General features: G+C 46.7%; 5 protein-coding genes and 2 non-coding genes across 18 annotated transcripts; 2 read left to right on the plus strand and 5 right to left on the minus strand.

Moving 5' to 3' along the window:
• Window positions 1-4,599: 4,599 nt before the first annotated feature.
• On the plus strand, window positions 4,600-175,229 carry KCNE2 (potassium voltage-gated channel subfamily E regulatory subunit 2). 9 transcript variants are annotated; one of them, XM_047876525.1, is made up of 6 exons: window positions 4,602-4,748; window positions 124,836-124,969; window positions 143,051-143,164; window positions 150,239-150,365; window positions 152,463-152,550; window positions 174,530-175,229. In XM_047876525.1, exon 6 carries the CDS (start codon window positions 174,542-174,544, stop codon window positions 174,911-174,913), a length of 372 nt encoding a protein of 123 aa, XP_047732481.1. In that variant the 5' UTR covers window positions 4,602-4,748; window positions 124,836-124,969; window positions 143,051-143,164; window positions 150,239-150,365; window positions 152,463-152,550; window positions 174,530-174,541; the 3' UTR covers window positions 174,914-175,229. The 9 variants fall into 9 exon arrangements, 8 of the variants coding, with proteins under 8 accessions (XP_047732476.1, XP_047732481.1, XP_047732482.1 ...); XM_047876520.1 differs by lacking the exons at window positions 124,836-124,969; window positions 152,463-152,550 and adding an exon at window positions 44,148-44,232 and having other exon boundaries at window positions 4,601-4,748; window positions 150,239-150,314; XM_047876526.1 differs by lacking the exon at window positions 152,463-152,550.
• Window positions 85,247-85,319, minus strand: TRNAE-CUC (transfer RNA glutamic acid (anticodon CUC)). The gene has a single exon. It is a non-coding gene; the product is annotated as a tRNA-Glu (tRNA).
• On the minus strand, window positions 142,968-143,072 carry LOC125175855 (U6 spliceosomal RNA). Its single transcript, XR_007156022.1, has one exon. It is a non-coding gene; the product is annotated as a U6 spliceosomal RNA (small nuclear RNA).
• Window positions 175,230-179,121: 3,892 nt separating the features above from the next.
• On the plus strand, window positions 179,122-191,308 carry SMIM11 (small integral membrane protein 11). Of its 4 annotated transcripts, XM_047875691.1 has the most exons (6): window positions 179,122-179,241; window positions 182,203-182,285; window positions 182,441-182,535; window positions 182,892-182,994; window positions 188,263-188,433; window positions 191,126-191,308. In XM_047875691.1, the coding sequence occupies exons 4-5, from the start codon at window positions 182,983-182,985 to the stop codon at window positions 188,416-188,418; spliced, it is 168 nt and encodes a 55-aa protein (XP_047731647.1). In that variant the 5' UTR covers window positions 179,122-179,241; window positions 182,203-182,285; window positions 182,441-182,535; window positions 182,892-182,982; the 3' UTR covers window positions 188,419-188,433; window positions 191,126-191,308. The 4 variants fall into 4 exon arrangements, with proteins under 4 accessions (XP_047731647.1, XP_047731645.1, XP_047731648.1 ...); XM_047875689.1 differs by lacking the exon at window positions 182,441-182,535; XM_047875692.1 differs by lacking the exon at window positions 182,441-182,535 and having other exon boundaries at window positions 182,897-182,994.
• A 7,917-nt stretch (window positions 191,309-199,225) lies between these two features.
• CC2H21orf140 (chromosome C2 C21orf140 homolog) lies at window positions 199,226-200,178 on the minus strand. Its single transcript, XM_047875688.1, has one exon. The coding sequence runs from the start codon at window positions 200,176-200,178 to the stop codon at window positions 199,423-199,425; it is 756 nt and encodes a 251-aa protein (XP_047731644.1). The 3' UTR covers window positions 199,226-199,422.
• A 23,402-nt stretch (window positions 200,179-223,580) lies between these two features.
• SMIM34 (small integral membrane protein 34) lies at window positions 223,581-230,507 on the minus strand. Its single transcript, XM_047874069.1, has 4 exons — window positions 230,424-230,507; window positions 229,948-230,005; window positions 229,770-229,829; window positions 223,581-223,993 (listed from the first exon to the last, which is right to left on the minus strand). The coding sequence occupies exons 1-4, from the start codon at window positions 230,505-230,507 to the stop codon at window positions 223,581-223,583; spliced, it is 615 nt and encodes a 204-aa protein (XP_047730025.1).
• A 19,114-nt stretch (window positions 230,508-249,621) lies between these two features.
• KCNE1 (potassium voltage-gated channel subfamily E regulatory subunit 1) lies at window positions 249,622-250,011 on the minus strand. Its single transcript, XM_047876552.1, has one exon. It carries the CDS (start codon window positions 250,009-250,011, stop codon window positions 249,622-249,624), a length of 390 nt encoding a protein of 129 aa, XP_047732508.1.
• Window positions 250,012-283,527: the final 33,516 nt, after the last annotated feature.

A 283,527-nucleotide genomic window follows, 5' to 3' on the forward strand; every position in this document is an offset into this window, starting at 1 on the left:
AGAGAGAGAACACAAATGCTCAATATCAAGGATGAAAAAGGAGTTATCACTATAGACTCTGTTCACAAATTCAACTGTTTAGATAAAATGGAAAAATTCTGCAAGAAACACAAACTACCAACATTTACCCAAGATGAAATATAGATAAGCTGAGTAGCCCTTTAACTTTTAAAAAATGATTTGTAATTAGAAACCTTCTGTTTCTGAAATCTTCAGGCTCAGATGGTTCTAGCAAATTCTACCAAATATTGCCAGTGACGGTTCACTAGCAAATTCTACTAAATATTTAAAGAAGAATACAACATATTCTACATAGCCTCTTCCAGAACATAGAATAAGAGGTAACACTTCTCAAATAATTTTATAAGGCCAGCATTACCCTGATACCAAAACAAGACAAAGATGGCTCAGTAAAAGAGAAGTACAGAGCACTATCCCTCATGAACACAGATGCAAAAATGCTCAACAAACTATTGGCAAATATCCAGCATACATAAGCACACGAAGAGATGTTCAACATCATTAACCACTAAAGAAATACAAGTTAAACTCCGATGAGCTATAACTACATGCCCAGAATGACAAAACAGAATGGTGCAAAATAAAAAATCCTGACAATGCCAAGTGCTCATGGCAGTGCAAAGTAACTGGCACTCTCCTACATTCCCAGGGGCAATGCCACATTGCACAGCCACTCTGGAAAACCACTTGGTGGTTTCTTATAGAGCCAAGCAAAGATTTGACCTATGATCCAGCAATCCTACTCCTGGATGTTTACCTAAGTGAACTGAGAATGTACGTTCACACAAAAATCTGTACCTGAATGCTTACAGCAGCTCTGTTCATGATCCTCAATATCTGGAAGCAATCCAAATGTCTTTCAATGAGTGAATCTGTAAATAAACTGTGGCACATCCGTACAGTGGAATACTACTCAATCTAGCAAGAAAAAGGATGAACTCTTGACGCACGTAACAACTTGGATGAATCTCAGAGGTGTTTTGCTGAGAGAAAGTAGCCAATTTTGAAGGTTCTATGTACTGTATAATTCCATGTATGTGAATTTTTGAGAAAACAAAACCATAATGACAGAGACAAGTCGGTCTTTTCCAGGGGTGAGAGGTTAGTTAAGACAATGTTTTTTCTCCCCACCCAAATTCACGAACCACTCAGGGAGAGGGTCTGTGGGCCCCAGGTCAAGAACCCAGCCTATGCTGTATATTGCTTGGAAATTGTCTTTTTTGTTTATTCTTCTATGTCCTGCACCCAATACAGCAGACTGGCATATGGCAGACACTCAGTTATCTGGAAAATAAAAGAATAAATGGATGAACGAGCCAACAAAAGAGCAAATATATAACAGCGTGTTTAGAGACTCTAGAGACTTTAAGAAAAAGGGACCCATTCTCTTTAGCCTAACATGTGATCACTGTTCATAATTATGAACTGGATTGTCTCTAACACCTCTCCTAACTGGGCTTTTCTAGTTGGGCCACTGGCCAGTTTTGTCTTGTGGTGTACCTGCACTATTTCTGAGCATCTCTTTGTTTCCAACCTGTAGAGGGGACACAATTAAATCCTTTCTCAGAATTATACAGCTCTTGTCACCAAAGATGGTTGACAACTGTCCAAAAGGTACACTTTGCAATTAGCGTACATACAGTGCTGAAACAATAGTGAGATTCTGTCAATGGGCATCATTCAGGTTTCGCGACGAGACCAGGTTGAGGAGCAGAACTGGGCGAGCGCAACAGGGCACTTCACGTGAGAGGTCACCAATGGGAAATTGATGGGGACCCAAAAGACTGAAGTTGGTGTTAGAGCCAGAGAGCCCTCCTCACCCCCAGCCAGTAGTAAGGGCTGGGAGAGAACTCAGTCACCAGAGGGTTCTAGAAAATTGCACGAACCTAATGCATTGCTACACTTGAATGACCCCGTCATGTACCAGCAATCTCCTTGGTGGTCCCTGGGAAGGCTGTTCCAGACCTGAATAAAAGATCGGATAAAACTAATACCTTATTTCATTAAGTCAAGTCTAAGATGCCCTTGGATGTAGAGTTCCACCATCATTTTGTGCACCAATAAGAAAGGAAAAACACTGCCAGCAGGCTGGCAGGTACCTTTAACAACAGTCCTCAGTGATGTATGAATCAATCGCAGCAGAGTTTTGGTTTTTTTTTTGAAATTAATCTTCATCTCTTCTGAGAAATTCAGCAATAAAACAAATATCCCGGTGATAGTGATAGAAAGTGACACAGCTTGCCTGTCTTTGTTGGTATCTTCCTTTCTGAGATTTCTAAGGCACGTGGTTGTTCCTTTGCAAGAAAACATGGCTTTAACGATCATTCCTCTGTGACAAATATTCGTTACTAAAATCACATGTACATCCTACTGTTTGGCTTCTCTTCCTTTCTGAGTACAAAATAGCGTGTCGCTTCAATGCTGAATCGCGGTGAAATTTCCTTTGAGAACATTTCTGGGTGGCAGTTAAGCTCTCGAGTTAAACTAACAGAGGCACAGACCGCGCCATCGAAGTGAGGACAGGGTGAGCAGCCACGACCGAGTGGACGCACAAACGGAGACAAAGGCAGCAACGTCGCAACCGCTGCCACTGAGGCCAATCGATGGCTTTTGAAAGGCACTGTTGACGGACGCATCTGGATTCCAGAGAGGTGAAACTGTGAAGAAGTGTACACTTTCGAATTGGTGGGATGCAATGATTCTGTCAGATTCCGCGATTTGGGAGAGAGTGCCGCATCCAAGACCTGTTTCTTGAACGTCCTCCGTTTGCCGGGTAATGTTCTAGGGCCCATGGTGGGAAGCCAACGAGGTGATCTCCTGGACCCCGTGGAGCTCACACTGAGTAGGGAGAATACGCAATAAGTGAATACCCAGAACAGTAATCACAGCGTTTTAAGTGCCGTGAAGGAAACAGACCGGGCTGAGAGAGCTTCGTGGTGAGGGGGGCTCAGGGTGTGTGTCGGGTACTTGTGATGAGTCCTTCAAATCTTGCTGATTTCCAACTGAGTTGATGTTTGGGTTTTGGTCTCTGACAGTCACTGACGGCCTGCAGGGCGGCCGCCTGCCAAGGTTTGCCGCCGACTGGGGTTTCCTGGGATGTGGGAGTGGCAGTCCCAGCCACACCGATGTGGGCACAGTTGGTCGCCCTCCAACAGGGCTCTAACTCAGCTCCCTTTTGGTTTAATATTCGCGTTACTGTCTCCATGCCTAGTGAAGTTTCATTGAAACTTGACAACCGTGACTTCCATTTCCACCTCTTCTATTTTCATTTCAAAAAAGGTTAATTTGATAAATATGACTACAATCTTGTAATTACCGAACGCACTCAGTCATTCGACAGCACTGATGAAGTTCTTACCTCAGATGCCGTGGGGGCTGCAGGGACGGGGCGACGTGGCCGCCAGAGGTGACAGCGCCTGGGTTCAGATGCTGGAAGAGGATGGGGTGGGCTGGGGGTGGGGGGGACACCGGGGTCTCCAGGATTTAGAGGCAGGTGTCGGATGATGCAGAGGCGAGGGGGGCAGGGGAGGCTGCCCCCTGTTTGTGATTTTATTTTACTTGAGATAAATAATACAAACCAAAGGCTTCAGAGAACAGCCATCTTCTTTGCCTTTGAAATGAGTCGAGGGCAAACACAGAACCATTCTTTTCCATTAAGGATCGTTTCTGTAAAATGGTGTGGCTTTCGGCTTCTTAATGAAATGACTTGCTGGCCTCTGGACAGCAAATGCTTTCACGACTATTCAAACTGTATACTTTTCTCTCTTTGAAACAATGAAACACGTACCCTTGGCTTTCCCTTCAAGCAAGGGCTCCCCACATGAAGAAGCCCTGTTCACGTCTGTGTGCCAATATGGTGGGGTGGTTGTCAGTGACCCCACGGTCCTTAGTACTTATTAGTGTTTGCCAGCCCTCGGTGAGCTTCGTGTTGGATCTCTGCCTTCGGCTCAGGATTGATGTGTGAGAACTCACACATCCACTGCAATATTCCATAACTCTCCTGTGATTTCTTTTCTTTCCCCTTTCCCTTGTCCACTTCATATCCCCTCATATCTCCTGAGCACCTAGTTCCTTCTTTAATGACTCCTTGCACTGAACGCCGTGATCAGTCTTAGAAGCATTATAATCTGAAGAAAGCAATCAACTCTCCAACAATAAATGGTGGTTTACTATTTTTTTTTTAAAGATGGAAATTGTCATATGGAAATGGGGGCATCGATGCCTTAACCTATTCCAAAACTTTATTTATCTCATATCCGGCCAGGAAATAGAATGTAGGTGTGAGAGAGAGAGTGTGTGTGCCGGCTCACGTGTGCACAGGTGCATGTCTTTGAAGCAGCATGAAACCAAAAAGTCTTATCAATTAAAGTTAAGTAAAATTTGTAATCAATTTTTAAAGTAGGTATGTTTTACGGCCTGGTGTTATTTGAAAGCTGAACAGCTGATGTCAAAAATAGACTTCCCATTCTTTCCAAAGTGTGGCAAAAATAACCACATGCCTTTCTTGGCCTCCCGACTCTCACCCCAGAGGGTTTTCTTGTATAGGAACCAACAATGCCTTGGATGGAAACTCTGGATAGGCTAGTCATTATTTTAAGATTTAGGAGATTGCAGATTCTTGGCAGACCTTGGTTGTTTTTCTAGAGCAGTAGGCAAGTAGTTGGACAAAAAGCAAGGAGCCGATCCATGTTGCTGGCTTTGGGTTCTTCGTGAACAAATGAGACAAGGTGAGTAGCTGCCCTGCTCATCCCCCTCTGTCCCAGGAGGAAAGGTTCTGGCGGCCGCGGTCCTGGTGTGGATCTGGGTTTTCTGGAAAACATCGGGACCTTTCCCCCTTTGCCTTTAGGCTTGCCCGCCACTGGAGGAAGACCCAGACGATGGCTGCCCGGTGCCGGCACAGCCCATCGAGGGGTTAGAAATAGTAGCATTGCTTGTGGAGGGCGAACAATCACTGTATTGTCAGATTTTTTTTTTTTTCTTACTTTTCATCCAAACGCCGGGCTGCTTGGTAGCACAGTTGGAGATACTGTGTGAAGGAGCCTTAGCTCATGGCAACGTTTCCTCCGTTCGCTTTCTGCTGCTTCTTGCATTGGAAAATTCCATCCTTTCACACTGGGATTATATGTCACCACTGCTGAAATGATAGACAGAGTTCACTTAATTTGCTGCAAGCGTGAGAGACAGCCAGAGAAAATGGGAGAGCATAGCATTCCCTTGTATAAAGGGAGGATTGAACAAGGTCAGTGAACCAAAGAACCAGCAGGTCACAAACCCTCAGGGGGTCATGAAAATCTTCCCTGGTTTCTGCGTTTTGAGAGCAAAATTGATGCCTATTTAGATTGTTCAAAAATCTTTTTTAACGTATTTAAGATTGGCCATTATAATTGAGCTGGGAGAAGTATTTGAGGGCTCATTCTTCTTGTTTCTGTACTTTAGCATATTTGTGAACATTTTAATGAAAGAAAGCTTTTTTTAGAAAGTATTTAAATACTTCTATCTCTCATCCCAGAATGATTCCAGAGCCCCTCAGTGGGTACCATGCACGCATTCATGGCAGGGAGGGGTGGCGTCACTGGGCATGCTCGTGAGTTGGCCTCAGTCCGTTTAACTGAGCTGAACCCCCAAAACTTCTAACCCGTTGTACAGTTTCAAATAGCATTTATTCCTAGCCATATGTTCTTTGGTCCGTATCCTGAATGGATCATTTGTTAAAGACTAGAAGCGTTAGCAACGCAGCTCCTGAAACTTGTGTTATTAATTCAGTAAATTGCCTGATGGTAATCTTCTCTTCATCTGAAGATGATCTTTTTCTCATCAAAATCTATCCCTCCGAAGATGCCCCTGGACTTCCGAAACTAAGTGTTACAGGGAGAGGAAAAAAAAAAAGAGAGAGAGAGAGACAGTGACAATTATGTCTAATTTTAGTTTTCATTTATAAAGAAGCAACGATTGTTTATAAATAGCAGCAAGTTGATTTTCTAAGCTCAAAATATAGGAATTTCAGACAGGAGGTCACGAAAGTAGTTTTTCATGCCCCAACTCCTAGTTAATTAATTTCAACCCGTATTTTACTGTGAGCACCACACGGCCAACACAAAATAACTCTTTTACGGACTTCCTCCCTGTATCTGATGACCTTGCAATTGTTATCATGAAATTTATTGTTTCATCACTGTTTCCGAGTGACTTTTGGGCACAGAAATGGTAGACTCTTCTAGAAATAGGGCAGGGGCGCATCTTTTAAGGTTTATGGGTTTTAGACACACGCCCCCGAAATTCTGTGTTAATCCTCCCGTTCAATTAAACTTTTAAAATATATTGAATATAAAGATTATACTAGTATGAGATTTATCATATATGCGGATAAAATAGAAAAGATTTTTTTTTGCTCCCGGTCTCTTTTTATAATGCATCGTATTGGACATCTTGTGTGTGTGTGTCTCTCATCTTCTGGACCACCTTTGATGCCAGCCATTATTGGAGCAACCACCTCTGTGCAGGTGGACCAGTGCCTTGTTTCAGCCATACCATATGCCTCTGTCTGGCATCCGTATCCTGATAGACATGCCCGCGCGAGCTAGAAGTTGCAAGGGAGTCAACACCCCATGAGACAAGCCTCCAAAGGGACTGGGAGTCCGTGGGTTAGCGCTTTCCTTTTTCTTCCCTTGGACTGAAAATTCTCATGTGCATCCTCTGTGGCTTCTTAGAGCATCGTCACGGGAGACGAGATGGATCACGAGGCCACCTTCTCTCCTTCCTTCCTTGCTTCACTGCCTCCTGTCCTTGACTCCTGTTTGCTGGGATCGCTCTCCAGAATAAGCCCTTGTCACGGGCTCTGCTTCCTCTGAGGAATCCAGGCTAGACGCTAGAGTCATGCACCAGAACTAAGACATGGATATGGATTGCTAAGGGATTGGTTGGGTGTATCTCTATGAGTGGGGCTCAAAGAGAAGTTTGGGAACCGCCGGATCAGATGCCTCTGGGGATCACAGCACGTAAGATGAGAATTGTCAGGTCCTTGTCCAGCTCTAACAGGTTTGTGGCTATCTGAATCTTCCGTGATGAACGCTAGAAGATCCCCAAGCTTTGTCAAGCCTGCTCAACACCTGTGAGTACACATGACATCCAGGGGAAGCAGAGCGCAAAACAAAGCACTCTTCACAAACATTCAGAAATCCCACAGCCCTGGGAGCCCTCTGCACAATTTCTGGATCTGGTTATGAAACCGTGAGTGGTGCTGGCCTCTTCCAAGGAAATTGCTGACCTGACTCTGGGGCATGGCCTCTGCCTTCAAGTAAAGGCGGAGGAGACCCAGGGGGGCCTCTTTGCTTTTGTCATGATCCATCTCAGGGAAGGGTGGCCTTTGCCTCAGCCAGGTTATTGACGGGATGCTCAGGATTCTGAAAAGCTAGTTACCTCCCCGTAGCCTTTCTCTACCTGTAGTATCTAGGCCAGCGGCTCTCAACGTGTGATCCCTGGACAAGATCATTTCTTCTGAAGGCAAATTTTCCACTGGGGGGAGGTTAGAAATGCCAATTCTTGGGTCCCTCCCCAGATCTTCAGCAGCCTTCCAGGTGATTCTGATGCTGGCTTAAGTTTGAGAACCACTTCCCTAACCTTTTCCCTTCTCAGCCAGGCTTATGTGCTTTGGGGGCCTTCAATGTGGATTTCACACTCCTGCCCAGAGAATGAGCTCCAGAAACAAAAGATGCCTTGATTAGTGAGGAGGAGAAAAGAGGCTAGAACCGTGTAGGCAGCCACCCAGCTTCTAAGCAGATCATATTCTGGACTTTGGAAGTCAGCTGTTTGGAATGTGAGCTGTTTTCCTAGGAATGGTAGAAAGGTTCCCACGCCAGCACACAGGGCATATTTAATCCTGAATCTAGCTGAAATACTGCTGCGTCACAATGAAAAAGAGCAGATCACAACGCTCCCGTAGTATTAGCAACCACTCAAGGCAGAGTAATAAAGTGATAAACGAAACACAGAGATGGTATTTTATTTATGCTAATATTGCTGGGTTAAGGAAAGGTGGATTTGGAGGCAGAGGAAGAGGTTCGTGGGGATTTGTCCTGACTATGAAGGAGTTGCTGGCCTTTCTCTTCAGTATGTCATGATACTAATTCCTTTAGTTCAAGATTTCTTAAATGTGGTTCTGGACTGTTCCCTTTTTGTGAAGATAAGTTTCGTCCTAGGAGGGATGTAAAGAATTCTAGGAAAGTTGGCAAGCGTTGAAAAGGAGAGCGGAAAGAGTTCGGGGATTAAAGAGAATGTGGGTGCGTTTTCTGTTAACACGACCATCAACAGAGACAGAAGTAACTTGAGTCGTGCGCAGTGAGAGATGGACGGGTCGGGATTCTCCCCTGACAACAGAGGAAAGAAAGCAGACAAAAACTGCCCTCGCGGTTGGTCAGCCGATTTTCATTTTGATAAATATTTATGAATATACAGTTTTATGTGAACAAAAGCGGCGTGGTTTGGGAGCTGCTGTTCTGGAAACCTTCTCTCTCATTGTATTGCCTTTCAATCACATTTCATGTCACTTGCCCCCTCTCCTGCCACAGATGGGCAACTGACCAGAGGCCTTGACTGTGTCCACTCGTATGGCATAAGAGGATGATCTGGACCACTCTGATGTCCCCTTTTGTCCTTGTAGGCATTTGCAGTAAGGAATGCCCAGAGCATTTGTTCAGGCAACGGTGGGAAGAGGTACATGGCCAGCTTCGATCACTTTACATGTTTTCAAATCAAGTGCTCCTAGCTGGGCTTTCTGTGGTGGCTAAAATGCTTTCTTCCTGGATTCACTATGCAGTTATTAACCGTTCTATTTTTGTATCATATGAATTATCATCACTGATGGCTGAATGGCTGGATTTAGAGAAACGTGGTAGCCCTAATGGAATTAATTAATTGAATAATATTGCCTGAAAAATGGCTCTGTATACCAAAGAGGGCTCGAGACTTAATTACTGATGTCATTTATCTCTCTATTTGCACCCCAACAATAAGTGACTCGTTTCTCATTAACATTGGGTCATTTTCCAAAAGGAAGAAAAGAGGCCAAAATAGCAGGAAGGGGAAGAAAAAAAAATCGATGTCTTTGTTCCCCACCTCATTATCCTGATAAATCATAACAGACTCTGTTAATTAGATGGGCAGCCTTAACTGGCTGACTCCTGTCCAACAATTACCTCAGAAAGAAGCACCACTGGGAACATTGCCTTCCCTTGGGAGGAGATGAAAGGAAATCTGTAACAAAAAAAGGGATCGTTTCCCCAGCCACGCTGGGGGGATCACAGTTGTCAAGGCGAATTTCTAGACCGAAGGACGGGAGCTGTTTCGGGCACGGTGCTGTGCATTACGGCGACGAAGGGTATCTGACACTGCCCTCCTAATCTAAGGCTTAGGTAATGGTGCTCGGTGCTTCCAACTCCCCCGGGGAGACTGGAGCCTAATTAAACAGGGGAACAGGTGTAAGAGGCCCAAGTTGATCTGGCCAAATTAATTGCGGACATTGGGCTTGCATTTGGTAACTGGAAACAGTGAATTAACCATCACCGGAATATAGCTAATCCCTTGGTCTCGCTGCGCCTGTGTATACAACAGACTGGACTTGCTGGGAACACAAACACAGAGGGATTTGAAGGGAAGGTACGACGCATCCTTGCACGGGAAAGCCTGGGCAGTGAGCCTAGCCACAGAGGGTGGCCATACATCCCGGACTGCCTGCCCTGGACGGTGCTGGTTTATGCCTGGTGTTCCCGCAAAAATTATGAACCGTGTCCCCTTTCATTCTCAAAAAAAAAAAAAAAAGTCCCTGCTTGGGCAGTAACTTAAATGGTTACTGTGTTTCAATGTCAGTTTGGGGCTACTTTCTTTTTTTCTTTGCCAGAATAGTGGTATTATAGGTTGAATGATGTTCCCGGCAAAAGTGTCCAAGTCCTAACCCTCAATACTTGTGAAAGTGAGCTTATTTAGAAATTAGGGTCTTTGCAGAACTGCGAACAAGGACATTTCTGTTGTGTTAAGCCACCCATTGGTGGCATTTTGTTATGGCAGCCCTAGCAGACTAATTCAAGCGGGTGCTGGTTTCCAAGTGTCTGAAAACATTCCCATTGGCCCTAGTTTGTACAGTTTACAGGAGTGAGCCGTGTTGGTGGCAAAGTCGGCTTCAAAGCCGGTGTGAGAAGTCAGCCAGTGAGCCGACACTGATTTGTCCGTGCCGGGTGCTGGGGGCAGAGCGAGGGAGACAGACGTGGTTCCTGGTCTCCAGGAGCCAGCAGTTTGATGGGAAGGGAGGCAGTGCAGATGACCTTGTACTTCATCGGTTAGGTATGAATATGTATCGACTCTGCAGAGAAGGAAGCATATCCCTGGGCTGGAAGGAAAATGTCTCCTCCAGAAAGGGACATCTGAGCTGACCTGATAAGCAAGGGTTACCTGGATCAAAAGAAATGGGGGATACAGGGAGCATGTGTGAAGGCTCTAGGGCAAGAGGGAGAAGAAAGTGTATAGTGTAACCCAGAGAAATCCAACTGCAGGAGCAGAGACTGAAACTGGACAGGGCTGAGTTCCAAATGAAGCCCCAGTTCTTCGTCTCAGCCTCCATCACCTCATTAATCAGAGGTTTAAAGACACAGAACTTTCAGGGCGCCCCGGTGGCTCAGTCGGTTAAGTGTCTAACTCTTGATTTCGGCTTAGGTCATGATCTCACGGTTTCATGAGTTGGAGCCCTGCGTTGGGCTCTGCTCTGGCAGCATGGAGTCTGGTTGAGATTCTCTCTCCCTCTCTCTGTCCCCTTCCTCTGCTCATGCTGTCTCTATCTCTCTCAGATAAATAAATAAAACTTAAAAAGAAAAAAAAAGACACAGAACTTTCCAGATCCCGAGCTAGTGGCTGGGGGATTCCAGTGCTGGAGACTGAGAAGTAAACTGCCAATCAAGCAGTTGATGGCCCAGGGCTAGAAGAAGAAGTGGGAGCCACCAGAGAGAACAAAGCCACCACTCTTGTCAGGAGAATTCCTCTGAGGTGAATCTTGAGGAAAAGCCATATGCAGTGGCCATAGGAAGAGATGGGAGAAACAAAAATGTTAATCCCTAGCTCAGAAGAAGGGGAGCCTTTGGTCCCTGAGCTCTTTGGCCAGTAGTTTTCAAGTGACTGGACTTGTTGAGGTCACATGTCCTGTCCAGAAGCACTAATTCTCTCTAAGTGTCTAATGCGAATCTCTTTCCCTGAAGTAGAATTTGTGTTGCTGCTTGTTTAGGTTTCATCTAGGGACATACATGGCAGGACATTTCAGAACCTTCTACAGAAAGCTTTTGTGATGGCCTCTTGCCCTTGAGGTGCCATGCCCACATCTTTGGGCCTTGGTTCCCAGGACCTACCAAGATGGATGCCATCTTGGATTTAGGTTTCTATCTCCTTGGCCAGAGTCCGAGGAAATAATGAAATCAACGGACTCAGTCCATACTGTGCATATGGTTTTGAACTTTAGCTTTGGGGGTTCTTAGATGCAACCCAGTCAAAAGGGCTGTTAACAGTGCCATTTGCAAGATGGATTTCTAGGTCGGATGTTTGTCTTCTTGAATTGACTTCAATTATCTGTCTCTGGTGGGCCCAGGACAAAACGTTTTGGTAAGGCAAAACTGGGCTCTGATTTTGTAGGCATTGCATTTATTATGTAAGCATACAGGTCTGCGTTTCAAAATGAAAAATAACAATAACAATTAAAGTTTCTCTAGGCCTCTTGTGTCCAAACCACTCTTGCAAAACCACCTTTGGATGAGCTTTAAGTGTCAGCAAATCAGAAACATGTGGATTTAATTTCCTTTGAAATACACCAGGGGAACAAGGGGCAACAGGGCTTGGCAACCAGCTTCTTAGGGTTTGCCAAACCCCAAATATCTCACACTCTGTAAGAACTGTCCTGCTGGCCCCCAGCAGTCTTATCTGGCCAGTCCAGCCACCGCATTTTTTGCTGTACCAATGAGGTTTTCTCTAACCATTAGGCTGTTCTCTTGGTCCATTTTAGCTGCCAGAAGGACGCCGTTAACACCACCCACATGCTCAACAGAACTTTGGAAGAGAGACCAGACTGCAATGAGGTGTCAGCTTGGCTCCAGTCTTATCTGGACGAACAGGCCATCTTTGCAGCCATTACTGTGTCTTTAAAACCCAAACCAACTGTGAGAGAGGTTTTTCCAACTTGACTTCTAGATGGGAAAATATTTTGCTTTTATGGTGGTTGATGGTATCAGGCCCCAAATATATTAGGTTTCACGACCATCCAACACTCATGCATATAATGTGAAACAGGTCCATACCCTGCAGAGACCACAGCCACCCCACCATTAGGCTCCAAAGGAAATATGGGCCCACAGATCTCCTGGGGAGATAGAGAAGAAGTTTCCTTAAAGGAAAAGAACCACACGGTCCGATGGTTGTGTCGCCTCTCTGAAGCCCCCAGCACCTGGTCTACTCTGACTGAAGAGTAAGGACGTACCACTAGTGTCTTCCTCTGGTCCATTATTTTTCTTTCTTGATAGTAACGCTTCCTTTTTCCCTCCTTTATTTTCTATGATCGGTGTCTCTTTTGCCTCAAATAACAACATACATTAAATGCAAAGGGCAAACTGAACCTTAAAAAGGTATTCTTTCACATCCACAACAACTAATGCATTGGTGCCCATTCTTTTGTTATCTCCATCCTCCCGAGGAGGCAACTGAGGCAGCCCCAGAGAGAAAGAGTAACCTACACACCCCACAAACAGTAAGTAAATAGCTGGGCCTTGACCTTGGGCCACTGGCCCCCAGAAATGATGTTCTTTCCAGTACAGAATGCTGCCTCCCACTCCATTGTGATGGTTCATTTTATGTGTCAATATCACTGGCCCACGAGGTGCCCAGATATGTGGTCAAACATTATTCTGAGTATTTAATTGGGGTGTTTGGGGATGAGATTAACATTTAAACTGGTAGACTGGGTGAACCTATCACCATTCCCTAGTGTGTGTGGACCTCATCCAATCACTTGAAAGCCTGAATAGAACAAAAAACATGGACTCTCTTTTGAGTAAGAGATTATTTCTCCTGCCTGACCTATTGAGCTGGAACACTGGCTTTCTCCTGCTTGCACTTGAACTGAAATATCAGCTCTTCGGGGTGTTGAGCCCACTGGCCTTGGTTAGAACTTCACAACTGGCTTCCCTGGTTCTCAGACCTCTGGAGTTGGGCTGCGGATATACCATCGGCTCCCCCTGGGTGTCCAGCTTGCCAACTCACCCTGCAGATCTGGGGACTTGTCAGCTCTTGTGGTAGCATGAGCCAGTTCCTTATAATACCTCTATCTCTGTCTGTCTATCTCACTATCTCTACTTACCCTATTGGTTCTGTTTCCCTGGAGAACCCTAGTACTAGCATTCCTTATTTAATCTACCTGGCAATCCTGTGACGTTGATGGATCATTGCTGTTTGCCAGGTTAGGAAAAACCTAGAACATGTTCATTTTATACATGCACATATACCTGCACGCATACATGCACACACATAGGCACACCTGAGCTCAGGACTAAGAGCAGACTCCAGACCCCCTTGTTTCTTACTCAGCCCTCCTTCCGCAAGGCATCTACAGAGCAGCCACAGATGGCAATGTTAGGTTACTTTGAAAGAGTCCTTTATCTCCACACGTTCTCTCAGAAGAATCCCTCTCTGAGAATCAGGTGACAGAGGAGCCACTGCTATTTGTTTGTTCTTTAAATTCCTTATTGTAAATTCCAGTGACAAGAAAAAACAGTGCAGTAAGGAAGGACTCAAGCTTGCAAGTTCCCACGTGGAAGCAGTGACTATAGGGAATGGATCCTGGAGGGTAGAATTACCCTCTGAACAACTGCGTGCTGAGCGGGTCAAGGAGATCTGGCTAGCAGAATTTTTGTGCAAGCAAGGGCAAAAATCTTATGATCTTTGTTAGCGCGGGTCAACTCCAAGGCCGTTCAGTGTGTCAAGGCTATTGACACTTAACCTAGGTGATTACTTTTCAGGGCTTCCTCTTTTATAAAGCCACCTCAGCCCCGGGGTTAACGTCTTCTACCCCAACCCCAGCCTCTTGCCTTTACAATGTCTGCGGTGGCTGTCCAGGGCCACAGTGAAGCTATTAAAAACTGAAGGGATGTCCTGACTGTCCACTGAAAGCCAAGGGAGATTGGTGAAGTCCTGCTCACGCTTTCATCTTTAACTCCTCTTACCAAGTGGTCAGAAGCTCAGGAGGCGGTGGCGTGGCTTTTGTTTTGTTTTTTTAATGTATATTTATTTATTTTTGAGGGGTGGGGACAGAGAGAAAGAGAGAGAGAATTCCAAGCAGGTTCCCCGCTGTCAGCACAGAGCCTGACGTGGGGCTTGATCTCACGAACCACAAGATCCTGACTTGAGCTGAAATCAAGACTCGGATGCTTAACCCACTGAGCCACCCACGCGCCTCGTGGTGACTTTGGCTTTCTACTGCTGTGTCTAAGCAGGAGAGGGGAATTCTAGCCTGGGCTTCAGCAGCTGCCCTGCAGCATCCTCTCAACCTCCCAGCCTGTTTTCTGTTGAAATGTCTGCAGGAAGTGGGTGAGGGGACTGGTGCATCCACTTGAGGCATGCAACTCCCCCCCCCCCCAACCCAGGCACACCTCCCTGTGTCTCCGCAGCAGCAGGGAGGCTGGGGGCAGAGGAGGTTGGCCAGGAGGAAAGGGCTGGGGCTGATCCTGCAAAGATGTGGTAGCAGGCGGGGCCTGGTGCTTGTAAGCAGGGAGCTTTGGTTATAATTGATGAAATCCAGCAAGTTCCCACCTGGGGACAGCAGGCACAGGGATGGGATCCTTGGGCTGAGCAAGTGGATGGGTTCAGTTTGGCCAAGGCAGGCGGGGGGTGGGGGAGTGTTGGAGAATGGCAAACTCTCATGCTTTCACTGAAAACCTTCGCTGTCTCTCTCAACCCCCTAGGCCTAGAACAATACTGTTTTCAAAAGGTCTGGTTTGGGCTTCATACCGTGCACGAGTTGCTGTGAACGGCAAAGAAAAAATTTAAAAAAGAGCATTTTCCATTTAAAAAACGAGCCTCAAATTCACTAGTTCTTCCTGAAGCCAGCCAAAAGCTCCTGACTTCCACTGGCTTCTCTCGAATGGATAATGGGTAGTTTTTCATACTTTGAAAAGCACTGCTTTTTTCTCTCCGGTCGAGTAAGCTCTTGCAAGTGGGGTTAAACAAGAAACGCCATTTCTCATGGAAATGGCTTTATTTCCATTATACCCACACAGGCTTGTTTTCAGAGCGGCTCAGACATGCTGGACAATGTCCTCTGAATTGAGGAGGGAAATGGAGATGGTTGAAACATTCGCTTTGAGGGAAGAAGCCAAGCAAAGAGATCTATTCATTCGCATTGACCTTGGAGATAGATATCAAGTAATGCTGCAGTTCAGGCCTAATTATTTGCTGAGGAGCAAGCGGGTCTCCTGTTCCGCGTTTCGTAGCTGTGGTCCTGCCCCGTGGGGAGCCTCGGTATCGGATGCCACTCCCACGCAGGCCGGGTGCTTTTGATGGGTCCTGCCACTGCCTGGTCACGTTCCATCTCTGCAGACCTGTCCCTAGCAGCCAGCCAGCCCGGTGGCACTGGTAATGCCCCAGAATAATATATACCTGTCCGTATGATACTGGTGGCTTTCTCTGAAATATTTCCAGCTTGCAAAGGGATCCGATTGCACATGAGATTTACTTAAGTAGCCTTTACAAATATTGATTCAAATTGCAATCTCCTAAAAAAAAAAAAAAAAAAAAAAAAAAAAAAAGGTAGAGTCTAGCCCCACCGAATAGCATTTCAAAATATCTTCTCAGGTGGGTGCTTCTAAGGTACGGCCAGGACTGGATCTCCTGAACCAGAGGAAGGAAAGCTGTCTCTTGGCCATGTTTTCCAAGGACTTCTGGGTCCCTGTCTCCGCAGGTGGTGCTGGCTGTTTGGGGGGTGTGGGCTGAGGGCCAGCAGAGCACGCTCGTGTTCCTGGGTTTGGGGACTGTTGCATCCTTGTGGGCCCTGTTGGTAGGAAAACGGGTGTTGCACGGGCTTAGCGCACCTGGCTGTTGGACACACACACATACACACACACACACACACACACACACACACACTCAGACCCTTTTCCCAGGTTGAGAGGCCCTCACACTGGTCACCTGGCCGGGCCTGCAGGGTATCCAGTAACCATGGGAGCTACAGTCCCATGACCTCCACGTCTAATCTGTACTCACCTGTATTCTGCTTTCCCATTGATTAAAAAGATACCTAATTTCTGCCAGTGGTGTTAGAAACGTTTTCTTCTTAGGAACCCTTGGGGACTTTCTAAGCCGTATCAATGCCGCGCCCCCTAGTTGTGTGTAGGCCACAGCCCTACCCAATCAGGACAGAAACGTTCACAGGAGACAGACTTTAAGTGTAAGGGCAGAGACAGGCCAGAAGGAAAAGGATGGGAAAGATGTCCTGTGCCAGCTCAAAGCATCAAGAGCTGGTGTGGTGACCTTAAGATCAGACAAAGTAGGCTTTGAGATCAGGAGTTATCACAGAGGGAATCCCCCAAACCCCACAAGGTGGTCCCCCTTCTCCCTACCCTCCCGCTGTCTTGGCACCCGGCCCTCAGACCCTGCGGTTCAGCTGTGTCCGTGGGAACGGGAATCTGGGTAGGGGTGCATGGAGGCCGCCTCTCTGGGCATGACTCTGGGGTCCTACTGCCTCCCCCCTTTTCTCCCTTCTCCTCCCATCTTCCAGGCCCTTGGCATAATCTCATCCAGGGATTTAGCGTTTACAAAAGCAGGAATCCTTTCAGCTGGCCCAAATCCCTAAGGCAAGAAAGTGTGAAGCTTGGCTGCCCGGTGGAAATTGCTGTGGGTGGGGAATAAGGGAGCCAATCCCGAATTAGTACTTTCGCAGTTGATCCTGCCATAACGCCCTGCCACTTTTCCCAGGGGCTCCCAGGCCGCTCCAGTCTCTTGGTTCTCTTGTCTGGACAATAGCTGCAGACGTGCTTGACTTTCTTGTCTTCTCCCCTCCAGACCCCCGACTTTAACCTGTGTAAAGCAACCCTTATTCTCCGCAGGGGCCTCTCAGCTCTCTCAGAAACCGTGTGTTGAATTGAGCATCACTAAGTCTTATTCCCTGTGCAAGAACACGTGGACGAGAGATTTGGCTCTCGGGCCAAATCCTCACCGGGGATGTTTGCTGGTCTGACCCTGCTCTGTGTGCCGAGGTCCCCTTCAGGAAGAGGGCAGTTCTCACCACAGATCCTGGTGTATTCTGTCTCATCGTGAAATTGCACCGGTAGGGTGCCTAGGAGCTCACGTCTCAAAGTAGGTCTGTGCAGGGGCGCCTGGGTGGCTCAGTCGGTTAAGCGTCCGACTTCGGCTCAGGTCATGACCTCACGGTTCGTGGGTTCAAGCCCCAGTTCTGGCTCTGTGCTGACACCTCGGAGCCTGGAGCCTGCTTCAGATCCTGTGTCTCCCCCTCTCTCTGCCCCCCCCCTTTCTGGTGCTCTGTCTCTCTCTCTCTTTTAAAAATAAACATTAAAATTGAACAAAAACACACCTTTTGGGATGAGCACTGGGTGTTGTATGGAAACCAATTTGACAATAAATTTCATATATTGAAAAAAAATGAAATAAAATAAAATTGAACAAAAACGAAGTAGGTCTGTGCATGCAGCACCTTCGGCATTTGGGAGCTTAGAAATGCAGGTTCTCAGCTGACCCCAGACCTGTGGCCTCAGAATAAGTAACAAAGAGTAAAAATAAAAGAGATTACGCCAATATTTTTGTTAGAGAGACACTCTTCTGTTTGATACTGCTGGTGGGAATTAGTAAATTAGTCCACTGACACAGCTAGCTGTGGAACAATTTCCTTTCTATGATCTTCAGTTAAAATTTAGGTTGCGGGCCCCCGGGTGGTTCAGCGGGTTGAGCATCCAATTCTTGATTTTGGCTCAGGCCGTCATCTCACCCTTTGTGAGAACGAGCCCCACGTCAGGCTCTGTGCTGAGCATGGAGTGTGCTTGAGCAGGTGCCCCCTCCCTGTCTCTCTCACTCTCCCCTGTTCTCTCTCTCAAATAAAAAAAAAAAATTATGTTCTGACCTATGACCTCTGCCCCCCTCCCACCCCTTTATTCTGCCTGGAACGCCGGTAGGGTGTTGGAGATCCGTGACTCACAAAAACTGATGGTGGCACCGCCTCCTTCCGGACTTTTCATTATATTGAGAAAAAAATCCTCACTGAAGTCACCGTGTCTCAGGAGTGTGATCTTTGCTTTCGAACACAACTCCTACCTCCCAAGCAACCTAAGCGTCCACAAATGGAAGCCTGATTAACACATTATCATTTACCCACACAATGAAATGCTAAGAGGCATGTAACAGATTGTGTAAAACTTTAGCTTCAGATTATTTCTAGTAGTGGGTACCTCCGTTTATTAGTACTCAGTCTTTCAGAGAATCCTAGTATATGGAATTGTTCCGAGTAGATAATCCTGAGTGAGCCGAGGATAGGAACTCATAATCTTCTTCCCCTCACATAATCTGCCCTCCTCTCTTGGGGATCTTGAAACACCCTCAGTGGTCTCGAGAATTCCGTAGAACTACCGAGCACGGTTTGAAAACGATGGTTGTAGTTTTCTCTTTGCCCACTTGACAGATATCCTCGTGAGATCTTGTCAAGCAAAGCAAACGGTTTACTAATCAAATTATGGTATGATCCAGTTTTATATTAAGAAGATAAAAGATATCTTACAGTGATAGATCGATTACTAATTCTCCAGGCGTCACCAGTTTTTAGAAAGAATGAAGTCACATGCGTCATGATTACTCAAATCCCCCTAGCTGGTGGCCCTCTTTCTCGAAAAGGTAGCTCCTTCCTGTTCAGCGTCCCCCAGTTATCTCTGAGGAGCCTTAGGGGTGTTCCCCACCTGTGAGGATCACAACTTTCTGTCTGGCGCCTTGGTTTCCATCACCTGCAGAAGCGCATGGGGACAGTCCCGCTTTTGCTGCTGGTGCCTCGGGGGGGTCTGCTCTAGATGCCCATCTCCCACCCACTTTGCTGCAAATGTCTGCCTTAGTCACATGCTGGGTGGGGTCATGCCGCAAAGAATAAGGAAGATGAACCGGGGCTGTTCCACGGGACTGAGCTATGGCTCAGGGGCCGGCTGGGAACCAGAGGCCATGTCAGCAGTCATGCTGACCGCCTCATTTTCTAGCTGACCCCTTGCCTCCAAGTATTTAGCACCTCCCAGTTCTCCCTGCCCCCAGATGAGCTCAAGGGGGGGACCCCGTGTTCATCAGCCTGAGCTGGTTCCCTGTGTGTGTGTGTGTGTGTGTGTGTGCATGTGTACACGTGAGTATTATTAAAGCAATGGAAATAGGAATTAAAAATGTTAATAGTAGTAATTTCTGAATGGCAAGATTGGGGTGCCTAAATGTTCTAATTTTTTTTCTTGCTTACTTGTGTTTTTAAAATTTCTACAATAAACATGTGTTACTTGTATTAACAAAATTAAGATGCACTTGAAATCAGCCATGACTGTAATCACTGAATACACTCAACATAATTGCCTAGTACGTTTCACTGTGAGTTTCCTGCCATCCAAGGCAGAGTATTTTACCTATGTCAATGTTAGAAGGGTGGAGGGAGGCGTGGAGAAGGGAGGGAAGCAGGGTAGTGGGAGGGGGAGATACACCACAGGCATAAAAATCATGTAGCTTTGTGGTTTCAAATTATTTCTAGTAGAAGACACCGCCCCTTTTTTATATGCAATTTTCCATAAAATCTCAGTATCTATATATACTGTTAATAGTTTGCCCTGAATCCGTATCTTTTTTTCCCCCAGCTTTCTGGGACATAATTCAAATATAACACTGAATAAGTTTAAGATGTACAGGATATTGATTTGTACACTTGTTACCTCTGTCTCTCTCTTTGAATAGATAGATCTGAAGACACCACATTCTAGCAAAGCCCCAACATCCCACACTTCTGGGGGTGGTGAGCTACTCTTTCCCCGAGGGCCAGTTCCCTGGGCTCCCTGCCCTGCAGCCCTGCAGCCAGGGGGAGCTGGGCTTTGGGGACACAGGCTGACAAAGCAGGAGTGTACCCGAGGCCAACGCTTCATTTGGGGTGCCCCTGGAGTTTACCCTGATGCGTGGCTAGGGAGCGGGTGGGGTGTCTCCAGTTACCAGGAGGGAAGGGGGACCTTTAGGACGATGGTTATTACGGAAGCCGAGTCAGGTCACCATGGGAAACCATAAAACGTCCTGGGTCCCATTAAATGCAGCCCTCCTTTTTGCTGCCAAAGGCTGTGGACTCCAGGATGATTCGCACAAAGGTTCCTCTTCCGATGGGGCTTTCAACTCAGGTGGGAACAAGACGAGGGGTTCAAGGGTGCCTGCACGGTGGGTCTCCACTGACTTTAGTTCATTAGTGGTTTTCCTCTACGGGAGTCACCAGGCACAGTGGATCCTGCTTTGAGCGCTGGACTTTCCAAGTGCCCTGCTGCAGGGGACAAAAATCCGAAGCAGGCTCCAGGCTCTGAGCTGTCAGCACAGAGCCCGACGCGGGGCTCGAACCACGAACCGTGAGATCATGACCTGAGCCGAAGTCGGATGCTTAACTGGCTGAGCCACCCAGGCGCCCCCACCCAAGGTTTTTTATTCATCATGTACCTTTTGCTTAATTACACCAGCTAACATTTTTGAGCTCATACTCTGTTTCCAGCACGTGCACTACTTTGCTTATTTCTGACAGCAGCCCCAGGCAGGTCTTGCAATAAACCCAATTGTTGAGTTGAGAAAATTGACTCCCACCAAGAGCCTTAAGCCCGGGGTCCCGCGGGTGGAAGGTCAAGAGCCAGCAACCCAGGCTGCCCGGCTCCCAGTCTGAGTGATGAGTCGCAATGCCAGTGTCGTGGTTGTGTCCTCCGAGGAACCTGCATCAAAATTTTTAAAAATTCCAATCCTACTCTTCAGCAGTTTTGGTGGCTTTGACCATCCCTCAAGGCCCTTCTGCCTACAGGACAGACCATTATGGAGCTCCCTGGGGCCAGAGCTTAGATCCACATCACACAGCCCCCTGTTCTCACCAACACATGACCCAACATTAACATGGAAGGCATCAAAGAATAAGGTGTTTCACTTGCTCGGACATTTCTGCATAGAGGTCACATCCAATGTGATTGTCTTATTAAGTCCCGGTATATGTTTTCCATTGAAGTGAAATTCGTCGAACATAAAATTAACCACTTGAAAACGAACCTTTCGGGGGCACGTGGTACATTCACAATGTTGTGCAATGGCCATCTCCATTTCTTTCCAGAACGTTTTCATCACTCCCAAGAGAAAACCCGTACTCAGTTAAGCAAGTTACACCCTAGCCCTCCCTCCTCCAGCCCCTGGCAACCACCAACGACTTCCTGTCTCTGTGGATTCACCTATATGGGATATGCCACCGAAACGGAATCACGCAGCATGTGGCCTTGGTGCCTGTCTTCCTTCCCTTTAGCAGCATGTTTTCAAGGGTCATCCATATTGTAGGATGTACCAGTGCTGGGCTCGTTTCTATGGCACAGTAATATTCCATTGCCTGCATGCCTACATGTTGTTTATGCATTCACCCGTCGGTGGATGCTTGGGGTTATTTCACCTTTCGGCTATTGTGAAGAGTGCTGCTGTGCACATTTGTGTACAAGTATCTGTGTGCAGTACTTGTTTTCCATTCCTGTTGGTGTATACCTGGGAGGGGCATAGCTGGGTCATAGGGGTAATGTTTTAATTTAACTATTGGTGCCACCTTATGTTTATTTTTTTTTTAAGTGTCTTTATGTTGTGAGAGAGAACGAATGCAGGAGAGGGGCAGAGAGAGAGAGAGAGAGGGAGAGAGAGAATCCCAAGCAGGCTCTGCGCTGTCAGGCAGAGCCGGACATGGGGCTTGAATTCACCAACTGCAAGATCATGACCTGAGCCGAAATCAAGAGTCGGATGCTCAAACAACTGAGCCCCCTCAGGTGCCCCTATTAGTGCCATTTTAAAAGCAAGGAGTCCGAGGCTGAAGGAGATTATGAGTTGTCCAAGGTCATGTGATTAGAAATGACAGAACCAGCACTAGGACCCAGGAGCCCACACTGCTGTCATTCTGAGGACAGACCTGCAGACTGCAGGGGTCATCATTCATTCACTCACCAAACATTCATCTAGAGCCAGAGCGAGGCTTTGTGGCAGATTTAACAATAAGTCCCAGAAAGGAGCCTCCTAACGCCTGAAACTTCAGGCGCAAACACAAGGGGAGTATTTTTCATCGTAAATCAACGTGACCAGCTCACGCATAGACACCATTAAGCCAACAATCTATTTGAGCACAGGGAGGTTCTCGCACACCTTGCTGCATCTTTTAATGTCACTGTGGGGCGTTCGTGCTGATTCTCCGGCCCACCTGAAAGGTCCGCTCTCTCCATTTCTAATGGTCTTTCACTGTCTGCGTTTCTGGATTGCCCCTGGGAATGGGCCACTGCGTGCTCCAAAGGGTTAAATACCGGGGGCCGGAAGAGAGACTTTAAAGGGAAGGGGGGTGGAGGGTGGGGAGGCGGCAGGATTGAGCATTGGGAATCTTATTTTCCTGTGGTTTCTAGGGGAATTTTTACTATGAAGAGGCAAATTCTAATGTCAACCCCCGACTGTTCCCGGCTCACTGGAGCATTTTCTGTGTAGATAGGTGACATCCAAAGGCTTCAGCTGAGCTGGCTTTGATAACAGGCTTGGGCTCCTCCTGGCTCCCATCCTCCCTGGCCTCGCGTCCCTGGCCCCGCTGGCCTGATTAATCAGAACCCTGCCAAGCCCACTGAGGAGGGCTCCCTGGCTAATCTAATCTGCGTCCCCGCGCGGGACAGACACCCCCGCTCGGCCAATGAGAGGCGATTGTGCAAGCTCGGCCGGGCGGTGGAAAATTCCATGCGCCGGCGGCTGCGGCGGCCCCTGGTGGCGTCGCGCGCTCCGCATTCCGCAGCCGTCCCCGAGCCGGTCCCCCAGCCGCTCCGCCAGGCTTCCAGGCGCTTTTCCCCGCGTCACCGTTCGAGAACCTAGCATTTTCTTGCTCCCCCCACCTCTCTGCGAGAAAAGCTTTCAGCAAAGCCAAGACAAGCTGTGTGTGTGTATGTGTGTGTGTGTGTGTGTGTGTGTGTGTGTTGGGGGGGGGGGGGGTTACGTGTGTGTGATGGAGACAGAAAGCACCGTCCTCAGCCCCCATCTCTAAGCCCCGTCTGGAATCGTCCCCCAAGTTCCTCGGCCCGGCTTTGCAACTCAGTACGTGCGGAGAATGAATGAACGGGGCACCTTTCTAGATCTACCCGCCCAAGGACTACGGTGACCTTTCAGAGGTGGCCTGTGGGTCCTAGAGAGCGAAAGATTAGGAGTTAGCAAAGGTACAAAATTGCTAGCGAGGGGGAGTGGGGGAGGGGAGATCCAGAGCTGTGCCCGAACCTCACGCAATAGTATCAGCGCCATAACCCGGGGACGCACAGAAAATTCCAGGGCCACAAAGGAGGGACCTCTTGCTCAGTCCGCCAGGGCGGGGGAGGAGGGGATGCAGAGGCGGTACACAAGGATAGGAGTTAGCCAGACAGCGAAGGGGGAGGCGCCGGGGAGCCGGTGTTCCCGCCGCGGAGGAGGGGAGGCTGCTGGGCCGGCCGCTGCCCTTCCATGAAGCTGGGCTGTGTCACCGGATCCCTATCTTTCCTAACTCCGCGGGCATTATTGCAATAAATCCACCTTCCGCAGGGGGATCCAGGCTTGTTTCTGCCCCTTGCCATGTGAAAGAACCTAGTGAACAGAGTCCAAAAATGAGAATGCCATCTTGCCCAAGAGCCAGTTCTGCCAAACGACCATCACGATGGCTTCTTCGGGGGATTGAGAGGTGGGGGAGGGGGACAATGGGCCCTGAGCTATCTGGGAGGAAGGAAAGAGAAGGAAAGGGGAAGATGCAGGGTTTTCTTCTTAAAGGAGAGTATGAAGCTTCAGGAAGAACCAAGAAACAGAAGGAAGGGGCCATCTCCGGTCCCAAACCCCGAGGTGGGTGAACAAAGCCAAGCACAGGGAGACAGAAAAGCGGGATGCCCCAGTTCTGCTAGGAGCCAGTAAGGACCTGGAAAAGCGAACTTTCCTGGGTCTTAGTTTTCACCTCTGTGAAAGCATGGCGAAAACAATTCCTGTACCTAAAAGAAAAATGAGATTTCTCTGAAACGGTTTGTAAAGAAATATATGGACGTGGGGTTTTTTTTTGCCCACACGTGCAAACGATAAGGTATGTCTTTTCGGTTGAATTAACTTTGACGAAGAGCCGCTGCTGAATTAATGGATCAGTACATAAATTAACGTATTCAGTAAATATTTACTGAGCACCTAATATGTTCCAGGCATTGTTCTGTGCCTGGGGAGACAGCACTGAACCCAAACAGCAACCACTGCTCTTGGGAAGCTCAGATTGGCACGGGGAAGACAGGGCATAAAACAGATGACCCTATAGGGTATTTGAAAGTGGCTAGCCGGAAAGAGGGGCAGGGGAATGGGAGGCAGGGGAGTGATTTTGAATAGGGTGAGTAGGGAAGGGCTCATTGACAAGGTCATCTTTGAGCAGAAACCTAACAAAGAGGAGAGGGAGTAAGCCCTGTGGGTTTCTGGGGGAAGAACTTTCCAGATGGGGGAATGCGGGGGAGAGGGAGTGCCAGCAAGTGCCACGGACCTGAGGTGGGACTGTGGCTCTCCCAGCTGGAGGAACCAGAAGGCAGACACTTGTCCCTGGAAGGAGAGTGGATGATGGGGATGGGGCCAGGGTTCTGGACAGCCAGAGGGGGTCACTGCTGAAGATCCCTCTTGGGTTTTCACTGCCTGTAACGCAACTCCATTTCAAGCTTGGAGACTGGCAAGCGACCAGCAAGCATTTATTGAAAGCCTTGCTGTGTTTGAGCTCCTGCGGCAAGGGGAAGTGGGGGGGGGGGTGGGGTGCGGTACAGGCTCTGGAAAACACAAGGAAGTATGACACAGACCCTTGCTCTGAGCACCCCCCCCTCCCCAATAGTCTGGTCCAGAATAAAGCTGAGCTGCAAAAAACAATTGGCGACCATTACAAACCAAGTTTCTAACACGTGTTGAATGCTGCAGATGGGCCCTGAAAGGAGGAAGAAACTGGGAGCTTTGGGAACCCCAGAGGTACCCTGGGATTGTGACAGGATCATAGGAGGTGCTCAGTGACCCTTTGTGGACCAAGGCAGAGAGAGCCTGGTGGCTAATTGTCTCCTCTCGGGTTGGGGTGGCCTGTAGCCTCTGGCAGCCGCTCACTTGCACACGGGCCAGTGTTGCCAGACCACCGCTGGGGCGGCTGTGAATGGCCCTCTAGCCACACGGTGCTAAAAGGCCTCGAGAAGAAGGAAATGACCATGCTGGTGGCTGGATGGAATGTTTCCCCAGGGGAAATCACAAAAATGAATCAGGTGTCCAGGCCTCAGCCTCTCTCCTTTACCGGCCAGTCCAAGGTCCTGGGGCCAGCGCCTGGGGGAGGCTGCTTCCTCTGATAGGTCAGTCTCCTTTCCAGGTCTCTGACTCCTCTTTGCTTTTGTAATCCTGTCTGAGGCCTCTCACCAGGCAAGGAGGGTGATTAGGGACAGAGAAGTTCGATGAAGTTGGTTCAGAAAAGCCCACAATGCTGTGCCACTCGGAACCCTTTGCAGAACTGGCCAGCTGGCCCAGGGCAGCTCTAGAATGCAGCAGTGGTGGCCCCTCGGAGGCCCCCTGGGCACCTGCCTCCTCCCCTGGGGGCCAAGGGCTCCATTCTGAAATCATAGGACGCATCAAGGCGGAGTCTCCCAGCCTGGGGCTTCCAGCTCTAGAATCACCCTTGATCTCCCTGGACAGGCCTGAGCAAGTCCTAAAACCTTCAGGGACTCAGCTACTTTGTGAAACCAATTTGGCCACACCTTCCTCCACTCAGCCCAGCGGGAGCCATGCTGCTCTGGGGACAAGAAAGAGAGAGAAGGGGGGAGGGTGGGGCATTGTCCTATGCTTCCTTCTCATAGCTAAATGTTTATTGATTTAACATTTTGAATAAGTAATATATTATAGGGTTCAAAAAAAACCCAACAGTTATAAAACATTGCACAGTGGAAAGTACCCTTTCCTATCAGCTCAGTTCTTATCCCTTCTCTCAAAAAGGTAGCCACTGTTATTAATTTATCTCTAGATCTCTTCCTTCCTTCCTTCCTTCCTTCCTTCCTTCCTTTTTCTTTCTTTTCTTTTCTTTTCTTTTCTTTCTTCCTTCCTTCCTTCCTTTCTTTCTTTCTTTCTTTCCTTCTTTCTTTTCTTTCTTCCTTCCTTCTTTCTTTCTTTCTTTCTTTTCTTTCTTCTTTCTTTTCTTTCTTTCTTTCTTTCTTTTGCACATACAAGCAAATTGAATATATATTCCTTCCCCACTTCCAATTCTTTCTATTAGCTCCATTGTATAGAACCTGCTGTTTTGTGCCTTGTTCTTCTCTGTGAACTGTGTGTTAGAGATCTTTCCATCATGACACATAAAGCATGTCGTTTTTCTTCTTTATTGATGCTCACTTACTATGCAGAATGTTCCTAAACAATCTCCTATATATGGGCATTTAAGTTGTTTGAAATCTTTTGCTTTCAAACAGTGCCGCCATGGATAACTTGGTGATTCATGTAGCACACAGTTTATGCAGAAGGTAAATTCGTAGAAGTAAAGTGGCTGAGTCAAAGGGCAAATGCATCTCTAATGTGGACAGATGTTGCCGAATTACCCACGGCAGGGGGTATGCCAATGTCTCCTCATAGTAACAACGCAGGAGAGAGAGCTCCTGTGTCTCTAGAGCTCACCAACAGAGTTTATTTTCAAACTCTTGGATTTGGGCCATTTCTGATCAATTTTTTAAAAAATCAGTATGGTTTCCATGTGTGTAATTCTTGTTATGATTGACACGGAGCATATTTTCATATGTTTAGGAACCAAGTGTATTTCCTGCAAATTGTTCATGTACATGCCCACTTTCCTATTGGTTTTTTGGTCTCTGTCTCATCAATCTGTAGGAGCACTTCATGCACTGGGGCAGTAAACCCTCTGTGATATGAGTTACACACATTTCTCATTTTGTCATCTATTTATTGACTTTGCTTTGGGCGTTTTTAAAAATTTGTTTGCTTTCTGCCATGTGGAAGTTTTTTATTTTCATGCAGTTGAAATTGAAATAGTCAACCATTCGTTTTGTGGCTTCTAGATACTTAAAAATTTTTTTTTGTTTTTTGAGAGAGAGAGAGTGAGAGCAGGGGAGAGAGGCAGAGAGAGAGAGAGAGAGAGAGAGAGAGAGAGAGAGACTTCAGCAGGCTTCATGTCCAGTGCAAAGCCCTTCACGGGACTCCATCCCATGACCCTGGGATTATGTCCTGAGCTGAAATCATAAGTCAGACACTTAACCAACTGAGCCACCTAGGTGTCCCTTTTAAAATTTTTGTTGTGTGACTTCTAGATTTTTGAGTCAGAGTGGCAAGACTTTGCTCATCTCCCATTTTTGTTTTAGTTTTTTTTTTTTATGTTTTTGAACTTTTATATTTAAATCTTTAGTACAGTTGGAATTTGAAGTCTATATACAAAATGTTTGTTATCAACACACATTATTGACTGGGCCATCTTTCTCCCGTGTACTTGAGATGTCACCTTTATCTTAAAATTTCTGTATATATTTGGATGTTTTTCAGAATTTTCAATTCTTGCCAGACGTCAGTCTGATTAATCAGATGCTACTATTACAATGTCTTAATTATTGAAGGTTTTAAATATATCTTAATATATGATATAACTATTCCTTCTCACTTATTTTCTCCATCAAAATTACCTGGATTATTCTTGTTTATTTTTCTGTGTGAAAGAATCAATCACCTTGTATAGATAGAAATTTCTTTTTATATTTTTATTGGGATAATATTTATCAATAAACACGTACAAGTTGAGGGAAACTGACCTAAGGCAAAAAGTCATCTTATCTAAGGACACTGTATGTCTTTTACTTTATTCGAGCTTTTTACTTTTCTTTTTCTCTCTCTCTTTGTTCACTTATGAGTGTTCAAAAGATTATGTAGGCCTTGCACATATCTTAAGCTTACTTTATCATTTTTATTGTAAATGAGGTATTTTCTTACATTACATTGCCTTACATTGCACATACTTAAGCTTATTTAACACTTTTATTGTGAGGTATTTCCTTATATCACATTGCCTAACAGAGTTGTTTGTATAAACAAAAGCTATTGATTTCTGTATTTTAATTTTGCATCTCCTGCTACCCTACTGTCCTACCATACCCTCTTAGTGATTGTAGTAATTTTCATTCATTTCTCTTGGGGTTTCAAAGGATAAAACCAGTCCCCTGCAAATAGTGATAGTTTTCTCTTCTTTGGTTCAATTTTTATACTTTCAATTCTGTTCTTTGTCTAGTTGTTTCAGCTAGTACTTCTAGTACAAAATTAATTAATAGTGTGATAGTGAGCAAAGACTCATCTGATTCCTGATTTACGGGTAAAAGCTAGTATTTCATGATTCAGTGTGCTTTTGGTTTTGAGGTTCAGATATACATTTTGAAGGTACCTATTGATTCCTACGTTACTGCCTTTGAAAAATAAGAAAGAATCAGTTGTTAAATTTTGTCAAATTGCATTTGAACATGTATGAAGGTGACTATGTAATTTTGTCCTTAGAATTAGGTGGATTTCCTCCTACTGAATGAGCCCCATTTGGTCATGCTGTGCGTTATTATCTTCACTTGCTGGTGAATTCTGTTTGATGGTGTGTTGGTTAACTTTTTTTACTGATAGTGAAAGTGCACAAAACTTAGGTGTAGAAGTAGGTGAATTTGTGCCTGGGTATGTGTATGTGTGTATATATGTGTATATGCAATATATACATGAGAATCTGCACATAAAAAGTATAAAAAGCTAATAGATGAGAAAGATGGAATAGAAAAAATACACGATTAATCCTCAAAAAGGCAGAAAATGAGGAACAAAGGAATAGAACAGATGGAACAAATGAAAAACAAATAGCAACATGGTAGGATTTAATGTGACTATGTTGGTAATTACTTGAAATGTAAATGTAAAACACTCCAATTAAAAGAATAAAGCAGTCAGACTAAATAAAAAGCGTTGAGACCTGGGTGTATACTATTTACAGTGAGCGCACATCAAATATAAGGGCAAGGTTAGAGGATGAAAAAGGTTAGACCCCTCAATACTAGCAAAGAAGAAATTTGGTTGGCTGACTCAGTAACAGACTAACTACACTTTTTTTTTTTTAATTTTTTTTTTCAACGTTTATTTATTTTTGGGACAGAGAGAGACAGAGCATGAGCGGGGGAGGGGCAGAGAGAGAGGGAGACACAGAATCGGAAACAGGCTCCAGGCTCTGAGCCATCAGCCCAGAGCCCGACGCCGGGCTCAAACTCCCGGACGGCGAGATCGTGACCTGGCTGAAGTCGGACGCTTAACCGACCGCGCCACCCAGGCGCCCCCAGACTAACTACACTTTAAGGCAAGAACTATTACCAGAAAGAAAAGGAGATGTTTTGTTATGATAAAAAGGTCAATTCAATAAGAAAACCCAAGAAGCTAGAATTTGTGTGTTCTCGATAACACGATTTCAGAATAGAAATGAACAGAAGAAATACATCAACAACCAGAGCTAAGAATTAATCATGTATTTTCCTATTCCATTTTCTTATGCATTAGCTTTTTACTTTCAGTTTTTATTTATTTATTCATTTAAGTAATCTCTTTCCCCCTGTGGGGCTTGAACTCGTGACCCCCAGATCAAGAGTCTCATGTTCTTCCAACAGAGCCAGCCAGGCGCCCTGTTATCCATTAGCTTTTTAATTATATTTTCTCAGGGGGTGATTGCCCTAAAGATTTCATCATGCATCTCTGACTCATTACCTTTGACTCTTAAAGGTATTAAGGTCAAAGGTATTGGGATATTGTATAATTTTACCTCTACATATGTTATAAAGCTCACAAGACATCCTTATTATTACTTTGGCTTCGAACAGAAAATATTCTTTTCTCTTTTCCCATGTATTTATTGTTTCCACTGTGCTTTGTTCCTTCCTGAAGTTCTGTGCTTCCATCTGGGAACATTTTTCCTTTACTCAAAAAAATGTCCGTTAGTATTTCATGTAGTGCTTCTCCACAGGGATGGATTATTTCAGGTTTGTTTTTTTTTTAATGTCTCAAAAATTTTTTGTTTTGTCTTCCTATCTGAAGGACTCTTGCTGGATACCGAATCCTAGTTTGATGGTTGTTTTTTCTTTTTTTCTTCTGGTGCTTTAAATATATCATTCCATTGTCGTGTGGCTTTCACAGTTTCTGTTGAAAAAGTCAATCATCAGTTTTACTGTTGTTCATTGAAGGTCATGTGCATTTTTTTCCCCCAGATGCCTTTATCATTTTCTCTTTGTCATTGATCTTCATTGTTTAGCTTAGATGTGTCTTGACACATTTTGCTTTTTATTTATCTTCCTTGGGGTTCACTGAAACTCTGGATCAGTGAGTTGACATCTTTCATCAATATTAGAAAATCTTGGCCATTGTGCCTTCAAATATTGTTTCTGCCCTTATTTCTAGCGTCTCTTGACTCCAATTATACATATATTAGATCTTTAGACTGTGCCTCATGTATCACTTGTGCTCTATTCTATTCTTTCTGTTCATTTTTCTCTCTCTGCTTCCTATCAGATTTTTCTGTTGATCTACTTTTGAGTTTACCAATCCTGTCTTCTGCTATATACAGTCTTCTTTTGAAAATAAGTTTTTCATTTTAGCTATTGTATTTTTGGCTGTAGAGTGTCCACCTGATTATCTTCATGGATTCCAATTATTTCCTTTAACACATTTATCATATTATTTTAGAAGCATAGAGGCTGCAGATGATATCTTCTGCCAATGAGAGTTGCCTTTTCCTTCTGTTAAGCTCATGAGGCAAAGAGAAGATTGCTGTAGTCTAATCAGGGACTGAGTCAGGCCGGGACTGGATTCCATTTTGGTAAGATGCATTCCACCTCTGGTTTGCCCTAAAAGTCCTGCCTTTTGGAGGTTTGAGCTAAGCAGCCACTCCAGAAGTTAAAATTTGGCAAATGTTTTGAGAGAAAGACTGGTCACGTTTCTGGCAGGCCTTTCCATCTTATGGGACTGAGTTTCCTAAGCACCTACAAGACTTGCAGGATATTTCTTCTCTCTGCCTTTCTAGCCCAGCTCCCAGCCTTCTGGGTCCCCCCCCCCCCGCCCCCACTCTTCTCCAGCCTTAGAACTTAGCAAATGTCTCATGAGGAAAATTAGCATTGTGTTTTGGACTCTTTTAATTTCCAATCCATTACACTAACCCAAAGTTCTGCTGCCTTCTCTTTTTGGGTAATCCGTTTGAGCCAAGCTGACATTACCCCATATCCAGCTGGTGAGTTTCAGCTCATGTACGATGAACTCTTACCCCTCTGGACTTTTCTGTTTATCTAGTCTTTGTTTTCATGGTTCTCAACTGTCTTGAAAATACAATTATTTCAATTTATCCAGTCATCGCTACTGCTGTTACAGAAAGAAGGCTCATCTTCCTGACCCGTTGTATTCTACCTGGAAGCCCAAGTACCCTGTTTGTCAATGTTTTATTTAGTCTTTGTTGTTGCCATTGCTTGTTTGTTTCTTGCTTCAGTATCCGTAAGTGAAAGATAATGTATGAGTCTTTTTTGTGAGCAGTCCCTGTCAGGTTTTGGTATTATGCTTATTTCATGAGGAACATTTGAAAACTTTTCTCTTAAAACTGCCCTGGCACAGATTCAATAGCTTTGGAATCACTACTCTCTAATGGAGAATCATCTTGATCTGGATCCACATTCAGCGCGGAGCCTGATTTGGGGCTTGATCCCATGACCCTGGGGTCATGACTTGAACTGAACCCAAGAGTCAGACACTCGACCTATTGAGCCACCCTGGTCTGGAACTTTTGTTGCAGAGCGGCAGGGAGAAACTGTGGGACAAATTCTTTGCTGTTCTGCAGGTACTAGTTTATTTGATTTTCTATCTCTTCTGGAGTCAGTTTTTTTTTTTTTAAATGTTTATTTATTTTTGTGAGAGAGAAAGAGAGATAGAGAGAGAGAGGGAGACACAGAGTCTGAGCTATCAGCACAGAACCTGACGTGGGGCTTGAACTCAGGAACTGGGAGATCATGACCTGAGGCAAAGTCAGTTGCTTAACTGACTGAGCTACCCAGACACCCTCTTCCAGAGTTAGGTTTAACAAATTATTTTTGCCTTTCACAGCACTGTCAAATATAAATATCAATATAATACAAGTCACACATACCATTTGAAGTTTTGTGGTAGCCATATTTAAAAAGTGAAAAAAGTTAGGTAAAATTATTTAAAAAATTTTTATTTAACCAAATATATCCCAAATATCGTCATTATCAATATTATCAACATGTGAGCAATTAAAATTATTAATGAAATATATATATATATTTTTTGCTTCACAAGTCTTCAAAATCCAGCGTGAGTTTTTTGGTTTTTTTTTTTTTTCAACGTTTATTTATTTATTTTGGGACAGAGAGAGACAGAGCATGAACGGGGGGAAGGGCAGAGAGAGAAGGAGACACAGAATCGGAAACAGGCTCCAGGCTCTGAGCCATCAGCCCAGAGCCCGACGCGGGGCTTGAACTCACAGACCTCGAGATCGTGACCTGGCTGAAGTCAGACGCTCAACCGACTGCGCCACCCAGGCGCCCCAGCCAGCGTGAGTTTTATACTTATAATGTGTCTAGGCTTAGACCAACCACATTTTTTTTTTTTTTTTTTAAGATTTTGATTTTAAGTAATCTCTACACCCAGCCTAGGACTCGACCTGTTGAGATCAAGAGTCACGTGCTCTACCAGCTGAACCAGCCAGGCCCCTAGACTGGCCACATTTTAATTGCTCAGTTGCTACATGTGGCCAGTTGCTGCTCTTTTCGAGAGCTCAATTCTAGAACACTGTCCTTTTCATCCCTGTTTTCAAATGTATTTGAAAAATTATTTTTATAACACTGGACAAACTGCTTTTAGATGATTTGTTTCACTCCCATGGTTTTTCCAGTTGTTGGATCCATTTAGTCTCATTTTATATATTTGCCCTGTCTACATTCCTCTTGATTTCATTAGCTATAAATTTGGATATTTTACTATTTTGTTTTTCAAGAAGACCCAGCTTTTGAATTTGTTAACTAGTTCTATAGTCTTTTGTTTTATAATCATTACATTTTAACTTTATCTTTATTAATTTATCCCTTTAGCTATCCTATCCTTCAGTTTGATTGTTTTTTTCTTTTTTAAATTTTCTTTTAATGTTTATTTTGGAGAGAGAGAGACAGACGGACAGACAGAACATGAGTGGGGGAGAGGCAGAGAGAGCGGGAGACACAGAATCCAAAGCAGGCTCCAGGCCCTGAGCCATCAGCACAGAGCCCGACGCAGGGCTCGAACTCACAGACTGTGAGATCGTGACCTGAGCCAAAGTCAAGCACTCAACCTGCTGAGCCACCCAGGAGCCCCTGATTGCTTTTTCCAGCTTATTTATCATGTTATTTTTATTTTTTCTGTTTACTAATGAAACGGTGCAAGGCATATGCATTTTCATTCCATTCTGCTTTAGCTGTATTGCTGTGAGCCCTCACACGGTCATGTCTTCCTTGTTACCATCTTCTTTTGTTCTGTGCTATCAGTTCGTACTTTTTTCCTGTGACTCCACAGTTGTTTGAAAGAGTGTTTAAAATTTTCCAGTAAGTAAGGGCTTTTTGTCTTCGGATTTTTGACAATTTCTACATTGTCATTAAAGAATGTTTTCTGTTCTGTTTTTATCTTTTGGAAATTTTGAGGTTTGTTCTGCGGTCTCTTGAAAAGGAGATGTTCTCTATTTCTCTAATTTATTAGGTGATTTGGTTCTCCCTTAGCCTTGTTAGTTTTTTTTTTTTCCCACTTGCCTCGTACAGCTTTGAAGATTGGTTTTTCTCTTTGTCTTTGGTATTCTATAGTTTCACTATGAGGCATGTAGGGATGGATTTTTTTTAATTATCATTCTCAGGTCTTAGTGTACTTCTTTTACTGAGAGTTCATATCTTCCTTCGATAATGATGATCTAAGCCTTTATGTCTTTGAAAATTGCTCAATCCTTTCTTTTCTGTGTTGGAACTCCTCTTAGATATATGCTGGGTTTTCCCATTCAAATGTTCACGTGTCTCAATTTCTCTGTCACATTTTCCATCTCTTTATTTTTCTGAGGCATGTTGGGTAATTTCCTCTCGTCTTTCGGTTCATGAATACTCTCCGCATCTGTGGCAAATCTACTACATCAATTCCATTTTCCTGTAGGAAGTTTATTTGTTTTCTTTTTCAAGCTTCTATTTGGTCCTTTGGCAATATCCCCGTTCTATTTCCATTCTGTGCTTATGGTTTATGTTTTTCCCATTATATGTATTTTTTAACATGTTAGATATCTCTTTTATATTGTCCTATTATCTTTGGTTGTTGATACGCAGCTTTCCCCCCATCTGTTGCGTCTGTGATTTTCCCTCATGGCAATTCATTTCCTCATTCAGTTTGCTATCTCTGTTTATCTTCAGTGTGGCTCATATTTTTATGATAAGTCCCAGTTCCCTGGGTTTGGGGGGTTCCCTGTCTAGAGGACAGTTTTCGTGTTTCTTCCAGCAGGAAGGACTCTTATGGATTTCTCTAGTACCGAACTACTCTTGACATTGATGTTGTGCTAGATAGATATTGTGAAAGTATACTTGTCAACGGTGCCAGCCTGGGTGTCTGATTTATAGTATTTTTCCCTCTTTCTTCCCCAAAGTCCAAGTAGATGACAAGCCTCCTTGTCACTTCTCAGACGGGTGGGTAGAATGTTTCTAATCCTTGGTCTCACTTCATGTCCGGGAGTTGAATTCTGCGAAACCCAGTCCTGTGTTTTAGATCAGCTCTTCCTCTGCATGAATAATTGAATCTGCACCTCTCGGCTGGTATCAAGTCCTGGTTTCCAGAAATTTCTCACCTTGAGTTTCCTCTATCACTTCAGCTGTTCTTGCCCCAGAGCCTAACTATGGATAAAACCTTTTCTTATTAAGTTTCATCTGGAAATTTTTGTCCATTTAAAGCAGGAGTGAGGGATTTACCAAGATAGTGACCAGAATTCCACAAATAAAATTTGAAGTGAAAACTAGTTTTTACAGTAAGTCAAAGACAACTCAGTGGTGGAATAAAATTCTAAATTTTCTTGAATTTTTAAGATAGTCTGCACACTAGAGACATTTTGCTCGAGGCAAAGATTTGGGCCAATTTCCTTCATCCTTTGAGGTTACGTGTTTGTTCTGTTTTGTCATCAGGGGTACTTCTGTGGAAAAGTTTGAGAAGCGTTGCCCTGAGATGACCTTGACTGCTAAAATGGAAATCACTCTGTGGGCAAGTCCCTGACATGCAAATTAACACCCAAGCTAGAGAGCACTTGCCTGGCTCAATGGTCTGTATCTATTGTTTTTCCTAGGCCTGCCCTAAAATGTCAGGAAGCAGATCTTTAAAAATTATTATTACTCATGAAGAAAAGCGAAAACAGTACAAAAGGCTATAAAGTGGAAAGAAAAAAGCCTTAACCGATCACACCGCCCTCTCCCTCCAATTCCCAAAAGACCCCATTACCTACAGCTTCTCGTGGACCTTTCCAGAAATGTGATGTGCACACAGATTTTTTTTCTTTTTAGCACAAATGGGATCATAGTATACTTGCTGTGTAGATTTAGTTATTTTTTTATTTTTTTATTTAAAAAAAATTTTTTTAAACATTTATTTATTTTTGAGACAGAGAGAGACAGAGCATGAACGGGGGAGGGTCAGAGAGAGAGGGAAACACAGAATCTGAAGCAGGCTCCAGACTCTGAGCTGTCAGCACAGAGCCCGACGCGGGGCTCGAACTCAGACCGCGAGATCGTGACCTGAGCTGAAATTGGCCACTTAACCGACTGAGCCACCCAGGCGCCCCTAGATTTAATTTTTTTTTTTTATTGCTACCTTTTGGCTGTGTTTTCCTAGGAGCACATGTAACTTTGCCTCCTGTTTTCGGCAGCTGTAGTGGATTTCCCACACGTTAATGACCCTCTGTTCATAGACGGTGGGTTTCTATCCCCTATGTTTGCTATTTCCGACAACCATTCAGGGAGTGTACTTGTGCAGACATCTTTTTGCAAGTGTGTGAGCAGAACCGGAGAGGAAATATGGGCCAGAGTTGTGTGCGTTTAAGGCTTTGATGGACAGGATTGGACTGCTGTCCCAAAGTGCAGTGGCAATTTGTACTGTCACCACCAGTGGGAGGACTGCCTGGCGAGCAGGACTTTCAGGAGCTTCCAGATCTGTACCCTCTGCTTAGCATCCCCAGAGAGTGCACGGATGTTGCCCCCAGTCAAAGACAGAAAATCTGGTTTTTGATACCAAGATCAGGTGCTTCTTGTTTTTGAAGAATGTGGTTGCTTGAGGGGCTTTGGGGATTCCCAATATGGAGGTCAGACCTGGGTCAGAGGCTGGGAAGGTGGAATAAAGGACATTGAATGAAGAGTTCTTATACACTGAATTCCTCCTTTTTAAAAATTTTTATTTTAATTTTATTTTAAGTAGGCTTCATGCGCAGCGTGGAGCCCAGCGTGGGACTTGAACTCACAGCCCTGAGATCAAGACCTGAACTGAGATCAGGAGCCAGACACTTAACCGACTGAGCCACCCAGGCACCCCGACACCGAACTGCTTCTTAACTGCATTATTGTTTTTGGAATTTTTTTGTTTTTGTTTTTGTTTTTGTTTTTGTTTTAACGTTTATTTATTTTTGAGTGAAAGGGGCGGGGGCAGAGAGAGAAGGAGACACAGAATCTGAAGCAGGCTCCAGGCTCTGAGCTGTCAGCACAGAGCCCGACGCGGGGCTCGAACTCACAGACCGTGAGATCATGACCTGAGCTGAAGTCAGACACTTAGCCGACTGAGCCACCCAGCCGCCCCCCATTATTGTTTTTGATAAGGAATACCTTTTCACTATAAAGAAAGTGGAAAACGTGAAAACACACAAAGGAGTTAATAAAGCTACTCATCTGTGGGCGGCTGAATAATGCTGTTTATTTAAAGAATTATTTAATCTTTTAAATAATTAAGTAAAACCGCTCGGTGTGTGCAGTCGTTGGCACACAGAGTCGTCAATGAAAATAATTGCAGTAACAAGACAGACTGTATTTGGGGGTATGGCCCTTTGTTCTCGGAAATCAGTTGTTAAACGTTTTAAATATCCCTTCCGTGTACGCTGAAGTTGGAACGTAAAGATAATGCAAAGTTGTACCACGCAAATGGTTACCAAAACGTACACTGACCTTAGTGATACGCAACCCTCTCATTTAACTTAACTCTGATGAAATTTTTTTTTTTTCTTTATTGGTGGGTGACTGCATAGTATGGAAGGGGTGTGTTATCATCCATTTGGCTAATCCAGGTACCGCTCGATGATTCGGTAATTTCCAGCACTGCAATGTCAAAAGAAAGCAATACCATACTGAATATTCATGAGTGTTCAGCACGGCCTTGCACATTTCTTTGGTTATTTCCTCAGGATACGTTCTGGAATGCAGAATCGGTGGTTCAGAGGTTATGTACGTGGTTAAGTCTTTTTGCTCTATTTTGCCAAACCGACCTCTAGAAAGACTGCCTGAATTTATATTGCTGCTAGCAGTGCATAGGAGCAGAAATCCTATTTTCCTTGCCACTGTGTGGTATTCCTTTGCCGTTTTATGAAGTAAAAAACAAACAAAACAGCAGAAGAAAAGAAACAAACCCATCTCAGTTTTTAACTTTACGTTTTTATTACCTGTGAGCAGTTGCGTTTTTATATGGTGCAAGTTTTATCTTTTATGTGCGCATCCATTTAAGACAAATTGATCTGCAAGAGTTCATAGTAAAATAAGAGTAATCAGACTTTTGTCACATATACCGCAAATATTCTCAGTTTTCCGGGGGAATTCCTTGACTGTTTTTGGAGAAGGAGACTTGACATAGAGTCAGGTCTGTCTCTTCCGTCTCTATCCCGGGAGGCAGCTCCAGGTCAACAGCCGTCTTTCAGCAGATGATCCGGAGGGCCAGAGGGGGAGAAATGCTGGCGGGGTGCTGGGGACCAGGCTCCGTTAGCAGAGCCGGGTCCTGGACAACTGTCATTCCGTAGGATCTCGAGGAAATGGGCGTTCTGGGCAAGGCTTGCCTTACCACTGCCTGCCTTGCCTGTCAAGTGTCTTGCTGTGATCCCCCTGAAATCTGGTGATCAGGGAGGGAGGCTGCCGAGAACGCCCTGGGGCCTGGAGCCTATTGTCTCCTCCATTCCAAGCCGCTGGGATATTGAGGCTCCTTCTTTGTCCTTGGTGGTTGCAGGGCCAGCAGGCTGCCTTGGCATGGTTTGTCAAATGTTTCCCCGGACCTAAATGTCGCTTTGGGCACTGGGACCTTGGATGTTGTCCTCATTCGAAACCCATTCATCTTTAGTCAGCAGTCCTGGAGTGGCATGGAATGCAAGGGCAGCTGTTTTCTTGGTGGGGGCCATTATTAGAATGCCTGGAATTCCTGCCGCCGTCCTGACACCAGACAGAGAATGGAGCCCACACCGAAAGCGGAGAGCGGGAGAGAACTGGGTCCTGGGCGGCATTCTTGAACGACTTATTCAACTGGCCCTGGAGCTCCCTACGGGGAATATTTATGATATAAAATAACACATTCCTATATTGATTATGCTGGTTCCAGTCAGGGTTTCTGTTATTTGCGGCCAGAGCCTCCCAGCCGGATGGAGTAGTTAAAATGCCAAAACCCCATAAAGCCTACAGCTCCTTAGCGTGTCCCAGGGGCAGTATCTGAGAACGCACAGTGGCATCGTTCGTGTGCAAATCTTCTCTGAGATGAAATTTCCTTTACCCACTCTTCTGGGAGGTGCTCCCACCTCTGCTGGGGTTCTCATTCCAGCCTCCCGGCTCCCACTTTTCTGGGAAAGTCCAGAAAACCCTCCCGACCTGTGCACGTCTCCCCTTCAGGCTCCTGTGTGTGAAGAAGGACGAATCACCGCGCTTTTGTCAGGCACAGCTCACTACTGGGGGCTGGCTCACTAGTAGAGGGGTGACTCATTAGTGGGGGAATGGCTAGTTAGTTGAGGGGGTCACTCACTAGTGGGAGAGTCACTCCTGAGTGGGAGGGATGGCTCACAAGTTGGGGGACGGCTGACTAGTGGGAGGGGGCAGCTCACTCGTGGAAGGGCAAAGGAGATTTCCAGCTGGAGAAGACTTGGAGAAGACCAGGCACATCGAGCGTATTTGGTTGGCAACATGGATTGTTCTCTCGGAGCCCATCTCTTTCCTTCTCTATGCCTTGTCATCCTTGGAAATTGGCCTCATCCTCAAGTTTCAAGATGGCAACATCAACCTGAGAAATAGCATCCTGGGGAATGTGACTTTCTCTCCCATTCCTGCCTCACTGTACCCCCACCTGCAGGTTCTGTTCATTACTTACTGGCCATCACTGTGTTGCAGGGAGGGTGTCCTGAGGAAATCACTGGCCACTGAGAATGGAGGGCTCCTTCCGACCCGAGGCCCTGGCCTGGCCTCACAGCTACGTGGGAGTGAGGCAGATATCTGAACACTATAGGCGTTCTTTTCAGAGGGAGGATGGGGATAATAGATACTGTGACAGGCCAGGGTGCCATCTATAAATATGATTTGCAGAGTTTCACCATGTTCCAAGACTTGGTCTACAATATTTCTAACACCCACCTCAACCCCATGAGGTTGTAGCATTACCTTATTTTACAGAGGCGTAGACTATGCTTGGAGGTTAAGATCTTTTTTTTTTTTTTTTTTTTTGATATTATTAAACAACTCTCTTCTAAAATACTGTGGTAATAGAGTTTGCAAGTGGGTGGCTTAGGGATATAATTTCCCAGGTGGTGAGTGGCGTTCAGCCAAGTGCAGTGTGATGCCCTCCCCCCTTTTCCATCAGGCCGGGAGCTCCTCAGGAGCAGGCTCTCCCCTGGATGCTCCTTGCCACGAACCGTCGAAAACCACCATCGGCCAAGACAGGCCTGTTCATAATAACGGGAAGGCTTGCCAGGTACAGGACAGAATTACACCCGAGAACAAGTCAGGCGCAAACCTTTCTAGATTGACATGTCTTTCCGCCCCCACTCCAGCCCACTCAGGGCCACCCAACAAATGATGCCCTGGGGCCTTGGCATGCAATTAAAAGTGAAGAAATGCTTAATCAAATCATGCCACTTGAAGTGAGTTGGCCTGGAATGGAAACGCTGTGTGGCACTAGCCACAGTGGAAATTTACCAGGCCCAAATAGACACCAAATACTCCCAGGTTGTTTTGAAATAGATACCGTTGTGTTCTACAAAGTTCGGAGATCCGTTTGCAAATATTTAAAAACCTTTCCATTAATAACGATTGCTTTAGGAGATCACACACAGACATATACACAGGCGCACACACACACACACACACACACACCTCACTCCCCCTGCCCCCAAGGCTTCTACTATGTGCATGGGAAAAGCAGAAACCCACAGGGGGTGCTCCAGGCACCCCAAGTGTCTGTTCACCCTGGTTGAGACTCATGAATCCTATCATTCGTTGAGACAGCTCTCATTAAAAAAAAAAAAAAAGTTTATTTATATTTTCCCCCCTCAAGAATGTCATGACTAACTTTCCATTCATTATCAAAATATTCTTTTGCCACTAATTTCCCTTCTTGGTTAAAATAAACAAAGAAGCAAACCCTGTTGGCATTGCATCTAGGATGCACTCTGCTGTAAACAAGAGAAAATTTTCTTAACGGATCTTGAAGAGCCCTCCCGTGAGAATTTCCTCTATCAGCTTCATTTGGCATGGAGGGCAGGCGGCCACGATGGAGTGCAGGGGGTAAGGGGAGGCTGTCTTGAACATGCCAGGACCAAAGTATCTCATCCCTCAAGGCTTGGCTCCAATTTCTCAGGCCAGGTGCCCACCCCTCCCTGCTCTCCATGCCCTCATCAAGGGTGCAGAGCTGTGTTACCTAGACCTTGGCACTGGCTACTGTGTAAACTTGGGCGATGAGTTCACCTTTCTGCACCTCAGTTTCCTTACCCATAAAATGAAGCGGTAGGATTCATTGTTAATTTTTAAAATATTTCTTATTTTATATTTGAGAGAGAGAGAGTGAGCAAGCAGGAGAGGGGCAGAGAGAGATGGAGACAGAATCTGAAGCAGGCTCCGGGCTCTGAGCTGTCAGCACAGAGCCTGATGTGGGGCTCAAACTCATGAGCCGTGAGATCATGACCTGAGCTGAAGTCAGATACTTAACCGACTGAGCCACCCAGGTGCCCCAGAAGCTGTAGGATCTTAGGATCTGTAAGGCCCCTCCAGCAATGAGATTCTAGGATTCTAATCCAGCAATATCTACATGAAAAAAAGGGGGGTATTTTTGACCAAAAAAAAAAAAATCTTAGTTTTTAGGATTCAGGAACATGCAGTGAAAGCTCCTATATGAAATCAAAACATTTTTTTAGGTTTATTTATTTTGAGAGAGAGACAGAGAGCAAGTAGGGTAGGGGCAGAGAGAGGAGAGAGAGACAATCCCAAGCAGGCTCCACACTGTCAGCACAGAGCCCAATGTGGGGCTCGAACTCATGAACCATGAGATCCTGACCTGAGCCGAAATCGAGAGTCAGACACCTAACTGACTGAGCCACCCAGGTGCCCCAAAACATTTTCTGTTCAAAAGGCAGAACACAAGAAAAGTCCAAAAACTAACTCACCCAAGGCTTCTTTTCTAACAACACAGCTGAAAACCTCCTCCAATGCCCCAAAATATACCCTGCAAATGAAGGAAGAGAAAGGGGGCGCAGAGCATCCCTTCTTAACTGCCCTGAGCCAGGGGAGAGTTCTCATCCTTTAGCTTCACTTCTATTCCATGTCCTGATCTGAAGGACTGTCTGCCTCCTAGAGGCAGCCTCTAGGCAAGCGTCCTAGAGAAACTTTGAGGAGTCCAGGGGTGAAGGTGGCTCTCTTGACCAAAGAGTAAAGCAGAGGTCTGGGGAGGGACTCACCTGAAAGTAAATCAAAACAAAACACTGAGTCCTTCTGTGATAGATGTGGCTACTGGTAGATGAGACACTGCTCAACATCCTTTGCAGGCCCTCTGGCGTGGTCTCCTGGTCTTGTTCTACATGGAAGGGAAGGTGGGGAGAGAGAGGGACCGCTGTTAGGAAAGGCGTGACTTTTCAGGATGGGTCAAAAGGGGATGTTGTTGTCCCCGCTGGGGAAATTCCCCTCTTGGGGAATGGCAACAGTGATGTGACCAAGCTTTCCAGAGACCCCTGAGGTCCAGCTATGGGATTAGGTCTTGCAGCCACAGCAGTGGGGGAAGGACCCCTAAGAGGAGTCAGGAAGGGAAGCCAGAGAACTGGGAAAGGAAAGTGGTGTGGAGGAGCCAGTGGGTGAGTCTATTTGAGGAAGGAGGGAGTGCCAGTGAGGCTGAGAGGTCAAGGAAGAAGAGGTGCAGCATGGCCACTCTGGGCATTTGGAAATGGGAAGGGACTTGAGGGGACGGATGCTGGGATTTCTGTACTACTACCAGGCGGGAGCTATCATGGCCATCCGCCTACACCAGGATGGTGTAGGGAAATAAAGATGATACTGACAATGCTCTAACAGCCATGCCTCAGTCATGGTTTCCAGTTCAGCCGAGAAGATGGATGCTTGTGCCAGTTTCAAGGGAAATAAGAACAGTGAGGATGATACAGTGTTGTCTTCTCTAAATCCAAATTCATTTAACCTAAGAGACTTTTCTCTATTTTGAGATTATGTCTTCTCCAATTTTGGTATTAAAAATGTCCTTTCTTTTGTGAAGTGATGGCAATAGGTGGTAGTTTTTGTTGTTGTTGTTGTTTTTTTAATGTCCTTATTTGACAAAATAAAGAATTGGCAAATCTAGCTGGTGCCTACGGCCAGTTCTGCTAGTTTTCTCTGAGTATTGGTTTTCCCTTTCTTACATGCCAAGAGAAATTTAAGGGGCATGCGACCACCCAGAATAAAGCCTACAGCTCCCGGTTTTCCTTGGGGCTAGGTGTGGCCAGCTGTTGACGTTATGGCTAATGAGATGTTTGTAGAAGTGATGCCTCCAACTTCTGGGTAGTATCTTTAAAGAAGGGGCCTGTCTGCTCTCTGCTACTTTTCCTCCTCCTGAAAGCTGGAATATAGGCATGGAGTTATCTGGGACTATGAAGATGAATGCAATGCGTTGGGAGTGGCAGAGGAACCAGACAGATGGAGCCCCAAACCATAGCGTTACTGTATCAGCCCAGGATGCTTATATAATGTGAGAGAAATGGGCACTTATATTTCACGTCTCTGCAGATAAAATGAGTCGACATTTACATGATATTTGCAGTGTTGAAAATAGATGAGATTATCCAGGAATAGAGAGTAGAGGGAGGAATAAGAGGGCCTAGAATGGAGCCTTAAAGAAGTTCAATATATAGTAGTTATATAGAGGGGGAAGGACCCCTAAGGGGAGTCAGGAGGGGAAGCCAGAGAACTAAGAAAGGAAAGTGGTGTGGAGGAGCCAGTGGGTGAGTCTATTTGAGGAAGGAGGGAGTTCCAGTGAGGCTGAGAGGTCAAGGAAGAAGAGGTGCAACATGGCCACTCTGTTTAAAATGGAAGTAATTGGTGGCCTTATCAAAGGCTGTTTCATTGAATTGGTGGGATGAAATCCAAGGGGAGGGAGGGAGGGGGAAATGAGAGGGTGATAGAGAGACAACACACTCAGAAAGTGTGGCCATGAAAGGAAGAGCAAGAGGGTAGGGGCTGGAGGGAGATGAGGAGACTTCTCTCCTCTCCTTCCCTCTCCCCTTCTCTCCTCCCCTCCCTTCTCAGCTTTTCTTTTTCTCCCTTTTTTCCCTTTTTTTTTTTTTTTTTTTTTAGAAAATCTGCAGAATGCAGGGCATTTACCCACTGATGGGAAGGTTCCAGAACAAAGAAGAGATGGAAGAAACAGGTTAGCGAGAAGGTAATTGCTGCAAACAGCTCTCGGGAAGATGGGAGGCAAGGAAGACAAAGAGCATCTGTGAAGGAACTGGCCCTCGGCAGGAGGATGGAGAGTTGGTTGCAAATTCAGGAATGCATGTTGGACAATTGGTTCTCTTTTCTCAGTGCAATAGAATGCAAGGTGGTCCATGCAGCTGTGGGATTTGCCTCCAGCGGTGCTCTGCTGGCCTGGGGGCAGGTGTGGGGAAGATGGATGTTCATTCAGGGTTGGAATTTTGCTAGGTGAGTGGGATGTGAGGACAGAGGAGGAAGAGAATGTCTAGTATTTGGAAGAGTGAGAGAATGGAAGCTGAAGAGACTGAAAACCGTGGATAAGGAACACCTGGAGGAACACCTGGACTTCACTGGTCCAACATCCACAATGGAGTTGAGTAACAGATGTAGTGGGGATATGGAATTGAGGGGAAAGTTAGGATAGAAGGCTGCAGTCAGAGAGTGAGAGCACTTGGGGTCGAGATTCTGAGGAAGAGGAGCCCATAGTGTCAGTCAGGCCCAGATAGGCATGGGAGTGGGGGCTGAGAAGGAGGCAGGAAGAAGTTGCTGGAGATCAGAGGACAAGGAGCCAAGAGGCCAAGATCATGGCTGGGCCAGCCATAAGGATTCTAAAGCAGCGACATGAATGGGGGTGGAGAAAGTTGTGAACCATTTGCTAATTGTTGGTTGGATGAGGAAAGGCACCAAGCAAAGTGCAGAAATGACTTAGACTAGGGCAAGGATAAGACCTGAATGACCTTAGCCTCAGTTGAGCGGCTAATTTGCAAACCCAGGAAAGAAGTGTTCTGGAAGTGACAATGCAGAGCCAGCTCAAAGTGGCGCCAACTCCTAGACCCAATGTCAAGAGCATAAGAGTAAACAGTTTCCATTTGGGAAGCCTTCAACAGAAGCAGTATCTCTGGGTCAGCCATCATCAGCCAGCTTAGTCACCTTAGCACCTCCTGGGAAGCTTTTAAAATGCAGATTCCAGGGCCCCACCCAGGCTAATTAAATCTATATATTTAGGGAAAGTGCCTGGGCACAGATCTGGCTTCCTAGGCTTGAGTCCTACTGGTCCCTGTGTTCAGTAGGGCCCCATTCTTAGTTTAAGGCAATCTTGATATTCTTAATCATTTTTGAACGGGGTGCCCTGCAAATTTGGGTAATTAGGCCTGTCTGGGTAGCAGTATCCTTTAAGAAATCTTCTCAAACGAGGGGCACCTGGCTGGCTCAGTTGGTAGAGCATTCAATTCTTGATCTTGGGGTTATAAGTTCAAGCCCCATGTTGGATGTAGAGATTACTTAAAAATAAAATTTTAAAAAAGAAAAGAAAAGAAAGAAATCCCCTCAAGGGATTCTGATGCGTGGGTAGGGTTGAGAGTCACCAAGTTAAGCCAAGAGTTGAAGAAATGGCTGAGGGTATAGGGTGGGAGGAAGATGGCGGAGGGTATGGGGAGGATGGCACGTTTGCACAGAGATTTCTACTCTAGGTCTATGTTTGGTTCCTTGGAGAAGGAGGAGTGCTGGAGCCTAACAACTTTGCCATGGCCTGAAAGGGAGGCACACTGGTGGGGTGTGGGGCTGGAGAGTCTTTGCTCTGTAGTCTTCTGGAGAGTGCATGGGCAGCCCAGGGGCAGTGGAGAGAAGAGACTACATAGAGTTGGGGACAGGGGTGAACAAAGCTCAGCACGTCGCTCTGGGCCGAGGCACTGAATGACTTTGTGGGGTAGTGGGCACTGGGATGGGTACAAGAGTCCAGAGTTCCTCAAAGCTGAGAGACTCAAGATGTTTGGCTGGAGGTCTAGGCTTGGAAGCTACCGTCCCATAGATAGAACATGGAGCAATGCTAGTCTCCCATTTTGAGCACTCGCAATGCTCAGGGAACCTTACCAGAGACGTGGCATGTCCATGAGAATCTTGTTTTCCCTGGGGAGTCTGAGAGGAAGTGAGCAGAGCTATGTAAACCGAGACAGGGCTCTGGGAAGAGGCGGCTCCCCAGAGAAACGAGCCACAAACACAGGCGCCACAGGGTCACTTGTCAATGAAATGTTGGTTGTTTTTCTAAACTACGAGAGATAAGAGGTGGTGAAATCTTCCCTCAGCTTCAGCCCTTTAGTATAAATATTTCTTTCAAAATCAGCCCAGACAAGGCTGGGCCTGAAGGAGAAGGCAGGTACATAAGGCCTGCGGGCCCATCTCTGGGAGCTGCCGTGTCAGGGCCGACCATGGAAGCACCAGGTGGAACCAGGTGCATCTGAGGCTCATGAGACCCCCTCCTGAGGGCAAAGAAGCTGCCTGAGGAAAGCCTCATCTCAAGCCTTTAGCAATGGTCAGGGGAGCAGCAGATACCATCGTCACTCTCTCACACTCAAACATGGCCAAGCAACAGGAGAGGTTGGCAAAGGTCGCCTGATTCAGGCTACCTCCAGATTTGGCAGAGCAAATCTAAGCACTTGCTACTTCAGGAACAGCTGAGGCATGAAGGAGCCTCTCATCTGGGTACATTTTTGTCCACCCTGGCCTCACAGGAGCCTGCCCCTCCTGCTCGCTGGCCTCCAGCCTCTTGTGGTCCAGGTGGATCGACTGGCTGAGCTTCGGAGGCCCATACTTGCTCAGGGATGTTCTTCTCGGGACACTTGCATGGCTCAGTTGGTTGAGTATCCGCTTAGGTCATGATCTCATGGTTCGTGGGTTCAAGCCTGCATCCAAGTTAGTGCTGACATTAATCCTCTACTTGGGATTCTCACTCTCCTTCTCTCTCTCTCTCTGCCCCTCCCCTACTTGTGCTCTCTCTTCTCTTTCAAAAATAAGTAAAGAAACTTAAAAAAAAAGAAGAATGTCTCCTCACTGACCCTGAAATACATTAAAAGGTCACTTTTGGGACGCCTGGGTGGCTCAGTCGGTTAAGCATCCGATCCTTGGTTTCAGCGGAGGTCATGATCTCACAGGTTCATGAGTTCCAGCCCCGTGTATCCGGCTCTGCCCTGGTGGTGCAGAGCCTGCTTGGGATTCCATCCCTCTCTGCCCCTCCCGAACTCACGCTGTGTCTGGATCTCTCAAAATAAATAAACACAACTTAAAAAAAAAAGGGAGATCACTTTCATTTGCCCCTTTCTGATATTTGAGGATTTTTCCCCTTCACGGCAACAGGGAAGCCATCTTGCCAAGTTCGCTTCCCAGTGGAAAGCTTCGTGACTTTACAAAAGTTGAGAACTGGCCCCTTCTTCTTTCCATCCGCACGCGGGTCAGTGTGGCTGTGTGGCACGTCTGTGCACATGGGGAAGTCCTCTCCAGCTCTGGCCACAGTGTGTCTCTCCCTGGGAGTCGGTGTTGGCCCTCTTGCCAAGGAAGCCGAGTCCTTTCCCTGATCCGGGGAACCAGACCACTCATCCCTGGGGCATTTCCTGGTTCCGGACACCTCTGATGTCTGCACAACATCTGCTTCTGGCTGGAGGATCAGTTGTCGGGGCACCAGCACCTCTGTTTTGGGTATCGTCCCATGTCTATCTACAGCCCTTGCCCTAAATCAGTGGTTTCTAAACTTTTCTGATTACGTGCCCATTTAGTAAGAGGTTGGTGGGGGGTACATACTGCCCATCTGTTTACTTATACACTGCACATTATATAAATTATAAAAGAAACATAAAGTTGAGGTTAAAAGGAGGAACGTGATGACATAAACAATGTTTTTGAGTGTTGTTAATTGTGGTGGCTTCTGATTACTGCTAGTCACTACCTCGAGGCCTAGGAATCTAGATTTGAGGTTCATTGTTAACAAAAAGGGATATAACTACCTATTAGAAGTAGTTTTCATGTTAATTCGGAATGATTTCTGGCCAGATCTGATCAGCTTCTCAAGTTTTAATCGTGCTGTGGGTGTGGGGGCCCACTTATAAGGGACGAGTCAACTATACTTAACATTATTTCCAGGCAAGACTTTTGGTAGTAATCCTAAGTCTACCCATTCATCTTGTGGGAACTGATCACATCACGATGAGATGATCTGATCTATAAATCCTCTTATCTGGGTGCAGGCTGAGCGTTCTTGGTCTTGTCGCTCTGCCCGAAAGCTGGCTCCTCCCTCAAGAGGCCTCAGATCCTGCCTGTGAGGGACTAAGTCAGAGACCTATGAGCACCTTTGTGTTAAATATTGGAATATTAGCTTGCTGGAGCTGCTGTAACAAAGTGCCACAAATTGAGTGGTTTGAGCAACAGAAGTTGATTATGTCACAATTCTGGAGGTTGGAAGTTTGAAACTAAGGTACCATGATGGTTGGTTCTTCCTGGAGGCTGTGCAGGAGAGTCTGTTCCTGGCCTCTTTCTTAGCTTCTGGTGGTTTCTGGCAATGGTTGGTGTTGGTTGGCTTGTAGACTCATCACCCTGATCTGTCTTCGTCTTCACATCACCGTGTGTGTGTGTGTGTGTGTGTGTGTGTGTGTGTCCAAATTTCTCCTTTCTGTAAGGGCACCAGTCTTACTGGATTAAGGCCTACCTTAATAACTTTATTTTAACTGATTAGCTCTGTAAAGACCCTCTCTCCAAATAAGGTCACATTCTGAGGTGCTCGGGGTTATCTTTTTTGGGAGCAACATCATTCAACCCATAACAATTAGCAAAGCTCATTGTTTTCTGACTTTTAGGTAAAAATAAATAGAAGTTCTAATGGCTTCTTGTGGCAGATCCCGGTGGATAATGGCCTGGTGCACCCGTGGGGTGTGTGTACTTTTCTATGGAGACCACTGCCTCATTAGTTCAGTCCCTCCTCCTCTTTTCCCTGTGATCATTCACCCCCGGTTCTCATTAAGGGCAAGGAGGGTGTGAGTATGTGGAAGACCAAGCCTTGAAGAGCTCCGTTTGGAATTCCATAGAAGATTGGTTTCATGGGGGACTTCTGGCATCAGGATGGCCAGCAAGCCTCCTCTCTCCTCTTCCAAACCTTAGAAATAATAAGAAAGACAGTTTTAAGTGAAGGCATAACTTTGTTCAAAAGCAAGAAGGGAGAAAACAGTTAAGTGGTTTTTCAAAAAGTTACGCATAGAATTACCATAGGACCCAGCTATTCCACTCCTAGGTGTGCACACCCCCAAAGATTTTAGAAGGTTTTCAAACAAAAACTTGTACATGAATATTTATAACGGCACTATTCACAGTAGCCAAAAGGTAGAAGCCACCTAAATGTCCATCAGCTGGTGAATGGATAAACAGAATGCGGTCTAGCCAGACGATGGATGATTACGACACCTAACAAAGGGTGAAGTACAGATACACCTTATATCACAGATGAACCTTGAAAACGTGATGCTAGGTGAAAGAGGCCAGATACAAAAGGTCGCATATTGTACGATTCCATTTATATGAAATGTCTGGAATAGGTCAATCCGTAGAGGCAGAAAGCAGATTAGTGGTTGCTAGGGGCTGGCGGCAGGTGTTGTTGGGAGGAATGGAGAGCGGCCGCTTAATGGAAGTGATTTTCTCTTATGGCGATGAACGTGTTTTGCAACTAGATAGAGGTGATGGTTGCAAAACGTTGGGAGTCACTGAATGGTGGACTTGAAAATGGTTAATTTTATGTTATGCGAACTTACCTCAATTTAAAAAATTAAAAGCAAGAAGAGGAAGTCTTGGGGGAATCTTTAACCCTAAATGGCTTAATGAGGCGCTGTGGGCACCCTCTGGCTCCGAGTGAGCAGCCCCGGGAGGGAGCACTGGGTGGTACCTTCCAGTGTAATGACAATCCTGCGATCAATCTGGACAGACTCCACCAAGCTGTCCGTGGGAAAAGCCTAGCAACAACGTGGAATTTTTTTTTTTTTTTTTTAATCAAATGGCTCGGTGCTGTCTGCTCTTCCGAGCTCTAGGGCAGTGTCAATGCATTAGCAACCATGACTTACACGACCCCTTCATGTCTTCCCTATCTTACTCCCAAACCTTAAAATCCTGTGTTTTAAGTTCCTCCTGATTTCTTGGGAATGCAGTTCATTGACTTGGAATGACTATAATCTCCGGTGGAGAATAACATGCTTACTGGCTAAATAGCTCCTTCTCAAAAGAGCTGCAAAAGCAGATTATGTGCAAATTCAGAGAATGCTTTTTGGTGCCAAGCCCTGGTTGGATTTGAAAGGTCCTGTCAAGTTTCAGATTCACAGCTTGACATTTACATGGTTATTTATGCCACTTATTAACTGTGGTGTATTAGTAGCAATCTAATTATGACTGCCCTCTTCGTTTGTCTTGTGAACAGCAAGAGAAGATTGCTTTGAGACAAGAGTTCACCCTGGGATGTACTTATTGAACACATCTGGGGAAGGATGGGGCCAAAAGGGCTGATGGCTTTGGCATGAGCTCCTTTTGGTCTGTGACGTTCTTGAAGCTTTTGCCCCAAGAACCCTGGTTGCTGGGCATTGCTGCTACTCTGGGTCCAGGAAGAGGCAGAAAGATGTGCTCTTGGGACCTGAGAGGCTGCCCCAAGCGCAAAGTCTTGAATAACCTTTGTTTCTAGGAGATTCTGAGGCACACAAATGGAAGCCCTGCCTTTCTTTAAGGTGGTTCAGAAAGCCAGCCTGAGTAGGGAATTGCGAGGAGCCAAAATCCTGCTTTTTGAGAATTTTGTTCTAATTTTTTGCATTCTGACATAAGAAAGATCAGGAGCCGTGATTCCCAGCTTGGTCCCTGCTTTGCAAGGAGAACCTGCGCTATTCTGAGGGGCCTGGCCTCTCCAGCTCAGACCTGGAATGACAATGAACCCATATTCTGAGGCTTTTGGTTATAACATTCACCTTCCCTCCACCTTCCCCACCCTGTGGGGGCTGTAGGGTGAGATGGGTCCTGAAGGGTGGGGGGCACTCAGCAGGGTGAGGGAGAGCACAGAGCAGCACAAGAGAAGATCTACAGTTTCTTGGCTCAGAAGGAACGTCACTGGGTTCCTCTGGCTCCAGGTGAGACAGACTGAATCCTGACACTTCACAGGATAACTAGAGAGACTAAGGAAAGCACATCGGAAAATAAACAAATAAAGTAACTCATAGGGACGTAGGGCCATATAAAGTTTCTAGCCTTGACACCAAAAGCATGATCCATAAAAAGAAAAATTGGCAATTTTACCTCCTCAAAGTTAAAACGTTTGCCTCACTGAGCTGCAAGCCTCTCCTTAAAGATGCACAACTTCCGGGGCGCCTGGGTGGCGCAGTCGGTTAAGCGTCCGACTTCAGCCAGGTCACGATCTCGCGGTCCGTGAGTTCGAGCCCCGCGTCAGGCTCTGGGCTGATGGCTTGGAGCCTGGAGCCTGTTTCCGATTCTGTGTCTCCCTCTCTCTCTGCCCCTCCCCCGTTCATGCTCTGTCTCTCTCTGTCCCAAAAATAAATAAAAAACGTTGAAAAAAAATTAAAAAAAAAACAAAAGATGCACAACTTCCTGTTACTGGTGACTGGGAATGGCTTAGTCTCACACCCGTGTGGTCACGCTGTTGGTGACACAGCCCTTCCAGGCCTTCAGAGCAGCTCCGTGCTTTAGGGAAGGGAAAGTTGGAATCCACTCACATTTGGCCACCTTCTTGGAAAGAGCCCCCCATCCTGCTGATAGCCATTTTTATGAAATCGAATTAGGTTGCTCAGTGACACTTCCCCCTTCCCCAAATCATCTTTGCATCTTGCTTTCCATGAGTTCGGATGCCATTTGCCACACCCCTGATGCTTTGCCACTGGGTGAGGGTTGAGTCTGGGCTGCTTGGAGCAAGGACCACCTACTTATCTAGAGTCTCTGCAACTTCAGATGTGTGCAGCCGTTGGCTGCCAGGCAGAGGAGTTTCTAAAAGGAAGAAACAGGCAAGACAAAAGTCAAGCGAATGCCCACACAAACACCTGAAACCGAGTTTTGACAAAGGAGCAAAAGCAGTTCAGTGGAGGATAGACTGTTCATCAAATGGTGCTGGAGTGTTTGAGGTCCACAGGCAGGAAAACCAAAAAACCCCCAAGCCCCCAGACCTCCACCTAAACCTTACACGTTAGTACTCGTTGTTATTATTACTCATGATCACATCATGACTCATTTATATTTACACAAAAATTAACTCAAAATGGACACGGGCTTACATTTACAATGTAGAAAATAAAACTTCTAGGAAAGAAATAGAAAATCATAGAGACCTAGGACTAGACAGAGAGGTTTTTCTTTTAATTAAGAAAATTGTTTTAATGTTTATTTATTTTTGAGAGAGAGAGAGACAGAGCATGAGCAGAGGAGGGGCAGAGAGAGAGGGAGACGGAATCCAAAGCAGGCTCCAGGCTCCGAGCTGTCAGCACAGAGCCTGAAATGGGGCTTGAACCCACAAGCTGTGAGGTCACCTGAGCTGAAGTTGGACACTTAACGCCCTGAGGTCCTTTTCTTTTAAGTTTATTTATTTATTTTGAGAGAGAGCATGCATGAACAGGGGAGGGGCAGAGAGAGAGCGAGAGAGAGGATCCCAAACAGGCTCCGTGCTGTCAGCGCAGAGCTTGACGTGGGGCCTGATCCCATAAACTGCAAGACCATGACCTGAGCTGAAATCAAGAGACAGATGCTCAACTGACCAAGCCACCCAGGGGCTCTTAGTTGAAGAGTGTTTAGACTTGACATCAAAAGCATAATCCCTCAAAGGAAAAGTTAATAAAATCCTCAAAATGGAAACTTCTGCCCTGTGAGGAGAATGGAACGACAAGCCTGGCAGAAAATGTTTGCAAAACACATTAGCCAATAAAGGACTTGTATCCAGAATATATAAAGAACTCCCGAAACTCAATAGTCAAAAACCCCCAAAGAATCCAGTTAGAAAATGGGCAAAGACACAAACAGATGTTTCTCTGAAGAAGATATGCAGAAAGCAAATAAACACAGGAAAAGATGCTCAACGTCATTAGCCATTAGGGAAATGCAAATTAAAACCACAATGAGATATCACTATCACCTACCAGAATGGCTAAAATCAAAACCACTGATAACACCAACTGCTGGCAAAGATGGGGAGAAACCAGATCACTCACACATTGCTGATGGGAATATGAATGGCATAGCCACTCTGCAAAAGTCTGACAGTTTCTTACAAAATTAAACATGTACTCACCATATGACCCAGCAATCATGCTCTTGGACATTGTCCCGGAGAAATGAAAACTTATGTTCACAACAAAACCTCTACAGAAATGTTCGTTGCGGCTCTATTTGTAATGGCTTCAAACTGGAAGCAACCCAAAAGTCTTTCAATGGGTGAATGGTTAAATAAACTGGTACATCCATATCTCTGTCAATTTCCTGCTGGTGATATTATACTATAGTATAATTATACTATAGTTATGCAAGATGATGTTATCATTTAAGAAACTGGGTGAAGGGGTCTTCTTGAATTACTTCTTACAACTGCATCTGAATCTACAATTATCTTAAAATAAAAAGTTTTTTTTAAGAAAGTAATATTGAAAAAGTCAAGTGGATGAGGCGCACCAGGACTAGGCTTTTCGAAGCCCTCATAAGGCAGACCGCAGAAGATCTGGGAGCTGAGGAAGAGGAACCTTTGCTTGAAAAGTGCAATGAATAATAGCACTGTCTCTTACACGGTCCACCAGTTTGGCTCCTTGGCATTTACTCAAACGAGTTAAAAACTTATGTCCATACAAAAACCTGCACACGAATGTTTATAACAGCTTTTTCATAAACGCTAACACTTGGAGATAGCCACGATGTCCTTCAGTAGGTGAATGGACGCATAAACTGTGACATGTCCATAAAACGAAATATTATTCAACACTACAAAGAAAAGAGCCATCAGGCCACACAAAGACACGGAGGAATCTTAAATGCATGTTATTAGATTCAAAATACCAATCTTTAAAAGGCTCCATACTGTATGGTTGCTGGAAAAGGCAAAACTGTGGACACTGGAAAAAGATCAGTGGTTGCCACGGGTTAGAGAGAAGGGAGAGGAGGATAAATGGGCAAACCACAGAGGATTTTCAGGGCAGTGAAACTGCTCCATATGGTACTGTAATTGTGGATACATGTCATTATACATTTGTCCAAACTCAGAATACACGCCACCAAAAGTGAACTCTAATGTAAACCATGGATTCTGAGTGATAATCATGTGTCAATATAGGTTCATTGATTGTAACAAAATGTTAAAAAATCTAAAAAAAAATAAAGCCTAGTAAAAAATAATAGCAGGGGCACCTGGGTGGCTCAGTCGTTTAAGCATTGGGCTTTGGCTCAGGTAATGATCTCACAGTTTGTGGGTTCGAGCCCCACGTCAGGCTCTGTGCTGACAGCTCAGAGCCGGGAGCCTGCTTTAGATTCTGTGTCCCCACCCCCTCTCTGCCCCTCCCCTGCTTGAGCTCTGTCTCTCTCTCCCTCTCAGAAATAAATAAGCATTAAAATAAAAAAAATAATAACAGCACTGCCTTTATTAACATCCTCACACAATTCAAGGTGCTTCTAGAAACATTTTCTCCTTTTAAGGACCATCCTTAAGATCATGCTCTGTAGTAGATGGAAGGTGGAGGGTGTAAATGATAGCAAATGCTGTGTAGAGCACACCAGCAAGGGACCAGGAGGTGCTCATGTGATCAGGGACACATCTGTCCCCCTAAGGGCAGGGATGGGTGAGGAGAAGTCTCCCTGGGGCTCTCTGGTAGGGTGAGTGGGTGGCAGGGGTTCTTGAGGCTCCAGTACAGGCAAACTAGATGGGGGCAGGGAAGAGAAGTGTGCAGTCCAAGAGAGGGAGGACCAGAGCAGAGAAGTGATAGGTGTCTACTGGGACTCTCTTTCTGACACTGGATGCCATGCTAGGGTGTCAGTGGGACTCTGCTGTATACACAGGACAAGGAAAGGAGAGGCGAAAGCAGAAAACTGAGCCAGGAGTGGGGTTGGTCCAAACTCAAAACGGAAGGGGTAGGAGTCAGAAATCTGGGATGGACCCAGTAATTAACCCAAAGGGTTGATTTACTCTGGGGACTTCATATATAGCCAGGGAATGATAGAGAACAAGGTGGGAGGGCGTTTTTCACGGTGTCATGACTTCTAGAGAGGTATACCTGCTGATTTCCCTTATGCATGTCTTCTTAAATGATCTCTTTTCTAAGCACTTGTTTGGGGCATGGGGTCCGGTACACAGGCATGCCTGCTGTTCATCCTGGCAGAGAAAGCTGTCTCCCTCTTGTGGTCCCTTGGGGGAAACCACTCCACGCACCTGGCACCTTTGGAGCTGGAAGGGCCAAGGGGGTACTTTCCAATCAAGAGGTACAGGCGAGTGGGAAATGGAGCCCCAGCATGGCCCTTGGCTAATTGAAGCCAAAATAGGTGCACAGGAGGGTTGTGAAAATCAAGGGTAGTGAAGGAGAAGAAAATGGAACAACTGGCAGAAGATTCCAGATTCCTGACTAGGCGCTGTTGCCTTGGCAACAGGAGAAGCAACACGTTTGGAAGGAGAAGCGCTTTTGTTCTCCAAGTCCTCCTTTTGTGGGCAGCCTCAGCCCCCTGCCCCGTCCGAGATGCCCAGGAGCACCCTCCTTCTGTGCAGCAGGGCGGCAGATACTCATGCTTCTGTGATCATCATGGTGTGCCTTTCTGGGGACAGTCACAAAGATTTGAAAAAGCAAGGCCATCCCAAAGACCTGTGGTTATGTAGCCCCTTCTGATCTTGGATCTCGGTGATGTCCATTGAACTGAGGTCTACTGAGCGAAGGTGTTGACTTGGGGTCATGTGGCACACGTGGCCAGGGGCCCAGCCCTCCTGCCTCCTGGGGGCAGCCTGGTCCACTGCCAGCCTCATCCTGACCAATCAGTGAAATGCAAATCAGAGGTTAAAGAAGGAAGGAAAGTGCTGATGCCTGGGCAGGGGGAGATGAGGAGATTTGCCTAACAGCCCTGTTTGAGGCTTGAAGGAGTCAGATGCCCTAGGAAGTAAGTCTCCTCACCTCCAGGGCTGAAGGGCTGCCCCTCTCGGTGGCCTACTAGGTTTGGGTGGCCTTCAGTCGCCACGAGGTAATGGCCCGGGGACTGCCTTTCTTCCCCACTGACAGTGGACTCCTGAAGGGCACATGGGGTCTCCCTCCCTGGGCTCTCTCTGGCAAAACACAACTGTGCGGGGCTGGCTCGGCTTTGCGACCCTCACTGTGATGTGCTGCAACCCAAGAGGACCGTGAACTTAATTAGAACCAGACACTGTCACCTGTCTCCATCCTTGCTGCCTGTAATCCCAAACCAAGATGTGTTCAAAATCCCTGCTTGGTTTATTAAATTTCTTATTTCATTTAGTTTTTAACCTTTTATTTTGAAAAGTTTCAAGCTTGCAGAAAGGTGGTAAGGATAGCACAGCGTACATCTGTCTGCCCTTGACCTACAGTTAAGGTCAAGGCATCACCACGTGCACTTTCAGCTCTATCCTTATGTAGACATATTATCACCATTAGTTACTGAACCATTTGAGAATAAGTTGCAGACACCATGATCCTTCATCCCTGAGTGCTAAGAATAATCACAGTATATTTATGACCTCAGAAAATTTAACACTGATACAATACTAAATGTAATATACAGTCCAAATTCAAGTTCCACCAATGCCCCCCAAAATGCCCTTTGTAGTAATTTTTGTTTTCTGATCCCAATTAAAACCTTAAAAAAATTTTTTGTGTTTGTTTATTTGTGTTTGTTTATTATTTGTGTTTGTTTATTTGTTTATCAGACAGACAGAGCCCAATGAGAGGCTCGAACCCATGAACGTGAGAGCGTGACCTGAGCCGAGGTCAGACACTTAACTGATTGAGCCACCCAGGCGCCCCCCCACCCCACAAGTAAAAACCTTCTGTCCTTAGTGTCAGCAGTTGTTGAAAAGCTGGATCTGGCTACACACACACACACACACACACACACACACTTAAGGTTCACTGCCAAGCATGAAGGATCTTAATGTATTTATTCCTTTATTTTTTGTTGACCAGCTGCCTCTCCCCATGGTGGGGTCTTCTAACCAGGCTCATTCCTCCAGCTGCTGGGAAAGGGGCCCAGGGGGCTGTCCTGTCTCACTGGCACACTGGGCTTGGGGTGAGGAGGCAGAGAGGACGGGCTCAAGCAGACCACGAGGTCCACCAGTCTTCCTGCAGGGGTGCATTGCTCATTATCAGTGGGCAGCAGTGGGCTTTTGCTTCGGGCCCAGCACCACCCTCCTAGAGAACAGACGGACAGAGTTGAGGAGGACCCCCCGGGGCCAGCCGCTCAGCCTCTCTCCTCTGACCGAGAGGACAAACGAGTTCAGAGAAGTGGCCCGGGCCAAGCTCACTTAGCCAGCGCCCGGAATGGAGACCAAACTGATATTTTTTCAGGCCATCCAGCTGTTTTACAGACACCCAGGTCTGGAGAACAGGGAATGCAAGGACAAAAGGGAGAATGTATTCCTTGGAGAGACAAGAAGCAAGGGCAGTGAACCTGCTTCTGAAGAGACGAAGAGGCAAAGCTCCAGACGTGCAGCCACTGGCGGACTGGGCGTCAGGTTCATCACCCCTGAGGACGTGGATCCACATGGAGGTGTTTCCCAGTGCTTGGTGCTCTCAGTGGGCGCCATGGCCAGCGAGGGCCTGGAGGCTGTTCATGCGCCCTTGTCTGTCCCAGCTCGTAAGTGCTCTTGGTTTGGATGCTCTACTTTTCTTGGCTTTCTCAATAGGACTGGAGCCTGCTGGGAGGAATTTGCCATAATCTGCTATTCTTGCTTTCGAAGCCACCAAGGGACGCAGACAGGAGACATATGCTCAGTGTGAACGAGACATCACAGCTAAAATCATTTTTCTGGTCGCAACCAATTGGATTTTACAGGACTAAGTAATTAGACAAAAAGTCATAAGCTAACAAACTCCGAACTTGCTGCCAAGAACCCCTCTGCTTCAGAGTCTGAGGTTGGAATCAGTGGCCTGATTTATGGGGATCCTGTCCACTAAGAATGCAGAACCCTGTGCCAGAGTTGTGGGGCGTCATTCCTCCTGAAGACGGCCCGGAGTGGAGACTGTCCAGGCCGCATCTGTTTTCAGATGAGGAGAGACACACAGAAAGCACACTATTGTATCCCTGCCACTTTCATGGCTCGTGACGGCCCGAGCAAAACATTGATGGCCAAGCGTTAATGTGCGGTGCATGCAACTGGGCCTTCCTGGGAAAATCTTTTTCTTTTTGAAAAAATACCATATTCAGAAGGTTGTGACTGCTAAGCGGGAAGTTTGAGCAAGATGATCAGTCCCTACCCCCTTTCCAGAACAGATCTTCTGTTTTTATCTCCAACAAGAAATAGCACGAGTAGACTATACACATATATTGGGAGTTCACGGTGTGCCAGAAACTGTTCTAAGTTCTTTATTGTTTTCTTCAATCATCAGTACAGTCCTGTGGGATAGGTCCCATTTCACAGATGAAGAAACTGAGCCTCAGAGAGGGTGAGAAACCTGGATAAGGTTACACATACTTAGGTGGCACAATCAAGATTCGAACCCAGATAGTCTGGCTCCAGAGTGTACCCTTAACCACTATTCTTTATTTTTCCTTAACATCATTTTAAGTCAGACTGAATGTTTGTGTCTCCCTCTCCCCCAAATTCATGTGTTGATATCTGATGCCCAGTGTGACGGGGTTAGGAAGTAGGGCTTTGGGAAGTGATTAGGGCATAAGAGTGGAGCCCCCAGGCATGGGATTAGTGCCCTTATAAAAGAGATCTCTGAGGGACACCTGGGTGGCTCAGTCGGTTGAGTGTCTGACTTCGGCCCAGGTCATGATCCTGTGCTTTGTGGGTTCGAGTCCCACGTCGGGCTCTGTGCTGACAGCTCAGAGCCTGGAACCTGCTTCAGATTCTGTGTCTCCCTCTCTCTATGTCCTTCCCCCACTCTGTCTCTCTGTATCCCCAAAATAAATAAACATTAAAAAAAATTATTTAAAAAAAAAAGAGAGATCCCCGAGAGTCCCCTTGCCTCTTTAACCAATGTTAGGATACAGGAAGAAGACGTCTATGAACCAGGAAGCAGGCTCTCACCAAATACCACATCTGCTGGTACACTGATCTTGGACTTCCCAGCCTCCAGAACTTTGAACAATGAATTGTTGTTTGTAAGTCCTCCTGTCTGTGTCATGTTTGTTATAGCAGCCTGAATGGACTTAAGACATTGTTAGAGGTGAGCCTGAGCTGGGGTTTTCTAGGTGAGTCTTCTTGTATGTAGATCTGATGTGACCTTTCCAACTTCTCAAGCCATTGTGGAGCATTCTGGAGGTAGGACTAGATCTGCAGTGCACTGACCTTGGTAGATAGCATGGCTTCTGGCTGGGGTGTCAGTACCACCTTATGGAGCGAATGTGGGAAAGAAGGAGGGTGCTAGGCTGCCTCCAAGATGTCCCTCATGATCCCTGCCTCTGGTAATCTCCTCTCTTTCAGCGTGTGCTGGATGTATTGACTGACTTCTAACAAATAGAATAGGGCAGAAGTGATGGGATGCCACTGTGGAGATTAAGTTGTAAAAAGATTGCATCTTCCATCTTGGGGGCTCACACTTTCTTGGATCACTCATCCTTGGGGAATCTAGCTCTCTTGTATGGTAGCTCTGTGGAGAGGTTCACATGGCAAGAGTGAAGTCTTTCAACAACCAAATAAGTGTGCCTCAAAATGGATTCCCCCCACCCCCTACTCCAGTCAAGCTTTTGGATAAAACCACAGCCCTGGTTGACAGCTCGGCTGAAACCCCATGAAGGATCTTGAGCCAGAAGCACTCAGCTAAGCCACATCTGGATTCCTGACCAACACAAATTGTAAAATGATAAACATTTGTTGTTTCCAGCTGCTAAGTTTCGGGATAACTTGTTACACAGCAATAGATAACTAGTACAAGGAGCATCTGGTACTCATCTCCCTCAGATGTTGCCTGAGGAGCTCTGATACAAAAGCCTTGGCCAATCTGCAGGTTTTCATCAGCCCTCATTGGTGTGCCCTGGGTGTGCCCTGAATGTGCAGGTGTTGCCTGGTGTCCGAGGGCTGGCAGGAAGGAAAGCTTGTGTTTGGACTAACCAGTGGGGAATGGACAACTTGCCTGGCCGTGCCGAGCATGGGGGAAGAGACAGATCATCCAGGCTCATAGGAACCACAGCCACCCCAATAAGATTTATTACACGCTCTTCCCACGCTTCTACCCTGATTCTCTCACCAAAACTTGAGTCAGTCAGAGAGCGTTATAGTCTACACAACACTTCCATGTACATTCTCTCTTTGGGTTTTTATAATTGTTCTAAGAAGCAGATAAATAACCCTTGCACCAACTCAAAATCTGCATTAACCTGGAAGTATTTTTGACTTTGTCTTCACTTTTCTTTTTGCTAAATCATAATGACAAACTTGAGAAGTATCCAATCATCCTTTCCCCATTCTCAACAATGGGGCATTGTTCTCTCAGGTTTTGCCTGTAGCTTTGAGACTAATTGCTGTAAAGCCCAAGAAGTCACTTTGAAGTGATCATTTCAGTGGATCCAAGACATGATTATAGGATAGTGAGTTACTTGTTCTCTTTCAAAGGCAAGCCAATTTGGCTTCATTTCTGGTTAACTCCTGCTTCCTTTGATGTCACCTATGTAAAAGAGTGTTACTAAAAACAATCAAAGCATATTTGTACTCCATCTTAAATACTGTTTGATGTATTTTTCATTATCTGGCTGAGAGTGTATGTTTGTTTCGGGTAAATGTAGATCTAATTTTCCTTTCAATATAAACCTGATAACTCTAATGAGTTGACTCTTGTATTTCTCACTTGATCTAGCTTTTCTTGCATAAACCAGCCAGAAAAGAAATAGTTTGATTATATAGAGATGTGTTTTCTTCTGGGATAGCATCTTTAAGGAAACTATCCTGTTCTAGGGGCGCCTGGGTGGCTCAGTTGGTGAAGCATCCGACTTTGGCTTGGGTCAAGATTTCACAGTTTGTGGGTCAGAGCCCCATGTGGGGCTTGCTGCTGTCAGCAAGGAGCCTGCTTCTGATCCTCTGAACCTCCCCTGCTTGTGCTCTCTCTCTCTCTCCCTCTCTAAATAAGTTTAAAAAACATTAAAAAAAAAAAAAAAAGAAAGAAAACTATCCTGTTTGCAACAGGGATCACTATGTGCTGGATGGAATATCCCCATTTGGGAAGAAGGATCTCATACAGAAAGAGGTGTGAGTCACTTGTGGTCAGGGAATTACACGTGTGGGGGAATGCACGTGTGTCTGGGAGACTGCACAGATACTGGCAATGGGTGAACCCAAGAATCTACTCCATGATGTCACTGACACCCCTGCTCAGGACGGGCAGATTCTAGGGCACATCTCTTGCAGTTCAATGCTGGGAAGGTATGGAGGCATTTATGCTCGGGCGCATGGGCTTGAAGAGGGACAAAGCTCTCTTCTGTTTACTCTCAGGGTGGGCTGGGAGACTCATAAAAGCAGTAAGTGCCCACACCTAGCCCAGTGGTTCTTAGCCCTGGCCACACATTAGAATCATCAGGGAAGCTTTGAAAAATACATCCAGAACTCATCCACTTGAGATTCTCATTCAGTTAGTCCTTGGTGAAGCCATATCTTTTTTTTCAAATTGAAATTCAATGACGCACAAATGCTTCATACCTCTGCTGTACCCAGTGTGTGAAAACACCCATTCCATCAAACATCAAACAACCACACTTGGGGCATTTGTTTTTTTTCATGCTCATGAGAGACAGTTATTTCAACCCTTTCTCCTAAATTCTATGTAGTAGCTTGAGTTGTGCTCCCCAGAAAGATATGTCTATGTCCCAGATCCTTTGAGTGTGATCTCATTTGGAGAAAGGATATAACTAAGTACATGAGTACTTAGCTCATGAGATGAGCTTGAGATGAGATCTTTCTGGATTACCCATTGGCTTTAAATCCAATGACAAATGTCTGTGTAAGAGTAAGAAGAGGAGAAGACACAGACATAGAGAAGAGGGGATGGCCATGGGAGATGGAGACAGAGGTTGGAGTGATGGCCACAAGCCAAAGAATGTGGCCACCAGAAGCTGGAAGAGGCAAGGAAAGAGTCTCTCCTAGTGCCTCTGGAGGAAGCACAGCCTTGCTGACACCTTGATTTCAGACGTTTACCCTTCACAACCATGAAAGAATAAATTTCTGTTATTTTGAGTCACCAAGTTTATGGCAGTTTTGTTATATGGCAGTCACTATGTATGTCCTATTTCCTATTTTCTTTATTCACCCTTTCTTTGGCTCTTTCCAGGTGTCTCTTGACTGTTTTACAGATAAGGTTTACACTCTTCCTGATTTCTCTCCATCTTCTCTTGACTGAGGCCTCCTGGCACCACAGCAGCAGCAGCCCAATGTGGACCTGTGGCTGTGGGACCCTCCGAGATTCTAGCTGTTTTCTTGCTCATTTTGACCATTCTTCTTGGAGTGGTGCACATTTTCCCTTCACATAGTTATCTCTCTACCTGTGCCCATAGATAATGTCTCCTTCACCTGTTTTCCCCAGGGTCTTTATAGTACTACATTGATGCATTGGGGTGTAGAGAGACTCAAAGGCAGTGGGGATAGAGAATAAGGAGAGGGAGAACCCGAGGATATGAGGCTAGGGCCAGGAAAAGTTTTATGGGCCAAATGCATGATTTGAAGCGCTTGGAAAACTATTTGCAAAAAGGATCTTGTGCATTGTTTTAGCAGAAGGGCACAGGTACATTGGGACATCAGAGTCTGAGAATGTTCTAGGTCTTCAGAGTCTGGGAATGCTTTAGGTCTTCTTTCTTTGGTCAGTCCTTCTATTGTTTTATGGAGAGAAGTAGCTCCTCCTTCAAAGAGCTACTCCTACTAAAGTGGGCAGAAGCAGAAGGGAGTGGGAGCAGCTGTGTTCCAATGTAGTCCCCCTAAGTGTTTACTGGCTTTGAGTGAAGGTTCACATTTATCTAGTGTCTTGCCTGGGATGCCTGGCCGGTACCTGTAGGTGATGACATGAAGGAGAAGAGGGACACTCAGCAGGGTCTTGTGAAGTGCCAAGGATGGTGGAAGAAGGGTAACCCAGGCAGATCCAAGTATCAGAGCTAGGGGACCCAGGGCAGAAAGCAGGAAGTCTGTAGAAGCTATGACGGTCAAGAAAAACTGCAGAGGTCACAGAACAGTGAGTCAGTTCCTGGTTCCAGGTGGTGCTGGAGGGAAAGCTTGGCTTTGCTGATGCAGTTTCTTTCTTTTTTAAGTAACCCTGGAATTTTATTTTAATAAACTTTTAATTTTGGAACAAATCTTATTTTGAGGTATGTAGAAATATTGTTGAGGTAGCACAGAGAGCTCCTGTATACTCCACACCCAGTTTCCCCTAACACTGACATCTGATTTGAGTATGGTACATTTGTCACAATGAATGAACTAACACTGATGCACTATTTTAAACCGAAACACATATTTTGTTCAAATTTCCTCAGTTTTCCCCCTACTGTCCCTTTTATGTTCTAGGATCCCATCTAGGATCCTACATTTACATTTGCTGTATCTCTTTAGGCTCCTCTTGGTTGTGACAGTTTCTCAGACCTTATTTGTCTTTCATCAAAGACAAATTCTGACAGTTCTGAGGAGTCTTGCTCAAGTATTTTGTAGAGTGTCCTTCAGTTGGGATTTGTCTAACGTTTTTCTCATGATTACACTGGGGCTATGGGTTTTGGGGAGGAAGACCACAGAGGTAAAAGGTCTCATTGCATCATATCAAAGGTACACTGCTATCAACATGACTTATCACTGCTGATATTAACTTGGATCATCTGGCTAAGGTATTCTTTGTTATATTTCTACACCATAAGGTTACTTTTTGTTTCCCTTTCCATACTGTCCTCTTTGGAAAGAATTTGCTGTCCACAGCCCACACTTAAAGAGTGAGGAGTTATGCTTTCTCATCTTGAGGTTGTACCCTATGCTAGAGAAATTATTCCAAATTCCTCTTCACAAAAGACTTGCCTCTTCTCCCCCATTTATTTATTTAGTCGATCTTTTATTTATAATAGAATGGGTTCATTGATATTTACTTTATACATTGAGTTATGACCCAAATACCGCGTTTTAAATTTTGTTGCTCAAACCGTTCCTGGTTTGGCCATTGAGAACTCTTCCAGTTTGCTCCTGGGTCCATTTCACATAACCCCCACGATGTGAGTTGTGTTTTGTTTTGGTTTTGAATACTTCCTTACTTTCTGGCATTACAAAATGATACAGGATCATCTTGTATATTTCCTGCGCCAGTCTTAGAATCAGCATTTCTCCAAGGAGCCATGGTCCCTTTCACTGGAGAATGTTATTATAAACCAAGATCTGGATGGCCATTGCTTCTAGGCTTCTCAGCTGATACAGTAAGGAGAATATTTGTGTATTCTAACTTGTGTCTGTACATATATCTATAAATATTTATACACATAACCATCAGTATCTATTTTAAGCTAAATATGAGTTCATACTGATGTCTCCAACTCTACTCCATTGCTGCATGGATTATTCTAGCCTCCTCTTATTCCTTATCTGTAACCTTCCCTGCCCCCAACAGTGACAAACCCAGCTCTGTCCTCCTGCCATCCATTTACTTAATTGTCCAATTCCAATATACATATATAGTGGTTTCAAAGTTGTTAACTCGTACCTTCATGTGACATAACTTTACACATAGAATGCAGTGCTGTGCCTGTGTACATTCCTCTGGCCTTTAATCTTTCAGATTCTACCCATTTCCAAAGTGACTTATGTCAACACTTTATTCCCCTACATTTTACATTTTTTAATGTTTATTTATTTAGAAAGAGAAAGCACATGCATGCGAGTGGGGGGGAGGGATAGAGTGGAGGAGGGACAGGAGGAGAGTGGAGAGAGAGAGACAGAGACAGAGAATGAATCCCAAGCAGGCTCCACACTGTCAGCAAAGACCTGACACAGGTCTCTATCTCATGAATCATGAGATCGTGACCTGAACTGAGATCATGACCTGAGCCAAAATCAAGAGTTGGACACTTAACCAACTGAGCCACCCAAGAGTCCCTACATTCTGCAATTTTATTGGGGATCTCCTGACCTCCCAAATAATATTTTATTCCAGCTTATATAGAAAAATACTGGAGAAGACTTACACTTGAACCAGCCTATGTGGCTTAGAGTAATGGAATACTGGGGTGCCAGGGGGGCTCAGTTGGTTAAGCTTCCAACTTCAGCTCAGGTCATGATCTTGTGGTTCCTGAGTTCAAGCCCCTTGTGAGTTTGAGCCCCTCACCGGGCTCTCTGCTGTCAGCACAGAGCCTGCTTGGGATCCTCTGCTCCCCCTTTTTCTGCCCCTCCCCTGCTCTCTCTCTCAAAAATAAAATAAACGTTACAAAATAGGATAACGGGATACTTTGATCATCAGGGTCCATGTCAGTTGCTTACTCCTATGCCAAGTGATGCTATCAGGATGCTGGTGTTGTCTATCTATCTGTAAGTACATGATTTTTATGGAAAAGGAGAAGTTCCCCAAGGGAAATGGGGGGGGGGGTGGCGTTAGACAGATAAAAACCACAGATGTCCACAACATTCTACTCCTTACTCCCACAGCACACACACAGATCCTTCTCATATTTATAGTTTAAAATATGCCTCCTTCTAGCAAAATTTGTATATCTTTTTTACCTAAGGGAAAGTCAAGCTAAAGCCCACACAATTACCATATCCAGCTGCAAATCTAGGACTCTGGGTGAGGCATCATTCTTCCTTCCTTCCTTCCTTCCTTCCTTCCTCCCTCCCTCCCCCCTTTCTTTCTTCCTTTCTTTTTCTTTCTCTTTCTTTCTTTCTTTCTTCTCTCCCTCTCTCTCTCTTTTCTCTCTCTCTTTTTGAGTGTAGCTTCTCGTGGTCAGGCAAATACCCAGAAGTACTTGGATTTTTAAAAAGAAGGAAAAACAGGGTAATACTTAACAAAAGATATCAATCTTTAATGGAAGACTAGCAAGGGAGATTTTCTTAGGAAGCATTCATACATTCGTAATTCTCTTCACAAATACTGTACAGCTACTCTACTACTCTGTTCCTGTGTTAGGACTGGTGGAAAAGGCAGACAATGAAGGATACAGAATCATGTGTTTTGGGGACATCTGTTCTTACTCTCAGCATCGTTTAATGTATGTCCTTATTTTGTCTATACACAGAGTTCCCTTACCAGTGCTAACTGAAATTCAAATAAGTATCTTTTATTTTTCATGACAGTTTCAATTAGTAATCACTTTGCATTTGTCAAGACTTTTGTGTGTTCTTCTTTAACTCCATTAATCTTAGCTGAATTTCAAAGCATTGAAATTAAATTGTATCAAATTGTTTACTTTGAAACCCTTTTAAAAATGTCAATGGACTGGGAATATTAATTGGCACAGAGCGTCTGTGAAGGCAGAATTAGATACAACATGTGACCATTGCTGATATGATAAAACCAAAGTTGACATTAATAAAAGAATTGTAATAATTTACCATCTGTTTGATCATCCAATGCTTCTTAGCATACTGTAAAATACTACAGAAAGAAGAAAGCTATTATCAGTTCATGCAAGGTAATAATACTGTGTTTGCAAACAGAGCCTCTTAGTAGTTGAGTCTTTATTGCTTCCATTCCTTTAAGGATTCTGGTATTTAACACACACACACACACACACAGTTTCCAACTTCCCCAAGTGGTAGAATGTTTTAACCATTTAATGAATTAATGCTTTTAATATAAAAATCCAAGTTCAATATAATTGTCTCACTCACAACATAAATACAAGATTGATAAAAAGAGAGAGGCATTACACGTTATGTGGACCAATATTAGGACAAACGTTTAAAATCAGGTGGATAAAGGGGGCCCGGGTGGCTCTGTCTCTCAAAAATGAGTAAACATTTAAAAAAATCAGGTGGATAAACATTGTCCTCTCTCAATTCTATCATTGAATTACTATTACTGTACATATAAGCTTACTTGGAGATAATGTCAGAAATTTCCATTTAAGACCCTTTATGGATATGAGACTTGCCCTCTCTGCCTTTTGGGCTTCCTGGCCTCCCTGTGATAGACAAACTCTCATAAGTAGCCCATTTTAAGGCTCAATCTTTTTATGCCTCTACTAGAAAATTTTCAGTAACATTATTCCTTAGGCTTACACCTATGGTCTTCCATAATTTGGCTATCACCTGTCCATTTAACCTTATTTCTCATCAATCATCCCCTTTCTCCTCCTATTCTTTCTTTTAGCTAGAAAATCCTTTCCCAGTTTTGACTAGCAGTTCCTGAGGGCAGTGACCCCATCTTGTTTATGGCCAAGATCATGGTGGTTATAATCTCTTTCTTTAAAAAAAACCTTTTTAAATGTTTATTCATTTTTTGAGAGAGAGACAGTGAGAGTGAGTGAGCACGGAGGAAGGGCTGAGAGAGAGACACACAGAATCCGAAGCAGGCTCCAGGCTCCGAGTTGTCAGAACAGAGCTGCATGCAGGGCTCAAACTCAGGAACCGCACTGAGATACCACCTCACGCCGGTCAGAGTGGCTAAAATGAACAAATCAGAAGACAATAGATGCTGGCGAGGATATGGAGAAACGGGAACCCTCTTGCACTGTTGGTGGGAATGCAAACTGGTGCAGCTCTGGAAAACAGTGTGGAGGTTCCTCAAAAAATTAAAAATAGATCAACTCTATGACCCAGCAATAGCCTGCTAGGAATTTACCCCAGGGATACAGGAGTGCTGATTCTAGGGGCACATGTACCCCAATGTTTACAGCAGAACTTTCAACAATAGCCAAACTATGGAAAGAGCCTAAATGTCCATCAACTGACGAATGGATAAAGAAGATATGGTTTATATATACAATGGGATACTACTTGGCCATGAGAAAGAATGAAATCTGGCCATTTGCAGCAATGTGGATGGAACTGGAGGGTATCATGCTAAGTGAAATAAGTCAGGCAGAGAAAGACAGATACCGTATGTTTTCACTCATATGTGGATCTTGAGAAACTTAACAGAAGACCATGGGGGAGGGGAAGGGGGGAAAAAGTTACAGAGAGGGAGGGAGGCAAACCATAAGAGACTCTTGAGGACTGAGAGCAAACTGAGGGCTGATGGGGGGTGGGGAAGAGGGGAAAGTGGGTGATGGGCATGGAGGAAGACACTTGTTGGGATGAACACTGGGTTTTGTATGGAAATCAATTTGGCAATAAATTATACTTAAAAAGGGGGGGACGCCTGGGTGGCTCAGTCAGTTGAGCATCCCACTTCCGCTCAGGTCATGATCTCACAGCTCATGAGTTCGAGCCCCACATCGGGCTGTGTGCTGACAGCTCAGAGCCTGGAGCCTGCTTCAGATTCTGTGTCTCCCTCTCTCTCTGCCCCTAACCCACTCGCATTCTGCCTCTGTCTCTCTCAAAAATAAATAAACATTAAAAAAAAAAAAAAAAAGGAACCATGAGATCATGACCTGAGCCAAAGTCAGACACTTAACTGACTGAACCACCCAGGCGCCCCTGTTATAATCTCTTTCAAAGATACTTGCCAAAGAATGAATATGTACTTACTTAAATTCTACCCAATTTTTCTATACTCAGCTTGAATGATACCACTTCTAAGAAAACTCTGATTCCTTCATTTGGAATTAACTTAAAGCACTGTGATTTATAACTCCTTTTGTTATAGCACTTTCTACATACATATATTCTTTGCTGATGCTCTGTACTTATTCATCTTTGAAAACATAAGAGAGGGGCACCTGGGTGGCTCAGTCAGTTAAGCATCCGACTTCAGCTCAGGTCATGATCTCACAGTTCGTAGGTTCCAGCCCTGCATCTGGCTCTGTGCTGACAGCTCGGAGACTGGAGCCTGCTTCAGATTCTGTGACTCCCTCTCTCTCTCCCCCTCCTTGTGTTGTCTCTCAAAAATTGAATAAACGTTTAAAAAAAAAAGAAAACATAAGCTAATAGGGAGAGGAACCTAGAAAATAAATAAGTAAATAAATAAATAACCAGCTGATTTGATGTCTTTACCACACATTTGCTTCTTCTCCTTTCACAGGTGACAACTAATCTTTTCCTACCAAAATTTGCTCTCTGTGCTTGTATTCTCTCTTGGTTTTTTCTTCTTCTTCTTCTTCTCTCCTCTAACATAAATTTATCAATCTCCTTCTTTGCAGGATCATTTTCATCAGCACAAACATGTTCTTATATTTGTCTTCTTAAAAAACAATCCCTATTGATGCTACATCCTTTTCTAATCACCACCACATTCTCTCTGCTCCCTTTTATAGCAAAATGTTTTCAATAGTCCACGGTACCTATCTCTATTTCTTCATCATTTGTTCTTCATTCATTTCTTGTAGATTGGGTTTACAACCCCACAACTTTGCCATGGCTGTTCCTATCAAGGTCATTAGACTGATCTCCATATTGTTAAATTCTATGGTCATTTTCAGCTCTCAGAGGCATTTAACATAATTGATGACTCTTCTTATTGAAATATTCTTTATGTTGGCTTTCATGACATCATGCTCAACCATATTTATTTCCACTTTTTTGACTGCTTACTGATAATGGAGATAAAATAAATCATAAAATAGTCTCAGTGAATAAAAAGAATGAAATAAAAGAGGGAAAAAGAATAAAGAATAGACAGGACAACCAAAAAGGAAAATGGTAAATGAAAATTCTACCACGTAGATAATTACATTAAATATAAATGGTCTAAACACCCTAACTAAAAGTCAGAGATTGTCAGACTGGATAAATGAAAGACTGCACCATGTGCTTCCTACAACAACTCGTTCTTTTTTTTAATTAATTAATTAACTAACTAATTAATTAAATTTAAATCCAAGTTAGTTAACATATAGTGTAATAATGACTTCAGGAATAGAATTTAATGATTCATCACTTACATATAACACCCAGCGCTCATCCCAACAAATGCCCTCCTTAATGACCCTTGCCCATTTAGCCCATACCTCCACCCAACACTCCCCTAGCAACCCTCAGTTTTTTCTCTGTATTTAAAAATCTCTTATGGTTTGTCTCCTTCTCTGTTTTTACAGTATTTTCAACAAACTCTCCTTATGCACAAAGACACAAATAGGTTACGATTAAAGGATGGTTAAATATACACCATGCTAGCATGTATCCATTGAAAGCCAAATTGGCTACATTAACATCAGACAAAGTAGACTTTGGAATAAGGAATATCACCAGGGATAAGGAAGGAGAGTTCATAATGATAAAGTGATCAATTTATCAAGAAGGAATAATCATTCTAAATGTATACCCATCAATTATCAAGCTTTAAAATACACAAAGCAAAGACTCAACACGACTGAAAGGACAAACAGACAAATCCACAATTATAGTTTAAGACAACACTCCTTTCTCTATAATTGATAGGGGAAGAAAATCAATAAGCATATAGAACTTGAGCAATATATCAACAATGTGATATGATTAACACTTATTTTGAAACGCTCCATGACAAAAACAGAATACTCATTTTTAAAATTTTCACATGGAACATTCATTAATATAGGTCATATGTGGAGTCATAAAATGAGTCTCAATAATTTAAAAGAAATGAAGTCATATGGAATTTGTTCTTCTATAATGGAATTAAATTAGAAATCTATGACAGAGATCTCCCATGGAGAGCATGCAGAGAAAGTGGAGACATGGTCCAAGGCTAAAACTTGGGGAAATACCATAGGAGGAGCTCTTGAAGGAAACTAGTGAGTAAAGGTCAGAGTAGAATAAAGATAACCAAGAAAGAGGAGTCATAGAGGCCAAAAGAACAAAGAAATACAAGGAACCACAATGTTAAATGAAGAAGTATCCAATATGAGTGTTGAAACAAATCCACTGCACTTGGAGACATGGGGATTAGTGGTGTCCTCAGGAAGAGAACAGTTAATGAGAAATGGGAAGTAAAGGCAGTATCTATCCCTTTTTCAGGCAAAACCGCCTTACCTCTTGGGAAAGCTAAAAGAATAAAAAAACAATGCAGCGACTGGAGGGAGAGTTAGGGTCAAAAGAGGGGATTTTTTTTTTAGTTTGTTAATTTGTGGTTTTAAAGATAAGGGAGATTTGAACATGTTTGCAGACTGAAGGTTAAGAGCTGTTAGTAAAGGAGATGGGAAGGAATGGATTTATGACCATAGGTGGGGGAGTCATCTTGAATACAGACATGAGAAGTAACAGTGTGTTACTGGGGAGTGAAAATGTAGATCAATTTGTAGGTGGGGCTGAAAATTGCTATACATAGGACTACATTGATTTAACTTTTACCTTTTTGTTGATGACTCGCAAACTTTATCCCTAGCCCTAAATGTTGATCTCCAGATCCAACTTCTAAGTGTTCTCTGGTCTTGTTCACTTAGAGAGACCACCACTTTGCATTTACATGTATGAAAACAAACTTGTATTCTGCCTAACAAGTTCCCTTTCTGTTTCCCCTCTTCCCTTTGTCCCCTCTTGGCTCAGGTAATCGAAACCTCAAGTCAACCTATTATGTGGCATGTCCTAGACTTACGTCAGATGAAAAGTTGAGTTCCACTTCTTAAAAGCTACAGGGCATGGGGTGGGCTGTTGATGCATATGGGGTGGGTGTGGGTGATGGATCATAAAACCAGATAGGTTTTAAAAACAAAGATGAGAGATGGGTTTTGAGATGACAAATCAAAGCCAGCCAGGCTATCCCCAATATCACCAATTCACAGAGGTGAGTCAGGAGAAAGAATCTAGGTAGAAAGACAGCAAGATGAAATTTTGTGAGATTAGAGATCAGAGGTTTTGAGGGTGGGAAGCTCTGAACTGGTGAAATGCTAGATATAAATCCTTACGGTGTTCCTTTGAACTTGAACATGCACATGGAAAAAGTCATTAAAAGCACCAAGCTGGCATAGACTCCCCAAGTTTATAGGTTGAAGGACCCATTATTCTTCTACACCCCAGCCTTGGAATGTGGACTTTCCCTTGATTGTTCCTTCTTTTTCCCTCATCCCCATTCTACCATGATTTATTTTTGAGTGCTAGATATTTTTCCTCTACAATGTTTCTGTACTCTGGCCCCCAAAGCATGAATCTCCTTTTTTTTTTTCCTTTTCTTCTCACCAGTCACTGTCTAGATTGCTTACACCTTTTGTTTCTAGTCAGTGTGGAAATGTTAATAAAAAAAAAAAAAAAAAGGTTTTCTCATAGTTTTCCTACTCTTGGCAGACAGACTATACCTGGCTAGAGGCCAGTAGTAGCAACGTGCATGAATATGAAAAATATATATATATAATAATGAGGAAAAACACGATCCAACCCTTGGAAAATAACTCCCCTGAAAGTCTAGGTTTATGTTCTGGGCCAAGATGTCGATTGTTGTTTATTTGCTCTGAGCCAGACATGGTGGCTACAAGCTGCTTGGCTCTCCAAAGGTCTCACAAGGCATTATAGCCCTGCAAAGGCCCCCTTCAGAGTAGATTTAATTAGGGCAAACGATATTAATGTTCTTGCCTGGAGACTGCTACAGTCCAGTTGCGTGATGGTGAGTCTGGGAGTTATCCATGCTGGGCCATCACCCCACTCTTTTGTCCCCATCAGTAACTTTGAATTTCATAAATGTTTGGATGTGTAAGCCCTCAGAAAAGTATCCTCTTTCCTCATTTACCTCGACCACGTGGGATCACTTGTGGTTTGGGGCCAATGTATTAATAGCACTATAAATACAGCTCACAAACCATTCATCACCTTTCTCTTTGACATCGCCTTTTTCAAGGACAAAAACCTCCATTTTGTGGTAGGCGTTGCTCCTTTTTACCTGCAAGAGTCTGGAAACAGGGTCTTTTCAAAATTCAGTTCCAATGTGTGGCTACATTTACTCCAGCCTTGGCCCAATGGCAGCACGGTATCTGTTACAAATAGTTAAGTTACCAGTCACATAAACCAGCCACTATTCCTAGTCTCTCTGCTCACAGAATTAAACTGTTCATGTATCCTCATGTCCTCACATTCAAGAAGCATAAAAACCTATCAGCATCTATTGAAAATGGCTCTTCCTGGGCCCTAGTGTAATGGAATAGGAGTCCCAACCATTGTGTAAGGAAGGGAAAGAATTGTGGCATGAGAGTTGGGTGGCAAGTGCTGTCACTGAGGGTCATGAGTGGTAGAGGACGGTGGCAACATGGCCTGCCACTCAGGCCATCCAGGAATGCTGGCCAAACCCCAGAGACAGAGCTGGCTAGGGAGAGCAGCATGGAAGGCAGTTTAGAGGTCTACCAGAGAAAGCCCTCCATTTCACCAAAAGATCCAGATGACCCTTGGTGGGGGACACATCCTGGTTTAATCTGGGGAAGGATAGAGGCTAGAAGTAGTTTTCTATTTGCTACCCAAATAGAAAACTAGGTGTGACTCAGGTAGAAGACACAGTTCTGGGTCTCAAACTCCTCTCCTGAGGTTTCCTCAATAGTGGTTCTCAATAGGGGAATGGTGCCACCTCCTTGAAAAGAGCATTTGGAAATGCGAGGGGGCCATTTTAGTTAGTCACCATGCTGTGGATGTTGACATGAGGAACCGAGAGCAGGAAGGCAAAATGTCAGCAAGGCTTGGGACAGGGTCACCCAACAAAGAATCATCCTGCTGGGATGTCTCCCTATGAGAAACACACATGTCCTTCCCAGGAGGCTCCCACCAAGTCTGGGCAGACTCTGTGTTTTGGAGTTTAAATATGGTGTCCTGCCCTTGTCTTTGCCTGTCAGAGCGCAGAGCTCTGAGCTCCTCCTTTCAGGGGCTGGCACTGCCCAACACTAGATACAAACAAAAAGTGCCTGTGCAGGTCAGCAGCTCCTACAGCTGACAGTGACACCCAGCCTTCATTATCACCACGGCAAAGAATATTTGTAGTAGAGATTGCTCCTCTGAGAGGAGAACTGAGTTTCATGGCAGGATTCATGATGAGAATGACTTTAGAGGGATGGGTGGGAAGCAGTTTTAATTGACCACCTGTAGCTCTCAGGAAACAAAGATATCCCCAGAAATATGAGTTCATTCAGCTTTTAGAAGGTTCAAGAGGTTTGCACTACCCGGTTTTTCTTTCCCAGGAACTAACCCAGATGTCAGTTGGTCATTTACTTGAACCGGAGCAATGGTATTTTGACAATGGCTAGAACCAAGCTTAGAAATAGAGGTAGCAAGAGTGTGGCTTCCCTTTTGAGTTTTCTTTTTCTCTTCCTTCTCTAAAGGTAAGAGCAGAGCCTGCCAGTAGTTTGCTAATTGTCTTCAAGTGAAAAGACTGTTTAATTCAGAAGAGATTTTAGACTCCCAGGGGCATGACGCCCATCATTTCACAATGGAGAATTATTTTGTGGTATTTATTTTATGATTCCTGACCCTTGTTCTAAATCTTGCTGGTGTGTTTTCATTTAAAATGTATTAACTGAAACTTGGCATCGTGACTTGGCTCTATTAAGCTCTACAACAGCTTAATCCAGATTTTATTATACTGGGACTTGAGTATATGAACTATAATATGGGGGAAGCTTGAGGATAAATAAAGTAATTTTGATACTTACTATGCATTTAACTCTTTTGATGCTCTCTTGGCAATTAACTGGCGTATTTGTGGTTGGTTTTCAACGTTCTCAAAATGTTGCTACAGTAACTGTTAAGTCTCCCTGAGACTGGGGTTCATGGGATGTGGGGTAAATGGCAGCCTCAGTTGAAAGTTCTAGGTCCTGTGGTTATCATACGTTAGGCTTATCTAGTGGATGTGGACCCCGACTAGGCAGCCTTAACCTCCCCTCTGAGCTCCAGGATACTCACATTTGACCACCTCCTTACCAGCTTTCCTTCGACCTCTTGCGAGTTCTTCAACCTCAATGCTTTCAAGTGGACCTCCAGAGCTTCCTCTCAAACCTGCTCCTTGACTGTACACCCCTTCTGGAAAAGGAGCCACCATTTACTCAGTTGCCCCTGCAACTCTCTCTCCTCTACTACAAACTTCTAGGTTACATCTGCAGTCCATCCACTTCTCTCCATCTCCACTGCCCATCCCAGATCCAGCACCAGTGGTTCTCACTTGGAGTATTCATTTAGCTTCCTACCTGTCTCCCCAGGACTATTTGTGACTATGATCATCTGTAGCCTTCTCTCCTGCAGCCAGAGTGATCTCCTCTAAGTAGAAAACAAAGCTCTTTACAGCCCTGCCCCAAACCCTTCAATGGCTTCCCAGTGCACGTAGCTCAGAATTTAAGTCTTTCACATGTCCTCAAGACCCTGTGTAATCTGACTCCTGTTTACCTCCCAGCTTCCTCTCACTCTGTTTCCACCTTTTATTGGGTGTTGGCCTCCCCAGTCTTTCCCCTAAACCAGCTCCTGGCTGGGGTCCCCTTATCAGTGCAATGACTTCCTTGAAGAGGCCTTTTTGATCCCCTCCCAATCTAACTAAAGCCCCTATTGTATTCTCTCATAGCACCGGTACTACTCCTTCAGGACACTTATCACAGTGTGTACTTTTATATTTATTGTTGTATTCTAGATTTGGTACCTGTTCCTCCCATTAAGCTTCAAGTCCCATTAGGGGTAGGGCATTGTCTACTTTGTTCACCACCATAAATCCAGTGACCAGACCAGTGTCTGATATGTAGTATGTGCTTACTAAATATTGGCTGAGTCCATACATTCTGACTTCAGGTACTTGATGATCACCTTCATCAGCAAAAATTTACTGAGTTTCTGCTATATTCTTTCTAGAAGGGGAGGAACATAAAATCTAAAACAATTTAAGAACCATTCAAAAGATTTTTAAATCAAGTGGAAATCCATATTTTCTTAGTCTAGAATTCCCAAAGGACTTTTGGAGCAAAATCTAGTGAGTAACCATGTAAAGAACTCATGAAATGGAGACAGGTTGGGGAAGAATGACCTGTGACCAGGGATTTCAGAGAACTGAGCACAGGCCCTAATGGAAAAGAAATCCACAGAGAATGTGTGTGGTAGCCACCTAGCTAGGTCTTCTCACTGGGTCTTGTTCTGAGTCCTCCTGTTAATCCATCAAAGTCTGTGTGTGTTTTATCTCCTTTTCCAGGAGATAAAATAAAACGTGCTTAATTGTTCCTAGCTATATTGCATTTAATTTATTTGCTTTCAAGTTTTCACGTGAGCCTAGAGAGTTTGTATGTGAAAGAAATCTTTACTAAGTTTGAAAATAATTTGTAGAAAATTAGAAGAAAAAAAGGCAAAGGTGGGTGAAGGCCATTTGCTTCAATGCCTCCGGCACATTCTGAAGGAAGTCTGAAAGGTCACATTTTAAGGCCATTTTCCTCTGTTTTTTATAAGAACAAATATGATACTATGAATTTAGGATGGTAGGTTTATAAACCACTAAGGAGGGAAAAGCACATATTCCAAAGAGATGTGCAAAGTCTTTTATCAGTAATGGGCTGTTTAGGTTAAAGACATGCTTATGGAGAATCTAGGTAGGCCCCTGGAGGCCAAACTCCGAGCTTAATCCACCAAAGATCCAGCTAGGAAAAATGGAAGGAAACTTCTCCAAGGCTTGCCCTAGTTGGATGGCAGCTCTCCACCAGCTTCTCAAGCACCTCTTCATTGCACTGTGCTTCTGAAAATGGAAGGGGAATTTTCTTAAGAGGTCTTCTAGTTTGGCTCCCTGGCTTCAACAAGGGAGCTAAGAATAATAAACACCTTGTACACTTGGAGTCAAAGAAGCTAAGTGACCTTGTCCAAGGTCACACAGCTAGTAAACAGCAGAGCTGGTGCTAGAACCCAGGCCAGGGTGGGCCAGAACCATGCTTTTAACTCCTACCCCATATCTTGCCTTCCCAGTTCACATCTGTGTAAATCCGTCGTTCTCAATGTTTTGGTGTTGCCGTGTCCAATGCTCCAGTGTCATGATTCCCCCTATTTCTCCTTTTTTCTAACTACTCCCTACCTCCTTCTTCCAATCTGTCTACAGGGCAATATGAAATAAAAATGTAGTAATTTTCTTTTTAGAGAATGTTCTAACCCCTTGGTCCTCTGCCCCACCTCCTTTGCCCATCATAACAAGGTTTAGAAACTAAAGCATTGACTGAAACTTCACAACTGCTCACCATGCAGAAAATGATTCCCTTTCATTTATTGTGCAAAAATATGCCCGAAATGTGGAACATAATCTTCCCCATTCCCAGAGATATTGTCCTGGGCTTCTGTTAGCAACATTATTTTCTTTGGAGCCTTATGCACCTATACAGAAGGTTCTAATTATGCTTTAGCATCTCTCAGTGAGAAAGATCTAGTGCAGTAAGTTGGTCTCATTTCAAGTAAAGATCATCTGCAAAAATCGTATTCTATTTTTAAGTCATACAATCTTATTATATTTTAAATGATTTTATAATTTGTCTGACATTCTTTCAAGTAGGCTGTAGAAAAATTTATATGCAAACACACATATGCAAATCTGAATACATTGAGAGCAAGCATGTAAGACATAAGGTACTAGGGTTAAAACCACAGAACTAGGACCTGAAATAATATTTCCTCTTGTACTTCTTGTACTTGCACTAGCAATAAAAGAATATGTACCATTTTCCCACCCAAACAAAAAGTAATGTTACTTAGGGAGCTGCAAATAACGTGAAATGTGATCGTGCCTGTGATCCGCCAAAGGGACTCTTCTACTTTCAGGGTAGAAGGGTGAGAATTCTCAGTTACCCCTCCATCAGCTGCATGCTGTCTGGGGGAGCATGAAGAACATCTGATGTCTCGCCATTAGCTCTCTTTTTGGTGTTGTTCTGTGCATTTTCCTCAAAGGGAGTCACCACTTTACTGTCTCCTATAGCCCTGGAGTCCATGCAGCTACCTCCCTCTCCTGTGAGTTCAAATGGGTAGATTCATGAATGGTACAGATGGAGAAATAGATTAACTTTAGAAAGGATGCTGGCACTGATACTCTTGGGACTGAACTGCTTCCAAGACAGAAATAATCTTTGTGCTTTCAAAATTAGGAACTCTGATGCAATTTTACTCTCCTTGTCAAATGGCTGGATGTGGTATAGTAACCGTGGTGGGGGGTGGTGGTGGGGATGGGAACAGCCAGTCAGGTGGCTTTGATATGAATAGCTTGAAAATGAGGCAAATTATTGTGCCAGGATTTTCTACTAAGCTAGCATAAGATTTTTTTTTCTTGGAGATTGAAACATTGGTAATTGATTGGATTCTGTCTATGAAATTGTCTACAAAAGGCTGTTTCTTCCTTCCTCCCTCCCTTCCTTCCTTCCTTCCTTCCTTTCTTCCTTCCTTCTTTTCTTCCTCCCTCCCTTCCTTCCTTCCTTCCTTCCTTTCTTCCTTCCTTCTTTTCTTCCTCCCTTCCTTCCTTCCTTCCTTTCTTCCTTCCTTCCTTCCTTCCTTCCTTTCTTCCTCCCTTCCTTCCTTCCTCCCTTCCTTCCTTCCTTCCTTCCCTTCTTTCCTTCTTTCTTAAATACTTACTGCATATATGCTAACCGATATGGGGCAAAGAGAAATAAGGAATGATCCCTACCTTCATTGCCTAATGAGGGAGATGAATCTAGACTCAGATACCAGCTCTAATGTTTGATGGTGTGTGCTGTGATTTTCCCCCTGGGGACAGGAGGGAGAGTCCTTGACCAAACCTGGAACTCCTTCCATCCTCCCAACTCTTTACCCACTGCTTCATCTTATGGTGTGTGTTTCTGTTTGAAATTATTTGTTATTGTTGCATTTCTTCCCACTAGAACACCAACCTTATGAGGGCAGGGATTTAGTTTTATTCATCAGCTTATCCCCAGTGTCTGGAAAAGAGCTCATTGACAGTAGGTTCTAAACAAAGATGTGTTATGAGCACAGGGCTGTATATTGCAGAGAAGGGGGAGATTGCCTGCAGCAAAGAATGGTGGTAAGGGTCAAAGGGAGGAAGCCTTGCTGGAGAACAGGGCACAAACTATAGTGTCTCACCGGGTAGAGGAAGTGAAGCAAACATACCCCTGGAAGAGGGGACAAAGTGGACAAAGGATCATATGAGTGAAAAAAACTTCAAATGGGAAGGTTAGGTCAGTGAAGCCATGTGTCAGGTGTGTGGGCAAGGGGCAAGAGAGGAAACTTTATGGAGAAAAGATTGGGCTGGACTGTGAAAGTGTCTAGCACAAAGTGAAAAATAATATGAATTCACCAAGTTATTGGAAGGGTAACCAAATCTTTTCTGTAGCTATTTAGGATATAGAAATAAATAAACTGTGTGTGTATGTGTTTGTGTGTGTGTGTGTGTGTGTGTGTGTGTATTCACCAAGCATTTCACACATAGTAAATAACTAGCAAAATTAATTTATTTGTATGGCATGCCAAGGGATTTATCCTACAGTTATTAAAGTCCTCCTACCCCCAGGTATTTAACAAGGGGAGGGGCATGTTGAGATGGGTGTTTTGGAAAGCTCCAGAGAATGCGTGGAGGTTGGATCAGGCAAGAACCTGTACCAGGGAGGCCAGGTTAGAGACTGTGGAAGTCAGAGGTGATAATGACCAAATTAAGACCAAGGCAGTTTGCAGAGAGGGGAAGATTTCTATTCAAAGGCTATTTAGCAGTAAAGGAATAGATCCTTGTATCCAATTCAATGTGGAGAGTAAAGAAGAAAGCAAGTGAGGATGACATTAAAATGACTTCGTTGCATTTATTATTATCTGATATGATAAAACATATATGGGGTTTTTTTTTTTTTGCTTGTTTGTTTTGTGGACTGTGTCACCCACTAGAAAGTGAGCTGCTTAAGGACTCTTCCAATATTGCTCTCTATCACATTTCCATAGCCTAAAACCACGCCTGGCCACAGAAAATACTCAATTAGTATTTGCAAATGAATTATTGCATGAGTGGGAATGCTCTTTGCCATAGATTAGGTAAGGAAGGCAGGAAAAATGTCACGTTTGGATGAAGAGGTAAGAAATAAGGCACAAAGGTAAGGATCCAGGCAGAGCTGCCCAAAGTTCTCTTGAACTGATGAGAAAAGTCAAGACTGCAAAAAGTCACAAATGCTGGAATCATTTTGGAGTTGTTAATGTGCTGGTGATGAATGGGATCATTAGGGAAGATAAGAAGGGGCACAGATCAAGAATAAAAACCAGAGGCATACTACTATGTTAAAGGAGTTGGGGAAAGACATGGAACCAAGACAAGAGATGGGAAGGCATGTGGGAAGTGTCAAAGGAAAGCCCCAACAGTATGTTGCTTTAGAACCATGGCAGGAGTGGGGCACCTGGGTGGCTCATTCGGTTAAGGGTCCAACTCTTGGTTTCTGCTCAGGTCATGGTCTCATGAGATTTATGAGGTTTATGAGATCAAGCCCTGCATTGGGCTCTGCATTGACAGTGCTGAGCCTGCTTGGGATTCTCTCTTCCTCTCTGCCTCTCTCTCTCTCTATCTCTAAAAATAAATAAATAAGCTTTAGAATCATGGCAGGAGAAAGTTGCAAGAAGGCCAGCGTCAACAGACAAACCCACCAGCACAGTAGTTCTATGGTTCAAATTTCAGTGGAGAGAGGGGTTGGTGTGCCAGGGCAGTGTGCTAGAGCTGGCTTGCAAGAGCCAATTGTTGACTTTGGGGGAATGTTGTGAGTTATTATTAAAATTAAAAAATTATCTTTTGTAAGCTTACCATTAAATACATTAAAATCGAAGATAGTAAAGGTTCCAAATGCTTCGCTTCCTAATTATTTTATCACATTTTACTCTTGTCTATGCTCTTGAGGTTATGTATGTCCGTTGAATCTGTGTGGTCTAAGTAGTACCTAGTAGCATGCCAGTGACTGTCACTTCTCAGCTCTGCATCCAGTTATGTCACGTTGGTCGGGTGAAGCTGGCCTTCGTAGGAGTATTTACACCGCGGCAACTGGCTAAGGCTGTATATCAGGACTCTTCTCCCCAGAGCGCTGGTTGTTAAACATTTACCATTTACAGTGACCCACCACTGCTTGAATGGGGGGAGAAAAGGATCCAGTGTGAGTTTCATTTAGACTGGGGAAGATGGGGGTAAGAAGCCATTGGAGATGGTGGTGGAGATGCCTGAGACAGATGGCACTTCCATGAGGCAAGACCGAGTGGGTGGTGGACTGGGTCCCTGAGCTCTGGTACAGGGAAGGCCTATTATCCACTGACGTGGCGTAAGTGCCACTTAAATGCATAACAAAATAACGTGACTTTTTCAACCATATCCTGTTGATATGACTGTTAGGTCCTCCTCATTGATTCGACGTCCCTTTATAGAATTCACCTTTGAGCATTTAAAAGTTTGCTTTAAGTGTCCTGCCATACTGTCATCCCAGTGAGACAAACCATCAGCCTGTTTATCTAGTATAAACTCTGTTCCTTGGCAAACTGCTCGACAGGCAGGTACTTTGTGTGACAGGCTGCTTCAATCTGGCCAATTCCAATGGAATAGCTGGAGATCTCACTCAAACGCCGTCATTAAATAGGTGAAGTAAATACCTAGAACGAATTGCCCGGGGGAACTTAGTATTTCTCGGTATTTCTAAGCCCTGCGTTTGTTTTCGATAAACACGCAAAGCTCACACTCTCTAAAATTATTACTTGAGGTTCAAATTAAACCATAATCCCCACCACCACCACAAAAACAATGAAACGAAACACCCACTGTTCCACTGTTTGTAAACTACATGTGCCTCTTCCTTCCCCCCCCCCCCCACCTCACCCCGTCTTCTCATATTGCCTCTCCCCTGGGAGGGGACTATGCCATCTTCCGGGTGAGGGCTCGAGGATTTAGTACCCCGAACAATGAGGCCAAACAGGCCCATCTAAAAGGCAAGGTGAAATAAAGGCTCCAGGAGCTGAACCCCTACATCACTGGTTATTTAACCTCATACATCCTGCTATAGCTGCATGCAACTTCACCTTTTTCTCTGTGCACTAGTCTATTTCTCCTCTTTCCCACTTAGAATGCTTTTGCATGATACTTCCCAGATTTCATAACCATCTCTATAATTGTCCTTCCTGGTGACCATTTACAATCCCATTATATTAATAGAACGCAGTCTGCCTAAACCGTTGCCTCACAGTTGGGCACTTGGGCTGTTTCCAATTATTCGTTTTAATATAGGGCAGGACTTGAAACATCTTTCTACACATGTGTTTGTTTCCTTGGAGTTGTTCCTGGGGACATTTTTCCCCAAGAGGCTCCACCAGGTCAAAGAGTAGAATAATTTTTATGACTTGTCACTTATTGCAAAACTGCTCTTGAAGACTTCTTTTTTTTTTTTCAATTTTATAGTGCCACCAGCAAAGTTTAGTGTGCCTGCTTCCTCAAAGCCCTGCCAATAAACAATTTTGTTGTTTTTATTCATTTCTCCTGTTGTTCCGGTTACAGCACAACTCCATGTAGCCAAGGAGATGGAAATCAGAAAATAATCTTCCCCTAATCAAAGCCTGCTGTAGTTATAGGTGGGAGGTTTTGACGTATATCCTAAAGAGTTAAGAAAGATTTTTATCATTCAAGCACAAAAATGAAAAGAAAGGTGGGGACACAGGCGGCCCTTTTAAGGGGTTAGAGGCCAAAGAGAGAACGAATAGATAAGACAACACCAAAGGGAAAATGATGAGGCACATTGTAGAACAAATGAGGAGGGAAATATCCCTGCTTACTATTTTCAGCACTTTCCGAAGCAAAAGAATTGCTAGAATTACTACATTTGGGGAATAAACCTGTAGCGTAAGCTTTGTGTTTGTTATTGCTGTTAAATATGTTAAATTCAACACAATATGTGGGATGTTATCTTTTCTCTCTACTTGGCCTGAGATCTGTTTTCTCTCTCAGTAGCCATCATCCAAAATAAGAACGATGAAAATGCTATGAAATTGGCTTTTGCATTTTTAAGAGGGCTCATTATTGACCGAGCAGTCCCTACAGGCTGCATGTAGATATCTCTGGCACTCATAACAAGCAATGGACATACACAGCACGTTCCTTTAAGAAGACTGTATTTATACTTTATTGGTTTTGGACATTTAAAACCGATTGCCTCTGAAGGGACATGACTTGTGTCTTTAGTTTTACGGAGAATCTTCTCAAAGGAAGCAACTAGATTCAATGCAGCCATCAGATTATTTCACAAATTGCAATTTCATTTCCCTATGAGAGAAAAATGTCTCTAAAGGCTGCATGTGCTGTGCTCTACCTCCAGTTGCTTATTAAAGTTTGAACTTCTATAATCTCAGCTCTTTCATTGTTGTTGACTACGGAGAAGTTATCCGTTATTTTTAGAACTTGTTTAGCACAGTGAGATTTCCTAATACACATTTACACTTGGCTGACTGGGATCCTCCATTTTGAAATAAAGAGCCTGCGTCTACAAAAGCAATGTGAGGTGCCATATTGGGGCATATTCCAGATGACCAAGCCAAGAGAACAGCTTCTGCCTGAAAGAGAGGAATTTATTCTCTTGGTGGGATGGAATTAAATTTTATTGCTGTTTTCCTTTCTTTCTGAGAACTTATTTTTCTCTGTTTTAGCTTACTCAACATCCCTAATGCGTTTGATACAAACTTCCCTGTTGGAAACTTCCCCATCCTGGTATCTCTGACCTTTTTCTCTGGTTCTCCTATTCTCCAGTGACTTCATATCTGGAATCTTCTGTGGCTCTTCTTCCTCCTTCGCTTACCTTCCAAATGACAGCGTGCACCAACACTCAGGCCTTCTTTTCTGTACGTATAAGACTCCTAAGTTGGCATTTTCTAGCACATTCCTTCTCCCCAAGCTCCAGCCCCATATCTCCTTACAGTTGTCCACAGGACATTTCTACCACCGCATGCCCCCTGATGTGCCTTGTATCTCACAGATGCAAGAAATCGCCTTCCTTTCCAGTATGCTCAGGAGAGCTCGTCCTCCCAGCTTTAATTCGTCTCAATCACCCAGACCTACCTCAAACATCTTTGGCCCTTTGGGATAACCCAAACCCAGACACCAAGCTGTGCTTGGATTTACCTCAAAATTTCTCTCACATTAGTCTCCCCTTCTTTGTTCGATTTGCTGTCCTTACTTCCAGCTCTGATTACTTTCACGGTCTCTGAGATGAACACCCCAATACCCATCTCTTCCCACATCCTTCTTTCCTGTCCATCCCTCTCAGATTTCTTCAAGCAACATGGCCGCTGCTCCCTTGCCTGAGTATCCTCAGTGCCTCTCTATGTCCTACTACACTCAGTCTAGACCTCATTCTGTATCTTTCCCAGTCTTTATAATCTGGTTCCCAGAAACAAATTTTCTTTCCCTCTAACCTCCAACACTAACCATTCCCATGGGACTGATGTCTTCGTTTTATCTACGTGCAACAGTATGCTGGAACTGTCTGGTACTGGCTCACAAGAGCTGGTGTGAAATTGTCAGGGAGTTTTTGAGCCAGTTAAACACAGCTAAAGGAAATTGTAGTCATTAAAAGGAAATCATATAAACTTAAACAAATTATGTTTAAAAAGTTAATAAATCCTTAAAACTCATAACTTCCTAATTATTTTAATATTATCTGTGCTCTTGAGATTATTTATGTTGTATGTGCAAATGCTGTATGACAGTGAGAGTGAGCTGATGCACACCTCTTCCCAACTCTGCATTCAGTAATGTCACACTACTAGCTGAGAATCAGCCATGTTTGGGGTATTTATACCACGGAAATTGGTAAATGCCACCAATAATGGTTGGTTTCTTTTTCCAAGAGAAAGATGTTGAACATTACCAGCGTTCCACTGTGCTCATCCCTTGTATATTTCTCTGTCTGGGATGTCCTTCTTTTTTCCTCTTAATTTAGCAGGTCTTCCCTTTTTTCCCACAATACAAAATCTTTACTGATCCCTAAACGCCCAGTTAAATCTCTCCTTATCAATCACACTTCCCTGACAATAATCGCTTTCATTGACCTATTTGCCACCCAAACCCTGCATTCTTTTTTTTTTTTTCTAAGATTTTATTTTTAAGTAGTCTCTACACCCAATGTGGGGCTTGAACTCACAACTCTGAGATCGAGAGTCACATGCTCTACCAACTGAGCCAGCCAGGCACCCCTAAACACTGCATTCTTTATGTCCTGAACCAAACAACCTAGCGCTTAATTGTATGGCTTCCATTAATTTCCATTAATTTGGTTTAATTAGACGATTCAACCATTTGCAATGTCAATGTGTTCCTTTAGAGCTTCGTATGTGCCATACCCTGTGTTGGTTTCCTTTCTGTCCTGGCTCATTCATTGCTAGTTCATGCCTTTGCCTCTACTCATAGTTTCATACACCTTGGAAGTCATCAACCACTTTACTTCAACATTACTTTTGGGTCCAACACAAAGCGGAGCCCTTAACAGGGACTCAAAATAGATCTATAAGTTGGTACAACACTCTATAAGTATTAGATGTTCAAGGATGATGAGTATTGCTGAATTTCGGGGCGGGGCAGGGGGTGGGAATGCCTTGGTTCAAGTTGCTCGAAACTTTTGTTTCAAGTGCTGAAAGTTTCAGTCCCAAATCTAGTATCAATGAAGGGGGAGATTATGAGGTGTTTAGGAGGCTTGCATTCAGGACCATGTGGCCATGGTCACACCGTTGTTCAGTCTTGTACCCAGGTAATATTATTTGTCCTGCTTACCTACTTACTTGGTTGCTGTGAGGACCAAAAGAGAAAAGTATGTAAAAAGGTGCTTTGCAGAGTGTTCCTCTAATGTACAGACTGAGAACCCTTACGGCCCCCACCCACCCTTTACCATATTCATGCCATGTTCCTTCCTCCAGCCATCTATAAACAAGAAGAAAAGGACTAATCTGTATCTTCCTTATTGCACACCATTTCCTCCCCTTTCTTTCCTAAGATAAAGAAACAGAAAGAGACTCTTAAAAACTGAGAACAAACTGAGGGTTGATGGGGGGTGGGAGGGAGGGGAGGGTGGGTGATGGGTATCGAGTAGGGCATCTTTTGGGATGAGCACTGGGTGTTGTATGGAAACCAATTTGACAATATTTCAAAAAAAAAAAAAAAAAGAAGCAGAGATGCCAGGATTGATGTCCAAAATGAGTTTCAAAAAAGCAGGAGCGGGGCGCCTGGGTGGCGCAGTCGGTTAAGCGTCCGACTTCAGCCAGGTCACGATCTCGCGGTCCGGGAGTTCGAGCCCCGCGTCAGGCTCTGGGCTGATGGCTCAGAGCCTGGAGCCTGTTTCCGATTCTGTGTCTCCCTCTCTCTCTGCCCCTCCCCCGTTCATGCTCTGTCTCTCTCTGTACCAAAAATAAATAAACGTTGAAAAAAAAAATTTAAAAAAAAAAGAAAAAGCAGGAGCATGAGCACACTGTAGTTACCAGTACTGAGTAGTCATAGCACCGTCTCCAAAAGCTCTGGTTGTGTCATGACATGTTCCTCCATAAATGCCTACATACATCCACATAGATAAGCTTATTTTTGAAGCTTTCAACCATCCTGTGAAGTGAATAAGAGTAGGATGATGATGATGATTGATTGATGATACCTATTTTATGGGCCTCCCAAAGTCACATGGCCACTCAGTGGCCGAGCCAGGATCAGAAACCAGGTTTCCCATTTCAGAGTCTAGCATGACTTTATGAACACCCACTGTCTCAGTTGTTCAGCAGCGCCACTCAACTTTCTGCCTTTTTATAATTTCTGCCCAACACCTCTTTGTGACACAAGGGGAGGAACCTACCCTGGAGGTCAAGGGGGATGTTTTGAAGCGTTCCACTGAAGCAAATAACTTTGAGCATCTCAACCTCTTGGTGCCCCAGAAGCTGATGCCATCTGTCAAGGCAATGGTTGTGCAGCTCATTGTCCCCACTTCACAAGACTTTGAGAGGATACAAGGAGATGCTAGATGTCATAGTGCTTTGAGAATCAAGTTGCTGCATGAATCAGGACATCATCAAATGTAACAATAGTTCTGACTCTTTAAAGCAGCTCCTGGAGAAGCTGGTGAATGAAAGCCATCCCCATGCCAGCATTGGTGCTCTTTCTCTTTGGTTTTCCCTGACTTTTCCTACTGTATCCTCCATACGGAAGGCACTGAAGAAGACTTGCAGTTTTCTTTCTTCACAGAGTCTCCAAGAGTTGTGGCAGTTAGTCTGGAAACTGTTCCATCTCTTGGCAAAAAAAAAAAATCAGCCATCAGTTGGTTACTTCGTAAAACTACTAAGCCCAGCCTCATCCATCTGTCCTTCTCTCCCTCTTTCTGACATCAAAAAGACACCAACTTGTCCCTCAAGTTCCTGTCAGACTCAGCAAGGCCCGTTCTCTCATGGAGTCGTAGGATGGCTGCAGTCCTTCACTAGATGGTTTGAGAATAGGAAGCAGGGGTGAGTAAATGTTCAGTGGAGACATGAGGCAAAATAGGCTTTGGGTTTCTGGTAGGCCCATTCTTATCCACTGAAGTATTTGCATTTCTCTTCTGAGAAAAAGAGAAAATCAGGCTGAAGGCAAGCATTTGATTGAGTCCAGTACTAGATTTATGAAATGGGGATAGGTTTTGTGTGGGGGGGGGGGGGAGGGGGGATGGGTGTGGGTGTGGTGGTGGGGGTGTTGTTTTTGCAAACTACTAATGTTCTTTTACCTTTTGCATTTTTGTGGGCAGAAAATCCTCCTAGTTCTCCTTCCGCTGTTTGAGCTATTCGTTCCCCCAGGGGGAGATTGGGAAAGAGTCAAGCCTGCCCTGTCAGGGTGCAAAGAGAAAGAAGTTTCTGACATCCAAAATAAGATTTTGCAGCAAAACAATAGTTTTGAAAACCAGACTTTGTAGAAAGGAAGATGACTTTCAAAATTCTTTAACATACCAGGAACCAAGTCTGGAGGGCTCATATCCTGAAAACTTTTCCATAATTATGGAAGAGACAGACTTTAGCCAGTGACAACTAGGCCTTGGAGCTTGCTGTTCCAGGGTGGGAGAAAGATACGATAGACAGGAAGGGAGGGCTTGAACCAACCCTACCTGGGCCTGGCATTGTGGGTACAGAAAAGAAATGAGAAGGAAAAAGACTGGGTCAAGTATCAAGGATCTTGCTCAAACACTGTTGTCTTACGAGGCTACCAGAAATACCCAGATAGGCATGGGCAGCCCCAAACCTCAAAGCTCATGGCATGTTTCCCTGGGTATATGATAGGGAAGCTTCTGACCTCTGGGAGAAAGCCTGATCTTGACCATTTCCAAAATGGCAGGGGAGGACTGGTAGCAGGCTAACAGTTAAAGGGTTAGAGGGGAGGGGCGCCTGGGTGGCTCAGTCGGTTAAGCGGCCGACTTCAGCTCAGGTCATGATCTCACGGTCTGTTAGTTCAAGCCCCACGTCGGGCTCTGTGCTGACAGCTCGGAGCCTGGAGCCTGCTTCGGATTCTGCGTCTCCCTCTCTCTCTGACCCTCCCCCGTTCGTGCTCTGTCTCTCTCTGTCCCAAAAATAAATAAACGTTAAAAAAAAATTTAAAAGAAAAAAAAAAGGGTTAGAGGGGAGGCAAGAGACCAAACCCCAGTCCTAATATACCGTTACAATTACAACCCCAGAGTTGGGGGTGATGGGAGCCCTGCTGCATAAGCTGAGAGAAACACAATTTAGGACTCTGGGAGGAGACTGTTTCACAGGATTCCCCTGCACCAGCCTGGAGAAGACATAAGCTGGGTGGGTCAGAAGAAAACCAGAGATTGGTCCTCCCCAGCTGTCTTCACCTCCAGCATGGAATGGACAGCAGATGGGCCTGGATATCCTTGAAGGGGAAGACAGAAGCCAGACAAAAAATCTGACCGGGGAGATTCAGGCTCCCTTTCCAGTAGGGAGGTTCAGAGATGTCTTACTTTGTCTCTTCAAAGTCACAAAATCCTTACATTTCCTGCAAACGCTTAGCTGCCATATTGGAAAGTAGCGGAGCAAACAGGGGAGGAAATCTGAACTGTCCTAAAGAGACTGTTAAGATCAGCCTTACAGGGAATTGAACTTTGAATAAACTGACTGAATGTTTACATTGAAAGGAGACCGTTTAAATTGGAGAAGTCTGAACTATTGTTAATGGCCAGTCTTGGTTGCCTCCACTGCCCAGCAGGGTGGGGGGCTCATGAGGAATAGCAGATGAAGTTATAGAGAAAATAAAGGATTGTTTCTTTGAGCCTCTGAGTTGTAATGTGAGCAAATTTATGCCCTCAATATATTTGCATTCTCTGTCCCCTCTCTAAGACCAGCAAGCATTTCTGACAGAGATCCCAGCCTCCTGCAAATTTCTCTGAAATATGGCAACTGCCTGTCTGACGGCTCATAGTTGGTATTGTCTTGGGCTAAGGTGAATAAATTGTCTGATTACTGTTTTGTATTTGAGGCTTCCATTTTCTCCTAGCTGGCAAAGTTTAGCTAGAGTGCCTGAACTTCTACTATTAGAGTCACGTGTTCCCTCAGGGTGGATGAGAGGGGGAACTTTCCACTCAGCTTCATTGCGATCCCCCCTTAGCTCATAAATGAAGAAAGCCTCATGAGTATGCCCTTCTGCCCATCCCTTTTACCATCTTCCTGATGTGTTTGGTTAGGACTCGGAGGAGTTGAGAATCAACCCTTTACTAGCTGAAGACTTGAAGATCCAGGGGATCTATGCTTCCTTTACTTCCTGTTTCTTGGGCTTCTTTTCCTGCTAGGCACTTCCTGTTTCCCCTTGGCACTTCCTCTGGGCAGGTCTGCCATTCTCTTTTGTCCTACTCTACACAGATGGGTGGGTGGTTACAATAAGAGCCTCTCTTGGGCATGGACATCTCTTTTCTGAGGTTGGAAGGAGGATTAACCAGGGCCAAATTCTCCAGTTGTCAGGAGCATATCAGGAGTTTGATGGTCTCTGGTTTAGGGTATGGCCCTAAAATTATATGAGGGAGGTCGGTTATTCTCTATCCCAGCGTCTTGTTTATTTCATTCATTGCAATTATCATGAGATGTAACTTCATTATTTGTTTGTTTACTTAAACTCTATGAGGGAGGGTCCCTGTATGCCCTGTTCATTGTTATATCCCTAGTACATGGAGCAGTGCCAAGAATACAACTGGTGCTCAACAAATATTATTGAAACAATGTGTTGAAAGACAGAAGGACTGACACAGGTGTTAGGAAGTGCGGGGGGAGGTGGTGGTGGTAAAGACATAAGATAGAGGAAGAGAAAAAAGCTGAGGCAGCACCCTGATTTGTAGCTTGACTTGGCTAGAGACCTCATCTACAGTAGGGCAAGTTCCCTCTCTAAGCCCCAGTGAAAAGAGAAGAATTCTATTTTTTTAAGTTTATTTATTTTGAGAGAGAGAGAGAGCATGAGCAGGGGAGGAGCAGAGAGAGAGAGAGAGAGAGAGAGAGAGAGAGAGAGAATTCTAAGCAGTCTCCACACCATTAGTGCAGAGCCTGAAGCAGGGCTCAAACTCACCACTGTGAGATCACGACCTGAGCTGAAGTCAGACACTTAACCAACTGAGCCACCCAGATGCCCTAAGAGAAGAATTCTATTACAGTATGATAATGATACTATGATACGCATGATAGATAAGAAAAACGGATATAAAGTAAATACTTGATGTTGTATCCGTGATGTGTTTATTACAACTGATGGACCTACATTGACAACAGGTGTGATTTTTGCTGCACTATTTGTACCAACCATTTGGGTCAGGCCAACCTGCCAAGGAACTACTGGCCAAAGGGGCTGATGGGCAGGAAGGACCATGCAGGCAAAGTCACTTCACTCAAGATGCTGTGAATCCCAGATGGAGGTATGCGAGCTTTGAGTTTGGCTGCGTAGTGCCACTGTGAGATGCCCACCTCGAGGAGATGACCTGGCATCTTTCTTCAATGGAGCTGCCATATTAGAAGGCTCTGGGACTCCTCTCTGCTTCCAATGCTGACAGTTGAGTGACAGCAGAGAGGCAAGCCACAGGAAGGCAGTGGCCCATCTTGTTCCCCTACACCAGCGGTGTCTGGAGTTGGGGTCGAGGGTCAGAGAGTCTTCTAGTTGCGGTTCGATGTATGGGGTTTCCATGCAAGATTCTGTTTGAAGAAGGTTTCCATAGTGAAAACAATTTTAGAGTTTTAAAACCACAAACTTACATAACCTCTAAGATTTTCTTCCGTCTGTGACACGGTATCACTTTACAATCCTATAGAACTCCAGTGCGCCAGCAGTCTCGGACAGGGTAGCTTCTCTGAAAAGCACTCTAATGCTATTTATGGCTTGCAGCAGCCATTTTACCCTCTAAACTCCTAAAGAGTATTCTTACTGAATGACCTTTCTGTTCCCCCAAAGCTGTGTGCTTGGTGCTGGGGAGACCATGACCTTGGGGCTAGCTAAGGAGTAAAATAGCCTGTCCATCTGCTTGCCCTCCCAGGCCTTGGCTAGGCTTCCAGGAAAGGCCCAGGGTTATTTCTCAGAGTGACTGCTTACCAAAAACTCTGCCAGCAGCTGGAAATTCTCTATAGTGTAGTGTAGTGTGTATTATAGAATACTATAGTATACTATAGAATACTATAGAATACTATCGTATACTATAGAATGCTATAGAATAGTATAGTATGCTATAGAATACTATAGAATAGTGTAGTATAGAATAGCTTAGCATAGTATAGAATACTATAGTATACTATAGAATACTATAGAATAGTATAGTATCAAATAGCTTAGCATAGTATAGAATACCATAGTATAGTATAGAATAGTATAGTATAGTATAGAATACTGTAGTAAAGAATAATATAGAATAGAATAGAATAGAATAGAATAGAATAGAATAGGGTCGTGTAGTATAGTATAGTATAGTATAGTATACAGGTGAGGAAAAACTGAGTCTTGGATTAGTTGAAAGCTTGGATGGCCTCCCAAGAATGCTGGGGTAGAACAATCTGGATTTAGTCCTTAGGCCTGGGATTAAAGGTACAGTTTGTTATCATTCCAGGATTTATGGTGGAACAGTACCTACCTCCATGGGATATCGCCATGGATGTAAAGCATAAAGAGTCACAGGTTATTTTAATGTCAAATTTTGATCTTTTTTTTTTCTGGTAAAATGGAAGTCCCTTTCAGATTATGTACACTTACACATATAAAACTTTCAGAACAATGCCTGCCCCATAGCCTAATAAATGCTAATAACATATTCTCCAGCCTTAAGGTGTTTTTTGCCTGGGTTGATGAGGTGTAGTTGTAGGCAGAATTCAGTGTTCAGGTTGGCTTCAAATGATTTCCAGGTATAGGAATTGAAAAGCCTTAAGTATTTCCTCCATAGCCAGCTTATGTCTTCCTGGCCTAATAAATGGGAATCTCGATAAATATTTTACTGTATTGATTCATTTAGATGGAGTGGGAGTCACTAAGCAGTGGAATAAGTTTCAAACGCAGTCCTCAAGCAAATATTTTAGAAAGGGCCCCTTGCCCTTAATTCATGTCAAAATATATTCAGAAACCCTCCCACCCTGTGTCTTGCCAAAACTCAAAGGCTGCCTTGGAGATATTTACGCCCCTTGGGAGAATCTGCCAGTGTGCAGTTGTCTTTACTGGGTAGTGAGAATACCGCAGCCCCTCCGTGTCGCCAGCTCTGGTTCAGACAGACGGGCCTGTCTTCTGCCTCCGGGACTCCTGGGTCTCAGCCAGATCCTGGGGTGAGCTGAGGAGCGCGGGCAGGGTGGGGGGGACTGCTTGGGACTGCAAGATGAATGGTTTCATCAGTTTGACAGGGGAGGAGGGAGATGGGCTTTGGGGCTTGCAAAACATCACATCTTGGCAAAAATGCTTTGAAAAACAGGAGATTCCTGGAAAGCAATAATGCTGACAGCGGAGAGCGAGTCCCGGGCCTGCCAGAAAGTGGAGCGGAGCTTTGGTTTAGATGCCGAAGAGGTGCTGAGTCTGAGAACAGGCTGGCCTCTCCTGCTGTCTGCGGGCCTGTTTCGGCCACAGGCACTGCTGTCAGCTCCCCGTTTTTCTGGAAATTGTACGGTCCACGCAGCATCCTCATATCTGCATTTGGAAAAACTTGCCTCTGCGTCAGTCAGAACGGGGCTCGCCCTGGGCACGGCTGGTTGGCATCTAAATCTGGTCCCCGCGTCAGGCTGTGCCCTCCACCTCCGGGGCCTCCCTCCTGCCTGCGATCAACCTGGTCTTTTCCCTTCCGGGCTCAGCTCAGGTGCCACGTTCTCCCCAGGTCTTCCTCATCCGGGCCCCTGGCCTTCCCCTCCTCTTTTTTTCCTTTTGGAGTGGATTTCCTGAAATGTTTCGGCTCATCGGTCGTGAGGATCAAAACAGTTCTCTTCAAACAGCTGTATGAAGCCTCCAGGAGGCTCTGGCTGGTGCCTCGGCCCCTCTCCATGTGGGTCCCCCCCATTGGCCTCCTCTATCCTGTGCGATTACAGGCCCTCAGGGCCAGCCTGTATCTGCTGCTCGGATCCCCCGCAGACACAGGAGCAGCGCTGGCACTAACACGATGTCTGTTGCCTGAGGTGTGTGAATTCTTGGGGAAAAGAATCTTCTCTGAAGGCTGGGGGGCCACCATTATAAGCCGGAGTAGCTGATCTGCATTCCCAGTGAAAGGCACCTGGTGACCTCCCATGACCAAGGCGGATGGGTGACCACATAGGTGAGGATAGGGATCTATCAGTTCCTAATTTCAGACACTTCCTTTGAATGAACTTTCTACCAGAACTGTGACCCAGAAGCAGCTGACTTCTCTTGTCCCCAGCCCTGCAGTTTGCAAGGAATGTAATAGGGGATGGCCTGGCCAATCGGCAAGGAACGGGGGGTGGGGAGGGGGTGCCTCCTGTGCTATGTGACTGTCACAGACTGAACTGTGTCCCCTCCAAAAGTCCTAACTGTCCATACCTCAGAGTGTACTGGAGATGAGCCCTTTAAAGAGGTGATTAAGGTAAGGAGGTCATATGGGTGGGCCCTGATCCCATCTGCCTGGGGTCCTTAAATGAGATTAGCACACAGATCCACAAAGGAAAGGCCATGTGAAGAAACCAGAAGACAGCTGCCTACAAGTCATGGAGAGAGGCCTCGGAAGACCCAAACCCTGTCAACACCTTGATCTTGGGCTTCCGGCCTCCGGAACTGTGAGAGAGTATATTTCTGTTGCTGTCTTCAGTACTTTGTCACCGCAGTCCTAGTGGGCTAAGACGGTGACATACGCATGTGTCAACATGAACAGTCCTGACCTGTCTTCAACAATCACATCCTGAAAGGTCTGTAAACAACACAACGGCAGTTCGCCTCAAACTTGCGCTCTTCCTGGCCTCTCAGGGGCTGTGATGCTAGGGGGAGAATTCCAGAACGAAAACCTACAACCTGAGTGTTTATGATCTGGTGTGGGGACCAAGGTAAATGCACCCTTGTTCTATGTGCCAGACTCTGCCTGGGGACGAAGATCAGAGACCAGAGGAGGCTTGGACCAGGTGCTGGGGATGTGGAGTCACTTTGTCCTTAAGATGAGCTGGTTGGGGCACCTCGGTGGCTCGATCGGTTAAGCGTTTGACTTTGGCTCAGGTCATGATCTCATGGTTTGTGAGTTTGAGCCCCGCATCGCGCTCTGTGCTGAGAGCCTGGAGCCTGCTTCGGATTCTGTATCTCCCTCTCTCTCTGTCCCTCCCCCATTCTCTCTCTCTGTCTCTATCTCTCTCAAATAAGCATGAAGAAGAAGAAGAAGAAGAAAAGGATGAGCTGGATTTGGTCGATGGTAGAGAAAGGGTGTCTGGGAGGCCACAAAACCCTGTGTGGCTCCAGGAGTCCCCGGACACAGACAGGAAAACCTTGGGCAGCCCCAGAGTGAAGCAGGCCTGGGGACTGATCGCTGGGGTAGATTTCCCAAGGCTTCTGCTGAGAGCTTCCTGAAGCTGAGAACTGGACATTGTGACTCCATTCATGAGGTCCGGGGGGAGGCACTGAGTCTCACTGATGTTTCTTTCCTCGCCTGTGGCCTCTGTAGGAGCTCAGCCTGGAGCTCACCCCAGAGTGAACAGTTTGTGGCCCTAAGCACATCACTGACAGTTTCAAAGATCGCTGATGCAAAGATTGAGGCAATTTATTTTAATTGGAAACCTCTAGATGCATTTCCGGCGCTGATATTCCCCAGATGACCCCGTTGGTGGACTGGAAGCTAAACAAGAAAATGTGTGTATTTCAGAAAACCTGATGATTTGAGTTTTCAGACAAGCCCCCTCCCCGAGTTCTGCATGTGTTAATGTGCAGATGAAAGGCCCCGGGTGACTTGGATCTACAGAAACTGTCAATTCTAAAAGGCCTTCTTTTGGTCTTAAAAGGTGTCCTTGAAATTACTCCCAGGTTTTGGCCCCAACTGACTTTGCAGTCAAATATAATTGGCGGAGTTTAGAGCACAGCTGTGTGGATTTTGAAGCTGCCTTTGAGAGTTCCCTGCTGGCGAGTGATCTCAATGGCGACACGTATAGAGATACCAGCCAGAGTACAAGAGGAAGGGAAATGGGGTGCCTTTTGGAAGACGGTGTCACAAGAGAGCCCGGGCAGCACAGGAGCCTGGAGCTGGTTCCACGCAGCCAGGCCAGATCTGCAGGGCTCGGATTGTTCTCCTCTCCCCCGGCCCCACACCTTCCAGCACCTTCGACGAGCACCTGTCTCTGCAGATGGCTGGTGGGCTAGAGGTGTCTGTGGCCATGAGCGGAGAAAGCTAAGTGCCAGGCGGCCATAGATTTTCAATGCCACGCAGAGACCTGCTGGTGGCACGTTATTCCGCACGCTGGCTTTGATGCCCTGTCAGCACCTCGGCGTCAAAGTCATCAAACTTGGACACATATTCTCTTCCCCCAGGTGGCTTTTTCTCCTGCGTTCCTTGTTTCCGTCAATAATGCCACCAGCTCCCTGGCCACGTGCTCAGAAATGCTGGGCTCCTCTTGCATGTGTCCCGAGTCATTGAACCGCTGTCCTGTTCCAGATCCCACCCTCCCACTCCGTCTCCTCCCTTCTAGCTCACTCCCTGCTGCCTCTCTGTTGGGGACTCTCCAGCCTTCTAACTGGTTTCCTCACCTCTCATTTCTCCTCCGAGTCTACCAGTTCTCAATTTCCATATGCGTTCAAATCTTGGAGGTCTTTAAGGTACTGATTCCTGGGCCCCTTCCTTAGAGAATGGGATTGTGGTTGTGGGACGTGGCCTGAGGATCTGACATGTATTCTGACCTGTTCCTGACGGATTCTGATCTAGTTGGCAGGGGGCCACATTTTGAGAAGTTCTGCTTTTACCTTTTGGGCCCTGGTGGTCAGGGAAGTCTTCCTGTGGCCTGTCATGAGGCCACTCCTCAGCTCAAAACTACCTAAGGCCCCCATTGGCTCAAGCACAACCTTCTGGGGCAGGCTTTCAGAGCCTCCTGTGTATCCACCCCCAAAAGATGTCTGGCTTCATTTCCCACTCTCCCCATGAACTGTGTCATCTAGCTCAGTGGATTTCAAACTTTTTAAGAGACAGAATCAATTAGGGGCACCTGGGTGGCTCAGTTGGTTGAGGGACCAACTCTTGATTTCAGCTCAGGTGGTGATCCCGGAGTTGTGGGATCAAGCCCCACGTGAAGCCCCACGTCAAGCCCCACGTCAAGCTCCATGCTGAAAGCGGAGCCTGCTTGGGATGCTCTCTTTCTGTCCATCTGCCCCTCTTCCCCACTCACGCTCACTCTCTTACTTTCTCTCTCCAAAAAAAAGAGAGAGAGAGAGAGAGAATCAATTAAAATAACTATGTAATTAGTGCAGAGTCAATGTTCAATATGAAATTCTAATTCTAACCTACAAGTGGAAAAGGGACCAAAGATTTTTTTTTTTTAATTATAGAGGCCACATATGTAAAATTAGGAAAATTCAATTATTTACTGTGTTTTGGGAAGAGAATCGTACTGGAATTCTTCAAATTTATGTGAGTAGTACTTGGGCCTCATCCTTAGGGTAGTGCGAATCTGGGGTGTAGAGTTTGGGGCCTAACTAACCCAGGCTATTTGTTTTTGTGTCTCGTGTCAACCAAGAATGTGGCGGTGAGCCAGGTGGCAGTGCAGGGCTTTGGAAAGACACTTCAAACTATTCCTTCTGCCCCCAACACTCAGGTTATGATGGGCCTCAGGCCTACGGCGGACCATTTAGTAGATGACAGTGGTTAACACAGAAGCAGTTCATGGCTCCAAATTATCCTCTCAGCTTCCATTCTCTCTCAGATTCAATCTGTTCTTCATAAAATCTAGAATTAACTTCTGAATCAAGAATCTTATTGAAACACTTCCCTGCAATAGTCTTCCTTTGACTCTCCACTACCCACTGGTTTTGGGGTAGGGTCCACCCCCTAGGTGAGGCCCTTTATGGCTTCCTCACTGACCATTTCCCTCAAAAATATCCTAAGTGCTACAGCCACGCAGAACTGTTTGTTCTCAACTTTGGATGCCTTCATGCCTCAGAACATCCTTTTTTCCTTCTGCGTGGAGGGTTCTTTCTTTTTCTTCTTTGCAACTATCTTCTTTTTCTTTAGCACTCAACTGAAATATAACCACCTATGAGAAGCCTTTTCAATTTCCTTCAGAGAAAGTAACATGCTTTTTCCCCTTGGCTTCTATGCTACTCCCTGTGTACCCCCACCACAGAGTTCTGTAAATAAATATTTGTGTTAATATTGCTTTCTCCCATAAGTTAATACCTCCTCGGTATTCAGGACTTGGCCCAAATGTCATTTCTTCAAATACCTAGGTCCAAGTAAGGCTGCATTTTTTGCTAAGCTCTTTCATAGACCTGAATATTTCCTTCAGGGTCCATATCTCTGTAACTTTATGTTCATGAGTGAGATTACCTGTCTAGTACCTCTCTCCCCTCTGGACTACAAGCATCAAGAGGGCAGATACTGGATTTGTCACTGAATCCTCAGTAGGTATCACAGTATGGTTGGCACATAGTAGGAGCTCAATAAATAGTCTTTAATGAAAGAATGAATGGTTGAAGAGCTCCTCCTCTGGGTACCAAGGGAATTAGCAAATCCCTTCTTCTGGAGCTACCTTCCTCATTAGATGGAGTCCTTTTGGTTATAGTTTTTTAAAATAAGTTTAATCATAAAGGGTTTATTGGAAGGTTCCTTGGCATGTCGTGTGATTCAGGGAGGAGTTGAAAAGTCAACCCAAAGAAGATGGGAACTAGGCTGCCCTACTGATGTCAACCCCAGAAGTTACTAGGCCTTTCCTGCAGAATATTGATATTAATGTGGTTAGTTCCCATCTCCTGGTGTCTGTTACCCTCATTCAAATTCCAAATTCCCAGAATAAAGAAGTTGATTGGCCCATTTAGGTGAGGGATGGGTCCTCTTCCCCAGTCAGCTCTGCAAGTTCATGCGGTATAAACAGGGTGGCCAGTACCCCATTTCTGGAGTTCCCAGAGAAAAGAGGTTTCCCATGAGCAAAAGACAGAGTTACTGAAACAGGTGTTCACTTTGGTCTTCTGATTCATCTCTAATATTGTTTCTTCTCTCCTTCTCCTCACTCCCTTACGTGATGTATATTGGCGGTAGCAGAGTCCCTAGGGTACAGAACTGGAAGAAATGACCATGACGGAATGAAGGGGAGGAATGAACATCAGTTGGAGTTTGGGGACACTCTGAACAGTGCACCTTGAGCATTACTTTCTGTGTCCGTTAAGATAATGGTAGCTCTTATAAAACCGATACCAAGAATGTACTAGGGCTTAAACACCATAGAAACTTCTTTCTTGCTCTCCTACAATCCCACATACATTCCTGATCTGTTGGTACCTCTTTTCCAAGAAGTGACTCAGGGACCCAAGCTCCTTCCATGTTGTGGTTTGTCCATATTCAGTTTACAGAAGCTTGCCAAGGCCACTGCATATGTCGTGTCAGTGGAGTGAGAAGCGTGAGGAGGATTGGACCTGGAAATGATACCCAACACTCCGGCTCACGTCCATGGACTAGAACTTTGTCACGTGCCACAACTAATTCCAAGGGAGGCTGGGGACTGGAGTGAGTCTGTGAGCCCCTGAAGAAAAGGAATTCAGTTTGAGAAGCTCCTAGTCCATCTGCTAACTGTTATCTGGACATGACTTTGTTTTTTTTCTCCTGGAGAGTGGATGAGTGTGCCTTTGTGCCTCTGTGTTCTGTAGCGTGCTACCCAGGGTCATATCAGGATGCACAGGAAGACTGGTATGTGTCGGTGTTTGGCAGTTAAGGTGTGGAACTTCTGGGGACTTGTCCAGCTACATGGTGATTCCCCTCTTTCTAGAAATTGTCCCCTTAATCTATAAGATTGGTCCCCATTTGTCTTGCTGATACTACATGACCATAATTGGTTGGCATAGGATTAGACACCTGACTGGCCAATCAAAGCCTCTCATTTGGGAATTTGAAATTAAATCAGAGCCTCAATCTTGGAGGTTGGCTGTGGAGTCATCTTCATAGCGACCTCTTGGGTGAAGACCCTCAACCCCCTGTAGGGAAGGCCCTGAACGGGCTGGGCCCTGGCTTTCCCATGGCAAACTGCTCATGGCTCCCTTGGCTGGAGGGATCTCTACCATCAAAACTTTTTTTTATGTCTGAGTAATTCAAATTGGTGGCTACTTCTCGCAACCAAAACAATTTTAATCAGTAAAGAAATTTAATTTTTATCTTGGACAAGTCACTTTAACAGCCATGGATTTCTCCGGGTGCCTAGGTGGCTCAGTCAGTTGAGTGTCCAACTCTTGGTTTTGGCTCAGGTCATGAGCTCATGGTTCGTAGGTTCAAACCCCATGTGGGGCTCAGTGCTGGCAGCATGGAGCCTGCTTGGGATTCTCTCTCTCCCTCTCTTTCTGCCCCTCCCCTGCTCACTCTCTCTGTCTCTCTCTCAAAATAAATAAATTATCTTTAAAAAAAAAAAAACAGCCACAGATTTCTCATTTGTAAGTTGAAGATAATTTTTATCTGCCCTGCCTATCCAGACTTTTTTTTAACATTAATTAATTAATTAATTAATTTTGAGAGAGCGAGGGACCACAAGCAGGGGAGGGGCAGAGAGAAGGAGAATCAGAATCCTAAGCAGCTTCTGCATCATCAGCACAGAGCCTGATGCGCCGCTTGAACTCATGAACCATGAGATTATGACCTGAGCCAAGACCAAGAGTTGGATGCTCAACTGACTGAGCCACCCAGGAGCCCCTCTCAGGACTTTTAAATGGAATAAACTGAAAACCCATACAAATATAAGTGGGGCTATTTGTCTATAGCAGGCAGAGTTTTAAGAGCGTTTTTCCATGTACGAAATAGAAGGTTTTCTTTCTTTTTTGACCTTACTTTAATTGCTTTATGGTCAATTTCTCTCACATGCAGGAAATCACCATAGTTAGAGGTTTACTTTTCTTTTCTTTTACTAGATATTTAATACTTTGATTATTTCTGACACTGAAATTACCCATGCTTTGCCTTTGCCAAACCAAAACCAATTTTTGCATTATTATTGCTGTTTGGAGCTGTATTAAAAAATGCTGTTTGAGAGTCTGAATTGGACAGTTATTCTCAACCCATCACACCCAATACCCTCTTTTTATGCTACCTCTCATACTCCTGTACTTTTCCAGAATGAAATTATATTAGTTTGTATAACAAATGAACTGGGGGGCTGCCATAACAAGGTATCATAGACCTCACAGCTTAAATATCAGAAAGTTTTGTCTCATAGTCCTGAAGACAGGAAGTCAAAGACCAAGACGTCAACAGGGTTGATTCCTTCTAAGGGCCTTGAGGGAAGGGTCTGTTCCAGGCCCTCTTCCTGCACGTATAGCTGGCCATCTTCTCCCTGTGTCTCTTTATATTGTCTTCCTTCTATGCATGCCTGTGTCCAAATTTCCCCTTTCAATAAGGGCACCAGTCATATTGGATTAGAACCCACCCTGATGACCTAATTATATAATTTGATTCTTTCCATAAAGACCTTATTTCCAAATAAATTTGTATTCTGAGGTTCTGGAGGTTAGAACTTCAACATGGGAATTTGGATGCTTGTAGGGGGAGGTGACACAATTCAGCCCATAACAGAAATGAATCTAATCTCTGTACATGCATTGTATTATATATATATATTTTTTAAATGTTTATTTTTGAGAGAGAGAGAGAGCACAAGAGAGGGAGGGGCAGAGAGAGAGGGAGACAGAGGATCCAAAGCAAGCTCCATGCTGTCAGCACAGAGCCTGATGCAGGGCTCAAACCCACAAACCATGAGATCATGACCCAAGCCAAAGTCAGATGCTTCACCAACGGAGCCACCCAGACACCCTGCATACATGCATTATATTTTCAATGGTCAACATAGGGGTGCCTGGGTGGCTCAGTTGGTAAGCATCCAACTCTTGGTTTTGGCTCAGGTCATGATCTCACGGTCATGGAATTGAGCCCTGTGTCAGGCTCCACACTGAGGATGGAGCCTGCTTGGGATTCTCTCTCTCCTCTCACGCTGCCCCTCCCCTGCTCACACACTCTCTTTCTAAATAAATAAATAAACATGAAAAAAATTAAATGATCAATATAATGCTCTGACTTAAAAAGATGTGGGAAGTAATTTATAGCAAGATAGTATGTTTCCACAGATAAATGCTCAGGCAGGAGTAAGGTAGAAAATGTAATGCTCAAGTCAGATTCTTGGGTGTCTGCACAGCCTTTCTATGAAAGCAGCAGATAAGAATGCAGCCTGCCGCAGGTGAGCTGTGCTGGCAACTCAAATACCATGGGGCACTGTCATTGGTGACATGGTGTCCCAGATAGTGACTGACTCTTTACAAAGTACAGTCTTCCCTCAATTTATATGGGAGTCTCATTCCAGGGAATTCAGCATATTTAGAACCTTGCAAGAAATACTTTGTGTTTTTTTTTTTTTTTTATCTATGGGAAGCTCTGGTGGAACATTTGGAAGTTGGCAGGATGTGGGATAACTCTTTACTGCAGGGGACTGTCCCAGGCATTGCAGAATGTTGAGTATTCTTGGCTTCCACCAAATAAATATCAGTGGGACACCCCTGGTCATTGAGACGAAAGTACCATACAAAGTTTTACAATAGTTGACACACTGAGAACCGTGGGAGGAGAGAGAACTTCAAATAGCCCAAGGAGAGTTACTGCCAAGGTGAGGGATGAGAGGCAATGGGGTGCACCATGTGCCATGCTGAAGGGACCATGTCTGTTTCCTACCAGACACTGGCATCCCTGATCAAGAGGGGCAGGACAGAAAACATCAACCAGTGCTCTCCTATCTGTGATCTTGTGTGCCTGATTGCAACTTAGAAGTCCCAACTCTTCTTTATTACAGTAGTATGTTCAGGGCCCAGCCTAGTGCTTGGCACATAGCAGGCACCCAATGTTTTCTGGGTATTGTTGAATGGCATTCTTTTTTTTTTTAAGTTTATTTATTTAGTGTGTGTGTGTGTGTGTGTGTGTGTAAGAGAGAGAGAGAAAGAGGGAGCGAGGGAGGAGCAGAGAGAGAGGGAGAGAGGGAATCCCAAGCAGGCCCCGAGCTGTCAGCACAGAACCTGACATGGGGTTCAATCTCAGGAACTGTGAGATCATGATCTGAGCCGAGATCAAGAGTCGGACGCTTAACCAACTGAGCCACCCGGATGCCCCTGAATGCAATTCTTAAAGTAGAGTTGGATGAGTCGATGTGAGAAAATTCACATATGTATTTTATGTTTGTTCATTTACATATGCATTCGAACAGTTGTTGAACTATGAGTTGACATGGTGTTAATTCCTGGAAAAACCCACCAGCAAGAGACAGTCCCTGATTTTAGTGTGTGCAGTCTAATGAGGGAGAGAGACCCATATGCAGGTCCATTCCAATATGGCGCCCGTCAAGTGTTACATATGGTGGGAACCTGAAAAGAGGGGTACTCCACCCAGGATGGGGTGAGGGGTGGGATAAGGGAATTCTGGTAATTATCAGGGGTGACTGAGGGTGCCCCAGGGAGTGATGTGCTGCTGGGCTACTACTTTCTTTCTCAGTAGGGACAGAAGATAGTGGGGAAATAGAAAGGGAACCCCAGTTTTGCAGATAGAAGATAAGTCATGGGATAAGGAGCCAGAGATGCCACTTATGCCCCATTACAAGTCCTGGTCCCCCCCAAACTTCACCCCACACCTGGAATTCTCAGAGCCTCTTCACTCCAGTTACACCCCCTTTCCTCTTCTTTTGTCACTCTTCCTAACTCTGTTTTCTGGTGTAAGCTCTGCCTTGAGCAGAAGATGACAAATATATTCAAGGGTGGTGGATTCTGGGGGCTCAGTCTGGCCTAGACTTTGAAGAAACCAATCCTTCTGGAAGTAGCAACAGGCTCCTGGCCCCCCAGAACAATCCCCCAGGCCCATCTTTCTGGAGCTCCTACCTATAAAGGTGCTGTTACAATGTCCTCTACCTCTGCTGCCCATCCCCCTCCCATCTGTCCTCTCCTAACTTGTCCATGCTCCCAGCTGGGTTCACCATCATGGTGTTTTCATCCATGTCCAACCTTCTGAGAAGCAGCTCTGGATTCTGGCTAAAATATGGGGATGGAGACATGCTTAAATGAACTCCTAATGGCAACAAGAAGAATTGAATTAAACAAAAAAGCTTCTGAGTGGGGTCCAGAGCCTCAATAAAACATCTTTGTGCTGGAGTTCGGAAGAAGACTTTGATGAAGGAATGATGAAGGGAACAAATGGGAAAAACGTGGTCCCTGCTCACCCTCTGTGAGTCTGAAGGCAGCGGAAACACTTCCAGGCATCATTTCTAGCCAAGGAAAGAGGCTAAGCAGTTTTCTGGAGCCAAAGACTGCCAGGAGTAATAAGAAAACCCTTTAAGTGAGCTTTCTCCATCTGTTTAGTTTCTCATGCTGAAAAAAGAAGAAAAAATATAAATAAATGATTCAGAGAAATGTCATATGCAATTACCTCCACCAGGGAAAAATAAACAAGACTTCACTTCATTAGGAAGATTCTCACATGGAAGATTCTGGTGGTCTTCCACATGATGAGCTTCCAAAGTTTGGTTGCTCAGACTCAACTTCCGCCCAAACTTGACTCCAGCAGCCAGGGTGATCTAGTGCACTGGACATCTCCCTGTCTGCTCAATCAAATTGTCCAGAGATGAAATCCAGTTGAAGGGAGTATCTGGGTAGACTGGAAGATGAGGGGTCAATAAGGCCCTGGCCTGTCAAATATGTTGGTAGGATGGTGGGAGCTTACTCTGTGAGCACCCACACCAGCCTTCCATTGTTTTTACCACCAGTTGTCTAACCAACTGCCAATGGTGCTAACCAAGGGCTTCCTTGGGATCACTGAGAGCAAATTACAGCATGGCCCTACTTGGCAAACACAGGAATGTGCCATGCCCTTGGGGCTGACTCTGCCCAACAACATCAGAACAGGAGAAAGTCAATTTGGACCTTTAACTTTAAAATTGATTTAACTTTAAAATAGCAAGAGTGTTTGCTCTTAGCCTGCAGCTAGCCTTGTAAGTCTCCAGCAGGGCCAGGGAAGCTGGTCATTCAACAATGCTCATAAAAGCAATGTCCTTCTAAAATTCTCTCTGCAGAGCACTGAGCCCAGGGTCTTATGTGCTCGGATCTTCAGTGAACAAGATTCATAGAAGGTGAGTGGTAAGTAGGAACTGCTTCTGTACAGAGATCTCTGTCCCTACTGACATCTGAGCAGATGACCACACCCCCAGGTTTTCAGAAAAAACCAAGGCCACGTACACCAGCAACCTCAACTTTTCTGTTCCATGTATGTTGGTTTCTTGAAAGCTTTCCCTCCTTCTCCCCCCACCCCAACCCATTCTCTTTTATCTCAGAGAAAGCAAGAAGGGTGTATATCTTCATCTCTCGGCACATGAGACCCTAACCTCCGTCTTGGTCACATCTACTCCTTTCTCATTTGGAATCTTTCTCCAATAATTTATTTTACTTCTTAAATTTCTCCTTCTCTGCTGCCTTCTTCATGTTTGTCTACAAATGTCTTTGGCTTTCCTTCACACCTTAAATTTGGCTTGTCTAAAAATGCGGTTATTCTGTACTTCACAAAACCCACCCATCCTCCCAGTGGGAGACCGTTCTCCCAAGCAGCTGAGACCAAACTTTGGAGTGCTTTTTGATTCATCTGCCTTCCTTGTGTAACTCTTGCAGTCAGTCCTTCTTTTCCATTATCACTGCAACAAACCCAGTTCAGACCCTTACTGTGTCACATCGGGCATAGAAATAACAATGGCTGTTTCTTAAGGGTTTGCTTTCTGCCGTGCACCATGCTGCCTGCTTTATATGCATGAGCTTCCTCTTCACACCAATGTTATGAAGCACCTGCTATTATCCACTTTTTTCAAGTGGGCAAACTGAGGCTTAAGTAACTTACCCAGGGTCAGTATAGCTGACAAATGGAAGAGTCGGACTTCACAGGCAGGTCTGCTGGCCCCACAGCTTGAGTTCTGAACTGTGACGCTAGGCTCACAATTGTGGTTGATTCTTCAAAGGTCTCACAAACACACAGGGCTTCCTGTGCTTCCTCTAGGCTACCTTCTTCCTTGTTACCAGAGTGATCTCCCGAATGTGCCACTGGGAATGCGTCTTCCCCTGCTCACAATTTCTCACTGGCTCTTCACTGCCTGCAGGATAAAGTCCAAACCCCTTAGCTTGATACTCAAAGTCCCAGCCCCACCTGGAGGCTTATACCTGCCCTATTCTTTCCTTGTAGCTCTTTTTACTTCCATCTTCTCTTGGCTCCAAAGTCCAGTGCAAATGTGACCTCCTCCATGGAACGTTTTCTGGCCACACTAACTGGAGCGGTTATTCTCTTTGCTTAAACTCACCTTGTGCTTTATTTGGGCCCCTTTCATGGTGCTCGTGATCTAGACTAATTCACAGTACCATGATTTGCATACTGCTTTATTATATTCTTGAGGTCAGGGATATGTCTGGGTTTTTAAAAAAAAATTTTTTTTTAATATATTTGTTTATTTTGAGAGGGAGAGAGACAATGCATGCATGTCGGGGAGGAGCAGAGAGAGGGAGAGACAGAATTCCAAGCAGGCTCCGGGCTGTCAGTGCAGAGCCAGATGTAGGGCTCAAACCCACGAACCGTGAGATCATGACCTGAGCCGAGATCAAGAGTCAGAGGCTTAACTGACTGAGCCACTCAGGCACCCCATATGTCTGTCTATTTTGGCAACGCTTACAACATCTGTCCAAATGTCTCACACAAAGGGAAGGTATTACTTAAGGTAACACTGGCTGCTGTGATAGCTACCCCGCAAATATTGGTGGCTTGACACAATGAACATTTATTTCTGAATCTTGTAAAGTTCAGTTGACGATGGGGGGTGGGAATGGCGCCGTGCTCCACATGGTCATTCGGGGGGAAAGAGACCCCTCCATCTTCAACATGTGGCTTCCAACTTTGCTCTGGGCATTGACAGCCAGGCGGCAGATGTAGTAACAGAGAATAAAGGGAGAAAGATGGCAGGTGTCGGGGGTAGGGGACGGGTTGCATGGCCCGGGCCTGGAAGTGACACATTCCATTGGCTGAAACTCAGTCTCGTGGCCATAGAAGCCATAAGGAAGATAGGAGATTAGGCATTGTGTGCTAGGAAGGAGAAGAAATGGGGTGGGACGGTAGCTATCCAGGTTATATTTGTGAAATGAATAATTAATACGTTGCTATGTATGTATCAGGGAAGTGGGTTAAGAATGATGGTCTCTAAAGCCCGACACACACACTCCAGCGTGCACAAGGTGATCTGTTGGGACAAGGAGAAGGATATTAGAGCATCTTTTTAAAGATCTAAAATAATAAGAAGGAACTTCAGCATCGCTGACATTCGGCCTGTGAAATGACGCTGGTGCCTCCATTTGGTCCTGGTGTCGGATCTTCCCGTGTCCCATCCAACGTGCGAGAGTCATCTTGAGGGGAGAGTAGACTTCCCCTGTATGCGCAGGCTAACAGCAGCCCCTGCATTCATTCATTCATTTTAGCCCAGGGAGGTCTGACAAATGCAAATCATGTGAGCTAAGTCAAGTGGCTCTATGGCTTATATTATCTTGTTTTTAACGAAACCAGTCCTCACAAAGTGAACAAGTGGCTTTAAACGTACTTCCAGATTAATCGCCGGGTGCAGATAATACTGGTGATAAAAGCAGTGGTGAACCATTAGAAAAATGTCAAGGTTGACCCTCCGATGCAAGCCCTTTGGCGGCCACAGTATGAGGGAAAACATTGATAATCTAATCAGTTCTGGCAATGAGTGACCCCCTCCTCCGCAAATTTGAAAGGCCCACAAACACTGCTTGAAATAGGAATTACGTCATCTACCATTAACAATGAAATCCAAGCTAAATGGATATTGTAACCGGGGTATCAGCTAAGGCTCGTACGAAGCCAAAACTATGTGTGAAACATTTAAAAACTTATTATCTGGAATATCAAGTAGAGGTCTACAATTTGTTTTTAATGTTCAGAACGATTTACTTAATCCATTGCTTTGCAAACATCACAATAAGTTTAATGGTAAACATTTGGAAGCCCCTAAAGCCTTATTTAAGTTTCTTATTGAATGGTCACTTTCTTATTCAGTAGTAAATGGGGGAAAAAAGCCACATACTATGGAGGAAACACTTGTGACTCCCGTTGTGGGGACAACGGCGGAACAATAATGCCCGGAACACAAACCGGCAAGCAAATGAAACTGTGTTCCTTTGTCGGCACACACACTTGGAAGGTGCCTTGAAAACATCGCTGAAGATTTAACGAAATAAGTACCAGGAGAAATTAGACAGTGTGGGAGGCTTACTCTGCAGTTGGGTTGAAGTACAGATGCTTCTAACATGTCTCAGCCTCCAGAATTCCCCAATTCTACTCAGTAATGAAATACATCCAGGACGACTTTCTCCGTGAACGTCTAGAGAAAGGTGGCCTGGAGAAGATATTTTTAATGCGAAGCGACTTCTGTAACCAGAACAATGTTGTAGGAGACAACAGCATCAGTGTCACGCTTGATGAGGCAGCTCATTTGACCCGCATGTAAAAGGAATCCCAAGGGAGCCCTACGGAGACAGATCCAAAGGTGATTTTCATTTACGACTTCCTTCACAGGCAGGCGAGCCCTACGAAGGGGTTGTTGCTGCCTTGAAGGAAGAGTTTTAGAGGATGGCACTGATGAAGCTAATTTTCAAAACAAAATATAGCAGTTAAACACACACACACACACACACACACACACACACAGGAGCGCCTGGGTGGCTCAGTCAGTTAAGTGTCTGACTTCAGCTCAGGTCATGATCTCATGGGTTGTGAGTTCAAGCCCCACCTCGGGCTCTGCACTGACAGTGTGGAGCCTGTTTGGGATTCTCTCTCTGCCCCTCTGCCACTCACTCTCACTCTCTCTCTCTCTCTCAAAACAAATAGATAAAAACTTTAAAAAGCACAGAAAAAGGCTTTAAAATACGAGAGACAAGGGGCGCCTGTGGGTGGCTCAGTGGGTTGAGCATCCGACTTCCACTCAGGTCATGATCTTGAGGTTCATGAGTTTGAGCCCTGCGTGGGGCTCTGTGCTGACAGCTCAGAGCCTGGATCTTGCTTTGGATTCTGTGTCTCCCTCTCTCTCTGCCCCTCCCCCCCGCTCATGCTCACTCTCACGTGCTCTCTCTCTCTCTCTCTCAAAAAAAAAAAAAAAACATTAAAAAATTAAAAAATAAAGAAATAAAATATGTGAGGTTCTTCGGACCATTCTGTAATGGAAGGAGGAGCATTACGAACATGTTTTGTATTGCACAGAGGTTACTGGTTATCTTTCATAAAATAACTTAGAAGTATTTGTACAACTTAGAGAGGAGGCATCCGGTTGCTTTGACCATAAGATTAGTGTTGCAAATTCAGGCGGTTTTCTGCAGCCTGTGGCTCTCGGTGGTTTGCTATCTGGCAGAGATTTCTGAAGCAATAAATCAACATAATCTCTAAAGGTAAAGATGATACTCTACCTTCGAGTAAGAAAGTTACCGACTCTCCAGAGTAAATCACGCCGTGGAGAAAGCAGTTTGAAAACAGATGTTTGGAAATATTCCAGGACTGTGTAGTATTGTTGTTGAAAATGATGTGCTCACTATAAAAACTCCTGTCTGCACATTTTTTAATAATGGAAACTTTTTTCCAACCTGTTCCAAAATCTTCCAGAGGTAGTATTTCAGTGAGCTTTTAACCTGTTGGTTTAAAATATCAAAAAGCCAACGCCTTCTGTTGAGACTGCAGGAAAATTCTATTACGTCAGTTAAAAGAAAACGAGTGCCATTTCAAGAAAGACGTCATGGTCGGGGGGAAGGAGGAAACAGTGAGCATCTTGACACAGTAAAGTACGAACAGACACACACACCTTCCATTTGGTTCTCTCAGATTGGAGCAGTAACTTTTTTTAGCCATGCCAGCCAGTAAAACCGTGCCTCTAGAGACGGGCTTTGTTGGCGTGCCTGGGCGGCTCAGCCAGCTGAGCACCAACTCTGGCTCAGGTCATGATCTCATGGTTCGTGAGTTCGAGCCCCACATCGGGCTCTGTGCTGACAGTACAGAGTCTGCTTTGGATCCTGTATCCCCCTCTCTTTCAGCCCCTCTCCCGCTTCCTCTGTTTCTCTCTCTCAAAAATAAATAAAACTTTTTTAAAAAACAGGCTTTGTTGTTTCACAAAGTATAAAGCTAAGTCTTTCAAAACTGATGAAGTATATTACTCACCTCTCTCTCATTAAAGATATATTTTTAAGTGTCCTTCACTGTTGGTCCATATTCTGTGAGAGACGAGGGGGCAGTGCTTCATTCAGTTTCTAAAAGTCTTCTAAACATGTGACCGTGACTCTTCCTGACATCACTCATCAGGTGACACAGGGTCACGAGCAATAGCAAAGTTTCTGAGTGATTGGAGGAATTCGAATGATGATTGGGGTTCAAATAGAGATAAGAAGGTGTCATTTAAAAGAAGCCACCCATTGGGCAAAAAAACTCACTAAAGGGTAAAAAAAAAAAAGAAATTGCACATCCACTGGACCTTTAAAATGGTCAATTACATGCTTTGTTGAATGAATGGATTTGTATCTTGGCAAAAATAAAGACCTGGGCCCAGACTGAGGTACACCAATGGAGCAAGGGAATTTCTTTCCATGTTTTCCATTTTTTACTGCTTTGTCTCATGCTTAGTCATGTGTGTGTGTTTTAGTTCTGTATGTCAAGTCTCTCTTGTCCAATGTAGTCATGAAGGGTACTAGGAGGGTAATATGATATTAGGATAACTCAATGAATTGTAGAATGTTCGATCTCAGGCAAAATTAGAAATTACCTAGCCCTGATGAGTGCTTTCCAAGATTAAATCCTTACAAGTTCTCGAAAAAATGAAAACTAAAGACAATGTTCATGTGTGAGCAAAAAAATAAAATAAAATAAAATAAAATATAGAATAAAAACATAAAGCCATCCATTGGAACTCGAGTGTATTGTGTTAAGTGAAATAAGTCCCTCAGAGAAAGACAGATATCATATGATTACATTCATATGTGGAATTTGAGAAACCCAACAGATGCACATAGGCAAAGGGAAGGAAAAATAAGATAAAAACAGAGGCAGGCAAACCATAAGAGACTCTTAAATACAGAGAAGAAACTGAGAGTTGCTAGAGGGGTGGTGGAGGGGGGGATGGGCTAGATGAACGATGGGCATTAAAGAGGGTACTTTTTAGGATGTGCACTGGGTGTTACATGTAAGTGATGAATCACTGGGTTCTACTCCTGAAGCCAAGACCACACTGTATGTTATCTAACTTGAGTTAAAAAAAAAAAAAAAAAAAAAAGCCATCCACTGTTTTACCTGTGCTGAATTAGCATTTGAATAATGCCTGGATTGGTAGATGAGGTGGTTAAGGGGAAAAACTCAGCAATGCCTCCTTCACCCAGTCAACATTGTTTTTAATGCTTATTTATTTTTGAGAGAGAAAGAGAGAGAGAGGAAGGGACAAAGAGAGAGAGAGACCGAGACGGAATCCAAAGCAGGTTCCAGGCTCTGAGTTGTCAGCGCAGAGCTCCACACGGGGCTCAAACTCACGAACCCTGAGATCATGACCTGAGCCAAAGTCTGTTGCTTAACTAACTGAGCCACTCAGGGGTCCCCACCCATTCAACATTTATTGGTTCTCCGCCACCTAAGCAGACACTGCAGGTACAAAGACAGCTAAGTCAAGGGCCTGCCCTCAAAGAACACAGAGCCCAGGTTCCACAGGTGACTGAACTTGACAGTTATGCCACCATGCTGGCGACTGTCTTGTCTCCTCCCCATTCCCCGCCCCGGCCCCGCCTGCCTTTTCTCAGTGAAGATTCTTTGAGAAAATGGCATAACTCCATCTCTCTTCCAGTTCCTGCTGTTGTATTCTTGGTTTCCTGAGAAGAGCTAGAGAAAGTTCTGTCTTTCTAGATCTGGAAACTTTGCCCTAACTCATTGAGGATCTTCTAATACTTCAGTTAGTCCCATATGCTTTCAACCTGCATCTTTTTTTTTTTTAATTTTTTTTTTCAACGTTTATTTGTTTTTGGGACAGAGAGAGACAGAGCATGAACGGGGGAGGAGCAGAGAGAGAGGGAGACACAGAATCGGAAACAGGCTCCAGGCTCTGAGCCATCAGCCCAGAGCCCAACGCGGGGCTGGAACTCACTGACCGCGAGATCGTGACCTGGCTGAAGTCGGACGCTTAACCGACTGCGCCACCCAGGCGCCCCCCTGCATCTTTTTATAATCTGGGGATATGTATTTCCTGGCTCTTTTGTCATTTTGCTCACAGTTCCTTATTAAAATCCCAGCCTGAAGCTGTTGACGGCTCCCTCTTATCTTTCTCTGGTAGGAAAATAGGGTGACACATTCAACTGACATTAAGGGGCATGATAATACACAACTGTGATTTATGAGCAATGACTGTGTTCTTGGTAGCGAGCTGAGCACTCTTACACACATTATTTAGTTTTTTTTAAGGTTTATTCCTTTTCCAGAGACAGAGACAGAGTGTCAGCAGGGGAAGAGCAGAGAGAGGGAGACACAGAATCCTAAACAGGCTCCAGGCTCTGAGCTGTCAGCACAGAGCCCAACGTGGGGCCCAAACTCACAGACGGTGAGATCATGACCTGAGCTGAATCGGAAGCTCAACCGACTGAGCCACCCGGGTGCCCCTATATACATTATTAAATTTAATCTTCACTTTGACCTTTGGACCTCACTGGGAAAACTTCAGCTCAGAGAGTTCTCTTCTGGCCCAAAATTACGCAGCTGGAAAGTCATAGCTTATGTCTGTGGGACTCCAAAACCCACAGTCTAACCACAATACTACCCCATCTTTCCTCTTCAATGACACACCAGTCTTAACATGTAACACTTACATTAGCTAAATCAGCCAACAAATACTGTCATTGAGAGGTGCTTCCAGAATTCCCTCCCATCCAACTGATGGGTCTCAGTTTTGCAATTCAAATGTTCAGGAAAATAGGCTTCAGTTTTACGAACTCTGCCCTTGACATTACTGTTAGATCCCAAGGGGCTGTGCCCCCCTCTCCATCTACTTGTTCCCATTTCCCTGTATACCCTTTGCTCTGGCCACACCAATCTATTTTCATTGCTGAGTTGGGCCATGCCACTCCTTGATGTCCAGGCTCTACAGTGGCAGAACTTGCTGTCTCTAGCACACTCCATTTTCTTCCTTGCCTGTTTCTTGAACCCTTTTCATCCTCAAGACCTAGCTCAAGGGCCCTGTCCTCTCTGAGAATGTCCCAGAGACCGATTCCATCCAGTTGTCGGTAGAGTGGCCCATCCTTCTCTGTGACCCCACATCTCTGTTAGAACACCCTGCCCATCACCCTGCTATACAGAGACAGGCTGTGCCTGTTCAGAGTTTCATTCCCAGTGCCTACCTAGCACGGTATCTGGCCCTGACAGGTAATCAGTTAGTGTCATTTGAACGAATGAATGGAAAGTACGAAATGGGGGCAGGGATGGAAGAATCTGGGAAGTCTCCTGGCCACGTCTGTGGCTGGAATGGCTATGTTTCCAGAACTTTGCACAAACACTCAAGTATAATTCAGCCAGCCAGGGTAAGTGGCGTGGCTTGGAAGAAGGAGAAGAAGAGGAGAGAGATCTTCCCCAAGCATCCGCCCAGTGTTGAGACCCCCCACAACTTGGCCTGGTCCACTAAGCTCAACCCAAAGCCAGGAATTCCAGAAAACATCCTAGTCCTCTCTATGTGGCTTCAGCCCAAAACAACAAGACGGTTGTTTTTAGGATCTGGGACAGTGGGAAAAAATACAGGGGAAAAGTGAGCCGATCACACACCTAAAAGTAACGGTTGCCTGGGGCAGAATGGCAAGCTCATTGCTCGTAAAGCAAAATACTGTGGGCAAGAACCACAACGGTGGGGCGCCTGGGTGGCTCAGCTGGTTAAACGTCCGACTTCGGCTCAGGTCATGATCTCACAGTTCGTGGGTTCGAGACCTGTGTTCAGCTCGGTGCTGACAGCTCAGAGCCTGGAGCCTGCTTGGGATTCTAAGTCTACCTCTCTCTCTGCCCCGCCCCCTCTCACATGCATGCTCTCTCTCTCTCTCTTTCTCTCTCTTTCAAAAATAAACATTAAAAAAAAAAAAAAACCAAGAAGTGCAGAAAGCAGGGAGTATTAGGTTCCTATTGCTGCTGTAACAAATTATCACAAACTCAGTGGCTTAACACAACATCAATGTATTGCCTTACAGTTCTGGAGTTCAAAACTCCAGAATCAGTTTCACTAGGCTAAATGTAAGGTGTTGGTAGGGCTGCATTTCTTCTGGAGGCACCAGGGGAGAATCTGTTTCCTTCCCTTTTCCAGCTTGCAAGGGCTGCCCACATTCCTAGGTTCATGGCCTCTTCTCCATCTTCAAATTGTATCAGTCCTTTTCTACTTCTACCCTTATATATTCTCTCTCTCATTCTGATCCTTCTGCCTTTCTCTTATTAGGACCCCTTTGATTATATTGGGCCCACTGGTATTATCTTGGAGAATCTCCCCATTTTAGGATCATTAATGTAATCCCATCTGCAAATTCTCTTTACCATGTAGGTAACATTTTTGTTCCCATAGTTTCCTGGGATTAGGATGTGGACATCATCAAGGGACCATTATTTCGCCAATCATGGGGGTAGGTTCAGGAGTTTGTGTTCTAGTTCCCCAAATAACTTTTTTAACTTTTTTTTTTTTTTAACAAAAGTAAAAACAGACTACCAAAATGAATACAGCCCTCCATATAAAAGAAAACAAATCAGGGGCGCCTGGGTGGCTCAGTTGGTTAAACCTCTGACTCTTGGTTTCAGCTCAGGTCATGATCTCACAGCTTCCCATGTTCGAGCCCCACTCTGTGCTCACAGTGCGTAGCCTGCTTGGGATTCTCTCTCCCTCTTTCTCTGCCTGTCCCCTACTTGTGGTGTCTCTGTCTCTCTCACAGTAAATAAACTTTAAAAAAAAATTTAAAAACAAAAGAAAACATATCAGTTAAATATTTATTTTGGTTTACTTCTGAACAAAGCAGAGAAAAATTCACTTAATGTATAAATAATAAAACTAACATTGGTTGAACTGCAACTTTTCCATTGACTAGCTGTGACCTTGGGTGAGTTATTTAATTTTTCTAATCCTAGATTTTCTACTGAAACAGAAATACCAATACCTACTTTCCCCGTTAAAAAATGAGAGGTTTTATGACCATACAAAACATAAAAAATAATCCCATTCCTTCAACCCTACTATGTCTTAATTCCACTAATAAAAAATATAAAAATGCATATCCATTTGACTCAAAAGTCAGAGAGGCATACAAAAACGTAGAGGGCCTAGCCAACTTCATGACTTGGCCAGAACTACAGCAGATATACTCAGTGAGATTGAACACAAAATAGGAGCATTCTCAAGAACGTTTCCTGATATTTTGGGGCACCTGGGTGGCTCAGTCAGTTAAGTGTATGACTTTGACTCAGGTCATGATCTCACAGTTTGTGAATTCAAGCCCCACGTCAGGCTGTGTACTGTCATTGCAGAGCCTGGAGCCTGCTTTGGATTCTGTGACTCCCTCTCTCTCTGCCCCTACTCACGCTTATGCTCTCTCTCGCTCTCTCTCTCTCTGTCTCTGTCTCTCTGTCTGTCTCTCAAAAATAAACATTAAAAAAATTTAATAAAAAATAAAAAATTTATTTCCAGCTTTATTGAGATATAGTGGACATATAACATCATGTAAATTTAAGGTGCACAATGAGTCGACTTGATATACTGCAAATAATTACCACCACAGCATTAATACTTCCATCATGGCACATAATTAGCATTGCATTTTTGTGGTGAGGACATTTAAGACCTACTCTTTTAGCAACTTTCAAGTATGTAATTATTAACTATAATCACCATGCTCTACATTCAAGTTCCAGAACTCAGACATACTCTAACGATATAGGTTTGTGCACTCTGGCCAACATCTCCCCATTTCCCCCACCTCCAGCCCCAGGTACCAACCATTCCACTCTGTTTCTGCAGGTTTGCCTCTTTTAAATTCTACATATAAGTGAGATCATACAGTATTTGTCTTTCTCTGTCTAACTTATCTCACTTAACATGACTTAGGAGTCGGTGGCTATCCACAGAGAAGACTCACGCGAACCTAGGGAGCTGGGAATGGTGAGCGTAGGTTTGCCGGCTGGAGAGATCATGGTGGGCACGACCATATTCTGACCAAGGTTGTGAAGCACCTGGTGGAGCACGGAACTCATAGATATTTCCATTGGGGTTTGGTGGTCTCAGAAAAAGCAAATACGTCGAGGGAGGATGCCTGGGAAAGCCCATTGGCTGGTAGCCTACTGATATCCTGACATGGTATCTCACGGAGATGCTTAAGCCCAGGACATTCCTTGCATTGTTGTTCCGATTCTTCTCTGGATCCACATTTCACATGGAGCCTATCTTCTGTGGCCTGTTACCGAGCATCTTGGTCCCCAGGGGAGACATCCGCCAACGGCAGAGGGGTGGCATTGTGGAGGAGGGTGGGCCCAGCCGTGGGCAGGCGAGAACACACATCCCCGCGTGGGCTCTGAACATTTGTCCTCCCCCTCCTGTCATCTCCTGTCACTTCGTGCCTCTCCCTTGGAGAACAGTGCTTTGTACATAGTGATTAGTCATTGTTAAATAACTGAAAGACTTCTGGAAAAATTAGGATTTTAAAGTAATTCAGTGGAAAAATAATAAATAAACCCAATGGTTATTATTCTTTAAAGAGATAGTATGAATAAAACTCAGACTGTCGGGGCGCCTGGGTGGCGCAGTCGGTTGAGCGTCCGACTTCAGCCAGGTCACGATCTCGCGGTCCGTGAGTTCGAGCCCCGCGTCGGGCTCTGGGCTGATGGCTCAGAGCCTGGAGCCTGTTTCCGATTCTGTGTCTCCCTCTCTCTCTGCCCCTCCCCCGTTCATGCTCTGTCTCTCTCTGTCCCAAAAATAAATAAACGTTGAAAAAAAAAAATTAAAAAAAAAAAAACTCAGACTGTCAAACACTAAACATTCAGAGGAGGCCTTTCCATAAAAAGAGGGGGGTGACAGGGCAGAGACAGTCGCTTATCTCCCCTGTTCACGTTCCTCTAACTCAGCCTTGACTGAGCCTTATTATCACCCAGAGAATGTTTAAAAAATACCAATGCCAGGGACGCTTCCCAGACCAATTCAGTTGGAATCTCTGGGCATGAGCCAGGGCATTGAGATTTTATTTGAAAGCTCACTGGAATCATCTAATGCCTGGTCAGTGGTGAGAACACAGATGCTTGTATTCCAGCCTCCCAGGGAATGAGCTTCCAGAATTGGATTCCCAGTCCCCAGGGGGCCACATCTCCATGATGTTTACTGCTTGGTCTAGCCCACCAGGCAGATACCCGGTCTGCCCCTGTTTCTTACCCATCAGGTCTTGTGTATCAGTGCTTGAGGAACAGCCTAGAAGACTCCATATCCATGCCCAGGATGGTCAGCAGAGAGAACAGACTCCTGGTGGAGTTGTTAAAGGAGGTACCTCATTTCCCAGGGACAGGTCACCTGGCCACTGGCCTTTCCTGGCATCAGTGATCCTTGGGAACCAGTCCCCACGTCTGCCTGATCAGAAGGAGTTTGTACCAGGAGGCTTCTTACTCACCTAATGCTTTTCTCTTCATCCTGTTTCCCGCACTGACCATTTCCCAACCCTGTCCCAGTGAGCTCTCACCCTGCATGACCCCTATACCTCTTGCAGCTGTCCTGAGCTCTGCCTTAGACAAAAAGACTCAGATTCAGATCAGCTTTCTGGATTCAGGGTTCTTCACTTCCTGGACCCGAGTTTAACTCCTTGTGTGGAGTCCTCTGACCCTGGGGGTCTGCCTGTCTTCCAGTTCTAGTTCTCTACAACCCTCTCATTCTCCCTGCTGCCCAAACCTTGCTCATGACAATTATTTCTCTCAATTGCCTCATGCAAGGTTTCTGCGGGGAACCAAATCTGGTCCCCATAAATGTGCGGTGAGCTTTAAACAAATATTCACAGTGGCATTACAATACCAGCCACCAGATACAGCTCCAAGGGAATGGGTGGAAACTCAGAATGGATGAGAATGTGGTTTCTAGCATCAGTCTTTTAAGTGCATAAGTATCTTGGTGAGTGGTAAAAGAACCCCAGTTATTTATTTTACTTCTCCCTCAGCTCAAGTTGAAGACTTTTTGCCTATAAACCATGAAGATGTAAATTACTGTGGCCATTTTGTGGGCTTCCCTATTGTAAAAACCACTTGTTTTCCTGGTGGTTCCACATTATGTTATTTTGAAATTTTAGGTGAGAAACTCGATAAACTCCCAGGATTCTTTTTTAGGCAAGTGGTATTTTGCCAAGCTTGGGAACATCAGTCAGTCCCTACATTTGAGCAAACTATAGAGGGCCAATCTTGAGTGCATCTCAACGTCCACCCCTACATGTTCTTGTTGCCAGCAGCTAGAAGCTGCAGGGAGTCTGGACACCGTGTGGGGAAGGGTTTTCAAGGGAACCGGGCCTGGGAGCAAACCTTAGATTCTTGCCCCTCAAAATGTGGTCTGAGGACCAGTCGCATCAGATTCACCTGCGAAACTGTTAGAAACGCAGAATCTCAGGCTCCACCCAGATCCATTCAGATCCAATCCGCAGGTTAACCAGATCCCCGGGTGGCTTGTGTGCACATGTACGGCTTGAGAAGCAGTGTTCTCAGCCTTTTCCTGGCCCCTTCTTCCTCTCCCCTGGATTTTACTATCCCCTGCCAAAGAAGCATTTGGTCCCAGTTGCCCCCTTCACCTAAAAGCTAAGAAGACGGTAGTGATTTGATGTCACCTGGGTTTCAGGTTGTGGCCTTGTCTGCTGGGGGAGGTATCTGTGCTGAGACACCGTAAAGCGGGTGGGTGCAGGTTGGGCAGGCTTTCAGTAGGTTTGCCTGGGAAGTATGTCCTTCAGCCGAGGTCATTGTCATCACGGGTGAATAAAGAAGATGTCAGCCTTCCCCTTCCAGCACCCCACATTTGTGAGAACTGTGGCATGAATCCTCTGTCCCCTGCTTGCCCCCATCCCATGCACCCACAATGCAGAGGAACCGGGTCAAAGTTTCTTAACTCATCAAGGCTCAGTTCCTTCTTCCCCTGTTGGTGTAGCCGGCATTACCCAAACCCTTCTTATCCCAGAATTGTTTACAACAAAACTGACTGTTCACAAAACTTGTTTCTCCACCCACTTGAATGGCTTGATATTTCCTTACTTCACTCCTTGGTAGTTCCTCTTCCAGGAGAAAGACGGTGGTGGACAGGGTGGGGAAGGGATAAAGGAAAGGTAAGTAAGACTTAGTTTGGGCTTATTTGAGAGGTTCAGATAAGTCAGCAAAACAGTCCCCTGCACCCCAAGTGGCCCTTGTTCTTATATAGTTTGCACAATCAAGAATACCATACATGACATGGACAAAGCTTTGGGAGTTCTTCAGATTTTCTCCATGCCCACTTTACCAGTGATCAAATGAGGCAGGCACAATGGTTCTCACCTGAATGAGGGAGGGGATTTTTTTTAATGCCAATGCCCAGTCTCCTTGCAGACCTGTTAGGTGGGATCTTTGGGGGTAAGGGCAGGCAATGATATTTCTTTTACAAGCTCCACAGATAATTCTAGGAGATGGCCAGGGCTGAGAACCTCTGGGCTAGTACAATAGTCAAGAGCAGTGGTTCTTAAACTTCAGTGTGCATCAGAATCGTTCAGAAGACTGTGGGCTCAAGACGTTTGCACTTTTTCTATATGGTTTTGACAACCTCTGCACCCATAACATAGGGTGTAATGTAATCACATTTTATGAGCCCCAAATCAGGACATGTGGTCATACAAGTATGGATGACTGTGGGCAGGATGTTTGACTTCAGTTTCATCATTAAGATTCTGGGCCTTCCATCACTGTAACCACAATACCAGATAACAAAGACTTCTTATTCCTCATCAATCACTTAGGAATGCTCTGTTAACCTTAATCCTTGGAATCATTATTTTTAAGGAACTTCCAATTTTTTATTAAAAAGTAAAACATATTAAGTGTGGAAAATATAGATGTGAAAGAGAAGTAAGCAAAATAAAATCATCCATCCATTAAAAAAAAAAAGACATTTCCGCTTTTAACAAATTCCCAGGTGATGCTGGGGCTGCTGGCCCTTGTTCTGAGACCAAGTTTGAGAACTATTGCTCAAGAGATCTAAGAGGAAATCTTAGTCATACTGCCAATTCACCATAAATATGAATAATCATTATGCCTTCTCTTTGCCTTGATGTTCTGCAACAGGGGTAGGCAAACATCTTCAGGTAAGGGCCATTTAATAAATATTTCTAGCCTTGTGGGCCATACAGTCTCTGTTGTAACTACTCAACTCTGCCACTATAGCACAAAAGTAGCCATAAATGATATGGAAACAAATGGCGTGGCTGTGTTCCCTTAAAATTGTATGTAGGTGGCAGGGAGGATTTGGTCCATGGGCCAAACTGCTGACCCTTGGTCCACAGTTTTACTGCCAAGATATCTAAGTGAGGATTTTTTTTTAAGTAGTCTTTACACCCAGCACAGAGTCCAGTGTGGGGCTTGAACTCAAGACCCTGAGATCAAGACCTCAGCTGAGATCGAGTGGGGCACTTAACCAACTAAGCCACCCAGTTGCCCCTAAGTGAGGATTTTTTTAAATTATCTGATTTGGTGTTCTTTAGGCCTTCTGAATCTGAAGGTTGCTGTCTTTCATTGGTTCTGTGAAATTCATGGTTATTACCTTTTAAAATCCTGCTTTTTCCACATCATTCCTGTTACCTATTCATGCAACTCTCACCTGGTAAAGTTAGATCTTCCCCCTTCGTCCTATTCCTCGTAACCACTTTTATATTTTTTACCTGTTTCTCTGTGCTGTATCCACACTGACTTTCCATTTCTGACAGTACTTTTTGGCTCCTTATCAAACCTGCCTGATGTATTTTGATGCCTATGAATCCTCACCTTACATTCAATCCCCTTATTTCTTTCTTTAAGTATTTTTACATAAACTGATGTCACATTCTCTGCTGGTATTTCCAGTAGCTGCAGTCTTTGCAGGTCTGATTCTATGGTTTATGATTTCTCTTGATTTTCATTAATGGTGGCTTACCTTTTCATGAGTTTGGTGGATTTTGATCCTGAGCTCATATTTCTTAAAATCTTTCCTGTGATGATTCTTTGAGGCGTTACCTTTGCTTCTTTCAGGGGCACGGGGGTAGTCCCAATGTGTTATCGCGTGAAATAAATTGCTGGCTTTAGAGCTAGCCAAGCGGTATGAATTTTGGCTCGCTATTAGAAATTCTTGGGAGACATTTTTCTTTCCTCCTGCAACCAAAGGGCCCCTCAGAGGGGCAGGTTCTTTTGCCCTGGTTCAGTTCTTCAGCATATTGTTCTTTAGTGGTCCTGGCTTTATGTGAGGGGTCTCCCAGTCCCCTCCTCACCCCGCCTGTCCCTGGTACCTGCATGACCCATTAAAGCCTGGGCTAGGTCACCAAGAAATGGCCATGCCCCCACAGGTAATGACTGCCTCCAGCATTAGTTCTCCTCTCTGGATTCATGCTTTCTCAAGATTTCTGATCTCTTAGGAATGCCTTGTTCTGATGCTGGTTCAGCCGTGCTTTAAATATATATATATATATATATTTTTTTTTTTTTTTAATTAATATCATCTCTAGCATTTTAAGCAGGCTGTTTAGTGGTGGTGTCACTGTATTACCAGAGACATCAGAGACAACTTCCTCATCTCTAAATGGAGAAACGAACAGAACCAGGACTCGATACACTTTTTTTAAATGAATGAATCAGTGATTTTTATATTGCTCTCTGCATTCTTAGAGTTATACTGTCATCAGGCTACTGTGCAAGCTGCTAACAGACTAATGAAGTGTTTCTCAGATTAGACCAAGTTAATAATATGAATCTATTTCATAAAAATTTTTTGAAAGGTACCGTATGGAGTTTGTGGACTCATCATTTGTGGGGTTGAGTTTCCCTGTGTGATTCAGAAGGCCCACGTCAGATTGCAACTTGTCCTTTTGCTGAGGCATCAATATGAACCGACTACGCCATGGGGTTTGTACTGGGGACAAATCTTTCGGCTTCATGAATGTGCCTAGATTATCCTCCCACCCACTGACAGCCTCGTCCTAGGGCAGCGTATTGACCTCCTCTCCTTGACTAACACTACAGAGTAAGTCTTTTGAATTCTAAAGCAACAAGAAGTCATTTTTGTGTATGTGAAGAGTGGCCACCAAGTAGAAGCTCGAAGCTTTGTAAAAGTTGGGAGGCAGTTAGATTGTGGTGTGCAAGGATGTGCAGGAAGCACTTAACTCCCGATGGAAATGTGATTCGGGAAGACGCCAGGAGCCTGGACAAATTTTCCACATTCTTGAGTTGGGGAATTCTGGAAGAAGCAAGCGTGCCATCCCATGAGGATTTCCAGTGCCTACTGCATATTAATAAATAGTTTTGTGGAAAACAAAGTCAAGCAGAAATGCTAAGTTTAAAAAGAGCCCGTACACTTTGGCATTTCCTTACACACGATCCAGCAACCAAGCTTCCTGGTGTTTACCCAAATGAGTTGAAAACTTCTGTCCACCGCACACAAACCTGCACGTGAGTGTTTATAGCAACTTTATTCAGAATTGCCAAAACTTGGAAATAACTAAGATGTCCTTCAGTCGGGGATTGGAGAAACTATGGTCCATGGGACAATGGAATATTATTCAGCCATAAAAAGAAATGAGCTATCAAGCCATGAAAAGACAGGGAGGAGACTTAAATTCAGCAAATTATTATGTGAAAGAAGCCCATCTGAAAAGGCTATGGACTGTACAATTCTAACCATATGACATTCTGGAGAAGCATAACTAGGGAGACTGGAAAAAAAATCAGGGGATGCCAGGGCTTGGATCAGGGAGAGAGATGAATGGGTAGAGCACAGAAGATTCTTGGGGCAGCGAAACTACTCTGTGTGATATTCTAATGGTGGATACCTGTGATGTACATTTGTCAAAACTCATAGAATGCGTAACACCAAGAGTGAACCCTAATGTAAATTATGGGCCTTGAGTGATAATGATGTGTCCCCGTTGGTTCATTGATTCTAACAAATGTGCCACTCTGGTGTCAGATTTGATAACGGGAGAGGCTGTGCATATGTAGGGACAAGGGCTATATGAAAATTCTCTGAACTTTCTGCTCAGTTTTGCTGCGAATGTAAAACGTCTCTTAAAAACAAAGCTTATCAATTAAAAAAAAAAAAATGAGACCACAAGCCTGGGACACCGCTTCTGTGAAGGATGAGGGGGAACAAGAAGAGAACTCAGGCCATATGGCATTTCCTGCCTCCCCAAGAATGGCCAGGGTGCCTTTCTGGGAAAGCTGATGCGTTGGACAGAAATCTGCACCCCTGGGAGCGTCAGAGTGAGCAGGGAGAGGCTGGCCGGGAAGCTGGAAGATCCCACCTCTGGCCTCTCTTGAGTCTTAGTGAAAAGCAGGACCCACACACAGGCACACACTAGCACGTGCAAGAACAAATGCACAGAAGGAGACAGATCGGCAGGCATGCATTGATGCACACATGCCCGGCATACACTTGCACGATTATGTGCGTGTGCACAGTCGGAGCTCACATCTATTATAGATACACACACAGACAGACGACTGAGGCAGCTTGCCATTCTGGAATACAAGCAGTAGCTGCTGATAAACATGTTCTCTTGAGAGCCTGGGGAGTTAATTGTTCTAACACATGTCCCCTGGGAATGGAACAGCCTTCCAGAACAATCAGCCCTCCCTCCTCCATCAGTCAGCTGCAAGCGGTCGGAATCTGTCTGTATCTGAAACTCCCTGTATGGGTTCTGGCAAGTGCCCACGTGTGTTCATCTCAGGCTGCCTGCAGGCAGCTTTCCCACCCACGCATCCGCAATGCCCAACGCAGGTCATAATTTAGCGCTGTCGGCCGATGACACTCACTTCCCCCATGTGACACTGCAGGGCTTTCGGGGCAAGAACGTGCTGCCTGCAGCTGCCCGGGAGGGTCAGTGACAGGCGCGGTGAAGGAATTGAGTCATGGGCCAGAGGAGTGTTGGTTCCCTTCCGGCCCCAACAGCTTCACCCTTCTAACTTGGAGCCTGACTCTCCGTGTTGCATAAGCTGCCTGAAGAGATCAGCAGTAGTTTGGGACACTTCTGCCTCGAGGCTGCACATGGGAGAAAATCTCCTAAGTGGAAACAGCCCCATTTGCACATTGGCAGATGGAATCCAACTGAATGTGGAAAAAAGCTCAACACGGGGCTCAAACCAAACAAAAAAAATTAACCAAAATAACACCTTTTAAGTTTAACAAGGACTTAAAAACTATTTTGAAAAACTTCTGGTACTAATAGACAATTTTCAAAACTTAATTTAAAGACTCTTCCCTTGAGTTAAGAAGCAGGAAGCCTTTCAGGACTTCCATTCTTTTAAAAATTCTCTACTTCTGAACACAACCGGATTATTTTCTTATAAAATTACTCTCCTGAACTGTTTTGCAACTGTGGTAGACAGGATAATGGCCCCCCGAGGATGTTCCCTTGAACCTGTGAGTGAGTTACCATACACGGCAAAAAAGGGACTGTGCAGATGGGATTACGGTAAGGTTTTTGAGATCACCCTGGATTATGCAGGCAGGTCGAGTGAGTTAGAAAGGTCCTCCCAAGAGGGAGGCTGGAGGGTCAGAATCTGAAAAGGAGATGTGAAGGCAGAATCAAAGGCTAGAGTGGTGACTATAATGACAGAGGAAGAAGCATTAAGCCAACGGACCCAGGTGGCCTCTAGACACTTGAAAAGGGCACGAGAGTGAGTTCTCTTCTGTGGCCTCCAGAAGCGTGGAGCACGGCCTGGCCAACACCCCCATTTCAGGATTTCTTACTTCCCCCGCGGGAAGACGCTAAATTTGTTTTAAGCTACTAAGTTTGTTTTAATTTGTTTTTGCAGCAGCAAGAAACTAATACAACCTATTGCGAGCGATCAGATCACGCCTGCTAGCTTGAGAGAGGAATGACTTGACAAACTGATGGCTCCGCGTGAATCTTCATACAGTTTCCCCGACCGCCGTCCCCCCTGTTCGGGTGAGCTCATAGTAGAATTGTTTGCGGATTTTTCACGTACTTATGCTAAGTGAAAAATACATGGTGAGAGGCTTAAATCCATCTAATTACTGACGTCTTCATACATCTTTGTTGGGGATTATCCTACAGTATTAGTGTTCTAGGACTGCTGATACGAAGTGCCACAGACTGGGAGCTTGAACAACAGAAATCTATTTTCTCACAGGTCTAGAGGCCGGAAGCCCAAGAGAAAGGTATCTTCTGAGACCTTCCTGCTTGTCTTGCGGGCGGCCTCCTTCTTGCCGTGTCCTCGCATGGCCTTTCCTCTGTACCTGCACGTGTCTGTGTCCAAATTTCCTCTTCTTGTAAGGACACCAGTAATATTGGATGAGGACCCGTCCTAAAATTACCAAAAACAATTTGAACTTAATTACCTTTTAAGTTTATTTATTTTGAGAGAGAGAGAGAGAGCGAGAGAGAGAGAGCAGCATGATCAGGGGAGGAGCAGAGAGAGAGGAGCACAAGAATCCCAAGCAGGCTCTGCACTGTGAGCGCAAAGCCCGTCACGGGGCTCCATCTCGAGAACTGTGAGATCATGACCTGAGCTGAAATCAAGAGTCTGACACTTAACTCGCTGAGCCACCCAGCAGCCCCTAACTTAATTACCTTTTCACAGGCCCGATTCCTGGTCATTTCCCTAGGTACCGGGGGTTCGGGCTCCAACATATGAATCGTGGGGGAGACACATTCCAACCCATAACCTCTATACTAGCTACAGGTGGGAGAGAGTCTGTGCCAGCCAAACAGATCAGACTGTGTAGACCACTGAAGTGACACATCAAGACTATTCACCATAATTCCACATTATTTCTGCTTTGGTACACTCAAGTGTATTATGATATGAGTCCATTGGAACTGTCTCGCTTTGTCACCTTCTGGCCCACGAGAATATGTTGCAGAGACCGTTAAACTAAGATGAGGACAGGCCAGCTCTGGAATGGCAGAAACAATCCTAGGAAGATCTTATGGGATTGGGCAGTTGGGGGGTGGAGGGGAGGGAGGGCTGTATAAATGCAATTAAATCGCTACTTCACACCATACACTGTACACATACATCACCGGATGGATTATAGACCTAAATGTGAAAAAACACACTTCAAAAACTAATAAAGAAAATAAAGGACAACGCCTACATGATCTTAGAGTAGAGGAAACCTAAAAAAAAAAAAAAAAAATGTATAAAGTCCCAACAATAAAGAAAAAGATAGATTTAACTATGTCAAATTTTAAAATTCTGTACAGAAAAAGCATGTAGCCTTCTATTGGCCAAAGATTAAAAACAGACTAGGAGACACATTTAATAGGCTAGGAATGAACATACAAAAACACAAAATAAAAAAAGTAGAAAAAAATGAACCAGTTGTCTGAAAAGGAGATGTGAAGGGCTGACAAATAAGGAAACAAACAAAAACGATGTTCAAGCCCAGAGAAGGCAAAGAAACAACACAAAAGGAGACCACTTTCCATTCATTGTATTCGTAAAATTTAAGGGGCGGGCCATCTCAACTGTTGGCGAGGTCGTAGGAGAAATAAATAAATTGTTGCTGGAAATGTGAATTGGTAAAAGCGCCGAGGAGAAAAGTTTGGTGGCAGCTAGGAAAACGTGTTTACCCGGTGTGCTAGAAATCGTGCTTTGGGATACACACTAGACAGCCTCCTGCATAGTATCATAAGCATCTTGCACACAACAGTGTCAGTGCGGCATGTTTTTGTAATGGCAGGGACAAAAAGCAAGTGACTGAAACATCTCCCAATACAGGAATACAGAAAATGTGGTATTCTCTATGATGAGATACCAGACAGCAATTAAAAATAATAAATAAAATTGGTCTATATCGTCCCTAGTAGATGTTACAAACAGAAGGTAGAGTGTAACAGCAAGATGCAGATTGCTGGGATTTATACTTGTATGCGCTAAAAACCAAACTATACGGTGTGTGTGCACGCGTGTGTGTTTTAACAGATGCGCATCTATCTAACAATAAAACTTTTTAAAGTGATACAAGAACATTTTTGTCTCTAGAGGGATGTCAAGAAGAATAGGTGGGGAGGTACTGGTTTGGGGACATTGGTTAATATCGCTCCTTGGCTCACTCCTCCCCTTTCCTCCCTCCCTCCCTCCCTCCCTCCTTCCTTCCCTTCCTTCCTTCCTTTCTTCCTTCTTTTTCTCTTCCAAAAAATTGATAAGAAGCAAACAAGACAAAAAAGCTAACATCTGTTCATTCTGAATTGTGGAAATATGGAAGTCTAAGTTACTCCTTTATTTTGCTGTAACTTTTAAATCTCGGAAAGCAGAAGCCAAACCAAACAAAAAAGCCCTGGTATTTATATAAATACAATCATGAGCTATAAAACTCTACTAAAAGAAGTAAAGGAAGACTTGAACAAAAGAAGACGAGTATTCTCGTGAGTATGCTGTGTTCTACAGAGCGGGCTAACTTCCACTCTCCAACCGACTCCTCAAAGTTGGGAGGTCCCAGGGGTCTTTGAATTGGAAAGACCCGTAGTGATCATTTGGTGCCAAAGCCCCTTTTCACTTCCCTCATGAATGGTGTCCAGTCTCTTGAAATAATGTGTTAAGGGTGTCTTCTTCCAGTGCCAGTGGCCAGCCCTACTGTTCTGAAGCAAGTGGTTCCATTCATTTGTCAGCAGCTCAAACCATTAAGGAAAGTGCTTTCTAACTTTGAGAAGAAATCTGTTCCTGTAGACTCCGCCCCTTGGTTCCATTTCTTCCTTCTGGAGCAACAGAGCTGAAACCCAGTGCTCCTTTGACAGGAATGTCCTTCAAAATGTGAAGACAGCTATCCTGCGTTTACGAGTTTTTATACGTAAAAATATAAAGAGCTCTTTACGCAAACGGAAACGTGAGCATCACCTGGAGACGTCACCATAAAACTCCAACAGGCTGTGAAACGGAGTTTTGAAAATTCTCTTTCATAATGTGGAAGAAACTAACGTGACAACACGGAGAGCTCGGCCTCTCTCAGGTAGTGAATTTTTCTCTGGGCTTGGAGGCAAAGGACTCCCCACCTCCACCCCAACCCCGGGAGGGAGAAGTACATAATTGATGAGCAATCCTTATCAGACTTGAAAGGACAAAGATACAAAGGGGAACCGGATGCCTGGCTACAAACTGATACCTCAACAGACATAAGAGGAAGCTACATAATCTCCTTGTTAAGGACATTGTATATTTTATAAGAGAATAGCAATGCCTTGCCAATTTCAGTGCCAATGTGGGCTGACAAAGGGATCCGAATACTGACTTAGGAAAGTTTCTCTTAAAGGTAAAGGCCTCTGGAGACACAGACCCTACTGTATTGGTGTTTATTGGTTGGCTTCTTTTTCACCAGCTTGAAAAGCGACCAATGGACAAGAAAGGCTGTTGGCATTCCAGTTTGAGAGGTTATTGGTTGATGCTGTTTAAGTTACCTGAGATGTTATGTATCACTGTGGGTAAGAGGAAAGGGGAAGGGAGGAAAGGAAGGTCAGGTTCCCACTGTTAGAAATGGAACAGGGATTCCAACTCAACCTCCTGGAACTCAAATGTTCTTCACTTTGTTGTGTTCTAAACCTCACCCCTCTCAGGTTGTGAAAGCATCCATATCACTCATAAAAATATTTAATGGCTTGTATCAACCAGTCAAAACGGACTATGGGTGCTATGCCTTATGGGTACATCCTGGCTGGATATCCACAGGTCTACAGCTCTAACCAATCAGGAACAGAGAAGCCCTTTCCAAGGTGATACAGCAGATAAAGCAGTATTGCTTTAAGAAAGGTAATTGGGTTGTGCTCGTCTTATAAAATAGTTTTATTTCACATTAGATCTCTCTGAAATTATATTTTAGATATTATGCCACTTCTTTTTACAACTTCTCTTTAGAAACCACTTCAATTTGTCTTCGAATGCAGAAGAAAATAAAGGAGGAAGGGTAAGGGAAGGGGTGGCTTAATTTTTCTAAATTGCAAAGTGACTGACAAAACTTGATCCTTCTCAAAGGTCTGTGCGTGGCCCGAATGGAGAGAGGGGGTCTAAGCCTCCTTTAACGCTCTCTCCATAGCTCTGCCCCCGGCCCCCATAGTTCCCTCTTTGGAGAATGTTGTCTTCTTAAAACCCCACTCCCCAGCCCCCACCTGTTGCCATCTGATCTCAGAGCCATTTCCTGCTCACAGTCTTGCTTTCCCCCTTACCAGACTCTGTCTGCCCCTCCTTTCAGCTGTAAGTCTGTTTTCTAAACCTGACATCGAACAAGCAGGTAAATAAATCTTCGGATAGTATTTCCCAGGCAGCGTCCCTAACGTTGGGGGTGTTGTGACCACCTACGATGGAAAATGATTATTTCAACCTCTCCCTTACCACCCCTCCCCCCGCCCCCAATTGCGGTTATGTTTATTTGTTTTTGACTAGAGTGAATTAAAATCAGTTTTGTGTGGAAGATTTCACAACAGTCGTTGACATTTTTGGAGAGACAATGGAGAAAGATTGAAGACCAATGGAAACCTAACGGCCATGCAGCATCTCATGAGTTTGTGGGGCTTTTCCCCTTAGTTGTGCAAATTCAGTCCAGTGGGATATAGAAATAAGTGCTGCAGGAAAGCATTTTTCTGTTTGCCAAAAAGCAGTGGCGTTGAACGGCTTGAGAGACCACAAAATCACATTTCTCTACTCAGCACTGGGAAAAATTGTAATATGAAAGCATATTACCGATTCACATCACCTGGGTCCACTACAGCCAGAGGAAAAGAGATTCCAACCCAGCCGCTAATATGCAATGGATTATCTTGCTGTGAGTGTTTTTCTGGGTCTTGCTGTTGTCTTTTGATTCAACCACATAATTGCCTAAAGTAAGCAGTGGAGAGTGCCTGGCTCCTTAGTTCTGGGTTGCTGCCCCTGGACTCGCATCGTTTAGATTAAGGAAGAGATGAAGGCAAGCAGGAAGGTTCTGGGTTGTGATTGCTGTGGACATGAACTTTAGCTTCAGTCCCCACTCTGCCCCCAGCATTTCAGGTGCAGGAGGTCTGGCTGGTTTCTCAAAAATTTCCCTGGTCTGATGCCACTTGAGAAGCTTGCTCTCCAAAACTCAACCTCAATAATTATAAAAACTTATTGGAAATGTTTTCAATATTTTCAAGCTGAAAATATGCCTATATATTTTAAACAACCCCAAAGGGATCGAGAATGGGAGAATGTCAGGGCTGGGTGAGAGGCAGCCTCACGCCGAAGGCCCAGGTGGGAATGTGCCAATGTTAAGTTATTGGATGAGATTTCTGAGCAAGAATCAAATATTTGAGTCCTCCAGCATTTGTGGAAATTATTTTAGCAGGGAACAGCGGTGGCACCAAGACAATGATTTGTTTTCTCAAAGTCCAATTTGAGAAACCGTATGGCTCCATGTTTCACTTCTAATTAAAATTGTAATCCCTAAGATATTCTACCTGAGCTATGAGGAGCCAAGGGATAGAGCTCCGATTGTTTTGAATGGCAGGGGGTCTTGAAGACCCAGAGAATTGCCCAGTGATAGATCAGTGATCTCCAGCCTCAAATGACTTCCACATATATAAATTGCAAGCCAGAAGGAGACACTAAGGAGAAGAACAGAAGGGTTTGTTTGGAGTGTACCACAAATAATTATAAGTTATGGGAACAGAGAAGAAAATAAGGCATGTTGATTAGAAACACCAGGATGAATTGGCATTGATTTCGCCGTACAATAGAAAATTTGTTTCAAATTTTCTTCCAACAGATGCATAGCATGGTGAGTGGGGAATTAAATTTTATTCCAGGTTCAAATTTAAGTTTGGAAATGAAATTTGGGAAGGTATGCCTTATTTCACAGAGACAAAGCAACTTTCTGAATACTCTTACATAAGGTAGCCAATAGAGGGCTGATGTGCTTTTCTAGATCTATAGGCTCAGAAAAATTGCTCTCTTGCTTTTGAGTATACGTTTAGCCTTTTTTGTTCACCGACGGACGCACTCTAATATTCTTCTCTGTGAATCTGTGCGTGTTCTGTTATAGCCTGGTTCTGACAGCAGTCTCCTAAAGATAAAAAGGACCCAGGAGTTTCAATAAAGCCCTTGCTGCTTATATGGCTATAGAATATTAAATCATACATTCTGCTCGGTTACGTTGCAGCTGTTAATTTTCCTTCAGGTCCTTAATAACTGGAATAAATACAGTAGTCACATACTTTATTTCTCTTTTTAAGCCAAGAGTTGGTTGGCATCATCAATTCTGTACCGGTTCCTTAAAGTGTGAGTTGACAGTTTGTGGCACTTTTTTTCCCCAGAGGTACAGGCCCACGTTGTCTCTTGACCAGGGAGCCCTGTCACTCAGCTGGCTATGGGTGCAGGGGCAGAGCTGGCCCGAGGCAGAACCGACAGGTGGGCATGGCCTCTGGGCTCAATCATAGGTGTTCCCCCAGCTTCTTAAGAGGAGACTGTGCCCTGAGCATGTCCTCACCCCGGGCTCCACTGGCCCTCTCCTGGAGCCACTATTTAGAAGGCCACTCATACCTCACTCCATTGGCCTTCCTCTGCCCCAATCTCCAGCCCAGAATCATGTTCAGTGTCCCTGCGTCCCTGCCCCCAAGCATCAAAAGGTCCCTGTTCGTGGGTCCCCTCGGAAAGGCCTACGTGGCTGATGAGCAACACCAGAGAGCCCCCAGAACACTGCCCACAGTGGCTCCTCCTACCCCTGGGGCTCCCCTGGGCCACATTCTCAGCACATGCCTGGGCCCCACAGAGAAGACGGGGGGACCCGCTTGGAAGGTAAGCACCAAAGAGGATCGTAGTTGGGCTTCCGGATGGCCATAATCCACACTCAACAAAGGGCTGGGATACCTTGGGAGACCCCCCCCCCCTCCTCTTTTCCTCCTTCCTTCCCTTCAGAGAAGAAGACCTCTTCTCCTGATCAAGGATGACCTCAGCCTGCCTTGCCGTCCTCTGCTCTAGAAGCCTGGTCCTCCCTGGTGTCCTGCCCAGGGTCGTCGTCATCATCTTCCCCCTGCCCTCAGCACCATCCCTTTTCTAAGCAGCATCCTCTGTTACCTTCCCCCCCCCCACTCCACGGCAAAGCTGAAAACTTGTGTTTATGGGGTAAATAGAAGCGCCACCACTTAAAGAAGGGGCTGGGGCTCTCACGAGGAGATAAGGGGAAACATGGAAGAAGTGACATCAGCCAGCAGCTCTGAAGGGTTCTTAACGTGTTTGGAATTTGCCGCCAAGATTAAAAAAGAAACGATTTCAGATAAAACTCAAGACTTTTGCAGGCTGCTCCTGAAAACCAGAAGGCCTGGAAATGCCAGACCAATAGATCCACATGTCGACAGGCACCAGCTGTTCCTTTCCAGAAGGCCTTGCGCCAGGCAGACGCAACAGACGTCACCTCCTGCCCTCTTCCGTAATGTGGCCCTGCCACTCTGCCACCAAGAGACAGCGCCTAATTGCTCTCCCCCTGAATCTCACTGGCCTTGGTGATTTGCTCGAAACCAGGCGAATGTAGTGGGTCCGCTGAAGAGACACCACAAGATTTCTGAAGCTGGGAGAGCTGGCGATCCGCTAGAGAGGGGAGCCACTTCCATGGTCAGCGTGCAGACATAATGCTTTGTAATTTCATTTCCAAAAATATTACCGGCTGCCTAATCCTGATGGACAGACACCCACTCTGGTCCCTGTTTGTAGAGCTGGAGGTTCTTACGCTGAACTTAGCAGTGGTGGAGAGAAGACAGCTCTTGCTGAACTCTTTTCACTCTGTCTTCCGATCTGATGGAGCCACCCCCAGCCCCTCTCACCTTTCTCTCCGGAAACATCCCAACCGTGTGACCATGTGACCAAAACCCCCCTGAAGTTCCTCAACATCCAGGAAAGCCACATTCCGGAAGACTGAGAGCCAGGCAGAGACAAAGACCCTTTGTCGATGAAGCACTTACTGACATATTTCTGAGAGATTAATTGGCATCAGAATACAAAGAGGAGCGGGGTGAAAAACGCCCTCTATAAAAGACGTATTTAAAAACGTGATCGCAGGGGCGCCTGGGTGGCGCAGTCGGTTAAGCGTCCGACTTCAGCCAGGTCGCGATCTCGCGGTCCGGGAGTTCGAGCCCCGCGTCGGGCTCTGGGCTGATGGCTCAGAGCCTGGAGCCTGTTTCCGATGCTGTGTCTCCCTCTCTCTCTGCTCCTCCCCCGTTCATGCTCTGTCTCTCTCTCTGTCCCAAAAATAAATAAACGTTGAAAAAAAATAATAAAAAAATAAAAACGTGATTGCAAACATAGTTCACATTCATTGCAGAAAACTCAGGAAACACAGAGAAGCACAAAGAAGCAAATGAAAACCACCTCTACCCTCACGCCATCCTTCTCCTTTATTTTTTTATTCTTATACATGGAACAAATAATGTTGCAAAGATCAGGTCCCATTGTAACCCCCTGTCCTGTGTAATATTATACACATTTCCTCGTGGCAATAAATGTGCACCTACAGTATAATTTTATGGATAATTTTACACATGGTATTCTATTGTGTGAATGTATCATAATTTAGATAATCATCTCCTATTGTCTGGCATTTGTTTCCAATTTTCTCCTAGTTATGAACATCCATCCTTGCCCACGTATCTTTTCACATGCCTGGGATTATTTCCCGGCTAAACGTCTAGAAATGGGATCGCTGTGTCACAGCTACAACAATTTTCTCAAGGCTTTTGTTACTTATTGTCACATTGTCCTCTAGCGTCATATCCTCACCAACAGGGTATAGGCATGCACATTTCACCAAACCCACGCTAACCGGACAACACGTCCTCATGGTTTGGTCAATCGACAGCTGTAGCACTTTGCATTTAACAATAATATGCCAGTAGCCGAGGACAAAACCCGGAAAACGGTGGAGAGAACAGAAGAAATCTCTGAGGATGCAGGGTGGCTCTTTTACAGAGGAGGAAAGTGAGACCCAGAGAAGTAGGTGATTTGCCCAAAGTTATACGGGGAATCAGTGCATGGGTCATCGACACTGGACTGGAGCGTAGTCACTGGCCTGTAGCACCATGACCAATTCTGGTCACAGTGTCAGATCGACGAGCTGACAGTTGTCCTAAGCTTACCTGATTCCCTTCGTCCCCTTCCATTTTGAAGCGTTATATTCAGTCAGCTGCTCTATGACCTTCAAACTGGACCAAGTCCGCCTCATGTTTGCTTTTCAATATGTATGCTGAGTCCAGTCAAACTTCCTGACAAGGAGGCTTGTATTGGGATCAAAAAAGGGCTAAATGGTCTGTCCCCCGAAGAACGGGGCAGGCGACGGTGTCCCCAGTTCAAGGTACATGACTAGGTGCACCCAGAGGCGGCTGGTAAGGCCGAGGGAAGCGTTGTGCGGGTGGCCTCCGTGCCCTGAGAGCCCACTGCCTCACTTCTCACAGCCAACTTGGGGGGACCGTGGCTCATCCCTGGCTCTTCAGGCATCAGCTCCTTGGATGCTCCCCTGCTGCGACCCAGTTCACGGATCTCTTCCTTCCCCTGACTTCTGTGACATCACCTATCTCTTTGGGGTTTTGGCCTACTTTTCTGTGTCTATTTCAGTGTCTCTGCGTTTCCTTCTAGTCTTAAACGTGTGGCACAAATCTCAGATCACAAACTCAGAGACGTTCATTATTTTAATTTTCAAAATAACCACCTTTACATTCTATTTCGGGCTCTTAGTTTGCCACATAGTGGAAACCGAAATGTCTGTGAACTCGGGGTCACCTCAGATCTTTCTGCTGCCCTGTTCTCCCCTTTCCCCCCGGGATTCTTATGCCGGGAGGTGGTGGGGGTGAGGGTCTGGCATCCGGTTACCACTCATCATCCTCCACACACACTGGCACAGCCCGAGGCTTCTGTCACTCCTGTCAGGTCCCTGTCCTCGGCAATGTATGTCACCGCAGTGTCCTCCTGGGGCCCCTGAGTTCTGGCTCTCTCTCTCTATTACTTCTTACTCTGGGGCACACGGGGATCATCCAGCTACTCTCAACCCTGATGTGGATTCAGGGAAACTGACAAGGGACTGGGCCATTTGCCCCATTGACATGCCGCCCAGCTTTTGCTTCTCCAGCCCTCAGGCTTGGCACGGAGGCACCTCCTCCCTCCAGGCTTGCCCCCTTTCAGGAATGCTCACGGGGTGTGATTCTTCCTCAAGTAGAGTAGCCCCTCCCTCACTGACTCCCCATGCCTCTTACCCCATTCCACAGCCCACCGCCACCTTGGCTGGGTCAGGTTTTTAAAATCCTGCCTTTGGAATGTTCCAATTGATAGACTAGAAGAAGGACCTAGTGAGCAGGAAGGAATGTCTGATACTAAAAACACCACCTCCGACACATCATGTTGTCATCGCACTACCTGTGGATCTACTCTCAACCCTTGATGGGGACTTGACACCCTGTCATCCCTTCCTAGATGGCCCTCAGTGGGCTCTGGTCGGCTCGTATCACTTCCGCAGAGCTCCATTCTCAGCAGTTACCCTGGGGCAATGGGGCCACCGTGCTGCAGTGTGGCCGGAACAGAATCGCTTCTACCTCTGTTACTACCTTGTTCACCCGCCTCGAGTAAGAAGACATCTCCCACCTCCACCCTCCGCCCTTGATTCCCTAAGGTCTATCTCACCAGCCTGCCACCTCTTTCACGGAACTTTCCCAACGACTCAGTCACACCATGGTGGCTTCCTTCTCAAGTCTAATAAGAAGATTTATTGTCACTCACATCTCACGGAACACATGGCGTATGGTTTTGTGCGAGGCCGACTAGATCATGACCTTGTAAGGGGGCAGAGACTCTGCGTCTTTCTCTTGTATTCCCAGGACCTAGCACATGCTGGACACACAGTAGATATTCATAGGACATCTTCTTAATAGATGAATTCTGTTAAGGTTTGAGCCTCCTCAAAAGAAGTTGTACCTTATACCTTTAGAGAACCCCAGAGCCTAAAAAGTCCACCGTGCTCAATGAGTCTCTGCACGATAGTGAGGGTGAAATAGAGAAAGGGCACAAAGGTCATCCTAGAATTGAGGAAGTATTTTTACGGAAGTCCTGGAAGTAACAATAAAACGTTCTCATCACTAAATACTCAAGCTGGCCGCATCTGAATCCTCTATATTAACTCCTTCCTTGACAGAAAATGTTATTTTGTTTATTGGGGTACCTGTAGCGTAATACAATGTAATAACAACCATTGCACACATGTCTAAAAACAAACAACCGAATAGCAAACATGTAGTGACTACCTACTATGTGGTCTAGCACTGGGCTTGGAGAAATGGAAAATGGAAAAGAAATGAAGATTGTTTCTGGAGAAGTTCTGGTCTCCCTGAGGTTACAGTCTAGTCGGGGAGTCAAGGCATACATACCCCCAAATAATAGTAGGGCAAGAACTAGGCCTCACATCAGAGACCAAAAAGAGGGTCTAGCAGTAAAGAATTAGGATGAGAAATCCCCGTAGGAATCAATCGATGCATCACAGCCATGAAGGGACTTGGTTTGGACCTTACATGACAACGTCCATGGTAACATGAGAGTGGCCCTGTCAACGTCCAATGGCTTTGACCATAAAAAGCAACACTCAATACTACGTGTGCTTAATCTAATGCATGATTTATTAATCCCATAAGCCTATTAAATATTGTTCCTGTAAAAATCCAAACACCATTTACCCACCCAATAACATAAAACTTAGGAATTTCCAAATTAAAAAAGTCCCTGACATTTAAACATTGACTACGAACTTCTTTAATCAAATTTGCCTTATCATCCAATTAAAATCACAATTCTACCATATCGGGTTCTTTTACACACTTCAAAAAACGTGTATGTTATTATCATGGTGATAATGACACTTTGTTACAATTAAAACAGTAATAAAAGTGCTAGTATCATGGAGCTATTTCTTTATTATTTTCCTACTCGTTTTTATTTCTACCCATTCCCGAGATTTCAGTGACTATACAAGATAGCAATTTCTATAGCTTCCTAAGGCGATGATAACTTATCGGAACCAAAGTCAAAATATCCTCTCAGACCTGTGAAGCCAGCAGATTCTAGGTTCTATACCAGCTGACTCTTGTTGGGATTTAGAGTCTGGTTACAAGACCCAAGGAAACTCCATTCTGAATTTGCAAGCTGGGTTCCTTTGTACAATTGAGTTTTGACTTCTCCGTTTGCAGGATCTCTCTCTTCACCATGTTGCTTCCACCCTCCACCCTCTTCCACCCCTGTTTTCTGCCCTGAGGGCCTGACCTGTATGGGCTCATGGATGGGATGGAGGAGATTCCCCCTTCTGGTCGAGTCCAGCTAGGAGGGTGCTCAACCTAAGATCAGAGGCTAGCAGTGGGATGGCGCCTAGTCTGAATTCCCTGGCCCCTTGCTCTAAGGTGGTCTTGGCAGGCTATGTCCCTCGCAGCTCTTCCCAAGGTGGCCTGTTCCATGTTCCGTGTTCTGGGGACCACTGCCTCCCTTGTCTGGTCAGATGGATGGAAAAGCCAAGACAGTGTCAACGCTGCAGTCTTGCACCAGCCCTCAGGGTCCCGTTCAGCCAGCCCACCATTTCGTAATTATCTCCTCCTTGAATGATCATATCTTGCCAAGCCACTTATTTCCTGCTGGGGTCCTGGCTGTGGCCTTGGTGGGGGTGGTGCTTGGATACTCTATCCAATACCCCCCTCAGGGGGGTAACTGCCTAGCTAGCCAAAGGCAGGGACAGGAAGCGCGTCTCAGAGGAAATACACTGACTGTGCAAGATGGCAGCCAGGTTGGTTAATACAGAGCAGACGGCTGATTCGGGAACCGGCCCACCATGGACACCCCCAGCAGTAGGGAAACAGGATCTCCCAGCAGGGAAAGACATCCGAGATGACAAGCTTGTTCAGGGACCAAGATGATCCTCAAGGCGGGAACTACACCTTCCAGGATTATTGTGGACAACTAGCAATAAAAACATTCGTCAAACCTCTGCCAAAGGAAGTCCTTAAACACAAATTCTTAAACACCAGGCTGTTGCTACAGCTGGATTCTCAGCAGAGCCTAGTCCTTCCTTTATTAAATTGGCATCATTACCCTTGTTGCCTGACTTCGAATGCTCGCTCAGATGAGCCGGAGATTTGCGAGGTCGTATCTGCATGATCACACGGGAGACCGGGGGCAATTATGTGGATAATTCAAGCAAGAGCCTGGCTTTGCTTAAGTTCCATAATCACCTGAAAAGCCTGTTTTTCAGAGTATCTCCAACGGCACATTCAGACAAAAACAATTTTGTTTTCTGGATGACTGCCTCAGTCTTTTGGCCCTGTGACTTTAGCCCCAGTGGAAAAGTGATATTCATCATGCTCTGGTCCTGAGCCTGTGGAATCAATAAACAAGGCGTCGCGATCGGGACCAGTAACTGGTCCAACTGTGCACAGCAGAAAAAAAAAAGGGGGGGGGGACCTCCAGAGCTGTCCACTCTCCTTTAGCACAGCCCCTCTACCCTGCTCCCCGCTCTGTGGACAGAATTCAGGCAAGGCCTAGCAAGCCAGCCTGGGGCCGGGCCCTGCCCCTCCCTCATTGCTTTTCTGGAGTAATGGTCATCACTGCAGAGATTAAGTCTTCCTTGGGCCTCATTTAAATAGCACAGGAACCTCCTCCGCACACATCAAACTAATGAAAAGCTTGAGTCAGTGTTGGCGCGAGGCGATCGGCTACTTTGTGCACACAAATAGCTTGGTGGCTATTATTTGCGCTGTTAGCATGGTCAGGACAGGTGGGTGATATGATTTGGAGGATATAAGGAAGTACCCATGCACCAAGGTGCCTGGAAATCTACAGTTAGAGACGTATTTCTTTAGCTCTTCCAGTGTTCTCTACGGTTAAGAGCTTCCTACTAGGGGTGCTTGGCTGGCTCAGCTGGTTAAACATCTGACTTCAGCTCAGGTCATGATCTCACGGTTCTTGAGTCCAAGCCCCGCATCAGGCTCACCACTGTCAGCGAAAGGTCTGCCTCGGGTCCTCTGCCCCCTCTTCTCCCTGCCCCTCCCCCACTCATGCACACATGTGCTCGCTGTCTCTCTGTCTCAAAAATAAACATGAAAACAATTTTTTAGGGCCACCTGGCTGGCTCAGTCCAACTTGGGCTCAGGTCATGATCTCACGATTTGTGTGGTTTGAGCCCCGCCTCGGGCTCCGTGCTGACTTCTCCAAGCCTGAAGCCTGCTTTGGACTCTGTGTCTCCCTCTCTCTCTGCTCCTCCCCTGTTTACATTCGCGCGCACGCGCGCGCGCTCAAAAATAAAAATAAACAGTAAAAAAATTTTTTTTAGATTTTTAACAAGAGCTTCCTTCTAAAATATTATCTCTAAGAGGAGGGATGTGTCCTTAGGACCGCTAGTGCAAATAACGACAGCAAATGATTATTCAGTGTTCAGACTATGCTGTTTCATCTTCACAGTCTCCCTGTGAGGGAGGTGCTGTTGTCATTCCGCATTTTACAGATGTGGAGTCCAAGGCGCAGAGAGGTCCAGTAATTTGTCCCAAACCACACAGCGAGTAAGTGGAGGAGCCAGGATTGAAACTGGGCAGCCCACTGGAAGTCTACGGCATAACTGCTCCTCTTTTCTGCATCTTGGGGACAAAATTGGGTTCCCCTTCCGTGGTGGCAACTCAGCAGGCAAAGTGCATGCAGCTGAGCTGGTCTGGAGAGGGTGGAGAAAGTACGGATGGAACAGAATCCAGGACGGAGAGTAAGGGGCCAGGGGCCGCAGCCGCCAATGTCAAGGTCCTCCCCAGACTGCTGGGCTCCCTGGAGGAAGACAGCCCTTCTGGTCCAGGGTTGCCTTGGGTTGAGGAGTCTTGCTTTGCCCCAGGGCCATGCAGTTGAGTGGACACACAATAGCAAGAGGGAGACAGATACAGATGTGAGGCAGGACATGCTCAGCGGAGTCAAACTCCTTGTGACTGAGTTCTGGCTCCTACTACTTTTTAAAAGAGTGATCCCTGGGCATGCAGCTTTCCTAAGTCCAAGTGGAAGGAAGAGACGTCAGATATGGAGAGAAGTAGTTGCCAAAGACGGACAGCCATGGCTGGCATAAATGGAGACAACTCTCTTTTCACGAGCACAGCTGTCTCTACAATCCTGAGGCTGAGGTTATCCGTCAGTAGTGAGGAGAGTGTCTTGTAAAAGCTGAAAAACATTAATTAGACAGGATACGGTACATTTACCTCTGCTGTTACAGTTGTTTGTCCTGCCCATCTCATTTAGACAAAGAGATCTAAACTAGCTCCGCGGTGAGCTAACTTTTCAAGGCCAAAGTGTTTATAGAAAGATTGGTCCAAAAGCCACGCAGAGCATCTGTGGCTCTCGGACACTGAGGGCTAAGAGGGTCTTTTGAGTTAGAGAAATTAAGCTAGAGAAGTGGTATGTGGCCAGGATCCGAGCCAATGTTGGTTGGGAGAACTTTGGGGGAGATTCTAATTTATCAGGTTGGAAGTTGCATTTCAGAGGTGGTCAAAGTCCAGTATTTTCAAAGACAAGCAAGCTAAATGTAGATCAATGGCCAGGACTGTTGGGGAAGGATGTAACCCATCATTACATGTGGTCACAGTGTCCCCGGAAACCCTCCTACCTAACAGAAGTCTCAGTGTATAAGCCTTGCTACTCCAGCATATCACACAGCACAGGTATGAGAGAAGACAGAATTCCCAATAGTTAAAAAATAGTATTTCTTTGGGGAAAGGAAACAGATTGTATCAGGGCAAAATCACACCTGACTAATTTCCTAGAGTTTGACCTAAAAGTGAATAGCTTTGTGGATACAATTCGTATAGACCTTCAACACAACTTTGTCTTGCCAATGGTTACTATGGAATACTGACTTTCTGTGAAATTGGTGAGGATGTAAATTACAGTCATGAAGAAGGGATTGGTTTCAGGGTGACAAACACCAGGAATTGGGCCCCCTGGAAATGGACAACATGGTGGCTCAGAGGAGGAGATCCCCAGGCTTGCCAACAACACGAAATCCTTTTGTGCCTAAATCATCAAAGCGATAGAGAGAGATTTCAGGAATGACGGAGAGTAAGGGGCCAGGGGCCCATAAGTAACATACAAGCACCGATTAGTCCCTCAATAACAATTTGAACATTCATAATTATTTAGCGAGCGCCTGTCTCCGACCCCTGCTCCCCATGCCTTGTCACCTGCAATCTGAACCCTTGCAAGAGTCCTACAAGACAGATATTTCTATTTATAGAATGAGAAAGGAAAGCTTGGAGACAGCTCCAGGGTCTTTGTCTTCTGACAGGGTATTAAATTGCTAGGGCTCCATACAAAATACTATAGACCGGCTGGCTTAAAACTTCAGAAATTTATTGCACACAGTTCTGGAGGCTAGAAGTCCAAGATCAAGGTGCCCGCAGGGCTGGTTTCCTCGGAGACCTCTCTCCTTGGCTTGGAGACAGACGGGCATCTTCTCGCTGTGTCCCCACGTGGTCTCCCTTGGTGCACGTGCACCCTTGGTGTCTCTTGGGTGTGTCCAAATTTCCTCTTCTTACAAGGAAACCAGTCAGATAGGATCAGGGCCCACCCGAAAGGCCCCATTTTAGCTTTATCACCTCTTTAAAGGCCCCATCTCCAAATACATCCTGAGATACTGGGGGTTGGGGTTCTAATACACGAATTCGGGAGGGACACAATGTAGCCCAAAGCAGACAGCAACTAGGGTGAACTATGGGGAACCATGGGATTGGAGAGTGGAAGATATATTTTCATTAATGGCAGACCGTGGAGGGCGGGGTGTGGGGGGGGGTGGTCAGAGGGTGAGGGATAGCTCCCCAAAATAAGCTGTGAGGAGAGAGAGCACCTCTCCTCCCCTCCTTCCTACACGCCCTCCCTTCCATCTCACGTGGAGCCTGGAGTCTCTTCCACAGGTCAAAAACACCACGTTGCTGTATTCATTTTCTTCACCCTAGGGTCTAAAAGACAGAGTTGTAATAAGAGACCCGGCCACCCCCACCCCACCGCAGGGCCAAATCAGAGCGCTGGACAGCTGCTCCAAACACAACATCATTCCATAGCACATAGTTGAGGTGGGGTGTGTGGAACGGGGCTAAAGTTACTTGAATTCTTTTCGAGGCTGACATCTTTGCAACCCGAGGCACAAAAAGCCCTCTCTCTGCATTCAATTTGTAGCAAAGTAAACAATTTGTAGCAAGTAAACAGGGTGCTCATTGTGTTGGTGTTCTGCGGCCTGAGCTCCAAAGAGGCCTTTTGTTTTAAAGGATATTTTAAAATTCTTCATTAGCTGTAAAAAGTTATTTTAAAAACCTTTTCCCAGACACCCCCATACCTCTCCTAAGGAAAAAAAAAAAAATCAAAAAACAAAAAACAACCCACCTACATTTATGAATAACAGGGAATGGTCCTCTGTGGCCCTGACTTCTAGTCCGGTCAAGTCCACGGGGTTTGTGGGGCGCTTTGAGGTGCAGGCGGGCTGTGAGGGAAGAGGAGGAGGCGTGATGACAGGGACAGCGTCCGCGGGAACAGTCGAGCTCCTGCCGTGTCCGATATTGCTTGGGAATGATTTGGAGGAGGACGCAGGGTGGTGGTGGCTTTGCACAAACCCAGGGGGCGTCGTTCGCCCTGGCAAAGCTGAGTCATTTGTCTCACCTGCAGGGTGACTGGAACCCTGCAGGGGAGTAAAATCGAGGTACACCGGGGCCCAGCCCGAGTACTATCACACCGTCAGTACGATCCCAAGTGCCCCCACGGGTACCGTGAGAGTGACCCCTTGTGGCCAGTCCCCCAGGCCCGGTGGACCCCGTGCTCAGCCTTTCCGGAGGTGGCGACAGGCTGCTCCACAGGGGCGCTGCAGCACCTCCTATCGGGTCCCCCCATCTCCATAAACAGGCCTCACTACCTCACAAGAAGCTTCCAGCGGCCCACGGCCCGTGGGCCAGTCCAGATCGAAGGGAGATCCAAGTCACCTAAGTCATGTCCCGCCTTGCACAGGGGCCATGCTAATCTTCCCTGTGCTTTTCCAATTTCAGTATATGTGTCGCCAAAGGGAGCAGTCGTGTCCCTCCTTGTGGAGACAAGGGAACCGAGACCGAGAGAGAGAGGCCAGTGTCCAAGGCCCCACAGGAAGTGAAGGGAAGAGCTGGGTGAGTGTCCCTCCCTCCTCCCTCCGCCAAAGCTTCCTCACTGTGACCCCTGCCTTCTCTGCTGTCAGCTAATTCCTCAGTTTCCACGGTGAGAACAGGGACCCTCTGTCCAAAGGCATTCGCTCCCATTACAATATAAATAGGTTAATACCCTGTTTCAGACCCATTCTTAGGAGCAGATTTGGCAGGTGAGAAGGTGAGACCCTAAGCTGTTCTGGGTGGTGTGCCCCTCCCCCTGCCAGGAAGACAGGCAAGAAGCAGGGGGAGGGCAGAGAGGGGCCCAAGACAAGTTTGCACACTACACAATATTGCCTCCATCTGGCCTCGCTTGGATGGTCTGAATGATTTTGATATTATCCAGAAGACTGAGGATGCTGACCAAAGACTTCTCCAGATGCTCAGAAGTTGTACTTCCAAGCATAATTCTTGGCTCTCCGAGAACCACAAGTAATTGATGGCACCCCCCGCCTTTTCCACATCCTATTCTTTCCAGCTCCCGAACAGATAGATTTTCTTGTTTGTAGACTCATTCATTCCAGGCTTTGCGGTAATCTCAGAGTTGACAAACGCAAAGGCAGTGTGGTCGCATTCATCTGCGGTCACCTGGTCCTCATTAGGGCCATCGGAGGAGGCCAGGGACTGGTTTTGTGATTAGCGATTCCTCCTCCACGCGGGCCTGAGAGCTCTCAGCAGCCTTTTGTTGTTTGCATGGAGGCCTTGGAGAGCTCTGCCAGGCTCGGCTCAACATTTTCCACATGACTGATGGCATTCAAAGCTTTGCAATCCCAACAGGCAAATTTCTCGACTGGCTTTGTTTCTCGTTGGTTCAGGTTGGAATAAGAAGGCTCTTTCTGCCAGGAATGTCAGTGTGTGGTTGAGAAGTTGGCATTTTTCTATAAGGAGGCAGGGAAGCCAGTTGGTAAGTGCCTGGGTGCCCGGGTGCCCGGGTGCCTCGTGCCAACAGTCAGAAAGGTTATTTCAGTATTTCTCGTTCTTAGTGGGGCAGAGATGGCGTGTCCTAGGGACACGGTGGGCCCACAGAGGGGGTCTTCCTGGGGGGGCTCATGCCGTCGTGAGCCAAGCTGTCGCAAAGCTCTGCTTCGTGTGTTTTCCTAAGGCCACGAGGGGGCTGGGTTTGGGGCGGGGTGGAGGGCGCTCTGGATTTGTCTTCCATTTCTGCAGCTGTGAGAATGGCTTGGCCTCTGCCAAAGCCTTTTGTTCCATTTTTCTCTTGCTTCATCGGGACATTTCCGGAACCAAATATATTCAACTAGTCCTCAGCTTCAGGAGGTAATTGAATATCCAAATGCTGATCCTTCCATTGTCCAATGACCAGAACCAGCTGAAACACCCAATTTTGCAAAGCATTAAGCTCCAGTCTTTTCCCTCATTATCTCTTCCAATTATCACGTCTTCACATCTTTTTCTTATTGAGGTGCGTGAGGCCCACATGAATTCTGAGAATTCTTCTATTAAATTCCATTCTTCGGGCATACAAATCTCTTCCTCTTAGGGTGTTTTGTCCCACTGTACTTTGACATGGATTCCAAAGTCTGCATCCCACCGAAGACAGACTATTGTAATTATTATTTTGAAACGGACACATTTCTCAGCTCTTGGATCTGGGCCTGAAGATAAACACGGGTACTCAGGGGCCTTGAAACCCACACTCTCAGCGTGCTGATCCTTGTAGGCCTGTTAGATCAGTGCCAGACTAAACATAAAGCTGGCGCTCCCTCCCCAGGCCAACACTTTGGGGCTTTTGTCAACTGGGCAGGAGTGCAAATCCTTGAAGATTCTCTCCATGGAAAGCTTATTTCTTTATGTCCTTTGGCTCGGACCTTGGCTGGGGTTGGCCACGTGGCCTTGAGCTGCCCTGGGATGCCTTGACATGTCCTCATTTGGGCCTCTGGGGTCTTTGCCCTAACTAACTAAGATGCATATCTCAGGGGGCGGGAAGGAGGGGTGACCGTGCTCTTGTTTCTTGGCCTCTGGAATTGAGAAGAAGCTTTGGGGTAAGGAAGGGTCCCAAGCTCCAGGCCGTGCCCAGTTCCTGACCCGACAGGTGGAAGGGGAATCAGAGAGGTAGGTTGTGGAGGGGTGATGGCAAACAAGCGGGGAGTGTGAGTTTATTGCCTTGTGCTAAAGGTGCATCTGATGTTACTCGGAGTCACTGAGCACCTGGGAAGCTGCACCCCTTTACCTAGTCTGGTACCTCCAGAGAGGCAAACGCATTAGCTCCGCAGACACACTGGTGATTGGAAACCCGACTGTGTCCGATATGGTGATATTCCTGCCTCACTGAGTATCATTTACAACCCTCCTGAGCTGCCCCTGGCAGATCCTGGCAGTGCGGGTCAGTGCCCTGGGTGGTGGCCCTCCACGGTCCTTCTGATAGAGACTACCTCTCTAGTCCTCCCCGATGCTCCTCCTGCTGACTTCCCTTAAAGTTCCTATATCCCCATCTCACTCTCCTGACCAGAGAAGACGTGGGGAGAACCTTCCTCTTCAGGGAGTCTCCTCTCTTGGGTTCTTAATCTCCTCTCTTGTCCCCCCTGGGTGACAACTGCTTCCTGGTGGCCTGTCTCTGGGGACTGTTTTCCATTGCCTTTCGAATATAGAATGTGTTCCTGAAATCAGGGAATCCCAACACACATTGTGACTGGGATGATGTGGAAGGCAGGTGCAAGGAGAAAGGAAAGGAGCTGGGATGGTTGGGGGAAGGCCAAGTCACCCATCTTGTCTCAGAAGAACCTCGGCGAGGTTCCATGCCATCCTGAGGTTGTCATGGAAACCACAGGGCTATAGAGTCAGACCACCTTCCTTTGACAGGTCGGGGGGGTGGCGGTCCCAGTCAGGCTGATGGGGGAAATGTGCATGATGTTTTGTGATGTCACCATTCACCCAGACGATCAGCCAAGAGCAAAGGCCCAGAGGCCTCACCTTACGCTCCAAGCATAGGAACCATGCTCATTCACCTTTGCATGTCAGTGTCAAGCACAGTTTCAGGCTCAAAGTAAAGACCCAAGAAGTGCTTGATGGTCTGAAGGAGCTCGAGCTGCCCAGGACCCAGATGTGAGAGGCCGAACCAGAGAAACGGGACAATTAGGCACTGGGTCCAGGGGCATGCCTGTCTTTAGACATTGGGTCAAGAGGGCCCCTAGAAAAATGAGAATCACTAGAATCCCATTCATATATTTTTCTTTGTCAATTTTGAAATAGGGAGTACTCATATTTATTAGTGAAACACCGTGAAGATGTAGCAAGAAACAGCTCTACCTCCCTTCGTAACCCTTCCTCCTCTCTCATCTTGGTAAGCAGTTTTCTTTGCTCTTGGAATTCTAAGATTTCACCAAGTTACATCTAGGTGTGTGTCTTTACAAAAAAAAAAATAATAATAATAACCCTGTCTGGGACTTGGCCCTTTCCATCTACAGCCTTAAATCTTGTATCAGACCATGGAGATTTTCTTCCGTTATTTGCTTAAATATTACTTCTCCTCCATCTGTTCTTCTCTTTCCCCCTCCATCTCTCCTTCTGACGCTCCTATTCTCTGAACGTCCTATCTCCTGTTTTGTCCCTCTAAATCCCTTGCTATTTCCTCCTGTTTTCCAAATCTTTGTGTTTTCATATTACGAGCTCCTTCTTCCACTCGGTCCCGTGGACCTTGAGCTCACTGAGAAGCAGTGATTGTCCTCCTTCCAGTTATTTCCCACGTTTTAAAAATAAAACATAGGGGCCCCTGGGTGGCTCAGTCAGTTGTGTGTCTGACTTTGGCTCGGGTCATGATCTCGCAGTTCGTGAGTTCGAGCTCCGTGTTGGGCTCTGTGCTGACAGCTCAGAGCCTGGAGCCTGCTTCAGATTCTCTGTTTCCCTCTCTCTCTCTGCCCTTCCTCTGCTTTCTCTCTCTCTCTCTCTCTCTCTCTCTCTCTCTCTCTCTCTCAAAAACAAAATAATTTTCTTTTAGTTCCAGGAAGTCCTTTTCTTAGACTCTGTGTCCTCTTGAGAATTCTCACTACCTATTCATTCAAACCCCTTTGGTCTGTCCTGCTCCAGCAGGCACCTCTTGGGCTGAAGGCTGCATCTTTCTCCCCCTTATCCCAGATCCATAAGTGTTCCTGATTTTGTAGTCTACCAGCAGGCAGATCAAGGTGAACACATTCCTCAAGCAGTGGCAAAACCAGCAGGCAATGGAAGATTCAGCAGTTTCTGCTCTCAGGAGTCAGCAGTAAACCAACTGGTCAACCACTTCTCTGTAGATCTGAGCAGGTGTCCTCTCTTTGAGCTCCTGGGATCAAGTTCCCATCTTATTTTTTTTTTTAATTTTTTTTAACGTTTATTTATTTTTGAGACAGGGAGAGACAGAGCATGAACGGGGGAGGGTCAGAGAGAGAGGGAGACACAGAATCCGAAACAGGCTCCAGGCTCTGAGCTGTCAGCACAGAGCCCGACGCGGGGCTCGAACTCACGGACCGTGAGATCATGACCTGAGCCGAAGTCGGACGCTCAACTGACTGAGCCACCCAGGCGCCCCTCAAGTTCCCATCTTAAAGAAGATGGAGGGTTGGCAATTATGAGCACAGGTGGGAGAATTAGCTTCAAAGAGGAGGGAAATATTCCTTCTTCTGACCTACAAGACTGGCAGAGAAAGAATATGAGTATAGACCCTATACCTTTGTCATTTTGTGGGCACTAAGTTATGGGAGTTCATGGTCAATGATGGAGATGGGCTTGGGTAGCCATTTGAATGCTTCCTCTGATTCAAAAAGAAATAGCCCCTGAGCTATTGCCTTCAACCTCCCAAGGCGTCTATTTGTCATGGTCAAGTCAGGCAGTTTGTGGCTTGAGTATCCCTTCCATGTCTTACACTGTTAGGCGCTCTGAGGAGTGAAAGAGAGTCAGAAGGTAGAGTTCCCACCCCAACATGCTTCCCTGTCCTTCAAGGACCTATTTGGTTGCCATGTTCTGATGGACCACCAGGTCTTTGGGTCTTCAGGAGGAGATTCCCAAGGGGGCAGCTCTTCTACACAAACTTGGTGGTGCAGGGTGGCTCGGCAGGAAGGCACGAGGCTATAGCTTTCCTGAGCAGTCCTTGGTTTCCCTGTCGGTGGTGAAGATAAGACTCAGGAGGAGCCCAGTTCTGGTTGGGGTAAGGTGGGATCCCTGAGAGGAAGGCCCAGGGGAAGTCACAGCCAGACCTCAAAGGGGAGTCCATGTCACCAGGAGCGGGTACCTCTGATGGAGCCAAGAAGACTGACCACATGACCACAGTCTTTGGCTGCCATTTCCAGTCTGCTGAGGCTCAGCCAGCAGACAAGGGATATGGCCCAGGCGTCCCGAGGAGGCAGAAGTCACCACACCAAGAATGCTGAGATGTCCCCTCTGCCTTGAGGTTGTAAAACCGCCACCACATCATACTCTCAGAGGCCATGACCACCTTGGGGTCAGGAAAGAGAAATCATGGAGACTTAGAACTTGGGTTTACTTATTTATTTTCTAAAAAGACGGAGCATAAGTGGGAGGACTTTTTAGGTTTAGGATCTAGATAATAAAGCAGATGAGATTAGAGATTAAGTTTTTCCCTTAACTGGCAGGCAGTGAAGATGAAAAGGAAGACAAATAAGTTTTAGACAACATAATGGAACTGGTCTTATTCCCCACACATCCAGGTTATATAGGGAATTTGGAAACACACACACACACACACACACACACACACACACGCTCACACACTTTCATGTCTTGTGATTCTTTTTTTCTGACCCCATTGGTTAGAAGATGACCTAAAATTTGTAGGAGAAACCATAAAAAGACAAACAACCCCACTAAAAAAATGAGTAAAGGACTTGGATAGACATTTCTCCAAAGAAGATCTACAAATGGCCACAAAGCTCATGAAAAGATGCTCAATATCATTAGTTACCAGAGAAATGAAAATCAAACCCACAATGAGAAACCATTTCACACCCACTAGGATGGCCAGATCTTTAAGAAAGGGAAAATAGCAAGTGTTGTTTAGACTATGGGCAAACTAGAACCCACATACACTGCTGATGGGAGAGCCACTGTGGAAACCAGTGTGTGATTTCCCAATACATTAAACATAGAATTGCCATCTGACCCAACCCATTCTGCTTCTGGGTGTATGCCCCCAAAACTGCAAACAGGGTTTCAAACAAACACTTGATCACAAGTACTCATAGCATTTTTCACAATATTTTTCACAACATTTTTCACAATAGCCAAAATTTGAAAGAACCCAAATGCTCATCAAGAGATGACTAGATCAACAAAATATGGTCTATCCATACCATGGGATGTTCTTTAACCATAAAAAGGAATGAAGTAGTGATACGTGTTACAACATGGATGAACCTGGAAAACAATGCTAAGTGGAAGAAACCAGACAGACAACCACATATTGTATGATTCTGTTTATTTGAAGTGTCCAGAATTGGCAAATCCATTGACCCAGCAAGCAGATTAGTGGTTGTTAGAGGCCGTTAGGGAGGGAGAAAAGCAGAGGGGCTGCTCAGTGGGTACAGGGCTTCCATTTGGGGTTATGGAAAGTTCTGGAACTGGATCATGGTGATGATTGCACATTATAAAGATACTTAATGCCACTGAATTGACAACACTTCAAAATAGTAAAATTTGTGTTATGTGTATTTTACCACAACTTTTAAAGATCCTTAGGAGAGGGGCATCTGGATGGCTCCGTCAGTTAAGCCTCCCAACTTTGGCTCAAGTCATGATCTCACGGTTTGTACGCTTGAGCCCCGCATCGGGCTTTGCGCTGACAATGTGGAGCCTGCCTGGGATTCTCTCTCTCTCTCCCTCTCTCTCCGCCCCTCCCCCATTGTTCTCTCTCTCTCTCTCTCTCTCTCTCTCAAAAATAAATAAATAAACTTAAAATGAGATCCATAAGATGAAATATCTTGGCTGGAATATTTACCCCATGTTAATAAAGCTTGTATCCTTTGGATGCTTGCTGCATGTTAGGGTTTTGTGTGGGCCCTCTCGTTGGGTCCTCATAGCAATCCTAGGAGCTGGTGTCATTATTCCCATTTGCAGGGGAAGGACACAAGCTTACAGAGCTAAAGTGACTGACCAAATCCCAAGGAACGTGACTCAGGATCCCAGCGGTGAGGTGAGAAAGAGCGAGGGGCTGCGAAGTTCTCCGATCTCCTGAGGGCATCGGGTAAGAGTTCGGGACGCACACCAACTTGCGATAGTAGAGGAAGATGCTCCCCATATCATCGGGCTGAGGCGCGGGAGGCACTGTCGTAATCACTTAAAGGTTTGGTCTCTGACGAATGGCAAAACAGGGATGGGAAGGGGCATCTAGGAGGAGACACCTTCCCAAAGCCTGTTGGAAGGAAGCCCAAAGTCACAAGGGACAATCGTCCATGAAGGAGGAACTGGTGTTCCCTGGATTGTGACTTAGGGGCCTCCTCCAGGGAGAATGTGGGCCCGACTCGAGAGATGCCACTTTTTCAGGGTTTCCCCAGCCCTGGAGGCTGGAGTCCTCTCTCACCAGTGCTGCACATCAGTTCCTACAAAAAAGGGCCCAAGAAGGCCTGCTGAAAAAGAGCAGTGGGGTGACACATGGTGGGCGGGGGGGGGGGGGGGGGCACCGTGCATGAGCAGCTGTCTCCTAAAGGCCTTTAGGATGGCGGCCAGCTCTGTCCCTGCTACAAACTGGTGGCAAAAAGTCCAGTCGAAGGACAAGCTTCAAGTGTGGGTGTGATGAGCAGAAAGGGTGTGCTCTTGGCATTGGCTACCCCACCGCTGGGCCGCCGTGCCTGGGTCCCCAGTGAAATCCCATAAGGTGCTCCCCTCCCCGAGGATCACTGGTCAGAGCCAGCTCTTTGGAGAGCAGTGATAAGGATTCTCTGTTTGGGCAGTAATTGGCATCAAAGCCACAGTCTGTCATAGGACATCGCTTGACTCCTGTCCTTGCGAAAAAAACTTTCTGATGAGATTATCGCTTGGGCTTCTTCTGAGTTACTAAAATAGAAGTGGCAAATACTTTCAATCTCTCATGCCAACTCCTATTAATTGTAATGGCTTCCCGGGGTGAAGTGTGGAGAAGGATTCTGAGCTCACGTCTAAGACTCAGGAGAAAAGATAACCACTCTTGATTAGTGATGTCTGCAACGGGCAGATAACAGGTACCGGAGTGGAGGTGGCTGGTTCCTATACTGTGGGCATCGCTGCTCTTGAATGATGACGGCTCGGCCGTGGGCTGGGATGAACACCCTCGCTGTCATCGGTATTCACGGAAAGAAGTCCAAGGGCATTCATGCCCTAGAAAATCTCTGGAGGTGATGATCACTCTCTTCCATCCTGGGGGTGGAAAATAAACCTTCCGGAAAGACTCCTTTCTTCTCCATTATTTTGCGCTCCCGAGAAGGGCAGCGGGTCAAGGGCTATTTCCTCCGCTTCCCCCAAGGAGCGAACCGATTGTTGGCCGGAGGGGCCTCTTTCTCCAAGGCTGTTCTGGAACTCTTATTTGCCCAGGGCAGCTGCAGCCACACAGTTTGTTTCTCGTCATGGAAAGCTGAAGCTTCTCAGAGCCCAAGCTAAATACTGGCTGCGGCAGAACATCCAGTTTTTTTCATGAGCCCCCGGTGAATTGAAACCCAGAAGCCAGAGGCACACCTGCCAATTATTACAGTTAATTTCGTGCAGGCTTGACTCAGGAACCAAGACAGAGAGTTCTGTTTGCTGCTGGGGGTGCGCAGGGCGGGCGGCAGCGGCCGTGGCCATGGGCTGTGAATACCCCCTGTGTGTGCCCAAGCTGGTCCTGGCAGCCACGGTGGCCTCCCTCGCACCGGGAGTCTGGCATCCAAGTGGGACTTCAGTGGGGCCTCCTCCCCTTGACTCTGCATCTGCGATCAGAGATGGTAACTGTCAAGCACTTTTCTTCCTCCTGCTGTATACCCCAGCCACCCACCTTCCCCTTAAGAACTCAGCGAAGAACACTTCTGTTTATTTTTTTCCGACGAGAAGGAGAAAGAGACACTCAGCTTGAAACCGTGGGGCTTTTCTGTTGCCTTTTCTCCCCTGACGCGTTGCCTCCTGAGATCCTGTCGATTTGGCCAGAAAACAGTCACCCTTTGTGCCCTAGAAGCTCCTTGGGTGGTGGGCCACCGGTCAAGTTCTAGCTTGGTCTTGCCTGCCTCGGGGGGGGGGGGGGGGCTTGATTCTGACTGCTCAAGGCTCTCCTAAGTTTCCCCAGGCCTCCTTTGTCTGATCAACTGATTCCTCCGTTCATTGGTTCATTGGTTTCTAGTGAGGCAGGTAACTGGGCTGGGCGTTGGGAAGACCGTGGAGAAGAAGCCAGACTCACGGTTCTCCAGGCTCGAGCGAGAAAGTAGACGGTAAGTTATAATTACACAGTAATTGAGGACTGTCATAGTAATGCTGGGAGGGGATACACAGGGAGCTGTGGCCAGAGTCCTAGGGATAGAATCAAGCGCTGTTCCTCAAGAGGGGGGTGAGTGCACGTAAGACATTATATATAGCAGCACCTGGTGTGTGGTGCAAACATATAAGAAAGGGACTTAATCTAGACTGGGGGAAGGTGCCATCAAGGACATGGTCCCCAACTTCCTTGGCATCTGAGGGGAGACCAGAAGGGCGAGTGGGATGAGTCAGAGGGTGGATCTAGGCAAGCGGGACCGCAGGTCTCAGGAGAAGAAAGAGCGTGTGAAGGGCGCCGGGCTCCTTCCAAAGCTGAGAAGACTAGAGAGGCTGGAGCAGGAAGAGCCGCGGGGAGCCCGGCTCGGGTGACCACATGCAGCCCGGAAGCCACGTGGATGGAAGCCTCCTTCTTTGGGGCTCAGGGAGTCCGTGGGGGTGATTAGCAGCAGGCGTGGCACCCCCATTCCTGCTCTCGTCCCATGGCCCTGGATGTTGTCTTCCTGTTCCTCAGAAAGACCAGTCATTGGCCAACTTGATGGCCCACGTTGGACACTATGCTGGGGCCAAGGCTGGTGTAAAGATGGTGATAAGCGGCGGGTGGACCCAGCCGTGGGTGACCTCAGTGTCCAGCCGTCACCTCTTCCAGCTAGGCAGGGGCCCCGGGGGCATGTCTGGAGGGGAAATTTGCATTGCTTCCAGAAGAACAAGCCTGCCAGTCGTAAAGAGTGTGTGTGTGGGGGGGGGGGGGGGCAGAGCGGCGAAGGGCATGGTCCGCGGAGGGAATGTTTCACCGAGCTGCACATCCACTGACCCTACAACATTCCGGCCTCTTTAGTGACCCGGGCACTGGAACCGCATGTCGGCATGAAACCTCTCCTGGTGGTGCAGGAGCGGGGGCTTCATTCCAAACATTGTGCTGGGAAAAGACATAGCCGGGAGGGGACAGGGTTGGGCTGGTCCCTCTCGGATGAAAACCTCCATCCTCTGTGACGGACAGCGACAAAGGATGCTGGGTCATGACTTCTCTGGCTCTCCCATGCAACTTAGATGTGCCCTCCCGGGGAGATTTCTCCGCCAGAAAACTGATCTACTAAACCTTATACCTGCCGGGGTCCAAGGGGCCCCTGTGCCCCGTGCTCCCCTCTGGCCTTGGCTGCAGCAAATGTCGCCTCACTGTGGCCCAGCTCCCCGAGCCACCTTAATCACACGGTATAAGCATCTATTTTAGTTACATAAACAGAGTTGTCTACATTTGGATCCCGGGGCTGGCTGCAGGAATTTGTAAACAGCATGCTGTACGCGTCTCGAAGCAACTTGCCAGGACGCACTCTTTCCCACTGCCTGTTGTCCAGTTTTCCCTTTTATAGAGAGTCTGGCTGGGAAAGAGAGACAGAACTTATTTGGGAATAGAGGACAATCTCTCCGGCAAATTCCTTTCTCCCACTCTTTCAACCACTACCTCCTTTTCTGAAATTTTGAGGTCTGGTGCAAAATTAAGACTGCTCTTGAGTTCTGGGTTCCTCCTCAATGCTAGCTTCTCAAAAATAGAAATCTAAACTCCACGGAAAACAAACTTGGGGAGAGTTGACTCCCAGAAGGGTAACCAGGAATTTTGAATTCGAGGCGGGTTCTAAAAACTACTAGATACTGCTGTCCCTATCATAGCCAAGACCCCGTATGACATCGTGATGTCCCTCTTCAGCTCCAAGCAGGGGCTCGTAAGGTTCCAAACTAATGACATTCTTGGAACCGCAAAGAGGCAGTAGCCTCGAGGGGGAGAGGGGCATTCCTTTTTTTTTTTTTTTTTTTCAATTTTCATTTAATCACTATTAATGAAGCATCTATTTGGATTAGATGCTACATCCGGCACGGGGAGCCTTAGAAGGTACACGACACAAACCCTTGGCATCAAAACCCAGCAAAGGTGGAATTTCAGGACTCATTTTGATAGACCCGGGATGGCAGAGGGAGTTGAGGTTGACTTAGTATGCATCTGCCGAATGAATGAATGAGTGAGTGAATGAATGAATAATGGGTCTGTGCTGGAGAAGGAAGCCCTCTACAGTGACTGAAGTCAAATCTTCATCTGAAATCCAACGCAAGGTAACTTTTGCCCAAACTTAAAGCTAGGGTCACAAACTGTCCCGCCTTGCCTGGGATCGAGACGATTCCCAGGGTGCAGAATGCAAAAGAATTCCCAGACAAACTTGGTACAAGTTGGGCCGCTGGTTGTAACTTCAGAGAAAAGAGAACTAGGTGGTAACCACAACCACAGATCTGTTTTAACTTCATCTCCGCAGAGAACTGCAAAGCAAATTCATGGCTTCTTATCATTCAAAAGGCAGGAAGGGTCTGGAACAGTTACCTGCTTCTCAAGAACATCCATGTATGGAGAAGTTGAAGTTAGAGTACCCAGCAAGTTTCAACAGTTGACGTGCAGTGAAAAGGTTCTATACTCTACCTAGACGTCGCATTTCTTTGCTTTTTGCTGTCAAGGGCAACCCTTTTAGAAACGCGAGCAGATGTTAATATTTAATGATTTGATTTCTAAGAAAGCACGGGATGTCTGCTATTTAAAAAGAAAAAAAGAGTTTAATGTGCCAGTAATGCTATAGTTGAGCCGGAGGCATGCACCGTGACAGGATGGTTTGAGAAATCAGCGGAAAGCTTCTGTGAAAAGTCTGGCTGGTCCGCGCCGCGGGAAAAGCTCAGCGTTGGCGCCACCTGGTGTCCGCTTTGCGAGTTTTGGGTATAAAACCCCGGGAGAGGCACACTGCTCGGTTAATGCTCAGAAAATGACAGGAAGGGCCACTGTGGTCACCCCAAACAGTCTTGTATGTATGTTGTACCAGGCGCAGCTGTGTAAAACAACAACCTATACCTTGGTCCTTTATTCTAAAACCTTTGAGTCCGAGATCATGACTTTCCCAGCCATTGTTCCTTATCTGTCAGATGGGGCTCACTGTTACCAGCCTTGCAGATGGGGGTAAAGACCAGAGGCATGGGACACAGAGTGCCTCGCACACGGCCTGGCACACAGTACGTTCTCAATAAATGAATAGCTCAGCCAGCAGCAATGGGTGTCGACGTGATTGCTGGGCAGGAGGCCGGGTGAGCCTGGGAAAGTTGGCCATGCGCTGTGACTTCAGATTGTGTTTGAACTTTGGTGCTGTTAGCAATTTCCTGAGAGAAGACAATGCACTGAGTGCAGTGTGAGAATTGGACAATGCAGCTGGAGCGTGGTTTCTTCAATGGCAACAAAACACGAGGTCAAATTTCCCGGGCAAGACGTGCCCCCGAGGCTTGCATAAGGCTCTCAGGTCCTGCCCCACCTTTGACAAGTTTCCAGAGATGTCACAGAGCAGAGACAGCCCTGCCCGCCACTGGGAAACAGGGCAGGTAGTGACAAAAACGGAAGGATTGGACTAAGGGGGAAGGGATGGTCAGGTCCCTCCTCAGCATCTGGTTCCTTCCTGTGTGGAATCAATGGGCTGGACTGCATCATCTTTAAAGCCTCGTATAGCACGAATCTTCTAGAGTCCTAGGGGTTCCCACCCATGAATCCAAAACACAGAGGTTTGCTGGCTGGCGAGGAGACGGAGCAACTAGAATTTCCGCGCGTCGCAGGTCAGCACGTAAAACGGCACAGCCTCCCCGGAAACTAATTTGGCAGTTTCTTATCAAACTAAACACACATCTGCGATCTGACCCAGCAAGTGCACTCTCGAATGCTTACCCCAGAGAAATGAACATGTGACATTCACACCCAAATCTGTCTGTCAATGTTCATAACAGCTCTGTTCACAATTGCAAGAAACTGAAAACAACTCAAATACCCTTCAGAAGATGAGTGGTTGAACATCTGTTTACTGGAGTATTATTCAGCCGCTAGCACTGACATACACATGCACGGATCTCACGGCATCATGCTGAGTGGGCAAAGAGCCAGTCTCAAAAGGTTATAAACTGTATGGTCCCAGTGTAGAGCATTCTAGAAGTGACAGATTCATAAAGAAGGCAACCAGGGAATAGGGATAGGAGTAGGGGTGTGGGTAGGTGAGGAGTAGGGGTGTAGGGGGGTGAACGTAAAGGGAGGCATGTAAAAGTTAGTTCCTCGATGGTGATGGGGCAGTTCTCCCCCCTCATTGTGGTGCCGGTTCCATGAATCTATAGGTCAGGTGAAGTTGCATCAAATTATACACACGCACAGATGAGTCCAGGTAAAAACAGTGAAAATCTGAATTCAGTCTGTGGGCTAGATAACAACACCATATCAGTGTCAGTTTCCTGTTTTTGTTTTTGTTTTTGTTTTTATATTTATTTTTGAGAGAGAGAGAGAGAGAGAGTGCGCGGGCAGGGAAGGGGCAGAGAGAGGGAGAGAGAGAATCCCAGGCAGGCTCCGGGCTGTCGGCACAGAGACCAACGCGGGACCCCAGTTCACAAACCGTGAGATCGTCACCGGAGCCGAAGTCAGACGCTCAACCGACTGAGGCACCCAGGCGCCCCAGGTTTCCTGGTTTTGGTAATATATTATAGTCATGCACGATGTCACCACTGGAGGAAGCTGGGTGAAGGGTATGTGGGACTCAACATTTTTGCAACTTCCTCTTGAGTCTATCGTGATTTCGAAATAAAAATTAAAAAGAAATACATAGACTGGTTGCATGTAAGCGAGGAATCACTAAATTCCACTGCCGACACCATCATTACACTATGTGTTAACGAACTTGAATTTAAGTCAAATCAAATAAAAAAGAATGGTTGTATCCATCACCCTCTAAAATAAAAATCAAAAAAGAAATAAACCCAGAGCCTTGCTAAGGGCTCTTGGCAGTTAGGGCCCGCAGGGAAGAGGGCTCCTCCCACCCAGGCTGTTTTTATCAGCTGCGCACAACTGAACACCTTTGGACTTAGTGGCTTTATGAGTCACGTACGCTTGAATAGTGCTGTGGGGACACAGTGTGGCTGTTTTGAACACCGCAGCCTCTGGTTTAGATTTTGTTTCTCTAGCCCTAGCAGAGGGGAACCTATTATAAACACCCTGTCTATCAAGCTTCAAAGACCGTAAAATAGAAAGCAGTCGTCAGGGGGGCGCCCCGGTGGCTCAGTCGGTTAAGCGTCCGACCTCGGCTCAGGTCATGATCTCTCGGTCCAGGAGTTCGAGCCCCGCGCTGGGCTCTGTGCTGACGGCTCAGAGCCTGGAGCCTGTTTCGGATTCTGTGCCTCCTCTCTGTGCCTCGTTCATACTCTGTCTCTCTCTGTCTCAAGAATAAATAAAAACGTTTAAAAAAAAGTTAGAAAGAAAGAAAGTCATCAGGAATTCTCCAGAGCTGGACAGCAGGTGCCCCTGAGCCCTCCCTTTCCTGGATGCGTGGTAAAGCTGTGCTTTCTGCTTGAGGTTGCTAATCAGAAGCAGAAACTTCCATTTTTAATTTTATTCTGTCGTGGTAAGAACATTCTGCCTGAGATCTACCCTATCACTGATCTTTAAGTGCACAATACAGCATTGTTGACTCCAGGTACAATGTGAGACAGCAGATCCCTGGACATTTTTCATCTTGCTCGGCTGAAACTTCATGCCTGTCGGGTAGTAACTCCCCATTTCTACCTCCCTCCCGTGCCCGGCAACCACCTTTCCGCTCTCTGATCTTCTGAATTGACTCTTTTAGGCATTTCATAGAAGTGGAAACAGGCAGCGTTTGGTTTTTCTGTGACTGGCTTATTTCACTCAGCGTAACGTCCTCAAGCTTGATCCGTGTTGTCACGTAACACAGAATCTTTCTCTTCTTAAAGGGCTGGCCAATATTCCATTGTGTGTGTGTGTGTCGAGCACGTTTTCTTCATCCGTTTATCTCTTGATGGACTCACAGGCTGTTTGTGCATCTTGGCTATTTTAAACAGTGCTGCAATGAACGTGGGAAAGCAGGTCTCTCTCTGAGATCCTGATTTCAATCCTTTGGGATGAGTCTCCAGAACTGGGATTGCTGGATCATATGGCAGTTCTAGTTTTAAATTTTTAGAAGACCGTTACGTGTAACAACTGTACCAGGCTGCCTTTCCACCATCAGTGTGCAAGGGTTCCAGTCCCTCCACATCTTGGCCAACGTGTGTCTTTTGATGTTCTGATAGTGGCCATCCTGACAGGTCTGAGGCGAAGCAAGTTCTTGAAGCTACCACCCTTTGGAACCCACCAAAGCCCTGGGGATGGTTTTCCCCGACAGGCAAGGAATCGTGGGTTTGTTCTAAATGGGCAAGGAGACATTTCTTGGAAGAGACTTATTAAGGGAACAGTGCTTGGGTTTAACACATGTCCCCCACTGAGGCCGACCCTGAGTGTGTCAGGAGGGCAGGAGAGCTGGGAGTCTGTGGGGTGGTTGTTCCCAAGGGAGTGTCTCTTCTTGTTCGGCAGACTCTCCAGCCCCTGGCTTCTGTCTTGGAATTAGACACAGAAGCTCCAGGGAAAACGCACTCAACCCAGTGCCCACGTGAAGGGCTTGGGAATGAGGAGAGACGTTGCCAGTGACCCATCTGGAAAGAATTTTGTTGGGCGCACAAACAGGACCTGGGTTCTCAGCAAACATAGGCCTGATTCTTGGCAAAACCAAAAAGAAGACCCCTTCCTCTGTCTCTTTCTCCACATCGGTCTGTTTTCCCCTACAAGGGCCCACGGGCCTTCCACAGCTCCTGGGAGCGAAGCCCCCATGGCTGTCCCTCGAACTCCAGGCCTCCCCTCTCACCTTTCCATCCAGTTTTAATTCCCACAAACCCTCATGCTGAGGCTTCTTCTTTGCTTGGCTTCTCTTCCTCATTGAACATCATCTTTGTGTAGTAACTCTAGTATAATGGTATAAAGTGTCGTTCCACTCCAGATTAATGCCCTAGGTAAAAATGCCACGGGCGATTCTGGGGTGACATATAATTCTCATACGTTCCATGCTTCCTTCATTTCCCCTAAGAGAAATTGCAGACAATGCCCTGCCATTGGGCCCCTGACATCTGCCTCTGTGTCTTTGGCTCTGTGTGCTTTGCTGAAGTTCAATCCTGCCAAGGAAAGTAGAGCACGAAGAAGCTGAGGGGTCCTCTGGCTTTCCATTGCGAAGTAGGCCCCCTGTTTCTTGGTGGCCAGATTCTCACCCCCAGAAGCACAAAGCCAGCAAAGTTGGGGGGAGCACCTTGGGTGAAGGCGCCATCTGAAAAGGATACACTTTAACAAAGCCCAGTTTGCTCTTTCCAAAGAAGCATCTCAAAAGCATCCTGTCTCCTTCGTTGCTAAACAAAAGAAGCCCCAACACGTTTGGGAAGTGAAGTTCTTGGTGAAGCCATAAATGTTGGAAATGGTCAAGCTTGTGTTTGACTTAAAGAAGGGGGAACATTTGAGAAACTCCTCAGTCAAACTGAGTCACTGCTCCAGAACCATTGTCATCTCCTTGAGAATCTGAAGCTGGGCACAGAGAAATCAGTTGCTCTGTATGCAGCTGCACAAAAGTACCGGTGGTTTCTCAGCACAGCCAGCCCCAACTTTTCACAAAACCCTTATGTTCGTGCTAAAACCATCAAAGGAAGTTTCCTGTTTTATGTCCCATTTGGGAACTTCAAGGATCGTGAATGCTTTTGAAATGATGCAAAGTTTCTATTCCAGGTAGCTTTCTGATGGGAAGCATAATCTTGGTACCTTGCAAATCGATGGGGTTGTTTGTTTCATCAGCGCCGGAATCTAGAATTGCCGTCTTTCCCGGGAGTTTGGGAAACGTTGAGAGCTTCTGTTCAGCCAGACTCAGAAAAAAGCAATACAGACCAAGTGCTTGCTGTCGTGGAGCTCAAGTTCTATTAGCGACAAGAAAAGTAAACAGCCAGCAACAAAACAGGGTGGCTTCAGAATTCAAAGATGCCATGAACAAAGGATGCAGGCTGTGCACAGACTCCATGCCCACTCTGAGTGGTGTCCTCCTTTTCTGTACTGCCCGACCTATGCTACAGTATGTGGGAGCCTTGCACAACTCAGACAATAAGTAATGCTACGTGGAAAATAAAACAGGGTGAGTGGTGACTAGGGTGGGTGTCAGTATTACAGATTGGGACGGCAGGAGAAAACCTGTCTGAGAAGATGTCATTTGAAGTGAAGAGGTGAGCTGTGTTAAGATCTGCAGGAAGAACATTCCAGGCAGAGAGAACAGCCGATGCAAAGGTGCTATGGCAGGCTGAGTAATGCCCCCTCAAAGACATCTACACCCTAATCCCCGGAACCTGTGAATATGTTACCCTACGCGGTAAAGGGGACTCTGCAGTTGTCATTGACTTGGTGGTCCTGAGATGAGAAAATTATCCTGGATTGCCCGGGTAGGCCGAATACGATAACGAAGTCCTTAGAAGAGGAAGGCAGGAGGGTCAATCAGAGGGAAGAAGATGTGATGGTGGAAGCAGAGGTTGGCATGATATGAGGAAGGGCCACCACCCCTGCCACGGAATTAGGTCAGCCTCTAGAGGAAACGAGTTCTCCCTTCAGAGTCTCCAGAAGGAAGCACTCTACCTTCACTTTGGACTTCTGACTTCCAGAGCTTTAAGATAATAAACTTGTGTTGTTTTAAGTCACTAAGTTTGTGGTAATTGACTATACCCATAGTGTGAAACTAATACAGATGCTATAGCAGAAATAAGAAGAAGAGGGAAGCCAGGATCAAACAGCGAGAGGAAGAAGAGGTCAGAGAGGGGACCAGGCATTCTGGACTTTATTCTGAAGATGATGGGAAACCAGTAGGAAGGTTTATACAGAGAACAGCATGTTCTGATTCATGTTTCTAAAAGATCACCCTGCTCACTCCTGGGGAAGTGGATGAATGGGGACAATGAGTGGAAAGCTGAAGACAGTGGCCAAGACATGACACTGTTCAGCCTTGAGCCACGGCTGACTTGGGATGTGTTTTGAGGTGTCAAATTAAAACACAAAACCACTAGAGAAGAAACAAACAAAGCTGAGTTTTTGCTTTCCCGGCGTAGGAAACAAGTTTAAAGAACTTGTCTGTGCAGAAATGGGAAGACGTAGGCTCAGGGCAACAGGGAGAAAGTACAACCAAAAAGGGCAAGATGCTGAGAACAGGTGTCTGGTTGGCTTAGGAAATGGATGGTGATTCTGCTTTGCATTTGGCCCTTATGCCAGTTAACAGCACAAAAGTCCCAGCATGTTTTCTCAAAGAGGTCGGGATGGGTTGCTAAGGTTCTGGTGGGTTCAGTGTCACTGAGTAGGCAAATTCATACATCCAGGCTCAAGAGCGTTCTTTGATGGGAGGCAGTCAACAGTATTTGCTAATGGATTGGATGTGGGAGTGTTGGTTGACAATTCTCCTTGGAGCTTCTCTGGTATAACCTGAAACCAATCCCTCTACTCAGAGGGCAAGGAGAGAACAAAGAAAGAGGTGGCTCCAGGTTGGTAGGTGCCAGTTTTAAAGTTCCAGAGGGAACATATGAGCCTTCCTTAGGTGTCATCAAGGTGAGTAGATCGCTGCACCTACTTGCCAGATCTTAAAAGTTTATAAAGAGGCCTTAATTGGGTCTAGACACATGTACTGTGCAGGTGTTCTCAACACCCCATCACTATCTCAAGGCCATGTCTTTGGAGCAGCCCCTGGGAACAGGAAAGGAGAGCAGAACCCACATTCCAAGGACAGGGTGGGGAACAAGGAGCCCCCAAGTGCCCCAGTCCAGCTCACCGGTCAGTTGGTGGTCATACCTTTTCCATGACCTTTCCCAACAGGGCGGTGAGGAGAAGAAAGGAATCAACACCAATTCTTAGCATTTGGGCTTAAGAAACTGATGGACCATTGGGAGGAGCAGACTTGGTGAAAGAATTACAAGTTCTGTTTGGACCTTGAGGTTGAGATTCCCATTAGACATCCATGTGGAAATGTCAAGCAAGCATTTGGATATTTGAGTCTGAAGTTCAGAGGAGTGGACTGGTCAGGGGACATAAATTTACAAGCGAACTACACAAACATGGAAGTTTAAGAAATCAACTTTATTGTGGTATAGCTTACACAAAATTATATGGACATTTTAAAAAATGTTTATGTGTTTATTTTGAGAGCAAGAGAGAGTGTGAGTCGGGGAGGGGCAGAGAGAGGCAAAAAGAGGGCTCAGCACGGAGCCCAACACGCGACTTGAACTTGCGAGCCTTGAGATCATGACCTGAGCCATGATCAAGAGTCAGATGTTTAACTCACTGAACCACCCAGGGGCTTCTACATGTACCCATTTTAAGGGTACAGTTCAATGAATTTTGGCAAATGTGTATACCCTGTAACTACCACCAAAATCAACATATTGAACAATCCAGTTACCCCATAAAGCTCTCTCTATATCTTTTGCAGTCAGTCTTCCTCTTACCTGGCCCCAGGAAACAACTGATCTGCTTTCTATGACTATAGATTACTTTTTCCCTTTCTAGAATTTCTAGAAACGGAATCATACAGTACAGCTTTTTTTGTGTCTGACTTCCTTTGTTCAGGTAACGTTTTCGAGATTTATCCATGTTGTTGCATGCATCACTGGTTTGTTCCTTTTTATTGTTGAACAATTTTCTGTTGTATAGATATGCCACAATTTGTTTACCTATTTATCTATTGAGGGATATCTGGGTTATTCCCAGTTTTTAGCTATTATGAGTAAAGCTGCTATGAACAGTCACTTGTCTTTGTGTGGACATACCTTTTTTCATTTATCTTGGATAAATACATAGAAATGGGATTGTTAAACCCATGTGGTAACTTCCTAAGAAAGTGGCAAACTATTTCCAAGTGGTTGGACCATTTTATGTACCCACCAGCAATGTATGAAAGTTCCAGTTACTCCACATTCTCATCAACACTTGGTGTTGTCGGTTCTTTAAAAAGGACTCTAGCCGTTCTAAATTAACAACACAGGAAACAACAGATGTTGGTGAAGATGCAGAGAAAGGGGAATATTTTTACACTATTGGTGGGAATGCAAACTGGTTCAGCCACTCTGGAAAGCAGTATGCAGTTTCCTCAAAAAGTTAAAAACAGAACTACCCTATAACCCAGCAATTGCACTACCCAAAGGATACAAAAATACAGATTCAAAGGGGAACATGCACCCCAGTGTTTATAGCAGCATTGTCAACAATAACCAAACTATGGAAAGAGCCCAAATGTCTGTCAACTGATGAATGGATAAAGCTGTGTTTTATATACGGAATGGAATATTACTCAGTCGTCAAAAAGAACGAAATCTTGCCATTTGCAATCACATGGATGGAACTTAGTATCATGCTAAGGGAAATAGGTCAGTCAGAGAAAGACAAACACCATATGATTTCACTCACGTGTGGAATTTAAGAAAAAAAAAAACAGATGAACATATAGGAAGAACAAGAGAGAGGGAAGCAAACCATTAAAGACTCTTAACTCCAGAGAACAAACTGAGGGTTGCTGGGGGGGGGGGAAGGGGGTGGAGGATGGGTTAAATGAGTGATGGGTCTTAAGGAAGGCACTTGTTATGATGATCACTGGGTGTTTGTATGCAAGTGATGAATCACTGAATTCTACTTCTGAAACCAACATTTCACTACATGTTAACTAACTAGAATCTAAATAAAAAATTGAAACAAAAAAAGGGACGCTAGCCATTCTAGTAGGTGTGTAGAGGCATCTCACTGTGGTTGTAAATTAATTTCCCTAATGAGTAATGATGTTGAGCCATTGAGGGGTATAGAAAGAGACTCAAAGATAGCAAAAATGAAAACAATGAAATCATAATTTATTCCTTGAAAACCAAAACTTGTATAGGAGAGAGTCAATTATAGCTCATTACTTGGGTCCTCAGAGAACAATATTTCTGTTACCACAGAAGTGCAGAATCTGAAGTTGGATTTACCCCTAAATTATGGTGTACTGGGAGGGTGTGGAAAAGGGGAAAGGATATAGACTTAGACTTACCTACCATAACAGGAGGTCAGTAGATAAAGCCTGTGCAGGATATCTCCTAGCAGGATTGCCTTGAGGCAGACAGGCACTAACTGATTTGAAATTCTCCAAAGACAATTACCCAACTTTCTGCATTCCCCATTACTTGTCTTTAGCAGTTGTGTTCCACTTAAGGAAGCCTTTTGGTTTGTATCATAGTGGTGCCCTAAAAACAGTACTAGTAGCTTGGAAAGCAGGCTCAATTCTGAACCAAGTCTTCCATCGTTCTTACCTTTTGAAGGAGTTTGGGGTTTGTTAGTGCTGGATGTGCAACTGAATGCCATCCAATTTTAAATCCAAAGGCAACCTCAACTCCCTGGGCTTTAAAAAACATATGCCATATGTAGGCAGAGGAGCTCTGTAAAGGTGTGGGTTGCAATTTGACTCTCAAAGAGAACATTTGCTTTTATGTACCTTGCTTTCTGGCAGATACCGTTTTACTCTCCTGTTGGGGACAATACAGAGTGAATTTATTAAGAGTCTTTTGCAGAAGCCAAGGTGGCTGAAGCCTGTCAGGGGGAGGCATGAAACATCTCTTCCTATTTTCTTCTTCAGCCTACAGCTGATACTTGGGTCATATTTACACTCCACTTCTGCATCTATTTTGTCAGGACCACATCTCATTCCAGTTGTGTGGATTGTGTACCAGGCCCTGAGTAAGAGCTATCTGAAAATAAACCACTAAGGAGCTGCTCTTCACATAGTGCTAGAATGTTCTTTTCCTTGGTGAGGCGCAGTTAAGCTCTGCTTCTCACTGCCATGTCCTCTTGCTTATTTCTCTTAAAACTAACAGTAAAAGCTAATACATTAAACATTTCCTATCTTACTATGTATCAGGTTCTGTCCTTGGCGCTTTACACTCATGATCTCATTTAATTTCTATGACAACCCAGTGAGGCAGGAACTTTTATTCTCTCCATTTGACAGATGAAGAATCCAGAGATCAGGAACGCTAAGTAATTTTCTCACTTGGTTTCTCAGCCTCCAAAGCCAAGCTCTCAGCCTCTATGATGTCTTGCCTTCCGGTTCTGCCTCAAATTATGGAAGTGTAGACTTGCACGCTGTTTTGATTCCCCTCGCCTTTGCACTAGGAGAGTTCAAGACACAAGTGGCCAAGGCTGGTTTAGGAGTGAGCGAGAGATTGGTCTCTGTTCCTTGTTGCCACCAGCAGGTGGCACAGTTGCCCTGGTGGAATTTCCCGGGGAGCCATTTGAAAGGCGTCCGTTTCTATGGAGACACTTTCAGCCCAAAAGAACCATCAAACCATTTTTTTCTAGTTGAGGTTGCCTAATCGTGTTCGTTGAAGACAGTCTAGGTAGACAAACGGTGTTGTGAGAAGCTGGTGAACAGTAACAGAGATCTTTATATTTCTTTAGATCACACCTACTATGTTAACTACTACAATTTGTGGATAATTCTATATCCTAGCCATCTTCCTCTTGCCACCCAGTGCCTTTCAAGCCACATTGCTCAGAGCACCGTTTGATGAGAAGATTCAGTTGTAAAACAAAGCTAATCTTACTTCGCACAGCCATGTGACAGAGTAATGGGCAACCTCATGACCTTCAAGTGATTTCAGCGGTGTATCACTACCACATCCGCCATTCAGGGTTAGATTCTAATCCTGGCTCTGCTTCTATGTCATCCTGAGATGACCTTGACCTCTCTGTGCCTGGATTCCTTAGCTGTAAATCTCAGAGTACCATTACAGTGGGTTGTGACAATGATTGCATGAGACTCCTACAATTAAAGCATTTGAGAAGGGCCTGGCACATGGTAACTCTCAGAAGGTGTTAGCTCTTGCCAAGCCCCACTCTGTCCAATTTCAAGGATAAAGAAGGATCTTTTGATAAGTAGAGAGTGTTTAGTTCTTTTGAAGTCTTTACATACTTTACTGGACTTGCTTCTGTGTCCTTGGTATTATACCTTTATTGTGGCCAGCTTCCAATCTACAAGATAACGATGTTGCTCTAAAGTCACTTGAAAACTGTCTCCAGGAGGGGTATTTAAACAAAATGAGGTTCATGAGGAGGTGGTCAGGATAGGGGCGCTTGTCTGGAAGCATACTGGCCTTCCGCTCCAACCATACCCACCCAAAGCTCGCCATGTTCGTGTCACCTCTCTGGGATGCTCTCCCTGGGCACAAGTCCCGTGGGGAACAGTGCGGTCCACGAAGCCTTTTCCTGAGGACGGTGGCTCACTGTGCCCAGGCAGTGTCCTGGGTGGAGCTGTCATCCAGCGGCCCGAGGGAGAGACCTGTACTGCCCCTACCCAATGGCAGATTCCAAGCAGGCACACCCCATCAGGCACCAAGGTCACTTCCCAACTGCCGGTCGGTATTTAACTTTCCACATGAGATTAGATTAAACATTTGGGTTCATAAACGCCTAGATTGCAGATTGCAGCTAACAAAGGCTTGGTCAGCCGCGAGCTGAAAGTGCCGGGCAGGCTGAGATTTGTGCATGGTCCCCGAGAACTTGCCAACACCAGCCAGGAAGTCCAGAGCCGCCTGGCTTTGTAGTAGGGGGTTTCCTACCGCTCAAGCACTGCCTAGGTAAGCTTCTATTGCAAATTCTTTATTGTTTCCGAAATTAAATAACAAAGCAATCTATTTCTTTTTTCAAGAAATTTATAAAAGGAGCTATTTGCCTGTTATAAGATGGCCTTTCCTTCCTTCTTTGTTCTCTGTCTCTCTGTTCTTCTCTTCCTTCTTCCTCTCCTCCTCCTCCTTCTTCTTTTTCTCACCCTCCTCCTCACTCTTCTTCTCCTTGGTATTGTTTTCCTTCCTCATGTCTTCATAATTGGAGGAGAACTTTGAAAGCGTTTTTATGGAATGTTCACGGTAAATGCAAGTAATCATATCTTTTTCTATTCTTGGTATAAAAGTGAAAGACTTGCCTGCCTTTCCAGGCCCCCGTGATGCTAATGAGCCACCATCTTTTAAGAAAAGATGAACTTTTAAGAGAAGAGAACTTCAGGTTTGGGGATCAAAGGGGTGTTACTTTCCTCACAGTGTCCAGACTGTCCTTGTTGTGAATTACACACCCCTCTGACAAGCGCAGCTGGCGTTAGGGGGTCCTTATGTGTCCTGAAGATAGGGCACAACTAATTGGTGTGTGTGAGCAGAAACCACGGTCTTAGTCTCATTTCTTGTACCCAGCTGAGCTGCCCAGTCAGAGCTGATTGAAATGGGGCGTTGTTGGAATGTGCGACCTCTGCTAGGGCACAGTGGGTCCTGGGCGCTAGCTAGCCTGCGTGATTTGGGTTTCGAGTGCCAGCACAGTGGTCGACATGCAAGCCCTGTGACCCTGGACAGATGATCTAAGCTCCGTGGGCTATCGTTACTGCACCTGCCAAATGAGCAGGCCAGCCTAAATAATCTCTAGGGGCCCATCCTGGCTTTTGAGCAAGGACTACTTATTGAAAATGGCCAAAAATATAGGTCCGCATATGTTAGGTTGAACCACATGAAATCGCCAATATTGACCGGATTTCACCAATAGAAATGGCACTTTCATATGATCGAACAGAACATAAATAACAGTCCTCTCATTGCTAAATACCTATTATAGTATTCTACTTAGAGGAGGGGTAATATGTATACCAAATACGCTCAATGTCTATCAGTTAGGTAGTTGTTCTGGGTATCATAAGTTTAAACCTATTTGAACGTTCTAGCTCCATGTCCATCAAGAAAATTGCTTTCACCTACTGATTGGCTTTCCCCTCGGTTAGGGAAGAGACAATGGATTGTTCAGCCATGTCTCTGCAACAGTGTTCAAAATGCGCATCCCCCTTGGACCCAATTTTGTCAGCCTGGCTGGGGACCAGGTACTTTATCTATCTGGGCCCTTTTCACTCTAAGATTAAGTCTTATCAAGAAGCACCTCCTGATGTGTTCTCTGCCACAAGCCTTTGTCCATGTCAGCAGACTGAACAAATAATCAGTAGTATTGGCTCCAGCAGGCTGGAGAACGCTGCCGTGCTCACGCCTCAAACCCAAACAGCTCCAGTGGAACCCAGCACTGACATCCCTCAGCTCAAAGATATTTTGCTGCAGAGGTACTTGGTTGGGCTTTAGGGAGTTCCCGGAGATCGAATGTAGAGTATGTGCACATGTATACTTTTGGGGAGAAGAATAAAGTCAAATCCCTTCCTTTCCTGGAAGTAAGTTGAGAATCACCCTTTCTAGCAGTTTCTAGTGGGAATCCACAGTACACTAGAGAGGAGCATTCATTCATTCACCAAACATTTAGTAAAGATCTATGATGCACCAGCCACCATGTAGGGCCCTGGGATTCAAAGATGAACAGAATGGGGGCACCTGGGTGGCTCCGTCAGTTGGGCGTCCACCTCTTGGTTTCAGCTCAGGTCATGATCTCATGGGTTCGTGAGGTCGAGCCCCACGTCAACGTGAAGCCTGCTTGGGATTCTCTCTCTCCCTCTCTCTCTGCACCCTCTGCTCAAAATGAAGAAATAAACTTAAAAAAAAAGCAAAGGTGACTAAAATGACTGAGCCTTGCCCTTCAGCAGCTCAAGCTGTCATGTAATTATGATCCAAATCACTTAAGCATCCCTGCAAAATGGAGGTAATTATCTCAGTGTCATAGACAGTGCTCACATGCACGAGCACACAATAAATGGGTAATGGAAAACAAGCAGACGGACACGTGACAGTTTGCAGAAGCAGCACAGAAAGGGATCTCCAACTCAGAGATCTGGGGAAGAGCTTGCGGGTGAGGTGGCCACTGATGGGGTTTTCTCAACTACAAGAGCATACTGCCGTTTTTTTTTTTTTTTTTTTACATTTATTCATTTTGGAGAGACAGAGACAGAGCACAAGTGGGGGAGGGGCAGAGAGAGGGAGACACTGAATCCGAAGCAGGCTCCAGGCTCTGAGCTGTCAGCACAGAGCCTCACGCGGGGCCCGAACTCACAAACTGTGAGATCATGACCTGAGCCGAAGTCGGACGCTTAACTGACTGAGCCACCCAGGTGCCCCAGCATACCGCCATTTTTACAGGTGAGTCTGGAGATACTCAGCTCCTCCGTCTTAGAGAAATTGTATTTCTTTCTTCCTCTGCAGGGCGACTCAGGGATGATCGTTCAGAAGACCAAGGTTACTTCAGTGACCTCTCCCCTGTCCTTTGGGCTCCATTTCCCCTTCCCCTCAATACTTACTTAAAGTGCCCCATTCCCAGTTTACCTGTGGAATCTCGAGGCTTCCCTTGAGGCACCCTGTCCTGGATGGCTTTGCTAAGAAAGCACCAAAACATAGGTCTCCTGTGTCCCCATTCTCTCAGAGGCCTGAAAACACAGGGGACTAACTATTAAGCCCTCTTATGAGTCAGGGGCTGGTCTAGATTTTTCACAGGTGGTGCACCATAGCTCTGATGGAAACATTCGCAAAACGATATTGACAGTGAGCATGCCCTACCCTACCGCATTTCCCATTTAAGACCTCGGGGCGCCTGGGCGGCTCAGTCGGTTAAGCATCAGACTTCAGCTCAGGTCACGATCTCACAGTTTGTGGGTTCAAGCCCTGCGTGGGGCTGTGTGCCGACAGCTCAGAGCCTGGACCCTGCTTCAGATCCTCTGTCCCTGTCTCTCCTCCCCCCTCCCCCCCCACTCATGCTCTGTTTTGCTCTCTCTCTCAAAAATAGGTAAACATTAACAATTTTTTTTGAATATTTATTAAAAGAAAAAAACTAAGACCTTTATGTCCTCCACTCAGAGGCGTTCACTGGTGGAATTTCCAGGCACAGCAGCACAGTCCACAAAGGAGATAAACGGGAGGCAGGGTGGACGGAGGAGCTCAGAGCACTTGGGAACTTGAAATGCTACCACCTCTCTGGGGGAAACTCAGATACAAGGCAAGGCCTTGGGTGCTCAGAGCATACTAGAGTTCCTCCAAAAACAGGGCTGTCCAAAAAGCAAAAATAACTGGAATAATTCCAATCTTAATTTTTTTTCTTAATGTTTATTTATTTATTTTTGAGAGAGAGAGAGAGAGCGCACACAAGTGGGGGAGAGACAGAGAGAGAGAGGGAGGGAGGCACAGAACCTGAAGTAGGCTCCAGGTTCCGAGCCATCAGCACAGAGCCCAACGCGGGGCTCGAACCCGTGAAGTGTGAGATCGTGACCTCAGCCGACGTGAGGCACTCAACTGACTGAGCCACCCAGGCACCTCAGTAATAATTCCAATCTTGATAGCACCTTAGAAAGAACCCTGCAGGGGACTGACTTCTCTGCCTGGAAGAGGGTTCCCCTTCCCCTTGCTGGTTGTCTGCTGCCCTGGGTTTGCTCAGCACCCTCCCCGATACCCAATTGCCCCCATCATTCATCTCTGTGACTTCCACACCCCTCCACCAGCCCTTCACTTTGTACACGTAGCTCTTCTGGTTCTTCTTTACCTGTCTCTATCTTCTCTCCATTCTTCAATTTGGCTTTGCAAAAGAAAACTGAATTCTCTCTAGAAGGTGCAGTAGGGGGACTATATAAGCTGGAAAAATCACAGTTCTCTTTATTGGATGAAGATGCCGAGAAAAGTTGGCAGAGGGGCGCCTGGGGGCCTCAGTCGGTCCGACTTCGGCTCAGGTCATGAGCTCATGGCTCCGTGAGTTCGAACCCCGCATGGGGCTCTGTGCCGACAGCTCCGATTCCGGAGCCTGCTTCGGATTCTGTGTCTCCCTCTCTCTCTGCTGCTCCCCCCACCTCTCTCTCTCTCAAAATGAATACACATAAACCTCCCACCAGAGGAGCAGATCTTGTCTCTGTAAGGGTCAGGGGGCCTGTGGCGACATCTTGGGTAAGATTAAAACCAGCCTAGCTGCACTCTCTCACAGTGAGTTATCAGTTAATTCTCACTAAGCAAAATGTTGGGAAAGCATCAGACAAAGACCTGGAGCTCCACTCGGGCCCCTCCCTCAGGTAGGGAGGTCTGCAACATCTCACCTTATAAGAGGAAAGGAAAGACATGTTGAAGACAGTGGGCGTTGTTTCCGGAAGGGCCTTTGGCAAACCCACTGCTTGGGCTCTTACTGCCTGGGTGAACCTCTGGGTAGGTCCTGGCTAGTCACCAATTCACCTCCTGTCTACATTCCACCCAGTTCTGCTCCCCTCCCCTCCCCCCCGCATTCTCCATCCCCGAACCACGTTCAGCTCTCCGAGTCCCTTCTTACTGTGTCCATACCGCTCACTTGCCTTTGGGATTCTCGTGGCTGTTTGTCTGAAGGGCTCCTGCCACACCAAGCTTCCACAGGCAGAAACCTCACCCTCACCCTCTCTGCCCTTCCGACGCCCCGCCTGCGCCTGGCACATTAACTTATTCATTGAGCATCCACTGGGTGCCTTCGATGTGTCAGGCTCTGTGGTGACGTTCGCTACACTAAGGTAGGCAAAGGCGACTACGAGCCCTGTGTCACAGAGGTGGCAGTTGAGCAGGAAAGGCGACACCGTGAGCCAATGGTCACACACGAACACCAGCGGCACACGCACAGTCAGCACAGATGGTGAAGAAGGCTTTGGGAAAAAAATAAAAATAAAAAGATGCTATTGGAGAAAAGTGGTGGTGGTAGGGGGTGATTTAGAGCGGGGCCAGGGGGTTTTCTCAGAAGTGACAGTTAAGCTGGGGCCAAAAGGCTAAGGAGGTAGCAGAGGGAAGAGAAAGGAAAAGTTATTCCAGGTTGAGGGAAGAGAATGTGCAAATGGCCCGACGCGGGAGAACGTTTATTGACTTGGAGGTACGAACGACCGGTCACCATGAGGGTGGAGTGACTGGGGAGGTGGTTGGGGGCCAGCTCAGGCCAAGCCAGGTAAACCCCACTAGGGAACTGGGGTTTTATGTCAAGTGGGACAGGAAGGTATTGAGTCATATTAAAAGCAAGGGGATATGATCTCGTTTTTTCTTTCTTTAAAATGTTTGTTTCTTCATTATTTATTTATTTATTTAGAGAAGGAGAGGCAGAGAGAGAGAGGTAGAGAGAGAATCCCAAGCAGGCCCCACGCTGTCAGCGCAAGAGCCCGACAGGGGCTTGAACCCATGAACCATGAGATCACGGCCTAAGCAGAAATCAAGAGCTGGACGCTTAACCGACTGAGCACCCCCCCCCCCCAGGTGCTCCTGATCCCACTTCCTTCTTAAAAAGAGCATCGTGGCTTCGGTGCAGGGCAGGGAGGGACAGATATGCCCCAGGACACTGTTCGGGGGGGGGGGGGGGGTTGCACCGCATGGTGTCATCCGGGTGAGAGGTGTTGGTGGCTGGACAGCGCCAGTGAGGATGCAGAGGAGAGCCGGACTTGGGGCATACGAATGATCTCTCAGGTCATCGCGTTGTGTCACTTACCTAAGACGTTTCTTTCAAACGTGGACGGACACGCTCAGCCCTGGGGCATACTTGGAAAAAGCCCACAGCAGAGACAAAGGGGTGGAGCAGACTGCAAGGTCAATGCCCCTTGCAATCCTCTGCCCCATAATTCTCTGCACACACGGATCAGACATGAGTCCTTGCTTCATTCAGCTGATGTCTGTTGAACGCCTGTTATGAACGACGCATTACGCTAGGCATCGTGAGGCGACTGGTCTTTTTAAACATTCTTTTTTTTTTTTTAACGTTTATTTATTTTTGAGAGAAAGAGAGACAGAGCATGAACGGGGGAGGGTCAGAGACAGAGGGAGACACAGAATTTGAAACAGGCTCCAGGCTCTGAGCGGTCAGCACAGAGCCCGACGCGGGGCTCGAACTCACAGACTGTGAGATCATGAACTGAGCCGAAGTCGGACGCTTAACCGACTGAGCCACCCAGGTGCCCCGCGACTGGTCTTTTTAAAAACAAAGTAGGGTGAGGTGCTTGACGAGAATTTGGAACGTGAACAAAGTATAAAGCGTGGGGGGGGGGATGTTAAGTATACTACCCACTGTTAACATCACTGTTAACATTTTGATGTCGTCATTTCCAGTCTTTTTTCCATTTTCATTTGTATGTTTATACTTATTTACATATGTAAATTGGGGTACTATATACAGTTTTATGTCCTCCAGCCAGCTTTTTAAAAAGTGTTTATTTTGGGGCGCCTGGGTGGCTCAGTCGGTTAAGTGTCCGACTTCGGCTCAGGTCATGATCTCACGGTCCGTGAGTTCGAGCCCCGCGTCGGGCTCTGTGCTGACCGCTCAGAGCCTGGAGCCTGTTTCAGATTCTGTGTCTCCCTCTCTCTCTGATCCTCCCCTGTTCATGCTCTGTCTCTCTCTGTCTCAAAAATAAATAAACGCTAAAAAAAAAAAAAAATTTTTAAAAGTGTTTATTTTGAGAGAGAGAGAGAGAGAGAGAGAGAGAGATACAAAGCGAGCAGGGGAAAGGCAGACAGAGAGAATCTCAAACAGGTTCTACACCGCCAGCACGGAGCCCGACGCGGGGCTTGAACTCCTGAACCGTGAGATCATGACCTGAGCGGAAATTAAGAGTTAGACACTTAACCGACTGAGCCACCCAGGCGCCCTCCCATCAGACTTCTGTTGGAAGGTGTCACGCATGCAAAAAATAAACTGCATCTGCAAAGCTTAAAGAATAATTTTCAAAAAACATGCACTCAATCAATCACCAGCCAGGTAAAGAAGAAATTATATTACCTCCCCCTTTGTATTCACCCCTCCTTATCCCTTAAAGTAGGCAAATGCAGAAAGAATCAGTGTTCTTAACCTTGGCCATCTGTTTCATTATTTAAATTGCAGCAGGGGGGCGCCTGGGTGGCGCAGTCGGTTAAGCGTCCGACTTCAGCCAGGTCAGGATCTCGCGGTCGGGGAGTTCGAGCCCCGCGTCAGGCTCTGGGCTGATGGCTCAGAGCCTGGAGCCTGTTTCCGACTCTGTGTCTCCCTCTCTCTCTGCCCCTCCCCCGTTCATGCTCTGTCTCTCTCTGTCCCAAAAATAAATAAAAAATGTTGAAAAAAAATTTTTTTAATTGCAGCAGGAGGGAGACATGCCGGCCCTGTCCAATCTGACGCAGACGCTGGAAGATGTCTTCAGAAGGATTTTTGTTACTTATATGGACAACTGGCGCAGGAACACGACAGCTGAGCAAGAGGCCCTGCAAGCCAAGCTTGATGCTGAGAACTTCTACTATGTCATCTTGTACCTCATGGTGATGATCGGCATGTTCTCCTTCATCATTGTCGCCATCCTGGTGAGCACGGTGAAATCCAAGCGACGAGAGCACTCCAACGACCCCTACCACCAGTACATCGTGGAAGATTGGCAAGAGAAGTACAAGAGTCAAATTTTAAATCTAGAAGAATCAAAGAGCACCATCCACGAGAACCTCGGGGCAGCGGGGTTCAACATGGCTCCTTGATGAGGAGGAAAGGCGTCAAGCCAACAGCGGATACCTGGATGTGAAGAGACACCTGTGCCGTGGAGCAAATCCAAGTTGCCACTGCTGAGACGACACTAAGCTCCTTGCTCTCTGTTGAGAATTTTCACGGAGATGCTGTGGCAACTCAACTAAGACGACAATGGTAATCTCAGTGTGATTTAGACTTGCTCATCAGAGCCGTGTTTTATGCTGAAGATCCCTTTTACTTTCCGTGCACCATAAATGTCACTTTAGTCAATGTCAAATTTGACACATTTTGTCGAGTGAGTGGAAATAAAGTCAAATTTGAAGGACAGCGCCTGTGTGCTAGCGGCGAGGGCGCGGGGGAGGCGGGGGAGGCAGGTACCAACAAGTCACTGAACTGTCTTCCTCATGAAACAGTATTTTGTATGTGATGAATTCGCTCTATAAATAACCCAGATGTATTGCGCAGAGGCTGTGGTTCAAAAAGGTGTCACCTGCTCACTGGCTTGACATCAGAGCGTTTATTTATTCATTCATGAATGTCAAGTCTGAAGTGATGAAGGAACAGAATCACCAGGTGACTTTATGTATATTGTTTTCCCGGCATCTGGCTTACTGGGAAGTCTGTCAACAGAACAAACATTTCACGAGGGCAAATCGCCCACAACAGAGAAGTAGCATCTTTAAGAAGTGCCCAGTGCAACAGAAACATATTTTTAAATTAACATTTAAAGTTTTATGGAAAACTAACCCTTTAAAGTTCTTGTTATTATAGAAAAGGATAATTAAAAGTTGTAACAGCACTTTATAAATAGCATATTCTTTTCAGTCACTTGATTTTCTTCCATTTACAATGATTTTCATGTGTGTTTCAAGAGACTAACGGTACAGAAGGTATCTGAATTACTGATGTCTGTTGAAAAGCTAGACAGTTCACTCCATCTAGACATTGCATTAGAGATGCAATCCACACATTAGGTGACTTCATCTACTAATTAAGCCAAGCGATACTTAACACCTATCTATCTACTCAGGCCACTGGCGTAGACCCCAGGAGTGTAGAGATGATTGAGACTCCCAGAGCTGGAGTGACCCGCTCATTAGAGCGAGTCAGGTACGTAAACTTCATGATGACAACTTGACAGGTTATAAAGGAGGTCAACACAGAGTGGGCAGAGCTAGAGCAGGGACAGGATGGGGACCTAACTCGGGTTAAGGTGTATTCTCTCAGAGTAGCCGAGAGGAGGAAGTCAAAGCCAAGACGGGTGTATGGGGTTATTGCTTCGTACCTCCCAGCTTCCCTCTCTTCTTCCCTATCTCCCCATCTTCTCAGCCAAGGCACAGCAATTGTCAGTAGGGCCTCAAGTCTCAGGACTCTAGGGGCACCTGGGTGGCTCAGTCGGTTAAGCGTCCAGCTCTTGATTTTGGCTCAGGTCATGATGTCAAGGTTCGTGAGTTCAAGCCCCACGTTGGGCTTCCCACTGACAGTATGGAGCCTGCTTGGGATTCTCTGTCTCCCTCTCTCTGCCCCTCCCCTGCTCATGCACACTCACTCTCTCTCGTTCTCTCTCTTTCAAGGTAAAATAAATGAACATTAAAAAACAACAAATAGGGGCGCCTGGGGGGCTCAGTTGGTTAAGCGTCCCACGTCAGCTCAGGTCACGATCTCGTGGTTCGTGAGTTCGAGCCCCGCATTGGGCTCAGTGCTGACAGCTCAGAGCCTGGAACCTGCTTCAGATTCTGCGTCTCCCCGTCTCTCTGCCCCTCCTCTGCTCTCTCTCTCTCTCTCTCTTTCTCTCAAAAATAAACATTTAAAATAATGAATAAATAAATAAATAAATAAAATAGAGAGATGATAAGTAAATCAAATCTTAAAAAGCAAAAAGTCTCAGGGTTCCAAGACAAAATTCAAAAAAAGAATCCCTTCTTCAAGGCTTGTAGGATGTCTTCTGTTGCCTACAAGGATTATATCTCCAGAGGGAGGTGTCTACGAGATATTTGTTCCTTAGAAACAAATGTGCAATTATGCTAACATAAGCATTACAACGGTATCATGAAAATCCACTGATACTCCCATGTGACCAGAGTGGCCTCCTTCCTCAAATCATTAATCCAGAAACGCTATTGCACACAGAACGTTCATCCCGGTGTGCCCAGAGAAGCAGCCCCAGGCTACCAAATCCTGGCCTTGGGTCGGGATCCAGACAGAGACCCAAGGTTTCTACCAGGTGACAAAGACCATCTCCTTCACTAACCTCTGGTCAGTCTCTTCCGAGCCATCAAGCAGGTCTCGGCCTTGGCCTGTAAATACTGTAGAGACTTGGTACAAGTGATTTCGTCCCCCTCTTCACCCTAAGAGACTTGAACAAACACTAGCACAGCTTCTAACAGCTCAAGGCCTCACCCCTAAGAGGACCCCAGCTCCATTTAGAGTGTCTGCCTGAGAAAACTCAACAGGCTGCTGGGAAAATTCACTGCTGGTTCCAGCCCAAACCTGGAGATTGGCAGATCAGCTCCCTGAATCCCCTCTGAGAGCAGTTAGAAAACGTGGAATTAGAAATCTTTTCTCTCCTGCTTTGAGATACAAATCTTTCACCAGCCAGCACTGCCTCGTCTCTTTGAAACGCCAACACTCAAGGAGGGAACCCAGTGGCTACCTTGCTCTAACGTGCACCACTCTCTCTGGTCATAAAGACAGAAGCTTCTCTTTCAGGTAAGTCAAGTCAGACCCACTAATGCCCTGGTTTTTGTAAATTTCCACTTCCCCGATTCTGCTCAACTGACCCCACTCCCCCACTCTCCCCCTAAGGTGCCCAGGTCCCACTCCATAAATCCAAGTTGACTTTGGTTCATACTGGACCCTCTGTTGCAATAGTTACTGAAGGAAGTCTATCCTTCATGTGTCTGGCTTCATCTTTGACACAGGAAACCAAATTGAGGGAATTTAGATTTCTGGAAGAAAGTGCATTTTATTATCATCACTGAAAGGACAGCTGGTGACATAGATGGCTATCGGCCAGCTTTCCTTTGGGGGGATGGGCGAAATGCCCAATCTTCAGAAGCATGTTGGGTAGAGAGCTGTTGGAACAACTTGCCTGTTTGCCACTTCGACATTAATCCCCCAAATCCTAGGCTTTCCACTTTCAACTCGGCAACTAAAGATGCCCCTTCAAACAACTTGTTTTTCTTTTCTACCCCATTCGCTGTTAGAGCTCCAGCTGCTTGGATTCCTGGCTCCATTTATGACCTGAGCGCCTCTTAACTTCTTCCAAGAGTTCAGAAGTGGTTTGAAAACGAGCCCATGGGAGTTGCTGCCCCTACGGTCTACATCCAGACTACTGAGAGTCAGGGTCCCAGCTCCGGCACTTGCGGGCTTTAAGACCCTGGACAAATTAATCTCTCTGTGCGTCCCTTTCCTCATCTGCGAATTAGTTGTATGATGTCCGGTTATCGGCTCGTTACGAGACTTCAGCGAGACAAGAAGCCTCACCGTGCTCAGAACAAAGCTAGTTTTGTTACTTTCTATAGGAAAACTTCGCTGGTCAGCCGAACCAAACCCTCCACCCCTCACTCTGTCCTCGTCCTCTGCAGGCCTAACACCTTGTGCGTCATCACCACAAAATGTCATAATGGGATTTGCAGTCAGACCTCCTCCTGGGTTGGAATCTAAATTCTGTCCCTGCAGTTCGCGGGTGTTGTTCTTGCGCCAGCCGCTTACTCTCCCCTTGCTCGTCTCCTTAATCCACAGAAGGGTGAGCCGAGCACGGAGAAAGAGCTCCGTGCACCTTCCCTGGGGTCACCCTTGCATTTATTTGGGGTCCGGCTTGCGCGCTCCCGCGGGGCCGGGGCTGAGCGTGCCCGAGCGCGTACTTCGCGTCTGGTGAACGAAGGAAGCTGGGACCCCGGTACCCGGGCTACCGCTCTCCCAAAGGAAAATGCACGCATTTTGTCAGAGATGAACGCTATATTTGGAAACCTCTGGGGACCCAAGGATCCTCAGTCGCAGACAGCAGCGGGTAGTATCCAGAGGAAGGGGGACGCCCAGCCCTGCGGCCGTCGACCTCCCCCAGCTCCGGTGAGGTCACAACGGGAACGCGCCGGGTTCCGGAGCACCGTGTCCGGCCGTGCCAATCGTGACCCCTGACCCCTGCGCAGCCCCCAGCAGTCCGGTGCGGAGCGTCCCACTGCGCCTGCGTACCGGGCGTACGCCCGCGAATGCGGCCCGGGTCCATTGCGCCGGCGCGCGGAGCGGTGCATGTCGGGACGTGTAGTCTCCCCGCCGCCTTGAGCGAGGGACCGTTCCCGTGCAGGCCCCGGCGCAGGAGCCTCCGCGGCCTGGAGCTGTAAGTGGGTGACACCCGGCCAGCGGGATCCTGACCCGAAGCCCGACAGCTTTTGGGGGGCGCTGGGGAGTCCGGTGGTCGGCCCCGCGTTTGCTGTTCTGTCAGGGATGCCCGCCAGCCGGCCCCCCTGCCGCGCGGCGCCGGCTTCCCGGGTGGGGACCGGGAGGGTGACGGCCGCCGCGGCCCCACCCGCGGAGCGCCCCGGCCTGGCTCGGTCGTCCCGGCGCCGCGTTATCCGCGGATCCGGCGCCGGGGGCGCTGTGTGTAGGCTGGCACGAGGTCCGGACGGGGTCCCCAGAGTTGTTCTGGACGGAGGGTTTGGACGGATGAGCGAATATTCCGGACACCCTGTTATGTGGATGGGTGGGGGAAGCAACGGCCGCCGTTGGCCCTCATCCCCGGGTCTCAGCGGGTTGGGTGTTACTCCCCAAGGTCGGTTATGGAGGAGCCGAGATCCAGCCTCTCTGGCCCTGGGAACCGCAGGTGACCCGGTAGTGGGGCTCAGAGGTCGACGGAGTGATGCCAGGGTTCACCGGCAGCTCCCTCCTCCTCGCACCACCCAACTTCTAATGATTGGGTGAAGAGCTGGGGTGAAAAGGGCAGAGACCGGGAATGCGAACATGTTCCGAAACGTTCTGACACGGCCTAATTAGCGGCCGGAATGAGCGTAGATAGCAGGAGACTGACCACCCTGGAGTTTGTTAGGTGTGCCAAGAAGAAAACGTAGATTCTGGACAGTATTTTGTCCAGATGGCTTTCATTGTCCTAACCTGAATAAACGGAGAGCTTTTCTGGTTTTTAGGATAAATCTGGCAAAGGAAAAAAAAAAAAATGATAGAAGCAAAGGCTTCTATCTGAGCCACTGTTGTTTTTCAGATTTAAGTTAGCTTGAATGGTGCATAGTTCCGGGGGAAGTCTAAAACCTCCTGCCCTTCACAGTCTTTATGCCTCAACAGTGTGCACGCCTTGTTGGCTTCTGCAGTTCAGCCCTCAGATACCAGCTGCCTTCTGTGGCTAATATTGCATCAGACGTACATATGGCAGTGGAGCTAATAGCCTGCGGATATTTTTAGCTGTCTCAGTTCTCATTTGCTGAAGTCCTGCCAGGTGCTACGAAAGTTAGAGTTAGAGCATGCGATGGAAGGGAGAAGAGGAAAGTTCTCATTTGGAGGCAGCAGGTAGGAAGGAGCTGGATTGATCAGCCCTCTTGTCTCCCACCCGCTCACTGCATCACTCCCACTACTTTTTTTTTGCAGGTTGACTTTAAATATGTTTCCTTCTAAAGAGCTGGAATTTCATCACCCTAGGTATGAAGCCGAGGCAACTGCCAGTAAATTTTCATAGTCAGATTGTGTGATATCCGAGAAAATGGGGACTTCACGAATTCCAGAGTTGCAGAGTTGTTCCTTGGATTCCGATTTTTAAAATGAGAACATTTTGGTTCAGAGAGGTTAATGGCTTGCGCCGGGTCACATGCCTGCCATTGGTGCCACCAAGAATAGAGTCCAGCTCTCCAGTTCTCTTGGTCCCTGCTATCTTGGGTTGATTGCATTTTGCCCTGGTTGCCTCTTGTTTATGGTTCTTAAGCTTGGCATGTCCATTAGCAGAAGGAGAGATATTTATCATAACACTAATGGTTGATATTTATTGAAATGTGTTCCATGGACTGAGCATTGTGCTTAGTGTTTATAATCCAATCTCTGAAGAATTTACAAATGAGAGATGCGGGGCTCAGAGAGGCCAAGTGAGTTGTCCAAGGTCACACCAGTAGTAAATGTAATATTTGGTTGCCAGAGGGCCAGACCATTGGGTGTTCTTTTTTTAAGTCAACACTCTTTTTTTTTTTTTTTTAATTAATTTCCTTAAATGATCCCCACACCCAGTGTGAGGCTCTAACTCACAATTCCGAGATCAAGAGTCACATGCTTTACCAACTGAGCCAGCCAGGCACCCCATGGGGTGTTCTTTTTCATTTCCTCTCATAAGCTTTTTGGACCTATTTGTTGCCCTTGACCTTGGGAATCAATATCTTACATTAATCCATTAATGCATCTTACATTAATCCATTAATTCTTACATTAATTCTTGTAATTAATTACATTAATATGACCGCAGAAAATAAAGAACAGCCAAACTTACCTACTGTATTTGTACACAACTCCGTTAGAGCAAGAGCTGTAAAAATAAAATTTACATAACCTTAAACATTGTTCAATTACAACATGGCTAAGCCCTGAGATTATCAGAGATTACTGAAAGTGAAAATTCTAGCAACAGGTCATAGGAACGTGTTTCTCCAGTGCAAGTCAGAATCTCCTGCTACTTGAGGACAAACAGGCCATTTATCCATGAAGAAAACGAGCACCTTCAATCACGTCATCCCATTTAAAGAGATTTATGGTGTACGTTCCTATCATGAACTTATCTGGCTTTGAAAGAAGTCATGGGGAAAACTCGGTTGTCTTGTGCCAACCACCAGCCTGTTTTCCAGATACTATGACCTTGAATCGATGAGGTATGAATTTTCTATACTTACATGCTTTTGTAAGTAAAAGTTTTAATAAAACACTTTCCCCGAAGTTCGTTTTAGTATCCCCATTCTAAAGGCCTGACCTTTTCTTGTGCCTTTTCTCCATTCTAAGTACATTTAAAGGCAAGCATCCCCATGATTTTTGAATTTGCAAAGCTTTCTGCCTATATCAGGGTAAGACTCTGGAGCCACATTGGATGGGTTCAAATCCCAGTCCCTGTGCGACCCTGGACGCGTTACATAAACTTTGTTGCCTCATCTCTGACCCGGAACAATAAATCTCTCTCCGGGGCTCGTGTGAAAACTAAATGAGTTTGCACAGCACGGGCACAGTGACGTGAAGCTCTGAGTATACTGTAAGTTGCCAAATTTCAGAAAAAAGTCAGGGCCCTAGAGCCCACCTGGTTGACGCCCCCTTTCTTCATTTACAGATGGGACCAAGGCCCCGGGAGGGAAGTCACTTACCAGAGTGCGTGGGTTCTTCATCCAGAACTCAAGTCTTCTGACTCTTGGGGTACGTGCCGTAGCATAAGAATAATGACATACAAGGCCTTGGAGCACATCCCCTGACCTGTCATTTCCTGCTGCTTCCTCACATTTTAGATGAGATTCTAGATAGGAATTACTTCCTGAGGACAGTTTTTTTCCGTATCATTTACTCCCCTCCAGATATTTTTTTAAAAACCAAGATGAGCTTAACACTCAGAGGACTTGAAAAAAGAGAGGCACTCATCCGCCGGCCAGCTCTTTGCTCAGGACAGGAGGTGGGTGGAGAAGACTTGGGAGCTCTTCTGTCCACAGATGCGTGGCGGTGGGGGGAGCACCTGTCCCCTCAGGCACAACACTGCCACCGCTGCTCGGGGCTGTGCCCCCAGCCCCGGCAAAAAACAGCCACGGAGACCTTTCTGCTCACCAAGAGCCAAGCCCGTCTTCCTCCCTGAGCCGGGCCATCTGCTTTCCACCAGGCTCTGGGTCCCCTGCTATGGGCCCCCCCGAACCCTCCTCTCGGTGGGGCTTGCTATCTTTGCTCATGTGCCCTTTCTCTCCATCAAAGGGAAGGCTTCCTAAGGTGGACTGATCTGGAAAACCCAAAGTGACCTGTTTCTTCTCTCCCCCCCAGAACAGCAAGACCTGACCTCCCAGTTCCTCTCTCCATGTGCTTGTCTGAGCAGGCCCACGTCGACCAGGAGTGACTTCGCAATTGGCCCAGCATGAACTGGAAGGTGAGTATGCTTTGAATTTATACGTTGTGGCTTGGTTTTTTCTTTCTCCTCATTGTAAAAAGTGAGAGTAGGGGGCACGAGGGTGGCTCAGGTGGTTAAGCATCCGATTTCAGCTCAGGTCATGATGTTGCAGCTCGTGAGTTTGAACCCCGTGTTGGGCTCTGTGCTGACAGCTCGGAGCCTGGAGCCTGCTTCAGATTCTGTGTCTCCCTCTCTCTGCCCCTCCCCCGCTCATGCGCTCGCTCTCTCTCTCTCTCCCCCCAAAAATAAACATTAAAAAAAAAACTTTTTTTTTTTTAAATTGAGAGTAACAGTGCTGTAGAGGTGGGTTGATTAAAAAGAAAAAATGAATTAAAGCAGGAATCATAATACTATTTAATATTTAATTTTAAGTTAAAACATATAAAAGTTCATTTAATCACCAGACTTTTGGAGGGGGGTTAGGCCCTTTCTTTGAGCGGGGGTACACTGACTTCAGATCTGCCTCACTTTTCTTGCAAAAACCATGCCTGTAAAGTTTTACCTACAGTTTCACATTTTGGTTTCTTTCAAGTGGGTTAATATGTTATGAAACAACCTTCATACAAAATCTTTCCAGATTTTTATGTCGTCTTCCCTAATCTTTTACATTTGTGTTGCCAACAGCACTGTTTTTGTTTTTTTTCAACTCAAACTCAAAAATGCATTGAAAGCGTTTGATTTACTTCTCATGGAAACAAGGTTTTTCTTTATACAATATAGCCATATTTCACTAAGTGTTGTGTTTAGAAAAATTACCTACGATAACATCAAGTACAACTTCAACTAGTTGGGGAATAAACATAGCTGTCCTCTGCAGAACAGATTCAGCAGATGAGAGCACAGGGCCAAGGGCAGGATCCTGCTGGGCATTCAGCGGGCTGCGGGCAGCAGCCAGCAGGTTTTACAGAGGGAAGGAGAATCATCGCACCAAATCCCCAAAGTGGGTGGGGTGTGGTAGCTGTTGGTTTAGAGACCAGCCACTAAAATAGATCATATTGTAGATTCTTTGAAAGTATGATACCTGGCAAAAACCGTGTTGTCTTCACCGTCTAGAGATGGCTACTGTTAACAATTTTGGTGTGTTTTCTTCCAGTGTTTTGTCCATAGTTGTAAGTGTAGCGTGTGTATTTTCAAACTTAGGATCTCACTGTGTATTTTTGCAGTTATGAGCATTTGCTTGTTCAAAACATCCACCAGCTTTCCATTGCAAGGCTCCCTGGGAAGGTGTGGAAGCAGGACCGGGGCGCGGGGGCGGGGCTAGGAGATAGAGAACCCCTCTGCTTCCCCAGCTCTTTGGGGCAAAGGTTTGAGGGGGACCATGCAGAAGGACGGACCATGGGGACTTTTCTCCAGGACAAACCTGGTTGAATTTAAGGGGCAGAGTGAGGACTTCTTGAGGGGGTTGAAAATGTTGGAGCGTTTGTTTAGCAAATATTGGGATTCCAGAACTCACCGTGGAAAGGCTGAGAAGGAAAGACGAGGCAGCAAGAGATACAAGGGGAAGAAGCAGAAAACGGCGTGGGGTGGGATTTAGGGAAGGGCCTGTCCTCTCTGTGGTGGCCACAGTCAGCGGGGACAAGAGGCAGTAACTGTTACTGAAGGCTTGCTGAGGACTTGTTAAAACACAGACGGTGTTAAAACACACACCCGCCAAAGTTCCTGATCACTTAGTCTGGGGCTACCACTGGTCTAAGGCAGGGCGCAGAGGACGTTTTTAATCGTAGAATGATGGACAGCCCACTTGACCACCCAGGCCAATCCTGCTGGTGACAGAAGGCGTTCTTTCTTATGTCAGGGACAGAATCTGCCCAAACCTTTCCAACTTCGAGCAGACACATAGCTCTGTGGCTGCCTGGGAACCACCTCATGTTTAAGAGGGGGCCCTTCCCTGTACTGTCGGGAAGAAGTGGCCTCTCTTTGCACCCTGACTGCATGAGGCCCTGGAAGGCAGCAGGATTAGGTAGCCCACGGTACATCCTGTCGGCTTCCCTTTCTGGCTCAGGGGGCCTGTGGCATCAGTGACAGTCAATACTGCGCATTAGCGACAGTATTTGCTAATTATTCAAAAAATGAGCCACTCTCATTACACAAGATTTGGGGATTTATTTTAAAAAATTGGTATGGGGCGCCTGGGTGGCTCAGTCGGTTAAGCGTCCGACTTCGGCTCAGGTCGTGATCTCTGAGTACGTGAGCTCGAGCCTCGCGTTGGGCCCGCTGCTCTCCGTGCAGAACTTGCTTGGGATTCTCACCCTCTCCTCTCTTGCTGCCCCTCTCCCACTCCTACTTTCTCTCTCTCTCTCAAAATAAATAAATAGACCTAAAAAATTTTTAAAAATTGGCATAGATCTCGCCCACTCCCACAATATTTTATTCACTTACCCCCTTGAAGGTTGGTTGGTTTTGAGACCGAGACAGGGAGAGCCTGGGCGGCTCAGTTGGTTAAAGAGGCTGACTCTTGATTTTGACTCAGGTTACGATCTCATGGTTCGTGAGATCGAGCCCTGCGTTGGGCTCTTCATGGAGTGTGGAGTCTGCTTGGGGTTCTCTCTCCCTCTCTCTCTCTGACCATCCCCCTCCCTCAAAATAAACTCTAAAAAAGTTAAATAAAATGAGGGGTTTGTTAGAAAGAAATCAAAGGCAGACATTTAGCACAACTGAAGCTCAGTCCCCCAGACGGGCAGGAGTGCAGCCCTGAAACCCTTTGCTTTAAGCCTGGAGAAGGGGAGCCCCTGACCTCTGCTGCCGCCTCTCTGCCCCCCTTCCCGGTCCTGAAACCCCTGCCTCGCGCTGCCTCCTCTCCACTACCTTTAGAAAGAAAGTAAGTACCCACACCACTTGCCTCTGTCCATTTGTTGATGCATTCCCAATTCAGTGTATTTTCTAACTTCCCGTTGAGCTCTACGTTTCCCGTCACTGGTAAAGCCGTTTGATGTTCAGATCACAGGGAACCGTGGGCTGTGATGTGGGCTCCGTCATAGTAGGACTCCACGGGCTCAGCCGTGGAGATGGGGAGAACTGGAGGGGTGACTTTCCCATGTGGATTAGTGCTCTGTTGGCCTAGATCAACCCCATGAACATAAAAGGGGGTTTCCGCCTCTGAACTGCTTGATTTTTGCCGCCAAGGAGGTAAAATAAAAGCACATTTAACGCTTTTTTTCTTTCATAGCTGGTTTGTAAGCGTGGCGTCCAGCCTCATCTTGACTGAGAACCTTCAAGAAAATACAGGAATTAGAGGGCTCCTGGGGGCAGGTAGCGGAGGTTAGCTCTCAGTCTGAGTGAGGAAGATCCGCGTTCCAAGCTGCTTATATTTGTCACGATGAAAACTTTCACTTTTGCAAGGTTTTCAGTTTTTTCCACTGTTGCTCGAGTGGTCTTTCTCAGTGCGTATGTTGTATTTATTCTTTGCTGTGAAAATGACTTTGTGCTTGGAAACTGTTACCCAGCTGCTCAGTGTTCTTGGGTTCTGACTGTTCTGGTTAACTTAAAACAATTGAAATATTTGGATTCCTCCTTTGGATGTCTGTTCTCTTCCCGCTGTACCACCTTTGCCGTCGTCCTCAAATATCCGTGAGTAGCCTGTTAAATAATTTCAGAGGTAGTGATTCCAGTCGGCTTTAGTAAATTCAGTAGCCCAGACATCGTTTGTTTGTATAATTTAATAGTAAAATTGGTGAGCGTGGGGAGCGGATGATGCATCTTACAGTGTAGTGATAAAGAGAGTTCGGGTTTTGGAGCGGTCTGAGCTCGGTCAGACCCTCACCATTCCAGACTTTACACTTTCTCAGCCATAAAATTAGGACAGTCTGTCTGCCTCCCGGGGACAGGAGCCAGGAGCCCGCCTGCTATGGGAGGAACCGCTAGGGGAGGCTTGTAGTGCCCAGTGAGCTCCCTGTAGGCCTCACTGACGCCACGACATCTAAGCGTGAAATCTATATCTAGGTCTAAGCGTAAAGAATTGTAATAAAATTGTGCGAGCACGTATGTACGTAATTTATGATTTCATTAAGTCCGTTTCCTTGAAACTCGGGAAGCAGGGGAAAGAAGACCGGCATCGAGGTTAGAACGTTTCATTCTGACTCTGGCCTCATCGTGAATCGGCTGTGTGACGCAGGCCTCTCCCCGACCATGAGCTTCACTCTCCTTGTTTGTAAGGCACACGAGTGGTAGACTTAAGTCGTGCTTAAAATCCCTCCCAGCCCTCCCGCTCTGTGAGCCTATTGTTCCCGGCTAGCTAAAGTTTTCACGGACTCATTCTGTTAGAAGGAGAGACAAATGTGCTTCCTGTAGTAGAATCTAGTAGGACCTCCTTATATGGGAATTGCGTATAATAAGTTATGTTCGGCAGTTTACTGATTTCACTGGAATAAATCCTCCCTAATTAATCCTCTAGAATAAGTGATCACTCAACTAAAGCACACCTTTATTCGGGAAGGAAGTTTTACTCAACGCGAAAAGCTCACAATTATCATTCAGGTCACGCTAACCGTGTTTATGAAACAAGTATAGTATTTCCCTTGAGATACTGTTGCTCTATGTGCACTAACATCATAACGTACCTACTAGTACAGACAGTAATTCAAATCCATCGTTATTCCCCGGACGCCATTGTGGCCCATGGGTCAGAATTTACCCTCTAACCGGAAACTATGGGAACAGTTAATGAGTAGCTCAGTTTTCATGTTTTGAATTTTACTGTATTTTTATATTTATTGAAGCGCCGACGCTGATGAGTAGCTACAACCAAGAGGAAATCGTAGCCTCCTAGGATCGGAGAATCTAGAGACGGGGTCTGGCCCACCTCCCTTGAGGAGGCAGAAGCTTAGAAGTCAAGTGCCTGACCCAGGTCTCGTGGTCAGTCGGTGGCAGAGCAGAGCTATAGCCCAGGCCCCCCTGCGCGCCCCCCCCCCCCCCCCCCCCCGCCCAGCTCCGGCTGCTTTCACTGGACCACAGTGCCTCCTGGGCAGCAGGGTCCGGGGTGACCGGCCCAGGGCCTGGTCCAGTCATGGGAGACCACAGTTACGTCTGCGGCCCGTGGGTGGTTCGCGCACGAAGCCAGCAGCAAGGGGGCGGTGGAGGGCGGAGGGAAAACTAGACCGCATCTGTCCTGGTCGCCTGCGTAGCCCCAGCAGCTGGCCTAGTGCCTGTTACGTGATAGGTGTGCGGTAAGGGTTTGCTAAACGAGGGAATGTAACAGAAACGTTCCTTCTCAATCATAGTACATCTAGAATGCTTGCTTTCTTCTTTAAGGTCCTTGAACACGTGCCCTTGCTGCTGTATATCTTGGCAGCAAAAACCTTAATTCTCTGCCTGGCATTTGCTGGAGTCAAAATCTACCAACGGAAAAGATTAGAAGCAAAACTGGAAGCTGAGAAAAAGAAGCAGTCAGAGAAGAAAGATAACTAGAGGGAAAAATCAAAGGTATGGGGACTTTGCTCGTGCAAAATTTACAGCGGGCCGGGGTGGGCCGAGGCACAGACGTGGGGGTCAGAGAACCCCTCCTCCCTCCAGGCTGAAGGCCGCGTGAGACCCACCTGCCGTCTGATGGGGGGCATCTGTGGGAGGGGAGGTGTGCAGATCCCGGCCCCCTGCACCCTGGGGGCAGATGAGCTAGGTTGTGCCCGCCTCTGCTCGAAGCCTGGGCGCTGCTCCCTTATCCGGGCAGTGGGGCTGAGCAGGTGTTGGGTCGCAGAACTCTTGAGAGTTTCCTGAGAGCCGTGGACCTTCTCCCAGCAGAAGCACGCATAGTAGAAACACCTACAGTTGCCCATCAAATTGCAGACGGGGGCGGGGAGGAGGTGGGGTCACAGGTCTGTGGAGACCCACGCCCATACCTAAGATGAACAAACCCTGCTCGATCTTCAGGAGAAAGCCTGACTCCCAGGAATGGCATAGAAATCCCTTCCCGATGTGTTCTTGCCCCTCCAGTGCTCACTCCCCACACTTCTGCAGGCCACTCCTGGACCGTGAGAGACTTTCTGGCCCCTTGGCCTTGGCTTGTTAGTCCCAGAGGTCCTTCCCAACAACCTCTTCCCGTAAGCGTGAAGTCTTACTCGTCGCGGTAGCCCTGGGCCTGTGACAGCACCCAAAAGGTGCCCAGAGCACATCTGTTGAGTTAAGGCACCAGGAAGTAGTTCTGAAACCCCCACCACAGAGTGAACAGACGATGATCAGCACCTCCCTTAGTTCTGGTGTGTGATCTGATTTCTTCCATTTATCAGGTTGAATTCTGTGCTGCTCTGAAAATTTGAGGATTCAACTACGGTGGCAGGCGTTTCTAGATCAGCGGTCCCCAAACTTGGCTACTGATCAGAATTGTTGAAAGTGCAGATTTCCAGGCCCCAACCCCCGAGAGATTCCATTACGTGGGTGTAGACATCTGTTCTTTTTGAAAAACCATTAAGGGATTCTTCTTTCTTTTTTTTCTTTCTTAACATACGTAGGTGTATTTTTTATTTAAATTTTAGTTAGTTAACATGCACTGGGGGATTCTTAACACAGCCCTTTCAGCAACATGTCGCTCTAGGAGCCACTGGGCCAGCGATCTCCTAACCCCCCTCCACCCGGAGATCCCATGCGTCCGTAAATAGGAATTCCCATAGAGGATTTTTAAAAACCTTTTTTAATGTTGATTTATTTATTTTGAGGGAGAGAGAGAGAGCAGGAGAGGGGCAGAGAAAAGGAGGGAGAGAGAGACTCCCAAGCAGGCTCCGAGCTGTCAGCACAGAGCCTAACACGGGGCTCGATCCCACAAACTGTGAAATCATGACCTGAGCAAAAGTCAGCCTCGGATGCTTAACCAGTTGTGCCGCCCAGGTGCCTCCCGTAGAGGATCTTTAGGCCTGTGGAGGTGTAGGGGCGCCTGGGTGGCTCTGTCGGTTAAGGGTCAGCCTTCAGCTCAGGTCACAATCTCGCACTCCGTGAGTTCAAGCCCTGCATCGGGCTCTGTGCTGACAGCTCGGAGCCTGGAGCCTGCTTCGGATTCTGGGTCTCCCTCTCTCTCTGCCCCACCCCCGCCCTCTCTCTCTCTCTCTCTCTCTCTCTCTCTTACTATAAATAAATAAATGTTAAAAGAAAAAAGTTTGGACCTGTGGAGGTTAATGGCACACGACTAGTAATCGTAGCAACACTTACTGAATGTCTGTTGTGTGGCTAGCATTTTGCTCAGCATTTCTCAGCTGGCCGGTTTATCGCTTCAGCTGATAGCTCTGCGGGGCCTGTTCAGACTGAGAAAGGGCTGGCCCTCTGCCTCATGAAGAGCAGAGTCAGGATTGAACCCAGGTCAGCCGGGCCTCACCCCGGCTGCATCACCTTCCCGAGTGCAGGGACGTGCACTGAGAGACTGTGAAGCACAGCAGCTCTCCGGTCCTCACCCCGGGCCCAGAATCCCCTCCTCTGTCATTGCCCCCCACGCCGTCCCTGGCCAGAACCTTGGTTTTTTTGGAAATGGTGTTTTACTGGCTGAAACCCAGGAGTGGGCACTGGGGTGAGGAAAGAGGGAGCATTGCGAAACTAAAACCATCAAGGGAGGGCAGTTCTCTTGGAAATGTGTGGTAGGTTGAATTTCTGTCTCAGGCAGAGTCTAATTTTTTTTTTTTTATGTTTTATTTATTTTTGAGAGCAAGAGAGACAGAGCACGAGCAGGGGGAGGGGCAGAGAGAGAGGGAGACCCAGAATCCGAAGCAGGCTCCAGGCTCCGAGCTGTCAGCACGGAGCCCGACGCGGGACTCGAACTCACAGACCGTGAGACCTGAGCCGACTGAGCCACCCCGGCGCCCCCAGAGCCCTCATTTTGCGTTAGACCAAGAAGAAGAAGGAAAGATGGGATGTGGGGCCACGAGCACCTCCCTCCCACCGGCACCCGCAGAGGCCTCGGGGCTCAGGGGCTGCCGCGAGACTGACGCTTCATTTTCCTGCCAGCCTCGAACCTGCTTTTAAACCAGGGCAGAAAACCGGAATGTTGAAAATAACATTCTTTTAATAGATAAACTTGCGGTGGTTTCTCTTTGTTACGTTGAACCTGCTGAGCGCCAGGGTCGGCGCTGAGCCGGTCAAACCTCCGTCAGTGTTCAATCAGACATTTCATACCCACCCTTTTCGTCTTCCTTTCTAGAGTTTGCGATTTAAATGTCAGCCTGAGTGGACCCCAGCTGAGAAGGAGGCGGAGACCCTTACCGAATGGGGTGTCGGAGGATAGACTCCCAACCTATAGGTTTAACTTAAAATTGTATGAATTTTTTTATGCCCTTGAAAGAACCAGTATTTTGTTTACTGAAATAAAATACCTTTGTAAAAACGTTGTCTCTGTCTCTGGAATAAGCCAGAGCATTTCTGTCTCACGCAGACACACACCGCCCCCCACCCCCACCCCCCACCCCCCGCCCGGCGTTGTGAGGGGAGGGAGTTTTGCCAACCTGCACCCCTCCCAGCCTTTCTTGGGATCGCAGGTGCTCTTGACCCAGGACCGGGCGGAGGGAGAAGTGGCGTCTGCTCCGGGGGTGGGAGCCTTGGCCACGCGCCCTCCCCGGCTCTCCGGCCCTCTGCTGTGCTGCCCTCCCGCACGCTGCCCTGCTCCGGCCCGTCTCCGGCCGTGTTTCCATTGTTGGGGTGGAGGGAGGCCGCACCCCACTTGCCCAAGCCACGTTGGCGCCTCTGCTGACCCAGGAGGGTCCTCGTGGGGAGGGCTGCAGGGTGAGACCCATCGGCCACACTGGGCGGGAGGCTAGGAAGAACTCGCGTCCCCGAGTCCTGCTGTGACAGAGTTAGAAGAGCGGGGTGTACTCGGTCCTCTCCCCCCTCACCCCCACCCCCACCCCCACCCCCACCCCGTGTGCTTGTTGGGATTTGCGATAAGAGACGAAGGGGAGGGATGAGCCGGGGAGACTTTCAGGTTTGAGAGAAGCGATACTAAGATTTTTCGACTCAGCACCTCACGGACGGAGATCTCTGCAGAAAGATTCACAACGTCTCACTTCCCTCGATTAGAGAGCGGATCAGGGATGAGAAAGCAGTAACCACAGCTGTACATCTGGGGGAAGGTTTGGTCCCGTTGCTGGTGGCCACGTGGAACATTGGCATGAGTGTGTAATGGACCCTTGAGCCACGGAGGTTGGAACCACAGGGCTCCACTTGTAAGTGGGTTTTTTCCATAAATACAGTGCCGTCAATGTATTTTGCTTCTGGTTTTAACGGGTTTTTTTCCCTAGCTTGCTTGAAGAACACATTATATTTTTCCTTCCCTTCCCCTATGGTCTTCTGTTAAGTTTCTCGGATTGCACATGTGAGTGGAATCATACGATATTTGTCTTTCTCTGACTGACTTATTTCACTTAGCAGAATACCCTCCAGTGAAAATTAAGCTACAGAGAGGGAGGCAAACCATAAGAGACTCTTACACACAGAGAACACGCTGAGGGTTGATGGGGGTGGGGGGGGGGCGGGGAAAATGGGAGACGGGCATTAAGGAGGGCACTTGTTGGGATGAGCACTGGGTGTCGTATGTAAGAGATGAATCCTAGGAATCTACTCCCGAAGCCAAGACTGCACTGTATACACTGTATATCAGCTAACTTGACAATAATTCAAAAATAAAATTGGAAGACACCATTTTTAAAATGCATGGTCAGAAATGACAGGTAACCATTTGCAGAATAAGAGCTGATATGAAAGATGAAGAGAAAAGAACCCATTGTATAATACATACACAACAGACGTGTTAATCAACTGTTTACGTCCATCAGTAAGACTTTTTGGTCAATGATAGGCTATTAAGTTTTACGAAGAATACAGGTGAATTTTTGACTACGTAGGAGATTGGCATCCTTAACCCCTGCATTCAAGGAGCAACTGTGTATTAATGGGTGTCCAGCCCACTCTGGCCCAGATTGACAGAACTTCGAATTTTAAACCAGAGGGGTAAAAGGAATTCTATCGTTCTTAAATTTTACTGTGGTTACTGGATGCTCTTAGCCACAATTTAGGAAGCAGAATTGACATAGGATCAAATTCTAGGTACAGAATTGATTCTGACCCAACAAGCTACAGATCCCCAGAGTCCATGTGGCCTGGGTCTCGTGGAGCATGAACAGACCCAGAACAGAAGTGGAATGCCCTAGGATTTCTGCGCCCTGGTCCCCACGTTCCCCGAGTTCCTCAGGTGGGGTCCAGAACCGACCCTGGGCCACGGCCAACCCTCCTGCCTTTGTCACGGTGCCCTCTCCAGCCTGGCAGGCGACCCACCCACCCTGGCCTGGGAACTCTGTCTCTGCTTCCTTCCCTCTCTGCAGGTCTAGGGCATCCCTGGCTTCCAGCACACGGGGTACCTCTGGGTACCTTTACTCCCACCTGCACCCCCTGCTGCCTGCCTCGTCAATCCTAGGAGAGGAGCTGTAACCTTTTCCTGGAGAGTCAGTCTGCCCAACCAGATGATCCACGTTTATTTTAAACAGGTGCTTTCCTAGGGGACTGAAAACTGGGGAATTTGTGGAACATGGGGTTATCTTGGAAAATTTGGTAGAGGGTGACCTAAGGATTGAACTGCTTAAACCATTAACCACACACGAAGTCGGTAGATGTATTGTTTGAGTTTAAATAATTGGCGGGATGCAGGCTATGCGTGGATGAATGTAGGTGGACAGAGAGATCGGTGCAGCCCACAACCAGGACCCCAGCCGGTCTGCCGCGATCCAGCAGCTCTCCGACCTTAACCGTGAGTGGATCCACAAGAAGACCACCCCCGGGCAGCCAGAAGAGGTTTCTGAGAGCGAAAACTGAAACCTATTCTCTCCCCCCAGGGGAGCTCCGGGACCCCTTACACAGATCCCATTTAATCTTATTAGACTTGTCCTAACCCCTCTCTATTGGTTTCAAGCTGATAACATATCGGAAGCAGAAATGAAAAGGCTGTTAGCAGGAGAAATGCCTCGGCACGAAACAGGTGGTCTTTGTGAAGTGGACCGAGCCTGAGAAGTCACTGTACCATCACCTAGTGCCAGACGACACAGTGGCCGACGGCCCCACACCGGGACCACCGCACGTTACGACTTTATGTTCACAAGGATGACCTTAGTCACTAAGAAAAGGTTCAACTACTTTGCTTATCGAGGCAGAGAGGCAGAGACATATGTGATGTATTTCAGGAACTGAATAGTTCAAACGAAAATATCTTGAGTGTGTTAAAAAGCATTACCTCTTCCCCGAAAAGTATCCAAATTCTCATCTCTGGGGAAACATAGCTGCCTAAATGATTCAGTCTCGACGATCACTCTCTCTCTCTCTTTAATATTTATTTTTGAGACAGCACAAGCGGGGGGAGGGCAGAGGGGGACAGAGGATGCAAAGCGGGCTCTGCACTGACAGCAACGAGCCGGATGCGGGGCTCGAACTCAGGAACCGGGAAATCACGACCTGAGACGAACTGGGACGCTCTGCTGACTTCATCGGACCCGCGGTGCCCTAGTCCTGATGGTTTCTAGATGCCTGGGCCTTGATAGCAGGGCGTCTCGCCTGACTTGATCACGTGGATGTTCCTCGACATCGCCTCTTGGGCGCCAGTCCCCGGTCGCCCCTGTGTGGGAGCGAAGCCGGGAGATAATGGAGAGAGTCTGGAGGGAAACAAGAATGCAGGATGGGTTCTCCAACGTGAGCACACATGAGAGGCAGTTTCAAATGCAGATTCCTGGGGCGCCTGGGGGGCTCAGTCAGTTAAGCGTTCGACCTCGGCTCAGGTCATGATCTCAGGTTCGTGGGTTCGAGCCCTGCATTGGGCTCTGTGCTGACAGCTCAGAACCTGGAGGCTGCTTCCAATTCTGCGTCTCCCTCTCTCTCTGCCCCTCCCCGACTCACACTCCATCTTTCTCTCTCTCTCTCAAAAATAAATAAGCATTTAAAAAATAAGAATAATTAAATTAAATTAAAAATAAAATCTTTAAAAAATATATTAGAGGGGCGCCTGGGTGGCTCAGTCGGTTAAGCTTCCAACTCTTGGTTTTGGCTCAGGTCATGATCTCACGGTTTCATGAGTTCGAGCCCCGCATCGGGCTCTGCAGAGCCCGATGCGGGGCTCCAACCCACGAACTGTGAGATCATGACCTGAGCCGAAGTCGGACACTTAACTGACTGAACCACCCAAGCGCCCCAAAAACATTTCTGAACATGTTAGTTACAAACAACTGGCTAGTTTTCAAATAATTGGCTCAATATTTTCCTTGTGTTTCCAGATGTTTGGGACTCTCTCTCATGTAGTGATTGTACTTTTTCCAGATTCACAGCTTGCCCCATTGAATTAAAGCCGGAGGTAGCTCATCTGAAAACATAGCGAGCTGAGACCTTGAAAACTGTAGAATTGTCCTGTGATCCCCAACTTTGCAGCAGGCTGAATACCTCCCGGGAGGGGCGAGGAACCTCGGTAGCCTCGGGGGAAGGCAGGATTGACGGAAAAGTTTTTCTGAAAGGGGGAAGCTTGAGCTCCATCAGGGCTGAAGGAGACAGAGGAAGGGGGACCGGCTGTGCGAGGAAGCAGGGAGGGCCCGAGGAGGGGGGTCATCTGGGGACCAGGCACTGAAGGCCTCGGAAGCCAGGGCGGTGGCCTCAGTTTCCCCTCCGGCTTGGCACAAGGCCTTCTGCTCCCAACGTGGGAGGGGTGCTGCGTGCAGCGGGGAGAGCCCCCTGTGTCTTGCCCGTGAGGGGCCAGACTCCACAATCCCTTCTCCCTCTGCCTTCTCCCCTCGGACGGAGGCACCCTCCTCCCTGTTCCCCCGTGGCCTCTGTGGTGTCTCCCTGCTTTGGGGGCTCCAGCGGCTCAGCTGAGCTGGGAGAGGGGGCTGAGCTGCCAGCCGTCCGAGTAGCTGATCGAGGCAACAGGCTCCAAGTGGAACAGTTAAGCCTTTAACCACTTACTCTGAGGGTACCAGATGGAACCAGCAAGAGTCTAAAGCGAGGAGGAAGGGCCGGCCTGCCCCGTTCTGTTCCCCACCCCGGTGCACCTGCCAGGGGTCAGGTGGATCCGCCCAGACGGAGAGCTGCTCCCTAAACAAAGGCTCTGGTGGTTTCAGGCCCCCCCCCCCCCGGGGTGTGGGTGGGAGGCCAGAGGGAAGGTCCTGGAGTGGAGAAGTCAGAGCGGGGCAAAGTGTCCCCAAGCCTTCCCCTTCCCTGCGAGGAGCCTGGAGACCCCACCGGGGGAGTCCAGAATGAAGGCGCCAGGCTGGGGGTGCAGATGTGTGACCTGTCAGTGCTCCCCCCACCGCCCCCCGCCTCCCGCCTCTGGAATGCTGATGCAGTGGCTTGTTCAGAAGCCGTTTGGGACAATGAGGATGGAACCATGTTAGGACAGTGGAAGGACTCTGGGTTCTTGATGACCGTGGATCCATCGTATTAGCCCTGAGCTGCCACCTTGGCACTTCTCGATTTTTCTGTGGTGGAGGTGGGGTACCTTCTTTTAAAAAAATTTGTTTTGTGTTTATTTATTTTTTGAGAGAGAGAGAGAGAGAGAGAATGCCTGAGCAAGGGAGGAGCAGAGAGAGAGAGAGAGAGAGAGACAGGGAGAGAGAGAATCCCAAGCAGGCTCCATGCTGCCAGCACAGAGCCCAGAGCAGAGCTCGATCCCATGAACCGGGAGATCATGACCTGAGCCAAAATCAAGAGCCAGACACTTAACTGAGCCACCCAGGAGCTCCCCGGGGTGCCTTCTCTGTTAAATCTCTGTGGGTCAGGTCTCCACTACTCACAGCATGACCTAATCCTAACCAACCCACGAAGCCTGCTAGAGACGGGCACGAAGGTCACTTGAGAAGACGTGGATCCTGCCTGACCTTCCTGTCACTACAGGTGTCCGTGCCCCCAAGGGTATCAGTTACCGCCTGGACTTGTCTTCATGGGCAGATGAGCTTAAGGATCACTGCCCTGCCTATATATAGGGTGACCATCTAAACTGAGGTCAAGTACGTGAAAATGGTTTGTATGTCTAAAACGATCACACATAGAAGGAGTCTGCACCTCCTGGATAGGCCTTGGACCTTCCTCAAGTGGACAAGGCAGGATCCACTGGGCTCCAGCTCCATTTGCCTATTTGCTTGTGGGCTCATTTTAGGACGGACCGTTCCAACACACCACCTCCTTGGGAGTCACCATGGTCCATGGAGACAGAGCGGGGATGTGCTTGTGGGTGACGGTGAGGGCCAAAGAGGAAGGGATACCTCACCAGCCAACCTCTTAGCCAGACAGCAGCTCCACTGACCTCACGAAGTCTCTTCCAGAGGACTCGTCCACACACGCAGGGTTGCTGTGCCTCGTTACCTTAACTGTTTGTTTCATTCAGGCGTAGCACGTGATTGGTCTCGAAGAGTCCTGGCTATGCTCACCATCCTCCCTGTCCTCCCCATCAGAAGAAACCTCTTATTACCATCAGCTGCCTAACCTATCACAGATGGTCTTAAAAGAAATGCCAGAGAACAAAGTGCCTTTGATCAAAGTATCTTCAGATGCGTCTACTCTCATTATGCCCTGGTGATGAAAAGCAGCAGGAATTTTCCCCGAAGAGTGAAAAGGAAATGAGGTCAGCAACATCCGGTCTAACCGTGGGCATCCTTGCTGGCCCGCAGCTTGGACTATAATAACAGGAGCTTCAGTTTATGGGGCACTCAGGAGGAGCCAGACATGGCTTGCGCTAAGAGTTTTAAAGCCCTCAACCCTAATTTACTAATGAGTTAACTGAGCCTCAGGGAAGTGAAGTAACTTGTCCAAAGTCCCCCGGTTCATAAGCTGGAAACTTGAGATTCCACCTAGGTCTATCCGACTCCCAAAGCCCAGCGTACTTTCCATGACTTTCTGCTGGAAGTTTCCACGCTTAGTATTATGCAGCATTTCTTAATTATGCATCCAGGATTATGTAACTAAGTTGCACATTAAAGGGGGTCCTTTTGATCTCTCTGGTTATACTGACGTCTCTTTCCCCTAAGTGCCTTCCTAATGATGAAACCAGGTCTCAAGGGAAGAGGACCCCAAACTCATCTTATTAGATCATTGTGGTATTCAAACAAAAATAGCGTCTGTTGGTTTATCTTGTTTGAGAACCTTAAAAGTCTTCCATTTTTCCCCTCTCACTGCAAAATAATGTGTTTTTGCAAGGCATTCTGCCTCTTGCTCAATTTTGTGTTGAAATATCTGTTTGTTGTGGGTGTCCACTTGGAGGCGGCTGCTTTGTCAGCTGGTGTCGCCTGGTGTCGCCATGTTGTGGGAGGGAAAAAAACGCCAAATACTCTGGGAACAAAGCCAAATATGGTGGTTGGGCTTTAGACTCTGACTTCAAAACATCTCCGTCTCCTCACCTGTAAAGTGGGGAAATGGTAGAACCTACCTGATGGGGTCATTATGGGATTAAATGAATGCCCAGTAGTAGAGAGGCAGTGTGAATAATGGCTGTGCGCATGATCTTTGGATTTGAATTTTAAAAATTTTTTTATGTTTATTTTTGAGAGAAAGAGAGAGAGAGCACGAGCAGGGCAGTTGGCAGAGAGAGAGGGAGACACAGAATCCGAAGAAGGTTCCAGGCTCCGAGCTGTCAGCACGGACCCTGACGCGGGGCTTGAACACAGGACCCATGAGATCATGACCTGAGCTGAGGTCGGATGCTTAACCGACTGAGCCACCCAGGTGCCCGTGAACTCTTCATTTAAACCTTCACTCCTCCACCCCAGAGCAAGTTACATGATCTCTTGATTCTTGGAGGATTCTTGGATTAACGGGTTCCACAGACTCCTGTTCACTTCACCTGTTCACCCACCAACTCCTAGCTGAATCAATCCCTGGTACAGCTTTCCAGGTGCTTCATGGAACCACCAACTTACCTTGGAGCATCTGGATGGGTTTTCACCTCCTTGGAACCTCCTTGTCTCTCACTCAACCTCCGACACCTTTTTTTTGAGCAACGGGAAGCAAAAAGCCTGTTTAGCCACTGTCTGGACCACATCTCCTACCGATGGCAAACTGGTTCCCTGTAGATTATTTTGGTGGCTCAAGCTGGTTGGCACACTATTTCAACCTTTTTGTGACCACACACTTGGTTCTTTTTCTTTCTGACCTAAAAGTTTCGACCACACAACCTTTAGCTCTGACCACCCCTGCTCCCCATCAAGCTCCTTTGGGCTGAGTTAGTTGTAATCCTCCCACTGACCAGCCCTCAAGATGGCCTTAACAAGATGGGAGTCGAGATCCCTAATTCACCAACAAGCTTTAATGGAACCTCCAGTAAACCTACAGCACTTGGCCAACACCCTTAGAAACCTCAGTCCTCACAGCAGCCCTGTGAGGTCATTGTTGAAGTATCTTTGGCTGCAGTGGTCCCGAGTCGAGCCCAGCAGAGTTGGTAAAGACTGCCCGTAGCATGGTCCCAACCGCTTGTTAGAGGAATCACCCTTAAGAAAATTTACCAAGATAGTAGTTTTCCCATCTCCGCACTTTGTTGGTTAGTGTTTTCCATTTGCTTGGGTTTATCCTTTCGATCCCTTTGCTAATTAAATCTCTGACAAGTATGTACTGGTAAGAATAGACACTGTCAATGTACTGAAAGCAAAACTCCTTTCTGTTATTGATGATAAACCATTTCAAAGAAGACCAGGCTGAGTCTAAAGGGTTTAGGTAATTGTAAAGGGAAGGCAGAGAGAGTAGTTCGTGGCCACGGGACTTGGCTACCTCCGGGCAACACACAAGGCTCTTTAGGTTAATGACCGATGGGGCATGGATCTGGGCCTCTGGCTCTTTGTCTTCCTCTGGCTTCTTCTTGTCTTGCTGCCTTCTCTCTTTGACCACAATGGCGCACTTCCCGTAGGCCTTCCTCGCCACATCACAGAACTCAGAGAAGAGGCTGTCTTCCTGTTTGATGCATACCTCATCTCTAAGGAACGTCCGGTACTTCCAAGGCACCCATCCTTGACTACCACCAGCATGCACGATACACCAAGTTGGAGTCTGCGTGAAACACCCGTCACCGAAATCTTCTCCGGCGACAAGACTCTCGGCAATATTGGTTTCTCCAAAATATATGGTCTTAAATCCATCATTTTGCAGTGTTTTCAGCGTTTTCAAATATTGGAGGCATCGCTTCCTCTTGATGTTATCGAATGGATTTCTGGTAATGATGTTTCTTAAAAGAGGGTTTGCAAAGTGAGGCATGGTGTCTTCTCAAGTGTTTTTAAACGCCTGCATGTCTCCATCGGTGCAGCTTTGCCAAGAGTGACATGATGACCTCACAAAGGGCTTTCTTACAGCGAGGCCAGTCACACAGATACACTGTGGATTTCAAAGCACCACGAAACACATACTGAGAACAATTTTCTTCTGGCTTATATGATATGGGAATGGGAAGGGCGAACCACGAAAAAATGTTTCTTTGACATCGCTTCTGCCATGGTCTGGGGCAGAGATTGGCAATCGTAGGAGTTCGCTAGAGCTGCTGTAACAACACACCAAAGACTGGCCGGCTTAACCAACAAAGTTACTTTCTCATGTTCCCGGAGGCTGGAGGTCCAAGATCAAAGTGTCAGCAGGTTTGGTTTCCGCTGAGGTCTCTCTCCGGGGCTGGTAGATGGCCACTGTCTCACTGTGTCCTCACATGGCCTTTCTTCTGCGTGCGTGCATGTCTCTGGCCTAATTTCTTTATGATCTTTATGATTTCTTTATGTTGGATTAGGACCCACCCATATGACCTCATTTTACTTTAATCACCTCTTTAAAGACCCTCTTTCCAAACATAGTCACATTCTGAGGTACTGGGGATGGTTAGGGCTTTGACACATAATTTGCGGGATGGAGGGACACAATCCTAACCACGACAGTCCTTTAACGGTGATGAGCCAAATTTATGACGCCTTTCCGATGGGTTCATGAGGACAAAGAGGAATATTTACATTCATTCATCCATTCCAAATGTATTTATTGAGCACCTACTAAGCACCGGGCATTGTGTCAGGAGCCAGGGGTACAGCTATGACACGTCCAGTGAGACCTGCCCATGTGTGTGGGTTAAGTCTGCATATGCATGGAGTTCACAGGTGAAAGAGGAAGGTCTGGCAAATAGTACAAAAGAGTCAGTCTGCAAGCCTATCTTTCATTGGCTGCTGGTTCTTGAGTGAATTCAGTAACCCATCTGGAAAGCACTTTTAATTTTATACACTCAAGGCAAAAGGACACTTTGCTTTAAATTCTAGCGGCCTCTTCAACTGCCTTTGTGTTTTCTTGTTCCCTTCCTTAGAGCTAAAGATGTTTCCTAAATGTGCAAAATAGATTCCCTCAAATGACAATGTGGACGAGATGGTTGGTCAGGTCCTTCACTCAGTTGTTGAACAGATGAGTGTTTCTCTTCCACCAGGGTTTTCTTGGGACTCAAGCTTAGGCAACCCTAGACAGTAAGATTATGCCAGCCTAGTAAAGTTGACACGAAGCGTGTGCTCTCTGGACAGCCTCTCAGAAACCAGGATCAGGGAGTTTGGGTTGGTAATGAGCCTGTGACCATTTTCTCTTTGGATTTTTCCAAAAAAAAAAAGTGGGGACTGTTTTTCAGACCAAATTTGATAGGAATGCCAAATATGTGGAACAGGAATGTGGCTGCTGTGGCTGAAATAATGGTGGTCCCAGAGTCACCCTGTTCAGCCACCCTCTCTCTCCCCTGTCCCAAGGTACCTTGTGCCCTGGAACAGCAGTGTGAGAGCACTATATAAAGCAATGAGGTCGATTCCAAGACAATTCTTTGCTTTTTTCATCCAGTGTTTGGTTATGGATATGAGAAACACGCTCAGAAGTATAGAAGAGAATGTATCATATGTTATCTTCTGTGTAAATATATATATATATGAGTAAATGATAAATAGATATGCACATTTACTTGTATTTTCAAGTAGGAAAAACAGAGGATGAACCAAATACAAATTAAAACTGCTTACCTATTGGGGCGCCTGGGTGGCGCAGTCGGTTAAGCGTCTGACTTCAGCCAGGTCACGATCTCGCGGTCCGTGAGTTCGAGCCCCGCGTCGGGCTCTGGGCTGATGGCTCGGAGCCTGGAGCCTGTTTCCGATGCTGTGTCTCCCTCTCTCTCTGCCCCTCCCCCATTCATGCTCTGTCTCTCTCTGTCCCCAAAATAAATAAACGTTGAAAAAAAAAAACTAAAAAAAATAAATAAGTAAAATTGCTTATCTATAAGTGGAGGGATAGAACAGGAGGGACATAAAAGCAAGAAACATTGGCTTTTTCGAAAGTATCTTGTTTTATAATTTTAACCAGAAAATGTAGACATTTTACATTTTTTACAAACAAAAGGAAAAAAAGAAAAAGAAAACAAAGGATCTCAAAAATATGCAAATAAAGCTGAAACTAATGAACCTAACTGCTTCTCCTGTCAGTAACAGCAGCAACAACAAAATCACTAATCCCAGCAGCAATGTACACTTCTCTCTAAATATGAGACTATAATCTGACATGGGTTCATCTGTTGTGTTTCCTAAATTTCACATCTGAGTGAAATCATATGGTATTTGTCTTTCTCTGACTGACTTATTTCACTTAGCATAATACATTCTAGTTCCATCCATGTTGTTGCAACGATTAGAGGAATTGGAGGTCCTTTCGTTCTAGGGGAAAGAAATGTACAAGATGAGTTTGCGACATCTTGTCCAGCCTAAAAGCAAGGAAACCATCAGAGACTACTAGGTTCTGTGGGAAGAACCCAAGAGTCAATTTGAAAGGTTCCCATGGGCTAAAATGGAAGAGTTTGAACATCAACCATTGAAGAAATAAATGATGACTCCAAGAAATTGAAGCAGAACGAATGTATTAAAATCTCTGAGTTCAAAACAGCAACAACAAATCAAACACACCATTAAAAAAATACTCAAAAAACCTGCTAGTTGTCCGGAGGTGGCATTGGAGGGCCCCATAGCACTATTTCGCCTATTAATAAATGGAAGAATCAAGCACTTTTCTTGACTTTTCTTGTGTTGATTCCATTCCAGAGCGGGAAAGGCCAGGATGGTGAGCCCAAGCAGATGTCACTCCAAGGTGGCGGGTGTGAATGTGGCCCCGCTGGGCAGGCAATGGAAGTAAAGTAAATCTGAGCACTGGGGTTGTGTGCAGGGGCTCTGGTACTGGATAAACCTAGGATTAAATCTTAGCTCCACCCTCAGTAGCCTCAGCTTCTCTCTGTAAGATGGGGAGAACACCTATCTCAGAGTATTGAATCAAGGACGTAGGAGGTAGCAAACAATCTACTGGCATGGAGCTTTATAAAGGGCTGCTTGTTATTGTTGAGACAGACTGGCTGAGAAGACAGACCATAAGAGAGCTTGGCAGTGACTGATGAGAAAAGAAAAAAGTCATGGAGGGAAGTCAAGGAGAAGGAAAGGAAGGAACAGTTAAAAAAAAAAAAAAATCAAGGCTGAGGACCAATATTGAAATGAACTAGATTGTCTACCCTGTTGCAAAAAAGGAAAATATTCCCTTCTTCTCTTCCTTCCCTCCCTTCCACCTTCCTTCCTTCCTTCCTTCCTCCCTTCCTTCCTTCCTGATTCTCTTTTTTTCTCTCAACTTCATCAATAAATCTTGAATGCTTCCAGGTTCCAGGCAGTATAATCTTGGAAAGACTGGAGTCTCCTGAGGTCCCCTCAAGGAAGGCGCCATCTTGTGGGAGAAAAGAGTCAACAAAGAGTCTCAGTAAAAGGAGATGGGCCTTGGTTGGGGAGGAAAATTCTAGAAATGGGGCCTCATGGGAAGGAGACCTTTCAAGGAGGAGATGGAACAAGCCAGTTGTGGAAACCTGGGGATGGCAGTGGTGAAGAGCTTGTATTTCAGCCGAGATAAATCCTTTAAGGGGTTCCTGACCTCTTTCCTCAAGGCTTGACATGGGGAGTGTCACAGAGTTGCTGAGGAAGGGGTAAGTTACAAAGGAGCCCAGAGAATGTGCGGCCAATGGCGGTTCTAGAGGGGACTGCTGCCAGCGAATTCGAAGGTTTCTCTGTCGAGGGGGACGACTGGATTAAAGAAAGACACAAAGATGTCTTTGCAAAACAGAGGAGGGGTGGAGGGACCAATGGCTATTTAGGAGGCACACCCTTTGTTTATACCTCCTCTGGACACTTCCTGCTTGCTAAGCAGTCTCTTAATTAAATCTCTATCCCTACTTGGGAGATGAGAGTACTTCCTGGTATTTCAGGAAATGGGAAGCTCTAGAGGGTTGGGAAGGGGGTTGACTGTGAAAGAAGGGGAGGATCTGTTAACCTGTCAGAATCAAAATTTAAAAAATGTTTTTCTCATTACCTTCTTTAAAAATTTTTATTTAAATCCAAGTTAGTGTAATAATGGTTTCAGGAATAGAATTTAGCGATTCATCACTTACATGTAACACCCAGTGCTCATCCCAACAAGTGCCCTCCTTAATGCCCATCAACTATTTAACCCATTCCCCCACCAACACCTCTCCAGCAACCCTCAGTTTCTATCCTGTAGAGTTTCTTATTGCCTCCTTTTCTGTTTTTATCTTATTTTTCCTTCCCTTCCCCTGTGTTCATCTGTTGTGTTTCTTAAATTTCACATATGAGTGAAATTATATATTTGTCTTTCTCTGACTGACTTATTCCACTTAGCATAATACATTCTAGTTCCATCCATGTTGTTGCAAATGGCAAGATTTCATTCTTTTTGATTGCCAAGTAATATATTCCAATACACACACACTCACACACACACACACACACACACCATATCTTCTTCATCCATTCATCAGTCAATGGACATTTGAGCTCTTCCATACTTTGGCTATTGTCCATAGTGCTGCTATAAACATTGGGGATCATGTGCCCCTTCAAAACCGCACTCCTGTAAATACCTAGTAATGCAATTGCTGGGTTATAAAGTAGCTTTATTTTTAATTTTTGGAGGAACCTCCATACTGTTTTTCAGAGTGGCTGCACCAGTTTGCATTCCCACCAGTAATGCAAAACTGTTCCCCTTTCTCCACATCCTCACCAACATCTGTTGTTTCTTGCGTTGTTAATTTTAGCCATCCGAACAGGTGTGAGCTGGTATCTCATTGTAATTTTGATTTGTCTTTCCCTGATGATGAGTGATGTTGAGCATCTTTTCATGTGTCTGTTAGCCATCTGGGTATCTTCTTTGGAAAAGTGTCTGTTCCATTGATCTATGTGTCTGTTTTTGTGCCAGTACCATACGGTCTTGATGGTTACAGCTTTGTGATACAGCTTGAAATCTGGAGTTGTGATGCCTCCGGCTTTGGCTTTCTTTTTTAACATTACTTTGGCTATTCAGGGTCTTTTCTGGTTCCATACAAAGCTTGGAATTATTTGTTCTCGCCCTGTGAAGAACGCTGGTGTTATTTTCATAGGGATTGTGTGGAATGTATAGATTGCCGGGGGGTAGTGTTGACATTTTAACAATATTTGTTCTTCTGATCCATCAGCATGGAAAGTTTTTCCACTTCTTTGTGTCTTCTTCAATTTCTCTCATAAGCTTTCTATAGTGTTCAGCGTACAGATCTTTTATTTCTTTGGTTAGGTTTATTCCTAGGTACTTTATGGCTTTCAGTGCCATTGTAAATGGGATCCATTCCTTGATTTCTCTTTCTGCTCCTTCATTGTTGGTGTATAAGAATGCAACTGATTTCTGTACATTGATTTTATGTCCCGCGACTGCTGAATTCATGTATCAGTTCTTGAAGTTTTTTGATGGAATCTTTTGGGTTTTCCACATAGTCGTAGAAAGAGTATCATGTCATCTGAGAAGAATGAAAGTTTGACTTCTTCCTTGCCAGTTTGGATGCCTTTTACTTCTTTTTGTTGTCCGATTGCTGAGGCTAGGACTTCCAACCCTATATTGCACAACAGTGGTGAGAGTGGACATCCCTGTCGTGTTCCTAACCTCAGGGGGAAAGCTCTCAGATTTTCCCCATTGAGGATGATATTAGTTGTGGGTCTTTCTTATATGGCCTTTATGATCCTGAGGTATGTTTCTACTATACCTCCTTTCTTGAGGGTCTTTAGCAACAAATGATGCTGTACTTTGTCAAATGCTTTTTCTGCCTCTATTGAGAGGATCATGTGGTTCTTTTCTTTTATTAATGTGATGTATCACATTGATTGATTTGCAGATATTGGACCTAACTCCACAGCCCAGGAATAAATACCACTTGATTACGATGAATAATTCTTTTAACATTTTGTTGGATTCGGTTTGCTAGTATCTTGAAAATCTTTGCATCCATGTTCATCAGGAAGATTGGTCTGTACTTCTCCTCTTTGGTGGGGTCTTTGTCTGGTTTTGAAATCTCATTACCCTTTAAGTTAGAAACACAAAGCTTAGGTGTTGTAGATAATTATTTTTATTAATCCATACCACTTCACTCACCGGAAGGAATGCTGTTGGAATTGTTTTGTGTCATCCAGGCACAGGTTTCACCTGGATTTAAGAGTGTAGATACAGATCCTTAAAAAGATGTTTGATTTTTTTTAATGAGTTACGTACTATAGTCTTTAACTTGCTTTTGTAAACCTAACAATAAATCACAGATGTTTTTCCATGTTAATACTGGAAAACCTCCTTCTTTTTAATGGTTACATTGTATTCCATTGTTTGGATGTGACACACACTATTTGATGAATGCCCAACTTTGCGGTTAGATTGTTTCCAATAATTGTTTCATCGTTTGCTATCCCAAATAATGTTATGATGAACATCTCCTGGTAGTTATGAAGGTATAATGTAGATATACACATCTGTAGAGGGGTGGGAAGAGGAGGGGTCAAAAGCTATGCATGGTTTCAATATTGGTAGATATTGCCAAATCATCCACTAAAAAGTTTGTGCCATTTTGTACTTCACAGATTGTTACCACCACTTGATATTAGTGATCTGTAATCTCTGACGATCTGATAGGGAAACATGGCACTTCACTGTTTTAACATCATGAATTATAAGCAAATCTGGCAAAATATAATTAGAAAACAATGACAAGAGGAATTTGCTAGACAACGCACACATTTAGATGCCCTTGGGGGTTAATTTCAGAGAGGGCATGGTGGCGGGCGGGGGGCGGGGGGGGGGGCGGGGGGCTGTGTTTGGAGGAAGCCAGCCCAAGGACGAGTCATGGCATCCTGAGAGGCCAGACCCAGGTGGCTCCCAGTGGGCTGACCGCCAGGCCTTGGAGATGACTGAGGACGGGGTTCTGGAGTCTGAGAGTGATCGATCAACAGAGGGACGAAATGACAACCCACGGCAGCCCTTGCAGAGACACCTTCGGCACCCCACCCTCACCCGCTTAGGGGGAGGCCTAGCCAGCCTCTGGGCAGGGCCAGGAAGTAGCCTGCGCTGGCAGCCAGGAGTGGCCTGGACTCAAGCAAATCATTGCCCCACACACAGCCAGAGAAACTCCGAGAACCTTTCACTTTTCCTCCTTCCCTTAATTCTGGACCTTCTCTGCTTCCCCTCCTTGGCTGAGACCTGGGAGAGAGAACATGGCCTCTCTAGGGTCACCTCCCACTTTGGAGATTTTGGAGGGTGACGGAAGGACCACCAGGGTCCACCAGGATGAATCTGTGCCCACGATGACTTCTAAGCAACAATATAATACCCTCCCAGGAGAGGAGGTAGAACCCTGCCAGCCCCAGAAGCACCCCCACACTTCTTCCCAATCACAGACTTCTCCCTCAGTCCTAAGAATAACTACCCTCTGCTTTTCTAGAAAACATTTCTGTAGTTCTTTCTTCTCTACTGGGTAACCAGGTGCCTTTTAAAGGCACGTTTGTGTATTTAAATCAATGACACTGGACTCAGGCATTGTTGGGGCTCCTTTCCCATTCCCAAGGCCAAGGCCAGAGCAGTGGCAGGGCACTGAGGACACCCTTCCATGCTGCTCACTACGGGCACCCCAAGAGGTGCCCAGATCCAGTTCTTGTGGGCGCCTCACCTGGGCCCTGGGGGGTCTCGCTGGGGCTAAGAGCCTCTAGGTGTGCCCCAAAGCCACCCTCCGGGAGGCCCAGTCACTTTCAGAGGGACCCAGAACAAGTAAGTCGAGGACCCCCCAGAACCCCAACCGAAGAGCTTCTGTCCAAAGCTGTGCTTAGGGATGGCTCTGCCCCATTCTCTCCCCTCGGTGGCCCTGCCCTTCCCCCCTCTGCAGGACATGTAGCGCAGTCACCCCATGCACAGGGGGAGGACCTGCCCTCAGGCTTTTGGCCTGGCACCTTGAACCTCCCGGGCGACACAGAGCCTGGCACCCCTCCCCCCACAACAGGAAAAAGAGCTGAGCACGAACCCAGCTTCACAACTCACAACTGAACTTGCCACCGTACGTGTGTGAGCACGTGTGTGTCCAACCTCTGCATCCTCCCCAAACTTGCCGCTGGGAAAATACTCCCAGCGAAACACGTCTGTCACGTGAGGTCACAAAGCCCCTGCTAGGTCAGCGATCGGTCGTGATGATGACATTTGTGAGCGCTTAGTGCTGGCAATGGCCCAGCTCCTCTGCACACAGCGCCCTGCTCAAGCCTCACTGCACCCATGGAGCTGGAAGGACTCTTGTTCCATTTTCAGGACAAGTTGTTTAGGAAGAGAGGGCAAAGGGGCCCCTTCTCCTTGCCTTGCCAACCGAGAGAAGAATCCGTGGTTGCCTCTTTTTCTGCAAAATGGATTCTTAAAAAACAAACCAGGGGCGCCTGGGTGGCTCAGTGGGTTAAGTGTCTGCCTTCAGCTCGGGTCATGATCTCACGGTTTATGAGTTCAAGCCCTGCATTGGGCCCTGTGCTGATGGCTCAGAGCCTGGCGCCTGTTTGGATCCTGTGTCTCCATCTCTCTCTGCCCCTTCCCTGCTCACTCGTGTGTGTGTGTGTGTGTGTGTGTGTGTGTGTGTTCTCTTTCTTTCTCTCTCTGAAAAGTAAATAAACATTAAAAAATTTTTTTTGAAAACACAAAAAACCAAAAACACCTTCTAATGTACTTTATAGAGCTGAGGAGAGCTGACCGGGACCAAGGGGGCTTCTCCTATTCCTTGACCTTCTCCAAAGCTTCTTTTCCTCACATGTAACATGAAAAGATTGGGCGAGGCAAAGGCTGCATTTCATTTGCCCTAAAATTTGCCCTTGTGGAACAAGAAAGATGTGTGTGAGTGTGGATGGATGTAAGTGTGTGTGTGTGTGTGGCCTGCTCTGTGTGTGTGTGAGTGTATGTGGGTTTTAAACACCTGGGACCCAACGGAAGACACCTGTCTCCAGGTGTGCTTCCTGGTTCTCTGCTCAGAGTGACAGTGCTCATGGAGAATGCCTTCCTCAGGCCTGGCCCAGAGTGGCACTCCTCCCTAGGCACTCCTCCCATGGCCCTCTTCCTGCATTATTCCCAGCTCCCACTGCTGAGAAAGAGCCGGAACCATTAGTCAGGGTAACTACTGAGGCAAACTCCCATCTCTGGCTTCTCCGAGGGCCCTCACCTGGCAGACGAGAACAATCCCACAGAGTTTCAAACTCCTTCTGGGGTCTGCCTGGTGCTCAATGGGGTGCGTGGAGGAATTATCTGGGGGAGCTTACAGAGTTGTCTATGTCGGCCCCCAAGCTGATGGAATTGGTCTAGGGTGAGGCCCGGGCATCATCAAGATTTTTCAAGTATCTGCATGATTTTCAAGTGAAACCAAGGTGAGAATCCCTATCTTAGAACAAGTTTTAATGAGGCCCTGGGGTGGGGGTCGGGGGGAACCTATGGGGTGCAGAACAGTAGAGCTGGCCGGGCTAATTTTGAAAGGAACATAGACATATGTTTATATAGCATATAAACAGAAAACCATTTTTATCACTTTTTAATATAGAAATGTTTGTTTTCTATAAATGCAGAAGAGAAAAAGTAGGAGATGGGTTTGGGCTTCTCCTTTCTCCCTCTAGTGGCCTAAGGAATCCCATGGAACATGGTGTCTTAGTCCGTTCCAGCTGCTGTGACAAGTTACCAGAGACTGGAGGCCTTAAACAGAAAACATTTATTTCTCATGGCTCTGGAGGCTGGCAAGTTAAAGGTCAAGGTGCCAGGAGATACCACGTCTGTTGACAGGCCCACCCTTGGTTTGCAGATGACCGTGTTCTCGTTATATCCCCACATGGGGGAGAGTGGAGAGAGGCAAGCTTCTCCTGTCTTCTTATGAGGGCACTAATCCCATCACACGGCCTCCGTCCTCATGACCCCGTCGTCCTTCCCAAGGCTCCACCTCCTCACACGATCACAATGGGGTTTAGGATTTCAACATGAACTTTGGAGGGCACCTTCAGGCCATAGCACCTGCTTTGAGAACTCCACGTCTGCATCAAGTCCATGGTATCTGTTAGTACTGTTCCCTGGACTTGGGCTCTTGGCCTTCCAGACACATGGTAGGTAAGAGACCGCTTCCCCACCACCTTGTGGTTGGAAGCAGCCATTGGTTGATTCTCGCCAATGAGTGACGGATGGAAGTAATGAATATCTCTCCAGGCTGGAGCATTTAATCGTCTAGGTGAGACCCTCCAGAGCTCATTCCTTCAACACGAGACCGGCAATGTTTCAGAGAGGGACGGTGCCAGAAACCCGGGTCTCAGAGTAAGGGACGTAATAACACGGAACAGAGTGAGACAGAAATAAACCTCAACCAAACTAGTAGCCTTCCCACTCCTTACCTTGAATGAAAATGAAAGTGGATTGTGGACAAAGACTTAGTAGAAACATCACATGGACTTCTGAATCCGATAAACCTCGCTTTGGACTTCTTGCCAGGTGAGTGACATAGACAGGTTTTTTCCACGTCTCTGAGCCTCAGTTCCCTAAGAGTACCCCCCTTATGGAGTTTATGAGGAGACCGTCTGGGCTGGTGTATGTCAGAGCACCTAGCATTTGGTCGTGTTCATGTAATGTTAGTTTTCTTCTCTTCCTATTGTGCCTTTAACGGGTACATGGTTGTACACCCTGCTTGTATTTTCCCTACCCCCCTTTTTAAAAAACTTTTTTTATTTTTATAATTTTTTTAATGTTTATTTATTCTTGAGAGAGAGAGAGAGAGGGCAGGGGAGGGGCAGAGAGAGAGGGAGACACAGAAGCAGGCTCCAGACTCTGAGCTGTCAGCACAGACTTGACTTGAACAGACAGACTTGAACGGGGCTCAGACTCATGAACTGCGAGATCATGACCTGAGCCGAAGTCAGATGCCTAACCCACCGAGCCACGCAGGTGCCCCTCCCTACCTGCCTTTTTGACAGTACTGTGAGTTTGGTTCATGTGTTCGGCCATCTATCTCCCAAGAAGCTCCAGACTTTTCTGGAGGAAGCCACGCCAACTCCTGCTCCAGACTCAAGGCAATCTGCACATTCTGCTCCCCACCGATCGCGTGGTTTGGGATGTGCTGTGACTTAAGCAGCGCCCCCCCCCCCCAATAAATCTCAGGATTCTTGCTCGGACTTCTGCACCCTTGACTTCAAGAGACCGCTAACCTTGCTTTCTTGCATCTCTCTTTCCCGAAGAACAGATCTGTCCTCTGTCCTTTGTGCAAAAAGCCTCACCAACACCTGTTCAAACACATCCAGCCCCGGCGGGAGACGCAGCCTGGGCTCCTGCTGGGACCCCCACTTGTTTTCTGCTAATTAAACTTCCTGATATAACTGTACTAAATGGGTTTGCAAGGCAGGGGGTGTGGGATAAAGGGCCCTGCCTGGTTTAGAGAGGCGGCCGCTTCCCCCCCTCCCCCGCCCACCCCCAACCTTTGGACTAATAAAGGGACACGCGTGAATGTGCTTGTCTGGGCTTTGGTGACAGCTTGGGGCAGAAGGCTCGAGATAATCAGGGTTACTAACAACAGCAGGGAGAACCTGACTTGGGGGCAGACAGCTCAGCATCTGCCTGGCAAATACTAATTACAATAATAATACTCTCTATAGAACTTCAGGCTTTGTGTGCATGGGAGAGCAACCAGAAATCTACGACATCAAAACCATACGGCCTAATTTAACATTTACGACTTTTATTGAAGACTCATCAACATAATCCTGCTTGTTGGTTTCACTTCATTAAATTTTCCAGTGTGTCAGACTATATGGCTGTATAGCCAGTGCTGACGGTGGATGACATAAATCTCTTTTTCTGCCCTGACTTGAGGTTTATTGATCAATTTTTCCGTTGTGTTGCAACATAATCGTCCCAAATTACCAACACTTCGCCATGCTTTTCTTACAAAGAGTGTGCAAACTGTGGAAGACTTGTCTTCTGTCATGCACCGATGTGGTCATCTCACCAGGTCTTGGAGGAGGAGTCTAATTTGGGGGGGAAGAGGGGGTCCATATGCCACGAAGAAACCTAAGAGAGACCATGATGCCTTCTGAAAGTGATCCGCACAGAATCTGTCCCTCTGGAGGGGCATTTCTTACATGTCAGGTCTGCGATGGTGACCCTTCTCCTGGAGCCCTCCTTTGCATCATCCTCCCCTGCCCCCCACTTTCTCTGGCCGGGGTTACCTGCCCCTTCTCTGCTCCCAAAGATCCCAGTTTACCTCCAGCTTTGCTCATATTGGTTTGCCCTGTGTGGTCCCTTGACACTCTGCCTTCTCCAGGAGACTGTTTCTCTGTCTTGCTGGTCCCAGCACAGTGCCTGGGCCTTTGCATGCCTGCCAGATAAGCAACATGTATTTGGTCTGTGCCTCATACCTAGCACAAAGCTTCAAAAACCAGTGCAAGGTCCTGAGTGGGAACATTTTATTATTCATAACAAGCCCCTTTCGGCTGTACCTGAGTCTATGCTAATAAGGTGACCTTGGTGGGCCCTGAGACAGCAGGATGGGTGCTGGCTGCCATAGGAACCAACGGTGTGATTAGGAGGTTGGAACTTTCGGTCCCACACCCAACCTCCAAGGAGGGGAGAAGGGCTGGACTGGTTTAATCAATGCTGCCTACCTAATGAAGCCTGCATAACATCCCCTAAAAATGGGATTCAGAAAGCTTTTGAGTTGCTGAACACATGGAGATGCCTGGGAAGGTGGTGCCGCTCAGAGAGCTTGGAAGCTTCACACCCTTTCCCCCTATCCCCCGACCCGTGGAGCTCTTCCATCTGGAACTCCCCGAGTTGTATCCTTGAGAGTAAACTGGAAATCTAGTCAGTAAAATCTTTTCCTGAGTTCTGTTCAAGCCGAGTGAGAAGTAAGGGAGATGATTCGTTTTCAGAAATACTAGATAAAAGCTGTGCTAATTAACAGTGGGTTCCCCCATAATGGAGTCCCAAACCCTTAGACACTTCACTTCCTGGTTCTTCTTCCCCTCTCCGTTTCACGGGCTTATTTTCATGGGCTTTGCAATGAGCATGTGCCAAAGAACCAAGGGAGGAGGGACTGAAAGTCTCTGTGTCCCTCAGGGAACGTACATTTGTTCCAATCAGACTACTTTTTGCCTTACAGGGGCACAGGCAACTTCCGGGTAAGGCTGTCACCTCTGTAGTGCTCAGCTAATGAGGAACCAGGGGAGGGACTTACCTCTGTAGTGCTCAGCCAATGAAGAACCAGGGGAGGGACTCCCACGCTAGGAGATAAATTGTCTGCTGTAACTGCCCGGAGTGTGCCTGTTCGTCAGACACCTGCTCTTGCGAGAACGTTGGTTAAAGCCTCGCTTCACTGTGCTCCAAGTCTCCGTGTCCCTCCTTTGATTGAGTCCTTGGGCTTATTTCTCACACTGTTCAAGAAAATTACTGAACTTAAGGAGGGTGTTAAGGGAACCCCTGATTTAGAGCCAGTTGGTCACACAGGTGACAATTAGGAACTTGAGACCGGCATCTGGAGTGGGGGCATCCTGTGGGACTGACCTTTCAGCCTGTGGGGTCTGTACTAACTCTGGACAGTTAGTGTCAGAATGGAATTGAATTGTAGGACACACAACTAGGGGCTGGAGAACTGGAGAACTGGTTGTTGGTGTGGAGATCCCACACATTTGGTGTCACAAGAGAGCAACACAGAGCTCGGGGCCCCTAAAGTGTGTCTGGAGAATCACATGACCTCAGGACAAGATTTACGTGCACTGCGCTGATGTAAAGTGCTACTTTGATAAGGCTGCTTCGGAAAGATGAGGTTGGGGGGGTGGGCACCTGGGTGGCTTGGTGGGTTAAGCGTCCAACTTCAGCTCAGGTCGTGATCTCACAGTTTGTGGGTTCAAGCCCCGCGTCAGGCTCTATGCTGACAGCTCAGACCGTGGAGCCTGCTTCGGATTCTGCGTCTCCCTCTCTCTCTGCCCCTCCCCCACTCGCGCTCTGTCTCTGTCTCTCAAAAATATATAAACATTAAAAAAAGAAAAGAAAAGAAAAATGAGGTTGAGAGCAGAAAAGAGAGGGAGGGAAAGAAAAAGTGGGTTATAGGCTGTTATCTGGGAAGCATCCTCAATACAAGTAAATATGTGGTTTGTTTTCCTTCCTGACCTCTGAGCGCTTGCCACCACCCTTTTTATAGTTAATCATGTGCTGTCCGATGGCACCTCTTGCTTAACGTATGTATTGGGCTAAAGTAAACCTTGTGTCTTTTACAGCCTCCGGGCTGTGAGCCTCCAAAACCAAAGCAGTCTTAGGCTTTATGTAGCAAAGTGTGTGCACAATGCAGGTATTGGGTACACACGAATTTATTGGTTGATTTAACTCGAGTTATAGTAAACGCAGAACAAGTGAAAGGCTCACGATCCTGCGGGCTCTGTCTCTTGCTCTCTGTGACTGATGTTTCGTTGTAATGGATCACGCCCCACACTGAGCATTAGTCTCTCACCAGGCTCAGTGAAAGAAGTGGCCCATTATCTACGCTGCAGATTATATTAAAAGCTTCCCGTAACCTCAGGGTCCAGAAGCCTGTTAGACTTCGTTTCGTCCGCCACTGCTCAAGCTTGCTTGGCCGCGAACGTTCATTCTTTAACCTAGACCTTGTGTCATTCTGGAAGCAATCAGGAGACAGAAGCCACACGATGAGGTATGGATGTTTAAGGTACAGAATTCCTGGGGCGCCTGGGTGGCGCAGTCGGTTAAGCGTCCGACTTCAGCCAGGTCACGATCTCGCGGTCCGTGAGTTCGAGCCCCGCGTCAGGCTCTGGGCTGATGGCTCAGAGCCTGGAGCCTGTTTCCGATTCTGTGTCTCCCTCTCTCTCTGCCCCTCCCCCGTTCATGCTCTGTCTCTCTCTGTCCCAAAAATAAATAAACATTGAAAAAAAAATTTAAAAAAAAAAAAAAAAAAAAAAAAAAAAAAAAAGGTACAGAATTCCTAACTGAAACAGAGGAGATGCTAAAAAGATGTAAAGAGAACTCTAAAACTCTAAAGAGAACTCTAAAGTTGCACCGGGACTAAAGAAGAGTGCCCAGGGAAGGACAAACTTGGAGGAGGGTCCCCTTCTCGAGGCTGGGGTTCAGACCTTGATGGAGGAATGAGGCCACTGGATAGAGAAGTTCCCAGGGCTGCCTGGGCCTGGGCTGGGCTACGATCTCCGAGCAACAGGAAGTGATACCCCAGACTTCGGAGAGCCAAGGCTGCTGGGCAGGCACAGGGGAGCCCGGCACCACCATCTGTGTGAGGCCCAGAGGGTTGTTTCCAGTGGCCTTTCTGATGCAGACACCATGGTGCTCCATAGCCCAGGCCAGACCCTACCTGCCAGTGAGCGGGCTCCTGTGAACTCTGAGCTCCCTCTAGCACAAAGGACTCACCTGTACCCTGTGCTAAGAGACTTGACCAAACTGGCTTTCACCCACACTAGGCTGTGTCCAGAAAGGTGACCCCAGCCCCATGCTGAGTCTTTGCTCAAGAAAACACAGTGCCGCAAGACAACAAAATACGCATTGTCCCCACAGTGTGCACCTTGTGCACAACCCAGCTTGCCAAAGCGTTTTCAGTAATCCTCCACCTACCCTCTTCTGGAATCTTCCACGTCTACACAGCTCCAGTCCTTTTTTGTTCCTTATCTGCTCTCACCTTTGTCTCAGTTGGAGTGGAGCTCAGTCTATACTGGAGTCTCCCTCCCCTAGGGCAGTCATCTGAATACAATCTGTCCTGCCACCCTGAGTAAGTGTCCAATTCTTCTTTCCCTTTGACGCTATGTCTTAGACTATCATAACGACAGCCGATAGAATGGGGGCTTAGGCAACCGATGTTCATTTCTCATGGTTCTGAAGACTGGGAGTCCAAGATCAAGATGCTGGCACATTCCGTGTCTGGTGAAGGCTCTTCCCGGTTTGCCACCTTATTGCTTCACCCAGCAGAAAGGGAGAGCTCTGGTGTCTCTCTTCAGATAGGGCCCCTAATCCCATCATGGGGGCCCCAGCCTCATGACCTCATCTAAAACCAGTACCTTCCAAAGATCTCACCTCTAAATACCATTACGATGGAGATGAGGGGCTTAGCCTATAAATTGGGGGGACACAAATGTTCAGTCCCTAGAACACTATCAACGCCCTTACATGCCGTCCCCTATCTTTGGCTGGCTATTATCATAGCTTCCATCACAGGTGACTCTGCACCCGCCTGCCAGTGAGCGGGTCCCTACACCCCAATCCTTTCCGTGTGCCTGTCCACCAGCGTTGGCCCTCCTGTGCCCTGGGAAATTGCTTCCTACTGCCCAGAGACTGTGGCCCAGCTCAAGCCCAGGCAACCCAACAAACGTTTCCACCTTCCAGTGGCTACAACCAGGGCTTTGCCAACGGGTCCTGAACCCCAGGTTTGGGGAGGGGACCCCCTTCCAAGTCTGTCTTTCCTGGACACTCTCCCTCAGCGCTAAGGTATGTTTTAGAGTTCTTTCTATATTTTAATACTGTCTTCCCATAATTGGATCATTCTTTATGTGAAATTAAGTGTTGGGGTGCTTGTGCGGCTCAGTCGGTTGGGTGTCTGACTTCGGCCCAGGTCATGATCTCGAGGGTCGTGAGTTCGGGCCCCGCATCGGGGCTGACAGCTCAGAGGCTGGAACCTGTTTTGGATTCTGTATCTCCCTCTCTCTCTGCCCCTCCCCCGCTCACACTCTGCCTCTGTCTCTCTCAAAAATAAGTAAGCATAAAAAAAAAGTTTTTAAGTATTTATTTATTTATTCGGAGAAAGAGAGAGACAGAACAAGCAGGGGAGGGGCAGAGAGAGAGGAGACAGAATCCCAAGCAGGCTATGCACTGTCAGCGTAGAGCCTGATACAAGGGCTCAAACTCACAGTGAGGTCATGACCTGAGCCAAAATCAAGAGCCAGACACTTAACGGACTGAGCCACCCAGGCACACAGGCACCAAGGTGCCCCTAGTATTGATATTTTTTAAAAGCACATCTTTAGGAGGCTGGGCCAGGGGAGAAGGTTTTCTGGAAGAAATATATGAGCTGGTTTGAAGGCAGACAAATGAATGGGACATATTGGCAGAAAGGAAGCCACCAGGGCCAAAGCTGGACACTTGCCCAGCCCCCGCAGTTGCTATAAAGACCCAAGTGAGATCGAAAGATAAATGGACTTTCTAAACACACAGAGATTGTAAACAGTAATAATCCAAATTCCTTTGCTTGCTGGAACTACAGTAAAATCTTGGTTGGCGAGCACAATTCATTCTGGAAACAGGCTTGTCATCCAAAGCACTTGTATATCCAAGGGAATTCCAAGAACCATTGGCTCGGTTGTGATCATGTGATCACTCGGCATCACATACTACTCATATTGTAAGATATCACTTGTTTATCAAGTTAAAATCTATCAGAAATGCTTGCTCGTCTTGCGGAACACTCACAGAACAAGTTGCTTGCAGTCCAAGGTTTTACTGGTACTTCGTTCCTTGAGAACAACGAATGGGCTTCTTCAAATTCCATGCTCACTCTCTTTTGTCTGGAGACTGGACATTCCCACCAGAAGAAAGTGGCGGGTGAAAATTGTTAGGACCTATTGTTCCCAGTGAAAAAGCTCTCGTTATAAGGAACTGAACTGACCCACTAGTGTATGCATCCTTCATTCATTCAGCAAATATTTATTGTGTGTTTTGCAAGGACCCGGTAATGTCACAGTTATTCTTGTCTTTATTCTTAAGTTCTTATTGTCCTTCTGTTAAAATAATATTCTCCTGGGTCCGCGGAGGAAGCAGACTACAGACCAAAAGTTGCACTATTATGTGAGAAGTGCTCTAACAGAGGGACCTAGCTTTCAGGAGCCTCCTTCAAGCACCCACCTCCACCCTTCCCTCTCTCTCTCTCGCACCCACCCTACAGCGATTTGGTTGAATCGGATACCAGCCTCCCCAAGACTTCAGTTAGTTCTTGACCGTTCAAGCTGAAACTAACCCGGAACTAACATTAGAACACAGCACTTTGGGGGCGCCTGGGTGGCTCGGTGGGTTAAGCATCCAACTAGGTTTCAGCTCAGATCGTGATCTTGCAGTTTGTGAGTTCGAGCCCCGCATCAGGCTCTGTGCTGACAGCGTGGCGCCTGCTTGGGATTCTCTAGCTCCCCTCCCTCTCTGACCCTCCCCTGCTCACCGCTCAGTCTCTCTCATATTTAAATAAATGTGAAAAACGAAAACACACAGCACTTTGGCCCCAACATCCCATATCTGCTAGCTGCTTCAGTTCACCTGCACCAGACCAGACACATCGCTGCTCCCCTTCGCTGTTTCCCAGATCACTCACTTCAAGCATTTATTTATTTGTTTGTATAGATTTTATTTTTTTTAAAAGTAATCTCTACACCCAGTGTGGGGCTTCGGCCCCAAGATAAACCCCCAGATCAAGGTTTCACACACTCCGTCCACCAAGTGAGCATCCAGGCGCCCCCTCGCTTCAAGCCTTTATTTCATGAGTTTCCTAACACTGTAGATAAGGGCGGGGGCGGGGGGCCGGGTGCTGGCGGGTAAGTCACCCCAAGGACATTTCTCAAGGTATCCTGCCATCCTGCTGGGTCCCTAACCTACTCCCGCCTCTTTTTCTTTTCCCTTTCTCCTGAGAAGCGACTTCTTCTCCTTATCTCCCGTAGAATAGTACCACCCACGTTCCTGAGCCCCTGGGGTCTCCCTTCCCGCACCAAACACTTGGCAAACAAACGTGGTTCCCAACCTTGGAGAGATTCTGTTAAATACAAATTTCTCGTTGACTCGTCCAAGTGTTTGCCAAGTGTTGCAGCCCCTGGGGGAGCCGCCAACTCTGCCTTAGGTCAAGAAGGTTTCACAGGAGGGGATACCTGAGCAACGCTCTTTTCATTGGCAATTTCTCCATAGATTTTATGGCCCTCAGCCACATGAGGGAGCACATGACTCAGCCTCAGCCAATCAGAACTCAATCCCTTGAGCCCACCCTCAGTGATTGGTCTAAGGAGTAGGCACCTGCCGCACCTGACCCAATGCAATAGTCCCCTCTGCCGTTTGAAATGTGAGCGGGGTCCAGAGAGGCAGCACGGAAGGTGAGTCATCTTCTGGGAAGACCCTGGAAAAAAGGTTCTCCGACTGGGGCATGTGAGTGAGGGCTTCAAACAGACTAATGTCTCTCCCTCCTGAGGCCTGGATAAACTGCTATCCTTTTTGATTCTGGGAGCTGCCTCAGTTGCCTTCCCACAGATCCCTCTTTGGGGGGGGGGGAGGGCATGAGTTAGCTAGAGTGGGTTTCTATTGTTGCCAAGAGAAGAACTCTAACTGAAGAATGACTTGACGTTCTTCTGCCCTAGTAGAAATCTAGACTATCAGATTCAGTTATGAGAATCAGAGCCACCAGCCACTCTAGGAAGAGCTAACACATGTTTAGTCTTTAATCTGTTTTTAAATCCTCTTTTAAAATGTCGTGGTGGGGCGCCTGGGTGGCTCAGTCGGTTAAGCGTCCGACTTCGGCTCAGGTCACAATCTCATGGTCCGTGAGTTCAAGCCCCGCGTCAGGCTCTGGGCTGATGGCTCGGAGCCTGGAGCCTGTTTCCGATTCTGTGTCTCCCTCTCTCTCTGCCCCTCCCCCATTCATGCTCTGTCTCTCTGTCCCCAAAATAAATAAACATTAAAAAAAATTTTTTTAAATAAATAAAAAAATAAATAAATAAAAATGTCATGGCAATTATATCATGCCAGACAAATGAAAACAAAGCTGAGCCGATAAGAATTTTAGTTAGGATAGATGTGTTCCAAACACCCGTGAAAGCTCTGATAACCTACCTGGATTTGATTTCGTACAAATCGTGGTACCGTCACCCACAAGTCCCCAGAAGAGCCATTCCTGGAAACTATTAACCCAGATACATTCTGCATTGATTTTAAGTAGTTTCCATTTCAGAGGAAGGCCTTTATCTGACCCGATCTCCTAATCTGGAGTAACTTACTATAGGGACAAAGAAAGAAAAAGTGTCTGGAATGTCGGGAATCAGCTTACTCTATTTCTGTCTCCACCAGAGTTGGTGGAATGTACAAAATCTCTTCCCCACTTGCTGGACTGAACACTCACACCGCAGTGCTGGCACCTTTCCCACTGGTCCACCTACGTGTGGTTGGCCAAGATAGTGGTTGATTACTCCGACCCTGAGCATTTTAGATTTAAGGGATTTTGCATAAAACATTCATAATAATTGGGGCGCCTGGGTGGCTCGGTCGGTTAAGCGTCCAACTTCCGCCCAGGTCATGATCTCACGGTTCGTGAGTTCGAGCCCCGCATCGGGCTCTGTGCTGACAGCTCGGAGCCTGGAGCCTGCTTCGGATTCTGTGTCTCCCTCTCTCTCTGCACCTCCCCAGCTCATGCTCGCATTCTGTCTCTGTCAAAAATAAATAAAAAATTTTTTAAAAATCTCAAAAATATGCATAATAATTGCTTCCCACCAATCTTGCTTAAAATAGAGACTATACAGATGTAGTTTTCATCCAAGAACACATCTCCCATGCAAATTCCCAGACCAGCTCCCCAGAAAGCAGGTGAATTTGGATCAAGCAACAGTCAGGTGGCCTGAGAAAATGTTCTTGGACCTCATGTAACTATGTTTGGATGTCACTGGGAAGATGGTAGCTTTTGCTTCTTAGGAAATACGTTAGGAACCGGTCCCTGACCACACGTCTAACATGATAAGCCCTCCTTGGGGTTTCCATGGAGGTTTATCGACAAAGTCAAGGGTTGGGAACTAAATGGAACAGAATCTCATTGAATGCTCCTTGAGAGGTCAACCAGTGCAAAATCCTACAAGTGACCATTGATTGCCCTGTCCTAAGAAGCATGCTAAATCTATGTTTTCCCTAAAATACAAAAATCCTAGAAATATAAAAACCTTGGTGAAAGGAGTGATCCCAACTTACCATATCACTTTGCTCCTCTTTTCAAATTCTCCTTCAAGGCCCACTTCCCTCAGGATATTATTTATCCAGTGGTATCATATAGGATATTTTTGGTTGAGGGGGTCACAAAGCTTTATAAAGGAAATTTCTTGGCTCACAAACTAAAACAGCCCCGTGGCGATGCAGGCTTTGAGTACAGTCTGGTTGGGACTCTAGTCTCTGTGATTTTCTTAGTTCTCTATGTTCGTTTTTGCCCTCAAATTGGCTTTTCTGATATTGGCAAAATGGCTTCAGCGATTGCAGGCTCAGATCTGCAGTTAATGCCATCCTGAGCAAGACAGAACTTTTGGGTCCCAGAATCCCCCTTTAAAATCTATCCAGTCATTCTGATTGGGTAAGCTTACTTAGGTCATGAGTTCACCTAATCAGTGAAGCCAGGACATGGAAAGCACTGATTGGATCAACCTAGGTCTCTTATTTCAGGCCTTGAACTGGGAGTAGTTTCAGCTTCCTTAGTGCCCCATGAATCTCCAAATGCACATTAGGAGCAGTTGGGTTAAGGAAGGGGGAAACGCATGCTGGGGAAGCAACCAACAGGAGAAGACTGTATCTTCAAATCCACCGAAGTTCTGACCTTGACTCCCATTTTAATGCATTCCATGCTCGTAGTCACTATGGATTATATATCTTTTTGTCTATATTTCTTAATCCTGTTTTATCCTGCCCTATAAGCATCTCAAACGTATGGATGATGCCCGGCCCTAACTATATAAACGAGCCAACACTTTTGTTGGATAACCTGTGAGGTGATGATGTGGAAAATATTCTAAAAAAGAAAAACATTTGGAAGTCTATATCCCCCTCTAAAAACAAAAGCTTGGGGTTTAATTCTGACCTTTATGAAATTGTGGGGCTGACTGCAGACCACTGTCTGCAGACAGGGAGAAAAGAATTCATTTGTAGTCCAGGGAATGTCTCCAAGAGCTGAATTGTATAAACTTCACAGACATTGGTACAAAATATAATTTATCACTCTGCCTGCTGAAAGCCACTTGCAGAAGTTTCGCTAATCACGGTCTCTCTAAATTAATCCGTCATCTAGGCAAGGTCTTATTTCTTTTTAGGCAGAGACAAGTCTGTAAGTAACAGGTATTTATGAAAACATTTGAGTAAATCATGTGATGTCTAAAACAACAAAACCCAAAAGTAACTGTTTTGTCTACATGGAAAATTTGAATCTGATGGACTTGACCCAGCTTTCAGGTCATCAACTCTTACGCAGATGGATCCTCTTAATAGAAGGTAATGTAGCCATTGTTTACGGACTAATTGCCAGCGAACTGGTTGTTTCCTTCTCCACAAGAGTATAACCACCACCATCCCCCGTAACATCAACCGCCACCAACACCATCGTCACCACCATCAACATCAACCACTACCAACAACACCAACTGGCATCAACCATCACGACCGTCACCACCAACACCAATGCCACCATCAGCATCAACCACCATCGCCACTATGAACACAAGGCTTATATTTTACATATGTACTTTACTTGGAAAAGTATGCTCATATGCGTGATGCCATTAGCTCTTACCCGCTTTGTAAGATTGGCAAAACAGACATCGTCATTCTCATTTTATCTGTGTGGGAGCTAAGTTCCAGAGAGGCGAGGTGGTGTGTTGAAGGACGCCAAAGTGGTCAAGAATCAAACCCAGACTAGAGTTTGATGCCTCCACCTCCAAAACGAATGCTTTTTTTCAGTGGATCACACACCCTCAGTGAAAATGAAGGACTTCTGACTAACGTCGGCTATTAACAACCTTGGTTCTATATTCTAGTGAGAACCTCTAGAACGAATGGCTCTTTGAAACCATCTATCCCACTGCCATGTGTTCCAGGTAAGAGCCACAAGTCACTCAAAGTTCATGTGATCCTCTGGAAGTTTAACTTTAATCCAGGGTGCTTGACTCCAAATTCAGCCTTCTTTCCATGACAAGAGTCCACCTTCACGTACACCCTCGGGAATCTCCTAGATTCTCTGAGGACACTAGATGCTCCATGTCCTTCTCTGGGACACAGGCTCTTCCAGTGATGGGTATGACTGGAGCCACTGCCTCTGCTGTCTCGTCTCCAAGTGCCAGAAAGCCTGAGAAGGAAACAGGACGCTGGCTTTTGGCCATGCTCCCATCGGCGTAAGTGCCCCAGTAATGTTCTTCTAGCTCCACTCAAGGACTTGACCCCTCTATCAAGGTTCCAGGTAGACTCAAGGCTTCTCCCCCTTGCATGAAACTTGGGCCTCTTCTGTGGAGGTCTGTTCGCCTTGACTTTCAAGGGATCCCTTGGATTTCAGTTTGGCACCCACTATTTTTACATTTTGGTTCCAGGCTGGCCTGGTTGGACTGCAGGACAGCTCTGTTGCTAAAGGTCAGTGCAGAGCATTTGGCCACCTTGCTTTGGAGATGTTTCTTTTTGAGTTCGGAGGTCAAATTTGAGTAGTAGATATCTTCCAAGGATTTATCATTCTTTCTGAGGATGTTGCTGGCCAATCGGAAGAGGAAAATCACTCCGTAGATGCCAATGATGGTGAGAATGTACCAGGCAGCGCTGGTCCCATCTGGAAGTTTCAGGGCCCTGGTGGAGTTGGTGCCATTCTTCCCCTCCATGTGGTCCCTCAGCAGGTAGCCTAGGCCAGTGCTGGCCTGGGTCGGGTGGGGGGCTCCCTGAGGAGTCCACTTGATTACTGAGAAACAGAGAGATCCAGATGAGACCCAGAATCCTGGCCTGAGGGCTGCCTGGCCAAGCCTATGAGAGTGTGATCCTCACATCAGTGGGAAACATGGGGCTGCCTACAGGGGCTCTCTCTGTTGAATGGGCAGGAGCCTGACAACATATATATCAATATATTTTTAAAAATCAAAAGGGTTCGAAAACACCAAGTTCTTAAATGGGAGATGCAACATTGTACAGATATCGATTGCCCCTAAAGTAATCTATGCAGCTAACATAATTGCAGTAAAAATATCAGTAGAATTTCTTTGCGAAATAGACAAACTATGAATATTGAAAACATCAGCTCTCAAGACTAATTGGGAAACATCTGAGAGCGCCCAATCCTAACCGCTAGACCACCAGGGAGGGAAACATCTGAAAACAATGAGTGGTGAGTGGAAATTAGCCTAGCCAGAAATTTAAAAGGAGCCAGCCAGAAAAATAATTTACTTTTTTTTTGCATTGAATGAGTGCTTTATTTGCCCACAGCCCAGCTGCCATGGCTTAACTGGGCTTTGCAAAGGGCATGGGGGCTCTTCAGAACCAGGTGCAAGTCTCCCTAAAAAGTCCCCCCCGGGGGCGCCTGGGTGGCGCAGTCGGTTGAGCGTCCGACTTCAGCCAGGTCACGATCTCGCGGTCCGGGAGTTCGAGCCCCACGTCGGGCTCTGGGCTGATGGTTCAGAGCCTGGAGCCTGTTTCCGATTCTGTGTCTCCCTCTCTCTCTGCCCCTCCCCCGTTCATGCTCTGTCTCTCTCTGTCCCAAAAATAAATAATAAAAAAAAAAAAAACGTTGAAACAAAAAACAGTCCAGATCAAAGATTTTAACATAAAAAAAGAAACAATTTAAAGTACTAGAAAAATCAAGGCAGATTTTGTTCCTTTGGTATTGCGGTGTGGGATATCCCTTTCTAAGTACAACGTGAAAATTCAGAAGGAAAAAAAAAGCAGGGAGAAAATGTTAAATTCAACTACATAGGAAACTTTAAAGTTATGGCATACTATAAAATCCAAAGACAAATGGAAAACTAGAGGAAAACTGCAATTTTATCATGAAATTTCTTAAATTAAAAAAAATGGGGGGGGGGGCACCTGGGTGGCTCAGTCTGTTAAGTGACCATCTTCAGCTCAGGTCATGATCTCCCAGTTTGTGAGTTCAAGCCCCGCATCAGGCTCTCTGCTGTCAGCACAGAGCCTGGTTCAGATCCTCTGTCTCCCTTTCTCTCTGCCCCTCCCCCCACTCACTCGCTCTTTCTCAAAAAATAAAATAAACATTTAAAAAGTACTTTTTTTTATGGGGCGCCTGGGTGGCTCAGTCAGTTAAGCATCCGACTTGGGCTCAGGTCATGATCCCACAGCTTGTGAGTTCGAGCCCCGCGTCAGGCTCTGTGCTGACAGCTGGGAGCCTGGAGCCTGCTTCGAATTCTGTGTCTCCCCTTCTCTCTGCCCTTCCCCCACTTGCACTTCCTCTCTCTCTGTCTCTCAACAATAAATAAATATTTTTCAAAATTAAAAAAAAATACTTTTTTAGAGAGAGAGAGCAGGGGAGTAGCAGAGGGAGAGAAAGAGAGAAAATCTTAAGCAGGTTCCATGCTCCGTGCAGAGCCTGATGCAGGGCTCAATCCCACGACCCTAGGATTATGACTTGAGCCGAAATCAAGAGTCAGACGCTCCCAAATGAGCCCCCCCAACCAAAGGTGCCCCATCACTAAATTTCTTAATAGCCTTCAATCTTATTAGAAAAGTCCAAAGCCTCAGTTGAAAAACATGCATAGGGGCGTGGGCAATGAGGTGATGGAAAATCAAGGGGATCTGGAACATAAAAAAAGTCTTCTCAGTCTTCCTCATAATAAGGTAAATGCAAATGAAAACCACATCAAGGTAACATTTTCTGATCTATAAAGTTTGAAAACGAATGTTTCAGAATATACTTTCAGGCATTTGCTCAATGCTGGAAAGAGTGGAAATTCATACAACCGATACGGAAGGCACAGTCAGGATATCTATCGACATTACAAATGCACTTACCTTTGACCAAGCAGCTGTCCCTGTAGGAATTTATCCTAAGATATGCTGGAAAACGTCCACAATAATGATGTTTAAACATTGCTTGTGATGATCAATGCTTAGGAACAGCCTGAATAACGTCAATTGGGGGATAGTTTAACACCTTTTGGAAAGTCCATCATGTGGAATACGACGGAGCCATAAAAAGTAATAGAGTTTTTTTTGGGGGGGGTACTAAATATTAATATATGAAAAAGTAAGCTGGGGCATCTGGGTAGCTCAGTCGGTTGAGCGTCTGACTCCGGCTCAGGTCATGATCTCACAGAAGGGCGAGTTCGAGCCCCGCGTCCGGCTCTGTGCTGACGGCTCAGAGCCTGGAGCCTGCTTCGGATTCTGAGTCTCCTCTCTCTCTGCCCCTCCCCTGCTCATGCTCTGTCTCTCTCTGTCTCAAAAAATAAATATAAACATTAAAAAAAAATTTAGAAAAAGTAAGCTGACCATGTTGCAGTATATAATCATATGCATAAAAGAGGGGAGGATATTTTATTTGCTTGAAGCTCATATACGCATAAAATATCCCTGGGAGAATACACAAGAAATTGGTACCTGTGGAGGCACTTGGGGAAGAGTATGAGGGATGAGATGTACTTCTCATGAGTGCCCTCTGGTACATTTTGTACCATGTGTATTTATCTTCAAAAAGAAGTTAATTTAAAAAGGAAAGGGTACAAGTGGGCACTTCTCCGGTTTCCGTGGTGAGGTGCCCCTGGGTAATGACACCGTGTGCCCTTCCAAGACCAGAAGATTAAAATCTTAATTGCTGTTTAATTCAAAACTGTTTTCTCTCCTAGGAGAGCCAGTACAAATGGAATGAAAGCCACAGAAGTAGGACATAAAAAAGTGAGACATTTTCTAATTGAACTTGACCAGCTCAAATCCCCATTTCTCGCCCTGTGTGAACACAGACGTATTCAGATGGGTCATAGGATAAATCCCACAGACACATTATGAGCTCAGAACTCTACTGTGAGTTGTTAGAGAAGGATGTGATGTGTTCAAATACATAGAAAGTACACCCAACCAAGAACTACGGGACATTAAATTATTTTAAAAGTAGTCCATTTCCACATGAAGGAAACTCACAGCCTTCATTATTGCAGTCCACTGTTCTTCACTTTTCTTTTAAAAAAATAATAAAGGGCGTCCGGGTAGCTCAGTCGGTTGAACCTCCGACTTTGCCTCGGGTCATGATCTCACGGGTCATGATCTCACGGTTCATGAGTTCAAGTCCCGCGTCGGGCTCCGTGCTGACAGCTCAGAGCCTGGAGCCTGCTTCCGATTCTGTGTCTCCCTCTCTCTCTCTCTCTCTCTCTCTCTCTCTCTGCCCCTCCCCCACTCACACTCTGTCTCTGTCTCTCAAAAATAAATACGTGTTAAAAAAAATAAAAAATAAATAAAAATAAATAAGAATGAGCTGGTTGTATCTTAATGGATAAGCACATCCTGTAAAAAGGCAAACCTTTCTATCTGTGCCATCTGGCACTTCTAATTTCATGCTGTGAAATAGAGCGGTCATTCTAGAACAGCCCCTCCGTGCACTGAAGCAGAATACTCACATTCCACGAGGTGGTCTGTTCCTTGACTCCTGGGGAGGCGAGTTTAAGCAGCGGCCGTGGAAAGAGAAGACAGAATGAGAACTCTTCCCTGCAAGATCCAACTGACGTCTGGCCGCACGGAGTTTCCTGAGCAGGGAGTAACATGATACCTGGAGAATTTTGGGGCAATACCAAATAGAAACTTAGCAGAGAAGAGCGGGACTCATTTTCTCTCCTTTAGTTAATCAAGAGATCGAAATCTGTCTCCTGTTGGCTCAGAACACAAAGTACTTCCTGGCTTAAGCTTGTTGAGAAGGCCTAACGCAACGGAGTGTTTAAAAACAATGCTGGTACCAAGGAGTCTCCAGCTCTCCCTGAGGCTGGCTCACCAGCTTATAGCCTGGATGGTTCCTGAATTCCCCTGTTCTGCACCTGTCGCAGGTGTGGCAGACGGTCAGGTGTGGCAGTGGCCTGTTGTCACCGGGTCAGGAAACTCCATGGTCAAGAGTCACCAGCTTCCTCTTGGACTGTCTCCCGGATGAGGAAACCCAGACAGGAAGACACAGGCATGGGGGTGGGGGGTGGGGGGACATAGCTGAGGGACCTGGGTTCCCCCTCAGGGATCAGTGGGCAGTGGGATGACAGGTCGAGCTGTGAAGAGTGGTGCTTCCTTTTCCCACACCCGTGAGTCACAGCCCACACTGGAATCGGAGTAAATTTAACCAGAAAGTGCTAGAACAATGAGTCTGGGAGGAAAAAAGAAAAAAAAGCAGGGAGCTTTGGTAGGGTCTGTGCAGCCACTGTTCCCAGCCCTACTCCTGAATCCTCGCTAATAAGATCAGCACCTGCCAAACATGTAAGGGTTGTTGGGTTTAAAAAAAATTTTTTTTAACGTTTATTTATTTTTGAGACAGGGAGAGACAGAGCATGAACGGGGGAGGGTCAGAGAGAGGGAGACACAGAATCTGAAACAGGCTCCAGGCTCTGAGCTGTCAGCACAGAGCCCGACGCGGGGCTCGAACTCACGGACCGTGAGATCATGACCTGCGCTGAAGTCGGACACTCAACCGACTGAGCCACCCAGGCACCCCAAGGGTTGTTGGCTTTTAAGATGTCATTTGGTCAAACTTCCATCAGGAGGCGACGAGATAAGCAAATTATAAAACAGACCACAAGGTCCGGCAATTCCACTCTTGGGTCTGTATCTAGGAGAGATGGGAACAAACACCTGGACAAAAACTTGCGTTTGGATGTTCACAGCAGGATTACTCGTAATAGCTAACAAGTGGCAGCGGTCCAAATGTCTATCCACTGATGATTGGGCAGTAAAATGCGGTCTATCCATACGATGGAATATTATTTGACAGTGAAAAGGAGCGAAGTACGGACACGTGTTGCCACGTGGATGGACCTTGAAAACATTACAAATGGAAGGCTCCAGTTACAAAGAACAATACATTGTATGGTTCCACGTGCATGAAATGTCCAGAACAGACTGATCTATAAAGACAGAAAGTAGACTAGTGGTTGCCATGGGCTGGGGTGGGGGTTGTGGGGTGATAACTATGGGGTAAAGGGTTTCTTTTAGGGATGATAAAGGGTGCTAAATTAATTGTGGTGCTGGTTGCACAACTCTTCTGCGAATATACTAAAAGCTACTGAATTGTACGCTGTAAGTGGGTGACCTTTGTGGGATCCGAATTCTATTTCAATAACGTAACACAGGTATAAGACAACGGAATACTCTGCGGCTGTGACAAAGAAATGCGGAGGCTGTTTGTGTACTGATGTGTAAAGTTCCCCAACGTGTACTATGGAATGAAAAGAGCAAAGAAGAGGGTATTGTCACCCTTTCTAAAAAAGTAGGGAAATCATATAGATCTAGTTGGCTTCTTTTGGCATCAGAAAGCTTTAAGGATGGCTGGAGACGGTAAGAACGGGAGTTATTTGGAGAAGAAGACAATTGGGTAGATGGAGAACAGGAGTGGGGGTAGAATTCTCCCTGTATTTTTTTTTACGTATATAAAGAAATTTAACCGTCTCTGTGTGCTCCCTATTCAGTAACACACACATCCATTACTTAGATGGAAATCTTTGTCACCATTCTATTTGGGCTCCTGTGGTCTCTCTGTAGGGGGACAGCTGGACCGTGGTTCTTCCCGTTGTGCCACGCAGACAGGGATTTCCCACACCGACCAGAAGGGGTCCCTGGATGACAAAAGGCAAAGGGCGGATCAGGGTCAGAAGCCAGGACGCTGGTCCCAGCTGTGCGCTCGCCCTGTGATCCTGGCAATTCCTTTCCCACCGTGATTAACAGTTGCCTCACCTGTAAGGTGGGGGAGCAGTGGGATCCGGTCCCGTCTGGTTCCATACAGGAAGGAAGCCTGGGGAGGCAGGGGAAGGGGAGGCGTGGGGAGGAGCCACTTCTGTGGAGGTGTCTGAATGGGAGGGCTGTCAAGGCCAGCCGCCTCAGGGCAGGGAGGGCGGGCCTCGGCGGCTGGCGCCTCCGGAGTTGGAGGCTTCAAGGAGTATGTCATCTGGTGAGGTCAGAAGGTTTCCGCATTCAGCTCAGCAGGATGATGGCACAGGATGCGGGGCTCACTAAGCTCCAGAAAAATGGGGGAGGCCAAAAAAGGGGGCCTGTGGTCTCATCCACACTCTACAAGGGGTACTAGCTAAGGTTAGGGCATAGCTCTGTACTGGGTGCTCTCGGCCCGCTTTCTGCCTCTCTAATCCCGTGAGGCAGGAGTGTCATTCCCCCTTAAGGAGGGGGTGATGCTCTTTCAGGCTCGGAGAAGTGACTTGCCCAGTGTCGCACAGCTCACAGGCGCCAGGGGTGCGATGTCTGAAGCCAAAGGCGTTCTTGTTCCACACCCTGAATGTCATTTTTGAGCTGGACCCAGAGCCCCACGAATCCTCCCAACCGCTTGCCCTGCAGGTTGTCATTGCTGAGGCATATCCATGACCTTGAAACCCTTCCCGTTGGCCAAAGTGGAACCGTGATGTTAAAAGTCAGGACAGTGGATCTCCTCCAGCTGAAGGTAAGTAACTAAAGGTGGAAGGAGGAGGACCCTAGGGTGCTGGTCATAATCTGTTCCATGGATTTGACCAGTTTGGGGCTCTTCATAGCATCATACACTTGGGCCACATTCACTTTTCTGCATGCATGTTACATTTCGATGTGAACCTCACCCTGTGTCTTTAACACAGAAAGCCTTGAGAGACTATGGGAAAATAAAGTGGAAGGCTTATACAGAAAATTCAAACGCTATTTTAAAAATCTTTTTTCCATGTCTATTCATTTTTGAGAGACAGAGAGAGACACAGCATGCGTGGGGAAGGGGCAGAGAGAGAGGGGGGGACTCAGAATCCGAAACAGGCTCCAGGTTCCGAGCTGACAGCACAGAGCCCGACGCGGGGCTCGAACTCACGAACCATGAGATCACGACCCGAGCCAAAGTTGGACTCAACCAACTGAGCCACCCAGGTGCCCCTACAAATGCTAATTTAAAAAAAGAATTCTACACTCTGTCATGGCCGTGGCCACATGGCATCATCTAATGAAAGTGCTCTGTGCCTGGGGTTGAAGAGGTGGTCAAGATCATGGTCACAGGGGCTGGGCAGCTGCCTGCCTTAGTATGCAGTGTGTGGATGACGCTAACTCTGTCATTCCCGAATGCTTACATAACAGTGAAATGGAACAAGTTGTACCACCACGAGGGCCAAGAATTTTCTTGCTATTTGTGTATGTCTCTTTAGACCTTCTGGTTCAGTCTAGACAAAATGCAATCAAACAAAGCCATTCACCTGGTAAATATTTGTCTGAGCTAAAGTTCTGGGAGAAAGGACCCCAACACCTTCTGGTTCCTTTGACATTAGAGACCAAATTCTCCCAGATAGCCGTGGCTTATTTCCTTCCTTCCTTCCTTCCTTCCTTCCTTCCTTCCTTTCTTCCTTCCTTCCTCCCTCCCTTCCTTCTTTCCTTCCCTCTTTCACTGCCTCCCTCTTTCTTTTCCTCCCTTTCTTTATCTCTTTTTCTTTCTTTCTTTCTTTCTTTCTTCTTTCTTTTCTTTCCATCCATCCATTAGTCATTTCTTTCTTTCTCTCCATCCCTCCCTCTTCTTTTCTTTCTCTACTGAAGAACCAGTCAGCTTAGAAGATGTCTAAGTTGGAAGCAAAGGTAGCAATAGTGTGGATTTGATTAGCCAGAAAAAGAAGAAGAAGAAGAAGAAAAAGGATAGAAACAAGTGCCTTTACATTTCAGGATGTCAGAACTGGCATTTTTAAAAAATGTCAATAAACAAATGCTCATAATCACATTTGGCATTCTTTCTAAGGAGTATTTTCTAGGGGAGGGAGACTTCACCAACCAATTCTGACTCCTTGCAGTGCAAGAGGACATTAAAAATGACAATTCAGGAGTCCTGTGGAGAACAACCCAACTTCCTCCCTGCCCTGCCCCAGACAAAGGGCACTGGCAAGCTCTTCTGGCCGGGAGCACAGATTCCAGATGTTTCCCGCCTTGCAGGGGGTACAAACTTCCAGAGGACATTTAAAAGATGTTTTGCATGTTTTAAAAATCTTTAACCTATATGTCATTCTTGCCTTTCCTTTTTTTTTTTTAAGTTTTTTTTATTTTTGCTTATTTTTGAGAGAGAGAGAGAGAGAGAGAGAGAGAGAGAAAGGGGCAAAGAAAGAGGGAAAGAGAATGCCAAGCGGGATCCGCACTGTCAGCGCAGAGCCTAGCCCTGGACTTGATCTGATGAACCAGCTGTGAGATCATATGACCTAAGCGGAAACCAAGAGTGGGACGCTTAACCAACTGAGCACCCTGACCCAAGCACCCTGCCTTTCCTTTGTAACGCCATTCATTGTCTTCTCCACCGTTGAAGGACATTTCATGTCACCTCGCGTCTCCACGGAGGTGCCGAGGAAGGCTCCCAGCCCTTGGAATCGGAGGTGCCAGGTTCTAGCTGGGACTTCCCCACGTGCCCACTGCGGGACTGTGGCCAAGTCACTTCACCACCCCAAACCTCAACTTTTAAACAAAGGGTAATAAATTGTGGTGACGTTAACTATTTCATAAATCCCAGGGGCAAATACAGCCACACCTCGTGTCTTCTCCCACTGAACTCTCTGGGCCCTCGGTGCCTGGTTAGCAGGAAGTCCTACATTTATCACCCTCCTAAGGCCTCCGGGTTGACCGGGACTCGCTGGGATTTCGTCCAGAGGGGGTGGGGAGGGCAGCCCAAGGCAGAGGGCCGCCTGAGTCATCCAACGCTGCTGTTGCCTCCAGGGGCCACACGGGGCCGCCATTGAGCACTGCCTCCGCGAGAGGTGGCAAGAGTGAGCCCACGAGACAGAGCCCGAGCCCTGCACGCTTGGCCTGTTGCTCTCACGGCCACCGCAGAACAGACCAGTGAGACTGCCCCCTCCCCAAGGGAGGTCGGACAGCACAGCCAACCAGGCTCAGGAGTGCAAGCCGACGAACGGGGCAGAAACCAACCCAGCTGCCATTTCCCGCCGCAGTTCTGCCCCCTGCAGGCCTGAGCTGGAAGAGCAGGGGAGCCTCAACCCTAAAGATTGAGTTCAGAATTTTGACTGTGACCCGAGACGGCACGTGTGAATTATCGAATGAAGTCCCCTTTCCCCCACCTGACATGACGATGCGGGCCGGGAAGGATCGAACCCCACATGACAGAGCCCACAGAGCAAAACTAAAGAAATGGTGGGAACACAGATAAAGCGTTATTGTTACCTCAAATGAGTCTTCTCTGTCTTAATGATGCTACTACCCCCGGGACGCTCTGGGGTGCAGAGCCAAAGCTAGACCAGAGTTAGAGAAAGGGAGACTTTCCAGGTTCAAGTAGGCAAGACAGAGGCAGGGTAGAGCTGGTCTAAGGGGCTGGATCCGAGGGGGCAGGTCCATTTCTGGCTTCGGCTTCTGCCTCTCTTTGCACCTTGGCCTCGTTCCCTCCTGCAGCAGAGGAGTTTTCTCCATGTCCTGTAAACACAGAAGACAACTTTTTTCAAGGCCCACGGAATTTTCACATGCATAAAATACCTGCCTCGCAGTGTACCTGTAAAGGGCAACTTAGAACATTTCGAAAGGAGAAATATTCTCTACTACCAATTATTAAAATAGAGATCGGTTTTTAAATTGAAAAACAACAACAACAACAACAACAACAACAACACATAAGGCTTGTTATGTGGAAATCACAGCCTAAAGCATTCTTGGGTCAAAAAGAAAATCGAAACTTCAAGTAAAATATTATCTAGAAAATGAATTCAAAACAGTACATAGTTAAACCTAAGTACTAAAACTGGTCTTATTAACAAGAAAACAATAATAAAAATAGATTTACTAAGAAATGAGGAAAGGACAATCTTCTCAACAAAGGGCACTGGGACAACTGGATGTTCCTTTGCAAAACTAAACAAACACACACACAAACTGAGACCCTTACCTCACACCACGTAAAACATTGACTCAAAATGGATCATTTGGTACAATCTCAGTGTAAAACCTAAAACTATAAACCTTACAGACAAACACATAAAAGAACATCATGACACTGGATTAAGAAAAGATTTCTTGGGGCACCTGGGTGGCTCAGTCGGTTAGGCATCCGACTTCGGCTCAGGTCACGATCTCGCGGTCTGTGAGTTCAAGCCCCGCGTTGGGCTCTGTGCTGACGGCTCAGAGCCTGGAGCCTGCTTTGGATTTTGTGCCTCCCTCTCTCTCTGACCTTCCCCCGTTCATGCTCTCTCTCTGTCTCAAAAATAAATGAACATCAAAAAAAAATTTTTTTTTTAAAAGAAAGAAAAGATTTCTTAGATGTAACATCAATGGCACAATTCATAAAAGAAAAACAAAAAACCCTGATAAATCGGTCTTCATAAAAATGGGAAACTTGATCTTCAAAAGACCCTATGAAGAAAATGCAAAGAAAAGCCACACAGACGGGGAGCTAATATTTGCAAATCAGATATCTGATAAAGGACTTGCCTCTAGAATAGACGAAAAAGTCTTATGATTTAATAATAAGAGCACGAACAACTCAATTTGAAGTAGAAAAAGGATTTGAACAGACATTTCGCCAAAGAAGATACACAAACAGCTAATAAGCACATGAAAAGATCCTCAACATCATTAGTTACTAAGGGAATACAAATGAAGACCCAATGACCTATCGCTACACATCCATTAAAATGGCTCTAATTTAAAAAGTGCCCATGATGTTGAATGATGTTGAATGTTGGCTGTGGAGAAACAGGACCTCTCCTACATTGCTGGTTAGAATGTTGAAAGGTACAGCCCTCTGGAAACAGTTCAGTAGTGTTTGTCAAGGTTAAACCTATGCATATCATATAACTTAGCAATTTCACTCCTGGGTATCTACTGAGAAAAAAAAATATATATATATATATATATGTATATGTCCACACAAAAACTTGTACGTAAATATTCATATCAACACCATTCATAATAGCCCCAAATTGGAATCGGTCAAAATGTTCATCAACTGGTCCGTGGAAACACAAAGTGCTATGTCCTTGCAGAGGACTACCATGCAGCATAAACATGGATGAACTTCATAAGGATTATGCCGAGTGAAAGAAGCCAGACACAGTGAAAGAAGCCAGAAGGCAACATATCGTATGACTCTATTTATGTGAAATTCCTGGGAAAGGCAAAAAAAAAAAAGAAGACAGAAGCAAATTGGTGGTCGCACGGGGCCAGAGGAGGGAGAAGGAACTGACACAAACAGGAGGGGGAAATTTGGGGGCGGAGGGAAATGCTCGCAAACTGGCAATGGGTAGATTTTAACGATATGTAACTTGTATCTCAATCAAGCTGCTTTAAATGTTAAATTCAGTACCTAATTCCAGATGTTTCGATAAGAATAACAACATAAGCCCAAAGAAGGCTGGGAGAAAAAATATTAAACAGGAGAAGAGCAGAATTTAGAAGCTAGAAAAACAATAACGCTGAGAGTTGGTTCCTTAAAGAATAAATAAATAAATAAATAAATAAATAAATACGATGAGAAACAATTAGTTACCCTAATAAGGAAATAGAGGAGGGGCACCTGGGTGGCTCAGTCAGTTAAGAGTCCAATTCTTGATCTCAGCTCCGGTCTTGATCTCAGGGTTGTGAGTTCAAGCTCCGCATTGGGCTCCATGATGCTGGGCATGAAGCCTACTTAAAAAAAAAAAAAAAGTAAAAATAAAGCAGAAAGAACAAACATACCAAATAAGGATAGTTGAGGGAATAACCAGAGATATAGAGGAAATCTAAGAAGTAATGTCTTAATTCTTTCGCTCATTTCTGTGCAAATAAGTCTGAAAGCCTTGCCCAAATGAACAACTTTCTAGGAAAATATAAATAATCAAAACTGGGGCGCCTGGGTGGCGCAGTCGGTTAAGCGTCCGACTTCAGCCAGGTCACGATTCCGCGGTCCGTGGGTTCGGGCCCCGCGTCAGGCTCTGGGCTGATGGCTCGGAGCCTGGAGCCTGTTTCCGATTCTGTGTCTCCCTGTCTCTCTGCCCCTCTCCCGTTCATGCTCTGTCTCTGTCCCAAAAATAAATAAACGTTGAAAAAAAAATTAAAAAAAAATAATAATAATCAAAACTGACCCCAAAGGAGATTTTTTTAAGTCTTTTCTTAAATGTTTATTTATTTTTTGAGAGAGAGAGACAGTGAGAGCAGGGGAGGGGCAGAGAGAGAGGGAGACACAGGATCTGAGCTGTCAGCACAGAGCCCGAAGAGGGACGGGGCTCAAACTCACGGACCCCGAGATCATGACCAGAGCCAAAGTCGGACACTTAACCGACTGAGCCACCCCGGCGCCCTCCAAAAGAGATTTTTTTTAATCAGAAAATATCAGTTACCATAGAAGATGCTGAAAAATTTGCTATAGAGGCATCCACCCAGAGAAGCATCTGGTTCAGACAGTTTCACAAGTGAATCCTGCTAAACCTTTATTGATTAGAAAATGCTGCTTTTAAACTGCCATAGAGCATGGAGAAAGAACACAGCTTCCAAATTTTTCTGATGAAGCTAGGAGAGCGATGATAACTTAACCTGATAAAACCCCCGTAGTGAAAGGAAACCACAGACCAACTTCACTTATGGATATAGATGTGAATATTCTAAATCCAATACTAGCCAACAGATCCAACAGTGCATGAAAAGAATAAATTCCACAAACAAATGCAGTTATGCCAATCACAGAAGAGTTGTTCAATATCAGGAAATCTATGGATGTGATTTACCACATGAACAAGTCTGAAGAAAAAAATGTGTTCATCTTCACAGATAATAGGTGTTTGTTAAATTCCAATTTCGTCCTGATTTTTAAAATCTTGGTAAATAAAAAGATAACCAATTCTGTAAAATGCCAAATTTAGAACATCTCAAGTCGGGGTGCCTGGGTGGCTCAGTTGGTTGGGCGTCCGACTTCGGCTCAGGTCATGATCTCACGGTTTGTGAGTTCGAGCCCCGCGTAGGGCTCTGTGCTGACAGCTCGGAGCCTGGAGCCTGCTTCGGATTCTGTGTCTCCCTCTCTCTCTGCCGCGAACCCACTTGCATTCTGTCTCTGTCTCTCTCAAAAATAAATAAACATTAAAAAAATTTTCTTTAAAGATCTCAAGTCAGAAACGAGTGCTTAATGGTAAAACATGAGAAGCACTCTATAATGGGGAACAGGACACAATCACCCATTATCACCACTGCCATTTAACGTTGTACTGTAGGAATCATCTGACTCAATTAGACAAGAGGCACAAAAACTGGAAAGGAGGAAGCAAAAATTATCATTGCCTGTATGGTTGGAAAAATGAAGAGAATCTATTGCAAAACTGTTAGCAATGGTAGGACAGTCCAGTAAGTTGAATGGGTACAAAATAAATACTAAAAAGCAAGTCAATATCCAAGGATCTGTATTAACAGCAATCACTTTGTAAATATAATTAAAGAAAAGATTCCAGTTACAATAAGAACCAAGAAGATAAAACACCCAAGAGTGCATTAAATGTGTAAGATTCATCCACAAAGAAAATCTAAAAACCAGAGACAAAAAAAAAGATTCGACTAAACGCAAATATTTCCTACCCTTTGATAGAAAGACTGTCTTGTGGAAAGACGGCCGTCCTTTCCAAATAAATCTGTGCGTTTAGTATGATCCTAATGAAAACACCAATGGAGGGTTTTGTTTTTCCTTGTTGTTCTCGTTTTGTTTTGTATTTCCGAGCTTTACTGAATGTCATATAATCCAAGCCCACACGCCATTTGTTCATGATCTTATTCTTCGCCTTTCCTTTCCAAGAACGTGTTTTTATGCTTTTCAGACCCATCTTTTTTTCTCTCAGTACCAGGGAACAGAATTCCAGGTTTTAGGCTTGAAAAACCACAACGAAACTGCAGCAAAAGTGAAGGGTGGAAATGGTCCTTTTCCCCCTGCTGCTGCAAAAAACAGACAGCATCTTGCATCATAAACATCCATCCTTGAGACGTTATCCCAACAAATAGGCAAGTCACTTGCTTTTTCAAGGTTGCTGCTCTGCCCTGAGAAAAGTAACCTCAACTTCCCCCCAAGGCTCTAATTCCCATTGGCCATCTTACTTAAGTTGGCTCCGACAGAAGTATTTTAAGTGGTGCCTCTGTTTTTCCAAAGGTATAAGCGTTTGTGAAGTTTTCTGGCTTCTCTCTTCCTTCACAAGGAGGCACAAGGTAAATAAATCTGTTAGGTTTCTTATTTCAACAAAGACTTTGAGAGCCTTACCTCATTCAAATTAACATAGACAAATTGAGTCTAAAATTCATGTGGAAAATGGAACATACAAGAATAGCTGAGAAAATTCCGAGGAAAGAAAATAATGAAATATCCCTGTGAGATGGTAAAATGTATTATAAAGTCACAGAAATTAAGAGTGCGCGGTCCTAGCATGCGAGCAGACAGATCAATGGAACAGAATGAGGTCCAAAAAGAGACTCAGAAACATTCAGGAAAATAATATTAAATGAAAAGGATGTTTCAAATTAATGTAGAAGAGATGGTTTATCTCATAAATGCATGGGACAATTGTGTAGACATCTGGGGAAGAGTAAATTTGGATCTCTGCTTTAATACTTACACCAAAATAAATTCCAGATGGAGCTGTTATAATTTTTAAAAATACAGTCGTGGGGCGCCTGGGTGGCTCAGTCGGTTAAGCGGCCGACTTCAGCTCAGGTCACGATCTCGCAGTCCGTGAGTTCGAGCCCCGCGTCGGGCTCTGTGCTGACAGCTCAGAGCCTGGAGCCTGTTTCAGATTCTGTGTCTCCCTCTCTCTGACCCTCCCCTGTTCATGCTCTGTCTCTCCCTGTCTCAAAAATAAATAAAACGTTAAAAAAAATTTAAAAGAAAGTAATATTAAAAAAAAAATACAGTCGTAAAAGTGCTAGCACAAACATGGGGGGGGTTATTTTTATAATTCCAGATTGTGGCAGTCTTTCGGACACAAAAGTCAGAAATTGCAAAAAAAACAAGACCGATAAAACCGACCACAGAAGAATTAAAATTTTCTTTGGGGCCCAAACAAAATACTCTTAACAGAGGCAAGAGATAAATGATAAGCCAGGGGAAGCATTTGCAGCTCATATGATAGAGTGTCAAATATTTTAATATTCAAAGGCTTTTAGCGTTAAGAGACAGGTCAGCAACTCAACAGAAAGGGCCGAAAGACGTAAACAAGTAGCCACAAAGAAAAAGAAGTACAAATGGCTTTTAACCAGATAAAAAGAGGCTTATTCTCACTAATAATGATGTGAATGCAAATTGAAATTATAAAGAGATCTCATTTACTACAATAGATGAATAAAGATCTCCCGTAAATTGGATTTATCCACAGTGCCTTTACCACAGTTTAAAAGGTAATCAGGGGGCGCCAGGGTGGCTCCGTCGGTTAAGCATCTGACTTCAGCTCTGGTCATGATCTCCCAATTTATGGGTTCGAGCCCATGTCAGACTCTGTGCTGACAGCTCAGAGCCTGGAGCCCGCTTTGGATTCTGTGTCTCCTTCTCTCTCTGCCCCTCCCTGCCTCGCGCTCTGTCTCTTTCTCTCTCAAAAGTAAATATTGAAAAAAAAATTTTTTTTTAAAGCAGTCAGAATGGTGCCTGACACATAGTGACAGCTCATAGAAGTCAGTTACCGGCATCATTAGAGGATAACTGGCCTGATTAAAATTGTATAATATGCATCCCCCTGGCTGCTCAGTCACCTTCTAGGAGTTTTGGGGACTTAGGTCTGAGCGGATTTCCAGGGCATATATACAAGTCTAGTCATCACCTCATGTGACAGCAGAAGATTGGAAGCCATCTAAATGTCCATCAAGAGAGGTCTGTTTCAAGACAGTGTGGAAATCCACCCAATGGGATCCTGTTCAAGCATTCAAAGGGAGGGGGTAGATATCTGTGCACTGATGAGGAACACTCTTCAATATATTGCTAATAGGAAAAAAAATAAATAAATAAGCACGATGCAGATTGGCGTCTCTTGTATGCCATTTGTACACAAAAGCTGGTTATTCTCATATGTATATAGTAGATCTCCGAAAGGAGACCGAAGAATCCCTTTATTGCTTCCGAGAAGTATCCTTTTTGATGGTTTGTTTGTTTATTGCTTTTTACCATGTGTCAATTACCTATTAAAAAGACAAATCGATTGTTTTAAGAACGAAGTTTGCAGCGAACATATTAGCTCCTGGCTGGCAATCAGCCGTTTCCATGCCAGCAGGTCCGAAATTCTTGCTTTCAAACATTTTAAATCGAATCCTCTAAAGTTCCTTCTCCGCCCTGATTTCCATCTCCTTGTAGAAATGTTCCCCTGCCTCACAATAGAATCAAAGGAAGTGTGGAAACTGTACCCGGATTGCCCTGACGTTAACCAAAAAAGCCCCCCCCCTGGGGGGGGGGGGAGGCCCCAGGAGGCTGAGACTCCTGGTTTCTTGCTGGGCAGGGATATGTAATAGCCAGGGGTGTTCTGCCCCTGTGTGGCCAATGTCGGCTATGACAACCAGAAGATGTGCCCCTGATGGTTCCCTGGGTGTCCAGCCCAGGGGTTTTCAATAGAGGGTGCTGGTTAAGACAGCCATGTTTCTGTGCGTGTGTTTTAGCCAAATATTTATTTGTTTGTCCATTTATTTATCTTAAATTTTGGTGAATGTACAGCGCAGTATTGGTTTTAGGAGTAGAATTCAGTGATTCGTCACTGAATAGATACAACACCCATCACAATTAGTGCCCTCCTTGGTACCCACCTCCCCCGCCCACCTCCCTCCATCAAGCCTCAATTTATTCTCTGTCATTCGGAGTCTCTTGTGGTTTGTTTCCCTCTCTTCTCTTCCCTCCCTCACCCCTCTCCCACATGATCATCTATTTTGTTTCGTAAGTTCCACGTACGACTAAAATCACATGGTATTTGTCTCTGATTGACTTCTTTCCCTTAGCATAATACATTCTAGCTGCACCCACATCATTGCAAATGGCAAGAGTTCATCCTTTTTGATGGCCGAGTAATACTCCATTGTATATATAGACCATCTCTTCTGTATCCGTTCATCCCTCGATGGACACGTGGGCTCTTTCCATACTTTGGCTATTGTCGGTAGTGCTGCTACAAACATTGGGGTAGCACAATAGATACGTGGATTTTGCAAATACACAGAAGCACTCAAAAAATTGTAAAGTGCATAATTCCGGGCCTAATCGTAGTTACTAACTTTTTTTTTTTTAATCCAAATTCTGGTAGTCTATGCTTAACAGACAGAACTCCTATGAAGATCCGTGGGGGGGGCGTTCTGCCGGGACCTGTCTCAGTGTGACTTCAGAGTGCCCACGGTCTCTCTCCTGTGACTCACGTAGCTGCATGCTCCAGAATGTGCATCCACAGGGCCACATGTTTACCAAGCGTGGCCACACATTAAAATATTCAAGATGGCTCTAGAATGGGGGCCAGTACATTTTTTTTTCTTTAAAGAGCCAGATAGTCAATATTTTTGGATTTGTGAACCATGTGATGTCTGTCACAAGGACTCAGCTCCGTTTCTATAGCACCAGCGCAGCCTCAGATAATGTGCAAATGAATGTGGCTATTTCCAATAAAAGTTTATTTCCAAAAACACGTGGCAGGCCAGATTTGGCCTGCAGGCCATCGTTGGCCAAACTCTGATCTAGAGTGTTCGTCCACGTCTTCAAAATCCAACGATATTCTACTTTGTTGGCAGTGTGAAATTTGGGTTTAAAAAGCAGGGGTGGTTTTTAAGCCACCCCTGGAGGGGTGCCTGGGTGACTCAGTTGGTTAAGTGTCCAACTTGGGCTCAGGTGATGATCTCACAGCTTGTGAGTTCAAGCCCTGCCATCAGGCTTTATGCTGACAGCTCGGAGCCTGGAGCCTGCTTTGGATTCTGTGTCTCCCTCTCTCTCTGCTCCTCCTGTCTCTCTTTCTCACTCTCTCTGTCTGTCAAAACCAAATAAACATTAGAAATTTTTTTATAAAAAGCAGCCTGGAAAACTGGGTTCTTTCCTATGGGTCTCCGGGCTTTTCCTGAAAGCAGGCATATTCTCCATTCTTTAGGCTACTTTTGCTGCCGAGTCGCCTCAGAGCCCCCTCCGTCCCCCTGGGGGAAGCCTTCCTGACCCATGGGGAGGGGGTGCGGGCAGTGAACCCACCCTGCTAACCCCCTGCATTCCCTCCCACCACAGCGTACCTTGGAAACTGTAAGTCCACACTCGGTGATGGGTGTGCAAGGTACACAGGAAATGAGAGTCAACGCTGGTCACGCGACGCAAGTCCATAGGGTCCTTTGAGCCAGCTGGAGAAAGGCACCCCTTCTGTCAGTAGCCACAGCCCCACTCAAGAGCGCTGAACTTGGCTGAAGGAGCAGGGGCTGGGTGCCACCTTCACTTGGCCCCGTAGCCCAGCGTCCGACTCAGTGCACACCCTGCCTGGACATCCCAACCGTGGGGCAAGGCCCAAAATTATGAGCTTCCCTGACCCCGGGTGCCGTTGGAGGCTGTCAGTGGTCTCCTCGCAGGTTCCTCTCCCCACTCGGCTCCTGTGGAGAAGGTCCCCCGGCCAAACACCCCTCCTCGTCACACAGAAGCTCAGGGCCTGCTGACCCCTGAGCACGGGGTTCCAGTTCCCGCCCGGCTCATGGAATTCTCCAGGCAAGCCCGTCACACCCTCCCGTGGGACCCGGGCCACCTCACCCTCTTGCTGCTATAGAGCCCGCCTCTCACAGCCCTGTGTGTTCACTCTGGTCCTGTGACCCTCGTGGGGCCCCTGCGTGGCCTGCAGCGTCCCCCTCCCTCTGACTGCGAGTGAATGAGGCGGAGAGGCTGCTTGTTGGTCTCGTCTGTCCAGTGTCGTCCTCCCCCGCCATCCCTGGGGCAGGAACCCCTCCCTCACCACTGGGGTTGCAGGGGATGGAGGTGATCAACACCAGAGGCGCTCTGAGGTGACCCAGGTGTGCAGTGCTTTCTCCACGCGAAGCACAGTGGTCACAGGCCTGGAACTGAAAGGGGCTTAGACACCATTTTCCAAAGGATGATTAAGAGTTCGTTCTGGAAATGGGGAGGGGGATTGAGCAGATTCCAGCACAACAGAAGGGAGAAGGGGTCCTAGCGACTTCCCAAGACGTCTGAGCCCTCAGGGCCCCCTGCTCTGAGAAGGTGCCTCAGGAGACACATCCTGGAAACTGCTTCTCTTTCCAGGCTTTCTTTTTTTTTTTTAATTTTTTTTTAGTGCTTCTTATTTTTGAAAGAGACAGAGAGCAAGCAGGGGGAAAGGCAGAGAGAGAGAGGGAGACACAGAACCTGAAGCAGGCTCCAGGCCCCGGGCTGTCGGCACAGAGCCCCACGTCGGGGCTCGAACTCACCAACTGGGAGATCGTGACCGGAACCGAAGTTGAACGCTTAACCGACTGAGCCACCCAGGGGCCCCCTTCCAGGCTTTCTTCTTCGTGTTTCATAATGGTGCCCACGGTGAGCCCCGTCTCGCGGAACTGGACAAGCGAATGGAGGTTCAGCCTGCCCAGAGGGTCTACAGCGGGTTCCAAGCACCTCACCCAGCCCCAAGCAAACGCCACCTGGCCCCCCGCGTGCTCAGGGCTCCCCGTGCATTGAGAATTATCCTCAACGTGACGGCCAGGGGGGCAGCCGCGCCCGCAGTGCCTTCACTGGCCACGTCTGGCCGACAGCGCCCAGTATTTTCAGAGGTCTTGATCACTGGCTCCAGCTTTGCTGACCTCATGCAGAGGCACCCGGGGGAACCTGAGGGACCAGTTGTTCCCAATCTCCAGACTCCGGTTTGTATTTAGATTTGTTTCATGCGTCCAGCCAGTCGGCTTCCTTAAGGAATTTACCACCCCTTAATCGATCCATTCACAGCCTTCTGTGCATTTCTTTTGTCTGCAAGTCCTTAGAGCCTTGGGTTATCTCCCTCCGTCTGATTTAGTATTTACCTCTCCTTTGTGCCCACAGGGAAGTCATCTACTGATGTGGATTTAAGATAGGGTGTCGCCTGGGGAGCCACACGCACTGCGCACTGCGTTAGCCGGACTCAGTCCAGCCTTGCCTGGGAATTCGAAGGTTATGGAATCCACAGCAGTTTTGTCTGCCTGTCGGCTTATTTCTGACTCTTGTTAGAGTGGGGCAGCGTCCTGAGGGGAGACTGAAGTTCAGCGCTGGTGCAAAGGCAAGATTTCAAACCATATTCTCATATTTTGCAGCTTGCCTTCCTTTTGACTTGTTTGCCTTTTTTTTAAAAAAACCTTGGCTGATAGGCTGGGTCATGTTTTGTCTTTCTGAGCAGACCTCTGGGTACACAGTGCAGATGGTATTTGGATCCCCTCCCCTTTTTTTTAATGTTTATTTTTTGAGAGAGAGAGAGAGCAGGGGAGGGGCCGAGAGAGAGGGAGACACACAATTTGAAGGAGGCTCTAGGCTCCCAGCTGTCAGCACAGAGCCCGACAAGGGGCTTGAACCCATAAACTGTGACATCATGACCTGAGCCAAAGTGGGACGCTTAACCGACTGAGCCCCACCCCAGGCGTCCCTTTATTTTTTTAAAATTTTTTTAATGTTTATTTTTTGAGAGAGAGAGTGTGAGCGGGAGAGGGGCAGAGAATGAAGGAGACACAGAATCAGAAGCAGTGGATCCTTTTTGAGTGTAAATTGTCTGATGTTTCTAAATGATATACTATTTTTAAAAGTGCTCCAGAAGAATAAAATCAGTAAATTCACGGTCCCCACCTTCCCCACCGCGGCGATTATCTTTCCCACCTCAAGGCCTCTAGGAGCCCTTGGCCTGGTAAAGCAGCTGGAGGAGGGACACAGAGCTCCTGCCGGCTTCCTCCTCTAAGCAACCAATGACCTTGGGTGTGTCCTTGAACCTCCCTGAGGTCTAGTTGACCTTCTTGGAGCTAACTCTTCAAGGGACCACAGTCCAATGAATTGCACACGGCCTGTCAACACTGGAGAAGTTTTAAAGCTATTCGCCCAGCCAGGCCAGGTGGCTCCAGAAGAGACTAGGTGGAAATGGCATTCCTCGTTTGGCCCCTTCCCCACCCCACCCCCACCCTCCCCACCCCACCCCCATCCATGGTCAGCCCTGTCTTGTAAAAGGCTCAGAAGCCTGATTTGTCTGCACATGGAGTGGGGCCACCTCCGCAGTCTGGATCCCCACAACCAGCTCCAAGAGGCTGAGAGCAACATCGGAGTTGTAAAGTACGGTGACAGAGTGACACAGAGACAGAGTGACAGAGTGAGGGCCTGACATCTGAATGGGAGAGTCTGATAAATGGATGCCCCCATGGCGCCAGAGGGAGACAGCCGGGGGCAGGGGCTCACCACGGGGCTGGGACTACAGGTTCAGTGGCCGGTGATTCCAGGGATTCCGCCTCCTTCTCACGCCAGGTCCAGGCCACCAGCCTTTCAGAAGCAGGCGCCCCTCCCGGACCCTGCTTTCTATCAAGTGTGGCCTGGGGCTGCTGGCAGCTATTTTTTCTCTTTAAAGCGGACGTTGTAAATCAGTGGTCTTTGGGTAGAATTCAACTCAAGGTCATTTTCTGTTTGGCTTACACATTTTTTTTTTTTTTTAAGTGGAATTAGGTGCCAATATTTAAAAATCAAGAGATTCCACATAAACGTCCACCTCTCCAGCTTCTCCTAAAACCCCACAAGGCCATCAAGACTGCGTCCGCACTCCCGGATGGCTGGCTTGCCCCCTTTGCTTTCTATCTGCAGGCATCAGGGGTTCACGGCGGAGCTTAACTATCCGCAGGCAATCGTACTTCCTCAGTCCCGAGCCCCTGGGGCTGCCTCATCAGAGCCCCCCCAAGAACCCACATCCACTTCCTACAGTGTCATAATGAACTTAAGAAAACACACACTACAGATCATGATGAAAGACTAGGGTTTTTTGAAGTTTATTTATTTATTTAGAGCGAGAATCCCAAGCAGGCTCTGTGCTGTCAGTGCAGAGGCATATGTAGGGCTTTGGTGGACGCTTCACCAACGGAGCCATCCAGGCACCCCGAAAGACTGATTTTTAAAAAGAAATTGTTAATTCCTTTAAGGCATGTTGTCCTAGCCAGGGAACACATACAATATTGCATATAAAGTACTGGGATTTCATTTCTTTCTTTCTTAAATTTTTTTTAATGTTTATTTATTTTTTGAGAGAGAGAGAGACAGTGAGGGCAGGGGAGGGGCAGAGAAAGAGGGAGACGCAGAATCCGAAGCAGGCTCCAGGCTCTGAGCTGTCAGCACAGAGTCCAACGTGGGGCTTGAACTCATAGACCGCAGGATTATGACCGGAGCCAAAGTTGGACGCTTAGCTGCCTGAGCCACCCAGGTGCTCCTGGGATCCCATTTCTAAAGAGCTCAGAACAGTAACCGACATGGCAAGTGCTCTATGCATGTTAACAAACATGGGGAAGGAGTGGGGGGCGGAGAAGAGAGGGAAACAAACCATAAGAGACTCTTAACGATGGAGAACAAACTATGGGTTGCTGGAGGGAAACGGGTGGGGGATGGGCTGGCTGGAGGATGGGGACTAAGAAGGACACTTGTGATGAGCACTGGGTGTTGTATGGAAGTGATGAGCCACTGAGTTCTACTCCTGAAACCAATCTTGCACCGTATGTTAGCTAAAATTTAAATGTAACAAAAAAGGGGGGAAATATGATAATAAGCCTTTGAAAATGTGTGGCTTATAAAAGGTTTGAGGGGTGTGGAAGAGGGTGCTGAACGCCGGGTCCCTTGAGGCCCGGGAACACTAAGGATCATGGGATCTCCCCCTGCCTTAAAAGTCACAGGAATCCCAGTTGGGGCGGGGGGGGGGGGTCAGTGGACTGGTGCTAAGCACCAGCTGTGTGCCTGGGGTTCCAGTTGCTACGCCGGCTCTGATCACATCGCGGGTCAGAGTGCCCTCTGGGTCCCCCTCCAAAGGTGCACCCCCGGCCTGCCTGCCTTCCCTGCGGGCAATCTGGGTCTGTCGGAAGCTGGTAACCCACGCAGGGTTCATTAGGTGCCCCCAGTTGTGAGAGGGCCTCCAGAAGCCCATGAGCCCCTGCGATGTTGGGCAAAATGCGTCCACGTGCATTTTTCGGGAATGGGGTGACAGGGAGTCACAGCTTTCATTAGGCTTTCAAAGGATTCTGTCCCAAAGAGCCACTCACATCGCGGAGACTCTAGGAGTCCACGCCAGGGTTCTGGTCAGAGATGTCCTAACCCCTGCCTCCAAGCTCGCGTGGAAGCATCACGGTCTATCCCACCAAGCAAGGGCGGCAGTGGACGGGGCCCCATTTGTCCACTGAGGACGGCCAACAATGCTGATGTGTTGCTTCTAACGTACACTGTGTGCAGGTTTCCACCGATGATGTTTTATTTCAACAGTCCACCCTTTTCCAGGAGTGGGCGAGCATTCAGCGCGTCGCAGCGTGCTATGGCGACCGCTGGAGACGCAGGCTGAAACCAAGGCAGTCGTTCTCTGGGATTCTCGAAGGTCAGGTAACGCCAAGGGGGCTTTCTTCTGCTGCCCTGAGCAATGAATGGCCCCGGCACCATCCGCCTCCACCGCAATCCCTTTCCCACTCTCTCATCTGTGAGGGAAGATTCCCAGAGAATCTTCTGTCCTGTCAGGAGGCGAGGAGAAGAAAGCTGCTGTCTGGGGGTGGGGGAAAAGGCACTGCCCGAGTTCCCGTGGCTGCCCTGACGGAGCCCAAATGAAACCTAACAAACTCCTGGTCCCACAGGTCTGGAGGCCAGACGTCTGAAATCATGGTGCATGTGGGGCCAAGCTTCCATGAAACCAGTAGGGGAGAGCCCCTCCTGGCCTCTCCCAGTCTGGTGTTGGCCGTCAATCCCCGGCACTCCTTGGCTCCCCGCTGATACTCAGTCTCTGCCTGTCTTGACGAGGCTTCTCCCCACGTGGCCGTGACCTAATTGCCCACATCTTCTAAGAACATCAGTCATATCGGATGTCGGCCCACCCCAGGGACCTCATCTTAACCTGGTGGCATCTGCAAAGACCCTGTTTCCAAGTCAGGTCACATTCACAGGTACCAGGGTTAGGATTTGAACACGTCTTTTGAGGGGGGGACACAATTCAACCTCAAAAGGCCCCGCCGCCTTGACCCCAGGTGCTGCCACTTGCCCAAGCCCACACCTTCTCCTGGGTTCTGGGGTTGGCGGATGTGTCTCTCCCTCCGGCCGTGATAACTGAGCACCTTCCCCTTGGTACACATTCAGAAGTGGAAATTTTTTCTCCGGCATCTCAGTCCTGGAGGACGTGAGCTCCTCTGAGATGGGGATAGGAGAGTAGGAAGTGTCCGCGTTGGGGGAGGGGGAGAGCGTCTCTGTGTGTACGTGTGTGCCTCCGTGGGTGTGAGTGTGTGTGTGTGTGTGTGTGTTTGGGGGGGGTATGTGTGAAGGGTGGGGTAAGGGAGATGCAGGAGGAGGAAGGAGGAGGAGGCCAGAGCCTCCCTGGTGAAGGCAGAGGATAAGGGCAGAGTGGTTTTGTCCTAACAAGGGCAGGCGGCCAGCTTGTGACAAATACGGGAATATTACGCCTTTGGTCTCAGCCCCATAAAATAGGATATTAGTTAGGATATTGGCTCTGTTACTTTAACAGGAACCAAAATAGCAGTGGCCCAAGGAAGGCCAGAGTTAGTTTCTCTTTCCTATAATGACTGAGCTGGCGGTGGGTGACCAGGAAGGTAGAGAGACACTGCCCCGTGACGTTGCCCAGCGACCCAGACTCTTACTGCTCTGTCACCTGCGAGGATGCTGTCCTTTTCTTTAAAAAAAAAAAAATTTTTTTTTAATGCTTATTTTAGAGAGACAGACAGAGTGAGCAGGGGAGGAGCAGAGAGGGAGGGAGACACAGTATCCGAAGCAGGTTCAAGGCTCTGAGCTGTCGGCACAGAGCCCGACGCGGGGCTTGAGCCAGCGAACAGTGAGATCGTGAGCTGAGCTGAAGCTGGATGCTTAACCGACTGAGCCACCCAGGCGCCCAATGGTGTCCTTCTGGACAGAGTCAAAGCTGGTTCACTACCTCTTCCACGTCCCAGCCACTGGGAAGAGGGGGAGGGGAGTGGACGACACACCCCTTCCTTTTCTAGAACCGCTCCCACTTCTACTGGCCAGAACTTCATCCCGTGACCTTGCTCGCTGCAAGGGAGTCTGGGAAGTATCTCAGAGGCCATGATCTTAGGGATTCTGCTAAAACTAACAAGGCAGGGTCAGGCACTGGGGAATAGCTGGAGGTCCCCTACAGAAGGAATGTGATTTTAGAGAAATGGTGTTACGAATCCACCCTTTACAACAGCAAAAAAAAAAAAAACAAAAAAAAAACAAAAAACCCAATTACATCCTTCCGATAAAGAATATAAAAGGTACATGATTAGAAAGATCAAATGGGATCTGTCCAGGTTTAGCCAACTGCGGGGTCATGACAGAGGTTTTATCTCGGGAAGGTGTGCGTTGGGCCGCTCTACGGCCAGCTGGTTTTCAATGACGTAACATGCCTTGTAGCTCTCCAGAACCCGGGCCTGGAGGTACGCCTTGTCCTCCTCCTGCCAGGTGTCGGACTCGATGTACACGTTGAACGGGTCGTGGGAGTGCTCCAGCTTCTTGGAGCGGATGTAACTCAGCATGATGCCCAGGGTGAAGAAGCCAAAGAAGCCGAGCACCATGAGGATATAGAGTGCCTCCAGCTGGCTGTCGTCACCGCCAGGCGACCTGCGGGCCAGGCCTGACGTGTTGCCGCCCTGGTGAGCCGTCCCCTGCCACAGCGCGTTCAGAAAGGGCGTCGTGGCCGTGGTGTTGGACAGAATCATGCTGGGCTTCGAGTTTCCCCTGCGGGAGCTCCGACTTCCCGAGAAAACTTTCTAAGAGAAAAGCGCAGTGTGAAATCAGCAAGCGTGTGCCGGCCCGAACCCACACACGCGCGCGCGGTTTTCGAAATCTCAGGGGGGACGGGCGCCCCAACGTACCCCTCAGTCCATGGCATGTGCCTCCTTGAATCTGCACACACCCCTCTCTCGCTTGATCAGTTGGTCACTTGATTCCGTCTTATTTCCACTCACCACCCCCACCCCCCTCCGAGGCGACCACCGGCGGGGGGGTTCCTCCACTCTACACGTTGCGTAGTGTGTGTGTATTTGAGGTTATGTGCTGTGGACCGAATTGTGTCTCCCAGTTCACGTGTGGAAGCCCTAACCCCCAACCGTGACTGCACCAGGCGACGGGGTCTGCAGGAGGTAATCAAGGTTAAATGAGGTCATACGGGTGGGGCCCTAACCTGATAGGACTATAGCCTTATAATAAGAGAGAGAAATCTCTCTCGAACCACGTGAGGACCCTGGGAGAAGGCAGCTGGCTACAAGCTAGGAAGAGAGCTCACACAAGGAACCAAACCCTTCCGGAACCTCGACCTTGGACTTACAGCCTCCCAAGCTGTGGGAAAATGTGTGTCTGCAGTTTCAGCCCCCCGTCTGTGGGATTTTGTTACGGCAGCCCAGGCGAAGACATACAGACGTGCTATTGGGGTACATAGCTGCCCCTCCTTCGTCTTCCTCTCCCCACCGTGACTTTATGGCCACTCAGGTGGTGAGGCGTGTCTGCACTCCTTTACTTCCGACGGTTGCACGGTACCCATGGCCCACACCTACTTCTTTTCTCTGCCTGCTCCCCCAGAACTGGATGCTGCTGTGGCCTCTAACTGCATAAGCAAAGGGGAAACAAACAAATACCCTTGTCCTCCTATGGACCTGGAAAAAGCCCACATTTCGTGTATCTGGCGCCTGGTGGTTCGTGCTAGTCAGACTGCTGTGCTCTCAGACGTCCTAGGAGGGTAACGGGCAAGGGGTGGTCTGTTCCAGCATGGAACAGCATGTGGATGGAAAGCCTGACCTAGAACTCCCCTCTCGGGGGCCCCCTCCCTGCCCGCTGCCCTCTGCCGAGTGACTGGCACCGGCCACGCAGAAAGGGACAGTATCCCCATCATTTTCATCTGGATGTCACTATCCCCGCAAACCCGTGTAACAGGCCTGGGGCTTGTGAAAGCTTTTGCCAAGTAGCTCTGGGATTCTGTCGGGGGTTCACACGTTCAGACACTGCACCTTACGGTCACTGGTAAACTGAACGGGTTTCATTCGTACACGGTTTCTGGTCAGAAACACTGTGGAAAGAGAAATTCCAATGTACAAGGTAGGGGATGGGGGTGGGGGGCTCCGCCTCTCCCACCTACGAGGGGGACTGCGATATCACATATCGTCTTGCTTAGGACACTGGTCAACCTAGGATTGGCTTAATTTCAAAACTTCTGAGCCCGGCCCTAGGGGACGATGCCTCACCTAGCGGCATCTAGGCCCCTCTCCCTCCACCGATGCCTGGCCTGTCGGTGCGCCCCAGAATTCTTTAGTTGGCCCTCCTTTCTTCTCACTCTGCCCACCCCCTGTGTGGTTACACCTGCCCCTTCGGGTTCACCCGTGTGGCCATGACCCCAGCTGCCCTTCTGGGCACCAGAGCTGGGTGTCCAACGACCTGCCAGGGATTTATTTACCCTCGGCCATCCCCACGGCCCTCCACCTCCCTCACGCCTCCTGCTCCGTGCCTCAGTGAGCCGAGTGGCCGTGTACCCACCCCAGAACCTGTCGTTCCGGCTCAAAGGCCCCCCTGAGCTCCTTCTGACCTTCGGGCCGAAACACTCCATTTTCAGCATCCGTACACATCATCACCTCTTTGGACATATCCAGCCTAGGCATCCTCCTTCTTGGCCCATGAAGCTCCGAAGTGATGCCTGGTGATGCTTCTTAGTCCAGCTCAACCTTCTCTGATGCATGCCATGCCCTTGAAGGCTGTGTGCTCCCTGCTGATTGACCCATGGTCACCATCTCTGTCCCCCACCTTGTCCCCTGCAGCCTCCTGGCCTGGTGCCTGGCACACAGCAGCTTGGGAGCTGTCCATGAACTTCTTAATACCTCTTGACAGGTGGGCCCTGATTCTTCGCAACCGTAACCTGCGTATCTGATTAACGAATGCCCCTGAGCTGCCTTCAGACCGTTAGCTAAGTCCCTTTGGTCCCACGGGCTCAAGGAGCATGAGTGCCAGAGGAGAAAGTGATCAGACGTTGGAATTACGCCTCCACTCCGGGTTTGGATTCTGGCCCTGCTGCTATCTGGCCACACGACCCTGGCCAGGTTCCTTAGGCCTGCTCCGTCTTTTTCCCTTTGGGACCAGGGAGAAACATCACTGACATTTGCAGCTGTGGGATCACTAACCCAGTAAGTAGAGGGGCACACAGCCGAGTGCGCTCAGGGTCCCGGGTGTGAGTGCCTTGGTTTTTTCCTGCTCTTTCAGAAATAGCAGCCCAGGGATTTGGAGGTCGGGGGTTTTAGGTCTGGCTCTTCCATGGCCGACCATGGTGGCTCCCTTTACTTTGTGGAGAAGACGCTCATGAATAAGGCGCAAACGTGTTTATGGGCTCTCCTGACACCTCTGGGGCTTTTGAGTCTGTGCCCTGAGATCTGGGAGGGGGTAAGCAGGCTCCAGAGACTCCCAGCCTCTGATTCTTATCCCAAGCCAGCATTTCCCCCCATTCTAGCCACGGCAGGAGACAGGAATCATTTGGTAACATTTTTTTTTTTTTCTTCGAAGCTTAGACCCAGAGCTGCTGGTCTGCTGAAAATCACTCAAGACAAGAGGCTCTGGGCAGCTAAGATTTCCAAACAAGATGTCCAACATTTTCCTTTTAAATGACCTCAAACCACTTATGAATGCATAGAACCCTGCCCCGGGAAGGTACACAGGCCTTGAGCTGATGCAATTTTTTTTTCTAAAAACACGGAATGACCACAGTTGGCAAGGAATCCCGCTGCTAATTACTGTTAGAGCATCCCTACTGCTTCACGACCACGCGAGATTGGAATCATGGTAGACAACCAGCAGAAGTTAAGTGGTTTAGAACTCATAGTTCCACGCAGCAAGTCAACCTCAGAGCAACTTTTGGAACTAATTCATATGGGTGGGATTACGGAGAAGACCCATTGCTTAAAACCAGACAGACTTTTCCGTGGCTGGAGAAAGCAACAGAAACAACTGCTTGGAAAGCCCACCAGGCCTTACTCCAAAGTAGGGGTGCTCAAACTTTAACATGCTTTAGAATCACCTTCTTGGGGGGCGCCTGGGTGGCGCAGTCGGTTAAGCATCCGACTTCAGCCAGGTCACAATCTCGCGGTCCGTGAGTTCAAGCCCCGCGTCGGGCTCTGGGCTGATGGCTCGGAGCCTGGAGCCTGCTTCCGATTCTGTGTCTCCCTCTCTCTCTGCCCCTCCCCCGTTCATGCTCTGTCTCTCTCTGTCCCAAAAATAAATAAACGTTGAAAAAAAAAATTAAAAAAAAAAAAAAAAAGAATCACCTTCTTGGGGTGCCTGGGTGGCTCAGTCAGTTGAGTGTCCGACTTCGGCTCAGGTCACGATCTCACGGTTCGTGAGTTTGAGCCCCACATCGGGCTCTGCGCTGACAGCTCAGCCCTCTTTGGATCCTCTGTCTTCCTCTCTCTGTCCCTCCCCCACTTGTGCACACACTCTCTCTCTCTCAAAAATAAAATAAACATTTAAAAGATGTTAAAAAAAAAAATCACCTGAAAACGCAGAGTGCTGGGCTCCACTCCCAGAGTTTCTGAATCCAGAAGGGTGGGGGTGGAGCCTGAGAATTCGCATTTCCAAATTCACAGGTGCTGCTCATGCCGTGGTCTGGGGACTCCCCCTCCCCCCCACTTGGTAACCTATTGGAATCACCTGGAGAGCTTTAAAAAAAAAAATACTGATGGACACCCCCGCCCCCTCCAAAGACTGTGATGTCCTTATTTGTGCTTCCTTGCTGGCATCAGGGCTTTCAAAAACTTCCTAGGTGACCCTAATTTGTAGCCAAGCATGAGACCCACTGGGCTATGGGACCTTAGGAAATTGACCAATCATTTGTACTGCAAGGTGCCAGGAAGAGTTTTATAAGAAGAGAAACCATGATTTCATACAATAATTTTCAAATCCCGTTTGGTTTTTAAATTTTCTTTTCTTTTTTTTTTTTTTTTGGTCTCCTATGTCCCTGATGTAATGTGAACAGAAGTTGCAGAGAGAAATTCTCAAGCCTTCCGTTTACCCCAGCTGCCTCCCACCTGACTCACACTGGCACCTTCAATTACGCTGAGCCTGTCGCAGCCTTGTGCCAGGCCAGGAAAGTCAAGTTCATTAACTGCCTTTCAAATAATGACTCTGAATTTTTAAAGGGAAATCTTTTTCTTACTTTACACGTAATTTAATGTATTGCTTTTGCGAAATGCCCTCGGTGCCCCCAAGGCCTGCATGCTGGGTCACGCGGCCTTCTGTGTAATGAGTCTCAAAATGAGTTTGGCAATGTCCTCTTCATAGTCAGCATGGTGTAAATGAACTCAATCTGCATGTCAGCTGGGGGTTTATGTCCCATTCTCCAAGTTCGCTTCTATTATCATGCCAAAGCACTGCCCAGTGGCCACTGTTTCACGTTACTGGACTCAAATGGATTTGAAGAACTAAGCCAGCAATCTTAACGCACAGGGAACTAGGCTCCATAGAGTTCAACTGACCTGCCCAAGGTCACGTCTCTTATCAAAAATGCATCTAAAATTTAATCTCGTGGCCCTGAACTCACATTTTATTAGTACAGAAACAGGAGTTCTCAGGACTTTGCAGAGAACAGAGAGATTCTGTATTTAAGGTCAAAGGAGCTGAGGACTTGGGCACTTTTATCAGGTAAAACCAGGGCTACCCAAATGAGGACAGGCTCGTGACCTAAATATGCCATCAGGACACCCCCTCCCCTCCTGGGGTGAACCACAGCTGTTTGTAGCTTGCACGGTGTCAAGGGGGCTGGGGGAGGGGGCAGAAGCAGCAGGAACCAGGGAGGTCCAATTCCAAACACAGCCAGTTTTATGCCCAGCCCATGCTGGACATTCTCCCCCATTCTCTTTTTATTTATTTTTTTAAGTTTATTTATTTTGAGAGAGAGAGAGAGAGAGAGAGAGAGAGAGCACACTAGTGGGTGAGGGGCAGTGAGAGAGGATCCCAAGCAGGTTCTGTGCGGTCAGCACAGAGTCAGACATGAGGCTCGAACTCACGATCTGAGCTGAAATCACCAGTTGGATGCTTAACCGACTAAGCCTCCCAAGCGCCCCCACGCTGGACATTCTCGAATTGGCCTTCCTGGGCCCAGAAAGAGGGGGTTTCTAGAAGTGTATGCCTCAGCCTGGGTTTGAGCATCCTCATGCAGCAGGGACACCGCTCCCAATCAAGGTTAGTGCATTTTTTTCTTCTTCAAAGTTTAGACCCAGAGCTGCTGATCTGCTGGAAATCACTCAGGATACGGGGTTCTGGGCAGCTGAGCTGAGCTGAAAGCTGCCAGTAGAGACCACCTGGGTCTCCACGAGCCTGGGATCCTGGGAGACTCCCAGCTGCACCCAGAGGAGAAGGGGGCAGTGAGTGACGTCACGCCGGCCTGGAGCATATCACCCCTTTTGCATTTCCCTCACAGGTCCTGCCTATGTCTCCCGGCTGCACTGATAACACAGCCTGGAAGCTTTCAGAACAGATTTCCTAGCATTGCCACATTTCATTCTCTCTTAAGCGTTTACTGAGCAACCAAGGCTTCTGTGGCCGACTCCAGCCACACTTGCTGAGAGGGATAGATGCTGGGGGGAGTAGGGAGTGTCTGAGTGAGAGCTCGAAGATCTGAGTTCCAGCCCTGACTCAGTCCTAGATAAAACACAGGGTTCCCCCGGGCCCTTCCTTTACTTATGGGGGTAGAGCAAGGAGAACATTCCTATGGTCTTAACAGCATTCCTTCAGCATTTCCTCAAAGCGCATCCAGTCTTGAAATCCTCACTGGCCTTCACTTGTATCAGGAAGCAGAATGAGGGTAAAACTGATTATGGATTAACCTAATTTTGATGCATATGATCTTACTGATTCCAGAACTCGCAAGCATGCTTTCCCTGGAAGCAACTATCAATTATTTTCATCTTTATCTCAACACTGTCTCCAAATTCCGGAGATATATTTATATATTATCTCAGGGGAGCAGAAAAGAAGCCAACAGGGGCCCCCAGACCCTTCCAGGATGGGAATATGAACTAGTGAGCTGGTGAGAGGGACCCAGCCCGACATAATATGGGGAAAGGGACGAGCATTTCGGTGTGGAGAATGGACGGTAGGAGTCCCAGACTCTGGAGGGCTGCTGAAGTCAGAAGGAAGGCAGGTGGATTATCACCTTCAGCAAATTAAAAAAAAAAAAAAATCAGAGGCCTCAGTATTCTTATCTGAAAACTGGACACAATGGAATCTCCCCTGACTACACCACAGGATTCTGTGAGATATGGAACAAACCCACAACTTTCCTACCTCTAACTTCTGCTGCTCTGTCGGCAAGAGGTCCGTGACCGCCATATTTGCTTGTCAAAATTCTACTGGCCCTCCAAATGCCTCCTCCTATGCCAACCTGGGTGTCAACACCCCATTCAGATGTCCCCTCCTTTAACCACATGGCGCCTTGTCTCTATGACTCATATGCTAATTGGTATTGTAGCAATTTGTACATTTGTCTGGGCATTTCCTTCCAGAAGCTCAGGAAGGTCAGAGACTATCTTGCTCACCTTGTCCCCACTCCAGCACCCAGAATGGCTCAATAAGAGATTGCTGGATTAAATCCGAATGCAAAGTATTAGGTTCGTTACAACCACAATGTGATTGCGAGTGCAAATAACCAACAGGGAATAATACACTCTTGAAAGAAATTGGGTGGGTAGCCAAATGAAAACCTCTTTCAATACAGCATGCTTTTTTTCAGTATGTTTTTTTTTTTTAATTTTTTTTTTCAACGTTTATTTATTTTTGGGACAGAGAGAGACAGAGCATGAACGGGGGGGGGGCAGAGAGAGAGGGAGACACAGAGTCGGAAACAGGCTCCAGGCTCTGAGCCATCAGCCCAGAGCCTGACGCGGGGCTCGAACTCACGGACCGCGAGATCGTGACCTGGCTGAAGTCGGACGCTTAACCGACTGCGCCACCCAGGCGCCCCTCAGTATGTTTTTATATAATACAATGTAAGCTATTTTTATTTATATTTATATCATTAGTATTATTTATTTTGTATATTAAAATTTATACTACTAACATAGCTACATGTCTACACGTCTACAACCTGCCTTACTCCTAAAAAGGTTTAAGGCAGTCAGTAATTGTTGACAGTGTGGCAGAATTTTTATCCCTTCCCCCCCCACTCCTGGTAACCCTTTACCGTGTTTTCCTCCTCTTTTTTTCCATAATACTTAAAACCTGCTAATACAACATCATTTTCTTATTTATTATGTCCATTGCTTGTTGTTTGTCTTCTCCGCCAAAGCCTACGCATTGGACAAGGGCGATTGCGCGTGATCTTCCGCATGTATCTCAAGGACTAGAACAGTACCTGGCATATGGTAGGAGCAGAATAAATATTCATAGGACGCAGGCATGCATGCATGAATGCATGAATGAATAAATGTTCCACTCAACTACCAGAAAGCCCTGAGCCACCAGCTCTACCTTCAGAGACTTAAGATGAGAAGACTGAGTCCCTCTGATGTCCTCACGATGTACTTTATTTTCAAAACAATCCACTTGCTAAGAACCTGTCAAAAGCGAGACATCCCGGGGCCATTCTCGAAAGGTAGATTGCCTTCCTTGGACCCATCCTTAGCTCACCTGTGGCGAGTATATGAAATAGATGACAGAAAGCAGGTTTTTTGCCACCACCTTAGATACCCACAGATCAGAGTCAAGGTGCTTTCTGGCAACTCAGCACATATGAATTTAAACAATTGTGTGACCACAGCAAAGTTCCCCACCAGCCTGAACACAAATGGCCCTGGTGGCTACTGGCCAGAACCTTCATTAATGGAACCAGAAGCTCCTTCTTAACCTAAATGTGAACTCGAAATAAACAGCTTACATATAGCAGTTTAAAAAATCCAGGTGGGAGGGGGCACTTGGGTGGCTCAGTCAGTTAAGCATCCAACTTCAGCTCAGGTCGTGATCTCACCCTTGGAGAGTTCGAGCCCTGCTTCGGGCGGGCTCTGTGCTGACAGCTCAGACCCTAGAGCCTGCTTGGGATTCTGTTGTCTCCCTCGCTCCCTCCCCAATTTACAATCTCTCTCTCTCTCTCAAGATAAGTAAACATTAATTTTTTTTTTTAATCCAGGTGGGGACAATGTAACAGACGATAGATCCAAGACACCACCGCAGGCAGCTTGTTTCCAGAAGTTCCACATTTTCCCCAATTACTACAATCAAGATCAGATACCAACAATGATTGCCCCATGCCTTTTCCCCAGGGAGAGGCCAAGGCCCAAGACCCTTCCTGGTCAAAAAAAATTCTAACGTTCCCTCCGAGGCTGGGTGTATATGTCAGTATTGCCCGAGCTGGATGGAGGTCTTGGAAAGAGTGGGGACTGGGATCTTGGGCGGCTTTAGTTCTCTTTGGATGCTTTTAGGCATTTGCCGAGTTTTCTACAAGAGTGGCTGAGATTTAATAAAAACGGGGAAGTGTGGTCGTTGTGGCGGGTGAGATCGTTTTCTGTGCGTGCGCCTCTAAGTGAAGCCGGCAGAGCCGAGAGCGGAGAGGGGGCGCGGGCCGCGCGCCGCAGTACGCGGGTCGCGGCGCCTCCTGCCCTGCGGCTGAGACCGGGGCCCTGGAGCCCCCGTCCGGGTCGCCCGATTGCGGCGCCGGCGCGCGGGGCGAGGAGCCGGGAGGCGGGAGAGTGGACTTACCGGGTCTGGCGCGTCTAGGCGGCCGGGTGAGCAGCGGGTCCGCCGGCCGCGCGCAGGACACCGACAGCCGAGCCCGAGGCGGCGCCCTCCGGGGCCAAGTGCACCGCGCTGGCGGGCGGGGCCTCCCGGAGCCGGCGGGCGCCCCGCCCCGTGCCCGCGCGTCCCCGCCCCGGCCCCCGGCCGACCCCAGGCCAGACCCCGGCCCCCTCGGCCCTCCGCAGCCTGCGATCCCCTTGGATGGCGCCGGTGGGCTCAGCGCCGGCAGAAGGTCGCTATTACTACAATTGCCAGCCGGCCAGCCAGCTCTACCTTCCTGCAGGAGTTTGAGGTTGGCAGGCGAGAAGGGGCTAAGGCCAAGAGAAGGGCATTCCGGGAGTCCTCCCCCCCCCCCCAGCCCACCCCCACCCCCACCGCCGCCACCACCCTGGGCCCAGCGCCACATCCCTTCCAACAGCTCCAAACAGTAACTTAAAGACGCTCCAAGCCCCGCAGACTCCTTTTCACCGCATCCCGCACCCCAGCTGTGGCCGCGCATCTCTTAGGCAGATGTATCGAGCACCTACTGACGGGGTGTCCGGCCCCGAGCTGGAGGGGCAGCTGTGGAGCAGACAGGTGCGGTCCCCGCCCGCGGGAGTCGGTCGCCAGAGCCACCCACGCTTTGGCGCTCGCTCTCCAAAGTCCTGGGGGAGGTGGGATCGGCCACGTGGGGCAAACCGCACACCCGCCGAGTGACCTGCCAGCAACTTCCCAGCAGCTGCTCAAGTTTGGGAGGCGGGAATGAGACTGGGCTAGTCCCAGTCCTGCTAAAGCTCTGGGCGGGGGGGGGGGGGGGGGCGGGTAGGGTAAGGTCCTGGCTCAAGGTCTGCAGGCAGGTAACAGAGAAAGAAGGTTCCTGACCTAGAGCCAGAAGACGCTCCCTCTAATTGGTCTTCCTCTTTCCCTCTCCTTCTTAGGCCTTGGCCCCGGTCCTCTCCCGGGGAGGAAGCTCGGGGAAGGGTCCACCCCATGTGACAGACACTCCAGGGCTCAGCTCAGCTGGCCAAGGCCAAGCAGGCACCTCCAGGCTCCAGGGGCACCACTACGAACCCTCATCAGACACTCTGGAAAGCCCTAAAATGTCCTTAGCCTCGATGTGTAATTGTACTGTGTGAAATCTGTTCTGTGGGGAGGGATAATGGATGAAGCTTAGAAAAGCTTTATGCATAGAAAGGTTCTTTGAGTTTTACTTGCAGTAACTAGAATCTGAAGGTCTCAAAATATAAAAGTGGTTAAAGATGGGGCGCCTGGGTGGCTCATTCGGTTAGTGGGATTTCGGCCCAGGCCATGATCTCGTGGTCTGTGAATTAAAGCCCCAGTGGGGCTCAGTGCTGACAGCTCAGAGCCTGGAGCCTGCTTCAGATTCTGTGTCTCCCTCTCTCTCTGCCCCTTCCCTGCTCACACTCCTGTCTCTCTCTCAAAAATGAAAAAATGTTAAAAAAATTTTTTTTTTTTTTTAAAAAGTGGTTAAAGAGGCGCCTGGGTGGCTCGGTCAGTTGAGCACTGGACTTCGGGTCAGATCATGATCTCACCCTTAGTGAGTTTGAGCCCTGCACAGGGCCCTGTGCTGACAGCTCAGAGCCTGGAGCCTGCTTCCTGATTCTGTGTCTCCCTCTCTCTCTGTCCCTCCCTGACTTACAATCTGTCTGTCTCTCTCTCTCTCGAAATAAGTAAACAATGAACAAAAATTTTTTTAATAAAATAATAAAAAAAGTGGTTCAGGATGGCACCTATGGGTATGATTCTCCATACCGGAATATTACATGCGGTCATCAAGGCAATGTTTACAAATAGTTGGTAACAACACGAGGGATCCTTCGATCGTAATGTTAAATGAGAAGTAACGAGGCTCTAAATTGCACACACAGGATGCTATGCGTTATTTGAAGGCTGAAAAAACACACCGCAATGTCAATATTGTCTGTAAATGGTGGGCTTATGTGGGATCTATTTTCTTATTTACACTATTCTGTGTTTTCCTTTTGGGGGGGGCAATAACTCTTTATTCTTTAATATTTAGGGGAAAAAAATACATACACTGTATCTGGAAAGTCCCTAGGTTCACCCTGCTCGAGGTCAGGCTGTATGCAGGTGGTCTCTTTTTGCCCGCCTGTCCAAAAAGGGACTCCACTAGGGGGGAAATGGGTTATGGGTCGAAGCAAAAATGTTTATCTGCCAAATTTATGTAGAACCCCCTTCAGTGTCAACTCACGGGCCAGGTAACTGTGCGTGGCGTGCCCCCCACCAGCTGTGACGTTACTGTCTCCCCGGACGGTGGGACAATGCCTGCCGCCTGTCACCCCGTTATTGTGGAGACACTGTGTATGGCAGCGTTTGCAAAAGGTGATACGTACGGGAGTGGTGGCCTTCATACCTCTCTTCCTGGTTCTCCGCGAACCACATGTGATGGATTGTTGGATCATGACGATACTATTTTTGTCGTTTATTTTTGATGATGCATTATGATTGCAGACGAGAAAAACGGCACTCTGTGACTTGAAATGGTTTCTTCTTTTCTCTTTCTCTTCCCTCTTTCGCCCTCTTAGTCTCACCTTTGCCCAAGGAGCAGGTGCGACTGAACTTAAAATAATCATAACAATAGAGCTACAGCCCATCAAGCCCTTGGGTCATTTCTCCCTCTCTCCTCTTTCTCTCTCTGGCTCCCCCACCTTCTGTGCTCTTCTTGGTCCCTTCGTTGGGAACTGGGTCTTGGGAAAGGGGTGGCAAACGTAGCCCCCTTGTCTTCTGAGTGGCTTTGTCTTCCTCTTCTGTGAGTTCTCTCCTCGATGCAGGTGGCATCGGAAGTCAGAGCTCCGGCCACTCATTCGTTTCATTCTTTTTTTTAGGGAAATCTCGTATCTTAATTTGCAATGTGGATGTCATGCGTCTGTTTCTAACCTTGCTCTGGGGAGGGAAAGGCTCTGCCCTCCGAAGGGACTGATCTTCAGTGTAACCCACCCGGGGTGTTTCATGGACCGTGGACCAAGATCTGTGGACAGTTCGTTGCTGTTCCCTCCGGCTGCCCTTCGGTCGGCGTCCAGATGTCCCTGGATTAGCCTGAGGACATGCCCTGCCCCGTGACCCCTCCTTCTTCTTGCCTGTCCTCCCCTCTCCCCCATGGCTTTACCATCCCACGGGAAACTCTCATTTCTCAGTGAGAAACACAGCTGTGAGGCAAACAACCTTTCTTGAGTAACAACAGAGCATATCCTGGGCGCAGTCACATGCTCCGTTACGACATTTGCCACGGGAAGGACAAAGAGGAGGAAGGACACGGAAGTCCTCATTCTGCCCTGCTGGTGACAGATGAGGAGGTGTCGAGTGATGGAAGAGGAGAGGCTCACCCCGCCTGCCCCCTGGGGCGCCGCCCCCCACCGCCCTCCGCAGCTCCCTCGGCACCGCACGCAGGTGGCCTGGCACACGTGTCCGTGTCTTCTCTGACGGCCACACAGTGCCCTCATCCCTTCTGCCTCATTTCCTCGGCCAGAATCTCCCCATCTGATCCACTTGGTTGTAGGAGGCCTGCCTCAGTTTCCTCCCAGGGCTCCTCTTTGGCTGGGCGTCCTGCACACAAGGGGCATCCTTTCCAAATGCTGAGGTCTCCTGGCATTCTCCTAAACCCTCCTAGAGGATTGCTCTTGTTCTGATGAAAAGAAACCCCCCTCAAGCTGTGTATAAGCCATTCCAGCTCCGTGAGCTCGCTTCCCACTGCTCTGCCGCACCCCCACCCCCAAGCTTCCAGACCAGCAAACGAGGCACCTCCGTTCTCTGCGCACAGCCCGCATTTCCCGCCTCCAGGTGGATGATCGTCCTCCAACGTGGGCCCAGGACATCTTTAAACCCCAGATCTCCAGCAAAGGTCTAGCCCAAGGGGCCAGGGGCCAGCTCTGTGCCTCCTGGCATAGGGTCAATTTGTTTGCTTAGGCTTTGAGTTTGTTTCCAAGATTAAAAAATCGAGCTCTCTCCTACTAAGCACTGAGATGTCTGGCTTCCTCTACACAACTCAATAGATCTTAGAAACTTTATGCTCGCCTTTGGCAGGGTGACAAGTGACAGGAGCGTCATTTTCCACAAAAAAAACACGCTAGAGAATTTGCCACACGCCCTACCATTGCACAATCCGCAGGACCCACTGACTCTGCCTGTCTGTAGGGATTGCGTCTGTCACTCCTGTTCTAGGCCTTTCCCTTCCGGGACAAAGCCCCCTCACCTGGCTGTTCCTTCCCTTTGCGTTCCTGGGAACTCAGGTCCTGCCTTGCTTTGGCCTTGCTAATTTGTTGTGTGGCAGGTGCCAAGTTGGAGACGGAGGTTTTGTTTATCCTTTTAGAGCAGCGCTTCCTAATTTTTCAGGAATCTTCTCGGGAATCTATGGCTTTCCTCCCATCCCTCCAAACACACGCATGTGCAACACTTTGCTTACAGCTCAGGAGACTTAGGGCCCCCTGGTGTGGTAGGTTCGCGGCTGCCGTATGAGGAGCCACAGGGCAAGGACTCTCTTTTCCGTGGATCAAACTCGACTCCGTGGTACTGATTCTGTGGGTCTCCCCTGTACGCCGCATGTGGCTGGACTGCTGGACAGCAAGACTGTCCACAAAAACAGTCATTTCAGCTGCCTCTGCTCAGGTCCTGGGAGCACCAGTCCTCATTCTTGGCATCCCGGAGTCGCCTAAGGAAGATGATGTACCAGTTACAGACCCACCGACTCAGGCCTCACAGCTGCCCTTGCCTTTCCCAGCCTTCACCTTGCTATGAAAAGAGCACAGATCCAATGAAGAAAGCTTTTCTAAAAGAAGTAACAGCGTGGTTCACCACCCCACCACCCCACCCCCTTTCTGTCCCGGAATAACGATATGCTGATAGGAACATGGATAATTACACTCTGGAATGCTATTCATTGCTAGGAAAGAACACTGAATCTACACATAAGGCGCTTGACATTTGAATACAAACATTGCCCTTATAAGGTTTCTTTTAAAACCCTATTGATCCAGTTTACGCAGGATTTATAGGTATAATCCTTTTAAATGCCGTGGCTTCAGAATCACAGAGGTGGCACCATGCCGAGTGCCAGAGTCAGCCAAAGAACAAGGCAACTGCGGGAATGAGATTAGCATCTCTTCAGTTCCTTGTATGTCTGATACTATTTTGCCGTTCCTCCAATTCCTGATTACACAGAAGCCCCGCTGTGGCCCACGTCCCTGGAAAGCAAGGACACTGGCAAGCCGGACCCGAGAACCAGCGCAGGCAGCCTTTCTGGGAATGTGTGCGAAGGTCACTTTTTAGAGATGGGACTGTCCACAGCCATTGTCGCGATTTCGGTGCTGTTGCGACCAGGACCTTCTGCCTGGAAGTCTGGATTAAGGCCGGAGGCCGTGAGCGGGGATTGAAGCGATAGGCGAAGAAATCAGAGGGGGTATCTGGCATGACCCGGAGGAGGAGAGGAAATGTATTCAGAGGGAATCTTTAGAAAAGCAAATTCCAGGGGCGCCTCCAGCTAATCGGCCGACTTCGGCTCACATCACGATCTCACGGTTCGCGAGTTCGAGCCCCGCGTCGGGCTCTGTGCTGACAGTGCGGAGCTTGCTTGGGATTCTCTCTCTCCCTCTCTCTGCCCCTCCCCCACTTGCTCTCTCTCTCTCTCTCTCTATCTCTCGAAATAAATAAATAAACTTAAAAAAAAAGCAAATTCCAAAATACCTTCAACTGTGAAATATGTAAACAGTGAAAAGATTTTGATGACAACCTTGATCTTCGAATCCTTATTCTAAGGAATATCTAGTCTGAACGCAGACTCCCTCCCTTACCATTTGTCTCAATAAATGAATCTTCTCTTTTGATAACTGCTCAGTTTATTTATTTATTTATTTGTCATGCTTATCTGCTTTTGAGAGAGAGAGAGAGAGAGAGAGAGAGTTGGGGAGGGGCAGAGAGAGAGGGAGATGCAGAATCCGAAGCAGGCTCCAGGCTCGGAACTGTCAGCACCGAGCCTGACGTGGGGCTCGAACTTGTGAACCTCGAGATCGTGACCTGAGCCGAAGTCAGAAGCTCGACCCACTGAGTCACCCAGGCGCCCCAGATGACTGGTCAGTTTAATTCAGTATTTACCGAGCTCTTCCTAGATGGGCGGTGTGGAGGACCCCCAATCAAAGGTATGTCCAACTTCATCCACCTTGCAGAGTAGAGCTGAGAGGCCACTCTGTTCTCTTCACCAGCCTCCTCCTGCCCCTCCTCAACACACACCAAGTCTTTCTGGCAGAAGTGCGGTCTCTCCCTGCTGGGGACTGCTGTGCCAACTTTGCCCTTATGTTTTATTTATTTATTTATTTATTTATCTATTTTGAGAGAGACAGAGAGAATTCAAGAGTGTGCGTGCAAGTTGGGGAGGAGCAGAGAGAGGCTCGAAGGCAGGCCCTACACTGTCAGCGTGGAGTCCATGGCGGGGTTTGAGCCCACGAACCAAGAGACCATGACCTGAGCCAAAACCAAAAGTTGGACACTTAACCAACTGAGCCACCCAGGCGCCCCTGTCGTTGTTGTTTTTAAGCCCAGTCAGTTCCAATAGCACACGGTGTCACCTTTGACCATGGCCCTCTGTCCCCCAAAGCTCTCAGAACTACTCTTTTCTCATTTCTGAACCCCCCACCCCCCCCCCCCGCCCCCACCCCCACCAAAAGACCAGCACATATCAGCTTTTGCCAGGAATCGAACAAGAGTTTCCAGGCTGATCTCCTAGCCCAGGAGACCCTCTTCCTCTATCCTTGAGAGGTCCATTTTACCACGCTTCCTTTTCTAGCTCCTGTGACAGTGATTGACCATCACATCTGCCCTCCTTGTCAGCTGCCCCAAAGGACAAGCTCTACCAACTGATTTGCCGTCAGTCCCCTGCTGTAACCAGCAAGGAACGTAACAAGTGGACAGGGATTCATGGATATTTCTTGAGGAAATAGCTGGTTACCTGTCCACGATTTGGGGGACACCCCTTTCGGGACCAGCCGTAGACCAGACTGTATCACCCGGTGGTCCTGAGCATGACAGAATCTCCGTGAACATCTGCTGAGTCAAGTTGAATTTCATGGAATGTCAGAGTGTGGAAATTTGGACTAGAAAAGCAAGTAGGAGGAATAAGTGTGAATGGCAGTATCTAAATTAAAATCCGTGTTGTGCCAGTAGATCAGACCTTTTCGACAGGGATTTTGCTCGTTTGGAAATCACAAAATGCCCAAGGCATCAGAAGCGCTGACCACTGGGCAAGGGAACTGTCGATAACAAATGCCACGATTATTTAGTGTTCCATCTCCCGTGGCAGCGAGTGACCTGAGACTAAAATGAGAGGGGCGCCTGGGTGGCGCAGTTAAGCGTCGGACTTCAGCCAGGTCACGATCTCGCGGTACGTGAGTTCGAGCCCCGCGTCAGGCTCTGGGCTGATGGCTCGGAGCCTGGATCCTGTTTCGGATTCTGTGTCTCCCTCTCTCTCTGCCCCTCCCCCGTTCATGCTCTCTCTCTGTCCCAAAAATAAATAAACGTTGAAAAAAAAATTTTTAAAAAAAATGAGAGAGAACTCGGAGCCCGGGGGGGGGGGGGGGGGGCGGGTCCTGCCTCTACAGCTAACCGGCCGGTCACTAGAGCTGAGCCGAGGCACCCGAACTCTCCCTTTCTTGTTTTGCTCATTTGCGACTCCGGTGGTAAGAAGTCTTGCTCTATTTGACTTGGCTTGGTGTGCTGAGTAAAATAGCTTCTTTCCATCCCTGTGCAACAAGGCAGGGAATTTAAAATAAGAAAGATAGGGGAGGAGTGTTCTGGACAAGACGGCTCAATGAGTCCGTGCTTTGATCCATCGTTCAGCTCTGAGCACAGCCATGGCAGATAAGGTGCAAAAATAGAAAGCTAAAAAGGGACGCCTGGCTCACAGAGGCAGGGAAAAACTGCCGGAAGCCTCTGACCCACGGGGCTCTTTGGCTAAAATCAGCAGGGGGTTTAGCTCCTCTGGGCAAACCCAACAGGCAAACGCCCAAGATGGCCAGACAGGCACCAAGTTACTTGAAGTCAGGAGCTGGGTGGGAGCCCCGAAAGAAAGAAATGGTGGAAAGAAACCATTGCCTGGAGACTCAGGTTCTAGAAGGATGAGGGTCTAAGAATGCGGGGCTGGAGACCCAACCCCTCCCCCCCACCGGAAACTGAGCCTGGTCACATAGTGGCCTCAAGACTGCATGGATGTCCCCAGGATCACTATGGGACAGAACCCCCAAAGTCCCCTTATCAAATCTGCTCCAGGATGACATTCCAGAGTCAGGGTGGAAGTTATGACAACATGCTGGCCAGGGAAGGGCTGGCTGGGTGAGGGGGAGGCAGATAGAAACGAAAATAAAGTACAAAAAGAAGCCCCCCAAAACCCCAAAACCCCATTCAAAAGGAGCCTAAAAATAAGAATTCTAAAACATGTGGAAACATCTATTATTAAGGACAAGTCAAAAGTCCTTAACTCATTTTATGAAGCAGGAACACTGATACTAAACCGCTTGAGGACAGGACAAAAATGGAAAATCACCCGTCAGCATCAACCCTGAAAATGATTGCAGGGAGGCCAGGTAAAAATATTAGCAAACTGAATTCAACAAGTCTTTTTTTTTTTTTTTTAATGTTTTTAAAATGTTTATTGATTTTTGACAGACAGAGACAGAGTGTGAGTGGGGTAGAGGCAGAGAGAGGGAGAGAGAGAGACAGAATCCGAAGCAGGCTCCAGGCTCCGAGCTCTCCGCACAGAGCCCGACGCGGGGTTTGAACCCACGAACCGCGAGATCATGACCTGAGCCGAAGTCAGAGGCTTAACCGACTGAGCCACCCAGGTGCCCCCGAATTCAGCAATTCTTAAATCAACACTATATCATAACAAAGGTAGGTTCATTCTGGGAATGCCAGGTTGGTTTAACATGGTCTAATATAAGAAAATCGATGTATAGAAGTAACATATTAGTAGTATTAATATTGACATTAATATTAATGATGTAATGATTAATTTAGTTTATTTTTTAAATATTTAGTTTTGAGGGCGGGGAGAGACAGACAGAGAATCCCAAACAGCCTCCGGGCTGACAGCAGAGAGCCCGATGTGGAGCTTGAACTCACGCACCATGAGATCATGACCTGAGGTGAAGTTGGACACTTAACCGACTGAGCTACCCAGGTGCCCCATGTAATGATTAATTTTATATTACAACTTGGCTGGGCCACACAGTGCCCAGGTATTTGGTCAAACATTATTCTGGGTATTTCTGTGAGTGTGTTTTGCAATGAGATTATCATTAACATCTATAGACTGAGTAAAGCAAATTATACTCCTCAATGTGGGTGGGCCTTACCCAATCAGTGGAAGACCTGATTAGAACAAAAGTCTGACTCTCGGGGCGCCTGGGTGGCGCAGTCGGTTAAGCGTCCGACTTCAGCCAGGTCACGATCTCGCGGTCCGGGAGTTCGAGCCCCGCGTCGGGCTCTGGGCTGATGGCTCGGAGACTGGAGCCTGTTTCCGATTCTGTGTCTCCCTCTCTCTCTGCCCCTCCCCCGTTCATGCTCTGTCTCTCTCTGTCCCAAAAATAAATAAACGTTGAAAAAAAAATTTAAAAAAAAAAAAAAAGTCTGACTCTCAAGTAAGAGCGAATTCTCCTGCCTGAAAGCCTTTGAAATAGGACATAGGCTCTTCCTGGTTCTACAGCAGCCTACGGCCCCTCAGACTAAAATTGGGACAGCAGCTCTGTAGATTTTCTATTTGTCAGGTGATCCAATTCCTTAAAATAAATTTTTTGTAATCTATTGGTCCTGTTTCTCTGGAGAACTTCAACCTATGCATATGTTATTAGCATTAAATTTACTTAAGTGATTAATTTTACAGGGGAAAAACCACATGAGCATTCCTTTCTTTCTTTCTTTCTTTCTTTATTTCTTTCTTTTTAATGCTTATTCATTATTTTTTGAGAGAGAGACAGAGAGACAGAGTGCGAGCAGGGAGGGACAGAGTGAGAGGGAGACACAGAATCCGAAGCAGTTCCAGGCTCTGAGCTGCCAGCATAGAGCCCGATGCGGGGCTGGAACCCATGAACCATGAGATCATGACCTGAGCCGAAGTCAGACACTTAACCCACTGAGCCACCCAGGCACCCCTGAGCATTCGTTTCTTTTAGTTAACATCTGTGTATTGAGCACATATTATGTGCGGGCATTGTTTATTTATTTTGAGAGAGAGAGAGCACAGGAGCGGGGAGGGGCAGACAGAGAAGGAGACAGAGAATCCCAAACAGCCTCCAAGCAGCCGGTGCAGAGCCTGCCTTGGGGCTCGGACTCACGAATGTGAGATCAAGACGTGAGCTGAAATCAAGAGTCGGATGCTTAACCGACTGAGCCACCCAGGCACCCCTGCAGGCACTGTCTTAAGACGTTGGGAGAGAGGGATCAACAAAGCAGACAAAAATCTCTTTTCTGATGGGGTTTATGTTTAATGTGGTGGGGGGAGGTGTAGACGGAGCAGCGGTCAATAAATAACATTCATAATATGTTAAAAATGTAGAAGTGTTGGGGCACCTGGTGGCTCAGTCAATTAAATATCTTGGTTTCAGCTCAGGTGAAGATCTCACGTCATGGGATTGAGCCCCACGTTGGGCTCTGCACTGTCAGTGCAGAGCCTTCTTGGGGTTCTCTCTCTCCCTCCCTCTCTCTGCCCCTCCTCTGCTCTCCCTGTCTGTCTCAAAATAAATACATAAACACGAAAAAAAAAAATGCAGAAGTGCTACGGAAGAAAAAAAAAAAAGCAGAGAAAAGGGATAGGGAGTGTTGGCCAGGAGTTAGGGGAGGTTGTAATTAAAAAAAAATTTTTTTAATGTTCATTTGTTTTTAAAGGAAAGAGAGACAGAGCATGAGCGGGGAAGGGTCAGAGAGAGGGAGACACAGAATCTGAACCCAGCTCCAGGCTCTGGGCTGTCAGCACAGAGCCTGACGTGGGGCTGGAACTCACAAACCTCGGGATCATGACCTGAGCCGAAGTCGGTGGCTTAACCGACTGAGCCCCCCAGGTGACCCATGAGGGAGGTTGTAATTTTCAACAAGAGGGCGGGGGAAATCCTCACGGAAAATGTGCGATTTGAGTAAAGGTCTTAAGGAAGCAAGGAGCAAGTCATGCAAGCACCTGGGAGGAGGCAGAGGGAGCAGCCAATGCCAGGACCCCCGGATGGGACCTCACACTAGAGGAGGAAGAAATTCATCACCGTGGCAGGAGAGAGGGAACAGGAAGTGGGGGGAGAAAAAGGGAAGTCCTCGAGAGGTGGCGGAAAGGCCTTGTAGGTACTTGTAGAAGATGGGAACATTGGATGGTGTTCAACAGGGGAATGATACGCTTTGATATTCAATGTGCTCGCAGTGGTTACCGTGTTGAGAATTGGCTGAAGACACTGAAGAAGGGAGACTAGTCAGGAGGCCAAACAGCGACGGGGGTGGCTCCGACCAAGAGAGTATCACAGGAAACGGTGTAAAGGGGTCAGAGCCTGGATTAAATTCCTATGTATCTAAAAGCATGTTTCCTGACGTGTAATTTACATTCAATAAAATGTATCTCTTTGGGGCGCCTGGGTGGCTCCGCGAGTTAAGCGTCTGACTTTGGCTCAGGTCATGATCTCACAGTTGGTGAGTTTGAATCCCGCATCGGCTCCCTGCTGTCAGCACAGAGCCCCCTCTGGATCCTCTGTACCCCCCTCTCTCTGCCTCTCCCCGCCTTGTCCTCTCTCTGTCTCTCTCAAAAATGAATAAGTAAACTTAAAAAAAAAAATGATCTCCTTGAGATATGACATGTGAGGAGTTTTGACAAATGTACAGTCACATAGTCACAATCATAATAAAGGTACGGAGTCTTTCCTTCCCCTCAAAAAATTCCAATGTGCCCCTCTGTAACTATCTGTTGTCCTAACCCTCGTTCCCAGCAACCCTTGATCTGATTTCTGTCCACAGAGTTTCGCCTGTTCCAGAATCTCACACAAATGGAATCGTACAGCATGTAGTCTTTGATATTTGTCTTCTTTCACTTGGCATAAGGATTTAGAGATTCATATGTGTTGCTTTGGGTTCCAGTAGTCTGTTCCTTATATTGCTGGTCAGTTGTGGATGTGCCACAGTATTTTTCTGTCATTAGTTCACAGACGCTAACGTTACATTACTTTCAGGGCTACTTTAGGGTTCTTTTCTTCTCCTCCTCCTCCTCCTCCTTTTTCTTCTTCAAATTTTTATTTAAATTCTAGTTGGGGAACGTAGAGCGTAATATTAGTTTCAGGAGTAGAACTTGGCGATTCCACTCCAGGGCTCTTATAAATAAAATTGCTAAAACCACCCACTTACAGGTCTCTGTTTTCAGTTTTATCAGGTTAATACTTAAAAAAATAGTTGGAGTTGCATGTTTATTTATTTTTTAACGTGTATTTATTTTTGAGAGGGGGGGGGGCCAGAGGATCCGAAGCCAGCTCTGTGTCGACCGCAGAGAGCAGAGAGCCCAATGTGGGGCTCAAACTCACGAAGCACGAGATCATGACCTGAGCCAGAGTTGGATGCCCAACCCTGAGCCCCCCAGGCGCCCCAGTATGTTTAAGTTTATAAGCATTTTTTCAAACGGATTACACCAAGTGACACTCCTCTTGGCGGCATATGAACGTCTTGGTTGCTCCCTATCCTTGCCAACGTTGGCAGGTGAAGTTTTTGACGTTGTGTATCTTTTCATATGTCAAGTGGCCATCTGTATCTCTGGATGGGAATCTTTATCAGATAGGTATTTTGAAAATACTTTCCCCAGTGTGAGAGGTGCCCCAGCCTTTCGTTTTATTGACAGTGCTTTAAAAAAAAAATTATAGGGGCGCCTGGGTGGCTCAGTCGTTTAAGCGTCCGACTTCGGTTCAGGTCATGATCTCGTGGTCCGTGGGTTCAAGCCCCGCATCGGGCTCTGTGCTGATGGCTCAGAGCCTGGAGCCTGTTTCAGATTCTGTGTCTCCCTCTTTCTCTGACCCTCCCCTGTTCATGCTCTCTCTCTGTCTCAAAAATAAATAAATGTTTTAAAAAAAAAAATTATAAGGGGCACCTAAGTGGCTCAGTCAGTTGAGCGTCCCACTTTGGTTCAGGTCATGATCTGGAGGTTCATGGGTTAGAGCCCCGTACTGGGCTCGCTGCTGTCAGCTCAGAGCCCTCTTCAGATCCTCTGAGCACCCCCCAGCCCCTCCCCTGCTTGCACCCTCTCAAAAATAAATACACATTTAAAAAATAATAACAAAATTTTAAAAATTAAAAAATGATGAAATCTAAATTATTAAATTTAATTTTTGATGCTTTTTTTTATCTTAGCTAAGTGTCTAACCCGAGATTGCTATGACTTTGTTCTATGTTTTCTTTTAGAAATTTTTATAGTTTTAGATGTATAGTTGATGATCCGAGTTGAAATTTTTTTTTTTAATTTTTTTTTAACGTTTATTTATTTTTGAGACAGAGAGAGACAGAGTATGAACGGGGGAGGGTCAGAGAGAGGGAGACACAGAATCCAAAACAGGCTCCAGGCTCTGAGCTGTCAGCCCAGAGCCCGACGTGGGGCTCGAACTCACGGACCGTGAGATCATGACCTGAGCCGAAGTCGGACGCTTAACCGACCGAGCCACCCAGGTGCCCCGAGTTGAAATTTTTATAAAGGGGAAAGAAGAGGTTGAAGATTCTGCTTTTGCATGGCAATATCCAGTTTTTTCAGTAAGATTTGTTGAAAAGACTGACCTTCCTCCACTGAATTACTTGGGCTTAGAATACTACAACCAGATTAACTACCATTCAGGAATAAAGCAAAATAAACAGATTTTAAGAATTTCAAAGATAAAGAGAATTCACATTTACTAAAAGTGCACGTTAATAATGCACAATTATACATAGTATGTCTTCTGTAACATTAATAGATGTATGTACATGCCTAATATTCATGGGGGAGATCAATAATGCACGATTATACATAGGGCTTGAAAAATACACCTTACTTTTGATTTCAAAAAAGGTATAAATTGGGGCGCCTGGGTGGCTCAGTCGGTTGAGTGTCCGACTTCGGCTCAGGTCATGATCTTGCAGTTTGTGAGTTAAAGCCCTGCATCGGGCTCTGTGCTGATGGCTTGGAGCCTGCAGCCTGCTTCGGATTCTGTGTCTTCCTCTCTCTGCCCCTTCCCTGCTCATGCTCTGTCTCTCTCTGTCTCTCAAAGATGAATAAACGTTTAAAATTTTTTTTCAAAGCTATAAATTAATGATAAATATATAGTCAATGAACATTTATATATCTGGAAACTAAAAATTAATTCATGTGTACTTAACACATTGGTTAAAGCAGAAAACATTATAAAAATACAAAGATCTCAAAAGACATAGGAAATATTACATATGAAATCCTCTGGGTTCAAAAGTGGTTCTTAGAGGTAAATTTATAGCATTAAATACGTTTTTAAAAAGAAACAATGATAGAAAACACATTTAACCCCAAAAGCAAAAGAACTGTAAGATAAACTAAAGGAAACGGAATAAATTAAATTTTCAACTAAGAACATAAATTAAAAAAAAAGAAGACAGGAAAATAGAATAGACAGACCAAATGAAAAGCCCTTCAAGAAATACAATTTGAATATTTGGATGAAATATACTTTTTTTTTTTTTTTGAGAAAAAAACCCATAAATTTCCAAAGTTAATTCACGAGTAAACAGAAGTTCAGAAGAAAGCTAGAGTCTATAAAAAGGATCACATCAGTGGCTGGATTTACTAGCAGATTAGGCACAGCCAAAGAAAAGATTAACGAATTAGAAAAGTCAGTTTAAAACACATAGAGTGACGCACAAGAGGAAAAAATTGTGGGAAATACAAAAAACAAGGAGCAAGAAAAAGGATCAACAGAGTGCAGCTGCCGTCCTAGAAATACAGAAGCAAGTGAATGGAGCAGAGGCGATATTCGGAGACACGGGGGATCGAGAAAGTTCCGAAACCGGTTTTTTAAAATCAACACGTGGGTTTCTCAGAATTGGGCTTGGAGTTCATAGATCAGCAAGGGGAGGAAAGCCAGAATTATCCATGTGGTAATGGATTTGAGTTGGCGATGCCAGTATGAACTCATGGTTAGCTTAATACGCGTAGAGATGGTTACATATGCGAGTGTTTGTAGGTCAGCACATGTACAGAGCATAGTCTAAACATGCATACTTTCTGCTTTGTCCTCGGAGGGCTCCACAAGAGAGGACATCTGGGTAACAGCAAGCACACCTCAGCACCTAGACCCTAATATTATTCTCTGGCAAAGGAACAGGGCTCTTTGGAGAAATGGCTGTTTCTAGAACTGGGGCAGGAAATGTATGAGCCGAGCCCGGAGGACCTGGTATTCCCGGAAGGTAAGGAAATGCTCAAAACCGAACATCGAGGGGGGTCAAAAGACCACAGGAGCCAACTGAGAGGGTTCGCGATGGTCAAAGCTGAACTTCTGAGCTGCAAAATCATCAAGTAAATATCCACAAGGCCATACTGATATAAATAAAAGGACTGAATAAATTGATAAATGAGGAAGACACCAATCTCCCACGCAGAAGGATTCCAAAGAATTCATGTAGTTACGGTGCCTCCGAGGAGAGGGAGTCAAACTCCCCATCCTGTGAGTGACTTCCTCCCAAACTGCACGGTATAGAAAGGGAGGGAGAAAAACTAACTTTCCACTGGAGACACATGACAAACGCAGCCTCGGCCGGGTGAACGGGGCCACCAACAGTCGTAAATCATGTTGACCAGGACGTACGCTTGCCACGATGTGGTGAAAATAGCGCTTGACCTCTGTGGTCTTCCTCCCCGGCATATCACAAGAGAAACATCAGACGAATCCCAGGAGTGGGTGGGTGGGCACCCCACAGAGCACCTGACCAGTCCTTCTCAAAACTCTCAAGGGCAACCCAAGAGGGAATGTCTGAGAAGCTCCCACAGCCATGAAGGGCCTAGGGCCTAAAGCCACGTGACAACTAAATGCAATGTGGGATCCGAGAACAACAACAACAACAAAAGAACATTTGGTGAAGACTAAGAAACTCAAAATAAATTGTGAATTTACGTTAACGGTGTATCAGTATGGGTTCATTAATTGCAGCAAATGCACCAAACAAATACACAAAAACACAAAATACCAATACAAATACAAAGACACAAAAACAAATGCAAAAGGCTGATAGCAGGGGGAGCTGAATGGGAGGTATATGGGAACTCTGTGTTCTATCTTCTCAACTTTTCTGAAAATCTAAAACTCTCTTAAAAAGTAAAGTCTGTTAAAAAGAAACAAAGTTAAGGGGCGCCTGGGTGGCTCAGTCGGTTAAACGTCCAACTTCGGCTCAGGTCATGATCTCGCGGTCCGTGAGTTCGAGCCCCGTGTCAGGCTCCGTGCTGACAGCTCGGAGCCTGGAGCCTGCTTCAGATGCTGTGTTTACCTCTCTCTCTGTTCCTCCCCTGCTCACACTCTGTGTCTCTCTCTCTCTCTCTCTCAAAAATAAAGATTTTTTAAAAATTAAAAAAGAAAAAATGTTTAGGGTGGTTCAGTGGGTTGAGCATCCAACTCTTGACTTCATCTCAGATCGCAGGGTTCCTGGGCTGCTTGTATAGCCTGCTTGGGATTCTTTCTCTCCCTCTCTCTCTCTGTCCTGCCCACCCCCCACCGGCTCAAGTTCACTTGAGCATATGCGCGCTCTCTCTCTCTCAAAATACATGAATAAACATTGAAAAAAATTTAAATGAACAAACTACTAACCCACAAGAAAAGACAGATGAATCTCTCTCACAGGAAGTTGAGCAAAAGAAGCCAGACAAGCCTACAACTTCTAGGATTTCTTGCATATAGGATTCTTAGGCTGGAGACTACGGCATGAGAAGTTAGGAAGTTTTTCTTCGGGAAGTTCGGCAGATGGTGACCAGATGATGTCACGTGAGGGGCTTCGGGAGTGTAATTAACATCTTCTTTCTTGCTCTAGTTGGTGGTTCCGCGGATATGTTCACTTTACAAAAATTAATTGAACGGACGCTCATTACTTGTGTGTTAATAAACCTGAATGGTAGGAAAGAAGGAAGAATGCACAAAGAATGAATCAGAATGTGTATCCACATGGATAAATGTTAAAAAATGTTGAATTTTAAAAAGTAATTTGCCAAATAATACCGAAAAATATCTATTTCTAAATTGATTTTTTTAACGTTTATTTATTTTTGAGACAGAGAGACAGAGCATGAGCGGAGAGCGGAGGAGGGGGCAAGAAAGAGAGAAAGAGAGAGAGAGAGAGAGGGAGACACAGAATCCGAAGCAGGCTCCAGGCTCTGAGCTGTCAGCACCGAGCCCGACACAGGGCTCGAACTCACGCACCGTGAGATCATGACCTGGGCCAAAGTTGGACACTCAACCGACTGAGCCACCCCGGCGCCCCCCTGTTTTTAAAATTTACCATTGGTAAAACAGACTGTACCTTTGTTCCATGACAGGGAGGGGTCTGTAAAAAGACCTCGGAAGGCCGGAAGAGCTGTAAGACAAAAGAAAAAGGCCAACGAGTGGGGCTGGATGAGAAATGGTTTATTCACAGGATTTACAGACAGCGGTATGTCCTGGATGGCCGCCAGTCAACTAGATCTCCCCCACCCCACCTCGTTTAAGCCCAGCCTTTATAACCCTACAGGCTGGGAGTATAGCTGAGGGACCACCTAAGAGGAGAATGTCTGAAAATAGATGCGTGTCATTGTCCTATCTCCAGGGCAGATCAAGGACGTTATGCCCTGAGGGTGCACTTAAAGGTGCCCTTAAACAAAAGGAGAGAATGTGGGGGAGGTGCTATGCTTAAGACTGTTTCAAAGAATCACAGACCAGGGTCAGCCCAGCAGGTTTGGCCAAGATGACATGAGTCTGGTTCCCACCGTCTTGCTTACTGACTTAGAAAATTTAGTCTAAATACCTAGAAATGATAGAAGATAGGATTCAGTAGGCAGAGAGGGAAAGATTAGGACCTGAGGTCCCTGGGTGGGGAAAAACACCTATTTTGGAACAATCCTGGGGGGAAGGGGAGGAAGAGGGCTGACCAGAACCTTCTAAAACAAGGACCCTTGCCTATAGTCCTCGGGCATCCGCTTTCCGATGTCCCCTCTCTGTAAAGAGAGTTTTCCTACTATTCTTCCTTTCTGATCTTATACTCTAACAGGCTTTTGCCTGCTGCTCATTTTGTGTCCGCCTCTTTATTCTTCTAAGCGTTGAGACCATGAATCCCAAGAATTGTGGTAAAAAAAAAAAAAAAAAACCCTGCAACAGAAAGACACATGAGATTGTAAATACCAAGTTCCTGATTGCAGTAACCCCTGCAGAGGGAGGAAGGCAAATAGAATCTAGGAAGCGGCGATAGAGGGTCTCATTTCTACCGATCATATTTTAAATTTATTTATTTATTTTGAGAGAGGGAGAGAGAGAGTGGGGGGGAGGGGCAGAGAGAGTGGGAGAGAGAATCCCAAGCAGGCTCCACACTGAGCATAGAGCCCGATATGGGGCTCTATCTCACAAACCCGAGATCGCTACTTGAGCTGAAATCAAGAGTTGGATGCTTAAGTGACTGAGCCACTCAGGTGCCCCTGTACTATTTTATATATATATATAAAACATGAAGCACAAATTGCAAAATATTAAGTTACAATACAGTTGGGTTCAGCTACATGGGTAATGATGATATTATTCTCTATTCTTTTTCTAGTTTTGAAATATGTACAGATTTGTGTATGTATATATCTCAATAACATGTAACAGCCTAGGAGAATTAAGAAGCATTTTATGATCAACACTTGGCCTCCATGTTGCCGAGGATGAATGGATCCATAGATCCTTTGCAATACAGAAGCCGTTAGCCTCTTTTTTTTTTTTTTATCAGGAGGACTTGCAACTCAAAGACTAATGACCTCTGCATTTCACCAGCCCCTTGTTAACATCATATCTTTCATGAAATGTAATTTCAAAGTTTCCTGGAAGATAAATTTCACCTGCTGATAAGGCTTTTTAGAACCACTGGGAACAGGCAGATATTAGAGGTCAATGAGAAACCAACCCCGTTGCTCATTCATTCTCTCCAGAGCATGAACTGAGCACCCACACGGTCTATGTGAGATATTATGGGGCTTGAACGATGCTGGTTTCAGAGGAGAGACAGAAGTAAACAGCTCTGAGAAACATTTCGGGGCAGAGCTGTTAGAAGTCCCTGAATGGCTCTGAATAATGTGGTTGAGCCCAAGAGGTTGGGAGAGCCATCAAGGACAGCAAGAGTTGACTTGAGTGAGCATGTGGAGGCTGGCGCCATTAACTGCGATGGGGAAGTTGGGGGGAAATTTTAAGAAGTGTGTCTTTTGAACACGCGAGGTTTGGGATGCCCTCCAAAGTCCACCTCTAGATGTGGGCAGTTGTAGGTTGAATATGAAGCTCATTGGGGAGTCGGGCTAGGGACACATACGTGGGTGTCGTGATGGTCCTCGATGCCAAGGGACTTGCTGAGACCCCCCCCCCCCCCCCCCTTGGAGAAGAGAGGTCTGAGGATCTAGTCCTGGCCAGTGGCCCAACAGCAGAGCAGCCAGCCAGTGGGGAAAGGAGGGTCATTCCCCTGGACCACTGGGGCTCTTCGAGCAGCGACCTGGGACTACCGTCCCAGGCAGCATAAGGGAAACACAGGTCAAAAGGAAGAGGATTTTCCCTGAGCCCAAAGGGAAAGAAAACTCCCTCCCTCCCTTTTCTTAGGGTGTTTCCTTTAGAATCTTTGCTGTCTCTTTGAGACGCATGAAAGTCTCTCAAAAAATGAAGTAAGCCCCTTACCAGTTTTGCTTCTCAGGAATGTCTCTCTTGGGGGCCTTGGAGCCACCTCTTTGAAACACGAACACTGAGGTGGCCGGTGGCCGGTGTGCCGGTTTCTCTGGGAGCTTAGCCCAGGTGCCCGGCTTCAAGTCGTAACTTCCTACTTATCCAAAAGGTAGGATAACATTAGTGTTCCCTAAAATTCGCTGCTTTGGGGCACCTGGGTGGCTCAGTCGTTTGAGCAGGTGACTCTTGATTTCAGCTCAGGTCATGATCTCACCGTTGTGATGATGGGCTAGGTGCATAAGGCAGGCTGACGTCGTGACACCCTTCCACCCCCGGGTGGGATCTGTGTAACATTCCTCAGGCACTCTTGGCTGCCCATGAACAAAGGAAAGGACAGAAAACAAATGGTTAAACTGATAGAGTCTCCGTCAATTTACAAACATCTTGGTAAATTACAAGAAAAAGGCAAACTCATCAATAGCTTCATCTCCAGGAACTCCCTAGGGTCTTAATGTTAATGCTTTGCTAGAGGGAAAAATAACCTTAGCTTGACAATAGCTAGGCCTCCAGTCATCTGTGAGCCTCCTTGGTATATGGTACGCCCTTTAAGAAAGTTCCTCTTGACTGTATCTCCCCCAGCTCCATAGTATATAACCAGTCACGCTTCATAACCCCAGTGTAGCTCTTTCTGCCCACGGGTCCTGCCCCTGTGCTCTAAAAAAAATCACCTTTCCTGTACCAAAGACATCTCAAAAATACTTTCTTGGCCATTGGCTCCGGATTCCCATCACACCAAAACCTCATCAGTGAGATTGAGCTCCAAGTTGGGCTCAGCACTGGGCTCTGAACTGGGGATGGAGCCAGCTTAAGATTCTCTCTCTCTCTCTCTCTCTCTCTCTCAATGAGAGAGAGAGAGAGAGAGAATATTAGGTGCTTCAACAGCCTGCCAACTTCTGCTCTGGGGTGGATGACGGAGGTGAGCCTTTGGGGGACATCCCTCCAGAGTCAGCCACCCTGGACCCAAAGCCTCAGGACCTGTTCTGGCCCATCACTGCTGTCCCCAGCTTCAGCAAAGGGGGGGTCCAGCACGCGTAAGGAGCTGCACTGCTGTGGAAGTTGGGCGGTCCAAGAAACACAAAGGAGCTGATCAGAGGAAGGCTGTCCCCAGTCTCACGGAAGGGGAATTACGTACGAGTCACAGCAGAGAGTAGGACGGGGCAAGTCACGGCTATCCGTGTGATAAGTTACTGCTCAGAGAGAAAACGGAGAAAGGGCTCCCACGTTCTTCAACTCAGAAGCAGTCTGCTCCAGGCAGAGGATGACAGCAGTTCTCCAGGTAGAACTTGTACTAGAAGTAAACACTCAATGGTCTGAGAAGGAAAGTGAGATCATCTTACTGGTTTCGGGGCCTACGAACAGCATCTCTGGCCCCTGAGGGCAGGATGGGGCGGGTGACCTCTGGGTCCAACAGGCATGGTTGGTAAGCTTATGGGAATATTACAGAAGCGTGGGGGTGTGTAAGGCTTGGTAAAAGCTTTAAGTAGTCAGGCCAGTGCCAGTGTCCCAGGGACAAACCCAGACATGAGAACCCGCCGTGAACTGTGATCTCATCTTTGGCAGGTCCCCACTCTGCAGCTTGAGTGTCCAGAGCTTCTGCAGACGAAAGGCAGCCTCGGTTAGCCTTTAGTCAAGAGGTTAACACACCTCTGCTACATTCGGGGCTCCAGGAACGATGGGCTCCATACCAACCCCACACTTCTGTAAGCCCTGGAGGATCACTAGATGTCAAGGTGGGCTTTGAACTTGGTGTCATCACCAACCATGGGTGTGGACCTGGAAGTCTCAAGCCTCAAGAGTAGGAATGCTGATGCCTGGGAACTGGGGACATAGGAGACAAACACTCTACTTCTACGTGTATTTACTGTTTGGGCCAACCATCTCAGATGCCCTTCCTTTTTTGATCTTTGTGCCAGAGTCCTTCTCATGAGAATCAACATTAGCATCGCCTTAGCCGAAGGAGCCTCTCTTGGGTCGAAAGGCCAAACCCTTCCCCTCGCATTCAATCCTGGCTGGATTGTAAGGACTTTTGCCTTATCTCTCTCTCTCCAGCGTTTCGCCCTGTTTTGGGCACCTAGTTGGTACCCAATAACTGTTCAGAGGTGAATGAATGAATTCAACAGGTGAAGAAGAAGCTGGCCTAAGGCTGGTTTGCTTATTTGAGAAACTCACTGAGCTTGTTAGTTTCTCATCTCTTTCCACCAACCAGGAATAGAGACCAAAACCCAGATTAGTCTTTTCATGCCAGGACGTGTCCTGTCCTTTATATGGTGTACTCTTAACCTTGGAGTCCTGACTTTTAGTCACTCCTAATACCCTAATACTCTGGTGCTTACCTGGATGGAGCTCACCTTGTGCTCTGATTGGGGAAGCCCATCCTCACCCAACCCCAACCTTCCACACTCCCTCACCTGACTCCGCCTGACAACTCGGCCCACTGGCCCCTCCATCCGTTGGCAAGAGTGCACTGTTGACTGTTCTCTACTGACACGTTAAGTGCAAACTGATGCTCAGGGCACCGCCTAAGACTGGAATTCAACCAAGGCTGCTAATGGCACACGACCAGAGATCATGATATTCCTTATTAAGCCACAACAGTTTCCCTTCTTCTAGAATTTCCGAGCTCCCATACGAATCTCATCATGGCTTACCACCAGGTGTGGGTGAATTTCTCATCTTCCTGAGCCTCCCCCTTCCTTCGAAGACCATCTGTTTTTACCTTAAGGGAAATGAATCTTTAGGAAAAGTGGGCTGTTCGGGGGTCCAGAATTTCAACATATGGCACCAAACCCTTTCCTTCCCGCTGAATTTTTGGAGGAGCTCCTCACCTTGTGAATTTGTAACACTCCAAAGCAGTGAACCCATATAAACACATGTAAATGCAAAGGGCCATCCACTAGTAGGCCCCTGCTGTATACCGGTTACGCAGAGGGAAGAAGATAGAGAACTCTTCATCCAAGCAGCTGCTGTGAGAAGCCTTGGCTTTGTCGGGCAAGCCCACTGTGGCAGACCCTGAGCCGTGTTGACTGGCACTGGGACTTTGGGGGGTGGGGGGGAGTGAAAAGTCTGGATCTGAGTGGCTGTTTGGGTTGGGTGGGATTCAGGAGGGCAGAAGAGGAGGCGGCAGGGGGAGGGAGAATGGGATGGTAGAATGTTCTGCAAGATGAAACCCCGCCTCTCGAGCCAAAATGAGTGACCCCTCATGCACAGGAAAGGATGCTTCACATCCCTTGCCCCAGGGAAAAGGAAACGCACACAACAGTGAGATGTCACTGCATACCCACTGGGTGACCAGACTGAAAAAGTCAGGTCACACTAAGCATCGGTGAGGAGGTGGAGAAAATCCAAGCCCTCATACACTCCTGGTGGGCGTGCAAAATGGTTCAGCTGCTTTGGGAGACAGTCAGGCCAGTCCTCAAATGATTAAACATAGGGTTACCATATGACCCACCAATTCTGCTCCTACGCACAGACCCAAGAGTAACAAAAGTGTGTCCACACACTTTTATGCAAGTATTCGTAGCAGCATGGTTCATAATAGCCGAAAAGTGGCAACAGCCAAATGCCCCTCAACTAATTAATGGATAAACAAAATGTGCCAAAGTATACAACAGAGTATTATTCCATCATACAAAGGAACGAAGTGCTGATACGTGATACAACGTGGATGAACCACGTAACTGTTCATGATGCGTGACAGGAACCAGTCACGAAAAGATCACACGTTCTAGGATTCCATTCGCACGAAAGCCCGGGACGGGGAAATCTACAGGAACAGGAAGTAGATTCATGGTTGCTTACGACTAGGTTGGGGGTGGGGTTTGGGGCGGGGGGTTGGAGGAAGGTTGGGGGATAATAGCTAAAGGGTTCGGAGGTTTTTTTGAGGTGACAAAAATCCTCTAAAACAGACGGTGGTGTGCTGGTTGCACACGTGTGTGAATACACCCAACGCCCTGAACTGTACACGTTAAACGGGTGAATCGTGTGCAATTACGTGTCAACAAAACCATTTACGAAGAAACAAAGCGAAATGAAACCGAAAGTCTTCTTCCGGTCTTGTGGAAATTAACGAGGGAGGCACACTTTGCCACCGGGCAGGTGTGGCAGAAAGGGAGGCAGAGGCTGGTGGGAAAAGTGCAAACAGGCGCCACGCGAGGCCTTGGGCCCCCCCAAGCTGGCGAGTGCGCCTTGCTCTTACCCTGGCAGGATGCTTGGACATCGGGGTCGCACACAGACGTTCTCCAAGCGACACCACAATCCTCCGGAGCGATGTGCAGTGTCTTCCTGTTCGTGCTCTGACCGTGCGTCCTGAGGGTCGCGGAGCATCACCGTGCAGACTTCTCCATCCCTCACTTCGCCTGAAAAAGGTGCAATCAAGTGGGTGCCAAAACTCTCACTGGCTAATCCATCTCTGGAGGGCTCCGACAAGATCCCCAAGAAGGACCCGGCTTGGGGTGTCTGTTCCAGTCACTGCCACCTGTCAGGACGTGCAATTCCCACTTCCAAGTTGCTGGAAATTCCCAAGTATATGGAGTTGCTTCGTGAGACAGGACAGAGGAG

This window comes from Prionailurus viverrinus, chromosome C2 (genome assembly GCF_022837055.1).
Source record: "Prionailurus viverrinus isolate Anna chromosome C2, UM_Priviv_1.0, whole genome shotgun sequence".
NCBI classification, from domain to species: Eukaryota; Metazoa; Chordata; class Mammalia; order Carnivora; family Felidae; genus Prionailurus; species Prionailurus viverrinus.

Bases quoted from the DNA above. Each gene is read 5' to 3' on its own strand.
- SMIM34 (XM_047874069.1), bottom strand. From the start codon at position 230,507: ATGACATTCAGGGTGTGGAACAAGAACGCCTTTGGCTTCAGACATCGC. The intron at 229,830-229,947 runs GTGAGGCAACTG...TTTGTCATCCAG, and splicing joins ACTGCTCCCCCACCTTACAG to GGACCCCTTCTGGTCGGTGT. The intron at 223,994-229,769 runs GTCCAGCTGTCC...TCTGTTTCTCAG, and splicing joins GCACAACGGGAAGAACCACG to TAATCAAGTGGACTCCTCAG.
- CC2H21orf140 (XM_047875688.1), bottom strand. From the start codon at position 200,178: ATGCCTCACTTTGCAAACCCTCTTTTAAGAAACATCATTACCAGAAAT.
- KCNE1 (XM_047876552.1), bottom strand. From the start codon at position 250,011: ATGATTCTGTCCAACACCACGGCCACGACGCCCTTTCTGAACGCGCTG.
- KCNE2 (XM_047876520.1), top strand. The intron at 44,233-143,050 runs GTAATTGCTGCA...TTCCAATTTCAG, and splicing joins AGAAACAGGTTAGCGAGAAG to TATATGTGTCGCCAAAGGGA. The intron at 143,165-150,238 runs GTGAGTGTCCCT...TCCCATTTGCAG, and splicing joins GAAGTGAAGGGAAGAGCTGG to GGGAAGGACACAAGCTTACA.